The 288,358-nt window shown below is 42.1% G+C and overlaps 2 protein-coding genes across 3 annotated transcripts; one reads left to right on the forward strand and one right to left on the reverse strand.

Annotated features, from left to right (window-relative positions):
• Window positions 1-1,966: 1,966 nt before the first annotated feature.
• LOC126281480 (uncharacterized) lies at window positions 1,967-184,603 on the forward strand. Of its 2 annotated transcripts, XM_049980476.1 has the most exons (12): window positions 2,004-2,049; window positions 21,075-21,235; window positions 30,363-30,510; window positions 50,822-50,939; window positions 64,912-65,037; window positions 74,895-75,030; window positions 101,097-101,185; window positions 113,450-113,662; window positions 120,429-120,603; window positions 132,682-132,767; window positions 151,854-152,092; window positions 183,729-184,603. In XM_049980476.1, exons 3-11 carry the CDS (start codon window positions 30,385-30,387, stop codon window positions 152,081-152,083), a joined length of 1,299 nt encoding a protein of 432 aa, XP_049836433.1. In that variant the 5' UTR covers window positions 2,004-2,049; window positions 21,075-21,235; window positions 30,363-30,384; the 3' UTR covers window positions 152,084-152,092; window positions 183,729-184,603. The 2 variants fall into 2 exon arrangements, with proteins under 2 accessions (XP_049836434.1, XP_049836433.1); XM_049980477.1 differs by lacking the exon at window positions 21,075-21,235 and having other exon boundaries at window positions 1,967-2,049.
• Window positions 184,604-213,130: 28,527 nt separating this feature from the next.
• Window positions 213,131-278,130, reverse strand: LOC126281479 (uncharacterized). Its single transcript, XM_049980475.1, has 7 exons — window positions 277,593-278,130; window positions 277,322-277,485; window positions 266,669-266,876; window positions 261,971-262,327; window positions 254,989-255,524; window positions 221,957-222,195; window positions 213,131-214,194 (listed from the first exon to the last, which is right to left on the reverse strand). Exons 1-7 carry the CDS (start codon window positions 277,636-277,638, stop codon window positions 214,095-214,097), a joined length of 1,650 nt encoding a protein of 549 aa, XP_049836432.1. The 5' UTR covers window positions 277,639-278,130; the 3' UTR covers window positions 213,131-214,094.
• Between the last annotated feature and the right edge of the window lie 10,228 nt (window positions 278,131-288,358).

Below are 288,358 nucleotides of genomic sequence, written 5' to 3' on the forward strand. Positions count from 1 at the left end.
GATTTAATAATTCTACTTATTTCACAATAGGTTGTTAGGTGAATCTTAATCTGACTAAATTTGTTCAAAACAGACTCTTCCATGTACTGCCTGGCTTTTTCGCAAATGCATCCCAAGTGTGCGAACCAGCAACCATCTCACCATAATCCAAAACGAAGTCGCTTCAATCTGCCATTACGTTATCACGAGACAAAGTGTCTGTACTAAACAGATTAGCACGTTCTCACAGCAGCAAGCGGAAATAGTGTCTGGTCGAATACGTCCCTTTGCGTGCTGACCATGCCGGCTCGCTAAACTGATTCTGCAGCCAAGCTTTACCATTGGTTGACTCACGTCATAGCTCACAATCAGATGACTCGCTAAGATGTATCTCACAGTTTCCATCCAACAGTATACTGCTCCAGCAGACAAGACAACTACAGGCTCTTTGACAGATACAAGTGACTAATGACACATACATGAATACGGGGCATGACATGTAACTAACACCAAGGAACTTTCGATACTTCTGTGTATTTCAGGAATTTGTTTCTGTGCTTGTCTTCTGTTTGCCGATTCAGCATTCATTGCTGCAGAAGAAAATAGTCTAAGAACTCTTGCAGGGTTAGATTTCTGGTCTTCGCAGCGTAGTATGTGAAATGTCCGGATGACCAATACTCAGTATAGAGTTACGTGTTGGGAATGAACTTCCAGTCGAGAATCAAGATATTTGCAATTTAAACTATTTGAAGCACCATCCGGGTGGTCAAGACAAACCCCTTTCTGGTCCAATTCCAAATTAAAATGCATTCCTTGCATAAGAAGACATGAGTTGAACAGGATGATTCCATGATGATGTTAAAATCTTTGAGGGATGACGGTGAGGGGTAAATGTATCAGTTAAGATAAGGGACTCAGGTTTGGAAACGACGGAGTCCAAATTTATAAGCGAAAATCGTGCTAACACCTTTGACAGTGGAATACATATACTGGTACAATTGTTGCTAAGACTGCAGGACGGGCAACTTTCAAAGGTGGTAGAGCACCAAAACAAGAAAAAAACTCCAGTAAATATGGCCTCAAAAATGCATACCTTAAGAACAATGAGCACATGTTCATCTTCACTGTTGTGAAATACATCTCTTCTACTGTACAAGTGTTCATAGCTCATAAGGTATGCATTCTAGAGCCTATATTTATTGGACTTTTTTGCTGCTTTGATCCATACTACCCCCTCTAAAACTATAGTAACCAAAAAGCTTTCAGCAGAAGTGTTTCACAGTATCGAAGATGAACAAGTGCTCATAGCTCTTAGAGTATGGATTATAGAACCCATATTTACTCGGTATTTTTTGCTTGTTTTGGTCCATACTACCACCTATGAAAGTTGTTTATACTACAATGTTATCAACAACAGTACTGGTACATGCAGTCCACTGTGAGGCGCATCAGAACGCTTATCGTTTGTAACTTCCGACTTGATCGTTTCCGGACTGGGGTCCCTTACTTCAAATTGCTATACTTACCTTTCTCCATCATTCCTGAAAGCCTGTAACATAATCACGGAATCATCCTACGTAGCAGCCTCCAAACTGCAAACATTGCAATGTGGACTCAGAATCAGGTGAAGGCTGTGTTTTGTTTCTGGAGTCGGAAGCGTCTCTGTTCATACCAGATGGCTGTGACATTTGTGTGTAGAACCAGAGACTGAATTTTTCCAAACCTGAAGTCAGTCCCAGCGCGCTACATATAACGTAGGGTAAAATATAACCTTCGTGCGATGTTGCTGAAAATCTTATCGTTACTTTTGGGTATACAACGTTTCCCTCTGAGTAGCAGACGTCAGAGAGAGGCCAGATCACCTAGCTGTCAGTTTATAGATAAAAAACGGGCGGAGTCTTGGGGCTATGCGCGTTATCGCGTACGTCAAGCAGTGTCGATAGTCGCCAGTTATCGGCAGATAGCAGTGATACAATGCGCAAGCAGCGATTTCATCTCGGCAGTACACGATTTGACGCGGAATCGACCTTGGCTGCTGTGAAGCGTTGCTGGAACAATTGGATCTGCAAGGTACAGACTACATGACGTCGTCTCATTGTGCGTTGTTGCGCCGATAGAGTACTGTCATAACCGAATTGAATCATTTAATAGTGAAATAAGTTTCCTTTTTTACTCTACAAACATGTGCCGCACTCAGGAATCGGTATAGGTAAATTACGTCCATGATACACGTCGTTTGATTGGTTGCTATAATCGGAATGCAGGTCTGGCAAATTATCTGTGCGTTTCCCCCATTGCCGTCATGGGCAAGGAGAGCGTTTTACCATCAGCGTCATCATCACCATCATCGCCAAGGTTTTGGCCAGCAGGTCTGTTCGTTTTTCAAGGAAAATTGCCCTCCCACTTGATGAGATATCTTCCTATATTCCATCGTCCTTTTAACTGTACCAGAATCTTCGGAATTCTGTTTTTCCCAGTCCTTGGATTTTTTATCATTTTAGTTCGTTGTCCTACATTCTGTAATTTATTTTGAAACTTACCAGTTATTTCCGTATACTATTGCCGGCCAGTGTGGCCGAGCGGTTCTAGGCGCTTCAGTCTGGAATCGCGCGACCGCTTCTGTCACAGGTTCGGAACCTGCCTCGGGCATGGATGTGTGTGATGTCCTTAGAGCTCAGAGCCATTTGAACCATTTGAACCGTGTACCATTATCTCCCATGTCTTAAAAATCTCACCTCAACAGCTTCTCATTTCGTCTTATGTGTTAGTTTTATTATCTAGTTCTCAATGCCGTCTCTTAATACTGGAAACTGCTGCCACCTGACACAATTTAATTTTTCTTTGGTTGTGTGCCGTTAACAATCTGTAGATTCCACCACACGTTCTTCGGCACTTGCTCGTTTTATTAGTAACCCCTACTCTCTCACCTGTTAAATGAAACTGCTTACTTTATGTGACTGGTAATACATTTAGGAATATTTTAGTCCACGGAAGTGTCTCGTAACAAGTAATGATACAATGGCGGCAGACTAAAGGTAATGCAGTTGATAATCAAATATCAAGTACATGATCAGGGAAATTGAAAGGAAAGGGAGTAAGTTTCTCGTTATATAATTAATTCAAAAACAAGTGAACTAAAAAGCACGTAACCTCGCAACAACAAAAAGACACGTGGTACGTAATCCAGATACGCATAACATCATATAAATACAGTTGTACACTCGACATAAAATGTTTAATAATATAAACTGAATGCATGGATGACTGAGTTGACCGTGCTAGTCACAGGATTAGACTGTATCAAATCTCGTGGCTGATATACCACGTAAGACAAAGGATTTCCAACTGCTCGCGGCACGAAGTTCCCTTCCTGGCGTTCATAGCAACTTTTGTTACGTAAATCAGAAAATTTCACCACGGAATAAAAGTAACTCACGAATGCACAACAGAACAAAATTGTAGTCAGGCAACGTCTGCTGCTCCAGTAACGTGAGCTTTCCATCAACAAGCAAACACGCATTCGGCGCTGTGTAACAGAGCAAATCAAACCTACTCCCCAGCAGCATACGACACCCCACCGACTTATTTATTCAAAGCTTTGCCCATAGTTTCTCGATTGGCAGAGTGTGCTGTGATTGGCTCCCAGGGCCGGAAACAGAGTACATGGATTCCTGTAAACTTAAAAGACTGTATACGCCAACCAAACTGTTTGCAGTCAACTCTTGGCTCAGCATACCATCTTTGCATAGCTTTAGCGATGGCTGTTTCACGAAGCAACGTAATAATATAATTGAAAATTCAAAATGTCTACCTAACAGGCAACTTTCAAACTTATTCGTTGCTAATTGCAGGCCGTCTTACGAGTAGCTAAACATAATCGTGTTATTCGTAAATATTATATATTTAAAATCGCGTACCCCACTTTAATTTTTCAAAGGAATTGACACTTCTAAGTGGCGACGCTTAACATCCCCGTTTTACTCCCAAACTTCTTATCACTTTGTTCCTGTGGCTAGTTTCGAAAAGAAGAGGATGTCATCGGTTTTTGCAAAACGAAAAGCGACGGAGTTTGAACCTGTCCTCATGTCTCTGTCAAGATCGTGTCGTGAGTTTACTTTCAGTATAGTCGTGAATAGTCGATAATATTGATGTCAGTGGTGAACATCGGTCTGCACGGTGGGTGAAGATTGACTGAGCAACTAACAGTGGAACTGCTCGCTATCGCCGGCCGGGATGGCCCAGCGGTTCTAGGCGCTACAGTCTGGAACCGCGCGACCGCTACGGTCGCAGGTTCGAATCCTGCCTCGGGCATGGGTGTGTGTGATGTTCTTAGGTTAGTTAGGTTTAAGTAGTTCTAAGTTCTAGGGGACTGATGACCTCAGATGTTAAGTCCCATAGTGCTCAAAGCCATTTGAACCTATTGCTCGCTATCCGCATAAACCAGTGGGTAAACAGTCTCGTGTCTACTACCAATTGCTCATGAAACCCTTTCTGTCCAGGTCCCCCCTATTTGCCCTTGGGTGTGCTGTGTCATCTTCATGTCAACTTTTTAGTGCAGTGTTTTAAATGAGTGTTAAGTGTTGTGCGTCTTTTCTGAAGTGTTTCGAACAGAAATCACACTGTCGCTGGGTGTGATTTTTTTATACCTCTTGCGAACAGAAACCAGACTGTTGCCGTGTTTTTTTAATTGTCCGTCTACTATTTTACCTGTCGGCTTCCTGTGTATTTTATTAGCATCGTCAACCCTTTATTTTATATTTTAACTTCCACAATTTTCCGCCATTTTATAATTTAAGTTACCGTTTTTATCGTCTGTTTATTATTTTCTTCTTATGTTTTAACAGTTTGTAGGCTGAAGAGCAGCGTGCTAATTTGTGCCAGCTCACCCCTTTCGGGCGGAATCTAAACTCAATGAAGTAAAACAAAATTGTGCCAGCAGAGAAGCAATAACAACAGAATGGGTTTCTGTTGACCCATCCATGGACAGGGGACATCAGCTGATCAAGTAATTATCAATGAAATTGGCCAACAGCCGTGTAATTGTGATGTTATTTTGTTTTATTTTGGCTACCAGTTTCGGCAGGCCACTATGTCACCTTCAGGCCCCATATGCGTCTCTCAAAAATAAACGATATTGTCATACAGTGCCATATACTCCTGTATGTCGTGAATTCAAAACGTATCCCAAGTGCTTCGTTCGAAGACTTTGCAGTTGCAATCAAGTCTTCGAAAGAAACACTTGGGATACGATTTGAATTCACGACACCCAGGAATATACACTCCTGGAAATTGAAATAAGAACACCGTGAATTCATTGTACCAGGAAGGGGAAACTTTATTGACACATTCCTGGGGTCAGATACATCACATGATCACACTGACAGAACCACAGGCACATAGACACAGGCAACAGAGCATGCACAATGTCGGCACTAGTACAGTGTATATCCACCTTTCGCAGCAATGCAGGCTGCTATTCTCCCATGGAGACGATCGTAGAGATGCTGGATGTAGTCCTGTGGAACGGCTTGCCATGCCATTTCCACCTGGCGCCTCAGTTGGACCAGCGTTCGTGCTGGACGTGCAGACCGCGTGAGACGACGCTTCATCCAGTCCCAAACATGCTCAATGGGGGACAGATCCGGAGATCTTGCTGGCCAGGGTAGTTGACTTACACCTTCTAGAGCACGTTGGGTGGCACGGGATACATACAGACGTGCATTGTCCTGTTGGAACAGCAAGTTCCCTTGCCGGTCTAGGAATTCTAGAACGATGGGTTCGATGACGGTTTGGATGTACTGTGCACTATTCAGTGTCCCCTCGACGATCACCAGAGGTGTATGGGCAATGTAGGAGATCGCTCCCCACACCATGATGCCGGGTGGTGGCCTTGTGTGCCTCAGTCGTATGTAGTCCTGATTGTGGCGCTCACCTGCACGGCGCCAAACACGCATACGACCATCATTGGCACCAAGGCAGAAGCGACTCTCATCGCTGAAGACGACACGTCTCCATTCGTCCCTTTATTCACGCCTGTCGCGACACCACTGGAAGCGGGCTCCACGATGTTGGGGCGTGAGCGGAAGACGGCCTAACGGTGTGCGGGACCGTAGCCCAGCTTCATGGAGACGGTTGCGAATGGTCCTCGCCGATACCCCAGGAGCAACAGTGTCCCTAATTTGCTGGGAAATGGCGGTGCGGTCCCCTACGGCACTGCGTAGGATCCCACGGTCTTGGCGTGCATCCGGGCGTCGCTGCGGTCCGGTCCCAGGTCGACGGGCACGTGCACCTTCCGCCGACCACTGGCGACAACATCGATGTACTGTGGAGACCTCACGCCCCACGTGTTGAGCAATTCGGCGTTACGTCCACCCGGCCTCCCACATGCCCACTACACGCCCTCGCTCAAAGTCCGTCAACGGCACATACGGTTCACGTCCACGCTGTCGCGGCATGCATACAGTGTTAAAGACTGCGATGGAGCTCCGTATGCCACGGCAAACTGGCCGACACTGATGGCGGCGGTGCACAAATGCTGCGCAGCTAGCGCCATTCGACGGCCAACACCGCGGTTCCTGGTGTGTCCGCTGTGCCGTGCGTGTGATCATTGCTTGTACAGCCCTCTCGCAGTGTCCGGAGCAAGTATGGTGGGTCTGACACACCGGTGTCAATGTGTTCTTTTTTCCATTTCCAGGAGTGTATATCACTGTATGACAATATCGTTTATTTTTGAGAGACGTATTTGGAGCCTGAAAGTGGCATAGTGGAAAGCTGAAACTGGTAGTCAAAATAAAATGAAATAAAATCTCAGTTACTCGGTTGTTGACGAATTTATTCATAATTAAATGCAGGACGTGTCGGTCAGGAAAGCTCAGTGACTTCGAACGTAGACTAATCGTTGGATGTCACCCGAGAAACGAAAACGTCAGGGACGTTTCAACCATTCACATCTGTGCCTGTCATACGAGTATAAGTAATGGACTAGCTACAACATTCTGTGTGTTTCTGTACCACTGGTCGGAGACTAACAACAGCCGAACTATGGAATTACCGTCCCATGCTTACGTTGCCATGAACAGCACAAAACAAACGCCTCCGTTTGGAGTGGAACCATGAGTGGGAAACATGCACTGCTGATGAATGGCACTGCTCCGTGTTCAACGATGAATCACAGTTCTGTGGAACGCAAAAGTGTAAGTGTGTGGTGACGACCTACGGAGAGGTCCCATTCTTCTAGTGGTATGGAGACAGACAGCGCTTCTACTCCTGGTGTCAAGATGTGGGGAGCAATCGCATTTGTCTTCAGGTCACGGCTAGCAGTGATTGAGGGAATTCTGACGACACAACGGTACGTCACTGACATCGTCATCCCTCATGTGTTACCTCTCATGCGACAGTACCGTGGTCCCATTTTTCAAGCGACAACGCTCGACCAAACGTGTCACGTGTCTCTATGGACTGTCTGCTTGGTGTTGAGGTCCTCTGGCCTCCAGTACGGTCCGCAGACCTGTCCCAGATAGAACATGTGTGGGAGCATCTCGGACGTCTACTCGCGCCCAGATCAAGTATTCGGGCCGCGAAAAACCAGTTAAAATAGCTGTGGGCCGTTTTGCTCCGGGACAGGATATAGCTGATTCTTGACAACCTTCCCAGCGAAATCAGTACACGCATCAGGAAATAGCGGGCGCAACGTCATACTGATAAGAAGCCCCATACTGGCAAGTTCTTTGTAAATTTGACTCGATTTTGTACTGACTGAAATAACATCACATACACTTACAATCTATGAGGTTTCATTTCATTTTCTCCTCCTCCTGCGGTTGCTTCACTTATTTGCTAGGCTGTCCACATAGCCTACAGTGTACAAGCACAGCGCACTGTCAAAATGGAACCGCTCGTCGTTGATCTACATTTGCATCTTCATCTGCAACTATAATCTGCAAACCACTGTGATGTGGTACCAGTTATTAGGGTTTAGGGTTTCACCAGTTCTTGTCACCTATGGAGCGTGGGAAGAATGATTGTTTAAATGCCTCGGTGTGTACCGTAATTAATCTTTTTATGACCTCACGATCCCTACGGGAGCGACGCGTGAGGGATTGTAGTATAGTGTTAGACTCATGATTTAAAGCATATTCTTGAAACTTTCTAAATAGACTTTCTCGGGATACTTTACGACTATCTTCAAGACTCTGCCAGTTCAGTTTCTTCAGCATCTCTAACATTGGCCAAACAAATCTGTGACCATTCGCGCTGCCCTTCTCTGTACACGTTCAATATCCCCTGTTAGTCCTATTTGGCACGAGTCACACACACACTTGAGCAATATTCTAGGATTGGTTGCATAAGTGAATTGCAAGCAACCTTCTTTGTAGACGGATTGAGTTTCCCGTTATTCTGCCAAGAAACCAAAGTCTACCACCACCTGCTTTGCCCACGCCTGAGCGTACGTTATCATTCCATTTCATATCCCTACAAAGTGCTACATCCAGGTATTTGTATGAGTTAACCTATTCCATCTGCGACTTATTGATAATATAGTCACAGGATATTACCTTTTATCCGTTTTGTGAAGTACCCAGTTTTACATTTCTGAATATTTAAAGCAACTTGCCATCTTTGTATCACTTTGAAATCTTATCAAGATCTGACTGAATATTTATGCAACTTCTTTCAGACAGTACTTTATCATAGATAACTGAATCATTTGCGAAAAGTTTGAGCTTACTATTAATATTGTCTGCAAGGGTCCCAACGCAATTAATTGGGGCGCACCCGAAGTTACTTCAACATCTGTCGATGGGAGATTGTGAGATATACAAAATGACATGGACAAAATTTCTAGCGATTTTGCGGACGACACCTTACGAAAAATGTAGGAAAATGTAAGTTAACGAGGATAAACAGAAACAAGGGTCCTGTAACGTTAGCATACAGCATTAGTAGGGTGCAGGCTTGACACAGTCACTTCGATGAAATATCAACGCGTAACGTTGCAAAGTGAAATGAAATGGAATGATCGCGTCAGCAGGGAAGGCGAATGCTTTACTTTGTTTTATTAGGAGAATTTTGGGAAGGTGTAGCTCATCCATAGAGGAGACGGCACCCAGAATGATAGCGTGACCCATTCTTGAGTATTGTTCCAGTGTTTGGAATTACACCAGGCCGGATTAAAGGGAGACATCGAAGCAACTGAGAGGTAGGCTGGCTGCTAGATTTGGTGCCATAACCAGGCACCTACTACGGAGATTCTTTATGAACTCAGACGATAATCCATGGAGGTAAGTCGATGTTCTTTCCGTAAGGCACTAGTGCGGCGACGGCAGAACTATTCCACTGCCGCCAACATACATTTCGCGTATGGACAGTGAGGAAAGCATGCGAGAAATTAGGGAACGTACGGAGGCTTCTGTACAGTCGCTTTTCATTTGCTCTATTTGCAAGTGGAATAGGAGAGGGAATTACTAGTAGTGGTAAAGGTACCATCCGCCTTACGTTGAATGGTGGTTTGTGGAGAAATTAATGTATATGTAAATGGCTCTCCACACAAAGCAAGTTGCTGCGTCCTCCATACCAAGAAATCCTCAGTTCAGTTACAAATTTTTCCAATCGTGCTTTTGACAATAAGGCAGACGTGGTCAAATGGTTTTCAAAACTCGAGAAATACTGCATCCAACGGACTGGCTTGATCCTAGGCTTCCAGTGTGTCACGTGAGAAAAATGTGGGTTGGTTTTCATGAGATCGATGTTTTCGGAATCAATACTAGATGCTACGGAGGAGATCATTATGTTTGAGTTCAGAATAATTTCTAAGATTCTGCAACAAATCGATGTCAAGGATATTGGACGGTAATTTTGAGGACCACTTTTAGTACTCTTCTTGAAGAACTAGTGTGAGATGTGCATTCTCCCAAGAACTGGACATGTTTTTTGTTCGAGGGATCTACGACAGATAATAGTTAAAAGTGAGGCTAACTTAGCCGAAAATTCAGTATAGAATCTGATAGGGATTCCATCAAGACCTGGAGCTCTGTTCCGTTTTCATGATTTCGGCTGTTTCTCAGTGTCACTAACACTAATAGCTATCTCACTCATCTTTTCAGTGGTACAAGAATTAAACTGGGGCAATACTCCTGAGTTTTCCTTTGTAAAGGAACATTTCTGATTTTGCTTTGCTATCCTCAGTTTCAGTTCCTGTCTCATTCACAAGTGACTGGAAACAAATTTTGGTGCCACTAATATCCTATACGTACGACCAGAATTTCTTTGGGTATTGTGAAAGGTCATGACAATATTCTGCTGCGGTAGTCATTGAAGGTTTCACGCTCTGCGCTCTCGACATTAAACGCGTTTCATTCAGCAGTCTCCATCTATAGCTCTATGCTTTGTCTTACACCTATTATACAGTAGTCTCAATTTCATTAAACGTTTCTTCACAGTGACTGTCTACCATGGAGCGCTCCTCCCATCTTGAACTGTTCTTCTATGTCATGTCTGTCCAGTTCATGGTGAACTATTTTGTTAAATTTGAGCTATAGCTTCTCTACATGCTCCTCTCCGGTCCTAAATTTCTATTTTCTCGCAGAGGTATGATGCTACCGCTTATTCATCTAGTTTACTGAACGTATAAATCTTTGTACTTGCTTTAGTTGTTCTTCGTGCTTTTGTAATCGTTGTTGCCACAACCGTTCCATAGCCAGAGATAGCAGTTTTGATGTGGAAATCCTCAAAGCGTGTGTATTTATTGTCATTAGATCTAATATACGTTTCCATGATGAGTGAGGTTCCGAACTAACTGCTCTAAATAGTTTTAAGAGGAGGCATTTAGTATTATTTCACCGGATGTCTTATCAGTCAACCACTGACAAAACTTTAATTTTCTCAATTGATTAGATGATTAAAGTATCTACCGATGATTACAGAATAACTGGGGAACTTAAGCACTAGCGAACTGAGGTTTTCTCTCACGTTTTCGGTTTCATCAGGAAGTGAGTCTGATGGTCAACAGAAGGATCTAATTATATGCCAACCCCTGATACTAATTTTTTCCAAAACAGTCTCGCATGCAGCTTCAGTTTCTATCTCAGTGGATTTGAGTTTCTTGTCTACTACGAAAAATACGCCACTTCCATCTCCCATAAGCGTATTCTTCCGATACACCCTTACATTTTCTCCAAAAATCTCACTGTTATTTACTTCAGGTTTTAACCAGCTTTCTGTACCTGGTGTTATGTGAGCATCACTGCTTTTTAGGAGCGCTTCAAACTCTGTCACTTTGTTGAGAATGCTTCGGCAATTAACTACCAAGATTTTAAACTGTGGGTGGCATTCCTTTGGATCTTACACGAATACTTCCGGGTCTCCTAGAGCTGTCGTTATCTGGACTTGGTGGAGAATCGCCTAATATGAAAGAAACCTTGTGTGTAACTCACACACGGTCAGCTACCTAGGTGGCCTAATATAAAAGAAACTTTGTGTACAACCCACACACAGTCAGCTACCTGGGTAGCAAACTCTGATGTGTAGTTCACACATGACCCATTTAGGGGAACCCGACATTCGTCAACCCTATGGCTCAAGTCCAGGAAGTCGCAGCCTAGTTTGTCACAGAACTTTCAAAGCCTCAGGCTCAGTCCTTTCACTCGACTCAGAACCTAGAAGCCATCTTCATTTTTGCGGAAAATGCTGCAAGTTATGACCTCGGAGTCCATACGAGAGGCATCCTTCGTTCCAACGTGCGCCCTGTTTCCTCAATAGCTGCCGGAATAGCCTCTTCACCTTATTGAATGAGACCTTCAGGCATACACTGCCCTCCATAAGTTTGGAAACACCATGTTGCGTATTACAACGCAGCAGGATGGAAGTGATCTATGTGAGTTATTGGTTACAATACGGAACAGCAAACTCAAATAACCGTTAATAATGACACGTACAGTATTGTACACTTAATTATTGTAAATATACATGCATATTCGAACATATTAGTATTGCTCAGTTTTATATAAACCGACGTTACCTGTCCAAGCAGTTCTACTAAACACGCTAGGTGCCGCGAGTATACCACGTGGCTATGTGGCTCCCCACACCATGATGCCGGGTGTTGGCCCTGTGTGCCTCGGTCGTTTGCAGTCCTGATTGTGGTGCTCACCTGCACGGCGCAAAACACGCATACTACCATCATTGGCACCAAGGCAGAAGCGACTCTCATCGCTGAAGACGACACGTCTCCATTCGTCCCTCCATTCACGCCTGTCGCGACACCGCTGGAGGCGGGCTGCACGATGTTGGGGCGTGAGCGGAAGACGGCCTAACGGTGTGCGGGACCGTAGCCCAGCTTCGTGGAGACGGTTGCGAATGGTCTTCGCCGATACCCCAGGATCAACAGTGTCCCTAATTTGCTGGGAAGTGGCGGTGCGGTCACCTACGGCACTGCGTAGGATCCTACGGTCTTGGCGTGCATCCGTGCGTCGCTGCGGTCCGGTCCCAGGTCGACGGGCACGTGCACCTTCTGCCGTCCACTGGCGACAACATCGATGTACTGTGGAGACCTCATGCCCCTAGTGTTGAGCAATTCGGCGGTACGTCCACCCGGCCTCCCGCATGCCCACTATACGCCCTCGCTCAAAGTCCGTCAACTGCACATACGGTTCACGTCCACGCTGTCGCGGCATGCTACCAGTGTTAAAGACTGCGATGGAGCTCCGTATGCCACGGCAAACTGGCTGACACTGACGGCGGCGGTGCACAAATACTGCGCAGCTAGCGCCATTCGACGGCCAACACCGCGGTTCCTGGTGTGTCCGCTGTGCCGTGCGTGTGATCATTGCTTGTACAGCCCTCTCGCAGCGTCCGGAGCAAGTATGGTGGGTCTGACACACCGGTGCCAATGTGTTCTTTTTTCCATTTCCAGTAGTGTACATCCAAACACGATTGTCCCATCCCTATCCAAGAGTGATTCGTGTATCATCTGGAAAATATTCAGGGTGCTTTTTTTTTAGAAAAAAAGTTAGAAACGTAATGCGTTATGGAAGAACCTACGTATGTGTAATGCGAGAAATCCATCACCTGCACGACAGTACACACGAAATTTGAAATGAACTACAGTGCATTCCTACATTACCCCAAAAATGTTTTACACCGCAAACAGGACTAGCATAATTCGTAACTGTTTCATCAGAAACCTCTTCTGTTCGACTGGCAGCAAAGAACTATTAGGTAAAAGTAAGTTTACGTTCTCAGTACGGGAGAGTGCCGTATCTTCGAACGTTTTTCACAGTCTCACCTCTAGCTAGCTATGTAATAGAAATTTAATACATTTTCTTGTTCCATTTTGAAATGATAGTATTCACTTTAAATGTGCTGCAGCCTTCTCCTGATTAATCCAGAAAACTAAGGCTTTTCCAAATGTGAAAAACTGCTCCAAGGTACAACGTGACCATGTACCTAAAAACAAATATTCTTTTCAAATTTAAAAGCGTTCCAGCCAATACTATACATAATATTCAATGTGTTACGTTGTTACTGAACTATGTACAATTAATTAGTAAGTGAAGTCAAGAAGAATTATCAAAAACCACCTACAAGTCAAAAACATTTTGAAATAGAAGATATTGTAAGCTAACACAAGTTTCCATTTTTAAGACAGGAAAAAATTTTGAGAGATTACAGAAACTCATTTCATTTGGAAACATCAAGTGTTCCGTGGTGGAAGATGGTGTACGACCGATGAAGTAAGCCTTAGCCGCCCACGCACTGCGTAACTAGTTTTAAAAAGATACAGAATTTTAGTCAGCATAAATTTCTCCATGTGAAAATTAACAGAATCCCCCAGAAAGTTTTAATATACACTCAAAGACAAAAAAAAAAGCAACAACTGTAAAGTATACTACTGGCCATTAAAAATGCTACTCCAAGAAGAAGTACAGGTGGTAAACGGGTATTAATTGAAAAAATATATTATACTAGAACTGACATGAGATTACATTTTCACGCGGTTTGGGTGCATAGATCCTGAGAAATCAGTACCCAGAACAACCACCTATGGCCGTAATAACGGCCTTGATACCCCTCGGCATTGAGTCAAACAGAGCTTGGATGGCGTGTACAGGTACAGCTGCCCATGCAGCTTCAACATGATACCACAGTTCATCAAGAGTAATGACTGGCGAATTGTGAGGAGCCAGTTGCTCGGCCACCATTGACCACACGTTTTCAATTGGTGAGAGATCTGGAGAATGTGCTGGTCAGGGCAGCAATCGAACATTTTCTGTATTCAGAAAGGCCTGTGCAGCACCTGCAACATGCGGTCTTACATTATCCTGTTGAAGTGTATGATTTCGCAGAGATCGAATGAAGGGTAGAGCCGCGGATCATAACACATCTGAAATATAACGTCCACTGTTCAAAGTGCCGTCAGTGCGAACAAGAGGTGACCGAGACGTGTAACCAATGGCACCCCATACAACCACGCCGTGTGACACGCCAGTATGGCGATGACGAATACACGCTTCCAATGTGCGTTCACCGCGATGTCGCCAAACACGGATGCGACCATCATGATGCTGTAAACGGAAACTGGTTTCATCCGAAAAAATGACGTTTTGCCATTCGTGCACCCAGGTTCGTCGTTGAGTACATCATCGTAGGCGCTCCTGTCTGTGATGCAGCATCTACATCTACATCTACATCTACATCCATACTCCGCAAGCCACCTGACGGTGTGTGGCGGAGGGTACCCTGAGTACCTCTATCGGTTCTCCCTTCTATTCCAGTCTCGTATTGTACGTGGAAAGGGTAACCGCAGCCATAGTCTCCGAGCTGATAGTCCATGCTGCTGCAAACGTCGTGGAACTGTTCGTGCAGATGGTTGTTGTCTTGCAAACGTCCCCATCTCTTGACTCCGGGATCGAGACGTGGCTGCACGATCCGTTACTGCCATGCGGATAAGATGCCTGTAATCTTGTCTGATAGTGATGCGTGGCCGTTGGACTCCAGCACGGCGTTCCGTATTACCATCCTGAACCCACCTATTCCATATTCTGCTAACAGTCATTGGGTCTCGACCAACGCGAGCAGCAATGTCGCGATACGATAAACCGCAATCGCGATAGGCTACAATCCGACCTTTATCAAAGTCGGGAACTTGATGGTACGCATTTCTCCTCCTTACACGAAGCATCACAACGACGTTTCACCAGGCAACGCCGGTCAACTGTTGTTTCTGTATCAGAAATCGGTTGGAAAGTTTCCTCATGTCAGTACAATGTAGGTGTCGCCACCGGCGCCAACCTTGTGCGAATGCTCTGAAAAGCTAATCATTTGCATATCACATCATCTTCTTCCTGTCGGTTAAATTTCGCGTCTGTAGCACGTCATCTTCGTGGTGTAGCAATTTTAATGGCCAGTGGTGTAATTATCCGAATGTAACTAAAATGGTAGGTGTGATGTACACGTACAGACAAACAAATTATCACAATTTGATGACTAATTCAACAGAAGGAGCTTCACAAACTGAGTAAGTCAATAATGTGTTGGTCCGACCATTATGCAAGCAGTTGTTCGGCTTAGCGCCGATTGAGAGAGTTTTTGGATGTACTCCTGACGATTATCGTGCCAATATTTATCCAACTGACGAGTTAGACTCTCAAAAACTCGAGACGTTTAGAGGGCCCAGCCCAAACCTTCTCACTACAAACGTTCTCACTTGATGAGAGATACGGCGACCCTGCTGGTTAAGGTGGGGCTTGACAATCTCGAAGACAAGCAGTAGAAACCCTCTTTGTGTTAGGGTGGCGTTATCTTGCTGGATTGTAAGCCCAGGAGGTTTGGCATGAAGGACGACAAAACAGGACGTAGAGATTGTCGGAGAAAACCGCTGTGCTGTAATAACGTACACTCATTACAATTTTTTGTCAGCAGCTGACTGGTTGAATGATCTACTGGTGTGAACCACATCTTTTTGTGAAAGAGCAGTGCTGATTTTCTGTTGGGTCTCTGCCATTCCTTTTTATGCTTAATACATCAGTTTTCGTCACCAATAATGTAACTGGGTAAGAATATCTACGTCTGCATGATCATTGCGTAATCCACACTTTGAAAGAGAGTTCACGAAACCATTTCATGCTGTTTCGCGAAAATCGTATCTGGACATACTTGTCGGCAAGGAATTAGCCGAAATCTTCATTTGTAAAAAACACACTCATTTTCCATCTGTCGATCGCAATTTTTACTGTCCCAAGCTAACCGGTTCCCGGCAGTGTCACTCATCATCAGACTATTTCTCATAGCGACAGAGTAGCCAGTCTTAAGGGGACCTCAGTGCACATTACTCTTGATCTACAATGCGGAGGTAGTTGTGGCTTTTTACCAACAATGAATGGCAGTAACTCAAGCTGTAAAACGGAATTTATTGAAATATCTGCTATAGTTTAAGAATTACAGTATTTTGCCTAATAAATGTTTTTTATAATACACGTTCCCATTCTGGTACAATTTTGTGGTCCATTGTCAGTCTAATGGCGTTCAAACTGTGGCAGGTTGCTGTCAACATTCATAGGAACACATTATGCCTCTCGTTTTGTAGTTTGGAGTATATCTGAGGAAATAGAAAAACCCTTATTATACCACATTACTATTTTGTCTAAAAATACCGCTAAAATTATATACAGAATGACAAACATAGACCATTTCTGTGATGTATTACGCATAATACAAAGATACTATCCTATTCTTCACTTGAGAGAAATTTAGTGAACATGGATGAAACCATTGTAAAGTTATAAATATATGTACCTAATGTACTGAAAATGTAGTTTCGAGAAAATGAGAGAAAAATGTTCACAGTGTTTTGACTCACTCTATGCCTCTTTCAGAAAATTCCAACAGCTTAATCTTGCTGGCCGACTGCTTCTTTATCCTCTGTAGACTTCTTCAGGAGCCTTTCCCTTACTCTGGACTCTTTAGTGGTGGCTTTCAGCTTCAACTAGTCGCTGGCGATCTATGGCAGTCTGAGCAGCTACCATATTATTTCCTGGATGGATGCCTAATTTGTCCATTACTTTTGTCCTGCTGATTACACCATCATTGAAACAGATGACAGCATCCATCACACCCATTTTTAGTACTGTCCACCCAACAAACATTGTTTTTGGTACTCGTTGCACCACGCAGCTGTTGAAACTCTCGTTAGGGTTTTGTGTACGGCCATGTAGACATTTCCTAAGTAATTTTGTATCTACAAGATCCTTGTATTTTGGATTTATTGTTTCCATGACTGTGGCAGGCAACAAATGTCTATGGTGATATTCCTTGCCTGTCGCGTGACAGTGGCTGGTTTGCAGACATTTGTTCAAGGAGTGTTTAAGACCAAATCAACAACTGAAAAGTAGATAAAAATACATTTTTTGAAACAGGATAAAACTGTTTTTCAGATGATGACATAATGATTTCGAAAATATCAGTCATTTCACGTCCAGGTACACAACAGGTATATGACAGTGAGGCTCACAGTGTCCTGGCCAGATTGGTTGCTCTGTAGCTACGAGAAATGATCTGAATGTGGACAGTTTGAAATAATACAATCAGCGATCGACAAACAGAAAAAAAGCGTAATTTCTATTTTTCTCCACGTTCCATTGACGAATAGCTCTAATTTATAGCATTTTATTACGATAGCCATTCCTCCCTGTGTAAGTGGGACTCGTCAAAATATTTTGGCATTCGAAACAGACAGCTGAAAATATATCACCGAAACAGTAAAACGGTTTTGTTTTTATGATTGCCAACCAAAATGACATATCACGTTTATGAAACTCGCTCTCTCTCTCTCTCTCTCTCTCTCTCTCTCTCTCTCTCTCTCGCTCTCGCTCTCTCTCTGTCTGTCTCTCTCCACTAAAACTCGATAAATTCGTTGCATCTTCTTATCGTTCTTCCAATGAAACGAACTATTGGTTCTTGGTTCGCCTTCCCCACAACATTTTCCGTGTAATAGTTCCAATTTACGTTGCCTGTAATTGCACTCTGCAATCTCTAGGCGTTCTGTCAGTTTGTTAATGGAAGGAGAATGGAGGGGGAAGACAGTGGTAAAAATTTTAGAGTGAGGCCAAGGTTTGAGTACGCCAAGCAAGTTCAAATGGACGTAGGTTACGGTAGTTATGCAGAGATGAAGATGTATTTACAGGATAAACTTGTGTGGAGAGCTCCATCAACCTAATCTGAAGGTCACAGCAAGAAACAACGAAGCATTTCTGGTCCAGCTACATAGGACTCCTCGGAGAGGATTTCTTCGAATACTGGGTGGAGGGATTAAAATAATTAACAGTGTCATCGAATGTTGCTTTGAGAACTGCTACGGTATTTGTAACAATCAGTTCACTTCCTGTAAACCAATATCTTTTAAGGCACTGTCAAAAGATATTTAAGAGCTTGCGACTTCTTTCACTTAAAAAATAAATCGTAATTAGACTTACTGAACATGCGTCTCGCTCCAAATACCATAGACGTGACATGACTCACAACACTGATATTGATATCGATCATAAATCTCTGGCCACATATGGAAACATTCGAAGAATTTTATCCAGGAATCCGATTGAAGAAACAAGTGTGAAGTTTTGTAAAGCCATAGCTGCACAAGTTTGTTGTACGGTTCAGAGGCATGGGTGATCAAAACAAGCCATCTGAATAAAATAATGATTTTTGAGATCTGTGAAAGGCAGTACCGGACTGGATGCTTTTAGGAATGACGGTCTGATTTATAGCATTTTATTACGATAGCCATTCCTCCCTGTGTAAGTGGGACTCGTCAAAATATTTTGGCATTCGAAACAGACAGCTGAAAATATATCACCGAAACAGTAAAACGGTTTTGTTTTTATGATTGCCAACCAAATATTTTTAAAGTGGCAGATGGAATGAAAGAAAGAAAAGGATACCTGAACAGCATGCAAGAAGAAAGAAACCAAAAGAATTTTAAATCGTATAGACCTAATTGTAGAAGAGACATTAGGTCACCATGTAAATGTTGCTAACAGTTTCCTCTTTAACTTGAATAGTAATCATTAAAAGAAGTAGTTCGGTTATATAATTAGCATCTGCTAACTCAACAGCAAAACTATATCTCACACAAGAACAGTAGAATGGAAAGTGCTACTGAATTTCTACGTTAAACAGGTGACATCACTGCTATGGTATCTTGGTGCTGAAAGAAATCAAACAATTCAGCATCGTGATAGAAATATAGGTACTAATATTAAGAGCCTAATTATTTTCTTTCCTCCAAATGAGGGAAGTGAAGCGTAAGTAAGTTTTCACGTCAAAGGCGAGTGTCCAAGATACGCGGAGCTTTTCACTGTTTTCTATTCAGTGATTGACAGCTGTGATAAGAGGAAGAAGTTAACGGATTACCGATACGATGTAGCAATTCCCAGGAATGAGTAACTAGCTATCCATGAACACGATTTGCGAAATATGCTAACACTATACCACTCTGTCTACCAAGACCTCTTTCAAGCCGGCGAATTCCAACAAACAATTGTAGTAATCATAAAAATCCACAATATTGTGCGTTACAGTACTTACAAAACTGCGCCACTCCGTTATTGGCTACAGGAATCAAAGAACCTCGTTATTTGTCTTGGTGCCGCATTCAGTAAGAGACTGAGTGCTCCGCAGACTGTCTAAACGTGCTGTCCCCACCTGCTTCTGTATGATGGACGGCACTGAAGGCAAATCTATTCATTCGTAAAAGCTCATCTACGTCTATACAGGGTGGTCCATTGATAGTGACCGGGCCAAATATCTCACGAAATAAGCGACAAACGAAAAAACTACAAAGAACGAAACTTGTCTAACTTGAAGGGCGAAACCAGGTGGCGCTATGGTTGGCCCGCAAGATGGCGCTGCCATAGGTCAAACGGATATCAACTGCGTTCTTTTTAAATGGGAACCCCCATTTTTATGACATATTCGTGTAGTACGTAAAGAAATATGAATGTTTTAGTTGGACCACTTTTTTCGCTTTGTGATAGATGGCGCTGTAATAGTCACAAACATATGGCTCGCAATTTTAGACGAACAGTTGGTCACAGGTAGGTTTTTAAAATTAAAATACAGAACTTAGGTGCTTTTGAACATTTTATTTCGGTTGTTCCAATGTGATACATGTACCTTTGTGAACTTATCTTTTCTGAGAACGCATGCTGTTACAGCGTGATTACCTGTAAATACCACATTAATGCAATAAATGCTCAAAATGTTGTAAGTCAACCTCAATGCATTTGACAATATGTGTAACGACATTCCTCTCAACAGTGAGTAGTTCGCTTTCCGTAATTTTCGCACATGCATTGGCAATGCGCTGACGCATGTTGTCAGGCGTTGTCGATGGATCACGATAGCAAATATCCTTCAACTTTCCCCACAGAAAGAAATCCGGGGACGTCAGATCCGGAGAACGTGTGGGCCATGCTATGGTGCTTCGACGACCAATCCACCTGTCATGAAATATACTATTCAATACCGCTTCAACTGCACGCGAACTGTGTGCCGGACATCCATCATGTTGGAACTACATGGCCATTCTGTCATGCAGTGAAACATCTTGTAGTAACATCGGTAGAACATTACGTAGAAAATCAGCATACATTGCACCATTTAGATTGCCATCGATAAAATGGGGGCCAATCATCTTTCCTCCCATAATGCCGCACCATACATTAACCCGCCAACGTCGCTAATGTTCCACTTGTCGCAGCCATCGTGGATTTTTTGTTGCCCAATAGTGCATATTATGCCGGTTTACGTTACTGCTGTTGGTGAATGACGCTTCGTCGCTAAATAGAACGAGTGCAAAAAATCTGTCATCGTCCCGTAATTTCTCTTGTGCCCAGTGGCAGAACTGTACACGACGTTCAAAGTCGTCACCATGCAATTCATGGCGCATAGAAATATGGTACGGGTGAAATCGATGTGATGCAGCATTCTCAACACCGACCTTTTTGAGATTCCCGATTCTCGGGCAATTTTTCTGCTACTTATGTGCGGATTAGCCGCGACAGCAGCTAAAACACCTACTTGGGCATCGTCATTTGTTGCAGGTCGTGGTTGACGTTTCACATGTGGCTGAACACTTCCCGTTTCCTTCAATAACGTAACTATCCGGCGAATGGTCCGGACACTTCGACGATGTCGTTCAGGATACCGAGCAACATACGTAGCACACGCCCGTTGGACATTTTGATCAGATACGTGATACCAGGTACTTGTAAGTTTGTGACTATTACAGCGCCATCTATCAAAAAGCGAAAAAAGTGGTCCAACTAAAATATTCATATATCTTTACGTACTACACGAATATGTAATAAAAAATGGGGATTCCTATTTAGAAAAACGCAATTGATATCTGTTTGACCTATGACAGTGCCATCTCGCGTTCCAACCATAGCGGCATCTGGTTTCCCCCTTCAAGCTAGATGAGTTTCGTTCTTTTTAGTTTTTTTCGTTTGATGCTTATTTCGTGTGATATTTGGCGCGGTCACTATCAATGGACCAGCCTGTATAGTACAATCCTATGTAAATGTATGGCAGTGGGTATTTTCCATTGCGCCAGTTATTTGGCGCTTTTCCTGTTCTATCTATAATCTTGTGTTCGAAATCCCAACGGAAGAAGGGGGGGGGGGCTGTAGTATATTCGTAGATATCTCACTTGAAGCTGGTTCTTGCAACTTTGTAGGTAGGCTTTCTCGGGACAACTTGCGTCTGTCTTCAAGCTTCTGCCAGTTTAGTTTTTCGAGTTTCCCCAGCACGCTTTTTCATGGATCAAATAAACGTGTGACCATTCGTGCTCTCCTTCTTCGCGCACGTTCAGTGCCCGCTGCTAGTCCATTTTTGGAATGGTCCCAAACACTTCAGTAATGTTCTAGGATGGGTCTCATGTGGCATCTTGGCACCACTTTCCTCTTAGAACTGATCTTATTTTCCTAGTATTTTACCAGAAACCAGACACTGCCACCTGTTTTACTTGCGACTGGGCCTATGTGACCGTCCCATTTTAGATCCGTGCAAATTGCTCCGGCCAGGTATTTGTATGACACGACTGATTACAATCGTAGCTCATTGAGATCGTCGTCATAGAATGATGGTTTTTCGTTTTTTGATGTACGCCATTCTACATTTCTTAACAGTTAAAGCAAGTTGCAAATATTTGCAAAGCTTTGCAATCTTATCGGGACATGGCTCCATATTAATGCAGACTTGTTTAGACATTATTTCATTGTACGTAGATAATCCGCATCATACGATAGGTAACTGAATCTTCTGCGAAAAGTCTGAGCCTACAATTAATATTGTAAGCAACATCGTTAATATACAACATGAACAGCAAGAGTCCCAGTTCACTTCACTGGGGCATACCTAAAGTCCATCCAAGGCAACGGGCTGCGTCCTCCGAAACAAGAAACCATCACCAATTACAGATTTCTCTTAATACCCCGTGCGATCGTGCTTTCGATAATAAGTGTAGATGTGAACTGAGACAAATGCTTTTAGGAAGTTAAGAAATATTCCATCTACCTGATTACCTTAATTGACGGCTTTCTGGATGCTATGTGATGACCAATGATACATGAATGGTGCCTACAGCCTTCACTGACAATTGTGCTCTCAAACAGAATGGAGTGGGAAGACAGCCTGCAGATGTACGCTTCACAGCCTCAGTGCTGCATCGTGAAGATATTTTGATGAAAGAGAAGGCAGAATATCGCAACTTGGTACAAAGACGTGCGTGTTTTCATTGTGTATGAAGAGAATCCGTGTCTTTCACAACATAAGTAAAGGTTATCACAATGGGAGTAAACGCGAAGCAGCGCTAAACGAAGTGGGAGGTACTTTGAAAGAATGTAGGAGATAAACAACAGTGGAGGAAATAAACAAAAGGGAAGAGGATTAATGTGTAACGTTCCATCTACAAAGAGGTCATTAGAGATGGAGCACAAGCTCTGAATGTTTTGTTAAACATAGGGAAGGAATTCGGCCGTGCCCTTTCGAAGAAACCATGCCGGCCTTTTCCTAGAGCGATTTACGTAAATCACGGAAAACCTAAGTGGATCGTCGCACAGGGACTTGAGCCATCGTCCTCCAAAATGCGAGTCCAGTATGCTAAGAACTGCACCATTTCTACCGGTAAATTAAAAAGATAATAAAGGCTCTATGTACTCAATGCTTCCAAGAAATAAATTGAACTCTAAGATTGAAGTGCTGTTTACGTAACAAAAAAAAAACTATTTTGTGAGAGAAAGGACACTTGTTCGAGTGATAAGAGCAGCGTAGGAATCTATAATTAGCCTCTCACCTCCTCCAATAATTTCATCCTCTAAAAGGAATACTTTTCGAAGACATTTCAAGTTTCTCCCCCCTCCATCTACCTGATCATTCATCTTTTCACCCAAGTTGACTTTTTTTCCTTATCGTATTATTCATTGCCATGACATAAATTGCAACGACCACAAAGAAAGAAATAACTCTCAGTTTCCTTTTGGCAATCGACAGCGTTTTGATGATCTCTGTGTTCAATACTGATGACGCTTTGTGGAGTGTCTACATCTACTTGACTAATCTGCTGTTCTCACTTAAGTACCTGACCAAGTCTTCATAAAACCACTTTCATACTATTTCTCGACCGTTCCACTCTCGAATAAAACGAGGAAAAAGTGAAAACTTAAATCTTGGTTGGCTGGTTGGTCGATTTGGGGGAGGGGACCAAACAGCGAGGTCATCGGTCCCATCGGATTAGGGAAGGATGGGGAACAAAGTCGGCAGTGCCCTTTCTAATGGATCATACCGATATTTGCCTGAAGCGATTCAGGGAAATCACGGAAAACCTAAATCACATTAGACGGACACGGGTTTGAACCGTCGCCCTCCCGAATGCGAGTCCAGCGTGCTAACCACTGCGCTGCCTCGCTCGGTACTGTGAGGGCTCTGATTTCTCTTACTTTATTACTACGGTCGTTCCTCTCTATGTAGATGGGAGTCAACAAAATATTTTCGCATTCCGACGAGGAAGTTGGTGACTGAAATTTTGGAAAAGATATCGCCGCAATGAAAAAGTCGCTTAACATATTCTTGACTCTCTGTGCCCTACTCCGTAAAAACGCAAAACGAGCTGCTTATTTTTGAAATTTTCCAGCTTCATCGAACAATCGTATCTGATAAGGATCTCATACTTCGTGACATTACTCCAGAATAGGACGAACGAGAGTAAAGTAGGCAGTCACTTTAGTTGTTTTTTTTTTCATCATTTTTCATCATTTTTCATCATTTTGCAATTCGTATTGGCCTTGTGACAAGTTCGCTAGACGGTAAACGACAGAATTATCTACAAGCATTCTAAGAGGCATCATTATGTCGTCACGGATGAAGAACAGCAGAGGGTCTATAACGCTTTATTGGGGAACCTAAGATAATACCTCAGTTTCACTCGATGGCTTTCCGTCAGTTACTATCAACTATGGCCTTTCTGGTAGAAAATCACGAAACCAGTAGCACAACTGAGACGATAATCAATAGACGCGCAATTTGTTTAGAAGACGCTTGTGAGGAATTTACATTCGCTTTCGAGAGCTTTGTTGCTTTCTATATGGATCGTGTAAATAGACTTTTAGCACCCTCCAGTACATAGCTGAAATCGATCACAAACGTTCTACAAAGTGAATACTCTGCCTTGAGCAAAAGATTTTATTCATAACTGCAGTGATGCTATAAGGCCAATCTCATCACTGCACCGTCTACCGCAAGCGTACTGATACTGTAATGTTAGTGAGAGAGTCTGTAGCGTTCCTGGCTCTAGGGGCCATTGCTTTATTCCTACAAATTAAACTTGAGGTGTAACAGCAGATTATGACGTCACGAGGTAAGATGGCGCACCCACTAAAGATGCAGCACTCGAAGGGAATTGCAACAGAAACTACCTGCATTGTGATCGGCTGCTGTAGTGGCAGGTAAAGTGGACTGCCGACTCGTCTACGACGTAAACAACTTATTTTATTAATATTAACTACACTCCTGGAAATTGAAATAAGAACACGGTCAATTCATTGTCCCAGGAAGGGAAAACTTTATTGACACATTCCTGGGGTCAGATACATCACATGATTACACTGACAGAACCACAGGCACATAGACACAGGCAACAGAGCATGCACAGTGTCGGCACTAGTACAGTGTATATCCACCTTTCGCAGCAATGCAGGCTGCTATTCTCCCATGGAGACGATCGTAGAGATGCTGGATGTAGTCCTGTGGAACGACTTGCCATGCCATTTCCACCTGACGCCTCAGTTGGACCAGTGTTCGTGCTGGACGTGCAGACCGCGTGAGACGACGCTTCATCCAGTCCCAAACATGCTCAATGGGGACAGATCCGGAGATCTTGCTGGCCAGGGTAGTTGACTTACACCTTCTAGAGCACGTTGGGTGGCACGGGATACATGCGGACGTGCATTGTCCTGTTGGAACAGCAAGTTCCCTTGCCATTCTAGGAATGGTAGAACGATGGGTTCGATGACGGTTTGGATGTACCGTGCACTATTCAGTGTCCCCTCGACGATCACCAGAGATGTACGGCCAGTGTAGGAGATCGCTCCCCACACCATGATGCTGGGTGTTGGCCCTGTGTGCCTCGGTCGTATGCAGTCCTGATTGTGGCGCTCACCTGCACGGCGCCAAACACGCATACGACCGTCATTGGCACCAAGGCAGAAGCGACTCTCATCGCTGAAGACGACACGTCTCCATTCGTCCCTCCATTCACGCCTGTCGCGACACCACTGGAGGCGGGTTGCACGATGTTGGGGCGTGAGCGGAAGACGGCCTAACGGTGTGCGGGACCGTAGCCCAGCTTCATGGAGACGGTTGCGAATGGTTCTCGCCGATACCCCAGGAGCAAGAGTGTCCCTAGTTTGCTGGGAAGTGGCGGTGCGGTCCCCTACGGCACTGCGTAGGATCCTACGGTCTTGGCGTGCATCCGTGCGTCGCTGCGGTCCGGTCCCAGGTCGACGGGCACGTGCATCTTCCGCCGACCACTGGCGACAACATCGATGTACTGTGGAGACCTCATGCCCCACGTGTTGAGCAATTCGGCGGTACGTCCACCCGGCCTCCCGCATGCCCACTATACGCCCTCGCTCAAAGTCCGTCAACTGCACATACGGTTCACGTCCACGCTGTCGCGGCATGCTACCAGTGTTAAAGACTGCGATGGAGCTCCGTATGCCACGGCAAACTGGCTGACACTGACGGCGGCGGTGCACAAATGCTGCGCAGCTAGCGCCATTCGACGGCCAACACCGCGGTTCCTGGTGTGTCCGCTGTGCCATGCGTGTGATCATTGCTTGTACAGCCCTCTCGCAGTGTCCGGAGCAAGTATGGTGGGTCTGACACACCGGTGTCAATGTGTTCTTTTTTCCATTTCCAGGAGTGTATATTACGCTCCAAAATGTGCTCCAAAATAGCATAGGAGACCCCCTCAGCACTGTACAAATGATGTACACTCCTGGAAATTGAAATAAGAACACCGTGAATTCATTGTCCCAGGAAGAGGAAACTTTATTGACACATTCTTGGGGTCAGATACATCACATGATCACACTTACAGAACCACAGGCACATAGACACAGGCAACAGAGCATGCACAATGTCGGCACTAGTACAGTGTATATCCACCTTTCGCAGCAATGCAGGCTGCTATTCTCCCATGGAGACGATCGTAGAGATGCTGGATGTAGTCCTGTGGAACGGCTTGCCATGCCATTTCCACCTGGCGACTCAGTTGGACCAGCGTTCGTGCTGGACGTGCAGACCGCGTGAGACGACGCTTCATCCAGTCCCAAACATGCTCAATGGGGGACAGATCCGGAGATCTTGCTGGCCAGGGTAGTTGACTTACACCTTCTAGAGCACGTTGGGTGGCACGGGATACATGTGGACGTGCATTGTACTGTTGGAACAGCAAGTTCCCTTGCCGGTCTAGGAATGGTAGAACGATGGGTTCGATGACGGTTTGGATGTACCGTGCACTATTCAGTGTCCCCTCAACGATCACCAGAGGTGTACGGCCAGTGTAGGAGATCGCTCCCCACACCATGATGCCGGGTGTTGGCCCTGTGTGCCTCGGTCGTATGCAGTCCTGATTGTGGCGCTCACCTGCACGGCGCCAAACACGCATACGACCATCATTGGCACCAAGGCAGAAGCGACTCTCATCGCTGAAGACGACACGTCTCCATTCGTCCCTCCATTCACGCCTGTCGCGACACCACTGGAGGCGGGCTGCACGATGTTGGGGCGTGAGCGGAAGACGGCCCAACGGTGTGCGGGACCGTAGCCCAGCTTCATGGAGACGGTTGCGAATGGTCCTCGCCGATACCCCAGGAGCAACAGTGTCCCTAATTTGCTGGGAAGTGGCGGTGCGGTCCCCTACGGCACTGCGTAGGATCCTACGGTCTAGGCGTGCATCCGTGCGTCGCTGCGGTCCGGTCCCAGGTCGACGGGCACGTGCACCTTCCGCCGACCACTGGCGACAACATCGATGTACTGTGGAGACCTCACGCCCCACGTGTTGAGCAATTCGGCGGTACGTCCACCCGGCCTCCCGCATGCCCACTATACGCCCTCGCTCAAAGTCCGTCAACTGCACATACGGTTCACGTCCACGCTGTCGCGGCATGCTACCAGTGTTAAAGACTGCGATGGAGCTCCGTATGCCACGGCAAACTGGCTGACACTGACGGCGGCGGAGCACAAATGCTGCGCAGCTAGCGCCATTCGACGGCCAACACCGCGGTTCCTGGTGTGTCCGCTGTGCCGTGCGTGTGATCATTGCTTGTACAGCCCTCTCGCAGTGTCCGGAGCAAGTATGGTGGATCTGACACACCGGTGTCAATGTGTTCTTTTTTCCATTTCCAGGAGTGTATTTAGATCTTCGTTGTGCAGTTCATTTTAGATAAACAATCGATTTGCTAAAGAGACGTGAATCACTTGATGCGCTGTCGTCAATGTAACTAATGACCGCCCTGCGATGTTGCTGACATCAACCAGACGTTGCTAAGTATCGTGGCATAGTGCTGGGACTATTGCAATTAAGCTCGGCCATCTCCGAACAAAGCAAACTATATTACGAGTTTAGGAATTTCTAATTTGTGATGTGTTAATAGTATGTCCCGAGTGATTCAAAAAAAAAATAACAGTTTCAGTTGTTTATTACAGACAAACTGTAAAAGATAGGAACACTCTGAGCACGTCACTGGATAGAGGAAGGTTCAAAGTTTTGACAAAGCTGCGCTGTTGTTTGTTTATCTTAAAACACCATCCCACAACCTTGGATTGGAAGAAGTGTATAGCAAGATCTTACATTGCTTTTGGCCTTCCAGGTCACCAGATCTCACACCTCGAAATTTTCTCCTGTGGGTGTACCGATACATAAAAGACAGTCTTTGACCCATCTATGGCAGCTACTTTTCAAGAGATGAAAAATCGAATTGTTGAAGCTGTCGATTCAATAAACACTGGCCTGTTGATTCGTGTGTGGAATGATATGGGCTACCGAGGAACGCATGGTGCTCACGTATATTTCATGGTATAGTGTCTTTGAACCTTCCTCTATGCAGTGATATGAGCAATGTGTTTCCATCTTTCATAGGTTGTCTGTAATTAACACCTGAAATCTATTCTTTCTTTTTGAATCATCCTATACTGTTCAGTTCTAAAGTGGTAAAAGACTGAATATTGACTAATGAGAGTGAGTGATAATCTGTCGTGTGAGCCTGATAGGCGTAAACGTGACTATGCAACATTGTACAGGTCAGTTTTGTATTTCTTCTGATGGAAAATGTTTGTAAAAAAAATATCTGGTATACCTATAAACCACCGACTTCACTAGTTAGATGAGATAAAACTTCAACCAGTTTCACTGGAATTCCATAAACCCTCTCATTGAAAGCAACCGTCTCAATTCCTGTTGATGAAATCGCAGGAAGACGCCAGGCTGATGGGAATATCAGAACTACTTTAGTGTCTTGTTCTGATCTGGTAAGATACAACTAGACCGCTTACATGTCCTACTATTCCAGTATAAATGGAGGCAGCTACATGCTGTATTGTGGTACAGTAGAGAGGAAAATGACTCACTGCTTCTAATACCAAGTGTTCTTTGTTATCCGTACATTTAGTCTCATTTTTTGTATACATTATCAATTTTTTTATTGCAGGTAAATACTGGACTGGATGCACATACATAAAATACAAGATCGAAACGTTCATATTCTTCCTTGGTATATGACATTTTCAAGGATGTAAATTAAAATATATATCTATTGCTACAATGCTGTTTCAACATATAAAAATGACTATCAGAAATAACATTCCTTCTTGTTTCAAAATCTGAAAGCGTAATGGAAGATGTGAAGGAAATATGAGGGATGGTTAGTACACCTCCGTAATAAGAAAATCATACAGTACTCACTCGTTTCTAAGAAGGTACAGTCATTGATTAAGGTGACTACAGTAGAGAATTTTTGCCGGGGGAAAATGTTTAGCACTGTTAAATTTACATAACTTTAAATATAATACGTTAATACATAAATGGCCATGAATTCAGTGACTTCCTTTACACTGAAACTCCCCTATCTAATTGCACTCAAAAAATTCATAACATACAAAACGTACTTTTTCATGAAAAACACAGTTTTTCGATTGTGTGCTGACAAACAAGTACTTTGTTGCAGGTTTCTCTAATACAAGTGCTGATGATATGCCACAGTTTGTATCACTGAATCTGTTCTCTGGTAGAAAGCTTCTCATTACTGTCCATAGCAGAACAGAGTCTGAAACTGTAAATAAGAACTCCAAACACAGCTTTTGAATTTTGCAGTGCTGCTGTCATATGATGCCGGTCACATATACACAGCCCAATTCCAACTGAAGTGGACAGGACTAATATTTTTGTCACATCAAGTTTCGGGAAGAGCCTTACTCTGAAGCTGGGATTTAGAACACTAACAGGTCGCTGCTCCATAGAACGGAGCTAGTAAAACAGCACAGTATGGGTGTTAATAGAGTTTGGCTTAAGTAACAAACGTTGACAGCAATATCTTATTGTTATTCTTGTATCTTTTTAATGTCCGAAAAGAACATGTTACTGGTTTCGCCATAAGTCTCCGCAGAGTTTTGAAGGGAAAATACAAGTTACACATGTTTCACACAAACATGAAAACATTGAGCGTAATCTAACTTAACGTGTAGAAGAGCATGATGAACCAGATTAAGCCACACCTTTTCTCTGCGATTACGGCGAGAGCGTCTTGCTCATACAGGCTTTGCTTTATGTGCAGGCAGACGGCGACCAACGAGAAGATGAAGCCTCGGCGGGGTTGGTCGCAAACTGCCGCCATGCTGGTGACATTAATGGTATTAATGACGTTCAGTTGGGCAGAGGGCGCCATCTCCGTCGACGTAACCTGCACTCAACAGATCTGTGAGGTAAGCAAACTGTTATTCACTACTGGATAAAAGTCTCAACCAAGCTTTCTCACACGTTACAACTACCAGCTCTATGTATCCGTGTATCTCATGCGTGTTTTCTAGTGTCATCCTTTACCTTCCATTGTATCGCCGTTGACTCTAGTAAAGAGCTTCGTTGATCCACCTACCATCAGTTCGCCTAGTTGCATTTTCCACCCACCTCTAATTAGTTAACATACTGGACTCGCATTCGGGAGGACGACAGTTCAAACCCGCGTCCAGCCATCCTGATTTAGGTTTTCCGTGATTTTCCTAAATCGCTTCATGCAAATGCCGGGATGGTTCGTTTGATAGAGCGAAGCCAGTTTCCTTCCCCATCCTTCCCTAATCCGAGCTTGTGCTTCGTCTCTAATGATCTCGTTGTCGACAGGAAGTTAATCACTAATCTCCTCCTCCTCCTAATTTGTTTTCATTAAGTCATAATTAATTCATATTTTCTATGTAAGCAAAGGAGTACGACAAGGTTCCCTTTTGGGGTCGGCACTGTTTAACAGAAATTTATGTGATATACTAGATTCGCAGCCAGTTAATATAGCTGCGTCGCTGAGGATTCAGAGATATATTACATAAACCACAACGTAAAGAACACTCACAACATACTGCAACGGGCTCTACGACTGCTTGAAAAATTGTCTACAGTATTGCTAATCAAAATAAATGCGGGGAAAACTCAAGGAACCTTTTATACAAGAAAAATGCGGGATTTACAAACGGTGCTATTCAGGTAAACCCTTTCTTGGACTGAATCCGTCAAATATCTTGGAGTTCACTTGCACAAACTACATGTAACAGACGTAGTGAATGAAGCAAAACGTCTACTAGCTGCCTTATACCACTTAATGAACAGGTTTTAGTTTAGAGGGTCTCAGGAAACCACAGAAAGGGGGTCCGTCTGTAAGGGGTAGGCAAAACACAATAAAGTAGTTGTAGAAACGATGGGTATTGTAGTTGTAAATTGTCGTAGGGGTGTTGGGAAAGAACCGGAGCTCCAAGCCTTAACTGAAAGCACTGAAGCTCAAATAGTTAGAGGTACGGAAAGCTGGCTAAAGCCGGAAATAAGTTCAGCCAAAATTTCTTCAAACGACCTAACAGTGTTCAGAAAGGATAGATTATATACAGTTGGTGGTGGAGTATTTATTGCTGTCAGAAGTAGTTTACCCTGTAGTGAAATTGAAGCAGATAGTTTTCGTGCCTAGCCATGAGTGATCTTGTCGTTCTGGAAGGCACAATATATCAACACAAGTATGTATCTATTCTTGTGGACCATGTCCACCGCTACATGGTGTTTCTCTTTTGCTCGGTACAGTAGCATCTACCAACAGGACAATGCAATGTGTTACACAGCTTGTAGCGTACGTGCGTGGTTCGAAGAGCACCAGAATTGGTTTACCGTACTCCCCCTGGCTGCCGAACTACCCAGATTAAGCTCCAATCGAGCATCGTGCGACCACCTCGATTGGGTTGTTCCTGCCATGGACTCCCCACCGAGGAACTTGGCTGGCCACAGCACTGGAGTCGGCAGGGCTCCAGATTCAATCAGTACATTCCAGAACCTCACTGACTCTCTTCGTGGACGCCTCGCAGGGGTCTGCGCTGCAAAAGGTGGTTATTCAAGCTTTTTCCAGGTGGTATTAATGTGACTGGAGAGTGTATCTGATAGAATAAAAATGAAATGGGAATTAGATCTCATACATAAAACATGTCATCTCTCTTTGCTTTTCCGTTGGGAATGCCTCAAATGAAAGCACTATATCTTATTTTGAAAATCATGCAGCAGATTTCTGTACCGAACACAAAAGAGTCCACAGCTTGTGGTCGTGCGGTAGCGTTCTCGCTTCCCGCGCCCGGGTTCGATTCCCGGCGGGGTCAGGGATTTTCTCTGCCTCGTGATGACTGGGTGTTGTGTGATGTCCTTAGGTTAGTTAGGTTTAAGTAGTTCAAAGTTCTAGGGGACTGATGACCATAGATGTTCAGTCCCATAGTGCTCAGAGCCATTTGAACCATTTGAACATAAAAGAAATATTCATATAGCTGAGCTAATCTACGAAATTCGAGTCGGAAGAGCTGATGAGCATTGAAACAACTTCCCATTTTGAAAGAGGCTTTTATTCAAAATATAGCTACGTGGTTCTTAGTCAAGCATGAAAATAGCTTTTAGAATGTTTATGATGAGTCCAGTGACTGCAGTAACTCGTCAGTGCAGTTTCAAAAAATTGACACTCTGACTGACGTGTGTGGCAGCCCGAACCACACGCCTGACGCCGTGGAGTCTCCAGAGGCAACAGTAGAGCCTCGCGCCAAACGCTTGTGCCTATCCTGGCCTGGCCTGGCTATGAAACATCCATCACTAAAGCTGTCGTCACAGGGGACGAGTTAGTTAACGTTGACGCGGCCCTCTACGGCTTTGTGAAGTCACCTCTTGCTATTTCGCGTTAAGAAGCCATTTCGTCATGTGAAACACAAAACAAGTTCTAATATATTTCGGGCAAGTGTCACGTAAAATAAAACCAAGAACGCTCCCTACGTCACAAGCAGGAAGCTTGAGGCCCGCAGAACTCAAGATGCCATATTGTAGTTTTGTTCGGTAGGAGGCCATATTCGCTGGGTTTTATGTTGTACCCTGCAGCCATGATTGAGACCGCTATTCGGATAGCAACTTCCTATGGCCGCGAAATGTAAACCACAACGAAAATCAAAATTGTTTTACTTGCAACAGTTAGCAACAACTTCGAGCTGCTTACACTATGTGATCAGAAGTATCCGGACACCTGGCTGAAAATGACTTACAAGTTCCTGGCGCCCTCCATCGGTAATGCTGGAATTTAATATGGTGTTGGCACGCACTTAGACTTGGTGACATCTTCCACTCTCGCAGGCATACGTTCAGTCAGGTGCTGGAAGGTTTCTTGGGGAATGGCAGTCCATTCTTCACGGATTTCTGCACTGAGGAGAGGTATCGATGTCGGTCGGTGAGGCCTGGCACGAAGTCAGCGTTTCAAAACATTCCAGAGGTGTTCTATAGGATTCAGGTCAGGTCTTTGTGCAGACAAGTCCATTACAGGAATGGTACTGTCGTGTAACCACTCCGCAACAGGCCGTGCATTATGAACAGATGCTTGATCGTGTTGAAAGATGCAGTCGCCATCCCCGAATTGCTCTTCAACAGTGGGAAGCAAGAAGGTGCTTAAAACATCAGTATATGCCTGCGCTGTGATAGTGTCACGCGAAACAACAAGGAGTGCAAGCCCCCTCCATGAAAAACACGACCACATCATTAAACCACCGCCACCGAATTCTACTGTTAGCACTACACATGCTGGCCGATGACGTTCGCCGGACATTCGCCAAACATGTATCCTGCCATCGGATCGCCACATTGTGTACCGTGATTCTTCACTCCACACAACGTTCTTCCACTGATCAATCGTCCAATGTGTACACTCATTACATCAAGCGAGGCGTCGGTTAGCATTTAGACGTGTTGTTTGGCTTATGAGCAGCCGCTCGACCATGAAATCCAAGTTTTCTCACCTCCTGCCTAACTGCCATAGTACTTGCAGTGGATCATGGTGCAGTTTAGAATTCTTGTGCGATGGTCTGGATACATGTCTGCCTATTACACGTTACGACCCTCTTCAACTGTCGGCGGTGTCTCAGTCAACAGACGAGGTCAGCCTGTATGCTTCTGTGCTGTACGTGTCCTTTCACGTTTCCACTTGACTATCATATCGGAAACAGTGGACCTAGGGATATTTAGGAATGTGGAACTCTTGCGTAAAGACGTATGACTCAAGCGACACCCAATCACCTGACCACGTTCGAAGTCCATGAGTTTCGCTGAGCACCCGATTCTGCTCTCTCACCATGTCTAATGACTACTGAGGTCACTGATATGGAGTACCTTGCAGTAGGCGGCTGCACAATGCACCTAATATGAAAAACGTATGTTTTTGGGGGTGTCCTGATACTTTTTATCACATCGTGTATCTACATAGTCGCCACTCCGACTTAGACATTCTGGTAGCGTTGCGCCAGCTATCCAGTACCCACGTCATAGATGGCTGCCGCCAGTGCTTCGCGCTGATTCATTGCGCTGGTTTGCAGCTCGTTCTCCGTGCCAAAATGTTGTCTTCACAGCCAGCGGTTGATGTGAGCAGAGATGAAACTCAGAGAGAGCCAATTACGGGCTGATCAAACACTTTTCGTCGATAACGCTGCAGAAGCATCTTCATTCCCCTGTAGAATGCCACTGAGAATTGTCATGAAGAAGGAAAAGCATGACAGTTATGTCATGTGGGTTGCATAGGTCCAAGCGAAATTTCTCACCAGACTCTCGTCCTTGAAGGGAGAGACTGTTTTCTAGGCATTTTACGTGTTCACCGTGCACTCAGAACTGAAAAGAGCGATGTGACGCGATCGATGGACGTTCTAGAGACACTGCCCAACACAGCTGCGCAAAGGTTCATCGGACTTTCACAGTAGTTTCCATTTCGTGACTATCGGGACTTACTTTCCGAATAGCCCTTGTATATGCTGCTTCTAAGCACTAGCGCATTGAAAGTCTCTTAAACAAATCGCAATTGGTAGGATTTGTTGTAATAAAACTACGGAAAACTTGATATTGATGGTTAAAGAATTTTCGTATTTAGTTATTGTGGTGTTAAAACTCGTGTGCAACGGCACCTTGAAGATTCATAAAAACGTGTAGTTCCTGTTAAGATTTCTTATAATTAAATGTATGTTAATAATATTTCGGCAGTTAAAGACTATAGAAGACTATATTCGTACGATAGAATACAAAGTGAGATGATATGAAGCCACAGCGTAGTCTACTGAATAGAAACACCATGATATGGGACTGAAGTTAGGTATGTATATAGGGAACGAGTCCTGTTGTATCTATTTTTTCCTCGCTTCGCGTTTCCCATAAGGTTGTGGAACTTTCTTACGAAACTAATACAAATTATTACTATTATACTGATGTTATGTACAGATAAGAGCTTCTTCGATTCGATGACTTTTATAAGCAGATGTCCTCACCTGCCGGACATGTATCTTCCCTTTTTACTTATTACATTTTCACGGATTCTGAAGTTTTTATTAATGTATATCACAAACAGAAAAACATGACTAGCATATGGACAAAGAAGAAAACGTGCGTTTTATAGGAATTATAAGCGCTTCCATTTTCGTGAACAAGCTGTATTTTTATGCGAGCCAAATAAAACCGTCAACTGCCGCTGTAGAGCGCCAAAAGCGCAAAATCACGTTAACCAGATCTCCCATGTGCCAACGGCGCTCCCTCTCATGACGTTGGGTATTCCATCTGCATTCACTTCAACGATAGCTGTCTCGTCCCGTGTGCCAACGGCTTAAGCGTGCAGCAATCAGCTTGTTAAATATGTTAAAAAAAACTACTCAAGGTCGAGTATATTAATAACATTTCGGCAATTAAAGGTTATAGAAGACTGTACTCGTAAGATAAAATACAAAGTGTGCTCATATCAAGCTCTTCATTAATTATTAATAGCGCATTAATTAGCAACTGAAATCAAAATAAAAACAGCTGTAATGAAGCAGACTGTCAAATTCAGCTGAGTTATCGAGAGAGTACGACACAACTACTAAATCTGACTTCACTGACATAATCAGTGAGTTTGCTTCGCTGAAAGTTAGGAAAAATTATAATACCAAAAAAAGTCTTGGAAAGGAATGTGTTCACAACATTTCATTATAGTTATTTTTCTTTTGCTTCCAGTTTCAAATTAATGCGATATTAATAATTAATGAAGAGCCAAAAAATCTGTTCTTTTGTATATTAAGTCTACAGCTTGGCTTCTGCCGGTTTGCAGTAGATTGCAGTAGCGGGTAGCGGCAGTCCAAATGCTAGGTCCTAAGCGTCGTACAGTAAGTTTAGCCATTTGTAGACATAACGCCATCAAAATATTAGTAGATTTGTGATTACATTATAAAGTTATCCCCCACTGCATACGTCAACTTACGAGCCCAATCCTCGGCATTTGTAGGAAGTTTTAATTTTCTGCTTTAACATGAAGAAATCTGAGGCTCATAAAATACTGTGTAAACCTATGGTGAGGCACCTATTAGTGAAAGAACATGCAGAGAATTGTTTCAACACTTCAAGAACGGTCATTTTGACGTCATGGTGGTGGAAGAGAGAAGGTTTTAGAAGCTGCTGAAACAGTCGTTAAGAAGAAGATCGTTATGGAAACCAACTGATGCGTTTGAAGGGGTGCACTGAAAGACAAACGGCAACAGCACAGCGATAGACAGGAAAGCTGATTTTGCAGCATGACAGCTCTCGACCCCATGTCGCGAAACGTATCAAAACATACTTAGGAAAGTTGAAATGTGAACACCTATCCACGCTCCCTATTCTCCAGACATTGCTCCCTCTGAGTACCTCCTCTTTCGATCGATGGTACACGGTCTGACTGACTAGCACTTACAGTTATATAAAGAAGTACACAACTATATCGTTTCATGGATCTCTTCAACGACGCCCTGTTCTTTCACCGCGGGATTCGTATGCTGCCCGAAAGATGGAGGAAAGTAGTGGCCAGCGATGGCCAATAATTTGAATCGCAAATTTTTAAAAGTTTTTCACAATAGAGCCTCGAACTTCGAGAAAAAACGGCGGAAGCATAGTTGTAGACCTAATACATCATATTAAACGAAATGTTCAGTAACTGCCATAAACAATAAGACATAGATGATGAAAGAGAAACACCGACATATGCCGCCTGAAGGCTGTAGTAACAAAACATAGCTTTTACTTACAATTGTTTTAAAAAGTTACACAATTGGTTGTTTATTTACTACAATGATAAGTTTAATTTCTTGTATGCGTTATTTTTTATCCATATAGCTCATCTGTTGTTGTTGTTGTCTTCAGTCCTGAGACTTGTTTGATGCAGCTCTCCATGCTACTCTATCCTGTGCAAGCTGCTTCATCTCCCAGTACCTACTGCAACCTACATCCTTCTGAATCTGCTTAGTGTACTCATCTCTCGGTCTCCCTCTACGATTTTTACCCTCCACGCTGCCCTCCAATGCTAAATTTGTGATCCCTTGATGCCTCAAAACATGTCCTACCAACCGATCCCTTCTTCTAGTCAAGTTGTGCCACAAACTTCTCTTCTCCCCAATCCTATTCAATACCTCCTCATTAGTTACGTGATCTATCCACCTTATCTTCAGTATTCTTCTGTAGCACCACATTTCGAAAGCTTCTATTCTCTTCTTGTCCAAACTAGTTATCGTCCATGTTTCACTTCCATACATGGCTACACTCCAAACAAATACTTTCAGAAACGACTTCCTGATACATAAATCTATATTCGATGTTAACAAATTTCTCTTCTTCAGAAACGCTTTCCTTGCCATTGCCAGTCTACATTTTATATCCTCTCTACTTCGACCATCATCAGTTATTTTACTTCCTAAATAGCAAAACTCCTTTACTACTTTAAGTGTCTCATTTCCTAATCTAATTCCCTCAGCATCACCCGATTTAATTTGACTACATTCCATTATCCTCGTTTTGCTTTTGTTAATGTTCATCTTATATCCTCCTTTCAAGACACTGTCCATTCCGTTCAACTGCTCTTCCAAGTCCTTTGCCGTCTCTGACAGAATTACAATGTCATCGGCGAACCTCAAAGGTTTTACTTCGTCTCCATGAATTTTAATACCTACTCCAAATTTTTCTTTTGTTTCCTTTACTGCTTGCTCAATATACAGATTGAATAACATCGGGGAGAGGCTACAACCCTGTCTCACTCCTTTCCCAACCACTGCTTCCCTTTCATGCCCCTCGACTCTTATTACTGCCATCTGGTTTCTGTACAAATTATAAATAGCCTTTCGCTCCCTGTATTTTACCCCTGCCACCTTTAGAATTTGAAAAAGAGTATTCCAGTCAACATTGTCAAAAGCTTTCTCTAAGTCTACAAATGCTAGAAACGTAGGTTTGCCTTTTCTTAATCTTTCTTCTAAGATAAGTCGTAAGGTCAGTATTGCCTCACGTGTTCCAACATTTCGACGGAATCCAAACTGATCCTCCCCGAGGTCTGCATCTACCAGTTTTTCCATTCGTCTGTAAAGAATTCGCGTTAGTATTTTGCAGCCGTTGCTTATTAAACTGATAGTTCGGTAATTTTCACATCTGTCAGCACCTGCTTTCTTTGGGATTGGAATTATTATATTCTTCTTGAAGTCTGAGGGTATTTTGCCTGTCTCATACATCTTGCTCACCAGCTGGTAGAGTTTTGTCATGACTGGCTCTCCCAAGGCCGTCAGTAGTTCTAATGGAATGTTGTCTACTCCGGGGGCCTTGTTTCGACTCAGGTCTTTCAGTGCTCTGTCAAACTCTTCACGCAGTATCATATCTCCCATTTCGTCTTCATCTACATCCTCTTCCATTTCCATAATATTGTCCTCAAGTACATCACCCTTGTATAAACCTTCTATATACTCCTTCCACCTTTCTGCCTTCCCTTCTTTGCTTAGAACTGGGTTGCCATCTGAGCTCTTGATATTCATACACGTGGTTCTCTTCTCTCCAAAGGTCTCTTTAATTTTCCTGTAGGCAGTATCTATCTGACCCCTAGTGAGATAAACTTCTACATCCTTACATTTGTCCTCTAGCCATCCCTGTTTAGCCATTTTGCACTTCCTGTCGATCTCATTTTTGAGACGTTTGTATTCCTTTTTGCCTGCTTCATTTACTGCATTTTTATATTTTCTCCTTTCATCAATTAAATTCAATATTTCTTCTGTTACCCAAGGATTTCTAGCAGCCCTCGTCTTTGTACCTACTTTATCCTCTGCTGCCTTCACTACTACATCCCTCAGAGCTACCCATTCTTCTTCTACTGTATTTCTTTCCCCTATTCCTGTCAATTGTTCCCTTATGCTCTCTCTGAAACTCTGTACAACCTCTGGTTCTTTCAGTTTATCCAGGTCCCATCTCCTTAATTTCCCACATTTTTGCAGTTTCTTCAGTTTTAATCTACAGGTCATAACCAATAGATTGTGGTCAGAGTCCACATCTGCCCCTGGAAATGTCTTACAACTTAAAACCTGGTTCCTAAATCTCTGTCTTACCATTATATAATCTATCTGATACCTTTTAGTATCTCCAGGGTTCTTCCGCGTATACAACCTTCTTTCATGATTCTTAAACCAAGTGTTAGCTATGATTAAGCTGTGCTCTGTGCAAAATTCTACTAGGCGGCTTCCTCTTTCATTTCTTAGCCCCAATCCATATACACCTACTATGTTTCCTTCTCTCCCTTTTCCTACACTCGAATTCCAGTCACCCATTACTATTAAATTTTCGTCTCCCTTCACTATCTGAATAATTTCTTTTATTTCATCGTACATTTCTTCAATTTCTTCATCATCTGCAGAGCTAGTTGGCATATAAACTTGTACTACTGTAGTAGGTGTGGGCTTCGTATCTATCTTGGCCACAATAATGCGTTCACTATGCTGTTTGTAGTAGCTTACCCGCATTCCTATTTTCCTATTCATTATTAAACCTACTCCTGCATTACCCCTATTTGATTTTGTGTTTATAACCCTGTAGTCACCTGACCAGAAGTCTTGTTCCTCCTGCCACCGAACTTCACTAATTCCCACTATATCTAACTTTAACCTATCCATTTCCCTTTTTAAATTTTCTAACCTACCTGCCCGATTAAGGGATCTGACATTCCACGCTCCGATCCGTAGAACGCCAGTTTTCTTTCTCCTGATAACGACATCCTCCTGAGTAGTCCCCGCCCGGAGATCCGAATGGGGGACTATTTTACCTCCGGAATATTTTACCCAAGAGGATGCCATCATCATTTAATCATACAGTAAAGCTGCATGTCCTCGGGAAAAATTACGGCTGTAGTTTCCCCTTGCTTTCAGCCGTTCGCAGTACCAGCACAGCAAGGCCGTTTTGGTTAATGTTGCAAGGCCAGATCAGTCAATCATCCAGACTGTTGCCCCTGCAACTACTGAAAAGGCTGCTGCCCCTCTTCAGGAACCACACGTTTGTCTGGCCTCTCAACAGATACCCCTCCATTGTGGTTGCACCTACGGTACGGCCATCTGTATCGCTGAGGCACGCAAGCCTCCCCACCAACGGCAAGGTCCATGGTTCATGGGGGGGATAGCTCATCTAAGCAAAATTAAATTAACCTCTTACCATCTCAGTACGGCGCTGTACACGGGAGTTAGGCGTAATGAACAATACAAAGAAGTACCAAGTTTGCGAAAATTTCACACAGTTTCTGCTGAACGAGACTAACATTCAAGTCCAGCCAGGAAACATTGACAAAAATTGGGAAATGTGGCAGCGAGTCGTGTTCTTATGGTTGGCGTTGTTGAGTCTCGATCATGGGGCCTCAGGTTCGATTCTTGGTCGGGTCGAAGATTTTCCCCACTCTGGACTGTATGTGTGTGTGTGTGGGTTTTGTCGTCATCGTCGTTTCACCATAAACAACGCGTTGACCACCGATGTGGCGTCAAAAAGACTTGTACCGGGTCGCTTAACTCCCCAGATACCATACACACGATTTTTGTGTGAATTCTTCTAAAAGGTGCCACAATAAACGACTCAGCCGCGCGGGATAAGCCGAGCGATCTAAGGCGCTGCAGTCGTGGACTGTGCGGCTGGTCCCGGCAGAGGTTCGAGTCCTCCCTCGGGCATGGGTGTGTGTGTTTGCCCTTATGATGATTTAAGTTAAGTAGTGTGTAAGATTAGAGACTGATGACCTTAGCAGTTAAGTCCCATAAGACTTCACACACATTTGAAGATTTTTTGAATAAACGACTCACCATGAGCATGGGAGACGACATAGCTTCGCAAAATGTATACTGCGCAGACTTTTTACTAACAAGTGAAACATCAGTGTTGTGTTCACAAAATATACTTGGCATACAATATAAATGTGGCAAGAAAACAACAAAATGGTTCAAATGGCTCTGAGCACTATGGGACTTAACTTCTGAGGTCATCAGTCCCCTAGAACTTAGAACTACTTAAACCTAACTAACTTAAGGACATCAAACATATCCATGCCCGAGGCAGGATTCGAACCTGCGACAGTAGCGGTCGCGCGCTTCCAGACTGTAGCGCCTAGAACCGCTCGGCCACCCCGGCCGGCAAGAAACCAACAGATTACCAACAATTTGCAATAATTTATTAATAGGGAGATAATAGTAATTAATTTTAGTATGAATATAGTGTGCGGCACTATTTCAGTACTGACCTGCATTGCTTGTAGTATGTCCAGCAAGGCTCTTCATGTCGACGAGTGTAGGAATGGTCCTGATGCTGTCTTCAATGAAAGACCGAAGATATTTTGACTCAACACTCCCCTCTCTCTCCACCCCACTCCTGTTTTTGAGAAAATCGGCCATAAATTTTATGAAGCGCAGTCGACTCATGATTGATAAGGTCGATGGATAGTTGAAAATCGTGTAGGGGGTCCACAATCACATATTTTCATAGAAGTCTAGGGAATAAACATTTGTTACTCTTCAGTTTTTTTTCATTTGCATTTTTCCCGTCTTAAAACCGTAAGCTGCTAATCAGAAGGTTTGTCTGATACTGGATTCCTATGGTGCACTAACTACACTGTACAGCCACAGCGATGTGACCAGTGCCTACGTTCGACGTTAACGTGCAGGAACCCCTCACAGACTGCAGGTGGTAGCACTAGCAGTACGGGTGTATATAGCGTGTCACTGCCGTAATGCAGAAAAGCAGCGATTTACCTGAAGTCCAAGCCGGTATGACGATTGGTTTTCGGACCCAGTGTGGAAACATTTCCAAAAGAGCTAAGTTTGTAACCTGTGCACATGCCGCTGTGTTTAAAGTATGTCATATATGCCAAAATGGCGCTATCCAAAACTGCCACCAAGGAAAGTGTGGTGCACCACGCAAGATATCCACAGGTGAATAGACGTGCAACTGTTGAGCAACTGACCGCCCAGATGAATCAAGGTGCTACATCAGTGTCTTCTCAACGACTATTCAGCTTTGTATAGGCCTCTGCAGCAGGCGCCTGGTTCATGCAACCAGGCTAATTGCTGTTCATCGGACAAAGGCCGGAATTTGCCGCCAGTACCGCAACTGGACGACCACCGAGTGGCTACAGGTGACGTATTCAGCTGAATCAGGTTTTATGTTCCAAAAGACAGATGGCCATAGTCTTGTACCCTTGGGACGTCTGAAAGGAAACAAGGACGGAGTGTTACGGTCTAGGGAACGATTTTTGGCATTCCCGGGGTGATCTTGCTCTTCTGGAAGGTACAATGGATCAACGCAAGTATGCATCTATCCTTGGGGACTCTCGTACTCCGCGCCGCGGTATTTGAATCCGCGCCAGACGGCATGGAGGTCGAAGACCCCTATAGGTCTCTGCTCCATAGCACCATAAGCCGTGGCGCCGCGCGCCTCCTGGCCCACGGTTAGTATGAGGGCGCCACAGTGGAACACATGGTTCAGCGGCCAATAGTGGCGCTCCTGCTCCTCGCTCAGCCAGCCCCTTCCTACCAACTCTAAACCCATCTTCCTCCTGCCTCCTCCTCAGGGCTCCCTCTCCTCCCCCTCCCTTCTCCTGAGCGGTTTTCCCCTCCTACTCCCCCTCCCTCTCTTGTGTTCCCTTTCAGTGTCTCTGCACTCCCGCCTGCCTTGTCTTCCCTCTTCATCTCCTGCCCCACCAGTCTCCTGCATCTTAGTGTACCCACTGCCGCCTCCACTCTTTTCATCCCGCCAGTTCCCCTGCTGCCCCTTTCTCTCCCCTCCTTTTCCATCCTCTCCCGCCTCTCCCTTGGCAGGTCCCACCTGGCAGTTTTATTCTTCATCGTATATGCTCCAAGTGGGTTTTAAGTGTGTTGTTCTGGAGTGTTTTTTTAATACTGTGATCGACTTTTAACCTGTGCGCTTGCCTTCAATGTCTTCTTTGTGTTTTAACAATCACCAACTGCGTTTTTTAACTTTCTGTCAACTTTTTTAATTGTCCCCCATGAACGTCTCAATGTCAGAGTATTTTTACCTCCATTATCTCCCTCTTACTCTGTTTTATATCCCCATTTTTATCGCCTTATCCATTGTATTCCTGTCTTAGTTGTCATGTCACTCAGCTGAAGAGTGGCGGATTGTGCCGCTGACTGCCCTGCCCTGCCTATATGGGGCAGGAGTATGAAATAACAATAAAGAAGAAGGAAAAAAAAGCTCAGCCAGCCAGTCTAATGTTGCATGCGTCTCTGGACTTATCGTCTTGCCTTAAACAGCATCTTTACTTTCTTGTTTTGTGTATGAGTGGATGTGGTTTCCTTGTGGTTCTGTTGTTTCGATCTTATTGTTGTTCATTTGGTCCTTTGTCAGTTGTGTCCATCCTCTCCCGTTTGTATTGTCATTCACAGGTTGCTCTATGGGTCTCGCCGCTCTTTCCGTCACGTCAACCCCATAAACATTCTGGTGTCACAGTTACAACAGGGACAATATGCTCTCTTCCATCCGGTTTGTTTTTCCTCACTACAATTCCATTTACAAAGAAAATACGAATAATTTCACACAGGTTGCAGTGTATGTGGGTGGTTCAGAGAGCAACAGTATAAGCTTTCTCCTGACCACCAAATTCTCTGGATTTAAACCCAATCTAGAATATGTGGGACTGGGCTGTTCGTGCAGTGGATCCTCAGCCGAGAAACATAACACCGCTGGCTGCGGTACTGAAGTTCGCAGGTCTCCACATCCCTCTCGGAACCTCACTGGCTCTCTTCCTGGACTTCATGCAGTGGTGCGCCTTGCAAGAGGCGGTTATTAAGGCTTATAACAGGTGGTCACATCATTGTGTCTAGATAGCCTAACATCATGTGATCTCATGTTTATAGGCGATGAGAGTCAATCGACTTGCATGTTGAAAGTAATACAGCCAAGCTGCACACTTGTGTGCCAACTATGTCATGTTTGTTTTTATTGACAAGTCAAAAACTTTATTTCGAGGCTTCAGTATTGCAATTTGATTCTGGAAACCCAGCGGCAATTACACAACTGCACAGATTCAGTAACGACCCGCAACATAATTTATGATCAGTTTTCAGCACCGTGGTATGTGTCAAAATTAATTCCCAAAACAGAAATATTTTGGAATGTAAACCAAGCTTTGAATCCTACCTCAGGCATCGACGTGTGTGATGTCCTTAGGTTGGTTAGGTTTAAGTAGTTCTAAGTCTAGGGGACTGATGACCTCAGATGTTAAGTCCGATATTGCTTAGAGCCATTTGAACCATTCTGTAAACGAAGCTGTTTTCTGCCGAACCTTCGGAAAGAACCATGTAATTGCCCCAAGATTGCCTTCATTAGATGTACTTGGTGCCATGAGCATATTTGCTTTGAATGTTTACATGAGCAGTACCACACATCTATTTGTTCCAAATAAACTGAGGACAAGTAATAGAGAGAATGAAAGAACCATTGTAAAGAGACCAGAATTTAATTTATACTTCTTTACCATGATAATTCGTTTGAGAAATTTATGAAACTATCTCGTTATTATTCGTTATTGACTTGCTTACCTTATTAATCCTCCCATTCTTACTAATGTCGAAATGGCAAAAATACATTTGAAAAAAAACCTGCAGAAAGCATTTGAAATCTAACATCTTTCTGGTTTTCAGCCAGATGCCTTGGTCGCTATGCCAGCAGCGCTTTCGTTCAACAGTTTTTACCTTACAGTTACATAATCGGCAGTCGAATAACTTTCTTTCCTCGATTTCTGTGAAAATATGCGCTTGTGGACCCCACAAATGATGATGTAAAATTATCTATCATCCCACGATTTTTAGTCGATTGTGCGTTGCGAACTTTAGGGTCTCTCAAGGGGACACTGGATAAACAGTGATCAAGTTGTAACTAGTTTATTGACAACGAAATGCGTTTGCTTGGATGGTAAGAACAAAAAGCACTAAATGCAGCATCTCATTAGGTACTGGTACAAAGGGTTGATAGATCTGCTATCTAAAGTATTCTGACTGTTTCTAGTGTGTAGAAATACCACTAGGGTGCTTCGTGGGAAAATACACTTGCATGGAAATAATCCAAGACCCAAGAAGCCGTCCTGATTAGATACAACACAGGTACAGAAAAGTGTATCCTTAACACATTCGAAGTCTCCAGAGGAAGCAATCATAAAAGCTGAGAACAGCAGCGTCAGTCCCAATGATGGGCTTTGAGAGCGTCCTGAGACAATGATATGAAGATGGCATCTGTTCTCTCTAGAATGAAATTATAATTAAATCAATACCATTAGCTGCTGACGGGCGTTGATATACATCAACAGGGACAGATGAAAATGTGTGCCCTGACCGGGACTCGAACCCGGGATCACCTGCTTATATGGCTGACGCTCTATCCATCTGAGCCACCGCACGCACAGAGGATAGTGCGACTGCAGGGATTTATCGCCAGCACATTCCCAACGTATAGTCCACACACTACATTCGTGATGCCCCTGCCATTATCCCCATTACTCATGGCAGACAATTCACCGAGTCCCGTAAGAGTTCAGGCAAATCGTGTGCATCCACACTGAGGAAGTTAGCCTTAAATGATATGCAGATGAAATCGGTTCTTTCGGAAGGCTAACCGGCTGATGACCTTCTTCAGTGCAGATGCATACGATCTGCCGGAACTCGTACGGGACTCGTTGGATTGTCTGCCATGAGTAATGGGCATAATGGCAGGGGCACTCCGAATGTAGTGTGTGGACTATACGTTGGGAATGTGGGTTTCATGGGGAGCGTGCTGGCCATAAATCCCTGCAGCCGTTCTACGCTCTGTGCCTGCGCTGGCTCAGATGGATAGAGCGTCTGCCATGTAAGCAGGATATCCCAGGTTCGAGTCCCGATCGGGGCACACATTTTCATCTGTCCCTGTTGATGTATATCAACACCCATCAGCAGCTAATGGTATTGATTTAAGTGTAATGTCGTTGAGACAATGAGGTAAGTAGTACCCACCCAGAGGCCAGGAGAGACTCCCAAAGCCAGAAGAACTGGCTCGTCAAGTCCACGTACCACCCTTCATAGATGCCAGTGGTAGAATACTCATGATACTGTTTTCTCGTCGAGTGTTGTGTGGACGCTAGTAGGTGACTCGGAAGTGGCGGCCGCTGCCAGCGCTGGTACTGCCGCCTGGTGTCCGGTCGTGACTGCGCCGTGGAGAGCTCACAATGCTGAGATGTGCAGGGGCAATGCAGACAACACACTTGTCCAAGATGGTCGAGGGGTTGCCGCTTCCTTTTGCGTTGATATCCAATATAGCAGTGTTTTTCTCAAAAATGAAGCAGTGTTGATTCCATATATCACAGTTTCTCATTTTAGGTGGTACACAAGCGACTTGCCGAATATGGGCCTGAAGCGAGCAATTCGTGGTTCTTTGCTGCTTTCAAAACTGTCGTATTGCAGGCAGTCTTACTGCCACGCCCACACGTTAGGTACAAGCTGCAGGCACGGGTGACGGAAATTAAATACATGTGGTTGTGTACAATACATTTATTCACAGCAATATACATAGACAGCGTTTCTGAAGAAGAGAAGTTTGTTAACATCGAGTATAGATTTAAGTGTCAGGAAGTCTTTTCTGAAAGTATTTGTGTGGAGTGTAGCCAAGTATGGAAGTGAATCATGGACGATAAATAGTTTAGACAAGAAGAGAATAGAAACTTTCGAAATGTGGTGCTACAGAAGAATGCTGAAGATTAGATGGGTAGATCACATAACTAATGAGGAGGTATTGAATAGGATTGGGGAGAAGAGGAGTTTGTGGCACAACTTGACAAGAAGAAGGGACCAGTTAGTAGGACATGTTCTGGGGCATCAAGGGATCACAAATTTAGCATTGGAGGGCACCGTGGAGGGTAAAAATCGTAGAGGGGGACCAAGAGATGAATACACTAAGCAGATTCAGAAGGATGTAGGCCGCAGTAGGTACTGGGAGATGAAGAAGCTTTCACAAGATAGAGTAGCATGGAGAGCTGCATCAAACCAGTCTCTGGACTGAAGACTACAACAAAAGCAACATACATACGCCAAAAAGTTATAATGATTACACTGGAAATGTCCACGTGGGCGGTCACGTGACAGGGGTGAATGGCTCGCCCACTAATCCCGGAGGGTATACACTCCTCAGTGCTCGAGCACACAGTGCAGACTCGTGCCACGGAAGATAACGGACGATTGTGCGGCTGAGCGTACGAATGTTCTGTCGTCTCACGGATGCTGTGTAATTCGCAGGCGCGAGAAACGTAGTGAACGAGTGGCGGCAGCTCGCTTTGTGTACTCGACGGTGGCCACCGCGCATTGTGCTCGACGCACGTGGACCGCGGCTGGCGGGATCGCAGAACGATGCAGACGTCTGTCGTGTAACAGCGGCTAGCTCGCACTGGTGTGTCTTTGTGTCCTGCGAGCCCGTCGACACCGCATCGTTGCCGTGCTTTGGCCTAACGGTACTTTTGCGTGGGGTCGCGCGCGGAGTAATGTCGGCCCATTTACTGCGTCGTCTGCAGTAGCTGTGCTGCTGTCCGAGGCTGCCACAAGCCAAATTGGTTGTCCATATCTGAGGCCTTCATCTTTTAAGTGAGTGGAGCTATGTGTCTGCTTATATACGCGTTTGCCGGATTGATGACCATTTGGGAACTGTCTGAGTGGCATGTCGCATAGGCATAACATAGCCCGTGTTGTGTTGGCTCTCTATAGTGTCCAACAACAACTATATTGCGCCTCTATGGAGGCTGGCCTTTGTGCATGGTTGTGTCTCGTGCCTTTGGTAGACACAGCAGTCACAATTAAAGGGGTCAGTGTTTTTTTCAGAAAATATGTGGATTCATATACGTTACACTATGAATAAACGTTTTTAACACCATAGCTCTAATCCTGTACTGATTTATTTTGCATTTTGTTTTGTTTAGTGTTGTATCGTTGAGTTTCTGTAAATGTTGTTGGATTGAATCTATACCATGAGAGTGATTACTCTTTTCTGTGTAAGAAACTTTGATGTCATGGTTTGATTCTTTGCAATGTAGTGTACCTATCATTTGAATTCTTTGCCTCATTTGGAGGGAACAAAACTTAATGTATATAATTGTAATTTTGTTTAAAGAATTTTTTGTAGAAATGTCGATATATGCAAATTTTCTGTTTTATTTAAAATGTTTGTTTGCTGTTATGTAAATTGCTGACCTTCACATAGGGTTCTTAGTTATTTTGTATGTAAAAGGTGGTGTGGTTCCCCTCGGGAACGGAACTTAGTAGCGCGCGCAAATTGGGTTTGGAATAGGTAGAATGGGTGGATTAAGAGTCAGTCGGGGACGAGCTACCAAACTATCAACTGCTCATGTAAATGTTGTGTATTGTGTTGGTTTCGAGAGAGGCTTTTCCTGAGGACGCTTTCCAATGCCTCGGATGGATGGATAAAGAGCTGGAACTATTCAGGGATTGGTATCTATCATCGCCACCAAGAAATGACAGAGTCCAGCAATTCTACCTGCAAATCCACCTACCAACATGCAATCGCCATCACATACGCAATCACTGTAATGGAACACTATAGTAATGTACAGTGAAGGATCAGCTCATAGGATGTTATAGTGTACCCAAATATAAGGTAAAATTTGAGTTAACTCTTGTACCTACTGCGATTTATCCTTAGTCACATATCCACTCAGGGTCCCACCCACGCTAAAGTGTTTACCGAGTGTCCTTTATTTAAGGCATATTGAAATTAATATAGCATTAGAATGTGCTAAAATTAATATTGTTTGTTGAAAGGATCTTACAAATCTCTCAAATTTGTGTTTAAATGCAGGAAAACTTCAGAAATGTAGAGTTATATGTTCATGCTTGCTACGTACTTGTTTCTCTAGTGTATTGAAAGTGTGTTCAGTTGGCTCTGCTAAAGTGGTCAAAATTAAGGGCCCCCTCCACTGAAAGAAGTTCAAATGCACAAAGTTACTTAATTATAGCAAGTTCCAATTACTCTTGCTATTCAAGAGAAATTCTGTACAATTATTATTAAACCTATGTCCAATTTACGGTTCCACAGTGAATATTATAGTAACGTTATTGAGACCATTCTGTTTGACAAATTCCTCAAGGTAATAGTGTGTTTTGTTGTCTGTTATATTTATGCAAATAGTTTGTTCTGCTCTAGTCGTAAACTCCAAACTTTACGTTAACATATGCAGGAGTCAGAGTTCATTGCACTCGAGTGTGGCAAAATACAGGTTGTGTTAGTCCGTTAAAGTTACTCATACCTACTTTCTTAAAAAAGAATCTCAATCATTCTCATGCCTAATTAGGATGGCGACCGTTTTCTTTATTCTTTGAACAGTGTAGATAAGTAAATTATTGTTAGTTACTGTTTGAATATTTACGTAATTTTGACTTTCACTTCCGATAAGCCACCTCCGTTAGGTACAACACGGTCAACATAACAAAATTCCTCTCAGAGGGTAACACTGCTCTGCTGCTTTATACCATAATTGCTTGAATAAAAATAGTTTCATTATACGAACTGCATCCAGCTTAGAGGTTATGGTATAGTCGTAGCAGACGGAAGTTTTATACTTGGATTTTTCGTGACAGGACTACGTGCTCTGTTCGGCCATTGTACGTAATAAACCAAATTTGGTATTTGATTGCGCAAGCTACGTAAAACCGGTTGCAGTGTTACACATTGTTAAACAGAAGTGTTTGTTAGTGTTCAGCTGATGTGCTACGAAGTGCACTGGCCGATAGAATACACGTGTGTCGTGTTATGGCGTCCCAGTGCAAGAATACTAGAGTGCACTCTGTTACCACCTCCCCTCACCCAGTTTATAAGGAGTAAACACGACAGTGCTGGCACCTTACCTGAGTATTCAGTACGTTTTGTCGGATAACACGTAATGTGCACTAATTTGCTATTTGCTGTTAATGATGTTTTACGCTTGAAACTATCATGGCGTGAGTAATGACATAATTTCAGGTTTCGAAAAAATTTAAATGTCGTCCTTATTAACTTTGATTTAGTTTTACAGAAATTATGAGTAGATAATAGGTATACGAATTTATGATGCTACTGTTACAAAATAATTTGGAACAGTGTAACTTGGACAGCTATAAAGTAGTGATATCTTTACCATTTAAACATGAAGCGTGCCGTATTCGTGTTTGATAAGGTTTATTTTTACCATCTGAACAGGAACAGCTGAGTGAGACGGAATGTCCCAAAGTCGCCGACGAGTGCCGCAACGGTTCCGGCATCTTCATGCCCTATCCTGACGTCTGCAACTGCTGCGAATACTGTTTCACCTACCTGAGTAAGTACCTTATCTCTCGGTTACGGACCTTAGACTTCAGCCACTGTCCTAGTCTGCGAGGTGTTGCACAGTAGGTTGTTTCTTTAAATCAGTAGCGTTTTTCTAATAAGGCCGCTGCAATGCTGTTGTTGGTGACCTGCGCATGCGCTCTGTATTTCAGCTGCTATTGGCTACGCATTTGTTGTGCGTATACCCCTATGTAATGCGGAATTTACCATTAGATGTCGCGAGACGCCGACCCTTCAATATAAAAGGAGGCAGCGAGTATTGCCTTGTCATTATAGAGGCAGTAACAGCAGAATAGGTCCGTCAAGAGAGCTCAGTGACTTGGAACGTATACTACAGTGCCTGTCATTGGCTGTTACTTGAGTAACAAATCCATCAGGGACATCTCAGTCCTTCCAAGCCGTCTGTTTGCGATGTGTTTGTGAAGTGGAAACGCGAAGGAACAATGACAGCGAAACCAAGGCCAGGGAGACCGTTCGTTTAGGAAGCCAGTTAGTCAGGCCGCAGCTCTCAGCTGATATACATATACAGAGCGTCAAGTTAAGTCTTTATCTTCTACAGTGTTTTCCTCGTAGGATATTCATTAAATTGCGTGCTTGTTTGTCTATCTAAGAGGCTCACTGTTTTGCAAGCGTAAATTTATTCAGTCTATAGCGCAGTGGTTGCTCACTCAACAGCCAGCTACATAACTCATTAACGCATCAGCGCCCATTGGTGACACATTAGGAGGATAGCAAGATGCATATCTCGGATTGTGTTTGCTCTTGTAGTTTACTTCTTCAGTTAGTCTTCCTAGAATGGTTAGGATGTGCGCATGCTGTGTGTGGATGTAGGAGGAGCTGGCTGCAGTTCAATAATGGCTGTATGCGCTTTGGCTACCGTCAGTCACGCTCAGGATGAAGCAATCGTGGAGATTCTGGTGCATCACATGGGTCACCTCAGCTGTCGCTTGTTTTGCTCATGGGCTCTGCTTCTGAGGCACCTCCTTGTACACCTGATGCCGTGGATCTGCCCTCACAGCAGGGTGAGTGGGGGTGGTAAAGCGTTCGTGTCGCTCGAAACAGAGGGCTGATGTGGAGCCTGGCCTCGCTTATTCACTCCCTGAGAGTGGACAGGTGGCCGTTCCTTCAGCAGGGTCTGAGCATGCACACAGGAGAGAGGTTTACTAGTTATCGGGAGCTCCAACGTTAGTCGCGTTATGGAGCTCATTAGGCAGATAGCGTTCAGTGATGGAAAGAAAGCCAAAGTTCACTCGACATGTCTGCTAGGGGGGGGGGGGGGGGAGGCTCATCAGAGAGGCTATCGAGCATGCAGGGTGCATCCGTCTGCAAGTTATGGCTCACGTCGGCACCAACGACACCTATCGCATGTGTTCCAAGGCCACCCTCGGTTCATATACTTGGCTGGCGGAGGTGGTGAAGACTGTTGGCCTCACACAGGGTGCAAACAGAACTAGCAGTTCGCAGCATTGTTCCCAGAGTTGATCAAAGTCCTTTGGCTTGGAGCTGAGTGGAGGGTCTCAACCAAAGGCTTCGCCTACTCTGTGATGGACTTAGCTGCAGGCTTATGGACCTGTGTTATCGTGTTGGGAGTTGTAGAACTCGCCTTGATAGTTCATGGGTGCACCACGCAAAGGAAGCAGCTACTCAGGTAGCGGAGTACTTGTGGAGTGCATATGAGGGTATTTTAGGGTAGACGGTAGTTTGAGGTGCTCTAGTAAACACTCACCAGTTGATACCCAGTAAGGTGAATCATATGGCGTTCAGAGTAACGAGACTTCGACTGTAAAAATCTTATTAGTAAACCGTCGAGGTATTCGTAATAAAGTTCCCGAATTTACTGCCCTCCAGGAAAGTTCTCGTGCTCAAATTATTCTCGGGACTTATAGCTGAATGAAACCCAAAGTGGAAAGCTCTGAGATTAGTGAGTCATGGAAAGTATATCGGGAAGACATATTAGAGGCCATAGGAAGGGGAGTGCTCACTGCAGTTGACAAAAACACTGTCTTTGTTGAGGTCGAAGTCGAGCGCGACAGTGAAGTAATCTGGTCGCTTATAAGAGGTTCAGGTGAAACTAAGTTAATTGTTGGATGTTTTTACCGGCTTCCCGATTCAGATGATATAGTTCTAGAGTCAACCAAAGAGAGTCAGTAGCGCGGAATTACCCAGATAATGCAACACCAGTTGTAGGCGACTTCAACCTATCTAGTATAGACTGGGATGTCTATAGATTCATTGCAGGGTACAGACAGACAGTCGTACGAAATACTTTTGAATACGTTTTCTGAAAACTGTCTCGAGATGCTAGCTCAGCAGCCCACAAACAACGGAAATACACTGGAGCCAAAGTAACTGGTACACCTGCCTAATATCGTGTAAGGCCCCCGCGAACATGGAGAAGTGCCGAAACACGATGTGGCATTGACTCGACTAATGTCTGAAGTAGTGCTGGACGGAATTGACACCGTGAATCCTGCAGGGCTGTCCATAAATACGTAAGAGTAGGTAGGAGTGGACACCTCTCCTGAACAGCACGTTGCAAGGCATCCCAGATATGCTGAATAATGTTCGTGTTTGGTAGTTTGGTGCCCAGCGGAAGAGTTTCAACTCAGAAATGTGTCCTTGGAACCATTCTGTAGCAATTCTGGACGTGTGGGGTGTCGCACTTTCCTGCTAGAATTACCCAAGTCTGAAAGCACAATGGACATGAATGGATGCAGGTAATCAGACAGGATGCCTACATACACTTCAACTCTCAGAGTCGTATCTATACATGTCAGGGGCCTCATATCACTCCAACTGCACACGCCCCACACCATTCCAGACCCTCCATCAGCTTGAACAGTCCTGCTGACATGCAGGGTCTATGGATTCATGAGGTTCTCTCCATTCCCATACATGTCCATGCTCTAGATTCAATTTGAAACGAGGCTTGTCCGACCAGACAACATGTTTCCAATAATCAACAGTCCAATGCCGGTGTTGATGAGCCCAGGTGAGGCGTAAAGCTTTTGTGTTGCGCAGTCATCAAGGATACACGAGTAGACCTCCGACTCCAAAAGCCCATATCGGTGATGTTTCATTGAATGGTTCGTACGCTGACACTTGCTGATGGCCCAGCATTGAAATCCGCAGCAATTTGGGGAAGGGTTGCACTCCCATCACGTGGATGATTCTCTTCAGTCGTCGTTGGTCCCCTTCTTGCAGGATCTTTTTCTGGCCGCAGCGATGTCGAAGATTTGATGTTTTGCCAGACTCCTGATATTCACGGTACACTCGTGAAATGGTCGTACGGGAAAATCCCCACTTCTCCGCCACCTCGGAGATGCTGTGTCCCATCGCTCGTGCGCCGAATATAAGACTAGTTCATATTCACTTAAATCTTGATAACTTACCGCTGCAACAGCAGTAACTTATCTAACAACTGCGCCAGACACTTGTTGTCTTATATAGGCACTGCCGACCGCAGCGCCGTATTCTGCCTGCTTACATATCTCTGTACATGAATACGCTTGTCTATACCAGTTCCAGTTACTTTGGCGCTCCACTGTATATTAGAGCTTATAGCTACAAATAGGTCGTACCTTATTGACAATGTCAGCATAGAAACAGGGATTAGCATAGTAACTATACTTACAAAATTTAATAAATCAATCAAGAAGACTAGGAGAGTGTTTCTGCTAGAGAAGATAAGTAATTGTTGGTATCTCACTTACACAGTGAATTGACATCACTTAGTTCCAGTAAGATGTACGTAGAGTAATTGTGGACAAAGTTTAAGTACATTAAGAGTTGTGGTATGTATGGAGTGGAGAAAGAGTGGAGAAGAGTCACCATGGTTTAATAACGAAATTCGGAAGATCCTGTGGAACCAGATGCTGTTGCACCCTCGGTTCGAAAGTGAACGCTCAAGTGACGACAAGCAAGACTCGTGCGTCTGTGAAAAGATCTATGCTCGAAGCAAACGACTGTAGTAGGGTAGAGGGGTTACAGGTGCAATTTTGATATCATATTGATTCAAAATTCGAAATTTCCGCCAATAGAGTTTGTTGGGGGAAAGGGAGGGGTGAGGGAGGGGCAGGTGAGGGGCTGGAGCACACATGCAGGATAAGAAAAACACGTGATGTCACCTGGAGGTGGCGGTTGGCGTCATTAGGGGCGGGTGAGGGCGGTGGTGGGCGGTGGTGGGCGGGGGTGATTAGTTGATCAATTTAATTAATTTGCATATCAATTTGATGTCATAATTGCACCCGCAACCCCATTACCTTACTACTTACGACAACTACCCCCGTCACACTTTAACAAAAGATGTGGCAGAGAACCGAAGAAAATTCCAAGGGATTGAAGTGGGAGTACCTGGGAGGCCATGGTATTGGCAAACCATGACCGATACACCTTATTGTCGAAGATTCATGGTACGTATGAAATTGAAATTGTGCTGGTGCGCCATTACGCATGTATCACATCCGCAACCTTTCATCGTAAGCTGGAAATGAAGATTTAGACATCAACACTGAAATGACTGCACTTGTGCATACATTATATAGGGGAAACCATTGGTTTCCGGACTTATATTTATTAGGATAATTTGCATGTTTCATTGTCTTCTACTCTCCCGTTTTGTTTGTACCAGTAATAGCGTAGCACCCTGTATACTGTAAACAGCAGTGTCCCTATAACTCTCCCTAGGTGTACTCTAGAAATTATCTTTACATCTTTACGTTTGCTATACTCTACTGGGCAAAGCAGGTGTCACGAGCCTGCAAATACGATCAGGCAGTATCACAACAGCCTGATTGTGCTAACTGTGGGGCACGAATTCTGCATCAGGGTTCACTGCCTCACCCAGGTGAAGGCTTCCAAGAGCAATTGGGTTAGAACGCCTTGGAACATCTTATTAAGATATGTTGGCCGTTCGGAATATCTCCTTCATATGGACTTCTGGTTACAATTGTTTGTCTTGTGGGACTATAAGACAGCATTCAATTTATTCGCTGAAAGAGCTTTGCTTACGAGGAATGAGATACATAATAGATGTCCAGCTCCAGCCTGTTGGTGAGAAAATAAAGACAGCAGTCAATCTATGGCACAAGCAGTGTAATGTTTATACGACAGGTGAGAGAACATTTTCTTACTTTATGGACATACGACAATGATTGAAGATTAAAACTTTCGAACTGTCGTGTAGACTAATGTGGTTTCTTATTGGAGACAGTCCCTGTCTGGGTTATCTCTACCTGATCTGTAAGAAGCTTTCGACACAGTATGACTTGCTGTACCTCAATGTAGACACCAGACCATCTCGATTTTGAATGTGCCGAACAAGAGCAAATTACCCCTAGGTACACAGTACAGATGTCAAAGTTGACGCGTTGCCTGTTCCAAGCAGTCATTTAAATGAATGAGAGTGTGTCCGGACATGACCGTCTACCTGGTGTAACAATAAACGTGATCCATCTGTCCAGGCGACACGTTCCCTTCGATGCATGAACTAATTTCGAAGACCCCGCGCCCATTGCTATCTGAATTGTCGATTTCGCTGGGTTGGGGTTGTTTCTGGGAGAGGAGACCAGACAGCGAGGTCTTCGGTCTCATCGGATTAGGGAAGGAAGAGGACGGAAGTCGACCGTGCCCTTTCAAAGGAACCATCTCGGCATTTGCCTGGAGCGATTTAGGGAAATCACGGAAAACCTAAATCAGGATGGCCGGACGCGGGATTGAACCGTCGTCCTCCCGAATGCGAGTCCAGTCTGCTAGCCACTGCGCCGCCTCGCTCGGTATTTCGCTGGGTCAACATGAGAACAGGTAGGGGTCTTCTGTTTCGGAAGCCCATGCTCAACAATGGGCGATGAACAGTGTGATCCGAAACTCTTGTGCCTGTACCAACACTGTACTGTCGCGAGATCTGCCTCAGATGACCACCTCAGCATGCAAGCCTCCGACCTCCACGTTCCATGATGAAATGTGAACGTCGAACATCTTGTTATCTATTAGTGGATTCGCCTTCTTTCAACCACTTTCGATGAGTGTTCATGACAGTATCACGTAAACAGCCAACTATCTTCACCGTTTCCGAGACGTTCGTAACCAGGAGCTGGAACGTTCCAATGTGCCCTTTGTCAAAGTAGCTTATGTCAGTGAATATCCTCCCTTAATGCCCGTATGGATTCTAGAATGATTCCCTATCCATCTCTGCTCCGCTTGCATACTCGATTTTACTGCATCACGTTCCCGTAACGCCACCACGGGGCATTCAGTCTCGTCGTGGATACTCGTCAAAGGTATTGGCTCATCAGTATGGACTTCGCAACCCACTGTACAATGCAAACCGTAGGGAATATCGTATCAGTATTATTAACTTCCTTTGTTTATATCCCTCTGTATGCGCGCTAATCTTTCTTATCTTATTCTCATGATCCCTACGTCGGTGTTAGCATAATGATCGCACAGTCCTCGTCGACTGCCTCCTCTCAAGCTTTAGAAAATGAATTATGAGAGAATTATGACGTCTTTTTCAGCGATTTATATTTAAATTTCTCGAAAATATCTGTTACACTTTCGTGTGCTCCTTCTGCTCTACATCGTGACTCCTCGTCTTGTTCTACAAAAATCATTATTGCCTTTCTATATACTGCGTGGACGTCACCTCCCGGGGAGCAAAAAATTTCAATATTTTGAGCCTTAGTTTACAGATAACGACGTGGTTGAAGACACGTTTCCAAGTTCAACTAATTGCACACGCTCTGGTGTAGAAAGAATTAATGGTTTACATGATTTACTCATGTGCCAGTAAAGCATTTTAAGTTTTAATTACTTCTGTTGGTATGACTAAAAGTGACGAAAGAGGGGAGGGGAGATAGATAAGTATTGCTTTAAGTTTGTAGGAATGTAGCCAGGAGACAGACGATTAACAATCGAACGCCACGTGGCAACTTCCAAGGAAAAAAGGATTTCCTAAGCTGTTGTCCGAGAGCACGGACCCATGAGATTTTCTATCACTTGAAGAACTATACATGCAAGAATATTTTTAAATTCTTGGTGTGTTTGTCGAAAGGTTTAGACATCGAATACTTGACCAATATGGCATGAAGCAAATGTTTTGCTTGCGAAAAGTGTCTGTTTTGGTAGCTCCACACCCAGAAATAGATGTTCAGTCTTTGACAAGAGAATTTGAACTTCTAATGTCACTCTAACTGCAATTGGGGCTAAAATAGTTCTCATTACGAGAGATTCATGGCAGTATGAGAGTAATGTAGTTTTTGCAGTGGAATACTTAGCACTGAACCGTCTAATCTCCTCCACCAATAAAGTCCATTGGGGGACATATGTTGCAGATTTGCCTGGATTTCGGACGCGATGAAAACTTGGGTGTTAAAATAATATTTTCCACCACACTGATGATTCCTTTTAACAGCAGACATATTTCCGGTAAGCATTTACAAAGAAGTTCACACATAAAGTGTCTTCTAGCATCGTCACTGACAAAACAGCAACTGTTGCCGATTTTGCATCATTACACTGGCCAAACTGCGACGGACTACAAGTGGTTTGCACTTCTCAATATACACCCTATCTTAAAAAGTATGCGCATTGGCCTATTGTCTAAAACAATTACATTTACTGATTTATAATGAAAACTGTTTGTACAGTCTTAAAAACAATAAATGATGATTCATTCTGAATACATTTCTAAATATTGTCCTTTTGACTTTTGTATGGAAATTTGGTTATGAAGTTACAATAACAATACCTATCGTAAAATCATTAATTACACCTTGATTTCCCATTGGATTTTATCCTTGACATTAACTGAGTTGCAATACAAAACGCCAAAACGGTCTGTTTTTCGGTAATTTGAAATTCATGAATTTTGATAATCAATTAATGATTTAATTATAACATAGATATTTCTGCTACCAACTACATTGGAATGTAAAAATACAACACGAGAATGAAATTTTAAATTTTGCTGAAATTTATGACAGTATGTTAACTCACAACTTAGGGTTTCCTAATTATAACTTTCTGTTAATTACAGTTAAATGATCGGAAATAATTTTAATGATGTTGATTCACTACATAAGTGAATTATACAGTTTAATTTTGTGATGGAAATAAAGAAAAACCATACTTTTTTCTGTTTGTCCATTACATATTGTGGATCGGGTAATATACAATCTACAATATCTTTATTGGCCATTGAAGCATTCATTAACTACCCTAGAACTGGTCGTATTACAAAAACATCCATCTACAATACAATCTGAAAGATTGCACAATTGAAGAACTATGTGTGTTCAACAATGACATAGCACAGACTCTGTCATGTAGCAGTCTGCACTGTGCACAAATTGCTATTGGAACAAATTGATTTGAAAAATAATACATTTATATTCATTTTAGACTACAATGGAAATTTGTTTGGATCACTGTGGGATGAACTTTTTAAGATTATTTAGGTTATGCTCTTGGTATCCTATTTAATTATCGTTTCTGCCTTTTTAATTACATTTTTATTCTTACTTTTCATAGCTTTCTACTTGTGTTTTCAAATGTGCTTTTGATGTTTGAAAAAGAAGCTAAATGACGTCGTGTATTAATGCTCTATTTATTTACATTTCCAATAAAAATCAAGCACAATTCAGTTTGAAAAACCATTCAATACGAAATAGTTTCTACAGTAGTTTAGGACATGATAATCTTACACAGATTGTCTACAAATTTACATGGGAGAATTATATAACTCTTTTACACCCGGTAATCGCAAAATACGTTTCAGCTCAGGCATAATTTGGCACGCTTTACAAATTTTATGTGCCATTGGAAGATATGCTCTGAGGCAGCCAGAACTGTCGTAGCAGCCCCTAGCTGTTAGAGGGCCTGCACAGCAAACACGCAAGACGGGTTGCTGATCCCAATTCAGGAGCGCGCAGAGAAACATCGCCAGCAAACAGAAACAATAACAGACTTTCCACATAAGCACAGAATTACTTCGCCAGACAACATCTGACAGTGTTCTACCAATCGGAACTCTATGAATCGTGTAGCACTCTGCCGACTTGGTTTTATAAGCACGCCTAGACCGCCAAATCGGCAATGTTTACGAACCGCTAGGAACAGCTCCGGCCAGTACTTACATTGGCCCTAGCATTGTATTCACTCACCGTATCATTATAGCAGCACATTGTATTTTGAATTTTGTAGAGTAGATTTTTCTCAGTATTTTCTTCCATTGTCTTGTTTACTTATCTGGTTTGCCACCACAAGAGTCGTGGGTTTTCTTGTTGTTCTTGCGTTTAAAACTTAGTGTATGCCAAGAAGGCGTTTTATCTTTAATTATAATAAAGTGTGTTCAAATTGACTGTAACTTTTTCTTCCTGCCTTACGCAGGACACTACAGTTATTGGCAGCGAGGATAGAACTTTCATTTTCTACCGAAATGGCCTCCTCGGAGGAATTTCTTCAGCCCTTGGTGGAAACTCTACAGCAGATAAAGACAGCGCTCACAAGGTCAGAACAACGCTCTCACTCCCCAGCGTTTCAAGAGAGTAGGTTCCATCGCAGGTAAACTGAACACTTTGCACGTGGCTCCACTGACTATCGAACAAGAGTCAAATTATGTCGAACAATTGGAACAATATTTACTGGCACATGGGATCCACGATGAAAATCGAAGTCAGGCTTCTTTTTAGCAACAGTCAGTCCACAAGTGTATCGTTTAGTTCAACAATTGAACCTTGAGCAGTTCCCTCACGATCTCTCATTTACCCATATTAAGGGCTGCCTTTCTGAACACATTGGCGCACAAATACACATCACCTCGGCCCGTCAGACTTTTTTTTTCTTGTCGAAAGTCATCTGGTCAGATTTATTGGGAATGGGTTACGATGCTCCACGGTCTCTCCCGCGATCGTAAATTCCAGTGCGCCAACGTGGTCTGCAAGCAGGCTTTCTTCGTTTATTTGCGAACGCCTTCGGGATGAAATTTTGAAGTTACAGGACCCGTCCCTCGACATCTGTCTGCCGATCATTCGCGTGTTGAACAGTCTCACCGGCTACAATTACCCCGCCTTGATCCAGCTGTTTTTGCGGCTCGCCAGTTGCCTAACGCCGAGTTGGAGTTGCGTCGATCCGTTGGTCCATCCCGTGACTGGAAGTCTGTCACCTGGTTTCCATCCTGTCCAGACTGTTTCCAGTCTCACCAACGGTTGGAGCGTCCCCATCGGCGAGCAAGATACATGGCTTGCTGCCGAGCGGGCCATATCGCCGTGGTGTGTCAAAAACATTGCGTAAATGCCATGCTTCCTGCAGATGCACAGGCTTGTCACAAATCATCACCTCAGGACCTGGAAGCCTCGCATTCCATTGATGGCCTAGTATTCTCCCTCATTCCCCTGTCGGGTGACCGTTTTCTCCTTTCCTTGGGGGTCGCGCATATTCCGATGGTCTTCCAAATTGACACGCCGTCATCCATTTCCATTATGGATGGTACCCCATATCAACACTTCGACTCGCGGACTTTAACCCTATACACTCGCGCCTTGTGCAGTTTCAGTAACCACTCTATATTAGTCGACGGTGTTTTTTCCTCACAAATATCTTACAACGGTCGTTCCTTCACCACTCAGTTTTTAGTGGTCGGACCCCCTGGCGCTACAAACCTTCTGAGTGTGGACATTTTTGGTCGTCTAGGTTTATCAGTGCATGACGTGGTACAGGCGGTGTCGATCCCCTTATCGAATACCCTCCTTCCCCCGTTGCTCAGCAAATATGAAACGTTGTTCCCATCCTCCACGCCAGGGGTGAAGGGTTTCACTACGCATGTTCAGCTTCTTCCCTCTGCTGTTCCTCGTTTCTTTAAGGACCACCCGGCCGCCTATGTTCTCTGAGACCGGCTCCAGGTGGAACTTCGCCGCTTACAAGATGAAGGTATCCTTTCTCCCGTCGAGCACAGCCGCTGGGCGGTGACTATCGTGATAGTCGAGAAGCCAAACGGTGCTTTACGCACCTGTGGTGATTTTAAGGTTACGGTCAAATGGTTCTGAGCACTATGGGACTTAGCACCTGAGGTCGTCAGTCCCCTAGAACTTAGAACTACTTAAACCTAACTAACCTAAGGACATCACACACATCCATGACCGAGGCAGGATTCGAACCTGCGACCGTAGAAGCAGCGCAGTCCCGGACTGAAGCGCCTAGAACCGCTCGACCACAGCGGCCGGCAAGGTCATGGTTAATTCTCAGTCCGTCATCGATGCATATCCTGTCCCATTGGTGGATGACATACTCAAACGTCTTGCGGGCTCGGATGTTTTCGCCAAAATTGAATTGCTGCATGCTTATTTGCAACTGCCGTTGGACGAGGAATCGCAGCAGATCCTAGTCATCAATACCCCGTGTGGCCTTCTCCGATACAACCGCCTCCCGTTTGGAATTGCCAGCGCCCCCCACCATTTTCCAACGTTATTTGTAACACCTCACAAGCCAGGTGCCCAGTTCAGCCAATTATCTATACGATACCATTGTGGGCAGCTCCTTTGCGGTAGACCGTGCGGACAAGCTGGATCGGCTGTTTCAGGTTTTTTTTCTGAGGCTAACCTCTACTGCTGGAGAGAAAAGTGTGACATTTTTGCTCAAGAGGTCAATTATCTTAGGTTCACGATTGATGCCCGCGGCTTACACCTCTAAGGAGTATTTTGAGGTCATACAAAACCTCCCTCCTCCTACCAATGTGAAGCAGCTGCAATCGTTCCTCGGTCAAATCAACTATTATCGGCGTTTTATACCCTGCGCTGCCGAGATTTTGGCGCCCCTGACTCGGTTATTGTGCAAGGATGCATATTGGGTTTGGGATAGGGCTTGTGAGCAGGCCTCCACCCGTCCCAAGTCAGCTCTCTCCCGCCCTCCTTGTCCAGCTGCTTACGGTCTTTCCTTGCCCCTCATCGCCGCCACTGATGCCTCGGGCTATGGCGTGGGCGTGGTCCTCTTTCAAGTGGTCGACGGCATTGACTTTTTTGGTTTCCGCATCCAAAAGATTTCCTGACACTCAAACCAAATATAGTCAAATTGAAAAGGAAGCTTTTTACCGCCTGTTGTTATCTTTTCAGCTACCGACAATTCTAGTATTTAATTAATCGTAATCTTTTATTGCCATCCTGTTATGAAATTACTCTAATGTCTTAGGCTATAAGGCACCAGTGTTTGAAAACGACCAACTTTGATTGTAAATATTCTCATCTCAGTTGTCTAGATCCTATCGCTGACTTAAACGTGCTTACGCTACTTGCTATTTATTTTCACTATCCTTTTTTACAGTTACATACTGAAAGTTTTCCTCGGTTAATGGTAACTCAGGGACTGGAATTTATTTTTAAACAGTGAAGGTTTACTTTTCTTTATTTTTAAATGTAAATACCTCACAATGACCAAACGTCGATTGTGAATGAGTGACTGCAAAAAACTAAATCCCCACACTAAGCGAGATTAACAATACAAAAGAGCTCAAAATATATCGTAATTGCAACCGCCACTTTATATCTCAACTTAAAGTTCAGATTTTCAAAATATCAGCCTCTTAAGGTTTCGGCCTTTCGCGTATCCTAAATATAATTGTTATTCAACACTCTCACTACAGAAATAATGGTAGGTTGGAATTTTGTCTCTGAAGCGGTTCAGCAAGGGCAATGTTGTCTCAGTGGTTACGTTCACCTCCGATCCGTATGTTCCTGGGCTTGATTCGCCGATCAAGAAAAGCTTCTGGAGTAATGTTCGATAAGCAATTACTCCGCATACACAACACGTTACTACTTCGTAGCACAACTCAATACTCAAAAAATTACACTAACGTCTTACACTCATATACCTTAGCGTGTGTTTTCATAAATCTTCCTTAACCATTTGCAACACCCAAATCCACTGTCTGTGCACTAACTAACATCACGGGCATCGTAACACGGACCACTTCAGATAAAATTACTGAAGTAAGAACTTTTAGTTTCGTCGTATTTTAAAGACTCACGAATTCTGCTGTGAAATTCTGACACAGTATACAAGTAACTCTCGACTATGCCTGTACCAACTTAAAATCACTTAACTTTTCATCAAATGTAACACAAAATACGAGGAGACCGACTCTGACAAGATTCATAAAATGTTTATACTCGACACGTGCTAAATCAGTTGCTGTATTCTTCAAACCTTTCGTTTCAAGCGCAACTCCGTCCAAGTGCAACTTCCTATACTTTTTCAAAAAATCGCCGGAAATTTCACGCTGAAGACATAATCGATAGAATTTGCTTCAGGTAGGTATCGATCATGATACTTGTAAACATGTTCTAACTCACATGCAGTAACACATATGTCGTCTTACCGACTGAAGCTCACTATCTCTTCAGCTACTCAATAGTAACCGACTCAAAACTACTTCAGTACCATAGATGAATCATTAATTCAGACAAAATGTAGGGCTCTACCATTATTTCGTAACATTTAAAATATACAATCTCATGGTCATCGGTTACACATCGAGTGGATGATCTCGGAGGCGCCCAAGCTCTGCTGTCGGCCAGCGATGCGTGGATTATATGTGTCGTCTCTGTACGCATACTTGCATGGCTGGACAGTGTATACAGATTTTGTCTAGATTATCTTTGTCAACATAGGCTTTAGTTACAATGAAATGATAAATATCACATCCCGTTTTTTACTTCTGTTACAACAGATGACACGGTAAAATTAAATCGAAAACCGATACAATAATTTTGACCCGTCACAGTATATTGTGTTTTCTGGTCGAAATTAAGGGAATATACATTCACAGAAAACCACCTATTAATTGTATGAGAAATATTATCAACTATTTCTCCTGTTGCTGTCTCTCCTATAGTATTAATTATAGTACTTGTGGCATCTGCTCATGCTCATGCTGTATGTGACGTTTCTGACGCATCGCGTGTCGCCTTCTTCAGAGGAGGGCGAGATATGCACCGTGGGGATGCCTGGGAGACCGCTGCCCACAGCCATCTGCGGTCCAGGCCTCAGCTGCTACAGCGCTGACACCGCAGACGAAGACGCCGAGCCCGTCTGCAGAGCCAGTGAGTAACGCGCGCAAGTAGACATTTTACTCGCATTGTTCACGTTCAAAGACTGCACCGAAACTTGTAAAACAATGCACGCGAAAAATCGGGCAAGACGATGAACTTAAGCTTTTGTTATATTTCCTGACTTTAGTGCTCCCCAGAATCTTGGCAGAATCTTCTTACAAGTGTCTACTTCAAAGTATACTTAAAAACTCATTTCCCAAGCTCGGGACTCCTTACCCAAGCGTGCGTTGGAGTTGACGAACAGGGTCGCGTAGAATGACGAACCAAGACAGCAATTCACTTCAGCAACAAGTAATATTCATTTTTCATCTCAGCTGAATTTTGGTGACACAGAATACTAAATATAGTGAGTTGAGAGGAATAAAAACTTCGTAGTATATCGACAACTCTAGGGCAATAATATTTACTTTAATGTGATGAACGATGATGATGAAGTCCCATACTCGGTGACAGAGCGTAGAGGAACGATGCGGGAGACCCGCACCGCCATACTAGGCAACGTCCTAATGGAGGTGGTTTGCCATTCCCTTCCTCCGTACTTTAATGTAGGCTGGGCGTAATTACTGAAATCTTAAGTTACGTTGATAGAATGGGAACACTGATACTCAACCTCTTCATACCACCTTTCTTTACATACCTAGACATAGGGGATTTTGTGTTTTCTGTAGAATTTACACTCGTTTTAGTTTCCACAACTTCAGCAATCATATCAGTCACTGATTGCGTGACACAGCTCTGTCTCTTCATTGTTATTTTGTGTATTCTTCTCGTGCTACTGACACGTACAAAACTATCCATTAAGCAATAAAACTGTCAATTAATTAATTAAAAAAAGTGTGAGATGTTTAATAAACGATCGGTAAGTTGACGACCTCGTAAAAAACAAGTTGAGGAGGAAGTCGACGATCGTCATCTTGTGATCCTTCTAATTCATCACCTTAGTGTAGATATTTTTAATTCAAACTACATGCCAAGAAAAACTTATCGGAAAATAAAATTATGCATCAACTGAAATAATTCGAGTGCACTTCACAGATATCACATGAATAAATTAGAGATACTTTTTCCACACCCGCTATTGCTCGCGAGGTATCATCAAAAACTTAGGTGCAGTGGGCTCAAAAACACCGTTTCCATTACTGCAAACTATTGGCCTGCTGATTGAAGGGATAAAAATTTGACCTTGACAAATACATAGCTAATTACTAGGGTTCTCTGATGTAGGCACAAGACCTTCATGAAGCATAATTGTCGACAGTTATCAAATTAGGCATGGCGTCCTTTTTGTCATCTTACCCGAATTTCCTCCAGTTGTACTCCTGGTATAGCTTGTGAAAAGGCGAACACGTTGAAGAAAACGTGAGAGTAAAATGAACATTTTAACAGGGATTATGTAAATAAGAATTCAAGAAGGTGATTAGCTCCTTTTATTTTTTAACGGTCTTAACATCGGGGCACAGCTGTTTCTTTTCCGGTTTCCCAATAGCGCTACAATGTTCCAGTTGATTATGTTTTATATCATTTCAATTTTTCACATGTTAAAAAATCATACCAGCTCATAACAGCGTGTCTGAATTACAAATTACACATTTGAGTGATGAACACGCAATACCTCGATGAAAGTAATCAGCAAGGCAATCAGGACTTGTAGTCTTACCACTGTTTCGTTCCTTGGATATTCCAAAATGATTTCCACTTATTTCTTTCCCTCAGTACTTAACATCTTTTATATGCTCTTTCAGGAAAATTCATTTATTATGTTTTTATAGAGTAGTATATCAGTGATTTATTTGCTGTTTTGTTGTAGGCCAACCTTCCTTGACTATGTAGTCTATCTTCTAATTATCGTGAACTCTAATTAATGCATTGGATGATTACTTGAGCTCCTCGCTATACTACAGTACTAATCAATTGCACTGAACATAATTTTAACAATACCTAATGTGTTTAAATGTTTCTATGAAGATATAGCTTGAATAACTCAGTAGCATAACTTTCAGAGATTCGTTAGTAAGAACACAACATTTATGGTCTACAGTTCACTATCAGTATAATTGTATTACCCACCAAAGCTCTCATAGAGGAAAATGACTTCGTTATGCAATCGTAAACTGCAGAATTACCTCTTTCTACTTGATATTTGTCTGTATTTACATGGCACCAATTTTCTGAAGGGGTACAAGGTTTCAGTACACAAACAATTTTGACTACGGTACTGTTCGTGATGTGTGGCTTCTGAGAATTCACTATGGTTGAGGACCATAACAGTCAGAGTCTGTAAATGTCGGGGCAAGCAGTGAAAGAGGGTTTTGATACGTTTCTGTGCGACCTCCCTCCACGGAGGTTGTGTACGAGCCCACAAAATATCAACAAGCTTGCTGGAAGATTGTCGCGAACCAGTTGCTGTCGAGTGAGATGCCAGATGCGCAAAACGTGCAATATAGAATCGAACGTGCAGCAAGCAGGGAAAAGAAAAGTATCTGACGTTCTTCGAATAGGATTTCCTCCTCACACGTGGTTGGATGTTATCATACTGAAGTATGTCAAGCAAAATTTCCTGTAGGAGTGGCAAGACTACGAGTTCTATTACTTCTCAGATGTAACTGCTGTTCTGTGGAGATTGGCCTCAGCACATTCAAGTTGAGGTCGTACGTCTTACCCAATGGCACTCAACACCGTCACACCTGGATGCTGACAAACATCGGCAACTGCGGTAGCGCCTCACACATAAGCGATGTTGGGCAGGTTGAAGCGGGTTTCGCGATATATGGAGAGCAAAATATAGTTAAACAAGGTTATGTGCATAGCATCGTCTGTTGTAGGCTTACGGACACCTGGAATGGATGGTAAGTGAGGAAGGAAGAAATAAAACTCGGGGAAAATCTTTCTCACCTGGACTAAATCGGTTTTACCTTCCTTATATTTGGTTGGTAGCATTATAGTAACAAGACTGATATATAAGGTGGACTCGCTAAATACCAGTACATAAAATTCACCAACATAATGTGAAATACACACATCAAAAAAAGCTTTTCATCGCCCCATTTCATAGAGCTCCTGAAGATAGACGTTGACTGTGGATATTTTATCGCAGACACAGTCCCTTTGACTGTTCAGAGATGTCACTAAACTCGCCCAAAGATATAAATAACCATGAATAAGCAGCGCCTATTAGACGGAGGGGGTCCGACAGTCGATCAGTTCCAGTCATTACACCAGGAAGCAGGTACAGGGCTCGTGTTGTCTGTAGTTCAGCCATAACTAGACAGTCAATAACGATGTTGTTCGTACTTGGAAGACATACAGAAAGACAAGAACTGTCGATGACATGCCTCTCTCAGGCCGCCCATCGGCTACTACTGCAGTGGATGACCGCTACCTACGGATTGTGGCTCGGAGGATCGCTGACAGCAACGCCACCAAGTTGAATAATGCTACTCGTGCAGCCACAGGACGTCATGTTGCGATTCAAACTGTGCACAATAGGCTGCATGATGCGCTACTTCACTCCCGACGTCCATGGCGAGGTTCATCTTTGCACCACGACACCATGCAGCGCGGTACAGATAGGCCCAACAACATGCCGAATGGACCGCTCAGGACTGGTATCACGTTCTCTTTACCGATGAGTGTCGCATATGCCTTCAACTAGGCAGTCGTCGAAGACGTGTTTTGCGGCAACCCGGTCAGGCTGAACACCTTAGACACACTGTCCAGCGAGTGCAGCAAGGTGGAGGTTCGCTGCTGTTTTGGGGTGACGTTATGTGGTGCCGACGTACACTGGCAGTCATGGAAGACGCCGTAACGGCTGTACGATACATCAATGCCATCCTCCGACCGATAGTGCAACCATATCGGCAGCATACTGGAGAGGCATTCGTCTTCATGGACGACAATTCGCGCCCGCGTCGTGCATCCTTCAGGATAACGACATCGCTCGACTTGAGGGGCCAGCATGTTCTCCAGAGATGAACCGCATCCAACATGCCTGGGACAGATTGAAAAGGGCTGTTTATGGACGACGTCACCCACCAACCACACTGAGGGATCTACGCCGAAGCGCCGTTGAGGAGTGGAATAATCTGGACCAACAGTGCCTTGATGAACTTGTGGACAGTATGCCACGACGAATACAGCCGTGCATCAATGCAGGACGACGTGTTACTGGGTATGAGTGGTACCGGTGTGTACAGCAATCTGGACCACCACCTCTGAAGGTCTCGCCGCATGAAATGTGTGAGCAATAAATAAAGCGGAAATGATGTTTAGGTTGATCTCTATTCCAATTTTCTGTACAGGTTCCGGAACTCTCGGAACCGAACTGATGCAAACTTTCTTTTAATGTGTGTATATTAGCATTGGAGGTATTAAGAAGCAACATACGTTATTCATGAGACATTAGTGCAAGAAGTAAGGAAATAATTGACCCACTATTCGTATACCTGAGCTTCAATTCCACAAAGTCCGCTTAAAATCCCTTGATAGTTGGCACTGCGCGCTCTGGAGATGGTTTCCTCCAATCAGAGGGATCAGTGTCACGCATGAACCATTCACTGCTGCCAAATAACCACAACAGTTGGTCAGTTCACTTTCAATTCCTTGCCGGCATTCTACTTTGATGTGTTTGGATCCTGAATCTTGGTTCTGGCCCTTTCATTTTGTGTTTCATCACAGACAATAACCACACCAAAACACACAATACACATAACACATGCATACATTTCATACAAAGCTCTAACAAAGCACTACTGGATACCTCCGCACAAAACGTGATTCAGCGTCACATTCACAGAGATCTGCTTGCTTTAGATAAGTTTCGCACGACGAAGCTTCGCTACAGTTTGTCGTTGCGAATGTATCACCGCAGTCATGGATATAACCACAGTCCACTGAAAATTAATTGATAGTTGACACGTCACTTTCCTCTACATTGCCGCCACATCAGCTGTGTCCAGCGCTCGGTTATAGGTGACCCACAAACACGGCAGGTCACTTCACAAATACCGCTAACTTGTAACACGGAGTAATGTTGCAAGTGCCAGCAGAGGTATGACAGAAATGCGAGATCCTCTGTCGACAGCTGACTTTCAGTGACCAATGACTGAACGACACGTTTCGTATCTCTGAATTCAAACCCATGCCCTGAGCTAACCACAACCTCGTGATGTGCAATGTATCTGAGAAAACGGCGATCAGCTGTCTGTGGCAGAACTAAATTCACAGACGTTTCGTTCAAGGCGATTAAAGCTAACCTCCATGAGCAAACTCAAAACAGAGAAATCTCAATTCCAGGGCTAAAAGCGAACTGTAATTTCTCGATGACATTAGTTATCTGAAACTATCCTCACATTGGCTACAAGAGCCGCCACATTACCAACGGATAAGCAGTCCTGGTTGGCACTAGGATGCAGATTATAGGCGGCACAGCCAGATTCCAAACGAAAAAAAGAGAGGTAGAAAGAAAAACGATATCAAAAACAAAGGTCAGCACTATGCTGAAAAGGATGTAGCAAATTATTAGAAATAAAACAAATTGCATTTAAACCAATTACCTGAATAGAAATAATAATCCTACTCTTTTGTCTAGACTTATAAAATAAAAAATTCGTTGCATTTTGACGAGATTCGAACCTATGACCATTTACACGTCAGTTTTATATCGTAACTGTTGCGCGATGCCACAATATTGGATTAAATATAGTTCCATTAAAATTACTTGATAGTTGACAGCTCGTGTGTTACAGTTGCTTTGCTCCTATCAGAACCCTAAACGTCACGCCCGAACCGTTCGTCGATGCCAAACTGTCACAACAGTTGGTCAGTTCATTTTCAATTCCTTGCCTGGCATTCCGCATCCTAAATTGTGAGTCTGGTCCTTTTCTTTTGTATTTCGTCACAGACGATAACCACTCCAAAACACACAACAAGGCCAATGATGCTAATGAAATACACAAGTTTCGCACACAGCACTAACAAAACACTAGAGGATACTTCCGTACAAGAGGCGATTCAGTGTTAAATGTACAGTTATCAGAATCACAGAGATCTGCTTATTTTAGATAAGCTTCACAGGACGAAGCTTCGGCGTGAAGCGGTCTTTTTGTAACCTACAACTTGTCGTTGCCACTAGATCACCGCAGTTATACATACAACAACTTAATCCAATACTCTTGCTTGAAGCAATGGTTAGCGCATAAACCTAACATGTAGAAGGTTGCAAGTTCGAATCTCATCAAACTGCAACGAATTTTTTTGTTTCTAAATCTAATCAAAAGATTTAGATTACTGTTTTTATTCAAGTAATTGGTCTAATTGTAATACTTCATTTGTAATTTTCATCACACCTCTGACTTTATTTATTTTCTCATGTTTTTCTCTCTGCCTTTCCTTTTTCGTTTGGAATTGGCTGTGTCGCCTACAGTCTGCATCCAAGTGCCAACAACTACTACTCATCGGTTGGTAATGTGGCGGCACGTATAGACAGTGTGAGGATAGTTTCAGATCACCAACGACAGTGAGAAATTACAATTTCCTTTTAGCGCTGAAGCTCATACATCTCTGTCTAGAGTATGCTCTTAGAGGTTGGCCTTAATCGCCTTGAACAAAGAGATCGTGATTTTAGTTGTACCGCAGACTGCTGACCACCGTTTTCTTGGATACACTGCCCATCATGAGGCTGTGGTTGGCTTAGGACATGAGTTCAAATTCAAGGGTACAAAATGTGCCGTCTGCCGGAGTTCAGTCATTGATCACATAAAATCACCTGTCCTCAGCCGGCCGCTGGTGGCTGAGCGGTTCTAGGCGCTTCAGTCTGGAACGGCGCGACCGCTACGGTCGCAGGTTCGAATCCTGCCTCCGGCATGGATGCGTGTGATGTCCTTAGGTTAGTTAGGTTTAAGTAGTTCTAAGGTCTAGGGGACTGATGACCTCAGATGTTAAGTCCCATAGTGCTCAGAACCATTTGAACCATTTTTGAACCTGTCGTCAGAATATCTCGCATTTATGTCATACCTCCACTGGCACTTGCTACATTTCTCCGTGTTACACATTAACAGAGCCGGCCGCGGTGGTCTCGCGGTTCTAGGCGCGCAGTCCGGAACCGTGCGACCGCTACGTCGCAGGTTCAAATCCTACCTCGGGCATGGATGTGTGTGATGTGCTCAGGTTAGTTAGGTTTAAGTAGTTCTAAGTTGTAAGGGACTGATGACCACAGCAGTTGGTTCCCATTTTTGAACCTGTCGTCAGAGTATCTCGCATTTCTGTCATGCCACCACTGGCACTTGCTACATTTGTCCGTGTTACACATTAACAGAGCCGGCCGCGGTGGTCTCGCGGTTCTAGGCGCGCAGTCCGGAAACATGCGATTGCTACGTTCGCAGGTTCGAATCCTGCCTCGGGCATGGATGTGTGTGATGTCCTTAGTTTAGTTAGGTTTAAGTAGTTCTAAGTTCTATGGGACTGATGACCACAGCAGTTGAGTCCCATAGTGCTCAGAGCCATTTGAACCATTTTGAACATTAACAGAATTTGTGAAGTCGCCTGCCGTTTCATTTTTCTCCTTAATTGTCATTTCCATTCCCCATCAGGGGCGGGCTGGCAGCAGCATAAACGCTGCTCTTCAGCCAAGAGACATAAACAGACAGGACGACATTTAAAAACATTATAAAGTAGATAACAAGGCGGAATATAGAAACAAGAAAGGGGGAACAGAAGAAAAGAATGCATACAAAACAGTGACTGTAAATAGGAGATAAAAATCAGAAAAAGTATGTTACACAAAAAACACATACACTACATTAAAAGGCACCAGGCAAAGTACGGCCGGAGCACAGAAGTTCGTAGAACCAATAAATCAGCCATGTGATGGACAGCATAGCAAGGAACTGCTATGGACGAAAAACAGGTCGAGTGCACAATTAATCCCACATCACTAGATGAAACTGTATAACAGCACCGAAACACAACACTAATGCAGCACACTGATAACGAATAAAAACGTGGGAGGATCTGCAGGGGGGGTGGGGGGGGGGGGGTGGACAAGGGAAATGGGAAGAAGGGGAAAGGAGGTGGGAGGAGGGGAGAGAAAAGGGATGAGGTGGGGGGCGCGCCGAAGGAGGGCTGGGGAGGGAAGGGATGGGAGAGGAAAACAGCTGAGGAGGGGGTGCAGGGACTCAGGAAGGGAAGGAGGAAAATCCACTATGGGAGAAGGATGGGAGAGGAAAAAGGGGGGCCATGGGGAGGGTCACCCACCGTGTTTGTGTGTCACCTATAACTGAGTGGTATAAAGGAGCTGATGTGGCAACACTGTAGTGGTAAGTGACAAAAGCCATCAAGTAATTTTAATCGGACTATAGTACCATTCTTCACAACAGGTGCTCGACACAAAACTACCCGTGATGGCTGGGTGTTGTGTGATGTACTTAGGTTAGTTAGGTTTAAGTAGTTCTAAATTCTAGGGGACTGATGACCATAGATGTTAAGTCCCATAGTGCTCAGAGCCATTTGAATCATTTTTTTTAACAAAGCTACCAGCAAATTTAATTGATGTGCTTCCAGCTGAGAGAGGCTATGTAACCATTATACACAAAATCATGACGTAAGATGGAGTTGATGTTCTCTCTCACATAGACGGTATGTTCAGACCCATTCGCAATACACTGAGTTCTAGGTCACAGGAGTCATCAGTAAAATTAGTGTATTGAGGATGTGTCACAGAAAATCGAAAGTAGAATAAGGGTTAATGCAGAACATTATAATAGCAAGGCATTCCCTACGCCCAAGAACCACAGCACGTGACTCTGTCTAGACCTACATACTTCCAATTCAGAAATTCCGATGTGAGTGCTCTAAAGCAAGAAACCGATCCTTTCAAACTGTTGCCAGCCAAATGTGACTGATTGCCGCTGCAAAGAGCGCTGCAAGACATTGCTGACACTCTGACACATGTCAGTACAAGACATACCATCGATCAACTCACGTTTGCATGTTGGGAAATTTTACTGCATCTCACACTAAGTATGGAAAGGAGTGTAATAGCAGTCTCACTTAAATTATTTAAGAATTATTGTTATTTATTTTCAACTCTACCTTCAAACTGGTTCTACAGAGCTCCTGGATTTTATCTTCATTAGAGATAAACAGCGCTTTGCCATCACTAAAAAGAAGGTGCTTCATGTACGTTCTGTTAATACATATTCTGTCTTCTTTTTCTCAGTTCAAGAATCTGATGCCCTAAGAGAACTAAGAAAAGCTTTGGCAGTTTGGAATCTTAATGGCTTGCCACACTCCAGATTATATATCAGTCTTCTTGAATGATGTTCTGGATTAAACACCAAATACCTCCACAATGTAATAAGTAATGAGGGCAAGACATACCGATGATTGCTTCCATCAGTCTAACGAGAATTATATTCGAGAGGAATAGACTATATTCTGAAATCATTTTTCGCTCTCTACCTCCTGTTTCTCATTGTCCTCAAAAGCAGAAATAGTACTCAATGTATTTCCTGCTCTCATCACAGACCTCTGAGTGAAACACACGTCCTTACACAGCACAAAGTTCGCAAAGATAAGATAACCAATGGGAGCAAGTAAAACAAACTATTCTTATTTAGGCACACAGACCCGTAAAGGATTCGAACATCAATAGCAATGACAGTTGCAATCATAAACAGCACACTGTTACAAAGGCCCTGCAAAGCCACTTAGGGTACCGAAAACTATTAGGTGAATTAAGGCCAGAAGTTGTTTGCACGAAATAAATGCGTCCTGCACCTGGAGTGTAGAAAGTGAGTTTCGCCTGTGTAATTTTTGGTGTAGCCAGTGAGTCTGCCTGTCTTTCCCCACAGTGAACACGACCTGCACGCGCGAACAGAAGGCTTACGACAGTGACGAAGCGTCAGCATCGCTGGGAATCGCCGCTTGGAGGCCGCGTTGCGACGGCGATGGATTCTACGCGCCTGCACACTGTGTCCCCAATGGCGTGTAAGTATCAAAGTGTCATCCCCCTATACTGTAGCTTTAACGAGGAAGTAAATTAGTCACTCGCCAAATGGAGTATATTCGTAAATCAAAAATCCATGTTGATAAACTGTATACGTCGTCAATATCACAATGCTTCTGGTGTTCCTCAGGGTTCCATCTCGGAACCGCTAGTGTTCCCTGTAGGAGTTCAATTTTTTTTTAATACGTGACAAACAGAAGCACTTATACGAGGGTTGGAACTTTAATAGTGGCAACTATTTATTTACAGCTCGTACAAAATACACTCCTGGAAAGTGAAATAAGAACACCGTCAATTCATTGTCCCAGGAAGGGGAAACTTTATTGACACATTCCTGGGGTCAGATACGTCACATGATCACACTGACAGAACCACAGGCACATAGACACAGGCAACAGAGCATGCACAATGTCGGCACTAGTACAGTGTATATCCACCTTTCGCAGCAATGCAGGCTGCTATTCTCCCATGGAGACGATCGTAGAGATGCTGGATGTAGTCCTGTGGAACGGCTTGCCATGCCATTTCCACCTGGCGCCTCACTTGGACCAGCGTTCGTGCTGGACGTGCAGACCGCGTGATACGACGCTTCATCCAGTCCCAAACATGCTCAATGGGGGACAGATCCGGAGATCTTGCTGGCCAGGGTGGTTGACTTACACCTTCTAGAGCACGTTGGGTGGCACGGGATACATGCGGACGTGCATTGTCCTGTTGGAACAGCAAGTTCCCTTGTCGGTCTAGGAATGGTAGAACGATGGGTTCGATGACGGTTTGGATGTACCGTGCACTATTCTGTGTCCCCTCGATGATCACCAGAGGTGTACGGCCAGTGTAGGATATCGCTCCCCACACCATGATGCCGGGTGTTGACCTTGTGTGCCTCGGTCGTATGCAGTCCTGATTGTGGCGCTGACCTGCACGGCGCCAAACACGCATACGACCATCATTGGCACCAAGGCAGAAGTGACTCTCATCGCTGAAGACGACACGTCTCCATTCGTCCCTCCATTCACGCCTGTCGCGACACCACTGGAGGCAGGCTGCACGATATTGGGGCGTGAGCGGAAGACGGCCTAACGGGGTGCGGGACCGTAGCCCAGCTTCATGGAGACGGTTGCGAATGGTCCTCGCCGATACCCCAGGAGCAACAGTGTCCCTAATTTGCTGGGAAGTGGCGGTGCGGTCCCCTACGGCACTGCGTAGGATCCTACGTTCTTGGCGTGCATCCGTGCGTCGCTGCGGTCCGGTCCCAGGTCGACGGGCACGTGCACCTTCCGCCGACCACTGGCGACAACATCGATGTACTGTGGAGACCTCACGCCCCACGTGTTGAGCAATTCGGCGGTACGTCCACCCGGCCTCCCGCATGCCCACTATACGCCCTCGCTCAAAGTCCGTCAACTGCACATACGGTTCACGTCCACGCTGTCGCGGCATGCTACCAGTGTTAAAGACTGCGATGGAGCTCCGTATGCCACGGCAAACTGGCTGACACTGACGGCGGCGGTGCACAAATGCTGCGCAGCTAGCGCCATTCGACGGCCAACACCGCGGTTCCTGGTGTGTCCGCTGTACCGTGCGTGTGGTCATTGATTGTACAGCCCTCTCGCAGTGTCCGGAGTAAGTATGGTGTGTCTGACACACCGGTCAATGTGTTCTTTTTTCCATTTCCAGGAGTGTATATATGTGTTTCATCGTTTTACTGACCTTCAGAGTACTCACCATAATTGTGTATAACCCGTTGCCAGCGATGTGGAAGGCGTTGAATACTCTTAGCAGTGCCAGTTGTGGTGGCAGTTTGAGCAGCGCGGTCTATTGCCCGACGAATTTGTAGCAGTTCTGAAGCGAGTGCCGTGAAGTGTTTCCTTCAGTTTAGAAATCGAGTTGAACTCACGAGGACTTAAGACAGGAGAGTGCAGTGGGTGGTATAGCACTTGGGAGTCCCATCAGTCACACATATCAGTAACGGCTTGCACTGTACGTGCTTGAGCATTGTCCTGCAACATGATGGTCTGGTCCTGCATAAAGTTCCATCACTTCTGTCTCTAAACTGGTCGTAGGTTGTGGTTCCAAAAATGAACAGCATAGAGACAGAAGTGACTGGTGACTACTTTGAAGGTCAGTAAAACTTTGAGACACCTATCTATTTAGTACGAGCTGTAAATAAATAGTTACCACTATGAAAGTTCCACCCCTCACATTACTGTCAATCCCTGATTTATTTTCATTCACCCACTAACATTTAATTTCACACTCTACAAGAAAGCTCATAATTTTTGTAATGTATTATACTGGATAATTACGAGGGCTATTCGGAAAGTAAGGAACGATCGGTCGCGAAATGGAAACCATTACGAAAACCCGAGAAGGCTTTTCATAGACGTTTTGGGCAGTGTCTCTAGTATCCCCGTCTATCTCATCAAGACGCTACTTTCAGTTGTGAGCGCACTGTGAGCAAGTAAAGGTGCCTAGGACAACGCTGTCTCCCACCAAGTAGGAGAGCCCTCTGAGAGGCTTCGCCCACCTAACACAACTGCCACGCATTTCCTTCTTCACAGCAATTTTCAGGCGCACTCTGCAGGCGTAGTGAAGACGCTCCTGCGGCCTTTTCGATGGGAAGTGTTCGATGACCCACAACACAGCCCTAATTGGCTCGTCCTGAGTATCATCTCTGTTCACATGGAACACTGGATACGAAGACAACACTTGGGCGCAGGCTACGCGCTACAGACCAGAGTAGAGATTCATCGGAAAGCACAGGCGGCTGCCTTCTATGACAATGGTGTTGGAAATTTGGTATAACGCTCCGACAAATGTCGAAGTTGGAGCGGTGAATATGTAGAGAAGTACCTGGAAGGTGTAGCTAAAAGTGCAAAGAAAACAGTTTTGATTTTCTCTGTGGTTTCCATTTTGCGGCCAATCATTCCTTACTTTCCGAAAAACCCTGATATAAAGTCCATGAAAAGTTTTGAAAAACCGGTATAGGTAAATGGCTAAGTATATCGTAACAAATGAGAAAGACAAACTCTCGAAGCTTTTTTGAATCGCTGTGCCCCCAAGTTAATTTGGTAAATTGCTAACAGGGTCGCCACCAACAATACTTGCTCAAAATGGTGGCAAATCAGGCAGAGGAATTATTTTGCATGCTAGAATTTACCCATTTCAAATCGGTAGTGAGTATCAAAACTGTAATATACTGCCCACTCGTCTAATACAGGGTGCCTAGGAAGCTGGTTTCTCGGATCGCTAGACAACAATTCAAGCAAATCGTATTAATGGAGTATATTCCAGTAAATAAAACTGACAATACTTAACTTTGAGCATTCACAAAAGTGTGTCGCAAGCAAATGGCGACATGCAAATAATCAATGTCCTTCGGTATATACAATTTCAATGCAAGCAAAACAGTCACTGCTGTAGCGTTTGTATGACGGCTCGTCGTCCAGTCCGGCCGAGGCTAGGCGGTGCGTCGCTTATATTCTCTTCGTGTAGATGCCGCTCCAGTTGTGATGTCATCGTAGTCAGCGTACTATTGGCTGACACCGTCTCACAGCCCTCTCTGCTCTTCCATGTTTCTTCGTCGTGACGGCCCGCGTCGTTACGTCAAAACACAAAGAGCTTCCCATGGCAAGTTTTTCAAGACACCACATATTTACAACAGGAGAGTGAAGGAGCACCAAAAAATGCGAGAAGGATGGTTGCTTGGGCGATACAAAATGTCCGGGCTGATCAGGCGTGGCAGAACAGCCAATGGGCTGTGTGAGGAACGTAATGTAGCGAAGTTCCACGGAATCTGCCTGTTGAACTAGTGCACAATTACTTCGAGGATAGCGTTTATGTCCGATCTCTATTGAGATTATCGGACACTTGCGATACCACATCGTAGCAATAATTCTTGCCATCACTCCTGATCTTGTTAGGTTGGGTATGTGCAGAATTGGCCAACTGATTAAATGTGTAAGTGGCGTGAGGTTTAGACATATAGAACATTTAAAAACACTGCGAAAAATGTTTGAGTTGATCTTTCACATGCTGTATCATTCGCGGAGTTGTTATTGACCATATATCTGTACCGTTTTTTTGAAATGTTTCGTGGACTTCATATTATCCTTATATTTCAGTGCTAAAGGGAGCACGTTTGAGTGAATTTTGGCAGGAAAATTACTGCTTCTATGTAAAAAGTAAACGAAATAATGTCATGATGAAAGTCTTCAGCCCATCAGCCAGATGCATCGAAATAGTCCTTCTCATGCTCCAAGTAAATTGGTCAGTCTCATCCTTGTAGTTCCAAACACTTTTCAACCTGTGTGATCTGAGGTGTTCGTGGCGTACTGAAATCTTGAAAATTTCTCGGGTATTCAGCCGGGTAGCGTCGTCCAAAAGGCGAATACCCGAGAAATTTTTAACACTTTTCAACCTGCTCGGATGTGTTCGTATGTACTCTTCCCAACGCATCTAAAGCCATCACGTTACCAGCTATCTGTATCTTTGTTGTGTTATTACTCTGGGGTACTGGAAGGGGAGAAAATTTTAGCAACTGTGGAGAAATCACGAAACGAGTCGTATAGTAATCAATTAATGAGACTAGTCCTACTGTTTGGACATGTAATGACAGATTAGGTAAAGATGACTGCGTTAAGGACATTTTATTTTGCCAACCATTCCTGCTTCCATTTTAGTCTGTTACCTGGAAATTAGCAGAACAGTAATAGGGTAATGCAATGGGTCTCTGACCGTCCTGTAGACATCGAAGCAGCTAATGATATCAGTCCCGTTAATTACAAACCTTTCGAGAAGTTTTAAATTTTGGCTCTAATTTTAAATTTTTTGTGTAATTTCAAATTTTGTATTGTATGAGGTTATTTCGGAAAGTAAAGATACACCGTACGCCAGAGGAACAGAAGAGTTTTGGCGAGCAAGTTGGCAACACTGGTGTTAACCTTGAACCGTTAGCTTTCTCCTCGCGGTCGTTCAGCAGTTGAACGTTGCTTCTGGTTGGAGTAGGTCGTGTTTAAAATGGCTGCGCCGATTCAGAATCCCGCCAAATACGAAGTGCGCTCCGCCATACGTTTTCTTCATGCAAAAGGTCAGCGACCAGCGGATATTCACAAAGACATTGTTTCTGTTTATGGGAACATTATGAGCCGACAAAATGTAACGAAACGGTGTCGTCATTTCTCTGAAGGTAGGACTAATGTTCATGACGAACAAAGAACAGGTCGGCCATCTGTGATCTCTGATGCCCTTCTTCAGAGAACGGAGGAAGCAATTCGTGCGAATAGACGTCTTACATTGAAAGAATTGCTCCAGATCACACCGGACGTGCCAACGACAACTCTTTATGACGTTGTGACTGTCAAGTTGGGGCACAGGAAATTGTGTGCGGTCTGGGCTCCAAAACTGTTAACGGAAGAACACAAAAAGAAAAGGATGGGCTTTGTACTCGACTTCCTCACACGCCATGCTGAAGCAGGTGATGAGTTCCTTGATCACATTGTGACTGGTGACGAGACGTGGGTTTATCGCCATACACCTGAATCCAAGCAACAATCAATGCAATGGCGCCATTCGAATTTATCAAAAGCCAAGAAATGAAAAACGTTGATTTCTGCGAAGAAAATCATAGCTTCTGTTTTTTGGGACGAACAAGGCATTCTTTAGTTGGAATTTATGTCTCCTGGAACGACAACTAATGCTGCTGCATATTGCCAGACTTTGAAACGTCTTCGAAGTGCAATTCAAAACAAACGCACGGGAATGCTGACACAAGTGGAGTCCGCTTGCTTCATGACAACGCTCGGCCTCACACAGCGCTCGTAACCAAAGCACTACTCAAACAATTCAAATGGGACGTATTGGACCATCTGCCATACAGCGTGGACCTTGTACCCACCGACTTCCATGTCTTCCCTTACCTGAAGTCACATCTTGGTGGAAAATCATTCCACGACGATGAAGAGATCAAAGATGAAGTTGAAATGTCGTTCCGACAACAGGCAGCAGCCTTCTATGACTGTGGGATACAAAAGCTTCTGCACCGACTAACAAATGTTTGGATAACGGGGGTGATTATGTCGAAAAATAACAAATAATCCAGTTAATAAGATATAACTCACGTTTTCTAAATAAATTATCTATTTAAGGACTGCGAGCCATTGTATCTTTACTTTTCGAAATTCCCTCGTAATTTTTGAGAAAAAGCTGTCTTAACGGACGGACAGACAGACAGGCAGACAGACATCCGACAACAAAGATCCTACAACGGTTCCGTTTTTACTGACTGAGATACGGAACCTAAAAACGTGCTATACACACGATTTGTGTGCATGAAGAGAGAGTGGGGGAAGATTGCTCATAGGGATAATCTCATCGCTGGATTCGAGGAGGATCTCTGGTCACATAGCCAGCATGATCATATGACCTGACTGTTTCATCAAACAACAGACAGCGAGGATATATGAAAGAATGCAGCAAAATTTTATGCGTTGTTGTAATGCAAGCACTGACATCGGTGTTCGTCACTTTAGACAGATGTTATGAGTTGAAGTGCTAATATGACATGTAAGTGGTTTTCCTCAATAAAAAAAACGAAATAGTTATTTCCAAACATTAGTTCCTTATCATCAGGCACTAGCAACATTACTTCCTTATCTCTAACATATAAATTTATTGTATCCTACTATCTTGATAAATATAATGCCAAAGATCCTGTTTAGGTAAGACCTCGTACTTCCATGTTGTACCTAATTAACTACTCCTCCATGCCTCGTGGTGTGTCCTACTAGCCTAATCATTCTTTCAGTCAAGTTCTGTGAATTATGTTCTCTCTCTGATATCTGTATGAATGTAGGGTTCGTGTAAGTGAGCAACGCTATAAATTTAATTTGAAAAGCAACTGAAATATTTACATGTTTTAATAAAAACGCTGAACCAATTTCTGTTAAAATCGACAATGATAAACCTCTTACAAGCCGAAATTTGTAGTAAGTTCTAAGGGATCAAACTGATGACGACATCGGTCCCTAAGCTTACACACTACTTAATCTAACTTAAACTAACTTGCGCTAAGGACAACACACACACACACACACACACACACACACACACACACACACATACACACACACACACCCATGCCCGTGCAAGGACTCGAACTTCCGACGGGGGGAGACGCGCGAACCGTACTAGGCGCCACAGACCGCACGGCTACCCAGCGCGGCGATCTCTTACATAACACATTTAAATAGTCGCTGTTTTCTGATTCAAACTCCATAACTTACGAATTACTATTGCTATCAAAAATATCGATAGCTATTACACGCGACAGGTCGGTAGCAACGATATCACTCAACCGATTATCTAAATGTCAGTACATCGCTAGTTTAGAATACTTTGCCAGCTCTTGTCCTAACAAAATCCCTCCTCTGCTTTTGTTCGCCCAGCAGCTGCTCCCTTTCATGCAAGGAATTTGCTTTATTGGATCTCTTGTCATATAGAGAAAGTAACAAAAACAGTAAGTCTATGACACAAATAGTGTGCGATTTATCATGGAATGTCGTGCTGAACTCTAGCGTGGCGTTCGTCTGTTGTGGATTGATCTGTTTCCACCCTAACCGACATTAATGTGGTAACTCTACTGGTAGTTTGGGGAGGTATCAGATAAGGGTTGGGGTTAATCCTTACATTCCCGAGTACAGAAAATTTCACAGCAGCGCGGTTCCCACGCTCTGGTGAAGTAGACTTATTTATTGTTAAAAGCGGTTGAAGAATTTCTTTAATTGCTCCTTTTACGTATAACCTGCACCCTAGAAGACGGTGCAGCCCGTAGATTACGTAGATCTTATTTTTATTGTTTTAACATCCCCCATGGAGGTCAGTAAAGTGAAATCGAAGGAAGACAAGGATTTCCGGTCAGATAAGTATAGGGTAATATCAACAGCAGCACAAATGTGATAACTGGAGTAGGATTCGTTATAAATAGGAAGGTAGACCAGTGAGTTACTGTGAACAGTTCAGTGATAGGATTATTCTCATTGGAACTGACAGCAGACTAACACCGACAAAAATACTTCAATATAAATACCGACGTCCCAAGCTGAAGATGAAGAGATAAAGTGTAGGAAGATATTGAACGGGTAATGCAGTATGTAAAGGGAATTGAAAATCTAATAGTCATAGAAGAATAGAATGCGGTTGTGGGGGATGGAATAGAAGAAACGGTTACTAGGAACGGGAAAGGAGAAAGACTAATTCTCTTCTTAAATAATCTTTAGCTAGTAACAGCGAATATCACGTTCAAGAATCACAAGAGGAGAAGGTGTACTTGGTAAAGGCCGGGAGATTCGTAAGGATTTCAGTTAGATTACATCATGGTCAGGCACAGATTCCGAAATTAGATACTAGATGGTAAGAAGTGCCCAGGAGCAGATATAGGCGCAGAGCACAGTTTGATAGAGATGAAGAGTAGACTGGCCAGGAAGAATAAATACGCAAAGAAGTTGGATGCGGAATTTAATAAGTAATGAAGCGATACGCTTGATCTTCTCTAAGGCAATACTGCGATGATGAAAGCCCAGAAGGCAGTTCAGTTAAAAAGGAATGGACATACCTAAAAAGAGCAGTCACAGAAACTTGAGAGAAAGAAGGTAGGTACGAGTAAGGTAACTGCAAAGAAAACATGGCAAACAGAAGAAACACTTCACTTGACCGACGAAAGAAGGAAGTGCAAAAATGTTCAGGGAAATTCAGCTCTATAGGAATACAAATCACTTAGGAATGACACAATTAGGAAGTGCAGGGAAGCTAAGGTTAAATGCCTACATGAAAAAAGGCGAAGGAATCGGAAAAGAAGTGATTGTCAGAAGTACTGACTCAGCGTACAGAAAAATCAAAACAACTTTCGGTGAAATTAAAAGAAAAGATGGTAACATAAAGATTGCAGTGGGAATTCCACTGTTAAGTGCAGAGGAGAGAACGGATAGGTTGAAAGAGTACATCCAAGGCCTCTATGACGGGGAAGACTTGTCTGATGACGTGATAGAAGAAGAAACAGAAGCCGATGTAGAAGAGTTAGAGGAACCAGCATTAGAATCAGAATTTAAAAGAGCTTCGGAAGCATTACGTTCAAATAAGGCAGTAGGGATAGGTAACATTCCATCAAAATTTCTAAAATCGTTGGGAGAAGAGGCAACAAAACGGCTGTTCACGTTGGTTTGTCGAAAGTATGAATCTGGCGATATACCATCTGACTTTCAGGAATTTCCGAAAATGATAAGAGCAGAAAAGTGTGAGAATTACCGCACAATCGGCGTAACAGCTCATACATCCAAATTGCTGACAATAATAATAACTTACAGAAAAATGGAAAAGAAAATTAAGGGTGTGTTATATGACGATCAGTATGGCTTCAGGAAAGGTAAAGGCACCAGAGAAGCAATTGTGACGTTGCAGTTGATAATGGATGCAAAACTGTTAATAAGATTTGTCGACCTGGAGAAAGCGGTCGACAACGTCAAATGGTGCAACATAATCGAAGTTCTGAGAAAAATTAGAGTAAGCAATAGAGAAAGACGGGTAGTATAAAATATGTACAAGGGCCAAAAGGGGCCAATGAGAGTGGAAGAGCTAGAACGAAGTGCTCGGATTAAAAAGGGTGTAATTGATGGATGCACTCTTTCGTCCTTACTGTTCAATCTATATATCGAAGAAGCAATGACGGAAATAAAAGAAATGTGCAAGAGTGGAATTAAAATTCATGATGAAAGGATATGCCACGCGGGGTAGCCACGCGGTCTCAGGCGCCTTGTGACGGTTCGCGCGGCTCCCCCCGTCGGAGGTTCGAGTCCTCCCTCGGGCATGGGTGTGAGTGTTGTCCTTAGCGTAACTTAGTTTAAGTTAGATTAAATAGTGTATACGCCTAGGGACCGATTACCTCAGCAGTTTGGTCCCATAGGAATTTACCACCAATGAAATGAGATCGATGATAAGATTCGCTGATGACATTGCTGTCCTAAGTGAAAGTGAAGAATGGAGTGAAGAGTCTAATGAGTACAGGGGTATTCTTATTGACCAACTTCTTACAGACTTTTTTTGTCTTGTCATTGACAGCTCTACTTCCCACTTCTGTGCCGCCCATGGCAACTTTTCTGTTATCAATCTCAAGACCTCCTCCCCCGCTCTCGTGGTTTTCACTACGCTGGTCACCCCATGATGATCTTTATGACAGTTACCACTTACTGGTGATTCTATCGTTCCCCTGTCGCCCACTTTGGGCATCCTGCAGAGCCAATTTGTCTTTACATACGTGTGCCGTGCACTTCGATACCTCTCTCTCGGACTGCATTGATGTCGTCGTGCGAGACGTCTCTGACACAATTCTTCATGCCACTGGCACTGCCATCCTCCTATCCACAGATCCCCCTCTTCATCGATCAGTTAGCGTCTCCTTGCTATGGCTCGCTACCTTATTAAGCAGAGTAAAAAGGAATGCTGGGAGTACTGTGTTTCCCTTCCTGGGGAAGCAGGTTTGGTCCAAGCACCGTAGCCTTCTGGGCCACCAGCGACAATAACTGCCCACGGTCTTATCCTACAGGGTACTCTGTGTACTGATCCGTCGGTCCTTGCAGAACTCCTCGTGATACACTTTGCGACAGCATCGGCATCCTCTTCCTATCCTGCTACCCTTCTCTGGCAGGAACGATGAGTTGAAGAAACCCCCCTCTGCTTCAGCCTCCACCAAGATGAAGCCTATAATGAATCCTTCACTGAATAGGAATTCTTGCCATCTCTTATCTTTTAATATGATGCAGTCACATGCCCGGGCTCCATCCACAACCAGATGATCCAACACTTGGAGGCAATATCTACTCAGGTGCTTTAACCACATATGGTTCACGGGTGCCTTCCCCATCTCGCCTTCACAATGGCGAGGCAGCATAATTATCCCTGTCCTTAAGCCTGGGTAGAACCCAACGTCTCTCTACAGCAATAGATTGGTTAGCCTGACCAATGTCCTTTGTAAACTGCTCGAGAGGATGGTTAGCTCCCGATCATGTTGGATATTTGAATCTCAGGGCCTTTTGTCCACATACCAGTGTGGTTTCCAGGAAGGACGATCTAAAACTGACCATTTACTCACATTGGAAACAGCAATTCCGACAGGCTTTTATTAAACGCCGACACCTTGTCACAGTATTCTTTGACCTACATAAGGCATACGACATGGCTTGGCACCATCACATTTTAGTTACCCTCCATGACTGGGGCTTTCATAACCTCCTTCTGATTTTTAACCGCAGGTATTTTCCCCGCCGGCTCCTCCAGACTAGAATTGGCTCTTCACTCAGCACCCCTCGGATTCAGGAGAACGGTATTCCATACTCAGCGCTGTATGTCGACGATTTTTGCGTCTGGTGCAGCTCCCACTCGGAAAGCATCTGCTGAAAGCCAGCTCCAAGGCGCCATTAACCCACAGTACACCCCGATCCAGAAATTTATTTAAGCAACCAGCACCTAGATGTAACAGCACAGTCCCGTTTCATTGGCCTTCTTTTTGATAAAAAGCTAACGTAGCTGCCCCATATTCGCCAACTGAAGACACCTGCTTGCGGAAGCTTAATGCTCTCTGCCTCCTGGTCCACACATCTCGGGGTGCAGAATATGCTACTCTTCTCCATACTTACCGCGATCTGGTTTCGTCTAGACCAGATTATAGTTGTCATGTTTGTGGCTCAGCGGCTCTTTCCACTCTACTTGACCCAGTTCATAATTATGGGGTGCGTCTGGCTGTCAACGCCTTTCACACTTGTTCTGTCGACTGTCTCCATGCAGGAGTAGGGATTCTCCCTTTACGAATACGACGGAGCCATCTCCTGGTTTCCTACGTAATCGCCATTCGACGATTCCCTGACCATCCCATGTAACCCGTCCTCTTTCCAAACTACGTGGTCTCTCTCCTGATACCCGCCGCCAGGTGGGACTGCCCGCTAGAATGTGTCTCACTTCCTTCTGTCGTGATCTCCATCTTCACTCACTGGAAAGTGCCTGTGGGTTTCCCCCTTCACCCCCCCCCCCCACCCCCCCCCGTTGGATTGTCCCCCTAAGGTCTCTGTCGCTCCTGCGATATTCTGGCGTCATGTAAATTCCATCCTTGAAGAATTCCGAATGTGCTACCGTCTTCTACACTGATGGTTCTAAAACAGCAGATAAGGCGGGATATGAATAAAAAAATAGGAGTGCGGGTAAGCTTCTACAAACAGCATAACGAACACATTATTGTGGACAAGATAGACAGGAAGCCCATGCCTACCACAGTAGTACAAGTTTATATGCCAACTGGCTCTGCAGATGATGAAGAAATTGATGAAATGTATGATGAGATAAAAGAAATTGTTCAGGTAGTGAAGGGAGATGAAAATTTAATAGTCATGGATGACTGGAGTTCGAGAGAAGGAAAAGGGAGAGAAGGAAACATAGTAGGTGAATATGGATTGGGGGTAAGAAATGAAACAGGAAGCGTCTGGTAGAATTTTGCACAGAACATAACTTAATCATAGCTAACACTTGGTTCAAGAATCATGAAAGAAGGTTGTATACATGCAAGAATCCTGGAGATAACAGAATATATCACATAAGTTATATAATGGTAAGACAGAGATTTAGGCACCAGGTTTTAAATTGTAAGACATTTCCAGGGGCAGATGTGGACTCTGACCACAATCTATTGGTTATGAATTGTAGATTAATACTGAAGAAACTGCAAAAAGGTGAGAATGTAAGGAGATGGGACCTGGATAAACTGAGTAAACCAGAGGTGGTACAGAGTTTCGGGGAGAGCATAAGGGAACAATTGACAGGAATGGGGAAAAGAAATACAGTAGAAGAAGAATGGGTAACTCTGAGGGATGAAGTAGTGAAGGCAGCAGAGGACCAAGTAGGTGAAACTACGAGGATTTGTAGAAATCCTTGGGTAACAGAAGAACTATTGAATTTAATTTATGAAAGGAGAAAATATAAAAATGCAGTAAATGAAGCAGGCAAAAAGGAATACAAACGTCTCAAAAATGAGATGGACAAGAAGTCCAAAATAGCTAAGCAAGACAATTTTAAGGAATTAGAGGTTTATCTCACTAGGGGTAAGACAGACTGCCTACAGGAAAATTAAAGAGACCTTTGGAGAAAAGAGAGCCACTTGTATGAATATCAAGAGCTCATATGGAAACCCAGTTCTAAGCAAAGAAGGGAAAGCAGAGAGGTGGAAAAAGTATATAGAGGGTCTATACAAGGGCGGTGTAATCGAGGGCAATATTATGGAAACGGAAGAGGATGTAGATGAAGATGAAATGGGAGATATGATACTGCTTGAAGAGTTTGACAGAGCATTGTAAGACCCAAGCCAAAACAAGGCCCCGGGAGTAGACAACAATCCATTAGAACTACTGACCGCCTTGGGAGAGCCAAAGCACTCCACAAGTGGCCCATCGGGACCATCCAACCGCTGTATCAGGATGCAGATAGGAGGGGCGTGTGGTCAGCACACCGCTCTCCCGGTCGTTATGATGGTTTTTTTTGACCGGAGCCGCTACCATTTGGTCGAGTAGCTCCTCAATTGGCATCACGAGGCTGAGTGCACCCAGAAAAAATGGCAACAGCGCATGGCAGCCTGGACTGTCACACATCCAAGTGCCGACCACGCCCGACACAGCGCTTAACATCGGTGATCTCACGGGAACCGGTGTATCCACTGCAGCAAGGCCGTTTCCTCTTGGGAGAGCCAGTTCTGACAAAACTTTACCATCTGGTGAGCAAGATGTATGAGACAGGCGCAATACCCTCAGACTTCAAGAAGAATGTAATAATTCCAATCCCAAAGAAAGCAGGTGTTGACACATGTGAAAATTACCGAACTACCAGTTTAATAACTCACAGCTGCAAAATACTAACGCGAATTCTTTACAAACGAATGGAAAAAGTGGTAGAAGCCAACCTCGGGAAAGATCAGTTTGGATTCCGTAGAAATATTGGAACACGTGTGGCAATATTGACCTTACGACTTATCTTGAAGGAAGATTAAGGAAAGGCAAACCTACGTTTCTAGCATTTGTAGATTTGGAGAAATTTTTTGACAATGTTGACTGGAATACTCTCTTTCAAATTCTAAAGGTGGCTGGGGTAAAATACAGGGAGAGAAGGCTATTTACAATTTGTACAGAAACCACATGGCAGTTATAAGAGTAGAGGGGACGGAAAGGGAAGCAGTGGTTGGGAAGGGAGTGAGACAGGGTTGTAGCCTCTCCCCGATGTTATTCAATCTGTATATTGAGCAAACAATAAAGGAAACAAAAGAAAAATTTGGAGTAGGAATTAAAATCCATGGAGAAGAAATAAAAACTTTGAGGTTCGCCGATGACATTGTAATTCTGTCAGAGACAGCAAAGGACTTGGAAGAACAGCTGAATGGAAGGGACGGTGTCTTGAAAGGAGGATATAAGATGAACATCAACAAAAGCAAAACGAGGTTAATGGAATGTAGTCGAATTAAGTTGGGCGATGCTGAGGGAATTAGGTTGTCAAGTATCTGCCTCTCTAGCCAAACTGTCAACCAGTTCATTCCCTGGGATGCCCATATGACTTGGGGCCCAGAGAAAGACAACTCACTAGGCGGCACGGCCAAGGGAAGAGAAAATTTCATGGATAGCAGACCAAGCTTTGACGAGAGAAGCATCGGTCTACAGCCTGCAGGCTGCTCATTGAGTCGGCACATGTTAAAACACTGTTGAGGGAGGCCTGAGAAACAAATTGGAGGGCGCAGTTAATGGCGAGCAGCTCCGCTGTAAACGCAATACATGATCCCGGCAGTACGTGGTGTTCCATGCCAATAGTATTTAGCATGGATAGGGACTGCAACTGCTGTGTTCAGATGCAGGCTAAGTTGGCATCCCTTCGTGCCCAGCTTCAGGCAGTGTTGGCTTCGGTCACACAGCTTGAGGCTGTTGCCAATGGGCATCACTGTGGGGGTCCGGATGGGGGTTTGTCAGGGACAGCCAGCTCGTTCCATACATCCCCCGATTGGACTACGACTGTGGCTACCCGGGATACTGCCCACATTGAGGCTCATCCCTCACCTGTGGTAGAGTGGGAGGTCGTCTCGAAGTGTGGCAGGGGGCCAAACACATTCCGGAGGGCTGAACGGAAGGCCTCTCGAGTTTGTCTGACGAACCGGTTTCACGTTCTGTCTCTGGCTGATACTGATGTTCGGCCAGAGATGTCTGCTTGTCCTGTTCCAGAAGTTGCCCCTCAGTCTGCAAGATCTGGGCAGTCGCAGAGGGTGGGCTTACTGGTAGTTGGGAGCTCCAATGTCAGGCGCGTAATGGGGCCCCTTAGGGATATGGCAGCAAGAGAGGGGAAGAAAACCAATGTGCACTCCGTGTGCATACCGGGGGGAGTCATTCCATATGTGGAAAGGGTCCTTCCGGTTGCCATGAAGGGTACAGGGTGCACCCATCTGCAGGTGGTCGCTCATGTCGGCACCACTGATGTGTGTCGCTATGGATCGGAGGAAAGCCTCTCTGGCTTCCGGCGGCTATCTGATTTGGTGAAGATTGCCAGTCTCGCTAGCGGGATGAAAGCAGAGCTCACCATCTGCAGCATCGTCGACAGGACTGACTGCGGACCTTTGGTACACAGCCGAGTGGAGGGTCTGAATCAGAGTCTGAGACGGTTCTGCGACCGTGTGGGCTGCAGATTCCTCGACTTGCGCCATAGGGTGGTGGGGTTTCGGGTTCCGCTGGATAGGTCAGGAGTCCACTACACGCAGCAAGCGACTACACGGGTAGCAGGGGCTGTGTGGCGTGGACTGGGCGGTTTTTTAGGTTAGATGGCCTCGGGCAAGTACAGAAAGGGCAACAGCTTCAAAGGGTGCGGGGCAAAGTCAGGACATGCGGGGACCAAGCAGCAATCGGTATTGTAATTGTAAACTGTCGAAACTGCATTGGTAAAGTACCGGAACTTCAAGCGCTGATAGAAAGCACCGAAGCTGAAATCGTTATAGGTACAGAAAGCTGGCTGAAGCCAGAGATAAATTCAGCCGAAATTTTTACAAAGGCACAGACGGTGTTTAGAAAGGATAGATTGCATGCAACCGGTGGTGGCGTGTTTGTCGCTGTTAGTAGTAGATTATCCTGTAGTGAAGTAGAAGTGGATAGTTAATGCGAAATATTATGGGTGGAGGTTACACTCAACAATCGAGCTAGGTTAATAATTGGCTCCTTTTACCGTCCTCCCGACTCAGCAGCATTAGTGGCAGAACAACTGAGAGAAAATGTGGAATACATTTCACATAAATTTTCTCAGCATGTTACAGTCTTAGGTGGAGATTTCAATTTACCAGATATAGACTGGGACACTCAGATGTTTAGGACGGGTGGTAGGGACAGAGCATCGAGTGACATTATACTGAATATACTACCCGAAAATTACCTCGAGCAATTAAACAGAGAACCGACTCGTGGAGATAACATCTTGGACCTACTGATAACAAACAGACCCGAACTTTTCGACTCTGTATGTGCAGAACAGGGTATCAGTGATCATAAGGCCGTTGCAGCATCCCTGAATATGGAAGTTAATAGGAATATAAAAAAGGGAGGAAGGTTTATCTGTTTAGCAAGAGTAATAGAAGGCAGATTTCAGACTACCCAACAGATCAAAACGAAAATTTCTGTTCCGACACTGACAATGTTGAGTGTTTATGGAAAAAGTTTAAGGCAATTGTAAAATGCGTTTTAGACAAGTACGTGCTGAGTAAAACTGTGAGGGACGGGAAAAACCCACCGTGGTTCAACAACAAAGTTAGGAAACTACTGCGGAAGCAAAGAGAGCTTCACTCCAAGTTTAAACTCAGCCAAAACCTCTCAGACAAACAGAACCTAAACGATGTCAAAGTTAGCGTAAGGAGGGCTATGCGTGAAGCGTTCAGTGAATTCGAAAGTAAAATTCTATGTACCGACTTGACAGTAAATCCTAGGAAGTTCTGGTCTTACGTTAAATCAGTAAGTGGCTCGAAGCAGCATATCCAGACACGCGTAAAGCTGAAATACTAAACACCTTTTTCCAAAGCTGTTTCACAGAGGAAGACCGCACTGCAGTTCCTTCTCTAAATCCTCGCACAAATGAAAAAATGGCTGAGATTGGAATAAGTGTCCAAGGAATAAAAAAGCAACTGAAATCACTCAACAGAGGAAAGTCCACGGGACCTGACGGAATACCAATTCGATTCTACACAGAGTACGCGAAAGAACTTGCCCCCCTTCTAACAGCCGTGCACCGCAAGTTTCTAAAGGAACGGAAGGTTCCAAATGATTGGAAAAGAGCACAGGTAGTCCCAGTCTTCAAACAGGGTCGTCGAGCAGATGCGCAAAACTATAGACCTATATCTCTGACGTCGATCTGTTGTAGAATTTTAGAACATGTTTTTTGCTCGAGTATCATGTCGTTTTTGGAAACCCAGAATCTACTCTGTAGGAATCAACATGGATTCCGGAAACAGCGATCGTGTGAGACCCAACTCGCTTTATTTGCTCATGAGACCCAGAAATTATTAGATACAGGCTCCCAGGTAGATGCTATTTTCATAGACTTCCGGAAGGCGTTCGATACAGTTCCGCACTGTCACCTGATAAACAAAGTAAGAGCCTACGGAATATCAGACCAGCTGTGTGGCTGGATTGAAGAGTTTTTAGCAAACAGAACACATCATGTTGTTATCAATGGAGAGACGTCTACAGACGTTAAAGAAACCTCTGGCGTGCCACAGGGGAGTGTTATGGGACCATTGCTTTTCACAATATATATAAATGACCTAGTAGATAGTGTCGGAAGTTCCATGCGGCTTTTCGCGGATGATGCTGTAGTATACAGAGAAGTTGCAGCATTATAAAATTGTAGCGAAATGCAGGAAGAGATGCAGCGGATAGGCACTTGGTGTAGGGAGTGGCAACTGACCCTTAACATAGATAAATGTAATGTTTTGCGAATACATAGAAAGAAGGAACCTTTATTGTATGATTATATGATAGCGGAACAAACACTGCTAGCAGTTACTTCTGTAAAATATCTGGGAGTATGCGTGCGGAACGATTTGAAATGGAATGATCATATAAAATTAATTGTTGGTAAGGCGGGTACCAGGTTGAGATTCATTGGGAGAGTCCTTAGGAAATGTAGTCCATAAACAAAGGAGGTGGCTTACAAAACACTCGTTCGACCTACACTTGAGTATTGCTCATCAGTGTGGGATCCGTACCAGATAGGGTTGACGGAGGAGATAGAGAAGATCCAAAGAAGAGCGGCGCGTTTCGTCACAGGGTTATTTGGTAACCGTGATAGCGTTACGGAGATGTTTAGCAAACTCAAGTGGCAGACTCTGCAAGAGAGGCGCTCTGCATTGCGGTGTAGCTTGCTCGCCAGGTTTAGAGAGGGTGCGTTTCTGGATGAGGTATCGAATATACTGCTTCCCCCTACTTACACCTCCCGTGGAGATCACGAATGTAAAATTAGAGAGATTCGACCGCGCACAGAGGCTTTCAGACAGTCGTTCTTCCCGCGAACCATACGCGACTGGAACAGGAAAGGGAGGTAATAACAGTGGCACGTAAAGTGCCCTCCGCCACACACCGTTGAGTGGCTTGCGGAGTATGAATGTAGATGTAGATGTAGTTGTAGATAGGAGACGTAAAAACATGTTGTTGTGGTCTTCAGTCCTGAGACTGGTTTGATACAGCTCTCCATGCCTGTGCAAGTTTCTTCATCTCCCAGTACCTACTGCAGCCTACATCCTTCTGAATCTGCTTAGTGGATTCATCTCTAGGTCTCCCTCTACGATTTTTACCCCCCAAGCTGCCCTCCAATGCTAAATTTGTGATCCCTTGATGCCTCAGAACATGTCCTACCAACCGGTCCCTTCTCTTGTCAAGTTGTGCCACAAACTCCTCATCTCCCCAACCCTATTCAACACTTCCTCATTAGTTATGTGATCTACCCATATAATCTTCAGCATTCTTCTGTAGCAACACATTTCTAAAGCTTCTATTCTCTTCTTGTCCAAACTATTTATCGTCCATGTTTCACTTCCATACATAGCTACACTCCATACAAACACTTTCAGAAACGACTTCCTGACACTTAAATCTATACTGGATGTTAACAAATTTCTCTTCTTCAGAAACGCTTTCCTTGCCATTGCCAGTCTACATTTTATATCCTCTCTACTTCGACTTTCATCAGTTATTTTGCTCCTCAAATAGCAAAACTTCTTTACTACTTTAAGTGTCGCAACGCAGTTACACAGTGTTTGAGAACGTAGCTCTGGAATTAAACTGAAAATCATACAACTTCTTTATTTTTCTCCGAACTTATTTTCAAAACTTTTATCCTTTTTGGTTTCCGTAGCCACTTTTGAAAATAATGAAAAATCCTTGCCGAAATTCTATAGGGCTATTTTAATACAAATATAAAGTATATATATGCAACTATTGCCTTTTTTTCATTACATATTTCAATGCAACGTCCTTTTTTGTACTGGAAGTGGAAGCTGTTTTCCGGCTGCCTGTTGTTTAACGCTGCTGGCAAAGAAGGAAAACGAATTCATGTCCGAGAAACTAGGACCTTTTGTGAGGACAACCAACAACTGTTCTTTTCCTGCTCACGAGTGCAGCCGAGTTGCACCGATCCGCAACGTGAAACCGTTGGTGCTCTTCTCAGATGTAGTACTGAAATAGTCGATGACAGTTATGGAGAACACCGATATCGCTTTGGAATCGAGAATTTTTTTGGTTTTAAGTACTCGGATTGCTCAGCACTAAACTGAAATAGAAATACTGACCCAGATTTGGGGTGACCATGAATTTTGACAACGAACAGAGTGTTCTTCCCTCTCAGTTTGCTTCTGCGTTCGTACACAGCAAATCAGTACACGGCAGAGGGCATTTTGTAACAATATTACCCAATACTTCATACCCCATTTGCATACATGACGGAAACCGATAGGTTGAAAATTATAGGATAACAGAGGGTGCCAAACTGAGTACTTATAGATTAATGGTCAGAAGGAATATTTAGTTTTTTATTTACATTTGTATAACGCTTTATAGCAACGACTTACAGCAGCTGTTCAAAAATGGTGATCGCCAGTCTCAACGCTTGCATTATAGTGAAGTGTAATATTTTGCAGCACCCAAATATTCATGTTGTCTGTTGTACACTGAAATAGACAGCTAGAACTGTACCAACCAGCTGCACTCCAATATCTGCTGTGGTATGTATTGTTCGTCTGATGCAAGCTTTTCCTCTGTTCATTTGTTCAGCTTATTGGACACCGAATCCTGTTTCACCATACATTAAATGCATACCTGTAAGCTTCCCTAATGTGTACTGCCGTACATCTACATCTACATACATACTCCGCAATCCACCATACGGTGCTTGGCGGATGGTACCTCGTACCACAACTAGCATCTTCTCTCCCTGTTCCACTGCCAAACAGAACGAAGGAAAAATGACTTCCTATATGTCTCTGTACGAACCCTAATCTCTCTTATCTTATCTTTGTGGTCTTTACGTGAAATATAAGTTGGCGGCAGTAAAATTGTACTGCAGTCAGCCTCAAACGCTGGTTCTCTAAATTTCCTCAGTAGCGATTCACGAAAAGAACGCCTCCTTTCCTCCAGAGACTCCCACCCGAGTTCCTGAAGCATTTCCGTAGCACTCGCTTGATGATCAAACCCACCAGTAACAAATCTAGCAGCCCGCCTCTGAATTGCTTCTATGTCCTCCCTCAATCCGACCTGATAGGGATCCCAAACGCTCGACCAGAACTCATGAATAGGTCGTATTAGTGTTTTATAAGCGGTCTCCTTCACATCTACAGATGAACCACATCCTCCCAAAATTCTACCAATGAACCGAAGACGACTATCCGCTTTCTCCCACAACTGCCATTACATTCTTGTCCCACTTCATATCGCTCTGCAATGTTACGCCCAAATATTTAATCGACGTGAATGTGTCAAGCGCTACGCTACTAATGGAGTATTCAAACATTGCCGGATTCTTTTTCCTATTTATCTGCATTAATTTACATTTATCTATATTTAGAGTTAGCTGCCATTCTTTACACCAATCACAAATCCTGTCCAAGTCATCCTGTATCCTCCTACAGTCACTCAACGACGACACCTTCCCGTACACCACAGCATCATCAGCAAACAGCCGCACATTGCTATCCACCCTATCCAAAAGACCATTTATGTAGATAGAAAACAACAGCGGACCTACCACACTTCCCTTGGGCACTCCAGATGATACCCTCACCTCCGATGACACTCACCATTGAGGACATCGTACTGGGTTCTATAAGCAATTCTGAACGAACAAAAATTAGGAAATTACAATGGGGATACAAAAAGATGATTGTAGTGTAGCGACGCGGGCCTTTGTAAGTGCTTAGTGCGTAATCGTGCTTCTCGTCGTAATCATCCAGCACAGCATTTCGCCACCACACTCATCTCGGTACTGTGGCACGAACACATACTCAGTGATAAATAGTATTACCGAAATCTGATACTGTATGGCAGCAAGTGAAGTACTTGACACTTGGGGCGTCTGCTTACCGACAATCCCATCCTGGCGCGTATAAATACTGGCCTCCAGCCAGAAAATGGCATCACACCAGCGACTGCTCTACAGTAGTCATTGCCAGTGAGGTCATTATCACTCACTGACCATCCTCTGGAGTAGGTATCTCCATTCGCCATCCTATGGGCCCACCTACTTGGAGACCCAGCCACAGCTGAGGGTGGAACTGAGAGTCTCCCGGTCATTCATTGGTCCACTGGACATGTACAGACATCGGACGCTGCCAGCCACACGTCTAGGCCAGGGTTCGTACCAAGATTTCTATGCTTCCTTCACTCGTTAGGCACGCTTCCGCCTAGCCAATAGCGTAGCAGGGCCATATGAAAATTGTTCACCTCCTCTGTCTCAATGAAACTCGTATCAGGTACTGGCAAGTGCGAGTTACGTGCTGTTTCTCTCTGTGTATATGAATGAACTCGGAGGTCGGTAACTGAATTCTATATCAAGTAGACAATCGAGGTTCCATATATCATTGGCTTTTAGTACTTTCCCTGGCTCAATAATAGTACGGAACAAGCAGACTACATAATGGTATCTTGCCCATATCTACCATATGTGCAAAGCTTGTTGATCAGAACTATTCACGAAATATCACATTAACTGATGCATGGTGGAAAAGGCAGGAAACGTTCTGTTTTTCAAGGAAATCTCTATGGGGAAACCTATCGATTCTGATACTACACAATCCGGAACACAAAAGAATCTCTCTGCTTCCCTGACAGTAGTTTTAACCAAACACACTCTCAGATTCAGATTTTGCAGAGATTACCTCAGGAAATGGAGAGGATATGGAGAGACCGCTGGTTGACACACGAAATAAATGTATTCACACGTTGATTATTCTCTTAGCAAGCAAGCAGACACAGAATACAGTGCAATAAATACAGTGACAATTAAGCAATATCACACCTCAGAAATGAAAGTTGGCTTACACAGCCACCTGTCACAGACCGCCGCACCAGTATCTGACGCAGCCTGCAATGCCGTCGAGGACCGTTTGCCACAAAAGGTCGCTCCAGTCCTAGGCCTTGATGGGCGTAGCATATGCAGGCGTCTTCGCAACTACGCCCCGGGCACCAAGGACTATGTGTTTGACGCTCCCCCTCCTCCCTCCCTCTCCCGTCCCCTAAGCTGGCACAAGTCTACTGTAGTAAATTTGTTGTAAATATGTAAATGAAACAATTGTCTCCAAGCTGAACCTAAGTGTAACTACCCCGCCTACCCACTAGAGAAGCCGAGCCCATACAGTGTATTCATTCTCAGGGTAGAATCACGAACGTTGATATAGCAGGCAGAAGTTTGTTGTGAAACGTAATCCGTCCTCAAAGTTGTGTCTCATGCCTCACACGTATTGCTCATTCAGGTCCCAGTACTGCCTGAAACGTTCATTGCTGGTCGTTGGTTCAAATCAAATGGCTCTGAGCACTATGGGACTTAACTTCTGAGGTCATCAGTCCCCTAGAACTTAGAACTACGTAAACATAACTAACCTAAGGACTTCACACACATCCATGCCCGAGGCAGGATTCGAACCTGTGACCGTAGCAGTCGCGTGATTCCAAACTGTAGCGCCTAGAACCGCTCGGCCACTGCGGCCGGCGCTGGTCGTTAGTACTCCACCTCAAGATTCTTAGTCCAGTGTACCTTCCGTTTAACTGGAAGTTTTGGACATTCTGCAGAAGGGAGCGAAAAGTGTCTGCATTCGCGTCCCAGTCTCTCTTATTTTATATTCAAAATCGGTTTACAAAATGTAGACACTGGTGCAGCCTATCCCCTGTACCTGTTATCTAAGCATATCCAACAGGATTTCACGATTTCAACGTCAGGTCTATTACAGCTTATCCTGTTTAAACTGCACGAGCATCTCTGCTACATTTTCGTATGAGCTATATACATTCTAGTAGCGCATCTTTGATATCCTACTTCTTGTGTTGCCAGGCCTACTCAACAACGACCCCAAATAAGAGAGCAGTACATTATAATACGTTTCTCTAGAGCAGTGATTGACAAAGCTGTGTCTACTGACCCCCAAAGGTCGAATCCAAAGTACAAGGGGTCCTTGTCAGTGGCAAAAAGTTGCGGGTGCATTAGACGCAAACGAGAATCCATGAGAGTGGATCCGGTTTAGGCAGTCCGCAAGCAAAATTTCGAATTCTTCCCACAGGGCTGAAACTTGCTATTGACTACTTCACTGCTCTTCCCACAGCGTCCCTTGCTCGCAACATTCAGCGACACTACTAATTATTCTTCTAGCTCCACTCCGTAAAGTACTGTCGTCCCTCTCCAAGGAGCTCAAAAAGTATGAGGCGCTGCCCATGACTAGCCACGAACGACATTGACACTCATCAAGAGATGTATTAATTGACGACACAACACAATACGGCACAGCAATCACTTTGCAGTAGCTACATAGGCATGGTTTTCCTCTTTTTGAGACTGTCTGAGAGTTTTTGAGTACTGATGATGATTATGTTGAGGTCCCATACTCCGAGGAGCGTAGGGGACGATGCGGAAGAACCGCACCGCCGTACTAGGCAATGTCCTAGCGGAGATGTTTTGCCATTACCTTCCTCCGGCCGTAATGGGGACGAATGATGATGACGCAGACGATACAACACCCTGTCATCTCGAGGCAGGAAAAATCCCTGACCCCGCCTGGAATCGAACCCGGGACCCGTGCGCGGGAAGCGAGAACACTATCGCAAGAGCACGAGCTGCGGTTTTGGGTGCTAAATATCCAATTTTAAAAGAAAATTTAGGCAAGTGGAAACCAGATATCGCTTATTTAACACATTTCTTTACTAATTTAATAAGATTAACTTGCAGTTTTAAGGTGAAAGTCTAAATCGGATGAAAACTAAGTCCATCAGTTCAGGTTTCCTTGCAGGAAGAATTGGACGCCATGAAGTTTCCGAGTTCGTCATAAACCGCCAGGAAAACGGCGTCAAAACATACAATCAACCTTTAAATGGCCTTCACTCAGGCTCTTAAACTAGATTCCAGAATGTTTTAACTAAGGTAATATCACAGTTGATAGAAAATCCATACAGTGATGTCTAAGAAACTAGTGTCATATACGAGAAGAACTGATCGGAATAAGCACTAATGAAGAACTGAAGGTATAGTTTAGTGAGGGATTTCACCAATTCTGGCTTCAATGATTTTTTCCTTTCCTTTATTGTGAACTATTTGATAGTTTTTCCCTTCTTCATACCTCGTGGAAAGAGTTTTCAGTGTGGTTGCCAATCTTCTTACAGAAAAAAGGGAGGATGAAATTTAAGATTAAACATAACTAAATTGAAGACAAATACTGCGAATTTCCTTCTAATCCATCAAGCTTATCCATTCCATTAAAAGCGTTTATGTATTAATTTTACTACATTTTTAAAGTAAAGAGGCAACGGCCTTGCCGCAGTTTGTACACCGGTTCCCGTCAGATCACCGAAGTTAAACGCTGTCGGGCGTGGCCGACACTTGGATGGATGACCATCCAGGCCGCCATGTGCTGTTGCCATTTTTCGGGGTGCACTCATCCTCGTGATGCCAACTGAGGATGCCATCTGAGGATGACACGGCGGTCGGATGGTCCCGATGGGCCACTTGTGGCCTGAAGACGGAGTGTTTTTTTTTAAGTAAAAACGTACAAAACGCAACTTTTTTTTAATTTTTCTGTCTACACTTCCACAGTAAAATCTGTCAGTCTACTCGACAAAAATATTTGCAGACCTACGCTTCAGAGCTTTTATACGGTCCCATTCATCACTCGAGCTTATTCTTCGTATAGGTAATTTATTTTCTTAGAAAATAGAGAATATTAAATTTCATCAGCAAGAGACAATAGGCTGCAGCTGATGAAATGTGCTACCTAAACGTGGCATCAAACCACTTGGGCAGTCTGATATGGCAGTGAGCTTTCTTGGGCATTTCCATGTACAATTAAAACAAGATATTATACCTCTTCTGTTTCTTAACTTCTGTAATGAGTTTTCAGAAGGGTTGGATCAATCTTTACTTCGTTAATAGTTAATGACACTTCATTATAATTTTGGTGCTGTTAATAGAGACATATTTTAGCTCTATATTTTACTCTCAATTTCGTATTGTATTCCTCAGTTTGAAAATATCTGTGAATGTTAATGAGAATGGAAGAGAGTGAATTACATTTCGGGGACGAAAAATTCTCTTTTATGTGTTACGTTACACCTTCGACCACGTTGGCCTTAGAAAATCACGTCCTTATATACATACAATAATAATCATCAGCGCAAAATAAGTTCTCCTTTTGCTTACATGTACTTACTAGCAATTTCACCTTATGTACTGTCTGGCATGATAATCTGCTTGTTTCTTGCAGCTGTTACTGCGTCGACAAGTACTCCCGCAGGAGGATATTCGGCGAGAAGATCTTCACTTCAACTCTTCGAATGATGGCCATGTCCTGTGGTAAGCACCTTATAGTGTTCTAAATATTTTTGCTCCGTACTCCCTGTGGGAAAATCAGGCTTTCATTGCTGACGTAGATTTAACCATTTTTCACCAAAAGACGGAACGTAACCTGCAAATTCGCGCACGTACATTTCCAGCTGGGCCTATGTGCTAGTATTCTTGCAGACTCTTCAGTTATGGGAGATGTGAACTAGAAAGTGGCTCAGAGCTTATGCAGATTGCAGGCCCATCGTCCATTACGGAACTTTGCAGGCACGTTGTTTATACATTAAGTAGGTCTCTGTAGCAGTCGCCACCTCAGGAGATAGGAAAAGTAAGGAAGGCAGCTTCCGCTATCGCCTTGTTGACAGCGAAATTCTGATGTAACGGTCCTCTTACAGGGTGTTTCAAAAATGACCGGTATATTTGAAACGGCAATACAAACTAAACGAGCAGCGATAGAAATACACCGTTTGTTGCAATATGCTTGGGATAACAGTACATTTTCAGGCAGACAAACTTTCGAAATTACAGTAGTTACAATTGTCAACAACAGATGGCGCTGCGGTCTGGGAAACTCTATAGTACGATATTTTTCACATATCCACCATGTGTAGCAATAATATGGCGTAGTCTCTGAATGAAATTACCCGAAAACTTTGACAACGTATCTGGCGGAATGGCTTCACATTCAGATGAGATGTACTGCTTCAGCTGTTCAATTGTTTCTGGATTCTGGCGGTACACCTGGTCTTTCAAGTGTCCCCACAGAAAGAAGTCACAGGGGTTCATGTCTGGCGAATAGGGAGGCCAATCCACGCCGCCTCCTGTATGTTTCGGATAGCCCAAAGCAATCACACGATCATCGAAATATTCATTCAGGAAATTAAAGACGTCGGCCGTGCGATGTGGCCGGGCACCATCTTGCATATACCACGAGGTGTTCACAGTGTCGTCTAAGGCAGTTTGTACCGCCACAAATTCACGAAGAATGTCCAGTTAGCGTGATGCAGTAATCCTTTCGGATCTGAAAAATGGGCCAGTGATTCCTTTGGAAGAAATGGCGGCCCAGACCAGTACTTTTTGAGGATGCAGGGACGATGGGACTGCAACATGGGGCTTTTCGGTTCCCCATATGCGCCAGTTCTGTTTATTGACGAAGCCGTCCAGGTAAAAATAAGCTTCGTCAGTAAACCAAGTGCTGCCCACATGCATATCGCCGTCATCAATCCTGTGCACTATATCGTGCAGCAATGGTAGCCGGCGCTGAGGGGTTGCCGCGTTTGAATTTTGTATGGATAGAGGTGCAAACTCTGGCGCATGAGACGATACGTGGACGTTGGCGTCATTTGGACCGCAGCTGCAACACGGCGAACGGAAACGTGAGGCCGTTGTTGGATCACCTGCTGCACTAGCTGCGCGTTGCCCTCTGTGGTTGCCGTACGTGGTCGCCCTACCTTTCCAGCACATTCATCCGTCACGTTCCCAGTCCGTTGAAATTTTTCAAACAGATCCTTTATTGTATCGCTTTTCGGTCCTTTGGTTACATTAAACCTCCGTTGAAAACTTCGTCTTGTTGCAACAACACTGTGTTCTAGGCAGTGGAATTCCAACACCAGAAAAATCCTCTGTTGTAAGGAATAAACCATGTTGTCCACAGCACACTTGCACGTTGTGAACAGCACACGCTTACAGCAGAAAGACGACGTACAGAATGGCGCACCCACAGACTGCGTTGTCTTCTATATCTTTCACATCACTTGCAGCGCCATCTGTTGTTGAAAATTGTAACTACTGTAATTTCGAAAGTTTGTCCGCCTGAAAATGTACTGTTGTTCTAAGCATATTGCAACAAACGGTGTATTTCTATCGCTGCTCGTTTAGTTTTTATTGCCGTTTCAAATGTACCGGTCATTTTTGTAACACCCTGCACTTTCTATTCTTTTTTATTCCTTTTTTTTTACGTAGCGTAAGTTGGGCTTATTATCGGAAACTTGTATTCTGTTAGAACTGATTACTTACTTTCATTTAATTTAGTGGACTCATTTTATTTACACAGTCGCCTGATAAGATTTTTATACCGAGCTTACATTAGCTAAGAAAGATATCCTAGTTACCTATCCCTACTTCATCACAATATCTAATCTATATCCGGATCCCGCTCCAGCTACTGCCGGGTCTAGGTGCTGACGAGTCCTCTCCATTTGGCTCGGTTCTCCCACCACTTTCCTTCCTCCACTTGCTGCCAGGTCACACCTCTCCTTTCCACAGATATTCTCGCTCTCGTTTTCCACCGTTATCTTGGGCGCCCTCCAGGTCTTTTTCCATCCATCTTTAGTTCTTCCATAATTTTGGGGAGTCTCTGCCTACATATCCTCTTAACATTCCCGTACCATCTTAATCTCTTTTTCTCAATTTCTTCTCTCATACTTTCTTGTTTAAGATCCATTCTAATATCTACATTCCTTACTCTGTCCATTCTTGTTTTTCCCTCAGCTGCTTTGAGAAATTTCATTTCCCCTGCTTGCAGTTTGCTCCAGTCCCTTTCTGTCATTGTCGATGTTTCTTCCCCACAGGTGACAATAGGGAAGTAATAACTCTTATACATAAGGTGTTTTGCTATTTCTAAAACTTCCTTATTCCAAATCAGGTGTCTTACTGTTTGGTAGAAATTACCTCCCTTCTGTAACCTCCTATTAATTTCGTTGGTTATTCTTCCATCACTAGATATTTCACTCCCTAAATAAGTGAAACTTTCTGACACTTTGAGGGGTTCTCCGTTCAAGGTAATATTTCCATTGATCCCTTTCTCTCTTCCAAATATCATTAGTTTACTCTTATCTTTATTTAATTTTAATCCATACGTTTTCATTATTTTCTTAAACGCATCAAGTTGTAACTGTACATCTATCTCTTTATCTCCCCATATTACCATATCATCTGCAAAAATCATCTTTTTGTTTTTTCCTTTTACTACAACTTTAACTGCCCTATTCATTCCCTCCATCACAACACTAAAAAGTGCAGGAGATAGAATACTTCCTTGTTTAAGTCCTTGTTTTATTTCGAAGTATTCAGAGTTCCCCAATGGTGTTCTAATTCTACAATTGTGTCCCCTGTACATTGTCTTTATCACATTAATGTATTCATCTTCTATATCTATCTTCTTCATTCCTTCCCAGATTCTTTCCTTGTTAACTGAGTCCTATGCCTTTTCTATGCCTATAAAAACCATTATCACCCTTTTGTTAAACTCCCAACTTTTTCCCATCAGTTAGGTAGCATCACAGTATCTAATACGCTAACTAATTAAAAAGTTACTCTGCGTTTAAAACGCGACTTATTCACATCTCGTAAGTCAATAGTAAGCCAATCAAATTCTGAATCACATTGACAGACTGAACAGTGGCCGTCGAATTTTGATACCATGTCCTACCTGCTTAGCATCCCTTCAGAACATACGGTACAATTTTTGTGGCACTGAAGTACACACTGGCTAAGCTAGAAACAATTACTTACAATTGGAGAATCCATCTGAATGTTTTATGTTTTGCAAGATGTTATAGAAAATCTCTATTGAAAATTTAAAGGTATTTCGAATCTGAATGTTGTCTTTTTTTGTTAAACATTGAGAAATACTCCATTTACTACCAGTACAGAATTCAAAACCTTGTTCATATGTATTAGAAGTCACTTCTTATACTTCATTGAATTTAAATAAGATGTTACAACAACGCATCGAAGCAGGTCCTTAACGTCATGCTCAATCAATAAGAACAATAGAAGGAAAGCAATGCGCACTAAACTTCGTAGCTGTGAAGCAGCACTGCTAATTTTGCGCCTCTCAATGCTAATAAAACAAATGATAAATAAAATTTATTGGTTCAAAAAATGGCTCTGAGCACTATGCGACTTAACTTCTGAGATCATCAGTCGCCTAGAACATAGAACTAATGAAACCTAACTAACCTAAGAACATCACACACATCCATGCCCGAGGCAGGATTCGAACCTGCGACCGTAGCGGTCACGCGGTTCCAGACTGAAGCGCCTAAAATTTATTCATACGCAATAGGATACATATTATAAATTCGATAACAGAGGAGTTTGCAGTCAATTGAACAAGTGGATCTTTTTACGTGAAATATTATCAAATTCAGGGGAAAACACTAATCGCCATTCTGTTACAAAAATAAATTGAAACAAAAAACAGCTCTTGCCATTCGTGATCGGCGATGGTGAAATTTACTTTCAGTTTGTTGGTTCTCAGACACGTTCCCTCATATTGTAAAACCCTTGTAAGGAAAATTAGGGTAAAACTGGGTACCTTAACTTTTAATGCATATAGATTATTTTCAGTGATCAATTAGTTTGCAAATTAAGGTTATTCAGATTGCTTATACATTCAACAACATGATAACAGTCCAGCTTTAGCTTAAAATAAGTCAACGCAGCACAAAAATAATTAACCTAATTAAATGCAAAAAAGTGGCTTTGCCCTACCCATGGCGCAAAATGGAGTACCCATTTAAACGAGTGGAAGAAACTTGCATTCAAGAAAAAAAAGATTAATTCTACTGCAAAAAATATTTAAAAACGTATAGGAAATCCTTAAATGTACTACCAAGGAATACAATATATCTTTTTTCAGAACTAAAACTGGTTTTTAACAAAGAACTTCAAAAATTCAAAACTTTTCACTAATATAGGCCATGATTTCAGTAACTAGTCGCAAAAAAACTGAAAACACACCTTATTAAGAACAGAAATCACAAACGAAGTGGTTACTTGCTTCCACAGTACTGGAACATTGCCCATGAGCCCAGCCACGGAAAAACAGATACTGGACCCATCCTTCTAATGATAACAAGTCTGAATATAGCACTTTATAAATCATACGTGCTACGTCTGGCTCTTCTTCGCTTAACTAAGTCGATAAAACTTGCTTTTCAATGTTATTTTAGCTGGTTTGGTTTTTCGAAACGTCGTTTGCTGCATCTTCACCTCCGTTACAGGGTGACCCTTTTGTTTCTTCCCCATAAAAAAGTTTCGTTTTTGGGTTTTGCTTTTCATCTTTAGCATTCTTGCCCTTTTCTTCAAATTCCAAATCACCTTTTTATGAAAGATTCCAGTATTATTGCTTTCCCTTTTCTCCTATCCCTGATCTTCTTTGCACTTTCTTCCAAGTCAGTCTTTGGAGGTGGCATTAGAAGCTTTTTCCAACTCAATTTTTGCCCACCCGGTTTATCCGATTTAGCCCCCCTCTTCAAGGTTGAACAAAAAATGGCGTTGGAAAATTAGCATTTACATTATGCGCATTATACCATCATTAAGATTCACTGCCTCCCTTCTCCTCCCCAAGTCCTTCTGCGTTTCCTTCCTCTGCCCTTCCCCATTCCCTCTCGCGTCTGCCCTGCTCCCCCCTTATGAGTCCTCTCCCTTCGTTGGTTCGCCCCTGCCTTTCGTTTTTCCTCTCTTCCTCCTTCCTCCCCCCCCCCCTCATCTGTCTAGGTCACCCCCCCCCCCCAATCTGCCCTTGCCTGTGGTGCGTCATCTTCGTGCCGACTTTTTAGTGCAGTGTTTCCAGTGATTGTTAAATGTTGTGCGTCTTTGCCGCAGTGTTGCGAACGGACATCATACTGGCGCAAGGTGTCATTTTTATATCTCTTGCGAACAGAAACCAGAATGTCGTCGTGTTTTTTAATTGTCTGACTACTATTTTCCCTGTCTGCTTCCTGTGTATTTTATAATCATCGGCCACCATTTGTTTTATGTTTTAACTTTCCACAATTTTCCGTCGTTTTAAAATTTACATCACCGATTTATCAGCTGCTTCTATTGTTTCTTATCTTACGTTTTAAAAATTCTGTAGGCTGAGGAGCAGCGTACTAAGCTGCTGCCAACCCGCCCCCTTCGAGTGTAATCGAAATCCAATAAAGGGAAAAAAAAGACGCAGTTGTTAGATCGGTTATTGCTGCTACAATGGCAGGTTACCAAGATCTAAGTGAGTTTGAACGCGGTGTTATAGTCGGCACACGAGCGATGCGACACAGCATCTCCGAGGCACCAGTGAAATGGCAATTTTCCCGTACGACTTTTTCACGAGTTTATATGAATATCAGGAATCTGGTAAAACATCAAATACCCGACGTCCATGCGACAGGAAAAAGTTCCTGCAAGAATGGGACTAACGACGAGTGAAGAGAATCTTTCAAAATAACAGAAGAGCAATCCTTCCGTAAATTGCTGCAGAATTCAGTGCTGGGCCACCAAGTGTCAATGTGCGAACCATTCAACGAAACATCGTCGATATGGGCTCTCGAAGCCGAACACGCATTCGTGAACAGTTGATGACTGCACGACACAAAGCTTAATGCCTCGCCAGGGCCCATCAACACCGACGTTGGACTGGTGATAACTGAAAACATGTTGCTTGGTCGGACGAATCTCGTTTCAAATTGTGTCGAACAGATGGACGTGTACAGGTATGGAGACAACCTCACGAATCCATGGACCCTGCATGTCAGCAGGGGACTATTCAAGCGAGGGGAGGCTCTTTAATGGTGTGGGGCGTGTGTAGTTGGAACAGGGTGCGATTTGTGCTTTTACCAGTGGGGGGGATGTCTTAGTGGGTTAGCAGAATTATATATATAACTAGCTTGGACCTTGGCGTTACGCATGGTTAAACAGCTATTTATAAATAGATGTTAATGTCGAAACTCACTATTGACGCGTATGCACTATCAGAAAAGCCATCCCTTGTTATATGTTTAAAATTACATTATAGGTAAAGCTTATTTACAAAATCATCTACATATAGGTACAGATATACGAGGGGAATTCAAAAAGTAGAGGCACATTTGTGAAAAGTTGTACTTATTCTGATGATAGAAAACTGAAACATACTAATAGTATTAATAATAAGTCTTATTAAAATCTTTCAGTGTTCGGCTTCACAAATTTAAATTATATGTAAAGTTTTACTTCAGTGCGTGCGAAATAAACATCCGGGATTGGCATGCATAAACTAAAACCAGAGGAGGGGATAGTCTGATGCAGAGAGGGAAATCCATCCCATCCCCCCCCCCCCTTCAAATCGCACACTGAGTTGGAATGATATGGGACGATACGTCTCGATACGACTCTGACAGGCAACACGTACATAAGCATCCTGTCTGATCGCCTGCATCCATTCATATCCATTGTTTATTCCGACGGACATGGGCAATTCCAGCAGGAAAATGCGACACCCCACACGCCCAGAGTTGCTACAGAGTGGTCCAGGAACACTCTTCTGAGTTTAAACACTTCCGCTGCCCACCAAACTTCCCAAACATGAACACTATTGAGCATATTTTGGATGTCTCGCAACGTACTAACCTGTATTTAACCATTAGTCATTCCGTTTAGGCAAAACGGCCACAGAAGGACATTTGTACCAAACTGATCGCATTTTAATCATATTACTAATATTATGCATTACATTGATAATGTTCATAATTTTCTTGTAAATGTATAACAGAGTGACAATTTTATTCATATTACTTGTAGCTGAAATAGCACTGTCACACGCCTGAAAAGTTCATTCGGACAGTCGTTTACAAATAACACGACTTTTTATTATGACTCTAAAAAATAGCTCATAGGTAGCAAAAATTAGTCACTAGATGTTAATTGGACTTCTTTATTTTCATAACGCGTTACGGACGTGGCCCATCATCAGATGACCTCTTAAATTAATAACACATTTTTGCATTACAAATGTGAATACGTGCACAAACATATTTGTACAGCCACAATGATCTGAACCGAAATAAATAAAAATTCTACAAAAATGCGTATTACAATACGAATACAGTGCTATGACAGAGAAGTCTTTTAGCTTATAAGACATGAAGTTCGTACATTCACGTAATGACAGAAATTCTGACATGACATATGGACAACTAGCAGACGAATGAATGTAGCGGCTCTCAACACCGCGTACGTAACCTCGCTTATACTATACTGCGGGTGTGGTGGCGCTGCATCCCGCCAGAATTTTACTGTTTTATAAGATTTATTTTCCGTGGTAACAGATATTCATTCAAAGCTGAAGGTGACATGTATTCCATGCCAACATGTAGGCAAAGTAGAACATATTTAAGACAGATGGTAAAAAAATAAAAGTTAAAAGATTAAACCTATACATAAAATCTTAGTTAGATGGTAATTCGTTTTATTTGAGAATATGTGTACGTCACTAGTAAAACAGAAGAGAGCACATTTGTACTAGTGAAAATTGTAAAAGAGAAATGAAGGTGGCACGTCATCGAAATACTGAAAAACGGTTGTCTATTGTTTGTTACTTGTTCATTAATTACGTTCTCTGGATTAGTACAACAATAAGCATAAATTTCAAGGTGTTCTAAAATGTCCTAATCCCTGTCTTTGGGTTCCAAATATAAAATGTTTAAACTATTGCCAATATGACTTAATTGGTGGCACCTTTCCCTCAAATGGCAACACAGACCACTGCTATTACTTGCACTAATGTGCTCCCTGAATCTTGTTTTAAAATAATTCTCGGTTTAGCCTATGTATGCATGAAATATACACCACTTAGAAATTTGTATAAATATATGTTTCCATTATAAAGTCTTTACGAAAAAGTGAGTTTACTATCCTGTATTGTAGGGCTGCAGCGCCACCACCCACACGCCATCTGGTGTAAGCGAGTTTGCTTACGCGGTGTTCAGAGTCCCCTATATTCATCCGAACGCTAGCTGTATGTATGTCATATCAGTATTTCTGTCCTTGCGTGAATGTGGTAGCTTCATGTCTTACAAGTCGAAAGACTTCTATGTTACATCATTGTAGCCATATTGCATTGTGGTACGTATTACTTTCAAAGAAATTTTAAATTTTGGTACAAACCATTGTGCTTGCATAAATACGTTTCTGCATGTGTTCACATTTGTAACGTAAAAATGTTATTTATTTGACAGGTCATCTGATGATGCGTTACGCCTGAAACGCATTATGAAAATAAAGGAGTTCCATTAACATCTAGCGACCACTTTTTGCGATCTATCAACTTTTTTTAAAATCGTAATATAAATCATTAAAAATGGCCACAAGTATCGAGATGTACCTATTCCAGTCTAGAAGCTGGAGTTCTGGTCTATAACTCGATACTCTAAGGCAAAGAAACGACGCACCGGGAAGTAATTATCCGAATGGAACGGAAAGCGGCAAATGTGGTGTACATGTACAGACAAACAACTGATTACAATTTCAGGAAAATTAGATGATTCATTCAAGAGAAAGAGCTTCACAAACTAAGCGTCAATAACCCAGTGGTCCACCTCTGGCCCTTGTGCAAGCAGTTATTCGCCTTGGAACTGATTGATAGAGTTACTGGGAGTCCTCCTGATAGATATCGTGCCAAATTCTGTCCAATCGGCGAGTTCCACCGTCATAATCTCGAATTGGTTGTACAGCCCCGCCCATAATGTTCCAAACGTTGTCAATTGAGGAAAGATCTAGCGACCTTGCTAACTAAGACACAGTTTGACAAGCACAATGACAATCAGTAGAACGTCTCGCCCTGTATGGGCAGCCAATATCTTGCTGGAATGTAAGTCCATGAGGGGTAACTAAACGGGGTGTAGAATACTGTCAACGTTTCGTTGTGCCAGAAGGGTGCCGCAGATTACAACAAAAGTTGTCGTGCTATGAAATGAAGTGGCCCATCACTCCTGATTGTCGGGTCGTATGGCGGGCGACAGTTAGGCTGATATCACTCTGCTATCTGGGGAGTCTCCAGACGCAGGTCATTGGGGCTCATTTCGAAGCGGGACTCATCACTGAAGACACTCCAGCCAGTGAGACTGCAGGCAGAATGTACTTGATATCACAGGTAACGGACTTGTTGGTGTATAGAGGTCAATAGTGGTAGGTGCAAGGAGCACTATGAATTCAGCCCCCTTTCTGTGAGCTACCTATTAATGGCCCCTGTCACTGAAGCAGTCCGCAGTTCATGGTCTTGCGGGGGCGTTCTCGCTTCCCATGCACGGGGTCCCAGGTTTGATTCCCGCATCATCCCCTACGCTCGTCGGAGTATGGGACCTCATCATCATCACTGAAGCATCAGTTGCACCTCAGAATGATGATAAAGATGAAAACGGGGCTCTGAGTGCCTCTATGACGACTTCTCGTTCCTCTCGTTGTACGTCTCTCTAGGTCGATCGCTTCCTTCTTGACATTGTGTTCGGCCATCGTTCATCCATTCCTGCCAACATCGTCGAGTAGTGGCATCGTTCCCATTCAGATGTCGAGCGATTCGTCGATTACTCCAACTGGCTTCTTTCAGCCTTACTACAAGTCCTCGTTCAAATGTTCACATCTGCATACATTGTTCATGCGTCTGTTATTGTCCAGCAGAGTGCATAGAATGAAGTTCGCAGAGACTTTATGCCCTGGTATCGAAATGCGCGGCAAATTTCGCATTTTCCGTCGATGCCTGTATGAACATCAATCTGTGACCAGTTTGCATAGCTCCTTCGTAGTGCGTCGATCTTCTTTTTTCTCTTCTTTTTTTTTAGTTTAATATTTGACAGTCCTATCTGGAATACATATATACTACACTACTGACCATTAAAATTGCTACAACACGAAGATGACGTGCTACAGACGCGAAAGGCTGGCTTGTGTGGCCGTGCGGCTCTAGGCGCTTCAGTCTGGAACCGCGTGACCGCTACAGTCGCAGGTTCTAATCTTGTCTCGGGTATGGATGTGTGTAATGTCCTTAGGTTAGTTAGGATTAAGTAGTTCTAAGTTCTAGGGGACTGATGACCACAGATGTTAAGTCCCATAGTGCTCAGAGCCATTTGAACCATACAGACGTGAAATTTAGCCGATAGGAAGATGATGCTGTGATATGCAAATGATTAGCTTTTCAGAACATTCACACAAGGTTGGCGCCGGTGGCGACACCTACAACGTGATGACATGAGGAAAGTTTCCAACCGATTTCTCATACACTAAAGGCAGTTGACCGGCGTTGCCTGGTGAAACGTTGTTGTGATGCCTCGTGTAAGGAGGAGAAATGCGTACCATCACGTTCCCGACATTTGTAAAGGTCGGATTGTAGCCTATCGCGATTGCGGTTTATCGTATCGCGACATTGCTGCTCGCGTTGGTCGAGATCCAATGACTGTTAGCAGAATATGGAATCAGTAGGTTCAGGAGGGTAATACGGAACGCCGTGCTGGATCCCAAAGGTATCACTAGCAGCCGAGATGGCAGGCATCTTATCCACATGGCTGTAACGGATCGTGCAGCCACGTCTCGATCCCTGAATCAACAGATGGGGACGTTTGCAAGACAACAATCATCTGCAGGGACAGTTCGACGACGTTTGCAGCAGCATGGACTATCAGCTCGGAGACCACGGCTGCGGTTACCCTTGACGCTGCATCACAGACAGGAGGGCCTGCGATGGTGTACTCAACGACGAACCTGGGTGCACGAATGGCAAAACCTCATTTTTTTTATGAATCCAGGTTCTGTTTACAGCATCATGATGGTCGCATCCGTGTTTGGCGACATCGCGGTGAACGCACATTGGAAGCGTGTATTCGTCATCGCCATACTGGCCTATCACCCGGCGTGATGATATGAAGTGCGATTTTTACACGTCTCGGTCACCTCTTCTTCGCATTGACAGTACTTTGAACAGTGGACATTAAATTTCAGATGTGTTACGACCCGTGGCTCTACCCTTCATTCGATCCCTGCGAAAGCCTACATTTCAGCAGGATAATGCACAACCGAATGTTGCAGGTTCCGGACCGGCCATTCTGGATACAGAAAATGTTCGACTACTGCCTTGGCCAGCACATTCTCCAGATCTCTCACCAATTAAAAATGTCTGGTCAATGGTGGTCGAGCAACTGGCTCGTCACAATACGCCAGTCACTACTCTTGATGAACTGTGGTATCGTGTTGAAGCTGCATGGGCTCTGTTTGACTCAATGCCCAGGCGTATCAGGGCCGTTATTACGGCCAGAGGTGGTTGTTCTGGGCACCGATTTCTCAGGATCTATGCACCCAAAATGCGTGAAAATATAATCACATGTCAGTTCTTAATATATTTGTCCAATGTATACAGGTTTATCATCTGCATTTCTTCTTGGTGTAGCAATTTTAATGGCCAGTAGAGTATTTTTCCCAGACCTTGCGTTGCAAGCGAGTTGTCTTCGCTCTCTCGCTCCACGCTTCTGCATGCTGCTGTTTCAGGGTGTTCGCGGATGGCATGGACAGCGGAGCAGCTGCTAAGCAGCGAACAGCTGCAGCGCGCGGGTTCTGCTCGGTGCCGGGAAGACGGCTCATACGACCCGCTGCAGTGCGTAGCGGGCACCTGCTACTGTGTCAACACGACCACCGGTCAGCCCTTACCGGATAGCGCCACCGTCAACGTCAACAACCTCGTCGCCGATTCGCTGCCCTGCTGTGAGTGCTCCGACTTGTTTATACTGTACACACGTTCTGAGTCCGTACCATTTGATTTATATCGTTCCACCAGCCACCTCACTGAAAGTGCACATATGACGCGTGGACACCAAACAAGTCACATTTAAGAAAACCTTGTAGGATGTAGCAGCTACTCTACATTCCATAGCATGAATACGCGACTGCTACACAGCGTGATCCAGTTGCCCCCTACGACGGCGTTTCATGCAACCCGCAATGTTATATAGGGTGCAGCGCAAGACCTTCCTTATTAAAAAAAAAAAAATCATAAATCAAAAAGTATTACAGACATTAATTTAACTCTTTTTTCCATACAAAGAGTAACATCTAAAGTTTTGTTCCTTTGTTATTTTGAAAATGATATCTTGAAGATGGCCTCCGTTCTGCTCAATGCATTTGCTGAGTCTAAATCAGAAGTTTCGGTCTACTTTCTCCAACATGTCTCTGTCGATGTTTGCAATAGCAACGCCGATATTGTTCCGTTGCTCAGCCAGGATGTGCTGACGATTGGTGTACACAACGAATCTGAGAAAGCCCGTAAAAAAAAGACGCATGGTGCAAAATCTGGCGAGCGTGCTGGCCACTGGAGATCACCCCTTACAGAGACGACCGGGGAAGTATTCGCGCAGCATGGCCATCGATGTTCGTGCCGTGTGAGCTGTGGCGCCGTCTTGTTGGGACCAGACATCACCCACATCCATTTCTTCAAATTCTGGAAGAAAAAACTGTTTAATCGTCTGAACATACGCTCAGAAATTACCGTCACTTCCTTATAGTCTTCTTCGAAAAACTATGAGCCAATGATGCCAACTTTAGATACTGCGCACCCAACAGTCACATGTTCTGTATGCAGGGGCTGCTCATGAAGTTCTCGGGGGTTCGTGCCACTCCAATACCGCATATTTTGTTTATTCACACAGCCAGACAAATGAAAATGAGCCTCGTCACTGAAGAACACTAAGGCGTCATGAGGCAGCTCATCGAGCAAGGCTTCACACTCATTTTTTCGTGGGATAAAATCACATGGATGAAGTGTGTGCGCCACTGACAGTTTATACGGATGAAATTTCAACTCTTCATGAAGAATCCGTCTCACTGTGCGTTCAGAAATTGCAAGGCCAGCTGCATGTTTGCGTGCAAGTCGCTTGGGGGGAATTCAAAATCGACATCTTCACCCTCTCAATGTTTTCATGCGTTGTGGTGATTCCTGAAGGTCCTGATTTCTTTATCTGCACACTTCCAGTATCCATAAAGGCGTCGACCCACATAACAATTGATTTCCCATCAGGAACACGACCTACAGTCGCGATGTTGAACTGTTTCCTGAATACACGCTGAGACGAAAAGTAGGCCGAACGGCGAGCGCGCGCTCCTTCCTCTCTTGCCAACTGCATGACGCTACTAAACTAACCTTAAAAAAAAAAAAAAAAAAAAAAAAAAAAAAAAAAAAAAAAAAAAAAAAACTTTAAATCTTGCACTTTTGATTGCGCTGAAACCCACGCAACAATGAGTAACAGCCGCTGTGTGGCGTGCGTTTCAAATAAGGAAGTTCCCGCGCCACACCCTGTATCTCGCTTTCATAAACCACGCTCGAGATTTTCATACTCACTCGCTCGCAAAGTATTAGTGCTACAGAAAAAAATGAACGGGACATTTCTATACGAAATTTAATGTAATTAGCTTTTGTACTGAGATAGGTTTTCACTAGAGGCTGTGGTTTTTAAGTTTCTTTAAAAAAAAAAAGTGCCCTTCAAACGCAGCCTCCTCCTGCGTTCTAGTATAATGTTCATGGCACTCCTCCCTAACACTTTACTAATATTTGCGACTGCACGAATTATTTTTTTGACATTCGAACTTTTTTGGTCTTGAATGACTGGCCATATTACGCTACCGGCTTAATCGAGCGGTTAGAATTTGTGTAAATTTTACGAACAATTTTGTGAATTTTAACGGCATAAAATAAACAATTACATCGATGTATTCGTCAGTCCTTCTGACTACAAAGTACTCTATTGGATTCGAGACTTTCTTGCAGATAGAACCCAACACGTCGCTCTTAACCTAACTAAATGGACAGATCTAAAGATAATATCCGGAATACCACAGGGAAGTGTGACAGGACCGCTGCTGTTTACAATATCTATAAATGATCTAGTAGAAAAAGTCGAATGTTCTTTAAGGCTATTCGCAGATGATGCAGTTGTCTATACCAAAGTAGCAAAGCCAGAAGATAGTAAGAATTTGCAGAACGACCTGCATGGAACTGATGAATGGTGCAGACTCTGTCAGTTGACCCTGAACGTAAATAAATGTACCATATTGCTCATACATAGGAAACGAAATTCACTACTGTACAGCTACACTACTGATGACAAACAGCTGGAGACAGCGTCTGCCGTAAAAGATCTAGGCGTAACTATATAGGGCGACCTTAAGTGGAATGACCACATAAAATAGATAGTGGGAAAAGCAGACAGCACATTCATATGAAGAATCTTAAAGAAATGTAACTCATTCACGAAAGAAGTGGCTTATATGGCGCTTGTTCGCCCGATTCTTGTGTATTGTTCATCTATCTGGGATCCCTAACATGTAGGACTGACAGAGGAGATAGACAAGATCCAACGAAGAGCGGCGCGTTTCGTCACGGGATCGTTTAGCTGCCGAGAGAGCGTTACGGAGATGCTAAATAAACTCCGCTGGCAGACGTTGCAAGAGAGGCGTTGTGCATCACGGAGAGATTTACTACTTTCGGGACAGCATTTTTCAGGAGGAGTCAGACAATGTATTACTCCCCCCCCCCCCCCCCCCCCCATACATCTCGCGTATTAGCCACGAGGAGAAAATTCGAGAAATTAGAGCCAACACAGAGACTTACCGACAATCATTCTTCCAACGCACTACTCGCGAGTGGAACAGGGTTGGAGCGATCAGATAGTGGCACCGAAAGTATCCTCCGCCACGCACCATTAGGTGGCTTGCAGAGCATGATGTAAATATAGATGCACTGTGCTTGTACCAATTAAGTTTAGATCGATTTGTCTACGTAATTCGTTTTAGCGTAACGTTTGCAAAAGTCGTTTTCTTTTCATTATTCTCACGGGCACTTTTAAATTAATAATGTCAACGAAACAGCTGAGTATTATTATTATTATGTAGTATTCTGCCTAGTGGCAGGTCCATGTCTTCGTACGGAGAATTTCTGATTCCACTGTTCCCTGTCTTCAGCTTCTTCCTTCAGTTTGTTGTATCTCGTTCCATCTTCCATGTCGTCCAGATGTTGAATTCTTCTTCTTCCTCGTCCTGCGTTTCCTCTGAGTTTCCCTTCGATGACATCATGTATGACTCCCTTGTGTCTAAGTACATGTCCAATCCAGTTGGACTTTCTCTGAATAACTGTAAGCAGAATACTTCTCTTCTCTCCTACTCTTCGCAGTACATCGTCATTTTTTACGCGATCTGTCCACTTGATCTTTCCATTCTCCTCCAGCACCACATTTCAAAGCTCTCTTAGTATTTTTCTCCTTCTTTCTCATGGTCCATGTCTCTGCTCCGTATAGTGCAATGCTTCAAATGTAGCACTTTATCAGTTTTCTCCTCAATGCCAAACTATGACTATGCTGGTGGCGTAATAGCCCAATCAACTGAGACCCAAAAAGTTCATACATCGGAAATAGTTGGTGTAGTTGGAAATTTTTGTACTGTGGTAGGAAGGAGTACCACGAACAACATACCAGAAATCCTGACTGGTGAGGATGGGCGTCGGAGTGGGGTGTATTCGAAGGTCACTTTCGTACGTTTTTCTCGAATAAGTCGAAAACCGTGGCCTCCAACTAAAACGTATGCCAGTACAAAATTTAAGTTCGTTAAATTTCTTATAAAAAGCTCCTATTCGTATTTCTGTAGGACCAATATAGACATGCCAGCCCGGTTGGCCGTGCGGTCTAACGCCTGGTCCCCGGCACGAATCCGCCCGGCGGATTTGTGTCGAGGTCCGGTGACCGGCCAGTCTGTGGATGGTTTTTAGGCGGTTTTCCATCTGCCTCGGCGAATGCAGGCTGGTTCCCCTTATTCCGCCTCAGTTATACTATGTCGGCGATTGCTGCGCAAACAAGTTCTCCACGTACGCGTACACCACCATTACTCTACCACGTGAACATAAAGTTTACACTCGTCTGGTGTAAGACGTCCCCTGGGGGGTCCACCGGGGGCCAGACCGCACAATAACCCTGGGTTCGGTGTGGGGCGGCGGAGGGTTGAAGTGGACTGCGGTAGTCGTCGTGGGGTTGCGGACCAGTGCTGCTGCGGCGGGGACGGAGCCTCTCCGTCGTTTCTAGGCCTCCGGTTAACATACAATACATACGTTTTCCTTAAATAAGTCGAAAACCGTGGCCTCCAGCGAAAACGTATGCCAGTTGTAACACCTACAACGCCTCTCGGTGTAATAAACCAAAATAGCTCCCAAATTAGCTCCCATGCCCTCGAAATATAAATTCAGAAAACGTCCCAAGCCTCTCCACAAGTAGTAATTTACGAAATAGAAATAAGAGACAAATAGAGGGAAATCTATAGTAGAAAAATTATAGAAAAAGAAAAGAATTTTAATCACAAATTTTGGAAGCATGCGAGGGGGGAAAGACGATAGAAATGGTTAAATTATTAGTTATTCTTATATATGAGAAAATCAATATTATAGGTACAGAACGTCGGTCTTGAACACCAAAGATAGCGTTTACTAAAGTATAAATAACATACAATGCAATTATAATACTCCAGTCTCTATCCTCTAGTCTGTTCGAAGTCAATTAGGGCGTACAGCTTTAGGAAGCAACAATAGGAGCTTTATTAAGCCAGGGCGCAAGAATAAATCACGACGTGATTGTTTTTTGGGAAGTATTAATTTCAGATCAGAATTAGAACTTTTGTCATATTAGAGGAACGGGGAGGTGATCAATAATCTCTCTGATTTTAACGCCACTTCGTGTGAAGATTTAAATATTTTACGGAATTAACTATTTTTGGACAGATTCGGACTTTGCATTGTGATCGTGGAAAAGCTTTACTTCACGCGACTAGTAATCATAGTTTGTGGATATTGAACGGGAACAATCTTTTTATCGAAAGTGACAGAACATTGTTTAGTATCTCTGATATTGACGGGATTCCAGATTAGATGCTTATTCAAAGAACCCCTTTGAACGCGATCGTGTGAATGAACTGATTTTTTAATAATTATTGTTAAATAAAATAACGTGTTGATTAGAAACTGACTATTCGTCTTGAACTTCGATTTAGGTTCATAAATAATTAGGTTACGTGATTTTCACCAAGAATAAACAGCAGACTAGTAACCAGTGTACGATTTGTGCTTTTACCAGTGGGGGTTAGTTTAATTATATATGTTACTAGCTTGGACCGTGGCGCTACCCATGGTTAAACAGTTATTTATAAATAGATGTTAATGCCGAAACTCACTATTCACGCTTTTGCACTATCAGAAAAGCCATCCCTTGTTATATCTGTAAAAGTACATTATAGGTAAAGCTTATTTACAAAATCATGTACATACAGGTATACGAGGGGAATTCGAAAAGTAAAGGTACATTTGTGAAAAGTTGTACTTATTCTGATGAAAGAAAACTGAAACATGCGTTATTTTTCTACGTAACCTCCCTGGACTTCAATGCAGTTGTCCCGATGTTTTACGTGTTTTTTTTTTTTATTTATTTAGTTAGAAAATACGTTTATCGGTTGCATCTGTAACCTATTTTGCACCGCAGCAATGACGTCTTCATCACTTTCAACTCTTCTTCCCTGTAGTGCTTCCGTTAAGGGTCCAAACATGTGAAAATCGCTTGGAGCAAGGTCTGGACTGTATGGTGGATGTTCCAGCACCTCGAATCTCAACTCCTTTATTGCGTCGGCTGTCCGTTTAGCACAATGTTGGCGAGCGTTATATTGCTGCAGAATGACACCTCAGCACAGTTTTCCACGACGTTTGGATCTGATTGCAGGTTTTAGTTTCGTACGTAACACATCACATCCACCATACAATACAGACCTGGCTCTAAAGCCACGTTTACGCTGGGGCGACGTCTTGAAACATCGTGGCATGCTACGGAAATGTGGCGTGCGTCGGCTTGTCATTTAGTTCTAAATGTTTTGAAATACTTACCTACTACATAACACTTCTTCAAAATTAATAAGCAAACATATTAATAGTATTAACAGTAAGACTGTATTAAACACTTTCAGTGTTCGGCTCCCCAAATTTAAATTATATGTAAAGTTTTACTCCAGTGCGTGAGAAATAAACATCCCAGGTTGAAATGCATAAACTAAAACCTGAGGAGGGGATAGTCTGATGTAGAGGGGGGGGATCTCCCCCAACCCCCCTGCAAATCGCACACTGCTAGTAACTGAAACAAGTGAACGAGAATCCATTGAAAACACTAGTATTAATTTGCTTACGTTTTTTTCCTTCAGAACTGGGAAGACAATACGTGTAGTGACTCACTGGGGTTAATTTAAGAAACAAAACCCCTCAATACCAGTCAATGTATAGATAAATTAACATTCCTACTTTCATGCAAGATACGGAATTCGGGATAGAAAAAAGGGTCGCTACACAGTACAAAATTTAAGTTTGTTAAATTTCCTATAAAAAGTCCTGTTCGTTGTTTCTGTAGGACTAATACAGACATAATCGTGTACGGGCGCCTTGAAGTTTTGGGGTGTGTTGCAGTCGACAAAGATCGTCACAGGGAAGGCAGGTGGGAGACGGACTGCGAGCGCGAGCGCCGGCTGGCCTTCCTGGAGGAGTCGCAGCTGGCGGCGGAGGGCGTGGTCGCGGTGGGGGCGGAGCCGCCCCTCTGCGACCCCGACGGCACCTACAACCGAGTGCAGGCACGCGCTTCCCGGTGAGTCTGCCTCCGGGACGAGTGCTTCCCCACATCTAGTGCTGCGCTTGACAACAACTGGAACATCTCCAGTAGCTTACGTCAGAGCTCGTAAAATCTCATTCCTGCCTAGATACTTCAATTGACCACCTAAGATCTGTTAGGCTGGTGCATAAGCTCGAAGCGTTTTTATTTTGCATGTTGGTATTCCGGTAGCTACGAGTTTACAGAATGAGATTTTCACTCTGCAGCGGAGTGTGCGCTGATATGAAACTTCCTGGCAGATTAAAACTGTGCGCCAGATCGAGGCTCGAACACGGGACCTTTGCCTTTCGCGGGCCAGTACTGGCGGAAGTAAAGCTGTGAGGACGGGGCGTGAGTTGTGCATGGGTAGCTCAGTTGGTAGAGCACTTGCCCGCGAAAGGCAGAGGTCCCGAGTTCGAGTCTCGGTCCGGCACACAGTTTCAATCTGCCAGGAAGTTTCATATCAGCGCACACTCCGCTGCAGAGTGAAAATCTCATCCCCCAGGCTGTGGCTAAGCCATGTCTCCACAGTATCCTTTCTTTCAAGAGTGCTAGTCCTGCAAGGTTCGCAGGGGAGCTTCTGTAAAGTTTGGAAGGTAGGAGACGAGGTACTGGCGGAAGCAAAGCTGTGAGGACGGGGCGTGAGTCTTGCTTGGGTAGATCAGATGGCTACACTGGACTCGCATTCGGAAGGACGACGGATCAATCCCGCGTCTGGCCATCCTGATTTAGGTTTTCCGTAATTTCCCTAAATCGCTCCAGGCTGGTACCTTTGAAAGGGCACGGCTGAATTCCTTCCCCGTCCTTCCCTAATCCGATGAGACCGATGACCTCGCTGTTTGGTCTCTTCCCCCAAACAATCCAATCCAATCCATAATAATGTGACGGAGGATATTGTCACGACATTTGTACAATCACCTTTTCAGTTGAAGACTTTTCGCCGGCTCGGTAGCTCAGTGTGTTCGGTCAGAGGGTTAGCAGCCCTCTGTAATAAAAAAAACTGAGTTGGTGGATCAACAACGAACTGAAACCGGTGTCTTTCGACGTCCGCCCCGAGCAGATACAACGAACGAAAACGAACAAAATGAGATATGCTGGCCGGAGTGGCCGAGCAGTTCTAGGTACTTCAGTCTGGAACCGCGCGACCGCTGCGGTCGCAGGTTCCAGTCCTGCCTCGGGCATGGATGTGTGTGACGTCCTTAGGTTAGTTAGGTTTAAGAAGTTCTAGGGGACTGATGAAGTCAGATGTTAAGTCCAATAGTGCTCAGAGCCATTTGAACCATTTTTAAATTAGCCGGCACGGTAGCTCAGCGTGTTCGGTCATAGGGTTAGGTGCCCTCTGTAATAAAAAAACTGAGTTAATAGATCAACAACGAACTTAAAAGGGTGTCTTACGACCTCCGCCTCGATCAGATGCAAAAAAAAATGTTGGCAGAGCACTTTCCTGCAAAAGGCAAAAGTTTGTGTCTCGGTCCGGTACACAGTTTTAATGTGCCAGGAAGTTTCAGCTACGGGTTTATTTATCTATTGTCATTTTTTATTTATAGTTCATCGTTGCTGTCTGAGTTTACATTTCGTCATTAGGAGATAGTGAGTGGAGCTCTGCGGACGATAGGAAAGCAAAAACAAACTGGGCTGAACATACCATACAACTGCTATAACTTCGTTTCTACACATGTATTTACATTTAACTTTCACGTTACGGTGTAACCTCTGTGGTACAACTGCAAAGATCGATACACTTACTCGTGAAGTCGATTTAGGTTTATTTACGTCTCAATGGCGTAGCATTACGTCACTATGACATAGCGTTCTCCTCACCTAGCCTTCTGTATGAATCCAATACGGCGGTGACAGCAGCGAAGGCAGCCAGAAACATTTGGAAAATATTTGCAGCGTGTGTGGAACGAAAATGATCATATTGACATTAGCGACGCTCCACGTTCATAAAGACCTTCGAGGTTTAATGAAAATTGTTTAAACACATTAATCCACAATGATCCACGTCAGAGTACTCTAGAACTGGATAATGTGATCTAGATCTACATCTATATTGATACTCTGCAAATCATATTTAACTGCCTGGCAAAGGGTTCACCGAACCACCTCCACAATTCTCTATTATTCCAGTCCCGTATAGAGAGCGGAAAGAACGAACACCTATATCGTTTCGTACGAGCTCTGATTTCCCTTATGTTCCCATGGTGATCGTTTCTCCCTATGCAGGTCGGCATCAGCAAAATATTTTCGCATTCAGAGGAGAGAGTTAGTGATTGGGATTTTGTGAGAAGATTCCTCTCCAACGAAAAACGCCTTTGTTTTAATTATGTCCATCCCAAATCCTGTATCATTTCAATGACCCTCTCTCCTATACTTCGCGATAATACAAAACATGCTGCACTTCTTTGAACTTTTTCGATGTACTCCGTCAATCCTATCTGATAAGGATCCCACGTCGCGCAGCAGCATTCTGAAAGAGGACGGACAAGCGTAGTGTAAGCAGTCTCCTTAGTAGTCATCAGTGTTCTGCAGGTTTTCACATGGTAGTTCTCCAGGCCGTCCGTTCGCCTGCCATCCTCTTCAGGTCTGCATAATTTTCTCTTCCTTTTGTGTCGTCTATTATCTTGTATCTCCTTCTTTCTCTCAATCTTCTCCCACAAACCAGTCCTTCCAAAGCATCCGCTAACAAGCACTCCCTTCTCAACGGATGTCCCAACCAGTTATTTTTCCTTTCTCTTACAGCCTTCAGCAGACATTTTCTCTCACCAACTCCTTCCAATACTCTTTCATTACTCACTCTTTCCTTCCAGCTTATTCTCTCCATTCTCCTCCACATCCACATCTCAAATGCTTCTAACCTTTTTTCATCCTCTCGTTTCAGCGTCTATGTTTCTGCTCCATATAGTGCCACACTCCAGACAAAACATTTGCCAAGCCTTTTCCTTATACCTGTATCTAATTGTCACACAAGAGTCTCCTCTTTCTGTTGAATGCCTCCTTCACTATGGCAATTCGAATTTTCATCTCCGGGTGACATCTCAAGTCTTCAGTTATTGTGCTTCCAACATATTTAAATGCACTTACTTGGCTAACGGTGGATTGTCCTGTTTTAATATTGTACAGTCTGCGTCTTGTACTAATGACCATACTCTTTGTTTTTGCTGTGTTTATTTGCATCCCATATTCCACAGGAGCTTCATTTAGATCTTTCAGCATGTTATACACTGTCCGCTCACTTTCTGCCACTAATACCATGTCATCAGCAAATCTTATACATTCCATTCTTTTTCCACCAATACATATTCCTCTTTTCCCATATAAGCCTTTCGCAATAAGGATCTGTTACATTTTCTGAGTGTACTGCCAATAAAACGCAGTCTTTGGTTAGCCTTCCCCACATTTTCTATGTGTTCCTTCCAGTTTAAGTTGTTCGTAATTTAAATTCCTAGGTACTTAGTTGAATTGTGCGGCCTTTAGGTTTGACTGGTTTATCGTGTAACGGAAGTTTAACAGATTCCTTTTAGCAGTCATGTGGATGACCTCATACTTTTCGTTATTTAGGGCCAATTGCCAATTTTCGCAGCATACAGGCATCTTTTCTAAATCGTTGTGCAATTTGTTTCAATCTTCTGATGACTTTAATAGTCGATAAACGACAGAGTCATCTGCAAACGACCTAAGACGCCTGCTCAGATTATCTCCCAAATCGTTTTTATAGATGAGGAACAGCAAAGGGCCTGTAACACTACCTTGGGGAAAGCCAGAAATCATTTCTGTTTTACTCGATGACTTTCCGTCAGTTACTACCAACTGTGGCCTCTCTGACAGGAAATCTCGAATCCAGTCACATAACTGAGACGATATTCCATAAGCACGCAATTTCACTACAAGCCGCTTGTGTGGAAAAGTGTCGAAAGCCTTCCGGAAATCCAGAAATACGGAATCGATTTGAATTCTCTTGTCAATACCACTCAACACTTCGTGTGAGTAAAGACCTAGAAAGGTGTTTTCTAAATCTGTGTTGACTATGAGTTTTCTTCGAGATAATTAATAATGTTCGAACACAATATATGTTCCAAAATCCTGCTGCGTATCGACGTTAAGGATATGGGCCAGTAATTTAGTGGATTACTCCTACTACCTTTCTTGACATTGGTGTGACCTGTGAAACTGTGCAGACTTTGGGTACGAACGAACGGCTGTATATGATTGTTAAGTATGGGGCTATTGTGTCAGCATACTCTGGAACGAATGTATTTGGTATAGTCTGGACCAGAAGACTGGCGTTTATTAAGTGATTTAAGTTGCTTCACTACTCCGAGGATATCTACTTCCGCGTTACTCACGTTGGCAGCTGTGTAATTCCAGCATCGTGTGACATTTTCATGCAGTGGAGAAGGTTCAAAACTCGGATGTAAGGGTACCGCATGCTCTAAGCCATAATCTCAAATATCAGCTGGTGACCGGATCTGCATCTCTGCTTGTTCGTCGTCAATTGGCTCGTGAACAACACCGATAATTCCTATCCTGTATAGTTACTGGTGACGGGAAATTGTGTCTTTATCCTAACACAAGTAAAAGAAAGGAATGGTCGAGCCCAACCAAAGCAGCATCTACCCGTGCAAACACCTGCGCGCATCCACAAAAACAAAATAGTAGGCACCTCGTGCAATAGCGGTGGTGTGGAGTGCTACGAATTGCTTCTTCGATGTTTAAACATCACTGCTGACATTTATTGTCAACAACTGAAACGTCTTACTGACGGAAACCACTATAAACGACCGGGAACAAAATCGACAGATGTAGAGGTAATTTCCGGAATACCCAAAGGAAATGTGATAGGATCGTTACTGTTTACAGTATGTTATATACCACATGGTTATAATTAAACTATCCCTATTTAACATGTTATAGCACGGAAACTAATTCCCGTACGAGTACCAAACTTACAAGGGGAGGCCGCCAATTGTGAAATTCAGATTCGATTCACACTGCGCATAATAAAAGCTCATGGCCAGAGGTGTAATGTGGCAAAGCACCAAGATGCACTTCTCAGCCGTTGTCGAGAAAATCGACAGTTAAAATAAACCGTTGCGGTGAAATACTCTCCACGATTAATAACTTTCTACAGCGTCGTGGCGCGGCGGTAAGCGCTCGGGTTCGTAATCCAAAGATCTCTGGATCGAATCTCGCTCCATGCAACATTTTTTTTACTATTAGTTGTTTGTAATTAAAATGTGTGTATACACACACAATATATATAATTCCCGGCAATCAGTTGCAACAATTATGCATATAATAAGTTGTTGAAAGTCGTATGTCGTGGAAAAACTGGCGACTTCCAACATCATTATGTTTTCCGCAAAAAAAGTTGTATTTCACAAATGTTATTAATTGTCTTCATAATGTTAAGCACGTATAGTTAACGGAAGACGTAGAAACAATATTCCGAAACGAATACGTATAGCGTAAGTCAAACGTTCGAATTAGAATAGAAACCCCAAGAACACAAATTTGCTGTGGCAGGTATGAACGATAAACTCCGTTACTCGCTCGTTACACTTGAAGGACAGATTTTGAATGGGCCGAAACGAGCCGCCGCATAACAGCGTAGTTGCCTGCTAACTTCGAAAGAAGGTAGATGCGGTCCCTAGCGCAACTTACAACATCGTCGAAAATCAGTGCGGACGTGAGAGCTTAGGTAGACCCTGTTAAGTAAACGAAAAGGACCAAAGACGTACAGTGTGACTGGCCAGCGTTACTGGGATACCCTTTGCCAGCATGTCATATCTGACCTGCAGGAGAAGGAAGCATCGAACTCAACAGTTTTCATGCAAGATGTGGCCCCACCGCACATCTCTCGTGAAGTTCACCTGCTTCTCCAAAACATATTTGGAAACGGTGGAATTATCAGCCGATCGTTTGCAAATGCTTGGCCAGCACGTTCACTTGATCTGACACCTTGTGATTTCTAGTTCTGGGGCTCTCTGAAGGACAGGGTTTATCAGGGGAATGTTCATACATGCGCTGATCTGAAGCGCAGCAGATCAAGAGAGGTAGCCAGCTTCGTTCTGCTGTGTGCTGTGCAGAATGCAATCCTGCGCTTTCAGACACTTCTGGACTTTGATGGACGCCATATTGAGCCCCTTTTGTAGCAGTAATGGTGTGATGAAGAGTAGCAGCACATTAAAAGTGTTTCAATTGAACTCATTCTGCATTATTTCTCTCCCCGTGTCCTTGAGATTAATGCTACCAAGTTCGATCCTCGTGCGGTAATTAGTCTCCGTGTTATGACGTGTTAAATCTGAAAAGATTAGTGAAAACCACACAGTATAAATGATTTACTACAAAGCATCGGATGCTCTTTAAAGCTGTTCGCAGATGATGCTGCTGTCTATTACAAAGTAGCTACGCCAGGAAATAGTAACGATTTGTAGAATTACCTGCGGAGAATTGATGAATGGTGCAGTCTCTGGCAATTTACCCTGAACGTAAATAACTGTGACTTATGGCGCATACATAGGAAAAGAAATCCCTTACTGTACATCTATACTATAGATAACAAACCACTGGAAACAGTATCTACCGTAAAATATCTAAGAGTAACTGTCCAAAGCGACCTTAAATGCAATGACCACAAAAAACAAACAGTGGGAAAAGTAGATGACAGTCTCAGATTCATACGAAGAATCTGAAGGAAATATAAATCATCCACGAAGTAATTGGCTTATAAGACACTTGTTCGACATTTCTTCACAGGAGAGACGTTGTGCGTCACGGAAAGATTTGCTATCGAAATTTCGAGAGAGTACTTTCCGGAAAGAGTCCGACAACGTATCACTTCCCCCACATAAGTCTCGCTTAGTGACCACGAGGAGAAAACGAGAAATTAGAGCCAATACAGAGGCATACCGACAATCGTTCTTCCCAAGGGCTATGCGCGAGTGGAACAGGGTTGGAGGGCTCAGTTAGTGGATCAAAAGTACCCTCCGCTAAACACCATTAGGTGGTTTGCGGAGTATGATGTAGATGTAAATGAGAGACTGCGTGAAGTGATGCTACTCCACGATAACGCCTGCCCGCATTCTGCTAGACTCATAAAAAACGCTACAGGAAAGGTAAGTTGGAAGTCGTTCCGCACCCATCTTATTCTGATACTGCGCCTCAGATTTTCACGTTTGCCGCTCTCTGTCGAACAGCCTTCAAGAAAATTCCTTTCCGGATGAAAATGTGCGCCGAACATGGCTCGATCAGTTCTTCGCATCAAAACCACGTGATTTCTGCATTCGCGGAGTTAAAAAGTTACCTCAGCGTTGGCAGACTCATGTAAATAGTGAAGGAGAATATATTATTGATGGCTAAAGTCTCTGTTATATGTATCTATTATTTTTATTACACTTATGAGAAAACGCAACGAACTTATCCAACAACCCAATATACTACTAACGGGCTAAAAAAATCACCCATATCCAGTTGCAGGTTACCTATCTAACGGCTCCCAAGGGCAACATAAAGTTAGTTTTCAGTATTTCACACAGTTATTTTTATTACACTTATGAGAAAACGCAACGAACTTATCCAACAACCCAATATACTACTAACGGGCTAAAATAATCACGCAGATCCAGTTGCAGGTTACCTATCTAACGGCTCCCAAGGGCAACATAAAGTTAGTTTTCAGTATTTCACACAGTTATTGACCGAATTGAAAAATATAAAATGCTGTCATAATCACACATTAAGAGAAATAATCTTATGTTAAAGGCTTAACACAAAATGTCAAGTACACTACTGGCCATTAACATTGCTACACCAGGACGAAATGCAGATGATAAACGGGTATTCATTGGACAAATGTATCATACTAGAACTGACATGTGATTAAATTTTCACGTAATTTGAGTGCATAGATCCTGAGAAATCAGTACCCAGAACAACCACTTCTGGCCGTAATATCGGCCTTGATTAGCCTGGGCATTGAGTCAAACAGAGCTTGGATGGCGTGTACAGGTACAGCTGCCCATGCAGCTTCAACACGATATCACAGTTCGTCAAGAGTGGTGACTGGCGTCTTGTGACGACTCAGTTGCTCGACCACCATTCACCAGACTTTTTCAATTGGTGAGAAATCTGGAGACTCTGCTGGCCAGGGCAGCAGTCGAACATTTTCTGTATCCAGAAAGGCCGTACAGAACCTGCAACATTCGGCCGTGCATTATCCTGCTGAAATGTAGGCTTTCGCAGGGATCGAATGAAGGGTAGAGCCACGGGTCGTAACACATCTGAAATGTAACGTCCACTGTTCAAAGTGCCGTCAATGCGAACAATAGGTGACCGACACGAGTAACCAGTGGCACGCCATACCATAACGCCGGCTGATACGCCAGTATGGCAATGACGAATACACGCTTCCAATGTGCGTTCACCGCGATGCCGCGAAACACGGATGCGACCATCATGATGCTGTAAACAGAACTTAGATTCATCAGAAAAAAATGACGTTTTGCCATTCGTGCACCCAGGTTCGTCGTTGATTACACCATTGCAGGCGCTCCCGTCTGTGATGCAGCGTCAAGGGTAACCGCAGCCATGGTCTCCGAGCTGATAGTCCATGCTGCTGCAAACGTCGTCGAACTGTTCGTTCAGATGGTTGTTGTCTTGCAAACGTCCCCATCTCTTGACTCAGGGATCGAGACGTGGCTGCACGATCCGTTACAGCCATGCGGATAAGATGCCTGCCATCTCAAATGCTAGAGATACGAGGCCGTTGGGATCCAGCACGGCGTTCCGTATTACCATCCTGAACCCACCGATTCCATATTCTGCTAACAGTCATTGGATCTTGACCGACGCGAGCAGCAATGTCGCGATACGATAAACCGCAATCGCGATAGGTTACAATCCGACCTTTATCAAAGTCGGAAACGTGATCGTACGCATTTATCCTCCTTACACGAGGCATCACAACAACGTTTCACCAGGCAACGCCGGTTGTTCTTGTATGAGAAATCGGTTGGAAACTTTCCTCATGTCAGCACGTTGTAGGTGTCGCCACCGGCGCCAACCTTGTGTGAATGCTCTGAAAAGCTAATAATTTGCATATCGCAACATCTTCTTCGTGCCGGTTAAATTTTGTGTCTGTAGCACGTCATCTTCGTGGTGTAGCAATTTTAATGGCCAGTAGTGTACTTGTGAGAAGGACGGAGACAGGCTGGAAATTGGCCTGCCCAAGGCCCGCCCACCCTGCATGCGTGAAGTTCGGCAGTGGACAGCCATTTTGTAGGGTCAATTGATGGCATCCTCCCAATTCGCCATGTCGGGAACAGCGGCTGTGGCACGACGTCCCGAATATGGCTGACCGTGGAGTTCAGTTTCTGCACTTCCTGACACTTTAACTCTCTGTAACCATCACCCAACAGAACTGCTATCAACTGTATCATTACCACACAGTGCACACAAGCTTTTCTGAATGTTCATCTCGGTTTCTTTTTGCATCGCCAAGAGTAGTAGCTTATGTCTGCAGCTCATCCATTTGCGGCACGTGTCGTCGCTAGAATGACTCCCCATTCATCTCTGCTCTAATTTATAGCGTCTCTCAAACCTTTCGGGTCAAATTGAAACAGGTGATAGTGGGCCCACTCCGAACTATATTGAGACAGGGAACCAATGGTCGGAACTGCATATTTGTTGCACACTGAAGAGCCAAATAAACTGGTATACCTGCCTAATATTGTGTAGGGCCAACGCAAGCACGAAAAAGTGCCGCAACAAAACGTGGCATGGACTCAACTAATGTCTGAGACAATGGTGGAGGGAACGGACACCATGAATCCTGCAGAGCTGTCCATATATCCGCAAGAATACAAGGAGATGGAGATCTCTTCTGAACAACACCTTGCAAGGCGTCCCAGATATGCTCCATAATGTTCATGTCCGAGGAGTCTGGTAGCCAGCGAAAGTGTTTAAACTCAGAGTAGTGATCCTGGAGCCACTCAATAGCAGTACTGAACATATGGGGCGTCTCATTGTCCTGCTTGAATTGCCCAAGTCCGCCGGAACACACAACAGGCATGAATGGATGCAGGTGATCAGACAGATTGCTTATGTGTGTGTCACCTGTCAGAGCCGTATCTAGAAATATGAGGGGCCCCATATCACAACCACTGCACATGCCCCACACCATCCACCAGCGTGAACAGTCCCCTACTGACATGCAGGGTCCATGGATTCATGAGGTTGTCTCTATACCTGTACACGTCCATCCACTCGATACAATTTGAAACAATACTCGTCCGGCCAGGCAACATGTTTCCAGTCATCAACAGTCCAATTTTGGTGTTGATGGGCCCAGGTAGCTTGAACCCTAGCAAGCACGTCTTCGTCTGTTTTTATGGGGGTTTCATACACCAACATCTTAACATAACTACAGAGAAAAAAGCCCGGAGTTGTGAGATACTATGATCGTGCTGGCCATGGGACCGGACCTCCTTTTCCAATCCAACGATGAGGGTATATGTTGTTCAGGTGCTCGCAGATGTTAACATCAAATTGGACTGGTGCACAATTGTGTTGAAACCACATTCTTTTGCAGGCAACAAGATGTACAGTCTCCAAGAACTGGGGCAGCACATCTCACATGAACACCAGGTAATGTGAAGCAGTCTGGAAAGTAGCAAATAAGGTCCTATTAGGTGATCTTGGACAATGCCCTCCCACACATTGACAGAGATTTGGGTGGCGTGGAGTTTGTCCTCACTCCACAGTGCTTCCACACGTTCTTTATTCTATAGGTTATGATACCCATTCCACAAATACTCTCCACACTGTATTCTTTGAAATGTGAATTACATGAGCAAGTTGGCGAGTGTTCATTGTTGGGTAGTTGGTCATATGATGCAGTACCATTTCCTCAAAGCTTGGTGCTCAGACATTCCCTCTGAAATATTGGCGGTCGCTGTAAATATTACTTGGCTGAATTCCCATAAGTTGTTAGAACATCAAAAGCTGACTCATGCAATGGACAACTGACACCAGAGATAGCGGTGTGCATGCATCACACAGTAATATGCCAGTGTAATACACGCAGTCATCACATTGCACACATGTTATGAGCTATGTTATGTACCATATGTTTGTTTTGTGGTCAGGGCTATACACTGTTAATCATTCCTTACCTGTTCCAGTGTACAACAGACACCCGGGATCTTCATGAGAGTGTGACAGAACTGCAGGTGCCATTGCAATATATGCACTGAGACTGGCGATCTGTGCATGTCCATAACACAATAAATATACATTTCTGGCCATTGGTTCTCTATCTTGATATAGTGAGTTGTAAACCCACTATCACCTGTTTCAGTCTGACCCAAAAGGTTTGATGCACCCTGAATACTGTTCTTACTGTGTCAAGTGCCTGCAATGCAACCAGGTAGAATTCAGTCTCGTGATAAGTCAGGATGTGCAGGCTCACCAGTGTAGGTGTACCTTTTAGGTAATCTGTGTTAGCTGCCTAACCTTGTTTATGTCTCCGAGAAATCTGTGTGTGTAGAGGGTCAAGTGGGTAAGTGTCAGATTAAAAATCCATCGGTCCAGGACTCAGTCCACAATAGGTCAGATTATTTTTTCTAATACTTATTGCATATTTATTACTGGCAATGATAAATGACAGTTTGAACCACCAGTCCATCTGCAACTGGCAAAACAAACCAGTTCAAAAACTGGAGGAAGACAAGGCCATGCCATGCCATGCCATAGTCCATATGGTGTAAAAAGATCCCTACTAGTCATAGTGGACTTCTCACAGCTGCTCCGTGTGTCTACCATGGCCAATCATGCAACATGATTTTGCTTACATTTCTGTGACAATGCCTCAGCACTGCAGCTGGTCAGATCGATCATAGCATTCAAGTAGTACTGACAGCAGCTGGTTGCACTTTGCACTTGAAAGCTGGCAAGAGCGCTGCAAGCTGTCAGAGGTCTTATCTTGCCACACAGCATATAGCAAAATGCTGTGGTGATCAAATCAACCTTTTTGATGACAGTTTTACTTTACCAGGCAATTCTATTCTCTTACAGGAAGATCTGTGTCGACGCCCAAGGGAATCAAATAGGCAACTACAGCATCTCGATGTCCAGTAAACTTGCTGTCAACATGGACTGCAGTAAGTCATCACTTTACATGTGCAACATCATCAGAAAATATATGCTACATATAACTCTTAAATTTTTGAACTAGACCATCTATTTATTTGTGCTACATAAGGTTCTTGACACCCAATGAGATTCTAGTAACACTCACTAAATGAGAGTGTCAGACGTTGTTACCCCATGTGTGTATGAATATCCATGTGAAAGTAATCCATTACATCAGACCCATTTACTGAAGCATTGGCAACAACTACGGATTTAAATAATATTAATTGTAATGCAATTAATACAGTTATTATCAGTTTTAAATGATTTTTATAAAATATACATTTTCTGTTATGACATAATGTATGTAGTCCCTTATATATTATAAATGCAAACGTTTGTGTGTGTGTTTGTTACTCCTTCACTGGACAAATTTGGAAGAAATTTGGAATGGCAGTAGCTTATACCCTGAATTAATATAAAGGCTACTTTTAAAAGTGTGTAGTATACGATATTTATTGATTTGAAGAATATAATATGAACTGTAGAACAATAATTACTCTTAGAAAAAGCTACTTACTCTTTGATTTAAAGAATATAACATAAGATGTGGAACAGTAATTACTCTTAAAAATAGGTATTTACTCTTTGATTTTTGAACTTTATCATATTTGCAAAAATGCTTTTATTATTTAACATGTCCTACATAATATGATTCAGTGAAATGAATATTATGCATATGTAATCTTCAAAGTGTGTAATCCATACTTCCATACAAGCCCATTGCATTTTAGCCGCTGAGTGTCATATATATCTTATAGCTTCTGAGAATCTTGAAGACTCACAACGATGGTGTCACTTAAATGCTGTATGGCAGAGAGAGGATTTTATTATGATATACAAGCGTATCTGCTGGTAACAGGCATACACATGAGGGCAGATGATGATGTCACACGTACAAATATCACACAAGCTGTGGTGTATGAAACAAAGAATCACTAATTTTCTTCTTCATCGAGTTAGTGTGTTTGTTACTCCTTCACAATTAAGTGACTGGACAGATTTGGATGAATTCTGTGATAGAGATAGCCTGTTCCCTGAATTAACACATTAGGCTGCCTTTTATTCCAACAAAAATCACTGTTCGTGTGGGATTGTCAATGTGACTAGTGTTCACATGCAGTGGGAATGTGAATAAAAAGTCATCTATGAAAATTAACTACAACCCCAACAAACTTGCCCCTCCAGTTCAAATTCTTGCAGTTCTCTTTGAAAATGACCTTCTCTGTCACTATTTATGACTTGAGAACGAACATTAAAACAGGCAGGTATTCAATGGGCACACCATGTTTTGCACACAGACAACTCTACATTAGCTGCTCGCCTATACTGATAGCCAGAAATCCCTGCATATACGCAGAGAAGTCTTGGGACTTTGTTTACAGAGACATGTTATAATATATTTCTAGCCATTGATACACACCAACACATTTATGATCTTTTCCATGCTAGGCATGTCACAAACAGTCATGAAATTATTTACTAATTTTCTTGGCACATATTGTAATTTGCTACTCGGTTGTGTAAAATTTTTTTCCTTAAGTAAATGATTGAGTTGTGAGCAATGGCCATCCCATCACATCATGCCGACATCAAGCGTTCTCAGGAAGAAAGTTTTGGTGGCTAATGTCATCCATCCATTGTTCATCACATAATGCCCAAGATCATTTCCTGCCGATTTATGGCCATGCAGTGATCTTCATGAAAAAGTACTGTGGGTAGAATCAGACTGATTAGTAAGTGAAATCTATTTGTATGCTGTCAGGCATTTGTAATATTTCATAAAGAAATGGACTGGAATCTTCAGACACTGCACTTGTGGAAAAAAGTTATGTAGGCTTCGAGTAATGTCTTAGAATTGTTTTGTTTAAATATGTGTTTGCGACAGAATTATTTATTGTGAAATAACTCTCTGGATTGTGTGAAACAGTTTTGCAAGCATTAGCAGTCAATATTTATCTAGTTTCACTAGCTAATACCAGTACAAGTGGGGCACTTGATTAACTTGAACTATTAACAGCCAAATACAAGACACAAAGGAAACCTATAAATCTTGAAGTGAAAGGTATTGAGTCAGATATGGCTCTAGCAAAAAAATTGCACCTTAAATAAACCAGTTTACATGGAATGTGATGGCAGCTCATAACACTTGTTCCTTTTAGTAATTCTGGGGCAATCTGATGTAACAAATGAAAAAAACTACTGCTTCAACTTTCTAAAATACTTGTAAAATCACATACCTCTTCTTTGAGTTCCTTGTATAGTTGTCAAATTTCCCACTTGTACCATGTAATGACATTTTTTGGGCCTACACTCTTTTTTGTGTTATATTGCACTTGTTTCTTCCTTCTCTAATATACAAGCTATCCCTGCAAGCTACAAATATTTGAGTCCAATAATTGTCATTTTTGTACAAATGTGGACTCCAGCATCCACATATACAAGCTACCACATTGTTTTTATGCATTTCATGCATAAAAACAATTGAAAATCATCTTGTAAAAATTGCAATTGTTGCAAAGAAATATAGCTGAGGATGGCTCTGCAAGTTGAGATCACATGACTTGAATTTATTTGATGTGCCATGCTGTGACGGACAGTGTGTATACACCTTGATGTGACAGTGCCATGGTGTGATGGTGACATGATGGCCAGTATGAAATGGCCTGGATTCTATCAGCTCCTCTCATCATCTCAATTTTCTGGCCTTCAATTGGCTCATGCCTCAATATCTCCAAGAGATAACTATTGTGATGGCACATACATGTGTATAGTGAATTTTGGCACTAACATTTCTTTATAGAGAACTGTTGAACCATGGGTAGCACCTAGTTTTTGTAATAAAATAATATTGATGTCTCAAAGCATGCACCTCTGTGGTGTGACTACTCTGAAGTGATTGGTTTTGCTTTAATGTCAAAACAGTGAACTATGGTTAAATTTTATAGTATTTCTATGTAGCCCCAACCTGCCATTTGCAGGGCCAGATCTTTCATCCTTGTGCTGTCCAAATGGTTAATCACCTTCCCCCAACTCCAGAGGCCTGGGAAAAACTTCCACCTTCCTGTCACTGGGTGTTTGCTAGCTGGCAACCACGAGCTAACATGGGCAGCTCATCCAGCTACCCTAGACTCATTCCCTTGGCTGACCCAATACTTAAGCACCAAGCTTCCAGTAATTCTGCTTGGCTGATGTTTCTCCAACACATATGTTATGTTACAAGTGACATCCCATTCATTGTAAGTAGTATCTCTATTCTGGTGGCAAGTTGTTGTTCAAGAAGCACTAAGCACTGTAGTATTTGGTTGCCACTTAGTATTGCAGTGGGCAGGCAAAAATGATGTTGATGCCATTCTCCATGCCACAGTCACAAGGGGTGAGTCAGTCAGTTGTAGCTGATAGAGGTGCAGTCAGAAATGTCTGTGGTTAAAGTGGAGGTGGATTATTGTAACCATAAACTCTCTGTGGCACATGACAATGGTAGACCATGGTCATGCATCGATGCTTGGAGCTATAGCTCCACAAAATCTTCCCTATGTTGGTACTATTCTATGAGTTCTAATCTACTGCAGCCCATACTGGAGGTCTGTGCAAAGAACAAGTTCATTTGTCTTTCTCCTACGGTGGACAGCACTCTTATGACATTTCGCACCATTATTCTGTAAGTTGGCAGTACCATTACTAATGGTGTAAGGAATGCCATAGTGATGGCAGCATACTAAAGGCAAGTTAAATGTGCCCACAATACTAATTCAAAATGGCTGCCCCACTTTCCACATGCACCAAAGAAGAACAGTAGTCTGTCATGTTTTCGAGCAGTTAAGGTACGAAACCTACTGAAATTCATCAGTGGGTGATAGTCCAGTATGATGAAGCATGTCTGTCACTGCATAAGTGTATGAGTGGAAAAGGAAGTTCAGAACTGGTGTGACTTCTTTGAGAGACTCTCGGTGCCCAGGTCAAGCACACCACTTTGTGACACCAGAGTCTACTGTAGCAGTTGAATCCAATGTGGTGGGAAATTGCCATGTAATGGTCAATGAAATGGCCACAGATCTGAACATTAGTCATGGTTCAGCACACCACATCATTCCTGAAGTGCTTAAGTTCTGCAACGTGTTTGCAAGATGGGTGCCATAGCAGCGCACTCAGGAAGTGAAAGATCAATGGGTTGACATCTCTGAAGAACTTTTGTGATGCTTGGAAGCAGAAGGCGACAGCTTCTCAATAAGGATTGTTACATGAGACGAAACCTGGGTGCACTACCACCACCTGAAACAAAGAGAGCAAGCCAGGAATGGCACCATTCCTTAACACCAACCCCAAGCAGCTCTGGATGCAACCATCTGCTGGGAAGCTTTTGCTGACTCACTTTTGGGGTGAACAAGGCATTGTCTTGAAACACTGCATGAGCAGGGGAAACACCATCACAAACCCTGCAATAAGATCAACACTACCATTAACTTGCCCGTGCAATACCTACAACCATTGATTACCTGCACTTTAATACCCTGCCACATCCACCATACTCATCAGACCTTGCACCATGTGATTACCACATTTTTGGACCACTCAAAGAAGTGATATGAGGAAAGAAATTTCATTCCTGTGAAGAGTTGCAGCAAGCAGCTCAATAGTGGCTACAAACATGACGAAAAGATTTTTTTTTCAGAATAATCCATGCACTCCCTAAGCACTGGTGAAGTGTGTTGAATGACAAAGAGACTATGTCAAAAAATGTTAAATATGTGTTACACTTTTGTTCAATTCAAAAAAATGAAACCATTAAAGGTTATCATTTGACTAACCTATTCCACATGTCTTAGCTTGCATATGCATTTCCCACATGCCTTGCACACATCTCCTCCTCCCTCCTCTCTGTGCCCAACCCTCCCTCTATCTGTCTCTCTTGTCCACCTCATCCTGCCACCTCTATCTGTCCACCTCCCCCCACTTCACTCTCTCCACCTCTTCATCTCCTGCTCCTCCTCTATGTGTCCATCGCCTCCACCCCCTCACTCTGGCCATATCTTCCTACACCTCTCCTTGTCCACTTCCTCCCCCCTTCTGCATTTTCCACCTTCCCACTGCCCTTCAACACTTTCTACCTGCCTCCTGAATTTCTCCTTCTGCCCTCTCTCCCTGACCACCCCCTCCTCCCTCCCTGTCTGCCTATCTCCTCTCCATCTCCCTGTGAATCTCCTCCTCCCCCCCTCTCTCTCTGTCTGTTCTGACCCCCCTCTCTCTGTGCTGTCCATCTACTCTTCACCTGTCTCTGTACTTCTTCTCCAGTCCATCTCCATATCTCCCCTTTCTCTCTCTCCATCTCTACCTCCTCCCTCTCTCTCTGTCCATCTCCTGTTGCTTCCATCTTTCTTTCCATGTCCTCCTGCTCCCCTCATTTCACCCATCTCCACCTGTCCCCTGTCTCCTCCTCCTTCTCCTCACCTCTCCCTAATCATCTCTTCCTGTGCCCTCTCCCAATTCATCTCCTGCTGCTCACCTCTTCCTATGCAAGTCCTCCTCCCCTTTCTCCCCACCTATCTCTTGCTCCCCCTCTTTCTGCCCATCTCCTCCACTCTCTCTATCTTCCTATGTATCCCCTCAAGCCCTCTTCCCTGTCCACCCCCTCTTACATCCATACCAAACTATCACCAGCTGTAGCCCCTGAAAAACAGACCAATACAGCAGTTTGATACTACCATCACAACAAGTATTTCGTGCAGGGCAGCCTACATTTCAGGGGTTTAGAAACCTTCTCTTGCCCTAAACATGTAGGCTGTCCTGCAAAACAAGCTGATAAGGCAGACCAATGCTATTCCCACACAAAATGCCTCTCATGCAGGGCAGCCTTGATGTCTGAAGCTTAAAAACATATATCTCCATTCCTTTTGGGGCTATGCAGTTACAAACATCACTGTGCTGATACTTGTGATGTCTGCTGTCTGTGTGCCAAATTTGGTTGACATTGATCCACAGGCTTGAAAGGATATCCTGGACTTACATACATACCAGGGCTATCCAGAAAGTAACAGATGTTTTAATACATTAACAATATGGAGAACGCAAATTTTATTTTATACATTTTAAAGGTAAACTCTTAAGCTATTTTTTCTACACAGCCATTCAGACTGAGGCACTTATCATACCATGGCACAAGTTTTTCAATACCATCTCTGTAGAAATCTGCCACCTGCGATTTCAACTACTGGTTTATGCCGGCATGCAATCTGGTATCAGTATCAAAGCATTACATAGTGAGTCAAGTCTTCATTGCTGGTAAGAGGTTGTTGTTGCTTGGCACCAAACCCAGGCCAAATGGTGAATGACTGAACATCTCCCATCCAAAACCTCAAAGGGGCTCTCAGATACAACTCAACATGTGTGGACATGCATTGTCGTGAAAAAAACACAACTTTTGCACTAAGTTTTTCCCAGCACTTGTTTTGTATCACCTACCTTAACTTTTCCAGCATTTGACAATATCTCTCTGACTTAACTGTTGTGCCACTTACCAGGAAATAAATGAGAATCACTCTGTTAGATTCCCAAAACATAGCAGACATGATCTTTCTGGCATAAACTTCTTGCATAAACTTCCTTGGATTCTTGGGAGAATTTTTGTGTCCACATTCCATTGACTGCCTTTTTGTTTCAGAATTGACATGCTTCACCCAAGTTTCACCCCAGTTATGATACATCCAATAACATTGTTACAATTTTTCTCGAAATCTTCGAGGAAGGTCAGTGCTGCAGCCAGTCTCTGTTATTTATGGTCTTCCATTAGGATTATGGGAACCCATCAAGCACAAAATTTGTGGTAATCAAGCATCTCCACCACAATTTCATGCACCAGACTCTGTGAAATTTGGGGAAAATTTGGTGAAAGTTCTGTAATGGTGAAACAACGAATTTCGTCATTAATTTTCATCACCACTTCATCAGTCAATAGCCCAGACCTACTACTGCAGTCCTCATCGTGAACCCTGAAGTGGTCATTTTTTAAATCACTGCACGATTGTCTGACTCAACTTTCACTCATTATTGCTTTTCTGTACACATAACAAAGGTTGCAATAAATTTCAGGTGGTTTGCAGTTTCTTGTCAATAAAAGCCTGATCAACAGAACACACCTGCAATTTCCTATTGCGGAGCACATTTTAACCTGTCACAGAAAGTAAAGTAGCAGAGACATAGACTCCATGGTGCCATTGCTGGATGTGTACCGAGTGTAGCAAAGTTATGGCACCTACATGGCAGCTGCAACCCCACCCACTGCTGTTATAGACCCAAAAGGTCTGTTACTTTCTGGATAGTTCTTGTACATATATGCTGCTTTAGTGTATAATAGCCAATTTCCCAAAGCTTCGCTCACATACATGTTTGACACATATATTGCACGCATCTTACTGTCCACCTCCTCCTCCTACCCCTCTTCCTTGCCCCTGATTACTACCCCTCTTCCTTTTGCCCCTGACCACTACCCCCCTGCACCTTCCCCCAGACTCGTGTATTCCCTCTCCCTCATTTCTCTGTCCATCCCCTCCTCCACCTCTCCTTGTCCATATAGTTCTCCTCCACTCTCTCTGTCCTTCTCCTCCTCTCCTCTCCCTGTTCATCACCTCCTGCCACATCTCTCTTTCCATTGCTTCCTTCCCCCCTCTCCCTATCCATCCCTCCCCTCTTGATACTGCTTATAATATAATCCACTGCTAGTCTACAGGCTCAAGCAGAGAGAGAGAGAGAGAGAGAGAGAGAGAGAGAGAGAGAGAGAGAGAGAGCATGTAAAAGATGGTCCTAATGTTTTTTGGTATGCTAAATTCAGAAGTGCTAATGGCTTCCCTCTGTCACAAAAGGTTATCCACCCCCTACACTGCCTTTCTCCCTGTTCATCTCCTCCAGTCCCCTTTCCCTATTCATCTCCTCTTCCACCCTCCATCTCTCTCTCCCTTCCTTCCCCTCTCACTATCCCCTTCCAATCCTCTCTGATCATATCCTCCTCCCCCTCTCTCTGTCCATACTCTTCATCCATCTCTCTGTCCACCTCATCCTCCTCCCCCCTCTCTTTCTGTTCATTTCCTCCTCACCTCTCTTTCTGTCCTCCTCCCTCTCTCCCTGTCCACCTCTTGCTTCCTCCTCTGTGTCTTTGTTCATTTCCCCCTCCCCTTCCCCTACCCATCACTTCCCACCTCTCTCTCTGATCACCCATATTCATCTCAGTCTCACCCCGCCATGCCCATCCGTATGTGTACACTCTGCAAAACATGACAATAAAGCAAGCTGCCACTACTGCCAGGAACTTTAAAACCTTTTTTTCCCCATAATTTGCAGCAGTGCTGATGGAAAACGTGATAGAACATTGGTCTGTACATGGGGCTGGATTTTAGAATGTGCCTGAATAACAATACATACTGTGCAAATAAGATAACAAGATTTCAGAAGCAGGCATATTACACAAGATTTTTAAGCAGAAGTGCAGCATTAGAATTAAAGAGCCCAGTGGTTTATTCAGCTGCAATGTGAATTCATAAGGATTACACTATAAATAAATGACAGATTGATAGTTTGTGATGAGTATTACCTAACAAAGTGTTAATGTTTAGTATTTGTGCTATACATGGCATTGGCATATTGCTATTACTATATCCGCTTCTTGTTCTCAGGTTTAAACATGGTGGTGCTACAAACTTGGCCAGGTCTTCAGTTCACTGTAGAGAACAGACAAGGAAACAAATATATGAACCTCTTTTCACCTTTCGTGGGCAAGTGCTCTAGCGACTGAGCTACCAAACCACAACTCACCACTTGGCCTCACAGTTTTACTTTACCTGGTACCTCATCTCCTACTTCCCAACCCTCACTGAACCTCTTCTGTGAAACTTTCAAAATTACCAAAGATTAAAATTATCCCAAGTTCAAGGCTAGGTCCAACACATGGTTGTAATCTACCACGAAGTTTTATATTCATGCACACTCCACTGTAGAGCAAACATTTCGTTCTGCAAACAAACATATGTTTCAAAATGATCTCAAATGTTCTTCAGTAATCTCCAGTATTCTGGAACTGGAAATACTAGGTTCCAGAACTATCAGTCTCCCTGAGTATACAAGGCAAAACTCTGCTAGATTACATCAATAGTAAGTGAAAATGTGAAGCTAATATGTAAGGGATTATAAAAGTGATGAGCTATTGAGTTTCAGTGTTCAGTTCAGAAACACAAAAGAGCATCCATGTAATCACAACTGCAAGCACAGAATGACAAGGTTTTGTGAAGAACTTACTTACTTTACTTACTTTACTCTAGAAATCAGGTTCAATGGACTGCGCGCTGCTTTGAGAGATTGCATCCACTTCAGCCTGTCTTCAACTCCTTTCTTCCATACTTCCAGCACTCCCACTCTCTTAAGGTCTTTGGATATGCAGCCTAAATATCGTACAACTCAGTATTCTGATGCATCCTACATTTTTCACTCTCATTATCATAAACTGGTCCAAAAATCTTCCGAAGGACTTTCCTTTCAAATATCATCAGTCTGTTCAGATCTTGCTTGGTTGTACACCACATGGCATTTCCTTATAGTACTACTGGCTGTAGGAGTGTTTTGTAGGTGTTTATTTTTAAACATCTTGATAAACTTCTTGTTTTGAGGAGAGCATTAAGGCCATGGTAACTGTGATTACCTGCCTGTATTTCCATTTTACTGGATGGTTCATCTCTGAATACTGCACCCAGATATTTGAACTCCCTGACTTCACAATAAGAAACTTCAGTTGTCTGTAAGGGTGGAAATGGTTCTTGAGTTTCATTATGTCTACAGTGTAAAACCATGTTTTCCATCTTGTCACGATTGATTTGAAGTCCAATTTTACTCGCTGTTGTTTCCAGAATGTCAGCCATTTCCCCTAATTCTTCTTGGGACCCAGATAGTAACAATATATCATGAGCATATCTAAGGTACTTGATGTCCACATCCCCAGTCTGGATTCCTCTGAGTTCATTAGATGGCATCTCTCGCATTATCTTCTCTAATGTGAGACTGAAAAGAACAGGCGATAGTCCATCGCCCTGCCATAGCCCGGTTTTTATTTTGAATGCTTCAGTCACCTTATTTCCAATTTTTACCTTTGCTGTAGTACCCACCAGGCAGGCCTTCGTGAGGCTTACTAGCTTCTTGGCAAAACCAAACTCTTCCAGACACGTGAGCATACTTTTGCAATGAATGCAATTATATGCTTTTCTAACGTCAACAAACAGCATGTGTAGTTCTTGTTGTGAAGAAATAACATAGTAGAAGAATAACGAAGATAACTCTCTTCAGAATGCAAATATTATCAATGACTTACAAAAAATGAAGTGTCATGAAGTCCGATCACAGTTTTTCACTATTCCCACACTGTGCATCAATTTTTTTTTTTTTTTTTGAAAGTTGGTTTCTATAGCTAAAAAATAAAATTGTGTTATTTGGTGAATATGCTCACTTTTCAAGACAGAAAAAGTAAAGGGATAGTCAGAAAAACTGATCAGTTGTGGTGGAACAACATTAGTTAATCTTTCTATTGAGGAGCCATATTCGTCAGTGCAAATATTAATTACCTGATTCTTGTACAGAATGATAAAACTAAACATAACCTACAAATAATCTTGGTTGACAACAATTTTTTGTTAAAGGCAAAGGGTGTTTATAGTGTATTTTCAGGCGTGAGTTTCAAGTAAAGTACTTAAAATGCCCAATAAAATGAAGATTTCATACAAATTGAGAATTTCTGTGAAACATTCAAATTGTGTATTTAATCATTTTATAATAATGCCAGTACTGTTTTGTGGTGTTTTTCAATGCAATGTGATACAAAAAGTTGTTTCATTTTATAGTCTATAATAGTGTTACCAAAAACTATGACTAGTCCACCACTCAAAGGTATCTTGACCCAAAAAGGAAAACAATTTCAGTGTGTTGCCATAGGCAAAAATTCTTCATGTGTGCCGGCCGCAGTGGCCAAGCAGTTCTTGGCACTTCAGTCTGGAACCGTGCGACCGCTACGGTCGCAGGTTCGTATCCTGCCTCGGGCATGGATGTGTGTGATGTCCTTAGTTTTGTTAGGTTTAAGAAGTTCTAAATTCTAGGAGACTGATGACCTCAGATGTTAAGTCACATAGTGCTCAGAGCCATTTGAACCATTCTTCATGTGTGTGATTTTCCACTAGGTGGCAGCGGTGTCTTCAGTGCAGACAGGTTTGTTAGTTCATATACTGAGAGAATCATGCAAAAGATAGCACCGATCTCATAAAATCTGGCCAAGTAGAATGCTAAAAGTTGGACCAGGAAGGGGGAGGGGGGGAACTCCAAACTTCTTCCTGCGTCCACTTCATACAAACCTTGACATTGTGAAACTGTTTGTTAAAGCCCTATCAAAAGATGGTGAAACTTTCAAGTATGTGGCAAGTAAGTTTCTGTGGCTATCAAAAGCTAAGCTGAAACCAAGAGTCCTCATCAGCCCTGATATTTGGAAACTAATAACAGGCAAAACATTTGAAGAAAAAATGAAATTGAAAGATCAGCTTGGATATTTGTAAGGAGTTTCAGCAACTTTCTCTACAATTACAAAGACCCTGATTACAAGAACATAATATGAAACATGCTAGATAACTGGATGTTTCAATGAGTATGAGGCTGCACTTCCTTGACTCCCATGTCAGCTATTTTCAAGTAGGTCTAAGAACTATGAGTGAGGAAAAGGATAAAGGTCTGACCAAGATGTTTAAGCAAAGGAATCAAAGTACCAGGGTTGATGGGCTATGAGAGTGATAGTTGACTATCACTGGATGCTGCACAGGGAGTGTCTGCACATAGTGCACAAAAGAATAAGTTCAAAATGGAACTCTGATGGGAGAAAGAAGAAATATTCAGATTTATGCCATTGTATTAGTGCTGCAGGACATAATATTCATTATAATGTTAGGAATGCCTTGTTTTATCATATTTTTCTGAATAATGTTTGTTTGAATCTATGTGTTTTGCAAGAATTTTCTGGATCTTCATCATCATTTTGTGAAAAACCTTTTGTGACAGAGGGAAGCCATTAGCACTTCTGAACTTAGCATACAAAAAAACATTAGGACCATCTTCTACATGCTCTCTCTCTCTCTCTCTCTCTCTCTCTCTCTCTCTCTCTCTCTCTCTCTCTCTCTGCTTGAGCCTGTAGACTAGCAGTGGATTATATTATAAGCAGTATCAAGATATAGCCTTCCTGCAGGCTACACCAAAGTCAGACATGCAAGCAGTGTGCCAACAGAATGACTTGGCCCTTAGCTGTGCAGGCCGTAATACAGTGGAAGAGATGGCAATACTGGTGGGGACTCTGCTGTAAATGGCTACCGTGTGGTAGGGGAGGCACAGATTGTCAGCTGAAACCTATGTACAAATGTGTATGTGCTGTAACTTATAAGCTACAGCTAGTGAGTTGCAAACAATGCTATTAACAGGTTATATCAGTATGATCAATAATTCAACAATACAAACATTTATTAAATATCAATAGTGTCTTGCTATAATACCAAATAGAAATAGCTGCATAAACTAAGGATTCGTCAAAGCAAAATGAGTCCAACAATGTCCTGCCAGAAGGGTACCTTGAAAAATGAAAAGATGTAAGAAATGTGACATAGCAGACAATGTCAATTACCATTCCTCATTCAGCATAATGCTTTACGATGGACACATTTATGAGTGGAGAAACCAAGGAGAACAAACTTTGCTACATTACATTCACTATCATCAAAGAGCCAGTGCCTTATCATCAAAGTCACCAAGACGTTTCTTTCAACAACATAATGCTAGATGCATGTTATCTGTGCTGTCTTGATCTACCTCAGTACAGAGGTAGTACTGTTGCACTAGTCAGCATATCCCCCACATCTCCCAGCCTTGGGAAACATGCAGACGAGCACTGCTGAGACGTTGGCAAGGCATGAACTGGGCAAAGAGTTGAAACACCAGGGAACGATGTAGCCATATCTGTCATCAAAACCCAGTTCAACCCAATTTGCAGCCCCTGTTGGATCCAGTGTTGCTGCCACGGATGGCAGCTCTTCATACTAATTCTCACACTCTGTATATCCCTAAATGACATAGAATTTTATTATTCTTGCTACCTTACTGTACTGGCACAACAACTAAATTTTGTTATGTGCTGTCCTTCCTGGTGCTGCAGTTCTAACAGCCAGCAATTTCTATTCTTGATTAGACAAATGCTGATATTTTAAAATCTTTGAACAACACTTTTATGATTCCCTAAATTCTCAGCTGGGTAGAAAGATTACCATTTGACCTTTGTCAAGACATCTGTTATGAATTTTGGTTTGGCCATTAGTGACCTCTATGGTACAATCATTGATAGTTCCTTAATTCTGACACTATATTCTGAATTTTTATTGCGTGGATGGTATCTCATAACTTCACTTGCACAGTTCAGTACTGGGTCAAGCTAAGTGATATTATGTTGAAGTTCTGCGTAATGATGTTGACTTCTTATGCATTTCATTAATATCCAGTGTTAGTTGACTTTTACAGCTGTGGAATCCAGGCCAGTTATGGCCAGGGTTTTTAGGCTTCCGCTGGCTGTACTCATAATGTGAATACCAGAACTGTCCCCAGTAACACCCTCCAAATAAATTGTCAGTTGGGAGATATAAAACAATTGCCACCCTAACAATTACATATCACAGGCTAAAAAATGCAACACAATGGAATCTATTGTTTGTGCAAAACAAATTAGCACTGGGGCATAAATGAATTCAAATATTTTCATTTTTATATTTTTACTACAAAGCACATTCCGCAGTAGTTGTACACCATAGCTGCAGGAAAAATTCTTTATAGACTGGCAGATATGATTACATGAAATCTAATTAAATTTTTGTCAGTTGAAGCACACAAGCCAGCAAAAATCTCAGTAAAAACTGTACTCAAGTGAGTTGCAGAAACCACTAGCTATTCCAGTTGCACAATAAAGAAAAAATAAGGTGGTGGGTGACAGCTACAACAAGCACTTCCCAAACCTTCACTGCTTCAGAAAGATTCTGAAGAAGGAGAATAAAATTTTAATTTTTAGGCAGTATTTCTAAACAGTTTGTCAGAGGATGACACACAATTTCAATGTGTCACAGGTTCTTTATTTTACACCACCAGTCATGTGACACAGTACTAAGTGAAACAGTGCTAAATGCCTTCTCTGAAAACTACCTAGAACAGATGGTTCCAAACCCCCACTCATGATGGGTTACATGGTCTAGTCGCATTAATGTGATCCCACCTATGTCTGATGTCAATGTGCAATAACCACTCACAGATGGCAGCTGGCAAAACTAACAGTGGAGGGTGTATAAAGTGTGTCAAGGAATGCAGAAAACAGTGCAGTTGTTGTCATAATGCAGAAACAGCAGAATTTATCTGACATCCAAAATAGCATGATCATTGGCTTTTAGACCAAGGGTGGAAGTATTTCTAAAATGGCTAAGTGTGTAAACTGTTTATGTGCTGCCTTGCTTAAAGTATACTGCACATGGCAAAATTATGCTGTCCAAAACTGGCACCAAAGCAACTGCGGTGCGCCACATGCCTTAGATATCAGGGATGAAGCATGTTTTATACTACATCAGACAGATGACCATTGGCATGTATGGCCCTGCAACAATTTTCAGCACAGTCCAGACCGTAGGATAGAGTGTTAGGGATTGGGGAATATCTTTGTGGCATTCCTTGGGTGATCTTGTCATTCTGGAATGGGTCAATACAAGTAAGTATCTATCCTTGGGGCCATGTCTGCCATGACATGCAGTTTTTTCCCCTCTCTCAGCAAAATAGCATCTACTAGTAGGACAACGTAACATGTCACACAGCTCACACTATACATGCATGGTTCCAAGAGCAGCAGGATGAGTTTACTATACTCCTCTGGCCACCAAATGTCCTGGATTTAAACCCAATCAAGAATCCATGGAACCACCTCAATCAGGCTGTTTGCACCAAAGATCCTCAATCAAGAAACCTAGCATACCCAGCCTCAACACTGGAATTGGCATGGCTCCACATCCCCATTGGTACCTTCTAGAACCTCACTGATTCTCTTTCTACATGTCTGCACTGCAAAAGATGGTTATTCAGGCTCTTGACAGATAATCACATTAATGTGAATGGACCATGGAGATCTACTGGCAACAAATAGACCTGATTTCTTTGAGGGTGTCCACAATGAAACTGGTATCAGTGATCATGAGGCAATTGCAGCAACAATGATTACAAAAGTACAAATGCCAACTAAAACAAACAGAAAGTTTTATAATGTACTGTAAACTAGGAGCACAAGAGTTACATCATACTAAGGAACTCTTAACATTTACCTCAGGGCAAGAGGATACATAGAAACCATGTCTGGATGGATATGTACCTACCAGAACTGTTTGTGATGGGACAGACCCTCCATGGTATTCAGTCACTGTAATGAAACTTATACAGAAACAGACACTACTGCACAATACGCACAAAACAAAGTAGTGGGCTTTAGATAGATGCCAAATAAAATGCATTTTGCTGTCAGGAGAACAGTGCATTAAGCCCTCAATGAGTGCCAGTCAGAATATTGATAAAAGATCTTGCACAAAACCCAAAGAAATTCTAGTCATATGTAAGGGTTGTTAGTGTCACCAAAGTTAGTGTCCAGATATCCATGGACTAGACATGAACTGAAATTGAGTGTAGCAAAGCAAAAGCAGGAATGCTGACGTTTACAAACGTTTCTCTACAAAGGAAAACTTAGGAACAGTGCCACAACTTAATTGTCATACCACTGAAAATATGAGTTTTAGTGTCAGTGGCATTGAGAATCAATTGAAATACTTAAAACTGAACAAAGTTCCAGGGCCCAATGGGATTCCTAACAGATGTTATACTGAATTTGCAGCTGATTTAGCCCCTCTTTTCACTATAATCTATCATAGATCCCTCGAACAAAAGACCATCTTCAGTAGTTGGGAGAAAGATTTACAAGAAGAGTAATAGAAGTGATGCACAAAACTACTGTTTGATATCCTTGATGTCAATTTGTTCTAGAATCTTAGAACATATTCTGAGCTCAAATGGAAAGAGGTATCTCAAGCAGAATGACCTCCTTCATGACAACCAGCATGGATTCCGAAAACATAGATCATGTGAAATCCATACTTTTCTCACATGATGTCCTGAAAGCCATAGATCAAAGCAGTCAGGTGGACATACTATAGCTCAATTTCTAAAAAGTATTTACTTAGTACCACATCTACTCTTATTGTCAAAATTATAATAGTATGGGGTATCAAATGGAATGTGTGATTGATTTGACAATTTTTTGGTAGGGAGGACACAGCAAGTTATCTTCGATGGAGGGTCATGGACAGACAGAGAAATAACTTCGAATGAGACTTAGGGAAGTGTGTTGGGACTCTTGCTGTTCATGTTTATATTAATGACCTTGCGACAATATTAATGGTAACCTGAGAGTTTTTGAAGAGGATGCAGATAACTGTAAAGAAGTACTGTCTGAAAGAAGATGCACAATTATTCAGTCAGTGCTTGATAAGATTTAAAAGTGGTGAAAAACTGGCAACTTTGCTTTAAAAGTAAAATTGTGCTCTTCACAGAATGAAAAAAATTAGTATCCTATGTCTATAACATCAATGAATGACAGTTGTAATAGATCACCTCATACAAATACCTGAATGTAACAGTTTGTATGGATATGAAATGGAATGAGCAAATAGGCAAATCAGGTGACAGACAGCAGTTCAGTGGTAGTATACTTGGGAAGTGCAATGAGTCCACTAAGAAGACTGCATATAGAACACTCATGCAATACATCCTAGTGTGTGGGGCTCATACCAAATGGGATTAACAGGGGTATTGAGCAGATACAAAGAAGGGCAGTATGAATGGTCAGATGTTTATTCTATGCATGGGAGAGTGTTACAAAGATGCTAAAAAAAAAAACTGAGTTAGCAGATGTTTCAAGGCAGACACAAACTTTCTGGTGAAGATCTACTTCAAAAGTTTTTATAACAAACTTTAACTGATGAATCTATGAATATATTACAAATGCCAACATATTGCTCTCTTAGAGATCACAAAGACAAGATTAGACTAATTACACTACACACTGAAACAATTAAACCATCAACATTCTCTTGATCCATATGTGAATGAAATGGGAGAAAGTCCTAATAAATGGTGCAATGGGATGTACCCTCTGCAACAATGGTTTGCAGAGTACAGATATAGACATAGATATACACGATGTTTAAGAAAAGTAATGAGATTGAGAGTGAACTGGTAATGTTGTGTTGTTCTACTTGTGCAGATGGGTTTGTTCACCCTTTCCAGATGCTCAGTCCTAGTTTCACCTCTGTACAGCCATCACTGAAGTTGTGTTTTTGTTGTGTGTTACAAAAATGGAATAGCAGAATTTGGATCAACATTATGTCATCAAGTTTTGCATTCAACTTGGAGAATCCATGAGTGTGACCTTTAAAAGTTGAAACATGTCTGAGGGGACCTATCAAGAGCACAAGTGTTTTGCTGGCACAAATCATTTTTGAAAGATTGAGAACATGCTGAAAGTGAAATTTGCTAAGGGAGACCTTCAATTTCAAAACCTATCGAAAATGTCAAATGTATGCATTCTCTTGTGAGATCAGACTGACATTTAACAATAAGAAAGATGGGTGACATGTCCTGTCACCATACCTCAAATTTTGACTGAAGGTTTGCACACGCAAAAGGTTCATGCCAAATTGGTGCCTAAAAACCTCACAACTGAGCAGAAGGACAATTGAAGAAATGTGTATGTTTATCTTCTTGAGAGGATTTCCAAAGACCACAAATGGTTCAGTCATGTGATGACAAGTGATAAATTTGGATTTTTTAGCACAATCCTTGAACAAAGGAGCAAAGTGAGGAGTGGCACATTGAGACATCTCCTCAACCAAAACAAGCTCAAATGAGGAAAACAAGGATCAGAAAAATGTTGATTTGCTTTTTTGACAGTACGGATAGCATGCATAACTAATTTGTTCCTCCAGGGCAAACTGTCCACCAAGTGCATCACAAAGATGTCCTTGAAAGGTTCAGAAAAATGGTGAATCAAGTGGACTGGACTTTGCAGAGAAGTTGATGCTGTGTCATAACAATGCTACAAGTCACACAGCCACTTCCATCTCAAAATTTTGACCTCAAAAGGCGCTCTTGTTGTTCCACAGCCCCCTCCCCCTATTCACCTGATCTGAGTTCTTGTGACTTCTTCCTTTTCCAGAAATTGAAAAATGTCTTAAAAATACATTATTTTGGGATGCTGGGAAACATTCGCAATAAAGTGACTGTCATGTTAAAAGGCCCTACCAGTTGAGGACCTTCAGCACCACTATCAAGACTGAAAACAACAACTCTGACAGTGTATAGCTGCTGAAGGAAACTACTTGTTATTTGAAACAAATACAAACTTTTATAGACAAGAAATCAATCTCATTACTTTTCTCACATACATTGTAGACTGTTTGATATGCTTTGCTTCTTAGTTCTTACCTTTTCTTGTTTTATAAGATTTTCTTATGGCAGCACATGCTCAGTCTGGTTTTGCTTTGACTAATCCTTTGTTTGTCCAAATACTCCTTTTCTGGTATTCTTGTGAAAAATTATTGACTCTGAACATCTACACTTGTCTAATTATTGGCTATATTGACCTAACATGCTAAAATGATCATTTGGAGACTCACTAGCAACTACCCCATGGTGCAGTGGTCATTCACTATGGAGCCCCATCACTACAATTGTACCTTCCCCCACTGTGCTGACTGCACAGGTATGGGCCAAGTATTTTGCGCACATTCTACCCATAGCCTGCAGCTGAGGAAGAGCATTCTAAATAAGCTCAAAATCAGCCTGCCCTCCTTTGTAAGAGGAAGTAATGAAATATCCCAACACAAGAAAGAGCTGTAGTGTGAAAGCACAAGGTTTTGTGTGTCTGTGTGCAGATTGCGCACGCACGCGTCTGCTGCTGGAAGCGGAGGGGCGCCAGGATGGGCTGCCGAGGTGCTGCGCCTCTGGTGACTTTGTAGCATGGCAGTGCTGGCGTGGCCGCTGCTACTGTGTGGATGGGCATGGCGCACAGAGTTCATCAGATGTACCAGCCTCAGAGGTGACTTCACTACCCTGCTGGGCCGATGACGACAAGAATGTTTGTGCATCAGATGATGGTGTCTAGTCCCAGCAGGTCTGTACTCCACTCGCAAAAAGTTTTCACTGCTCTACAACAAGCACATACATCTTTTCTAACTTTGTATTTATGCTTTCAGTCTCATACACAAGCTTGTTTCACTCTAATGTATTTCTGGTCAAAACAGACTACTTATGGTGGATGTAGATTTATGTGTTTAGTGTGTGTGGTTGCCAGATCCAGTGATGTACACTATACACCATGTAAAATGTGTCATTTTATTGGTCCAAATCATATATGGTTGATTCCCGGTACACACATGTTTACAGCTTCACGCAAGACCACAGACTGCTCCCAAAGAGCTTGGAAAACAAAGATGTTGATATGTAACTTCTCAATAGTTGTCGAATTAGCCCCCTAATTTAAACCTCAAACTGCAGGACATTAACACTCCCTTACAGTGGAATTTCATTAAAGGCCGAAGCAGATGAACTGAGGCTCGGAGTGGGTTTTCTCTTAGTCCATGCTCTTTCACCTAACATACATTGAGGTACAGTAATCTTTAACTCAGTAGACTGCACCACCAGTTCTGGTATTTCTTTCCTCTCGTCCTATTGTGTGAGCTAGCTGAAGGTACCGTTGCAGTGCTCTCTATTAAATTAGCACAATGACGAGCTTCAGGACAACAACAAAGCCCTCCACTTACACATTGCCACCGTGCAAGCTGAGTACATGGACCCTCGTAAGCAGGTCATCAAGCTGTCACACATGGCCATGTCCCCAGCCCCTGCACCACATCCTCGCACCCACCGCCAACGCCGTGTGACTTTTCTACTGCTGGACAGACACTGTGTTCACGACACCTACAAGCATGCCACCGAGCTCCACAACAGGGACTACCAGTTGATCACTGTCACTGTTGCTGACCCACTGACCGGGGAAACACAAGCATGTGCATTAAAGGTTAATCATACTTCATTGGGTGTAGGTGCACCATCCCCATCGGTGTCTGCGATCGACAATGGTACTCTCCATTGAATCTGTGGTGTCACCGCTGGACACCACACTTGCTAGGTGGTAGCCTTTAAATCGGCCACAGTCCATTAGTATACGTCGGACCCGCGTGTCGCCACTATCAGTGATTGCAGACAAGCCGTCACACGGCAGGTCTAGAGAGACTCCCTAGCACTCGCCCCAGTTGTACAGCCGACTGCTAGTGACGGTTCACTGACTACATACGCTCTCATTTGTAGAGATGACCGTTTAGCATAGCCTTCAGCTATGTCATTTGCTACGACCTAGCAAGGCGCCATTTTCAGTTACTATAATCTGAACAGATAATATTGTGAATCATGTACCGTCAAGAGCGACATTCATCATAAATGAATTAAAGTTAAGTATCAACTAGCTACGTTCGCTTTCTGAATTCTAATTCCTTGTCATGTTCCAGACCTCACGTCAGTATAGTCCTTCCCTCCTCACGCCAGCCTGCGTGAGCTAAAACATGTGCATTTTAGCCTCCTCTAGTAACACAGTTTTAGAAAGTAAGACTTTTCACCTTTCTTCTAATAGTTGGTCATCACCCATTGATTTCATGCCAAGAAAGATGACACCTTCCATCTCTGAACAGACTATCAAGTGCTTAAAACCAGAACAACGTTAGATAATTATCCCATAATATTCAAGATTTTGCTTCCCAACTGCACGGGGCACAAATTTTCAGTGTAATTGACTGTCACAAGGTGTGCCACCAACTGCCAATGGCATCAGAGGATGTTGAAAAAACCACCATCTTCACCCAGTTCAGATTGTGTGAGTATCTGTTTATGCTTTTTGGTCTTAAAAACACTGCACAGATGTGGCAAAGGTTCATTGACTTGTTGGTTGGAAAACTGGACTTTGTGTATGTGTACCTGGATGATTTGTTAATTTTTTCTTCCTCACTCAAGGAACATGAACTCCACTTAAATACAGTGTTACAACTCTCACAAGCAAATGGTGTTACATGGAACAATGCTAAGTCACAATAGAACTGCACTAGTATCACTTTTCTGGGCCACGTGGTTTCTGCCAACTGCATCCACTCCCTACCTGAACAGGTCGAGGCTGTCAGTATTGTGCCTTTGCCCAAAGACTTTCAGGGCCTCCGTCACTTCCTGTGTATTACTGTAAATTACTACTGCAAACACATTCTCCAAGCCGCTGACATAGAAGCCCCATTGACAGACGCTCTCGCGGGCAAAAACACTTCAGGGTCTTGGGCAGTAACCTAGACTCCCAACATGTGACATGTATTTGATAACGTCAAGTCAGCCTTACACAAGGCCTTTAAGCTCATTCACCCCATCCCTGACACTCCAATTTCGCTTACTACAAATGTGAGTGAGGCAGCAGTGGGGGTGGTGCTTCAGCAATCTGTGAGTTCTGTTGTACAGCCGCACAGATTTTTCTCCCACAAACTGTCTGATTCTCAACACAAATGGTCGACCTTCGACAAGAAACTGATTGCTATTGACACCACTATCAAACATTCACAAGATGATATTGAAGGTCATCATCTTGTGGTATTTACCAATCACAAACCACTCATATACGCTTTCCACAACCCAGGTGAGGATTCATCCCGAGATGTTTCCATCATATGGACCTCATATGCCAGTTTACAAATGACATACATTATGTCAGAGGGGCAGACAATGTTGTGGCCAATTTTTTATCTTGTGTGTCAGTATTATCTTCACAACTGGACCTCAGTGGGCTCCCTAGATTGCAAACAGATGATTCTAAACTTGTTACATTGCACTCTGATACTAAAACAGGACTCAAACTCGATTTATGGACACTTCTCAGGTTCCCATCACCCATCTGGTGTGACATTTCAACAGGACACATACATCCAATGATTCCTGCACCTCTCTGCTGGGGCATTTTTAATAGTATTCATGACATGGCACACCCTGGCGTACTTGGCACTGCATGTCTGGTATCTGAATGTTTCATTTAGCCTGGCTTGATAAAACAGTGTTGCAGTTGGGCATGAGCATGTGTGGCTTGTCAGTGTGCAAAAGTAGAATGTCATGCACAACCCTCCATCGGTACGTTTGACTTAGCAAAACGATAATTTCAACACATACACATCAGTGTCATTGGGCTCTTACCTCCTCTGGCCCCTCTCGTTACATACTGTCTGACATCAATAGGTTTACCCGCTGAGTAGAGGTAATTCCCCTCACTACTATCACAGCTGACACAGTGGCCTGAGCCCTTTTATTAATGTGTATCTCACACTTTGGCTGCCCAGCTTCTATCACCATTGAGCAGGGCTGCCAGTTTGAATTCGCCCTCTTCCAGCAACGTTGTGAACTGTGCAGGGTGAAATGATTTAGTACAACAGCGTACTACCCCTAGAACAATAAGCTTGTCAAACACTGGCAATGAACACTTAAAGCTTCACGGATGTGCCACGAAGGTGAGTGAGCCGACACCCTATCATGGGTAATGTTAAGCATTCAGGCCGCATATAAAGAGGACATTGTCACGTCTCTGGCAGAATCCTATATACAGAGAACCCCCAACACTCCCAAGCAGATCAGTGTACAGCATCATCCGTCGAGCTGCATGAGGCTAAAATGGCAGTGGAGGGGGTCATGTCCATAGATTTCTCCAATAGTAGCACCACAGTAGAGCTGGTAAGCGAGGAGTTACGGAGGCATCTGCCAGGTGGCATTGGGTCCGCATGTGAGCACAGGCAACTCATGCGCACTCTGTACAAAATGATGGAAACTACGGCACAAGTGTGCCAAACCCTGAGGTCTAAGGACCCCCGGGGAGGGTGGGTGGTTGGGTGGGGTGGGGGGTTATGCAGAGGTGACAGGATGTTGTAAACCTGGTCTGTGATCTTCAGATTAGCATCCAGTTGGGCGGAAGTTAGATGGAGAAGGTGAATTTGAACTTTTGGAGGTAGTTTGAGCAATCAGATGCTCTGGCATATGATGTGTGTCAGTCGTAGTGCGGAGATGACACCAGAGCTGCGACGGGTATCTGGAACCCAGTGACTCATGACTGACGATGAGGCAGATAGCTTCCTCTGTAGATCTGGATAGGCACTCAAGGATGGTGCATCGGGTGAACACATAGTTGTCGACAGCGGGAGGCGAAGCCACAATATCACAGATCAGGTCTGGTTCATCAAGGAGGTGACACAGTAAGCAAAGGAATTTGGAGTTGTCTTCAGCGATGCTGTGCTGCAGGACGTAGCTGACCAAGGCAAACCATGTGCGTGGGTGGTTCTTGCGAAGGGGCAGTAGTTTAGGCCAATGGATCGGGGAGTCTTGGTGTCATGGTTTGTCAGAAGCTGCCACTCCCTGTCCATAGGTCTGCAGCAGAAGTGGCTTCAGTGCAGTAGCAGTGTACCAGTTCATGACACTGTCAATCGCATGTGACACGGTAGGCACGGCTGGCTTAACCATGGTCAAGAAATCAATGAGTTGGGCGTTTGGTGGAGTAACACCAACAGGCATAGAATGGACCAGTGTGGAAGGGTCAACCGTAGTCGACCAATGTGAAGAAAATGATAGAGTACAGTTTCCGGGCCCCTCTCTACAAGTGCATTAAAGTTGTTGAAATCACCTAATGTTTGAGGAACATACACAGCAGACATGGCAGGAATGGTCTGTGCCATCGGAAACACTCATAAAGCAGACGCTGCTAGTGTGGAGAGGAGGTTTGGGATAGGGGGGCTGGTTCAAAATCCGGAGTTCTGTTATAAACATGAAATTTTGCTGTCCTGAGCATCCAGCTCGATTTGTAACGCCACTGGCCCAGGTGGAAAGTTCACACTGGCACTTGGGAAATTTATAAACATAGTAATTGGTGTTTGAGCCCATTGTGTCAGCCCTTGTTGAACACTCAGTACATGTGGTAAGTTCACATTCAATGTAAAATATTCTCATGCAAAGTTTTGTTCACGAAACACGTTCTGTTGGTATGGAACACTGCCACACAGCAGCAGATTCATGCAGCATAACAAAAAGTTTTTGTTTGTACCTGATGCCGGTACACGGGGCTGTGGAAATGTAGAAATGCTGTCCTGTTGGGTACAGCTACTGGTGTGTTGAGAAACTGCATCAAACAATTAGGAACACAAGGTGTAAAATTGGAAAACGAAGCTGGGGCATCCGTTGGGAAACCTAGTTAGCTCATGTGCAATCTAACAGGCAGCAAGTAGTCCATTGTGTACTGCATGATGGAATGAGAGTTCTTGTAGCACTCATGAATAAATTCGGGGTCACCAGTATGGGCAAAAATGTTAACCAATTCCTGCTACATTCACTCACACTATACTAATGGATTATATGTGTTATTAATCTTTATTTTATCCTTTATTTTGTTTTCATGACACATTGTGAAGGATCTGATATTTTTCCTACAAGTGTTTGCCCACAAGAGGGACTAAATATCTAACAGAAAAAAAATCTGAGTTTTACAACACTTGCACAAAGAAAAAAGCCTATACTGTGCAGAGATAAAAAATATATGTGGATAATAGTCTTTAATGAAAATGCTTGCACTATGGAAAAGTCAGCTCTGTTGAACAAGAAAAATAGCTGCAAACAATATTTGTCATTTTGAAAGGAAACTAGACACAAAAGCATAAACCTGCATTTCCTCTGGAAACTAAAACTAGCATATGCACCCCCCCCCCCCCCCAACCCCACATTAACTGTCCTATGAAAATACCTACAGCTCATTGTCAGAAAGGTTAAGACATTTAACTTTCTGGCATCATGCATCTTCCTCAACACAGCCCAAGAGTTTCTGCAATTGCCGCTGGTGGATTTCCTGTCATTCTCTTTGTGTTAGTTTGACATATCATGGATCATTTACGTGTGTACACAAATACTTATCATACAATATAACTCAGCCCTTCTCTGCCAATGAATAAATTGGTTGAAGGAGTGTTGCAGATTACTAGACAATTTTTATTGCTTCCTTAAAAACCATAGCCTCTGTTTACGAAACTCTCACTACTGCATTGCAAGGTGACTGAACAAAGGGTAAAAAATCTATTACCACCTTAGCTGCTAAACAGTACAACACATGGTAGCATTGTAGAAGGCATCGTGTATGCAAGGTGTGTAAGGTTGGAAAGAACATAGCACTAAACTGAGCCATGTACTCCTGCTGGCAGAATTGTCATGGCAAAATTTGGATGTCATCTGCCTGTCAAAATCCTGTCGTAAGAGATAAGATAATGAACATGCATCACTCAGTGGAAGGGTGGAAGGCTTCATTGTCTCATAGATGGTGAGCAATTCCCAATCAAATGTGGCCCATTTGCTCTGGGGTCAGATAGCTTAGTGGAAAATAAGGCAAGTGGCTGCCAAGAGTCTCCAACATGCTGTTGAAGTACTGCACTGATCATGGACTGACTCACATCAGTGATGACAGTGAGGGTGAAAGGAGGGGAGTGTTCCAGGAGGGCCGCATTGACAGGATTGCACTTAGTGCTCTCAAAACTGACTGTCACAGGCAGTGTCAACAGAATGGGATTTTTATCCTTTGTTTGGTTGCCTTGCAGTGGCAGTGGTGAGAGTCTCCTGAACAGAGGCCACCTTTTTAAGAAAGAAAAAAAATTGCCTAGTAATCTGCAGCATTCCTTATATGTCACAGGACATGGAAATTCCTACTTTCTCTGGCTGGGGACTTGGGCCAGAAGTGGAAATGGTGTGCCCTAATAATTTAATCTCATCTATCCTGAAACACATTTTCTATGTTGAGAACAGCCCCTTCTCTTTCCACAAGGACAAAAATCTCCCTGATGTGCTGATGGTGTTAAGCCAGCCATATCATAGGAGTAGGTACATTGATGATGAATTCTATGTACCGACTCGGCAGAAAATCCTAAGAAATTTAGGTCTTATGTCAAAGAGGTAGGTGGATCAAAACAAAATGTCCAGACACTCTGTGACCAAAATGGTACTGAAACAGAGGATGACAGACTAAAGACCGAAATACTAAATGTCTTTTTCCAAAGCTGTTTCACAGAGGAAGACTGCACTGTAGTTCCTTCTCTAGATTGTCGCACAGATGACAAAATGGTAGATATCGAAATAGATGACAGAGGGATAGAAAAACAAATAAAATCGCTCAAAAGAGGAAAGGCCGCTGGGCCTGATAGGATACCAATTCGATGTTACACAGAGTATGCGAAGGAACTTGGTCCCCCCTTCTTGCAGCGGTGTACCATAGGTCTCTAGAAGAGCGAAGCATTCCAAATGATTGGCAAAGGGCACAGGTCATCCCTGTTTTCAAGAAGGGACGTTGAATAGATGTGCAGAACTATAGACCTATATCTCTAGCATTGACCAGTTGTAGCATTTTGGGACACATATTACGTTTGAGTATAATGACTTTTCTGGAGACTAGAAATCTACTCTGTAGGAATCAGCAAGGCTTTCGAAAAAGACAATCATGTGAAACCCAGCTCGCACTATTCGTCCACAAGACTCAGAGGGTCATAGACATGGGTTCCCAGGTGGATGCCGTGTTTCTTGGCTTCTGCAAGGCGTTCGATACAGTCCCCCACAGTTGTTTAATGAACAAAGTAAGAGCATATGGACTATCAGACCAATTGTGTGATTGGATTGAAGAGTTCCTCGATAACAGAACGCAGCATGTCATTCTCAATGGAGAGAAGTCTTCAAAAGTATGAGTGATTTCAGGTGTGCTGCAGGAGAGTTTTGTAGGACCACTGCTATTCACGATATACATAAAGGACCTTGTGGATGACATCAGAAGTTCACTGAGGCTTTTTGCAGATGATGCTGTGGTATATCGAGAGGTTGTAACAATGCAAAATTGTACTGAAATGGAGGAGGATCTGCAGCGAATAGACGCATGGTGCAGGGAATGGCAATTGAATCTCAATGTAGACAAGTGTAATGTGCTGTGAAAACATAGAAAGAAAGATCCCACATCATTTAGCAACAATTTTGGATGACATCGGAAGTTCACTGAGGCTTTTTGCGGATGATGCTGTGGTGTATCGAGAGGTTGTAACAATGGAAAATGGTACTGTAATGCAGGAGGATCTGCAACAAATTGATGCATGGTGCAGGGAATGGCAATTGAATCTTAATGTAGACAAGTGTAATGTGCTGTGAATAAATAGAAAAAAAGATCCTTTATCATTTAGCTACAATATAGCGGGTCAGCAATTGGAAGCAGTTAATAACATAAATTATCTGGGAGTAGGCATTAGGAGTGATTTAAAATGGAATGATCATATAAAGTTGATCGTCGGTAAAGCAGATACCAGACTGAGATTCATTGGAAGGATCCTAAGGAAATGCAATCTGAAAACAAAGGAAGTAGGTTACAGTACACTTGTTTGCCCACTGCTTGAATATAATCACCAGTGTGGGATCTGTACCAGATAGGGTTGATAGAAGAGATAGAGAAGATCCAACGGAGAGCAGCACATTTCATTACAGGATCATTTAGTAATTGTGAAAGTGTTATGGAGATGATAGGTAAACTCCAGTGGAAGACTCTGCAGGAGAGACGCTCAGTAGCTCGGTATGGGCTTTTGTTGAAGTTTTGAGAACATACCATCACCGAGGAGGGGAGAAGACTGTAATGGGAGATAAATCTACACTAAGGATCAGGCAGGTGATATCAGCCACAGTGAAAGCCAAAAGGCACTCTTCCAAGGCCAAGATAAACAAGATGGGTGTGGGGACTGCATGAGTGGATGATGGAGCCATTTGCAGCAATGAGAAGGAAAGGGTTGAGGGGGAGGGGGGGGGGGAGGGAGGGAGTGGGATGGTATGTTGGACAAGAGAAGGAGTTTTCACAGCAACATTAACAAGTCAGAGACAGTCTCAATAAGGTAAAGTGAATGGTAGGGTAGGATTATGGCAATTAGCCAAAAACAGCAGGTGCTGGTAAATTTCTGAGCACCCAGGCACACCTACTGTCAGTTGCTAACTGTGTTTGGGTTGAGCAGGGTGGCCTGCAGTTGCCAGGATCACTGCTGAAGCACTCATGAGACCAGCACATGGGCCTAGCATCATGTGGTTCCTCCAGCTCGCCAGATGGGTGAGGTGTAATGTGCATGAGCAGGAGAGGGGAAGAGGTTGCTACAGTCGTGTGGTCCATGAGGGTAAAGACCTTAGCTGCAAGGGAGGGGAACAAAACCAATGTGCACTCCATGTGCATACCGAGGGGAGTCATTCCAGATGTGGAAAGGGTCCTTCCGGATGCCATGAAGGGTACAGGGTGCACCCATCTGCAGGTGGTCGCTCATGTCGGCACCAATGATGTGTGTCGCTATGGATCGGAGGAAATCCTCTCTGGCTTCCGGCGTCTATCTGATTTAGTGAAGACTGCCAGTCTCGCTAGCGGGATGAAAGCAGAGCTCACCATCTGCAGCATTGTTGACAGAACTGACTGTGGACCTTTGGTACAGAGCCGAGTGGAGGGTCTGAATCAGAGGCTGAGACGGTTCTGCGACCATGTGGGCTGCAGATTCCTTGACTTGCGCCATAGGGTTGTGGGGTTTCGGGTTCTGCTGGATAGGCCAGCCATCCACTACACACAGCAGGTGGCTACACGGGTAGCATGGGTTGTGTGGCGTGGACTGGGCAGTTTTTTAGGTTAGATGGCCTCGGGCAAGTACAGAAAGGGCAACAGATTCAAAGGGTGCGGGACAAAGTCAGGTCATGCAGGGACCAAGCAGAAATCAGTATTGTAATTGTAAACTGTCAAAGCTGCATTGGTAAAGTAGTGGAACTTCAAATGCTGATAGAAAGCACCAAAGCTGAAATTGTTATAGGTACAGAAAGCTGGCTGAAGCCAGAGATAAATTCTGCCAAAATTTTTACAAAGGCTCAGACGGTGTTCAGAAAGGATAGATTGCATGCAACCGGTGGTGGCGTGTTTGTCGCTGTTAGTAGTAGTTCGTCCTGTAGTGAAATAGAAGTGGATAATTCCTGAGAATTATTATAGCTGGAGGTTATACTCAACAACCGAGCTAGGTTAATAATTGGTTCCTTTTACCGACCTCCCGACTCAGCAGCATTAGTGGCAGAACAACTGAGAAAAAATCTGGAATACATTTCACTTAAATTTCCTCAGCATGTTATAGTGTTAAGTAGAGATTTCAATTTACCAGATATAGACTGGGACACTCAGATGTTTAGGACAGGTGGTAGGGAGAGAGCATCGAGTGACATTATACTGAGTGCACTATCTGAAAATTACCGCAAGCAATTAAACAGAGAACTGACCTGTGGAGATAACATCTTGGACCTACTGATAACAAACAGACCCAAACTTTTCGACTCTGTAAGTGCAGAACAGGGCAGCATCCCTGAATATGGAAGTAAATAGGAATATAAAAAAAGGGAGGGAGGTTTATCTGTTTAGCGAGAGTAATAGGAGGCAGATTTCAGACTACCTAACAGATCAAAACAAAAATTTCTCTTCCGACACTTACAATGTTGAGTGTTTATGGAATAAGTTCAAGGCAATCGTAAAATTCGTTTTAGACAGGTACGTGCCCGAGTAAAACTCTGAGGGGCGGGAAAACCCACCGTGGTTCAACAACAAACTTAGGAAACTACTATGAAAGCAAAGAGGGCTTTACTGCAAGTTTAAACACAGCCAAAACCTCTCAGAAAAACAGAAGCTAAACGATGTCAAAGTTAGCGTAAGGAGGGCTATGTGTGATGTGTTCAGTGAATTCTAAAGTAAAATGCTATGTACCAACTTGACAGAAAATCCTAGGAAGTTCTGGTATTACGTTAAATCAGTAAGTGGATCGAAACAGCATATCCAGACACTCTGGGATGATTATGGCATTGAAACAGAGGATGACACACGTAAAGCTGAAATACTAAACACCTTTCTCCAAAGCTGTTTCACAGAGGAAGACCGCACTGCAGTTCCTTCTCTAAATCCTTGCATGAACGAAAAAATGGTTGACATCGAAGTAAGTGTCCAAGGAATAGAAAAGCAACTGAAATCACAGAGGAAAGCACAGGTAGTCTCAGTTTTCAAGAAGGGTCATCGAGCAGATGTGCAAAACTATAGGCCTATATCTGACATCAATCTGTTGTAGAATTTTGAACATGTTTTTTGCTCATGTATCATGTCATTTCTGGAAACCCAGAATCTACTCTGTAGGAATCAACATGGATTCCAGAAACAGCGATCATGTGAGACCCAACTCGCTTTATTTGTTCATGAGACCCAGAAAATATTAGATACAGGCTCCCAGGTAGATGCTATTTTCCTTGACTTCCAGAAGGTGTTCGATACAGTTCTGCACTGTCGCCTGATAAACAAAGTAAGAGCCTACGGAATATCAGACCAGCTGTGTGGCTGGATTGAAGAGTTTTTAGCAAACAGATCACAGCATGTTGTTCTCAATGGAAAAGCATCTACAGACGTTAAAGTAACCTCTGGTGTGCCACAGGGGAGTGTTATGGGACCACTGCTTTTCACAATTTATATAAATGACCTAGTAGATAGTGTCAGAAGTTCCATGTGGCTTTTCGTGGATGATGCTGTAGTATACAGAGAAGTTTCAGCATTAGAAAATTGCAGCGAAATGCAGCAAGATATGCAGCGGATAGGCACTTGGTGCAGGGAGTGGCAACTGACCCTTAACATAGACAAATGTAATGTATTGTGAATACATAGAAAGAAGGATCCTTTATTGTATTATTATATGATAGTAGAACAAACACTGGTAACAGTTACTTCTGTAAAATATCTGGGAGTATGCGTACAGAACTATTTGAAGTGGAATGATCATATAAAATTAATTGTTGGTAAGGCAGGTGCCAGGTTGACATTCATTGGGTGAGTCCTTAGAAAATGTAGTCCATCAACAAAGGAGGTGGCTTACAAAACACTCGTTCGATCTATACTTGAGTATTGCTCATAAGTGTGGGATCCATACCAGGTTGGGTTGACAGAGGAGATAGAGATGATCCAAAGAAGAGTGGTGTGTTTTGTCACAGGGCTTTTTGGTAAGCGTGACAGCGTTACGGAGATGTTTAGCAAACTCAAGTGGCAGACTCTGCAAGAGAAGCGCTCTGCATCGTGGTGTAGCTTGCTGTCCAGGTTTCGAGAGGGTACGTTTCTGTATGAGGTATCGAATATATTGCTTCCCCCTACTTATACCTCCCAAGGAGATCACAAATGTAAAATTAGAGAGATTTGAACGTGCACAGAGGCTTTCTGGCAGTCGTTCTTCCCACAAACCATACGAGACTGGAACAGGAAAGGGAGGTAACGACAGTGGCATGTAGGGTGCCCTCTGTCACACACCACTATTGAGTGGCTTGCGGAGTATAAATGTATATGTAGATGTAGATGTAGATGTGGACTGTGCAGGGCTTTGGTTGGGGAGGGGGCACAGACGCAGGAAGGTGTAAACAAGTGATGACAGTGATTAAACCAGCCATCTCACTGCTCAAATCCCCAATGAGCTCTGTTGGGTCTGACTGTGCACCCTGAGGTGCTACTGCTGCTTGTATTTCAGGGCAGCTGAAGGACTTCTTACTGTAGTGGCACAAGGGCTCCAGAGTGGCGGGAGGGTGTAAGGGGACCGGATGACAGATGTGGTCGAGAGCTTGCTGAGGTCAGTGGGCAGGTCAAGGGACTAGAACATCCAGTCTGCTATTAATGGTGGTGACATTGATATCTGTATGGTTCTGTGTGGAGAGTGCCGTAAGATCACAGAAGGCAACAGAAAATTCCTTTTGTGGAATAAAAGCTTATCCAGCATGACATAGGGTTTGATTAAGGCATGGACATGTGGGAGCTGAGTGGGCCTCATATTGGAACATTCCTCAAAAGAAAATAGTGCTTGGGAGCAATGCACTTTGGGCGATGTTAATCATGTGATTAGGTATTCTTTTAATTTATAGTGGCTGTCAGACTGCAGAGACTTGGTTATGATGTCATGAATCTTCACTGTGACAGCCAGCTCAGGTCACTCAACTACATCTACATCTACATCCATACTCCACAAGCCACCGGACGGTGTGTGGCGGAAGGTACTTTGAGTGCCTCTATCGGTTCTCCCTTCTATTCCAGTCTCGTATTGTTCGTGGAAAGAAAGATTGTCAATATGCCTCTGTGTGGGCTCTAATCTCTCTGATTTTATCCTCATGGTCTCTTCACGAGATATACGTAGGAGGGAGCAATATACTGCTTGACTCCTAAGTGAAAGTATGTTCTCGAAACTTCAACAAAAGCCCGTACTGAGCTACTGAGCATCCCTCCTGCAGAGTCTTCCACTGGAGTTTACCTATCATCTCCATAACACTTTCACAATTACTAAATGATCCTGTAATGAAATGTGCTGCTCTCCGTTGGATCTTCTCTATCTCTTCTATCAACCCTGTCTGGTACGGATCCCACGCTGGTGATTATATTCAAGCAGTGGGCAAACAAGTGTATTGTAACATACTTCCTTTGTTTTTGGATTACATTTCCTTAGATCCTTCCAATGAATCCCAGTCTGGCATCTGCTTTACCGACGATCAACTTTGTATGATCATTCCACTTTAAATCACTCCTAATGCCTACTCCCAGATAAATTATGGAATTAACTGCTTCCAGTTGCTGACCTGCTATATTGTAGCTAAATGATAAAGGATCTTTCTTTCCATGTATTCGTAGCACATTACACTTGTCTACATTGAGATTCAATTGCCATTCCCTGCACCATGCATCAATTCGTTGCAGATCCTCCTGCATTTCAGTACAATTTTCCATAGTACAACCTCTTGATATACTACAGCATCAACCGCAAAATGCCTCAGTGAACTTCCAATGTTATCCACAAGGTCATTTATGTATATTGTGAATAGCAATGGTCCTACGACACTCCCCTGCGGCACGCCTGAAATCACTCTTACTTCGGAAGACTTCTCTCCATTGAGAATGACATGCTGCGTTCTGTTATCTAGGAACACTTCAATCCAATCACATAATTGGTCTGGTAGTCCATATTCTCTTACTTTGTTCATTAAACAACTTTCGGAAGTGAAGAAACACGGCATCTACCTGGGAACCCACGTATATGGCCCTCTGAGTCTCTTGGACAAATAGCGCGATCTGAGTTTCACACGTCTTTATCGAAACCCATACTGATTCCTACAGAGTAGATTCCCATCAGGTCCAGCAGCCTTTCCTCTTTTCAGCAATTTTAATTGTTTCTCTATCCCTCTGTCATCTATTTCGATATGTACCATTTTGTCATCTGTGCAACAATCTAGAGAAGGAACTACAGTGCAGTCTTCCTCTGTGAAACAGCTTTGGAAAAAGACATTTAGTATTTCGGTCTTTAGTCTGTCATCCTCTGTTTCAGTACCATTTTGGTCACAGAGTATCTGGACATTTTGTTTTGATCCACCTACCGCTTTGACATAAGACCAAAATTTCTTAGGGTTTTCTGACAAGTCAGTGTATAGAACTTTAGTTTCGAATTCATTGAACACCTCTCGCATAGCCCTCCTCACACTACATTTCGCTTAGCGTAATTTTTTTTGTCTGCAAGGCTTTGGCTATGTTTATGTTTGCTGTGAAGTTCCCTTTGCTTCCGCAGCAATTTTCAAACTCGGTTGTTATACCACGGTGGCTCTTTTCCATCTCTTACAATCTTGCTTGGCACATACTCAGCTAATGCATATTGTACAATGGTTTTAAACTTTGTTCACTGATCCTCAACACTATCTGTACCAGAGTCAAAACTTGTGTTGAGCCATCAAGTACTCTGAAATCTGCTTTTTGTCACTTTTGCTAAACAGAAAAATCTTCCTACCTTTCTTAATATTTCTATTTACAGCTGAAATCATCGATGCAATAACTGCTTTATGATTGCCGATTCTCTGTTCTGCATTAACTGTTTCAAATGGTTTGGGTCTGTTTGTCACCAGAAGGTATAATATGTTATCGCCACGAGTTGGTTCTCTGTTTAACTGCTCAAGGTAGTTTTCAGATAAAGTACTTAAAAAATTTTCACTGGATTGTTTGTCCCTGCCACCCGTTATGAATGTTTGAGTCTCCCAGTCTATATCTGGCAAATTAAAATCTCCACCCAGAACTATAACATGGAGGGGAAATCTACTCAAAATATTTTCCAAATTTTCCTTCAGGTTCTCTGCCAGAACAGCTGCTGAGCCTGGGGGCCTATAGAGACATCCAATTACCCTGTTTGAGCCTGGTTTAACCGTGACTTTCACCCAAATTATTTCACATTTCGGATCTCCGTCCATTTCCTTCAATACTATTGCACTTTTTATCGCTATAAACATGCCTCCCCCTTCACTGTCCAGCCTGTCTTTGCGGTATACATTCCAATCTCAGTTTAGAATTTCATTACTGTTTACCTATGGTTTCAGCCAACTTTCTGTCCCTAGTACTATGTGGGCATTGTGATCGTTTATTAATGAGAGCAGTTCTGGGACCTTTCTATAGATGCTCCTGCAGTTTACTATTACCACATTAATATTGTTATTCCCTGTTGCGCTTTGCCTACTGCTACCTTGTTGCATCTCAGGAGGGGTCTTGTCAGGCCTAGGGAGGGAATTCTCTAACCTAAAAAACCCACATGTGCACTCTACACATACTCTGCTACCCTTGTAGCTGCTTCCTGTGTGTAGTGCATGCCTTACCTATTCAGGGGGACCCTACATTTCTCCACCCAATAGCGGAGGTTGAGAAATTTGCACCTCAGATCTCCGCAGTATCATCTGAATCTCTGGTTTAAGCCTTCCACTCGGCTCCAAACCAGAGGACCGCAATCGGTTCTGGGAATGATACTACAAATAGTTAGCTCAGATTCCACCATGCGAACGAGATTTTCCGCCTTCACCAACTCTGCCAACCACTTGTATGAACTGAGGATGAACTCTGACCCCAGATGGCAGAAGTCATTGGTGCCGACATGAGCAACAATTTGCGGTCGGGTGCACCCAGTGCTCTCTATCATCAGCGGCAGGGCCTCCTCCACATCTCAGATGAGACCCCTCCGGCAAGCAGACACAGTGAACACTGGCCTTCTTCCCTGACCTTTCTGCTATTTCCGTAAGGCACTCCATCACCTGCCTAACATTGGAGCTCTCAATCACTACAATCACTAATAACCCCCCCTCCTGTGTTCCTGCTCACACCTTGCTGAAAGAGTGGCCACATGTCCACTCACAGGCAGAGCAGGGGATGTCACACAGCCAGCCTCCACATTGGCCCTCCGCCTCGTTCAATGCAAACGCCATTGAACCCGCCACTCCCCTTGAGGTTAGGGTGGCCCAGCCGCACCCAGTATCCACGAAGATGTCTTGACAGCAGGGACCGTGGGTGAAGCATGTAACACCTGGTTTATACCATGTGACGCACCAGACTCCCCACTGCTGCCACACTCCGAGGCAGCAGCCTGAAGACGGCTGACTGCAGCCATCAACATGATCAGCTGTTCGCGAACAGTGACCAGCTCCTCCTGAATCCACACACAGCAGTCACACATCCTATCCATCCTAAGAAATCAATTTACTGAAGAGAGTTAATCAACTTTTAACTAGACTGCTCCTTCACTAAAGGCGGCTGACAGCTGACCAAACTGTGGTTACTAGACACTTCTTGTTGAAAACAATGAAAATAAGCACTACCTGTCTCTGGACTGTATTCAAAACAAACACTAGCACTACTGGCACCACAGCTGACTAAAGGGACTCTCTCTGACTGTATTCAAAACAAACATGAAATCTATGGAACACTATTACTAGTACTTGAAAAGTAAAGCTTCCTAAAAGCAAAAACACATGGAAGAAGAAGTGACAAGTAAGAAAAATATAGTTAATACTTAAATTAAAATAGCTCGCTGGACAGCAGATGTGAAGCAGTTGGCAGTTACGATGACACTGATACTAGTGGCACTATGGCTGTCTGAAGGGACTCTCTCTGACTGTATTCAAAACAAACTCGAAATCTATGGAACACTATTACTAGTACGTGAAAAGTAAAGCTTCCTAAAAGCAAAAACACATGGAAGAAGAGGTGGTGTGTGTGTGTGTGTGTGTGTGTGTGTGTGTGTGTGTGTGTGTGTGTGTGTGTGTGTATGTGTGTGTGTGTGTGGGGGGGGGGGGGGGGGGGGGGTGTTTGAGGTTTACAGGCGCTAAACAGTGTGGCCATCAGTGCCCAAACACATAAAAACAGGAACACATGCACTGATGGGACTAAGATGAACAGCGAACAAGGAGAACAGCTAAGAGCTGACACAGTTACAAATCCCCACATACAGAGGCAAAACAAGAGGAGAAGGAACACACTAAAAAAGGAAAGGAAACACAAGGAAAAGAGAACAGAAACAGAAGGGAAACAAGGAGGTAATCGTGACTGGCGGACCTCTTACCTAAAACCTGGGTGAGCCAGTCACCCAGCAGCACATTAAAACCCTCTCCCTAAAATCTGAGGCAACAAATTGGACAGGACACAAAACCATAAGACCTTAACCACAGTCATTGCGTCGTCTTGCAAAATAGAGGGCAAATCTGGTGGCAAAGAAACCACCGCCCTCTGGTCAGAGAATAAAAGACAGTCAAGTAAAATGTGGCAGACAGTAATCTGGATGCCACAAGCACTGCAGATTGGGGGATCCTCTCGCCGGAGTAAAAAACCATGCGTTTAGGGACTGTGCCCGATGCGGAGGCAAGTGAGGAGACTCTCATCCCACCTGCATGACTGGTAGGACGTACGCCATGGTCGCGTAGTGGCCTTTACCAGACGCAGCTTATTGTCACCAGTCACTCCTCTTCCCATTGACGCAAAACACGAAAACGCAAAAGGGAGGTAACAGCATAGAGGGGGATGGCACATTCAACAACGTGAGGGAGGGAACAAGCATCTTTGGCAGCCACATCCGCCAGTTCGTTTCCCCTAATACCCACGTGCCCCGCCACCCAGCAGAAAGAAACCTCCTTCCCCTGCCGTTGCAGGTGGAGTAGGGCATCATGGATGTTCTGGATGACCGTATCCGCTGGGTACAAGTGTTGCATGGTCTGAAGGGCACTCAGGAAGTCAGAACAGATGAGGAACTTAAGACTGGGAACACATCTCATCTGCTCCAATGCCTACAAGATTGCAAACAATTCGGCATCAAAGATGGTAAACGCCGCAGGAAGCCATAACTTGATGACTCGATCAGCGAAAGCAACAGCACAACCAACAGAGTCCCTCTGTTGAGAGCCATCCGTAAATAAAGGTACATGGTCCGGATACTGGTTTAAAATATTGTAAAATAAGGAGATAAAAACAAACGCTGGAGTGCAGCTCCTCTGGTTCTCCAACAAGTCTAGAAGGATGCTGGGCCTCTGGAGCAACCAGGGAGACAGGCAAGTAAAACCTTGTCATTGGGGGGCCACACGCTCCACACCAAGGGACTCAAGCAAATGCTTGGCATGAATCCCAAATGGTCTCGTTGTCCTGGGACGACTGGAAAAGAGACATTCCATAGGCGGTCAGGCAACGGTAGGGTACGCAGGGGAGGTAGGACAGGCAAGGAAATGACACACCCGTCGCACCATGAGGAGTTTCCGCCGGATGGCGAGCGGCAGTTCCCCTGCCTCAGCACACAGGCTGGGGATGGGACTGGTACGGAAGGCACCAGTGGCCAGCCTGATACGCTCATGGTGTACTGCGTCAAGGATCTTCAGATACAAAGGCCTTGCTGACCCATACACGGTGCAAGCATAGACAAGACGCAATCGGACAAAAGCCCTATAAAACTGCAGCAGACGCGCCCGATCTGCTCCCCAGGACCGATGGCTCAGACACTTAAAAATATTCAGTGCCTTCAGGGCCCACACCTTGAGGTCTTTAAGGTGAGGCAACCATGACAACTTGGAATCAAAAGTGAGGCCCAGGAACCTCACAGTGTCTCTAAAAGGACAGGGGGGGGGGGGGGGGGTAAAAGGACGGCGAGAATGATTAAAATGAACACACACAGATTTGTCTGCAGAAAAGGTAAAACCCGTCTTTGTAGTCCATGCCTCTAAGCGCTTTATTGTAAGCTGCAACTGTCGACTAGCAGTGACAAGACTGGAGGAAGAACAGAAAACAGCAAAATCATCCACAAACAGGGGGAACTGGGCAGGACTCTGGATAGTGGACGTGATATTGTTAATAGCGATGGGAAAGAGGGTGACACTTAAAACACTGCCCTGAGGAACACCATTCTCCTGCACGTACAAATCAGATAGCCCGTTACCAACCCGATACCGAAAGAGGCGGTGAGAAAGAAAGGACCGAATGAAGATGGGGAGACACCTAGACAATGCTGGTTACGTAGGAAGGCCTGCTGGATGGCGGCCTCAAGCAGGGTCGAGTTGTCTATAGTGGAACGACATCTCTGAAAGCCACACTGAGAAGGGCTAAGGAGCTGCCTGGTCTTGAGCAGCCAAACCAGGCGTCGGTTGACCATGCGTTCCAACATCTTTCCAACACAGCTCATCAAAGCAATACTGCGATAACTACTGGGATGCGTTCGGTCCTTCCCTGGTTTGAGGAGGGGAATCAAAATCGCCTCCCTCCATGAGTCAGGGTACATGCCGGTAACCATATCATATTAAAACAGTTCAGGAAAACTTCCTTGGATGGCAGCAACAAGTGCCGCAGCATACTGCACCAGATTTGATCATGGCCAGGTGCAGTATCATGAGCCACAGACAGTGCCGAATCCAGTTCCCACATTGTGAAGGGGCAGTTATAGAGTTCAGAATTTAGAGACCGGAAGTCAAAGTGACCCCTCTTGATGGCAGTGTGATAGCAGCAGAAATCTGGATCACAGTTAATAGTGGCGGTAGAATCCGCAAAATGCATGGCCAGTGTCTGGGCAATGTCTCTCGGCACAGTGAAGAGACATCCCTGATGCAGCAATGCCGTGACAGGTAGTTGGCTGAGTTTCCTGGAAATCCTCCTGATGGCTTCCCATACTTTCATAGAACTAGTGGAGCGAGAGATGGAGTTCAAGAACGATTGCCATAGCCGTCGTTTGCTCTCTTTAATCACTCGCCGCGCTTTGGCCCCTGCCACAAGATTGTCAGTTGAGACGGCACTTGAAGCGATGCACAGCTGCACTGCGGGCTCGGATGGCTGAGAGGCACTCAGTGGTCCACCAAAGGACAGGACGCCTCTTGGGATGACTGGATGACCGTGGGATTGACAATTCAGCAGCATGGGAGATCATGGCTGTAACAAGGTCTACCCATTTATGGATGCTGGCACGGTGTTCCAAAACAGCAAGTTGGCTGAAAAGTGTCCAGTCAGCTCTGCAGAGGTGGCACCGGGGCGGCACTGGTAATGCCACAGCCTCATCCAGGAGGCAAATCCAAAGGAGGAAGTGGTCACTAGAATGGAGGTGAGCAGCAGCCTCCCACAGAGCAGAATCCACGAGTGCTGGAGAGCAAAAGGAAAGGTCAATAGCCGATGACGACCCAGAAGCAGTATAGAAATGAGTGGGAGCACCAGAGTTGAGGATGCACAGTTCTTCAGACATCATGAGGCTTTCCAGAATGCGACCCCTGGGGCAAGTAGTCGGAGAGCCCCATAAGACATTATGAGCATCGAAGTCCCCCAGAAGAAGAAATGGGGAGGGGAGTTGGCGAATAAGGTCCGTGAGAGCCTCAGAGTCTATTGCATCCGGAGGTGGTAAATAAACTGAACAGACTGTGAGCCTCCAACCCACAAGAATGTCAACTGCAACTGCTTGCAAGTCGGTGACGAGAGGGAGCTCAGATGAGGGGTGCATGTCACAGACAAAAACCGCACCACCACCCTTTACCCTTTCCCCCGTCAGATCATCTTTTTGATATACGGCATAGCCCCGTAAAGAAGGAGCATCAGTGGCCCGAAAATGTGTCTCTTGGAGACATAAGCACAAGGGGCACTCTCGTATAAGGAGTTGTAATTCGGCCACATGTGTCCTGAACCCATTCAGGTTCCACTGTAATATGGGAGCCAGTGATCAGGGTGGCTGAACTTTCACCCTGCCTCTGTGCTTTGGAGGAGAGCCCGTACTGGCCGGAGATTTATTCCTGGGGCGAGAAGATCACCCCCGGTCGACATCAATGTCCATAAGCTCCAATGACGACCCACGGGAGATGTCAGACAGTACGATGGCCTCGTCATCGGACTGACCCTGACTAGTCTCCTCATGTGGCAAAACCTTCACTTTCTGTGTCTTTGTCTTGGGGGGTTTAGAATGCAGAACCTTGTCAACAGTTGGAGCTTTACTCGCCTGGGCAGAAGGCGCCATATGGGGAGAGGCAGGAAGGACCCCAATGTCAGCAACCACGGCCTTGTCCGACGTAGTGTGGAGAGCTGCAGGGTGCAAAACAACTGCAGCACCACAAGTGCACTGGCAAACGCAGGTATTAGTGCTAACACTAGCAACCTCCGTTTGCGTAGCAACAGTGGCCATTTGTACCGGTTTTTTCAGAGCGGAAGTGAAAGATGTTGAAAACACAGGAGGTTGCATGGCTTTAAAGAGCTTCTTGGCCTCACCATAGGGGATGCGCTTAGATGTTTTAATCTCCTGTACCTTCCGTTCGTCGAGATAGATGGGGCAGATCCGGCTCCAGACAGGGTGACTCCCAGAGCAATTCACGCACTTCACAGGCGATGAACAATCGGCTCCGTCATGGGCAGGCTGACCACATTTACCACAAGTGGCTATCCCATTGCACCCCAATGTAGTATGCCCAAAGCACTGACATTTAAAACAGCACATTGGGTTGGGGAAATATGGCCGTACTGGCAAACATAAGAACCCCGCTTTAATTTGCTCTGGGAGTCTCAGGCAACTGAACGTGAGAATAAACGAGTCAGATTTGACGAGGTCCCCATCGACTCGTTTCATAATATGCTGCACGTCAACAATACCATCGTCAGCCCACTCAGATTTTAACTTGTCTATGGGGATATCCACCAAGACCCTACACGTCACAACACCCTTACTATAATTCAAAGTGGAGTGGAGCTCGGTCTCGATAGCGTACTCTCCTAGACAGGTTGCTTTCCGAAGGGAAGCGACTTGACGAGAACTAGAAGTCTCAACTAACAGAGTCCCATTGCGCAGTTGCTTCACAGATTTCAGTGTTCCTGCAATTCCCTCAAGACCCTTGTGGATGTAAAAGGAAGAAACCCTCTCAAAGCTACCCTCCTTCCGTTTAATAATCAAAAACACATTCTGATTATCAGCATGTGCTCCGTTACAACAGTCTGTTAAATCTCTAGTAACACCAGGAGCTGGAGGACTCGCAGCGCGTAGCCGCTTTTTCGATGGGGTGTGTTTTCCTACCAGTGACCCACCCAAGCCACTGGTAGGGGGAAATGTAGAGGTCGAAGGGTCCATTGCGGTCCCACGAGCAGCTAGGGAACTAAAGGTCCACTCAGACAGAGCCCCGCGTGCCTGATTAAGCCTTATACAACTGGGGTGCGGCAGGTGCCCCAGAGGTTGCCCGCTTGCGACTGTTCCACCCCAACAGCCATGCATCTTCTAGATGCAGAGCACACCAAAAGATTGAGGGGTTTTTATAGAGGTTGGCCTTCCTCGCAATCCAGGCGGTCAAGCCAAGATTACCATTCCCCGCAGCACACAACATTTCACCGCCGTGCCGTACGGTGGTCGCTGAAGCATGTCCGGGGGTTACGGTGACAGGAGACTGGCGGCGCTGACCAGTCCCCAGCTCAGGACCCCAGGGTCGCCAAGCTCGTACTCAGCAAGTGAATGCTGAGCCCCTGGGGAGGAAGAAGAGATGACAAGTAAGAAAAATACAGTTAATACTTAAATTAACGTAGCTCACTGCACAGCAGATGTGAAGCAGATGGCAGTTACGATTCTGGATCCAGCAAGGCAGCAAGGATTGCATCAGTGGAGGAAAACCATAGGCGTAAATCACAGAAGTCGAATGCAGGGAGATGGACAGAAGCTCTGTTTGACTGATGAGCTGGCTATGGGAACAGGACCTGAGGTGTAGCAGAACTCATGGGGCGTGCAAACTGTGCAAGGAACTGGTTTAAATCGGCTGCCTGTGCCAGCAGGTAAGATGGACTCCATCTGACCAGATAGGATCATTTCCGTATGTGGGCTGCAGTTTGGACATAAGTGTAGGATAAAAAAAAAAAGTATACTTGGCAGTCATAAAAGTGCAGGCATGAAGGGAAACAGGGATTAAACACCACGTGGAGCTTATGATACAACACAGAGGTGCTTGAAGTTAGCCTAACAGGGAAAGTGCACAGCATGGAACACATGAGGAATGGGTTCAGTAGAACGGGTCTGCTAGAATTCTGGGTCATCAGTGTGGTAACACTGGTAGAATCATAAGCGTTTCACTATACAATGCACATCACAGCTACTGAATGATGGAAATTAAGGAGAACAGAAATAGAAGTCTGAAAGTGAAACAATAAAAGGTGAGGGGATGAATTTTCAGCAAGACAAGCTATTTATTAGGATACAGCACATTATTTAACAAAAATGTAAGGGGGGAAATATGATGTGTACACACAATTTAGGCATTATTTGCACAATAAAAAAGTATGGGCAAAGAAACAAACAAATGGTATGTTTGTAGGTGGGAGCCTTCATTATGGTTAATGCAAGTTCAAGAAAGGTCAACATAAACATTAAAAATTTCTCCCTCAGAGAGGCCATGGGAAACTATGAACAAAAGTTTAAAAAAAGATACAGTGTGAGCAGGTGCCATTGCATGTGAATGAAGTTCCATAACTGTTTTAGAATTCAACAAGATCATCCATGTGGACACTTGGCATTGGCAAAAAGTAATGGAGGAGACTAGTGTTTAACGTCCCGTCGACAACGAGGTCATTAGAGACGGAGCGCAACCTCAGGTGAGGGAAGGATGGGGAAGGAAATCGGCCATGCCCTTTCAAAGGAACCATCCCGGCATTTGCCTGAAGCGATTTAGGGAAATCATGGAAAACCTAAATCAGGATGGCCGGAGACGGGATTGAACCGTTGTCCTCCCAAATGCGAGTCCAGTGTGCTAACCACTGCACCACCTCGCTCGGTCGGCAAAAAGTAATGCTAAGTACATGGGTAGAGGGTGTTTAGTGCATATGAAACTAAAGGCCTCCAGAAATCGAAAGGCGGCTGTCCTAAGAAATGCACAAGGCCAACTCACCAGAATTTTCCTCAAATAGTCATCATGCAGTGCTCAGGTCCTCAGTGAAAGCACTGGTTCACAAACGAAAGTACTTGTCCACAAGTGAAAGCACTGGTTCAAAAGTGAAAGCATTGTTACACAAATAAAAGGTCTGGTTCACAAACAAAAGGAGGAGTACCTGCATGCATGCTGCATCAACCATTCACCATTAGCGCACACCAAACAATGCTTCCCTCATGTGCAGCTAGGAATTCTAAGCAGAAGCCCCAATAGGCAGATTGCGATAGTTGGGGAAAGACATTCCTGTCAGTATATATCCACTATGACACGGTTGCTTTAGAGAGTGTCTAGGTGTGACTGCAAGGGGAGAGTCATCTGCTAGGACAGACTATGGGACCTGTGAAATTTTAGAATTTAGGGGGGCACCATGCAAGTTTGATTCCAGTGTGCCACCTGCCCTGTGAGCTTGTTTCCTTTACATCTCTCCTCATCAGCCCATAAGATGTGACCATTTGCTTACACTCATAGCATCCCTTTTAAAAGAGAAAAGTTATATCATGCATGTAGTAGTTAGTGTCATTGTCATATACTGAACTTTGTCTTTAGCAATTTTAATACACTCCTGGAAATGGAAAAAAGAACACATTGACACCGGTGTGTCAGACCCACCATACTTGCTCCGGACACTGCGAGAGGGCTGTACAAGCAATGATCACACGCACGGCACAGCAGACACACCAGGAACCGCGGTGTTGGCCGTCGAATGGCGCTAGCTGCGCAGCATTTGTGCACCGTCGCCGTCAGTGTCAGCCAGTTTGCCGTGGCATATGGAGCTCCATCGCAGTCTTTAACACTGGTAGCATGCCGCGACAGCGTGGACGTGAACCATATGTGCAGTTGACGGTCTTTGAGAGAGGGCGTATAGTGGGCATGCGGGAGGCCAGGTGGACGTACTGCCGAATTGCTCAACACATGGGGCGTGAGGTCTCCACAGTACATCGATGTTGTCGCCAGTGGTCGGCGGAAGGTGCACGTGCCCGTCGACCTGGGACTGGACCGCAGCGACGCACGGATGCACGCCAAGACCGTAGGATCCTACGCAGTGCCGTAGGGGACCGCACCGCTGCTTCCCAGCAAATTAGGGACACTGTTGCTCCTGGGGTATCGGCGAGGACCATTCGCAACCGTCTCCATGAAGCTGGGCTACGGTCCCGCACATTGTTAGGCCGTCTTCCGCTCACGCCCCAACATCGTGCAGCCCGCCTCCAGTGGTGTCGCGACACACGTGAATGGAGGGACGAATGGAGATGTGTCGTCTTCAGCGATGAGAGTCGCTTCTGCCTTGGTGCCAATGATGGTCGTATGCGTGTTTGGCGCCGTGCAGGTGAGCGCCACAATCAGGACTGCATACGACCGAGGCACACAGGGCCAACACCCGGCATCATGGTGTGGGGAGCGATATCCTACACTAGCCGTACACGTCTGGTGATCGTCGAGGGGACACTGAATAGTGCACCATATATCCAAACCGTCATCGAACCCATCGTTCTACCATTCCTAGACCGGCAAGGGAACTTGCTGTTCCAACAGGACAATGCACATCCGCATGAATCCCGTGCCACCCAACGTGCTCTAGAAGGTGTAAGTCAACTACCCTGGCCAGCAAGATCTCCGGATCTGTCCCCCATTGAGCATGTTTGGGACTGGATGAAGCGTCGTCTCACGCGGTCTGCACGTCCAGCACGAACGCTGGTCCAACTGAGGCGCCAGGTGGAAATGGCATGGCAAGCCGTTCCACAGGACTACATCCAGCATCTCTGCAATCGTCTCCATGGGAGAATAGCAGCCTGCATTGCTGCGAAAGGTAGATATTTACTGTACTAGTGCCGACATTGTGCATGCTCTGTTGCCTGTGTCTATGTGCCTGTGGTTCTGTCAGTGTGATCATGTGATGTATCTGACCCCAGGAATGTGTCAATAAAGTTTCCCCTTCCTGGGACAATGAATTCACGGTGTTCTTATTTCAATTTCCAGGAGTGTATTTTGGAAAGTACTAATATGTTATTACATTTTGTGATAGGAATGTCAGGCTAGATTTCAGAAACTCCCTTTAACCACTGTACAATATTAAAGTGATACAATTTCGTTTGTATTAATACAATATCTTCAAACTCTATTGTATTTTAGAATATGGACTTTCTGATGCTCTTGTTACTGCAGAAATATCAATATTTTATAGGTACTGTGATTTCAGTACAATAATGATAAATTATTGCTTTAGCCACTGAATGTTAAAATTAGCGGAAATAGAAAATGCATTTGTGCCCTCAGAGATATGAAGCTACTCTTAAGTGGAGACTGCTGCAAACACTGAATGATGACTTGTTCAACGCAATGGTACCAAGACTGGTTACAAATATAAGTACTGGAATACTTATATTTACTGCACTAGTGTCCTCTCAGAACACTGATAAGAATTAAAAACAAAGTGAACTGTTGTGATTCATATGCAGCTTCAGAGTATAGAAAATAGCAGTCAGCATTCTACACAAAAACTTAGTAATTGTGCTTTATGTAACGCAACAAGTATGTTGTTGTTGTTGTTGTTGTTGTTGTGGTCTTCAGTCCTGAGACTGGTTTGATGCAGCTCTCCGCGCTACTCTATCCTGTGCAAGCCTCTTCATCTTCCAGTACCTACAGCAGCCTACATCCTTCTGAATCTGCTTAGTATATTCATCTCTTGGTCTCCCTCTACGATTTTTACCCTCCACGCTGCCCTCCAGTACTAAATTGGTGATCCCTTGATGCCTCAGGACATGTCCTACCAACCGATCCCTTCTTCTTGTGAAGTTGTGCCACAAACCCCTCTTCTCCCCAATCCTATACAATACCTCCTCATTAGTTATGTGATCTACCCATCTAATCTTCAGCATTCTTCTGTAGCACCACATTTTGAAAGCTTCTATTCTCTTCTTGTCCAAACTATTTATCGTCCATGTTTCACTTCCATACATGGCTACACTCCATATAAATACTTTCAGTAATGACTTCCTGACACTTAAGTCAATACTCAATGTTAACAAGTTTCTCTTCTTCAGAAACGCTTTCCTTACTATTGCCAGTCTACATTTTATATCCTCTCTACTATGACCATCATCGGTTAGTTTGCTCCCCAAATAGTAAAGCTCCTTTACTACTTTAAGTGTCTCATTTCCTAATCTAATTCCTTCAGCATCACCCGACTTAATTCGTCTACATTCCATTATCCTCATTTTGCTTTTGTTGATGTTCATCTTATACCCTCCTTTCGAGACACTGTCCATTCCATTCAACTGCTCTTCCAAGTCGTTTGCTGTCTCTGACAGAACTGCTATGTCATCGGTGAACCTCAAAGTTTTTATTTCTTCTCCATGGATTTTAATACCTACTCCAAACTTTTCTTTTGTTGCCTTTACTGCTTGCTCAATATACAGATTGAATAGCAACGGGGAGAGGCTACAACACTGTCTCACTCCCTTCCCAACCACTGCTTTCCTTTCATGTCCCTTGACTCTTATAACTGCCATCTGCTTTCTGCACAAATTGTAAATACCCTTTCACTCCCTGTATTTTACCCCTGCCACCTTCAGAATTTGAAAGAGAGTATTCCAGTCAACATTGTCAAAAGCTTTTTCTAAGTCTACAAATGCTAGAAATGTAGGTTTGCCTTTCCTTAATCTTTCTTCTAAGATAATGTCTTCCAACATTTCTACGGAATTCAAACTGATCTTCCCCGAGGTCAGCTTCTGCCAGTTTTTCCATTCGTCTGTTAAGGACTCGCGTTAGTATTTTGCAGCTGTGACTTATAAAACTGATTGTTCGGTAATTTTCACATCTGTCAGTACCTGATTTCTTTGGGATTGAAATTACTATATTCTTCTTGAAGTCTCAGGATATATTGCCTGTCTCATACATCTTGCTCACCAGATGGTAGAGTTTTGTCAGGACTGGCTCTCCCAAAACTGTCAGTAGTTCTAATGGAATGTTGTCTACTGCCGGGGCCTTGTCACGACTTAGGACTTTCAGTGCTCTGTCAAACTCTTCACGGAATATCATATCTCCCATTTCATCTTCATCTACATCCTCTTCCATTTCCATAATATTATCCTCAAGTACATCACCCTTGTACAGACCCTCTATATACTCCTTCCACCTTTCTGCTTTCCCTTCATTGCTTAGAACTGGGTTTCCATCTGAGCTCTTGTTATTCATACAAGTGGTTCCCTTTTCTCCAAAGGTCTCTTTAATTTTCCTGTAGGCAGTATCTATCTTACCCCTCATGAGATGAGCCTCTACACCCTTACATTTGTCCTCTAGCCATCCCTGCTTAGCCATTTTGCACTTCCTGTCCATCTCATTTTTGAGATGTTTGTATTCCTTTTTGCCTGCTTCACTTGTTGCATTTTTGTATTTTCTCCTTTCATCAATTAAATTCAGTATCTCTTCCATTACCCAAGGATTTTTACTAGCCCGCGTCTTTTTACCTACTTGATCCTCTGCTGCCTTCACTGCTTCATCCCTCAAAGCTACCCATTCTTCTTCTACTGTATTTCTTTCCCTCATTCCTGTCAATTGTTCCCTTATGCTCTCCCTGAAATTCTGTACAACAACTGATTCTATCAGTTTATCCAGGTCACATCTCCTTAAATTCCCACCTTTTTGTAGTTTCTTCAGTTTTAATCTACAGTTCATAACTAATAGATTGTAGTCAGAGTCTACATCTGTCCCTGGAAATGTCTCACAATTTAAAACCTGGTTCCTAAATCTCGGTCTTACCATTATATAATCTATCTCAAACCTTCCTGTATCTCCAGGCTTCTTCCATGTATACAACCTTCTTTCATGATTCTTGAATAAAGTGTTAGCTATGATTAAGTTATGTTCTGTGCAAAATTCTTCCAGGCAGCTTCCTCTTTCATTTCTTACCCCCAATCCATATTCACCTACTACATTTCCTTCTCTTCCTTTTCCTACTGTTGAATTCCAGCCACCCATGACTATTAAATTTTCATCTCCCTTCACTACCTGAATAATTTCTTTTATTTCATCATTCATTTCATCAACTACTTCATCATCTGAAGAGCTAGTTGGCATATAAACTTGCACTACTGTAGTAGGCATGGGCTTCGTGTCTATCTTGGCTACAATACGCGTTCACTATGCTCTTTGTATTAGCTTACCTGCACTCCTATTTTTTTATTCATTATTAAACCTACTCTTGCATTACCCCTATTTGATTTTGTATTTATAACCCTGTATTCACCTGACCAAAAGTCTTGTTCCTCCTGCCACCAAACTTCACTAATTCCCACTATATCTAACTTTAACCTATCCATTTCCCTTTTTAAATTTTCTAACCTACTTGCCCAATTAAGGAATCTGACATTCCACACTCCGATCCGTAGAATGCCAGTTTTCTTTCTCCTGATAATGACATCCCCTTGAGTAGTCCCTGCCCGGAGATTCGAATGGGGGACTATTTTACCTCTGGAATATTTTACCCAAGAGGACGCCATCATCATTTAACCATACAGTAAAGCTGCATGCCCTCAGGAAAAATTACGGCTGTAGTTTCCCCTTGCTTTCAGCAGTTTGCAGTACCAAAACAGGAAGGCCGTTTTGGTTAGTGTTACAGGGCCAGATCAGTCAATCATCCAGACTGTTGCCCCTGCAACTACTGAAAGGGCTGCTGCCCCTCTTCAGGAACCACACATTTGTCTGGCCTCTCAACAGATACCCCGCCGTTGCGGTTGCACCTACTGTATGGCTATCTGTATCGTTGAGGCATGCAAGCCTCTCCACCAATGGCAAGGCCCATGGTTCATGGGGAGTGGGGGTGGGGGTGGGGGTGGGGAGGGGGGGGAGGCAGCAAGTTTACTACAGTAATAGTAAGAGTGTCTCAACAGGTACCTCAATGTTGCTTGTAACTTAAAAGACGCTGGCAGGGTGTCTTGCATACCTGTATCTGAGTATCAAATGGGAACAAATGCAGATCAAGCTGAATTCTAAATTATTTTTGCTCTTTCAAAAGTGATTTTCAAACATCAGTTTGTTTCCCACTGATAATTATGTCATTACCATGTTTAATGCCCAAAAATGATTTCTATGAAGAGGAAAATATCTTTTCTTCATTACATGTCTGTAAATTCTAGAACAAACCTCTGCAGAACTTTATTTAGTGCCCATATGGAAATACTTGCCGGCCTCTGCAGGTGAACTGATGTTTGAAAATCACTTTTGAAAGAGCAAAAATAATTTAGAATTCAGCTTGATCTGTATTTGTTGGGGAAGTGGGTGCATGTGCAAATTTTCATGGGAATGTGGCTTAAAATAAAAAGGCAAGGCTCTCTAACAGTATGATGTGTTCACATGTGTTTATTTTCTTGAGTAAATTAACGACTATGAAATGTAATATTTAGAGGACACTTTTCCTATTTCTTCAGTTTTCAGTTAGGTGCGCAATTTACCATATTCCTTTGTCAAGATATTCATTACGAATTTGGATTTTGTTATAAATAAACACTGCTATCATTGCTAATTCCTCAATGATTTTACTGTATTCCAACTTTTTATAAGGAGAACACACTCTCATAACTTTACTTGCATGGTAGACAACAATCGGGACACCAACAATTTTGGTGCAAACATCTCAGCAAAAACAATCAAGTGAATCTCCATAAAGACATAATATACCAGAGCACAGCAGCACTCCATGACATGAGCAGTTTACTGAGACAATAAAGACTTGCAATAGGTTTAAGGCCAGACAGTGCACAATGGGATACAGAGAGCACAAGATAGGGCAGTCCAGTGCAGCGCAGCTCAGGAAAAGCTACACGAAACAGTGTGAGTATGCACTGGGAGCCAGTTTCTTAGCCAGTATCATGCAGAATTTGCTTGTGAAGCAATGGCTGAACTCATGTACCTTTGTTCAGAGTTGTATTCTGTTTATGACATGGACCTGCTAATGTTATTTTTTAACTCTTCAAAACAACAGGAATCAGAATGGGAAGTGCATACATAAAGTAGAGGTAAAACTCTTGGTGAACTCGCTTTGGGGCCTGAGTTTTCTGATACATGATTCACTAACTACTTTGTTTAACATATACTGGTGATGATAATGGCAGAAACATATTAAGTGTATCAAGGGATTCAATAATCCTGGGTGAACTCTGATTATAAAGAGATGCAAATGCAGGCAGAACTCAATCAGCATCTTGATTGATGCTGTTTTTGCCATCATATTGTGGCACAAAATATATTGATGCTTTCCAGTAGGAATTAATAATAATTTTGAGTCACCATCAGAAAGAATTTACTCTATTGAGAGAGATCTGTAAGTTTGTGCATGGTTAAAATGTTGGATTAGTATGTTTTGCAGCAGTAAATGACATTAAATGAAGTCTTAAAAAGTTATTTGTATGTTTTTTTTTCCTTTTTTTACACAGGATGAAGGAACTACAGAAACCCCTACAGAACAGTCTGCAACAGGATCCACAGCAGCTACATAAGCAATGACCCAACAAAAAGCATAAGTAATCTTTGAGTCAAAGTGAATAACATTGCTCAAGCAACCAGATAAGGAGATAACCAACTGACTTTAATAAATCATCTGTGATTAGTAGTTTCATTCAGTTTAATGAATTAATTTGTAGTGCTTAACTGGTTTCAGCCCCTTATTGTTTGAACTCATCTCATTAACAGATATAAAATAATTTCATGAGAAGGACTAGTGGGCATACCTAAGAAATGAAACCTCAGTGCATTATGTTGGCCAGAAAACTGTTCTTAAAATATTTCCCTATTTAGATTTGTTTCATACTTTATTAATGGTGTTTTGAAAGGTAATTGGCAGCCAAAGAGCTAATAGAAAGTTCTTGAAACAAATTCTTGTATCTAATTTTATAAAGAAAGCAAGAGTATCAGTACAATGGAAAGCTCATTGAAGTGATTGGTTGTACTTAGTTTAAAGGCACTATTCCAAGGCTATTCCACCACTGTTTCATATATTAGCATTCCTACAGAGCTTGTTGAAAAAATGTAAATATGTATCCAAAATTGTACCTGTATTTTCTATAAAGCAGTGCAACTAATACATTAATTTATCACTATTAGTTTTATATTTGTGTAAGTATGTTTACATATACAGATGGGAAACAATAAATACGCAATGGCTGACAAACATAAATCTACACAGAGTTTGTGGAAGAGAGGTCAATGTCAATGTCCAATTCAACTATTTACACCATCGACTGTTATTGGTAACCATCCTGATGGACTGTTTAATGGGAAACAAATATATCAGAACTGTTCACCACTGTCACATGCTGTGAAATTATATGCCCTTGTGTTGGGAAGTATCTTGTGTAGTTGTGGAAATTGCTGTACCTTCACTTTGAAGTTAAAAAAATTCTGAGTTGTTTAGCCTGACTTTTTCCCCCTTCTTTGATACATTGTACAAAAATCTATTTGATCAAATGATAGTAATCGATTTTTAATAAGGTACAGTTCTGTCATTGTCCTTGACAAAGCTGACAGTATCTGAGAAGCTGAGTGCTACAGCACATGATTTGTAATACCAGTATGAGATGACACAGAAAATTTTCACTTGTGATTGTGTCTAGAAATGATGTTGTTGTTGTTGTGGTCTTCAGTCCTGAGACTGGTTTGATGCAACTCTCCATGCTACTCTATCCTGTGCAAGCCTCTTCATCTTCCAGTACCTACGGCAGCCTACATCCTTCTGAATCTGCTTAGTATATTCATCTCTTGGTCTCTCTCTACAATTTTTACCCTCCACGCTGCCCTCCAGTACTAAATTGGTGATCCCTTGATGCCTCAGGACATGTCCTATCAACCAATCCCTTCTTCTTGTGAAGTTGTGCCACAAACCCCTCTTCTCCCCAATCCTATTCAATACCTCCTCATTAGTTATGTGATCTACCCATCTAATCTTCAGCATTCTTCTGTAGCACCACATTTTGAAAGCTTCTATTCTCTTCTTGTCCAAACTATTTATCGTCCATCTTTCATTTCCATACATGGCTACACTCCATACAAATACTTTCAGAAACGACTTCCCGACACTTACGTCAATACTCAATGTTAACAAGTTTCTCTTCTTCAGAAACGCTTTCCTTACTATTGCCAGTCTACATTTTATATCCTCTCTACTTCGACCATCGTCGGTTAGTTTGCTCCCCAAATAGTAAAGCTCCTTTACTACTTTAAGTGTCTCATTTCCTAATCTAATTCCTTCAGCATCACCCGACTTAATTCGTCTACATTCCATTATCCTCATTTTGCTTTCATTGATGTTCATCTTATACCCTCCTTTCGAGACACTGTCCATTCCGTTCAACTGCTCTTCCAAGTCGTTTGCTGTCTCTGACAGAACTACAATGTCATCGGTGAACCTCAAAGTTTTTATTTCTTCTCCATGGATTTTAATACCTACTCCAAACTTTTCTTTTGTTGCCTTTACTGCTTACTCAATATACAGATTGAATAGCAACGGGGAGAGGCTACAACACTGTCTCACTCCCTTCCCAACCACTGCTTTCCTTTCATGTCCCTCGACTCTTATAACTGCCATCTGCTTTCTGCACAAATTGTAAATACCCTTTCACTCCCTGTATTTTACCCCTGCCACCTTCAGAATTTGAAAGAGAGTATTCCAGTCAACATTGTCAAAAGCTTTTTCTAAGTCTACAAATGCTAGAAATGTAGGTTTGCCTTTCCTTAATCTTTCTTCTAAGATAATGTCTTCCAACATTTCTACGGAATTCAAACTGATCTTCCCCGAGGTCAGCTTCTGCCAGTTTTTCCATTCGTCTGTTAAGGACTCGCGTTAGTATTTTGCAGCTGTGACTTATAAAACTGACTGTTCGGTAATTTTCACATCTGTCAGTACCTGATTTCTTTGGGATTGAAATTACTATATTCTTCTTGAAGTCTCAGGATATATTGCCTGTCTCATACATCTTGCTCACCAGATGGTAGAGTTTTGTCAGGACTGGCTCTCCCAAAACTGTCAGTAGTTCTAATGGAATGTTGTCTACTGCCGGGGCCTTGTCACGACTTAGGACTTTCAGTGCTCTGTCAAACTCTTCACGGAATATCATATCTCCCATTTCATCTTCATCTACATCCTCTTCCATTTCCATAATATTATCCTCAAGTACATCACCCTTGTACAGACCCTCTATATACTCCTTCCACCTTTCTGCTTTCCCTTCATTGCTTAGAACTGGGTTTCCATCTGAGCTCTTGTTATTCATACAAGTGGTTCCCTTTTCTCCAAAGGTCTCTTTAATTTTCCTGTAGGCAGTATCTATCTTACCCCTCATGAGATGAGCCTCTACACCCTTACATTTGTCCTCTAGCCATCCCTGTTTAGCCATTTTGCACTTCCTGTCCATCTCATTTTTGAGATGTTTGTATCCCTTTTTGCCTGCTTCACTTGTTGCATTTTTGTATTTTCTCCTTTCATCAATTAAATTCAGTATCTCTTCTGTTACCCAATGATTTTTATTAGCCCTCGTCTTTTTACCTACTTGATCCTCTGCTGCCTTCACTGCTTCATCCCTCAAAGCTACCCATTCTTCTTCTACTGTATTTCTTTCCCTCATTCCTGTCAATTGTTCCCTTATGCTCTCCCTGAAATTCTGTACAACGTCTGATTCTATCAGTTTATCCAGGTCACATCTCCTTAAATTCCCACCTTTTTGTAGTTTCTTCAGTTTTAATCTACAGTTCATAACTAATAGATTGTAGTCAGAGTCCACATCTGTCCCTGGAAATGTCTCACAATTTAAAACCTGGTTCCTAAATCTCGGTCTTACCATTATATAATCTATCTCAAACCTTCCTGTATCTCCAGGCTTCTTCCATGTATACAACCTTCTTTCATGATTCTTGAATAAAGTGTTAGCTATGATTAAGTTATGCTCTGTGCAAAATTCTTCCAGGCAGCTTCCTCTTTCATTTCTTACCCCCAATCCATATTCACCTACTACATTTCCTTCTCTTCCTTTTCCTACTGTTGAATTCCAGCCACCCATGACTATTAAATTTTCATCTCCCTTCACTACCTGAATAATTTCTTTTATTTCATCATTCATTTCATCAACTACTTCATCATCTGCAGAGCTAGTCGGCATATAAACTTGCACTACTGTAGTAGGCATGGGCTTCGTGTCTATCTTGGCTACAATACGCGTTCACTATGCTGTCGTCACCTGACCAGAAGTCTTGTTCCTCCTGCCACCGAACTTCACTAATTCCCACTATATCTAACTTTAACCAATCCATTTCATTTTTTAAATTTTCTAACCTACCTGCCCGATTAAGGGATCTGACATTCCACGCTCCAATCCGTAGAACACCAGTTTTCTTTCTCCTGATAATGACATCCCCTTGAGTAGTCCCCGCCCGGAGATCCGAATGGAGGACTATTTTACCTCCGGAATATTTTACCCAAGAGGACGCCATCATCATTTAACCATACAGTAAAGCTGCATGCCCTCGGGAAAAATTACGGCTGTAGTTTCCCCTTGCTTTCAGCCATTCGCAGTACCAGCACAGCAATGCCGTTTTGGTTAGTGTTACAAGGCCAGATCAGTCAATCATCCAGACTGTTGCCCCTGGAACTACTGAAAAGGCTGCTGCCCCTCTTCAGGAACCACACATTTGTCTGGCCTCTCAACAGATACACCTCCGTTGTGGTTGCACCTACGGTACGGCTATCTGTATTGCTGAGACACGCAAGCCTTCCCACCAATGGCAAGGTTCATGGTTCATGGGGGGATAGTGTTGTTACTCAACTGTGCTTAGTTCCCAGAAACTATAGAAAGTAGTTATGGTAACAGTTTTGAGGAATGGTTCGAGGTGTATTTTATGGACACTTGACTGTCTGTTGAATTTTTGTATTTAGTACCTTTTAACTCAATTTATGTTGGTCACTAAAGCAGAGACAGGCTGCGGCTGTCAAAGGTATTAAAATTTACTAATAGAATTCCCAGTCTGAGTGGCTCACAAAGTAATAAAAGAAATATAATACTATTGGATAATAATAACTAGAGCATGGTTTTAATCACCCTACAAAACTGTGAAACATGCAAGCACATATGACCTAAAACGTCTATAAATATGACACTAAAAAATAAAATATGACTTGACGTAAGTTTATTAAAGACGTCCTTGTTACTTTTTTTTTGTACCATGTAATACAAAAGGCAACGGCCTTGCTGCAGTGGATACACTGGTTCCCATCAGATCACCAAAGTTAAGTGCTGTTGGGTGTGGCCGGCACTTGGATTGGTGACCATCCGGGCCACCATGCACTGCTGCCACTTTTCAGGGTGCACTCAGCCTCATAATGCCAACTGAGGAGCTACTTGACCGAACAGTAGTGGCTCTGGTCACAGAAAACCATCATAACGACCGGGAGAGCAGTGTGCTGACCACATGCCCCTCCTATCTGCATTCTCAGCTGTAGATGACACGGTGGTCGGATGGTCCCAATGGGCCACTTATGGCCTGAAGACGGAGTGCTTTATGTAATACAAAGATCACTTCTGAACAAATTGTAAGTATAGTACTTACTATAGTAATTATAACTATAGTGATTCCAAACCTACGACATCCTGAAACTTCCTGGCACATTAAAACTGTGTGCCGGACTGAGACTCGAACTCGGGACCTTTGCCTTTCGCGGACAACTGCTCTACCAACTGAGCTACCCAAGCACGACTCACGCCCCATCCTCACAGCTTTACTTCTGCCAAAACCTCGTCTCCTACATTCCAAATTTTACAGCAGCTCTCTTGTGAACCTTGCAAAACTAGCACTGCTGAACCAGATTAAAACAGTGTACCAGACCGAGACTTGAACTCGGGACCTTTGCCTTTCGCGGCATTGTCATTAAAATCCAGGCCCAAGTAATAACAGTCTCATATTCGGAAATTTTATTATGGTACAGTGTAAATTAAACAAATAAGTTAATGATGCAAGCAGAATGAATCAAATAGAAATACACTCCTGGAAATTGAAATAAGAACACCATGAATTCATTGTCCCAGGAAGGGGAAACTTTATTGACACATTCCTGGGGTCAGATACATCACATGATCACACTGACAGAACCACAGGCACATAGACACAGGCAACAGAGCATGCACAATGTCGGCACTAGTACGTGTATATCCACCTTTCGCAGCAATGCAGGCTGCTATTCTCCCATAGAGACGATTGTAGAGATGCTGGATGTAGTCCTGTGGAACGGCTTGCCATGCCATTTCCACCTGGCGCCTCAGTTGGACCAGCGTTCGTGCTGGACGTGCAGACCGCGTGAGACGATGCTTCATCCAGTCCCAAACATGCTCAATGGGGGACAGATTCGGAGATCTTGCTGGCCAAGGTAGTTGACTTACACCTTCTAGAGCACGTTGGGTGGCACGGGATACATGCGGACGTGCATTGTCCTGTTGGAACAGCAAGTTCCCTTGCCGGTCTAGGAATGGTAGAACGATGGGTTCGATGACGGTTTGGATGTACGGTGCACTATTCAGTGTCCCCTCGACGATCACCAGAGGGGTACGGCCAGTGTAGGAGATCGCTCCCCACACCATGATGCCGGGTGTTGGCCCTGTGTGCCTTGGTCGTATGCAGTCCTGATTGTGGCGCTCACCTGCACGGCGCCAAACACGCATACCACCATCATTGGCACCAAGGCAGAAGCGACTCTCATCGCTGAAGACGACACGTCTCCATTCGTCCCTCCATTCACGTGTGTCACAACACCACTGGAGGTGGGCTGCACGATGTTGGGGCGTGAGCGGAAGACGGCCTAACGGTGTGCGGGACCATAGCCCAGCTTCATGGAGACGGTTGCGAATGGTCCTCGCCGATACCCCAGGAGCAACAGTGTCCCTAATTTGCTGGGAAGTGGCGGTGAGGTCCCCTACGGCACTGCGTAGGATCCTACGGTCTTGGCGTGCATCCGTGCGTCGCTGCGGTCCAGTCCCAGGTCGACGGGCACGTGCACCTTCCGCCGACCACTGGCGACAACATCGATGTACTGTGGAGACCTCACACCCCACGTGTTGAGCAATTCGGCGGTACGTCCACCCGGCCTCCCGCATGCCCACTATACGCCCTCGCTCAAAGTCCGTCAACTGCACATACGGTTCACGTCCACGCTGTTACGGCATGCTACCAGTGTTAAAGACTGCAATGGAGCTCCGTATGCCACGGCAAACTGGCTGACACTGACGGCGGTGGTGCACAAATGCTGCGCAGCTAGCGCCATTCAATGGCCAACACCGCGGTTCCTGGTGTGTCCGCTGTGCCGTGCATGTGATCATTGCTTGTACAGCCCTCTCGCAGTGTCCGGAGCAAGTATGGTGGGTCTGACAGACCGGTGTCAATGTATTCTTTTTTCCATTTCCAGGAGTTTATATAACAGTCTGTCTATACTAAACGGTTAAAATACCCAGTCCAAGTTTCAGGTTGCTTATCTAACAGCTTCAGGGGCAACAAAGTTTTTGATTTTCAGGATTTCACATAATTATAAAAAAAAATCCCGTATTTCTCCCGGTTAAAAATACACTTTCTCCTGGGTGACAGTATATTTTCCCTTATCAATCCTTGGTTTTATACACGAGCGTACAATTTCCCGGCACTTTAGAAAATGAAACTCAGGGAAAAAGACACGTTTTGGAAATATCTTTGATGTGCAGCAACATGTACGCTGTGTATTTTCATATTACGAAAGTATACATTGGAATTCCACCAAACACATGTTACTTTCCGAATCATTGAAATCGAGATTTCGATGGGCTTTTTTGTATGTAGTGCGTAGCTCATGTCGCGTGATGTCGCCAGCCGATGACGCGTATATTCAGAGCATGGGACACGTGATGTCAGCCAACAGCAACATCACTGTTAAGTAGCACGAACACACAAACAGGGAAAGTTAATAGTTTAAATTAATATACATAGTGTTGCTACAAGAAAAGAAAAGCTTTCATATATAATATTGGTCTCAAGCTGCAAGAGAAGCTAAGCTTTCGCATATACTGTTGATCATTTTTGCGTGTTACACTTTAAGATATAACACACAAATTTACCAGTAAAATTTTTAATACTGACATACATATCTGATCTTCAGGGTTCGAAATTCTTCTAAATGGCTCGGCATCAAAGAGTTGATTTTTAAATGAGAGTTAAACGCTCTGTGATTTAATAAATTCATGGCATATTATTGCACATAGTTCAACTTACGTAAACAGGTATTTACTTTGAAAGTAACGCTTTTCAAACCAATATTCGCAATATTTTCCCGCGATCTGTTAGAAATGGGTTCGTTTCAGCGGTTGCCAGTGAGCGCAGATAACAGGTGACACCGCGCTTGTGTAGCTACCATGACGTAGGAAGCCCGTATGTACGTACGTGTAAAACATTGAAAGACCATACATTATGTCATAAAAGAAACAAGACATCAGAGCGTACTGTAAGAGCATCGGAATTTCGTGAACCATACTAAAATGTGCACAGTTATAAAGTGCATGCTTAAAGGGCACATTCGTATGTCCAGATTCCCAATGAAGTAGACCTCGACCTGATATTAAGCTTTTCAGTGTGGTTTTCGGGATGCAATTTTTCTTGAAGCACCAGTACTGTATTATATCATGTTTCGTTCTTTATTATAACATTATGCCATACGTGCTAGAAAATGAAAACGTGCACTTGAAATGCAGCGAACAGTTGAAACTAGCAAGTACTGTGGAACTAAACATTTCGTTTCAAATACATTGACTGCCTCTGTGGAAAAGGGTAACAAAAGTCAAATTTCTTTAGTAAACAGACAAAAATAACTTCATTGCTTCGCAAGGCGATTAATGATTGACTGTCAGAAAGGTGGAAACTAAATAAAATCTGAAACTAATGGCATATTGCAGCCTTCCGTAATTGTGTGAATGTGTTTTAATTCACTTGATAGCTCCCGGCTAAAGATATCCGTTTTGTTTTCATTTGACGTGAGAGTAAACGAAGGGGAAACAGCAAAATCACTAAATGACTGCCCTGCGCATCACCCCTGATCTACGACATTTGCGAACCGGGTCAATATTTTAAAAAATCGAATTTTCAAAATATGTTCGTCTAGTAGCGCACATCTTTCTGAAAAGTCTGAAACATAAAAAAATATGTATTTGAGGAAATGTAAGACATGTTATTTGTTCTTAAGTATGCCAAAGTGCAGGCCACGCCTCTTCATAAAGCATATTTCTACCGCACGTCCAAACTATATTCAGGAGGTGGAATATGTCCTGTGGTGCCTCTCCTGCTCCCAGTAGGCCGGTTTGACAGCCTGCCCCTCTTTTAAAAAAAATCTCGCAATTAATTGCGAATGGGATTATTTGTAATCGAGAGAACAAGAACTCTGCAGAAAATCTGAACTCTTTATTGCCTACTAGTTAATAACTTGATATTTGTGTGACATAAAATTAAATATAGGATATATAAAACCAATACTGACAAGAGATGAGCAAGAAATTACACATTTTTTTCTCTCTACTCTTGCTACAGCTTTACATGGCGTGCTTTCCTTCTGCGAAAGGATCTATTACCTCATCAAAGTTCGTCAAACGTTTTGCTATTTGAAAAATCGAAATGTCGTTATCTAATACTGAAAAGGCTGTTAATGCAAATAATACCAAAGACTGGTGTGGTTTGTCGATCTGATTACGTCTATTTTGCCACTGTGCTAGATTAGATTAATACTTGTTCCATAGATCATTAATACGACACTCCGTGTCAGGCTAGATAAAACAAAATAAGCCTTTCTAATATGGCCGCAATTATGTAACACACCAAATAAACGAAACAGTTTTGGCACAAATTGCCATTTTTATAACATGACAGAATATAATCAAAGAACCAATATCAAATGACTATTAGGCCTACTACAAGCAAAAAGCGTTGATAGGAAATAGTCTCACATTTCATTCATACGCACCAGCTTCTCCAGCATGAGATCGGAAAGTAGTATTACGAAATTTTTTATAAATTTGGAATCGTCTTATTCTTCCATAATCTGTGTGATGTCTCCGTTTCTTCTCCTTCCTCGTTTTAGCAAACAATCTTGTCATCACCAATTCTGTAGCAATTGCTGCCACTGTCAAAATTTGTTCGCCGATTAAATTCACTAACCCTGCCAGAATCACAGGTTTAGTTATCCCGCGATTATTTTCCGGTTAGGCATTATTACGCATTCGAACAACACGTTTTCCGCGTTACTTCCAGAATAGAACTTACGCGGGGACTGTACTATTGGTGCTTACTAGTGTAGCATTCTGGCCAAAAAAAATTCTGTCCAAATTTCATTTCCTTGGATACACCGAGAAGATAATACGTAATCTTTCTCACCTGTTATTCCTGTCAGTCGTTTATTTCCATACTGGTAGTCCGAATCTATGGATTTCGCTAGTAATTATAACAATGCTGATCATTCGCAAACCCAATCAACCACATAATCAGACAGCGATTGGCATTCATCCATTCGGCTTTACTCCCTCAGCTCGTATAGCCCCGTCCCCTTTTGTCTGCAGAAAGTTCATTTCTAGATGCAACGAGGATTCTCCTGACAGACACATCACGTACACTATGCATGCATTCAAAAGTCAACTTATGATTCATTCAGAAATCAACTTAAAATGTGTTCAAAAGTGTTCAAAAACCAAAGGTAAACGTTTCAAAATCACATGAATAATCGATTGACAAACGTGCACTGGAAGCTAGGTGCTTCGTGGAGCAAGTTTTTTTCCTCGAGAATATGAATTTGACGCCCCCTTTTTCCAGTAGCATCTAACTACTTACTGCGACTGCTTGCACAGCCAACAGCCACATTCCTGTAGCCAGAAGCGGGAGAATCTACTACTCAAATGTGACTCAACTGCTAATGCACATGAGCCCTCGAGTAACAGCTAAAACAAATCGAATGTAAACAGTTCCGACTTCACGCTTATCGGAGACAATTTGTTGTTATGAAGCACTGCATAGTCTTCCTGAGACCTTTGACACATTTTCAATTGGCAGACGCTTGCATGAGCACTGTGTGTCGTCGTTGTATATGGCGCATTTCCGTTGCAATTTAAGTCAATTTCATTTTTTTTCTCTCGTTTATGTTTTATTGTTGAAGTATTATTCTGCAGTAACGGGACACAGTAATATCCTTTGTTAGAGTATCGATTCTTACCACTCAAAATTACAAAAAATTAACTGAAAACTAAAACAATGAAAAATTCTCGGAATTCTAAAAATTCCCGGGTTTTTCCCGGATGAAAAAATTCCTGGGTTTTTCCCAGATCTCCTGGGTCGTATACACCCTGTTTTTTTTATATCCATAAGAAGAAACAGCTATTTAATAATTACAGGAAGGCTGTGGACCCATCCTGCATCAAACTACTGAATCAATTATTTGTACTTGATTCTGGATGTGTGTGGATAGTCATGATGAACATCTAAGTGTTGCAAACATTTATTTCTCTTTTCTTCAAAACTGAATTCTCATGAATTGGAAGTAAAATTAGAAAACACAAATAAATTGATTAATTGCCAGAAGGGTAAAACACAAATTGGTGAACTTCAAAATTGGATTAAAATATACATAGTACCACTGCCACCTTGGTCTTGTTTAAAGAGGAAAGATGAAAATTTCTATTCCAGTATCCATTGTTGTTGGCTGTCACAAAATGAACATACGCAAAGTGAACCCTTGATTTCCTACTCAGTGTATTCGACATCTGCACATATACTGGATCATGGATCCAAGACTAGTCATCCAGTACAACTGAACCAATTGTTGTTATGCACAGGAGTGATGTCTTACAACTCATTCTGTGCTACAAGTGTGTATCTCAAAAACTGAAAGAAATACAAGGCCATAATTCTGAAAAACGTGTGGTTCCTGGAGAGGGGCAGCAAGCTTTTCAGTAGTTGCAGGGGCAACAGACTGGATGATTGACTGATCTGGCCTTGTAACACTAACCAAAACAGCCTTGCTGTGCTGGTACTGCGAATGGTTGAAAGCAAGGGGAAACTACAGCCGTAATTTTTCCCGAGGGCATGCAGCTTTACTGTATGATTAAATGATGATGGCGTCCTCTTGGGTAAAATATTCCGGAAGTAAAATAGTCCCCCATTCAGATATCCGGGCGGGGACTACTCAAGCGGACGTTGTTATCAGGAGAAAGAAAAGTGGCGTTCTACGGATCGGAGCGTGGAATGTCAGATCCCTTAATCGGGCAGGTAGATTAGAAAATTTGAAGAGGGAAATGGACAGGTTAAAGTTAGATATAGTGGGAATTAGTGAAGTTCGGTGGCAGGAGGAACAAGACTTTTGGTCAGGTGAATACAGGGTAATAAATACAAAATCAAATAGGGGTAATTCAGGAGTAGGTTTAATAATGAATAAAAAAATAGGAGTGCAGGTAAGCTACTATAAACAACATAGTGAACGCCTTATTGTGGCCAAAATAGACAGGAAGCCCATGATTACTACACTAGTACAAGTTTATATGCCAACTAGCTCTGCAGATGACGAAGAAATTGAATAAATGTATGATGAAATAAAAGAAATTATTCAGGTAGTGAAGGGACACGAAACTTTAATACTCATGGGTGACTGGAATTTAAAAGTAGGAAAAGGGAGAGAAGGAAATGTAGTAGGTGAATACGGATTGGGGGTAAGAAATGAAAGAGGAAGCTGCCTGGTAGAATTTTGCACAGAGCATAAATTAATGATAGCTAACACTTGGTTCAAGAATCATGAAAGAAGGTTGTATACATGGAAGAACCCTGGAGATACTAGAAGGTCTCAGATAGATTACATAATGGTAAGACAGAGATTTAGGAACCAGGTTTTAAATTGTAAGACATTTCCAGGGGCAGATGTGGACTCTGACTACAATCTATTGGTTACAAACTAGATTAAAACTGAAGAAACTACAAAAAGGTAGGAATTTAAGGAGATGGGACCTGGATAAACTGACAGAACCAGAAGTTGTTGACAGTTTCAGGAAGAGCATAAGGGAACAATTGACAGCAATGGGGGAAAGAAATACAGTAGAATAAGAATGGGTAGCTTTGAGGGATGAAGCAGTGAAGGCAGCAGAGGATCAAGTAGGTACAAATATGGGGTCTAGTGGAAATCCTTGGGTAACAGAAGAAATATTGAATTTAATTGATGAAAGGAGAAAATATAAAAATACAGTAAATGAAGCAGGCAAAAAGGAATACAGACGTCTCAAAAATGAGATCGACAGGAAGTGCAAAATGGCTAAGCAGGGATGCCTAGAGAGCAAATGTAAGGATGTAGAGGCTTATCTCACTAGGGGGTAAGATAGATACTGCCTACAGGATAATTAGAGAAAGCTTTGGAGAAAAGAGAACCACTTGTATGAATATCAAAGGCTCAGATGGAAACCCAGTTCTAAGCAAGGAAAGTGCTTCTGAAGAAGAGAAATTAGTTAACATTGAGTATAAATTTAAGTGTCAGGAAGTCGTTTCTGAAAGTATTTGTATGGAGCGTAGCCATATATGGAAGTGAAACATGGAAGATAAATAGTTTGGACAAGAAGAGAATAGAAGCTTTTGAAATGGGGTGCTACAGAAGAATGCTGAAGATTAGGTGGGCATATCATATAACTGATGAAGAGGTATTGAATAGGATTGGGGAGAAGAGAAGTTTGTGGCACAACTTGACTAGAAGAAGGGATCGGTTGGTAGGACATGCTTTGACACATCAAGGGGTCACCAATTTAGTATTGGAGGGCAGTGTGGAGGGTAAAAATTGTAGAGGGAAGCCAAGAGATGAATACACTAAACAGATTCAGAAGAATGTAGGTTGCAGTAGGTACTGGGAAATGAAGAAGCTTGCACAGGATAGAGTAGCATGGAGAGCTGCATCAAACCAGTCTCAGGACTGAAGACCACAACAACAACAACAACCAAAAATGTACAAGCACGTGTATCGAATTTGCAAAATAATCACGGAAGATGTGGACTCTGACCACAATCTATTGGTTATGACCTGTAGGTTAAAACTGAAGAAACTGCAAAAAGGTGGGAATTTAAGGACATGGGATCTGGATAAGCTGAAAGAACCAGAGGTTGTACAGAGTTTCAAGGAGAGTATAAGGGAACAATTGACAGGAATGGGGGAAAGAAACACAGTAGAAGAAGAATGGGTAGCTCTGAGGGATGAAGTAGTGAAGGCAGCAGAGGATAAAGTAGGTAAAAAGACTAGGGCTGCTAGAAATCTTTGGGTAACAGAAGAAATATTGAATTTAATTGATGAACGGAGAAAATATAAAATTGCAGTAAATGAAGCAGGCAAAAAGAAATACAAACGTCTCAAAAATGAGATCGACAGGAAGTGCAAAATGGCTAAGCAGGGATGGCTAGAGGACAAATGTAAGGATGTAGAAGCTTATCTCACTAGGGGTAAGATAGATACTGCCTACAGGAAAATTAAAGAGACCTTTGGAGAGAAGAGAACCATGTGTATGAATATCAAGAGCTCAGATGGCAACCCAGTTCTAAGCAAAGAAAGGAAGGCAGAAATGTGGAAGGAGTATGTAGAAGGTTTATACAAGGGCGATGTACATGAGGACAATACTATGGAAATGGAAGAGGATGTAGATGAAGACGAAATGGGAGATACGATACTGCGTGAAGAGTTTGACAGAGTACTGAAAGACCTGAGTCGAAACAAGGCCCCCGGAGTAGACAACATTCCATTAGAACTACTGACGGCCTTGGGAGAGCCAGTCATGACAAAACTCTACACCAGCTGGTGAGCAAGATGTATGAGACAGGCAAAATACCCTCAGACTTCAAGAAGAATATAATAATTCCAATCCCAAAGAAAGCAGGTGTTGACAGATGTGAAAATTACCGAACTATCAGTTTAATAAGTCACAGCTGCAAAATACTAACGCGAATTCTTTACAGACGAATGGAAAAACTGGTAGATGCGGACCTAGGGGAGGATCAGTTTGGATTCCGTAGAAATGTTGGAACACGTGAGGCAATACTGCCCTTACGACTTATCTTAGAAGAAAGATTAAGAAAAGACAAACCTACGTTTCTAGCATTTCTAGACTTAGAGAAAGCTTTTGACAATGTTGACTGGAATACTCTCTTTCAAATTCTAAAGGTGGCAGGGGTAAAATACAGGGAGTGAAAGGGTATTTACAATTTGTACAGAAACCAGATGGCAGTCATAAGAGTCGAGGGGCATGAAAGGGAAGCAGTGGTTGGGAAAGGAGTGAGACAGGGTTATAGCCTCTCCCTGATGTTATTCAATCTGTATATTGAGCAAGCAGTAAAGGAAACAAAAGAAAAATTTGGAGTAGGTATTAAAATTCATGGAGAAGAAGTAAAAACTTTGAGGTTCGCCGATGACATTGTAATTCTGTCAGAGACGGCAAAGGACTTGGAAGAGCAGTTGAACGGAATGGACAGTGTCTTGAAAAGAGGATATAAGATGAACATCAACAAAAGCAAAACGAGGATAATGGAATGTAGTCAAATTAAATCGGGTGATACTGAGGGAATTAGATTAGGAAATGAGACACTTAAAGTAGTAAAAGAGTTTTGCTATATAGGAAGTAAAATAACTGATGATGGTCGAAGTAGAGAGGATATAAAATGCAGACTGGCAATGGCAAGGAAAGCGTTTCTTAAGAAGAGAAATTTGTTAATATCGAATATAGATTTATGTATCAGGAAGTCGTTTCTGAAAGTATTTGTATGGAGTGTAGCCATGTATGGAAGTGAAACATGGACAACAACTAGTTTGGACAAGAAGAGAATAGAAGCTTTCGAAATGTGGTGCTACAGAAGAATGCTGAAGATAAGGTGGATAGATCACGTAACTAATGAGGAGGTATTGAATAGGATTGGGGAGAAGCGAAGTTTGTGGCACAACTTGACTAGAAGAAGGGATCGGTTGGTAGGACACGTTTTGTGGCATGAAGGGATCACAAATTTAGCATTGGAGGGCAGCGTGGAGGGTAAAAATCGTAGAGGGAGACCAAGAGATGAATACAGTAAGCAGATTCAGAAGGATGTAGGTTGCAGTAGGTACTGGGAGATGAAGAAGTTTGCACAGGATAGGGTAGCATGGAGAGCTGCATCAAACCAGTCTCAGGACTGAAGACAACAACAACAACAACAACAACCAAAAATGTACAAGCATGTGTATCGAATTTGCAAAATAATCACGGAAAATGCTAAATAAATGAAAGCAAAACCCATCTGATGTAATTCTCTTTAATTAAACTGCACTAAGCTCAAGATGGATAATCAATAGTACCTGATATTTTATTTCAGTTTATTATATGACTGACATTTTTCACAAAAGTAACTTGCTTTTGTACACTGAAGTCTGCACAAAAATACACTACTCTGCAAAACTTAACTAAATTTATTTATTTAGCATATGGCAGTGTGCATCATTAGGACGAGCTAGGTAAAGTAACATGACATATTAGAAACTTGACAGAAATGCATGAAAGTGTGGGAGCATCTTGGCAGAGGTCTCCCAGTCGGGTACAGAAAGCCAGACTTCGCATGGCAAGAAGTCAGTGTAACTACAGTACCGAATGGGGTTGGCCCCGCAGCACAAGGTAGTTGAAGTAACAGGAAAAGACCGTGTGTGCATCACTCGGCAAGCAGTAGTGATGCACTGTAGTGATATCCATTACAACATGGCCCGGACATAACATTTGCATCCAAGGAAGAGTCACTGAGAAACTGGAAAGAGGATGGAGTGTGAAGAATGTAGACTAAAAGTTTGGTAGCACTTGTAATGTTGTCTTACATGCATAGAGAGCATTCCAAACCACAGGCACTGCTGTCCAAATGACAGGAGGTGGTCAGCTGTGGTCAACTACAGCAATAGATGGCCAGAACATTGTGCAACTGGCACGAAGGGACTCACCCATGTGTGTCTTTTTAGGTGTGGATGACAATTCTCGACTGCATCAAACAGCGCAGGAGCTCTTGAAATGAGACAATATTCGGTGAATGGACTGTCCTTCCTGCATTGCTGAAGTAAATTAGGATGTGTGGGATGTGCTTGGGAGATATACTAAAGCTCATCTATACGCACTAACAACCATCCAGCAGTTGTCAAGTGTGCTGGAACCCCATACCACAAAAACTCCTTACCATGGAGCCTGGAAGTGTGTTGCAGAGCACACTTTGTTCTTCATGGTGATCATACAGTCTATTAAAAAGCGTTTCCCATCTTTTGTAATGTCCCAGGCACTATCGTAAATTGCAGTGATGTGAGCACACTTCTTGTTGTAGAATAAGAGCATCATTTCTGTTCATCTTAATGTGTATTTCTTTTAATTACCTTCAGTGGCATACTGTAGAAGCTTTTTTATGTAAGCTATGTTACTTGGCAATGACACATCATCCCAAAGTTACTTCATTCTAACATTTAGCAAGCCAGTTTACACTGAGCAAGTCAGTAACTAATGCCTTTCTTTCTCGAATTCCTGTTGGGGAGCTCATATTTATTAGTAATGGTGGTAAAGCACATGCAGCAAATGTCAGGTGTTATATCATTGCTTAGCTTTGTTAAAGTAACAAATTCTTATATCAAGTACAGTGGCATCTGGTCCATTGTTGCTGACAGAGAAGTGAAAATCAATTATTAAATAATTCCAATTCAGCTATGCAAATTACATGTGACCTTAATGAGAAAAAGGTTTGCACAAAACAGCAAAATACCAGCCTCCAAATTTTCCTCTAGATTAAAACTGTGCACTTTACTGAGGCTCCATGGCAGACCCTTCCACACTGTGCTCTTACTGACTGAACTATCTGGCACACTTTATACTTCTGATAACCTAGTAACAGTGTTGCCCATAAAGGGCGCGAGTCTAGGTATGAGTCACCATCTAACATACAGCTTTAATGCCAGGAAGTTTCAATACAGCATCAAAGCTGGTAACAACTAAAGCAGCAAATGGTCTGAAAAGTCTGACAATGTGGGGTGCTCCGTTCTCATTCAGTGTTCTGAAATTGTGATCATCATCTCCCCCTACTCCTTGGTATTGCAACTCTCCCAAAAAATCTGAATTTTCCACAAGTCTTCTTGCTACTACATGTGTCATATGCAGTACAATACATGGAACAAGGAGCAATTTGATTACTCACCTTTTACACAATTGAAATATAAATATTATTAGTTTGTTTGTGTTACACACACACAAAATTTATTGAGCACTGCCACTAGCTCAAAGACTATTTCCCACTCATCTCTTTAAAAGTTTCTCTATGCACCAAAAAATTGCAAGATAATTTTGTTTTTGACAGACAGTACTCGAATATTTATACTAGTGTCTTTATTGTCCACACCACAGATCTTCAGTCATTATTTAACTACAGTTGTACAAGAAGAGAAAAGTTGGTGAAGGGGCATATTCACATATGAAGCTATCAGTGGAATAGTGGCCTAACCCACATTTTTGGAAAAAATGAGATATTCACACAGAACATCACTTTACACCCTACCATTATGTCCTACAGTCGCCAGACATGTATTCAGACACCATGGACAATGTGGCAGCGTCAGCTGTTGTTTATACACTGTGCAGTGCCACACAGAATGAAGTGCAATAGTGACCTATGCCACATAGGTCACTATTGCGCCATGTATGCATAGCGAGTGGGCCAATGGGACAGCCTACCATACGCCATACAGTACTTGAAGGCCGGTGGAGGACACAGCTGCAGTATAGACTCACAGTATTGTGGTCGACACATTGCTGAACGATCATTAGAGAGAGAGAGAGAGAGAGAGAGAGAGAGAGAGAGAGAGAGAGAGAGAGAGAGAGAGAGAGTGTGTTCGCAAGTGCTACATAATGACAATGTTGAAGCCGCATTGCAAGGTAAGGATGGTGTCACTTTCCCTTGTTGGACTCATATGACTTGATATGGACACCGGTGCAGATATGGGACATTTCCATTTGAGACCTATTTGGATTGGACACTACTACCGATGCCTCAGATGTGGAATGTGCACCTGGCCCATTCAGCCAGCGTGCAAGTGGTACAGCAGATGAGTTATATCTCGTGTTAGCAGGGCCCAATCTACCTGGTACATCGAAAGATACCATTCCCACTATGTTAACCATAGACATACCGGAAGGGAACCATAGTACGGGTACCATAATTGCACTGCAACGAAGAAGAAAATGGGTCTGGAATGCACACCTGTCGGCATGGAATATTTGAAAAGAAAAGGGCTCTAAAGGGAAAGAATACATTAATGTGAAGGGAAATGTAGTGCTAAAGAATTGTCCCACCCTCGGTGCATGCACGTGTCGGAAGGAATGTGGTCAATATTTTTCACCTGAACACCAGCAACATCTATTTGACTTGTTCTACGCATTACGTAGTTTCGACTTGCAGTTGGCATACATTTTTGCTATGGTGAAGATAGTCCCTATGGCACGCGCATATTCCTCTGGTACAACAGAGTTGCGACGAGTAACAACACGCCTATACCATTTCCAAAATGAAAAGGGAGTGGACATGAAGGTGTGTAAAATGTTCTTTAAGAACATTTTGCAGATTTTCACACAAAGTGCAGCACCCATCAATAAGCGAGGCACACTACTAACAAAGACGGTTGTGATAGAGAACTTCATTAAATGGTTTCTAGCATATAGGAGCCATTATGCACGAATGAATGAAACAGTGGATCAGAAGTATTTGTCACCAGACCTGAGCATGGGGATGTTATACCATTTGTATAAAGCTGAGCACGATGATCTAGTCTCGTACTACAAGTTTGGTCAAATATTCAATAAAAGATTTAACCTGTCCTTTCACCCCCCTCTGATTGATTCCTGCCATAAATATGACCTCTATAACATCAAACATGCTGCAATTGACACCACAGAAGAGAAGGGTAAATGGGAACGTGAAAGAGTTCATCAATGAAAAGCCGATAGCGTGCAGATGGGAATGCATCGTGATGCAGCAGAAGAGAGGCATCAGGATGATACGTCCATGATTGCCTTTGATTTGATGAGGACTTTACCGACACTGGTACTTACGACAGGTATCTGTTGCTACAAGCAGCAATTGTGGACATACTGCATTGGAATACATGACCTATGTACCAAGAAAGCTACCATGTATGTAAGGAGTGAGAGCGAAGCATCCTGAGGACTGCAAGAAATAGGATCATGTCTCATGCATTACAGTAAGCATAATGTTCAAACAAAGCAACTGATTATGTACTTGGATCAATGTGGCAGGCACTTATTGTGTCAATTCATGGTTCTGCATGCAGACTTCACACCGGAAGTAATCCACCATAAATTCCTAAACAGTGAGAATTCATACCTACCATGTGTCCAGGACTTTAGTATAATCGTGAAGAATAGAAAATTTCACCTGAACATATACACATCCTCTGACTGGATGAATGTCATAATCACTGCACAAAAAAACAACCCTTCACTTCTGTGCAGATGACAAGGATTGATTTCACGTCCACAGTATGTTTAGAGAGAAACATACGGAACCATAAAGTGTCGACACAAAATACCAGGGTGCAATGGTTCCATATTCAGTGGCTTCAGTATAAAGCATCCTCTCCTCATATCATGTTTTATAAGAACTCCAATGAGCAAGATGTCCCGTTTACTGATGTCAGTTTTGCTAAACGTGGGTCGAAAGTAACTGAGACTCTGGACATACTATATCCCAATGAACACACTATTAGTGCATTGAAGAAGAATGATTTTAAGACCTTGCTGCAATTTGTATCCCCGGTGTGCCATATTTATTACTGTAGCTTGATAACATCTGCCCAGCCGTGTGGCGACACCATCCCTGTAATGATGATACGGATGATGAACATTAACGCCTCGTGTGTATCTTGTCCAATCTTTGACTACAGTGTTTAAAGCAAAAACAGGCTACCCCACATTTCGTGAATTACGGCCAAGTGCATCGAAACAATAATGGCCTAACCCATACAAAAAAAATCGTCTAAAAACACTATAATGGTTAGCTCCATATATAGCTAATTACCGGACACCATACTACATTATGTATACCACAATCATTGCTATATGCTGCAATCACTACCTTACACATCAATTCTGCAAACGTCAAGATCTTCCAGTGCCCATTCCCACAAACCAGTGTGCTGTGGGTTAGGCCACAATTGCGGCGAAAGCCTCATAATAAAGCATGTCACTTCTAAGAAAACTGCTGCACTGTGGTCTGTGCCACCAGTTGAGTGTGTGTATAAAATAAATGTAAGTGACCATTGAACACAGCTTTTGTACTTTTAGTATCTTATTATGGACCTGCAGGATGGCTACTGAGATGTCTGCCTTACGTATGCAACAGCTCAAGAGAAAAAACTGCATTGTAAATTAAGTAGAATTTACTGTAAGTATTATTCTCAGGAAACAGTTGACAAATTGCCATGAAAGATGGAAGTAATGTTTGTGTCTTGATAGGCAAAATTTTACTCTTTCAGGATAGTCCTCGATGGTCATCATGCTTTTCCAAATTGAATTACTTTTACCTTCACTATTGCTCTAAATGAATGTGTAGCACTACAACAGTTAAGTTTTACAAAGAGTTTTACATGTGCCATCTGCTGCAATTCCTATTCTGTTGCAAAATGTTCCACAATCCTACATTTCTTGTTGCATATTTGTTATCTTTGGCTTTCCTATCTTTGTGTACAAACATGCTTAAGGATGGCTTTACAAAGGAAATACTGGAATAAGGATGAAGATTAGGGTTCAGTTCCACTTCCATGCTGGTGTCACTATAGACAAAGCACAATATCACATTGGGAGAGGACGGAAAGCGGCTCTTTCCCTCTTCAAAGAAACCATCCTGGCATTCACAACTTTCTGGCAGATTAAAACTGTTTGTTGGATGCAGCTTTAAGCTAACAAAGTTTCAAATCAGCACACACTCCACTGTAGAGTCTGAATTCATTCTGGAATCATCCCAGCATTTGTCTTCATAACTTAACAAAAGTATGGAAATCTAAATCATGACTGTCAAATGGGGATTTTCACTATCAACATACTGAATGCAAGACCTGTGCCTTTTAACCCCAGCACCACCGCACTTAGTACAATGTGTAGCCTAACAGCTACTGTTACCGACACTCAGGGGAAGGGGAAAATGCAGAAACAGATACACAACCTGTTGAAAGGCTTGCACTAGGCTGTGAGCCACATGCCTTTTTATTTTTTTAAAAAAGAATTGTGGTAGTACACAGATGTTTGATATATCAATAATGTTGTAGTTATAAAACAAAGACAAGAAATGGGCTCATGAAACCTTATTCATTCAAACTGTCAACTGAAATGGCAGAATGTTTCTTGTATTTAGAGATTGTTAAAGCTCAGCATATGACCTGGTCAAAATTAAAGAATGATCTGTGAAGGAACTCTGCATTCCATGTACATAAGCCTATGTTGTAAACAGTAGTAACACCAAACTTCTACACAGAACAGAATACAAAGAAAAACAGAAAAATTGCATTAATCAAATTCATACTGACATAAATATGGAAGTGTAGGTGTTACTACAATAAATAAAATAACATTTTACAAATTGTGATAGCTGTAAAACAGAAAAAAATTAAAATATGTCAAACACAAATAGATTCTGTTCCACCTTAAATGTCTCTTCAAAATTTCTGTTTTTCACATATTTAATATCATGACACAGAAATCCATTATAAACACGACCGAAAAAAAATCAATAATTATACATAATGTGGCACTAAAAACTAAGAAATTACAATGAATGGTAACATTCTTTACTTTTGACAAAAAAGAAAGAAAAACTAAAAAGAGCCAATACAATTTTTGAAACATAATGCATTTTGTACATATTTGTGAAAAGATTAACATCATGGTACAGTTAATTGTCTCATGGATACTGTACACTAGTACTTTGAAGCATAATGAATGCTTGATAGCTAAGCCACAATAAAAAGCATTCTTTAAGGAAAAGTCATTTACTTTAAACATTAAAATGATGGGTGGGATGTGGAAATGATTGCTTGAATCCCCTTCTTGTTTCAAATTTTGTTTTCTGCAAAAATATGCTTGCATACTCTTTTCTATGACAGTGACAAAATAAATTACTCATTGTAAATACTGGAATCAAAGAAACACATAAAAAATGCTGTTGTTAGAAGACTGGCAAATATAACACCTGTAAAAACAACAGAGAGATCAATCTGAGATGAGCAAAATTAACACTGCGCACTTAGAAATCAATAAGAGAAAAAAAAAGAATGACATAATAAAATAATGAGCAATTATCAAACTGTCAAATTGTCGCACAACAAAGTACTACTGTACATCTACTTTCACGACTTATCCAGACATTAATCGTTACAATTCACAAGAATTGTTCAAAAAAAGAATATCAAAACTGAAGAGATTGATAGTTTTATAACTTTTTCATTTTTTTACAGTTGTCAATTATTTTTAATTGTACAGAGTATATCATCAGGCTCACCTTCCATAAGAAAAGAAAACTATAAAAAGAGTAATATTAAGATGGTGAAGAAAAACACACAGCCTTTTTTAAAATCCATTACTGGATATTCAAAACATTTAATTATTAAAGCAACATCACATTCATGGCAGTGATGGAATATTTGGCACAATTCATATACTGAAATTACAAAATAAATAAATGCATTTTATCAAACTTATGTTTGCATATTACATAGGTAATATTTTCTCTTAAGAGATAAGAGAACTTCACACATAACACGTACTAAGTTATTTTCATGTTTTTAAAGAACTCTGTGACTGACAGTTCGGAGTCACTGTGATTGGTGAGGCTACTGTCATTCTAAAAAGAAACACGTAAGATCTGAAATAATGCAGTAAGAAATTGCATGTGATTAAGTTAACAACAGTTTGTGTGTACCAGTCTTACCATGTACACTGAACAATGCTGTCATCTGACTATATACCTGTATGTATTTGTATTTGTATTTGTCGAAATTTGTCGGATCTACTGACACAGTGTCAGCAGACACATCTGTCAATCACACTGACTCCAACGCCACTGTGTAAATACATAATCAGCAATGCAATGTAAGCAATGCAAAAAATTTTAGATAGGTAACATTAAAAACTCAGAAGATTTCACTAATTGTTAACTAATTACAAGCAAAACAGTTACACTGGTGGTGTGGAATGTCTCATCCGAAATTGTCTGACCAACTAATACTCTCAATATTTAGTACATCCTTTAGGATGAAAAAACAGTTGAAAACTCAATATTCTGTTTACAAGCACAGTCATCGCACATACTTTTAGAACTTAAAAAGTAATGCTGAAATCTGGCATGTGCGCGCGCACACGCACACACACACACACACACACACACACACACACACACACACACACACACACACACACACCAAAATATGCAAAAACAAAGAAAACCTGAGTAACGTACAAATGTTCAACAAACAACAGCTGGAAGGGAGAGGATACCACACAGATAGAGAACATGTCTCCTGAAAATAGAGGAAACTCAACAGATACAGAAAAACTTAATGTACAGGATAAGAACATCATCAACCCAGAACAATGATCTATGAACAGTAGAGCTACACACATTGCAGCACAGATGGTGAGACAGGACAAATACAAAAAAACTCAGGGATAAATGTGGATTTGACAGTAAAGTGGGTTACTTTGTTAATGACAAAACTACAAGCAAACATGCATGTAACTAATAAAAATTCATTACACGAATTTTGAACAGGATGTCTACATAGGAACAAGTTGGGACACTAAATAATTGCTTTACATAAATATTCAACATGAAAAAAGAAATGAAGATCTAACAAAGCAAGACTGACATAATACCATAACAAGTTTCTGAAAGAGACAAAAAAAAGGGGAGGGGGGGGAGCAGTGCACAAGTTTAGAAAGCAGTGAGATGAAGCAAAAAACTTCTGCTGAGATGAGGAAATAATGAAAGAAATGGGATAGCAATAGTAAAGAAGAAGAATTTTTAATCTAAATAAAAAGTAAGTTATATGCAATGGAACAAAACATGTTGAGGCAAGCTGCAACTTTTTTTTTTTTTTTTGCACCCCTTTGAAACCTATAAAACCAATACATTCTAGGGTTGAGAAGAAGGTACAAACTGCCAATAATGATTTCACAGAACACAGATGTGTCATGGATGCTATTTTTTGAAACAAGGAGACTGGACAGAAAATTCATGAAGAAACAAAAACAATCAGGCGTGGAAGGAAAAAAGTATTCAAAAAGTACACAATATTTATAAAAGAGATGTACCAGGAAAACAAGAAACTCTACATAAATGTCCTACTCAAAGCTGGCAATGTTTAGTGCTACAACCATATTTGTTTCACATATTACTGTTGAGGCACCTGAATAGGTCAGACTAACTGAATGGCTGCACGAGAACAGTGTTTACATGATGATGTCTACCTGCATATCTACTGAGATATTACCATGTAAGTTAACCATTTCAAATATACCTGGTTTTTAAGAAAGATGCACAGGAGAAGCAGCTGAATAACCTACATTTAACACTGAAATAGAAATTGCAGAAATGACATGAGTGAAAAGTGAATATTTGTACAGAGCAAGAAAGGAACAACCAAAGTAATAATGAAGGAAGTTCATACTGTCACAGTAATACTCATGCCTGGCAAACAACTGGATTTGGAAGGCTTAAGGTCTGGTACGACTAATTAAACACAAATGTTGTGAAAAGAAAGTGGATGCATAGGTGGAAAAAATAACTGTACAGTGAATTCATGACAGCAGGAAACAGATCCCCTTCTCTTTTTTAATGTTCTATACATGTGTAATGATATCTTATCAATTTTGTCATTCTTCATTGTCACCCCAAATGACAAACTTGGGTTGAAAATTTTTTACTGGTACATACATATTTTTAGTCTATTTGTTTCGGCAATCTTCTCTCGCTTGTGAAACATCAAAACTATTCAAGAAGCTCAAATACTAAAATCAGACACACAGCAAACAGTCAAATCAAAATGTAATAACGAAAGTTCAGCAAGCCGAATGCTCATATTAGACAAAAATTATGAAATTCAATGAAGCATTCGAAAAGATGGAAGACTGATTATAATAATGTACATCAAGACACAGAAGACAAATAGTACTAGAAGGAACTTTTTTGGCACAGGTTCCATATAAATTTTATGAATATATATGAAACAGTTATGATGTAACACGATAGGGTACAACAACATGAAATATTTCTAATATGAAACACAGGATCATGTACAAATTTTATGATTATATGAATACAGATGATAAAAAGTATTACGTAACATGAATAGGGCACAACGATATGGAATATTTCTAATGTGAAACCTAAGTCACAAGGCCTTGAGAGGGGCACGGAGAGGGGAGTGGGAGGGGAGGGGAGGGGATGGGAGGGGTAGGGAAAGGGAAAGAGAATTAAAGTAAAAAATTATTATTCATATTGAGGTTGAGGCTCTTCTACTTGTGTTTGCTTACAAGTAAATTTGTTTTTTGATGGGATCTGCCTTGAGCAAACACATTTTGTCTTCTTTTATAAAATTGTGTTGCTCAAGATGGATCCCATCCAAAAACAAATTCAAACATTCTTATTTTCAGTCTGGCAGAAAATAAGGGAAAAAAATCACAACTTTCTTGTAACATTCACAACATTCTCAGCAAAATGTTCCTTCTTAAGATATGTGTCAGTCATCATACTAAAATACTGATTACTAGTAAGCATAAACCAATGCACTGTGGCAATTTCAAGAGCTTGCCCATGATAATACATACAATCCTCTCTGGATTAACTCCTACGGACCAAGATGACAGTCATTTTCATATACTAAGTCAATTCTGGAACAGCCTACCAGTTACTCATGATAACAAAAAAAAAACAGCTCAACAACACTTGCATGTATTTTCTCTAAAATCGGTAGCACACATACTCTGTTTAATCTTAGTTCTTCCTTTTATTACTGAGCCCTGATTCTGTCTTCATGAACAAGGAGAGAGATAACCACATTAATAACCACATTAATAACCACATTAGCTTAAAGTAATTTAAATAATGTGAGGATGCCACTCTAGATCATACTACAGGGGAAGTGTAGGCATGCAGTGAGCAACAGAGGGTCAGAGACAGGAAGTGCGGGATGAAGGGAATGTTAGGAAAAGAACATGCCAAATAGAGATTAACTGTAAGACTCTTAAGGAAATATAATTCGACCGCAAAACGAAGTGACTTACAAAACAACTGCTGGACCCATTCTTGAATACTGCTTGTCAGTTTGGGATCACTACAAGGTTGGATTAATGGAAGAGATACAGAAAATCCAACAAAGTTTGACTAGTTTTGTTACAAGTTCATTTACAAAGTTTAAGTGTGTTAAGGAGATCTAAATAAACTCCATCACTGGATGTTAGAAGAGAGACATTGTAAATCACAGACAAGTTTATTCTTAAAATTCCAAGAGCAGCCAAGAAGAGTTGAACAATATACTACCTCCTCTCACATACAGTTCACAAAATGACCATGACGAGAAATATGGGAAATCAGAAATCACACAGAGAATTGCCAAAAGTCATTCTTCTCTCACAATATTTGAGAATGGGAAAAGGAAGGAAGACTAGTGCTTAATGTCTTGTCAACAACTGGGTCATTAGAGATGGAGCACAAACTCAGATTAGGTAAGAATGGGAAAGGAAATCAGCAGTGACCTTTCAAAGGAAGTACTTAGAAAAATAGTCGGAAACCTAAGTCTGGATGGCCAAACAGAGATTTGAACTGTCATCCTCCCGAAAGCAAGTCCAGCATGGTAGCCACTGTGTTCCCTTCCTCAACGTGAATGGAAAAGATAAAGGTGGAAATGGGATTGTCATCAGAAGTACCTTTCCCTGAAGACCATTAGTAGGCTTGTAGACTACAGATGTAGATTGATGGATGCAGAAAGAAATGGAGGGAGGGCGGGAGGAGGCACAAGAGAGAAGAATTTAGAAATTGATAGTAGGTAGCTCTTCAAAGAATAGAGGGACGGACAAAAGCAGTATTGCAGGAAATAAAGTTTGGCTCTAACATGCTATACAAGTTTCTCTAAGTGTCTTCATATCTGTTTGCTCATCAACTGGAGATAACTGCCCATGTTACTTTGTTTTTACATTCCAGAATTTTACAAAACATGTGTCAAGAATTACTTGTCCTATTAAGTGGGCAGGCAGTGCTTGCAGTGGTGAAACAGACTGGCAAATTAAACACCCATCTACCAGAATAAATTTCATATTGTTGAGATTTAACAGTAACTGGGGCTGTAAGTTTTAACCCAGGAATGGATCCTTTCTTTCTTCAAAATCTGTGAATTTATAAAGTAAGGATCATAGACTATTTCAGTTTGCCACAATGTGAGTGATAAGATTAGCTCTTGAAGACTGACACTCACTCCCACATTTGAAATATCAGAAATCAGTCACACAAGATAACTGATAGCAAATCACAGAAACTGAGAATGCTGTGATGTACGAAAATGACACCTCCAGACAGAGGCTTTCCAGCAACTATGTGTAAATCACTATAACTTACACATTAACGACAAGCTTTCACAAAAAGTAATTCACAAATATATCAATATAAAATTGAACATTGAGGTCTTCACATCTTTCTTCTGTTCTAAGGGGAATGAAACATTAGCTCAACATTGTACCAGAGCAATAGAAGTAATACTGAAGAGTTAATAACAGAAATTATCTTTCTTCTGAATTTTCAACAACATGCAGTTATAAATTAAAAATATAACGTTCATATAAAAGCAGCTGTTCTATATTTAAAATACCAGTGTGATGGGCAAAAAATTCCTGGAATGTGAAAGGAATCAAGATACAATGAACTGAGAGGGTACAGCAAATGACACAAATGTGTCACACATTTATCATACATGATATTAAATTATTTCACATACAATCATTACTGTCTGCAAGAGATAAAACACCAAATACTGTGTAACAGTGTAGCACAAATGTGCTCTCCCTATACAGAGATATATTAGTTAAACTCTTCAAATGTTTGTACAGAATACATATCACACACATTCATTCATTAAATGCACTGTAAAATCTTCACAGTTAAGTTTTCACATAGTAACAAAGAAAAGATAGCACCACAAATAATGCTGTGCTGACACAACCATATGTTTGAGTCATACAAGTAAAGATTCTCAAAACAATTTTGAAATGTAAAAAAAGGGTATGGACGTATAACAAGAAAATGCAGCAATAAGTCTATTCCAATACATACACATAAAGACTCTCAATAAAGAAATAATAGTAACTAATTTTTACTTTGAAAAATAAAAGTATCAAAAAGCAATAAAATAAGGTTGGTATATGTGAGGGCACAAAGAATAATGTGTAAATTTAAAGGGTCTCCAAAGTGACAGAACAATTTTATAGCTTTTGTACATAGGTTAATGGACAAATAGACTGTTTTGATGAGCAATAAGGTAGAAACCATCAGCCCTTATTATATGCAGTAACACTGTCACAGGTGCTGTCAGAGTACAAAGTTCCAAATGAATGCAGACCAGCATTCTTATTCAGTAGATAATACTTGGGGGGGGGGGGGGGGGGGGGATTTATCATTTTCATATAAATAAATTCATTCACTCCATGATTACTATTGGAACTTCTGCATTTATTTTTTAAAAATGCATGAAAAATAAATTCATTCACTCCATGATTACTATTGGAACTTCTGCATTTATTTTTTAAAAATGCATGAAAACTGGTGACCTGCTTTACATATTAACAAAAACATCTATTCTGACACCACTAGACAAACTGTCACTTTTTAAACTATCCTGGATGTAGACATTTTCCTATGTTTTTTTATGAAATGTTAAAAATGCATTAGAAGTTGCAGACAGCTTTGCATCATACAGAAATGAGAGCAACTGTTACCAAAATGTCCATGCTACAAAGACGTACATTAATTTTCTGGATGATTAACAGCAATGATTGCTACTGCCATCACTGCAATGTAACAAACAACCAATGATACCAGTATCCTGGCACCAATGTTGAGTGACAAGCTGTTGAAGAACCATCAATGCTTTATTTTAGAAACCTCGTCATCAGGTTCCAATTACAAAGTAGTTCCTGAAATCAAGGATTTTATTTGCAGGTCAGATAATGCAACAATTTAGTCTGTCTTACATCAACAACTGGCATTTGACTGCAAATTACTAATGGACCACAGTAAAACACTGAGCAAGGTGAGCCTCAAATTTGAAGAAAATTCTGTTGATGAACTGTGCCCATACCTTAAAAACATTTCATTTCTTCTTTAGAGGGCCATATTCAAATCTAAAACTCTGAGTTAAGTGAAGTTTCTGCCAAATTCGTCATTATTGGGTATTGAGCATGTCTAGCACTATTATCCGTTTCCAATTAACAGTTCATTTAACTGTCTTTAAATACACTTCACAATGTTTACAATTGTTTCTGTCAGTCTGGATGACCCAAATCATTCAAGTAGATAAAAGAATAGTAAAAAACTCTTCTTTTGAGCAATGTTCAGTATCAGAAAATACCTGTCTAAAATGCATTAAAACAGCTGTCTGCTCTGAGCAATAACTAAATTTCTTTAAAGAAAGGAAAAAAATCACTTATAGACAGAGGAAAACTTCATTCTTCCTCTGATGAAGTAGATGATGTAGATGAAGCTGGCATGCTGCTGAACCAATTCTCCCTTGTGCCATGGAGAGGTGCACCACTGGATCCAGTTCTGTGAAAGAAGTTCAATATTACTAGCACACACAATTATCTCATGGTCATTACCTCTGAATTATGAATACAACATTCTCTCTTGTTTCAAACATTTTTCTGACCACTGTTATAACTAAGAGTCAATACACTAACAAAACAAAACAAAAGTTTTTCATCACCCAGTTCCCAGAACTCCTGAAGATAGACATTTACTGTGGATTAATTATCACAGACACAGTCGCTTTGACTGTCCAGGGATGTCACTAAACCCACCCAAAGATGTAAGCAACCATGCATGAGCAGCACCTATTAGACAAAGGGGGTCTGACAGCTGATCCATTCCAGTCATTCCTCCATGGAGGAGGTACACGGCTCATGTTGTCTGAAGTTCAACCATGCCTAGACACTCAATACCACAGTTTGATCATGTCCACATTGTTACTTTGTGCCAGGAAGGGCTCTCAACAAGGGACATCTCTGAGTGAACAAAATCGATTTTGTTCGGACACAGAGGAGATACAGAGAGGCAGGAACTGTCGATGACATGTCTTGCTCAGGCTGGCCAAGGGCTACTACTGCAGTGGATGACCACTGCCTACGAATTATGGCTTGGAGAAACCCTGACAGCAATGCCACCACGTCGAATAATGCTTTTCGTGCAGCCACAGCACACTGTGCTATGGCTCAAACTGTGTGCCATAAATAGGCTGCATGATGCGCAACCTCACTCCCGACATCCAGGGTGAGGTCCGTCTTTGGACCATGACAACATGCAGCACGGTACAGATGGGCCCAACAACATGCCGAATAGACCACTCAGAATTGGCATCACGTTCTCTTCACAGTCGAGTATTGCATAAGCCTTCAACCAGACAATCATCAGAGACGTGTTTGGAGGCAACCGGTCAGGCTGAATGTCTTAGACACACTGTCCAGCGAGTGCAGCAAGGTGGAGGTTCCCTGGTCTTTTGGGGTGGCATTATGTGAAACCGACGTACGCCGACGTGGTCATAGAAGGCGCCATAATGGCTGTACAATACGTAAATGCCATATCGGCAGCATATTGCTGAGGCATTTGTCTTCATGGATGACAATTCATGCCTCCATCGTGCCCATCTTGTAAATGACTTCCTCCAGGATAATGACATCACTTGACTAGAGTGGCCAGCATGTTCTCCAGACATGAACCCTATAGAACATGCCTGGCATAGATGGAAAAGGGCTGTTTATGGATGATGTGACCCACCAACCACTCTGAGGGGTCTACACCAAATCATCGTGGATAGTATGCCACGACAAATACAGGAATGCATCAATGCAAGAGGACATGCTACTGGGTATTAGAGGTACCAGTGTGTACAGCAATATGGACCACTACCTCTGAAGGTATGGTGGTACAACACGCAATGTGTGGTTTTCACGAGCAATTAAAAGGGCGGAAATGATGTTTATGTTGATCTCTATTCCAATTTTCTGTGCAGGTTCCAGAACTCTCAGAAGCGAGGCAATGAAAAACTTTTTTTGACGTGTGTAATTTGCTTGTTTTTCTTGAGCACAAGTTACAGATGGGTACTACCTTTTCTACAGAGGACTACTTTTTTGTATCTTTTATTTCAAACTGGAGCTGGGAGTTAGTTCTTTTCGCTGAAGTATATAAATAATGTAGTCAATGGGACAAGTATGAATGGCTATGATGCTATTTTTCCGCAAATCAGCTAATTGCAAACTTACTACTTTTTAAGTTTGATATGTATTTTAATTTAAAAACATATAAAATAGAATGGAAAATCTAGGATGAAACAGCAAGGACACATTACTACTCACCACACAGAGGTGAGATAAAATGTTACTCAAACACACACACACACACACACACACACACACACACACACACACACACACACACACACACAACTACTATATCTGGCTGTTGGGACACAACTGCAGATCACGCTGGCATCTGATGTGCATCAATCTGGGATGATTACATCTTACAAACAAGACAAAAACAAAACAAATTATTGTGGGTCAAGCCTGTAAACGGTAATGAGATTTTACATGAAGTGACTTACCTATACACAAGAAGTCATGAATAAAATGGAAAATGCAGTGGACTTTTCCAATTAATTATGCCAACAATATGCTACAGGATCTTTCCTGAATCTTGTGGTGAAGACCCTGTTCTCACCAGAGCAGTGGGCACCACAAAAGGAGACTGTAAATGCTGTTGCAGTATTATGCGGGTCATTCATTGTGACAGTAAGAGTAAAAGATGCACACTGTTTGATAAAGTAAACAGTTGTATGCAGCTGCCAGTAGACAATCTGCTACAGAATACATTACCTTGAAGCTCCTGCTGACATATATGTCAGTTACTTGGCACTTCTCCATAGATTATATCATATATTTATGACAGATAATGGGTCATCGACCATTGGTCAACCTATCTTATTGGCAAAAGTCTGATGTCTCCTCAAATTCTATGCCTCTGCCACAGCCAATAGTGGTCACTTTGTGGGAGGTGCTGCAATTAGGTAACTTCTGTGTACTACAAACTTTAAGTTCTCCAGTTACCCACACACTGTTTTGGAGTCCAAACTACATTCTCTTGACATTCCCAGTAACAGCACTCCTCCACATCAAGTATAAAACCTTATATCTAATGCATACAATATGACAAATTATACACAGTATGCTGCTTCAGGTTGCAGGCAAAATGGAAAATGATATGCAGTGTGCTTCTTCAGGTTCCTGTACATCATTTGAAGATATAAAGTTTGTTAAAAACATATGGCTGTGTCAAAGCTGTTATATATCACATGGTTACAATGACAGCAGTTGCCACAATTTTCATGCCACATAATAATGTCTTGTTTTCCTCATTATGTTGCATTTTTGGACACTAATGTAGTACACAAATAGCAATATTAAACTGGACTGGACAGGGCAGAATGTTCCAATCTTCAAAATGCATATTAATCAACATAAAGAGAAAACTCATTGTGGGTATCCTTATTAAGAAAAAAACTGTAGTGTATTTACACTCACTGATGTTATAAAGAGTACTAAGTGTGCAGCTGTTGTTTCATATAGTATATACATGAGAAACATATTGTGAACTGTTTCCTAGGAATACACAAATAATTAATTTCTTTTACAGACAAAAGCTCTGAACAAGAATTTTATAAAAATTCTAGAAACATGTAGCTTGTTGCTCCTATTTAATAGTTGTACATCATAGACACATCCCCATTCATGGTTTCACTTTTTGCCAATTCAAGTACTTCACAAAACTGACCAATATTTGGTATCCATGAGTGTCTCACCTATTCACAAATGAGAGAAAATAGCTGTCGTAAAAGGGTGTGGTGACCAATAGAAGTGTGGCACATGTGGAGGACAGCAACAGCTCTCTTTCTTCAAGAGAGACATAATGTTCAGTTCACATGAAGGAGAAAGACACAGCATTAAACACTGAAATATTGTTACCTGTGCCTGACATGAAGTAGATTCTTAATCAATTAAGAGAAACATAGGCAATGATGATGGTGACACTGTTTGTTGCTTTTGGGAAACATAAAGAAAGCTATACAGCAGGAGGGGGTGAAGTGGGGTGGGGGGTGGGAGTAGGAGGGGACCTCTACTAGGAAAGAAGTGAGAGAACCCTGATTGTTACACGGAATGCTATTGCACTACTTCACTGTGAATATCCCTCTCTACATTTAATATGTAATCTGTAGCACTAGATACCGCAATTGCAACAATCCTTGGAAGGAGGTTTTGCTTACATGTATTTGCAAGATGATGAACGAAATACGAAAACATTACACTCAAACATCTAGAAACATCTGTGACATAAAAGAGGAGACAACAAACACCAGCAAGGGGAGACAGACAATAAAAATATTTTCCAAGACTTTCACAATGATAGGTAAATAACTACTCAGACACAGGTACATCATTTCAAGACTAAGAATGAACTAACATCCACGAAGTCTTACAATATTTACTTCAAGAAAAATGAAAAGAAGTCACATAGTCTAAAACTTCCTATTTCTTCAGTAAAACAAATTTTAATTAGACACTTCTTACCTTAATAACAACATTGTACACCTGATGTTTAGATATGAATTTGAGTTTTAAATGATATATTTCCTCTTAGTCTGGAACTGAACCTTCCTTGATTTCTATGCTACTAGATGCCCACTTTTCAAAAATTCCATGCTCCCAATAGATAGCTGAATCATACTTCATGAATATCAGTATACTTGTATCTCTCTCATTCTCATATTCAACATCAAAAAGATGTACTGAAAACTAAGTTTTTAGGTTTTGTATTTGAAAGTGTCTCATAGTGTGATGACTACCAGAAATAAACATTAACTTGTTCTACGCAAAGACGGGAAAGCAGAAAGGTGGAAGGGGTATATAGAGTGTCTATACAAGGGTGTTGTACTTGAGGACAATATTATGGAAATGGAAGAGGATGTATATGAAGATGAAATGGGAGATATGATACTCTGTGAAGAGTTTGACAGAGCACTGAATGACCTAAGTCCAAACAAGGCCCTGGGAGTAGACAACATTCCATTAGGACTACTGGCAGCCTTGGGAGAGCTAGTCTTGACAAAACTCTACCATGTGGTGAGCAAGATGTATGAGACAGGCAAAATACCCTCAGACTTCAAGAAGAATATACTAATTCCAATCTCACAGAAAGCAGGTGTTGACAGATGTGAAAATTACCGAACTATCAGCTTAATAAGTCACGGCTGCAAAATACTAATGCAAATTCTTTACAGGCGAATGGAAAAACTCGTAGAAACCAGCCTCAGGGAAGATCAGTTTGATTCCGTAGAAATATTGGAACATGTAAGGCAATACTGACCCTACGACTTATCTTAGAAAATAGATTAAGGAAAGGCAAACCTACATTTCTAGCATTTGTAAACTTAGAGAAAGCTTTTAACAATGTTGACTGGAATACTCTGTTTCAAATTCTGAAGGTGGCAGGGGTAAAATACAGGGAGCAAAAGGCTATTTACAATTTGTACAGAAACCAGATGGCAGTTATAAGAGTCAAGGGGCATGAAAGGGAAGCAGTGGTTGGGAAGGGAGTGACACAGGGTTGTAGCCTCTCCCCGATGTTATCCAATCTCTATATTGAGCAAGCAGTAAAGGAAACAAAAGAAAAATTCAGAGTAGGTATTAAAATCCATGGAGAAGAAATAAAATCTTTGAGATTCACCGATGACAGAGACAGCAAAGGTCCTGGAAGAGCAGCTGAACGTAATAGACAATGTCTTGAAAGGAAGATATAAGATGAACATCAACAAAAGCAAAATGAGGATAATGGAAAGTAGAAGAATTAAATTGGGTGAAGCTGAGGGAATTAGATTAGGATATGAGAAGTAAAGGAGTTTTGCTATTTGGGGAGCAGAATAACTAATGATGGTCGAAGTAGAGAGGATATAAAATGTAGACTCGCAATGGCAAGGAAAGTGCTTCTGAAGAAGAGAAATTTGTTAATATCGAATATAGATTTATGTATCAGGAAGTCGTTTCTGAAAGTATTTGTATGGAGTGTAGCCATGTATGGAAGTGAAACATGGATGATAAATATTTTGGACTAGAGGAGAATAGAACCTTTCAAAATGTGGTGCTACAGTAGAATACTGAAGACTAGGTGGGTAGATGACATAACATGAGTAGGTATTGAACAGAATTGGGGAGAAGAGGAGTTTGTGGCACAACTTGACTAGAAGAAGGAATCGGTTGGTAGGACATGTTCTGAGGCATCAAGGGATTACCAATTTAGTATTGGAGGGCAGTGTGGAGGGTATAAATCATAGAGGGAGACCAAGAGATGAATACACTAAGCAGATTCAGAAGGATGTAGGTTGCAGTAGGTACTGGGAGACGAACAAGCTTGCACAGGATAGAGTAGCATGGAGAGCCGCATCAAACCAGTCTCAGGACTGAAAACCACAACAACAACAGGAAATACAGCAGTTCCATTTCCTTTCCTCTCAACAAAGAACACAAAATTCAATAAACTAAATTCTAACATCCTACAATATTTGGGCTCTTTACAGAATAAGCTTAAGCATTTACAAAAATGACTGTTCTAATAGAAAGTCTCCTATTTCTATTTTTACAAAAAGCAGAATATTATGCTCATTACAACTTTTATTTAATCAAAGTACAATACATTTTTGAGAATTTGTTCCATCTTGCTTGTTTTCAAATGTGTGTATCTATGTGGCTTGTTTTCATAAGTGAAAGTTATAACCATCCAAATCTATCATTAGTGACATCTCTTGGGTCACATTATAGTCCATCCAGAAGTAGCACGTACCTGACATTAGTATGCTAAAAGCAAATGCTTCTGTTAAACTTTCTCTCTCACTCCCCGCACCCCTCTGCCCCCACCCCCAGTGGTAGAACACTAGTAAACTCTTTGGATTCAGTATTGCATCAGCAACAGTGCTAATATGATCTTTAAATTTGCATTTGTTGAACATACTGGTATCTACCAGTCCTCTATTAACTACGAGGGGCATTCAGTAAGTAATGATATACTTTTTTTTCCTCAGACAATTATGGTTGAAAAAAATGATAACTTTACTGTGGGACATTATGGATTATCCTGCTTCAGTCCTTATAGCTTCATGACATTCCAATAGGAGGTGGCACTATAAATACTATTCAAAATGGCATCTGTAACAGAGGCGCATTCCAAGCAAAGAGCTGTCATGGAGTTTCTTTTGGCGGAAAAGCAGAGCACTGCAGACATTTGTAAGTGCTTGCAGAATATCTATGGAGACATGGCAGTGAACAAAAGCATGGTGAGTCATTGAGTGAGGTTGCACAAGGTCTGATCTCCTGTGTGCCGGCCAGCTGCACACAGCTGTCTCTCTTGCAATGTTGTAATGAGCAGACACTTGTTCGAGGTGATCAACAAATCACAATCAAGCACGTAACTGCACATCTGGATATCCATCCACCAGTTGGGGTACTCAAAGGTGTGTGACACCAGATGGGTTCCTCACTGCCTAACAGAAGACCATAAGAGCAACAAAAAACCATCAGTGTGAAATTGCTTGTGTGTTATGAGGCCTATCATGAAAATTTTTTGTCAAACATCATCACAGGTGATGAAACATGGGTTCATCGCTTCAAACCAGAAACTAAAACTGAATCTATCTCTCCTCTTAAGAAAAAGTTCAGAGCCACACCTTCAGGCAGTAAAGTCATGGCTGTCAATCTTCTGAAAGGGTTATTCTGTTTGATGTCCTCCCTCAGCATTCAATTCTCAACTCTGAAGTATATTGTGCTACTCTCAATAAATTGAAAAAACAACTTCAGCATGTGCATTGCCACAAAAATGCAAACAAACTCCTTCTCCACAACAATGCAAGCCCTCACACAAGTCTGTTCATAAAACTTAACTGGATTATTCTTACTCATCCACCATAAAGACCGGATTTTGCACCTTTCAAATTCCACCTGATTGGTCTTTTGATGAATGCACTATGTGGGAAGAAGTACATGGATGATGGGGAGGTTATCGATGTGGCAAAATGTTGGCTTTGACAACACCCAGTAGAGAGGTACCACACAGGCATAGACAAAAGAGTGGGGAATAACATGGCGCTCTGAAATCCTGAATAAAAAAAAGTGTTGCATTACTTAATGAATGCCACTCATACATTGACATAATTCAACACCCTAATTGTAGCAAATTTCCTGTTTACTTATTAATACATACACATTCTTACCTTGTCCTGCGGGTATTTGTAGGGAGTGTGAGTGATGTACGGTAATAACCTCTTTGCTCAGCTGTTTCATCATGTTCTGGCCGCCGATGAAGCGTCATAGTCTCTTGCTGTGGAGCATCACCTTCCCCTTCCTCATCCAGGTAATAACTGGACCCGTGGGGAGTACTCTTACAGTTCTCACACTCACTGCGATAATCGTCATTATCGTCTGTTGGTAGTACTGGAGGGGGTGGCAGGCACTGTAATGTCAATTAATGTCCAATTAACGTCCAGTTATACCTGATCTATTATATTGCCACTGTATAACTAAAGTTAACCACTGTATATTTGGTAATGCTTCATAATGTTTACATCCCACATCACAAGAGTAAAGTCCACAAATCCACATGAAAATGACATACACAATTCAACAAAAAATAAAAATAAAAAAATGTACTGCACATTCTGACAAAGTCCAACAGCAGCACATCAAATTGCCCACAAATTACTAAAAAGGGTGTTTAAGTTAAGAGATCTATTGTTGAGTAAATTGAATAAAATGTGGGAATATTTGTCCTATGCTATGCTACACTTACAAAACTGACCCTGGAAAGATATTGGTATAATGGAAACCCTGGTTTATTACTATAGCTTTTAAACTGAACTAAACATTCAGTTCAAAGAATACGAAAAACGTGTATGAAGGTGGGTGGGCAGTAAGGCTGGAGGATTCGAGAAAGACAGAGGGAAGGAGATAGCCATCACAGAAGAACATAGGTAGCAACAAAGGTGGTATGTAGTGAATACATATCACACAGGAAGGCATTTAGAGGGCGTAAGAATGAGGCATGGAACAGGAAAATGACAAGTGGACACTGGGTGGCAGAGACTTAGAAAACACTTGGCAGAGCAGCAAGTTGTGAGAGGATGTCAAGTAGTTTCTTCTAACTTTTGATGAAGGTTAAGACATTGATGTGCCTGTTGCCACCAATAGCACATGAAGTCATTAAAGAATGACTTGGTTTCAAACCTTTACCCTGCAACATATTTCTTTCGATGAGATGTTACGTATTACCAACACAGACATCTCTCTGTAGACACCCACCTTCTTCTAATGGTTGTATGACCACCACACTGGAACTTGGTTACAGTCTTTGCCAACTTTAAGAAACACTAAGACTCTCTGGGCAAACAAAGAATATCAAACATTTTGTAGGAACATTTTATCATAGTAAGGGATGAGAACAAACAAAAACAAGGAAAGGCAATCATTCACTGATTTCTTTTTTCTTTCTCTTCCCTAGCATTTATCCTGTAAAGTATGGGGGTCTGCTTTGATACGCACTAGACAGGGAGATGGACAAGAAAGTGATCCTATAAGGGTTCTGTTTTTACCAACTGAGGTTCAGAACCTTAAAAACTACCACAAATCAAATTCCAGACACCATCACAATACCTATGGATGACAAGTACAGAAACCTACAAAGATAGAGTTACCTAATGCTGAAAAGTAGTAACAAGGAAAATATTTTATGGAACTATGAGGAACCCAGGCAACTTTTAAAAATTAACACAAACAATCCGAACATTACCAACAATGAATACACAAATAACCCAGCAGCTCAAGAGATGGCAGCAGCACTCAAAGAGTTCATAAACTTCAATACATTTTGCAGAAAGTTGCAAATATGCTAATGACTGTCTGCACAAGGCATTATCAAATATTTGCATAACAGAAAAATTCGATGGATATAATACACCCACTCCACAAAATGGAGATAAGATCAATCCCGATAGTCTCTCTGACTTTTCTCCAGTGTTTTATATGGTAGGATTAAACAACAAATAGAGCATGAAGTAGGTGAATACCAGTTATTCTGTGCTAAGCAGCAAAAGGATTGTGATCTTATGGTCTAAGATTTGGGTAGAGACAGTAACAATTTAAAGAGGCTACCTACAACCTACCTCACTACTCTGTGTCAGTCCTCACGATTAAACCTTTCTGGTTGACAGCACAACTGATAGTAAAGAGAAATAGTTTCAATAAACTCAACTATGCCTGCTAGTTTATCACAATCATAACATATAGAAGCTACGTGGCGAGATTTTGGACAACTGCTGTGAATATCAAAATGTCTCCAAGACAGAAGTGCTGATTATTAATAGATACATGAAATGTGACGGCACAACAAAACTAATTGTCTAGAGACCATTTTGTTGTTTCTAAAGCTCTCTGTTGTCTTATACATTTTGGTAAATACTTGTAAAGGAGAATATTTCAGTATTACATGTTCACTTTATAGTCCCCCACATTGAGAAGGGGTTCTCTGCGTAGTGTCATATATAAGAAAGTTATCCAACTCAAAAAACTGAAAATGAATACAAAAGTTTTCATGTTTCACTGCATTTGTTCGATCAGTGAATCTGTGATAGTCCATTCAAGTTTTCAAACTGGTTCACTTGTGGATGTATGGTCAGAAACAGTCTGAAACAATGTGGGACTTCTGCACTGCTTGAATGCTGTGTTTACTTCTTGTATTGGGAAAAGTGTCGTGAAATGTCTGAGCTCTTCATACACAGCAGCTGTCACAGAAAATATCATTCAGAGTTCCAAGCAGTTTTTCATTAGAATTGATCAAAGGAATAATGATTGGTGGCTTTTGGGGGAGGATACCAAACAGCGAAGTCATTGTTCCCATCAGATTAGGGAAAGATGGGGAAGAAAGTCAGCTGTGCCCTTTCAAAGGAACCATCTTGGCATTTGCCTGAAGCGATTTAGGGAAATCATGGAAAACCTAAATCAGGATGGCTGGACACGGGTTTTGAACCGTCATCCTCCCGAATGGGAGTCCAGTGTGCTAACCGTTGCGATGAATAACGAAAGATAGATCCAATTTATTATATCCTTAGTTAGACCATGTAACAAAACAAATTCACATCAATAATTAGTCATAAATGATTTTAATAGTACTGAACAATGTGATTCAAAGTTTGTATAGATTTACATTTGACCTACTGCATTTTGCAAGTCTGTAATCTTTGATAAGTTAACTCTCAAGTTAACTTCATGAAATTAAGAAAGCTTCAAATTTTTCTTCTTGCTGGCTAACAAATATTAACTGTGGCACACTGTTATACCTGAGTGTGATTTTCAGTTTACTTTTTGAGATATTGTGCTTTCACAAATATAAAATTTACACATGAAATACAGAGGTTATAGAAACTCGGAAAAACCTATCCTGTGCAATAATTTCAACTATTATTTGTATGGAGGTAGAAAATAAAATACAATAAATGTTATTTTTGTTTTGGAGTGAGTTTAATTATATCATTTGTGGCATCTAAGCAGAGTCTGAGTCACCAGAATTGATGTCTCATATTTCTTGGAGTTTTGTTCCTGTCAAATCAGTTGGGCATGCAGGATAATGTACTCAGTATTTATATTTTACTTAATTGTCAAGACATTTTGCTTTTAATTATCAGCAATAATATTCATTTTTACACCCCAGTACAGAAATGTAATATATATTTGAATCAAATACACACAAATGAAGAAAGGGCATTCATAAGCATATGTTTACTGTTTTAATGCTTTTGTTTTTCATTTATTATTATTACTACTGCCCAGATGCCACTTGGTGCCATTTACACAATGTATCTGTTGTCGTTGAGACTGATTTGAATAAAATCTGCAAACATTTTGCACACAAACTAAAAGATGTCAGTACTTTAATATGTGAGATAATAACAAGTACATTTGCACAGAGTAGTATGTGTGATGCACTACACCCACAGTGAAGCTCATTACACGACATTCATATAAAGTGCTCAAGTAAATATTACCTCAGTCTCTTATAACTACGACAAAGCCATAGAAAGCAGCAAACAATTACTCTAAGAGGAAAAAAAAGAAATGATGCAGCATAGAGGAATTGTCCAAATGGGACAGAAATCAATAGATGTGATGTACATCTACAGAGAAACAAATTATTACAATTTCAGAGAAAACTGGATGATTTATTCAATAGAAAGAGCTTCACAAATTGAGCAAGTCAATAACACGTTGCTCTACCTCTGACCCTGATGCAAGCAGTTATTCAGTTTGGAAATGACTGACGGACTTGTTGGATGCCCTCCTGAGGAACATTGTCCGAAATTCTATCCAACTTGCACATTAGATCCTCAAAATCCCGAGCTGGTTGGAGGGTCCTCCCCATACCACTCCTAATGTTCTCAAATGGGGAGAGATCCAGCAAGATAGAGTTTGGTAAGCACGAACATAAGCATTAGAAACTCTCACTATGTGCAGACAAGCATTATCTTGCTGAAATGTAAGCCCAGGATGGCTTGTCATGAAGGGCAACTAAGTGGGGCATGGAATATCATCAACTTACTGCTAAGCTGTAAGAGTGCCATGAATGCCAACCAAAGAAGGATTGTTATGAAAAGAAATGCCACCTCAGACCACCACTCCTGGTTGTTGGGCAGTATGGTGGCCAACAGTCAAGTTGGTTGTCCACAGCATCTTTGGACACATCATCAACCTAGAATCTCATTGACTGGTGTAGTTTTCTCTCCAATGATGAATAACCTTCAAATGAGCTCTGTTGACCAGCAATCACATGTCTGGAGACATCCCAGACATTGATGGAATACTAACCTGGCTGTCACAGGTCATACGGCCAGACAAACAGGAGTGGTGGTCTGGGGTGCCGTTTCTTTTCATAGCAAGACCCCTCTGGTTGTCAAACAATGCACCATTACAGCACAGCAGTACAGAAATGATATTCTATGCCCCATTTTGTTACTCTTCATCAAAAGCCATACTAGGCATACACTTGCTCACACATGACAAATTACTACTGCCTATCTTCATGCTTTCCAGACCCAACCTTGGCCAGCAAAATCATCAGATCTCTCCCAAACTAAGCTTTTCTGAAGCATTATGGGCAGCATCCTGCAACCAGCTTGAGATTTTGGCAATGTAACATGCCACTTAGACAGAATTTGGCATAATATGTATTAAATGGTTTCCCCAAAAATCATTTTGAGCAGTTACTTCAGGAGCCGACTTGATATGTAAAAGATTGTGAAAACATGCTTGATGTCTTGTTGTTGTTACTGTTGCTGTTGTCGTGGTCTTCAGTCATGAGACTGGTTCGATGCAGCTCTCCATGCTACTCCATCCTGTGCAAGCTTCTTCATCTACCAATCAATCCCAAGCCAAATAACACTTGTGTAGAGGCCAGAGATGGATCAACTTATTATTGACTTGCTCAATTTGTGAAGCCCCTTCTCTTCAATAAATAATGAAAAATATTTATACGAAGTTGTACTCATTTGTTTCCCTGTAAATGTATATCACATCTACTGATTTCCATCCTATTCAGATCATTCCTTTGTGATGCATCATTTTATGTGTCAGAGATTCAATGACTACTATATCAGAAATAAAAAATTGAATAAACTGTTTATTAGGACTTCTTAAAATCAAAAGCAACTAAAAATCAAACACATGGGTTTATGACAGTATACTTGGATGAACAGTGTGCATACCGGAAGGAGTCATACCATATGTGGAACGAGTGCTTCCAGGTGCCATGAAGAGCACAGGGCATCTAGGCATCTGGTTTCTGTACAAATTGTAAATAGCCTTTTGCTCCCTGTATTTTACCCCTGCCACCTTCAGAATTTGAAAGCGAGTATTCCAATCAACATTGTCAAAAGCTTTCTCTAAGTCTACAAATGATAGAAACGTAGGTTTGCCTTTCCTTAAACTTTCTTCTAAGATAAGTCGTAGGGTCAATTTGCCTCACGTGTTCCAACATTTCTACGGAATCCAAACTGATCTTCCCCGAGGTCGGCTTCTATCAGTTTTTCCATTCGTCTGTAAGGAATTCACGTTAGTATTTTGCAGCTGTGACTTATTAAGCTGATAGTTCGGTAATTTTCACATCTGTCAACACCTGCTTTCTTTGGGATTGGAATTATTATATTCTTCTTGAAGTCTGAGGGTCTCATAAACCTTGCTCACCAGATGGTAGATTTTTGTCAGGACTGGCTCTCCCAAGGCTGTCAGTAGTTCTAACGGAATGTTGTCTACTCCGGGGGCCTTGTTTCGACTCACGTCCTTCAGTGCTCTGTCAAACTCTTCACGCAGAATCGTATCTCCCATTTCATCTTCATCTATATCCTCTTCCATTTCCATAATATTGTCCTCAAGTACATCGCCCTTGTATAGACCCTCTATATACTCCTTCCACCTTTCTGCTTTCCCTTCTTTGCTTAAAACTGGGTTTCCATCAAAGCTCTTGATATTCATGTAAGTGGTTCTCCTTTCTCCAAAGGTCTCTCTAATTTTCCTGTAGGCTTACCCCTAGTGAAATAAGCCTCTACATCCTTACGTTTGTCCTCTAGCCATCCCGATTTAGCCATTTCGCACTTCCCGTTGATCTCATTTTTGAGACGTTTGTATTCCTTTTTGCCTGCTTCGCTTGCTGCATTTTTGTATTTTCTCCTTTCAAGAATTAAATTCAATATTTCTTCTGTTAACCAAGGGTTTCTACTAGCCCTCGTCTTTTTACCTATTTGATCCTCTGCTGCCTTCACTATTTCATCCCTCAAAGCTACCCTTTCTTCTTCTACTGTATTTCTTTCCCCCATTCCTGTCAATTCTTCCCTTATGCTCTCCCTGAAACACTGTACAACCTCTGGTTCTATCAGTTTATCCAGGTCCAATCTCCTTAAATTCCCACCTTTTTGTAGTTTCTTCAGTTTTAATCTACAGTTCATAACCAATAGATTGTAGTCAGAGTCCACATCTGTCCCTGAAAATGTCTCACAATTTAAAACCTGGTTCCTAAACCTCTGTCTTACCATTATATAATCTATCTCAAACCTTCTAGTATCTCCAGGCTTCTTCCATGTATACAACCTTCTTTCATGATTCTTGAATCAAGTGTTAGCTATGATTAAGTTATGCTCTGTGCAAAATTCTACCAGGCAGCTTCCTCTTTCATTTCTTACCCCCAATCCATATTCACCTACTACATTTCCTTCTCTTCCTTTTCCTACTGTTGAATTCCAGCCACCCATGACTATTAAATTTTCATCTCCCTTCACTACCTGGATAATTTCTTTTATCTCATCATTCATTTCATCAACTCCTTCATCATCTGCAGAGCTAGTTGGCATATAAACTTGCACTACTGTAGTAGGCATGGGCTTCGTGTCTATCTTGGCTACAATATGCGTTCACTATGCTGTTTGTATTAGCTTACCTGCATTCCTATTTTTTTATTCATTATTAAACCTACTCCTGCATTACCCCTATCTGATTTTGTATTTATAAACCTGTATTCACCTGACCAAAAGTTTTGTTCCTCCTGCCACCAAACTTCACTAATTCCCACTATATCTAACTTTAACCTATCCATTTCCCTTTTTAAATTTTCTAACCTACTTGCCCAATTAAGGAATCTGACATTCCACGCTCCGATCCGTTAGAACGCCACTTTTCTTTCTCCTGATAACGACGTCGTCTTGAGTAGTCTCCACCCACAGATCCGAATGGGGGGCTATTTTACTTCCGGAATATTTCACCCAAGAGGACGCCATCATCATTTAATCATACAGTAAAGCTGCATGCCCTCGGGAAAAATTATGTCTGTAGTTTCCCCTTGCTTTAAGCCGTTCGCAGTACCAGAACAGCAAGGCCATTTTGGTTAGTGTTACAAGGCCAGATCAGTCAATCATCCAGACTGTTGCCCCTGCAACTACTGAAAAGGCTGCTGCCCCTCTTCAGGAACCACACATTTGTCTGGCCTCTCAACAGATACCCCGCCGTTGCGGCTGCACCTACAGTACGGCTATCTGTATCGTTGAGGCACGCAAGCCTCCCCACCAACGGCAAGGTCCATAGTTCATTTACATTGTAGAATGACTAAAGTTTATGATGAAGGTTGTATGACTCGTGTAAATTTTCCAAGTGGGTAGAGCAGTTCAAAAATGGTCGCAATTCAGTGACTGACAAACACCATTCTGCCCGATCAGTTGCAGTTTCAACTACCTCACTTGGAAGTCGAACTGATGATATTATTCGTGCTGATCACCGTGTGACTGTGGAAATGATGGTTGATAAGGTTCAAGTTAGTACTGGTACAGTTCATAACATTATCTGTAACAAGCTGAAGTACCACAATACATGTGCAAGATGGGTCCCAAAGGAGTTGATGCAGCTACACAAGGAAACACGTTTGAGAGTGTGCACAGAGCTAAAAGAACATTATGAAAGAGAAGAAAATTTTAGTTTGTAAGGAAACTTGGATTCACTATTATGAAACAGAATCAAAATAACAAAGCATGGAGCGGAAGCACACCAACTCACCGGCCAAGAAAATATTCAAAACCCAAGCATCGGCAGGAAAAGTCATGTTGGCAGTGTTTTGAGATCCTGAAGGTATAGTTTTTTTGTGATTATCTCAAAGAGCAGCGTACAATGAACATCCAATACTACTCGGATTTGCTTTTAAACATGATGAAGCCAGCCATGAGGGAGAGACAACATGGATCTCAGAGGAGAGGTGTGATTCTCCAGCAAGACAATGCACGTCCTCATACTGCTCAACTGGTGAAACCATCGACAAAATGAACTGTGAAGTACTGTCTCATCCCCTTACAGTCCTGATTTAGTACCTAGTGATTTCCATTTGTTTGGTGCACTGAAAAAGGCATTCATGCGAAGTGGTTCCAGGATGAGGACGTGAAAAAGTTTGTGGGAAATTTGTTCAAACGTCAAGATAGAGAGTTCTTTGCAGCCGGAATAAAAAAGCTTGTAGCCTGTTGGAACAAGTGCATAAATGTTCAAGGGAATTATGTTGAAATGTAGAAAAAGTATTGTGTTTTTAAAATAAACACTTTTTCCTCTGGACCAATTTGTCTCTTTAATTGATGAATGACCCTCGTAGAAGTAGATATCCTCGGTTTAGCAAATCAGCTTGAAGTACATAATAAAGGCAAGTCTTACAGCCCAGATAGCATACCAATAAGGTTCCTGTTAGAGTATGCCGATACAATAGCTCCATAATTAGCAATCACCCCATGTTTAGCAATCCTATACAACCGCTCGCTTGACGAAATATACATACCAAAAGACTGGAAAATTCCACAGGTCACACCAATACTCAAGAAAGGAAATAGGAGTAATCTGCTGAATTGGAGACCAACATCTCAAACATCTGTCTGCAACAGAATTTTGAAACATGTACTGTGTTTGGACATTATGAATTACCTCGAAGGTAATGGCCTACTGACACATTTAGCATGGATTCAGAAATTATTGTTTTTGTGAAACATAACTAGCTCTTTATTCACATGAAGTAATAAATGCTATCAAGAGGAGATGTATAATTGATTACATATTTCTAGATTTCCAAAAGGCTTTTCACGCCATTTCTCACATGAAACTTCTGATCAAATCATGTGCCTACGAAATATCGCTTCAGTTGTGTGACTGGATCCAAAATTTCCTCTCAGAAAAATCACAGTACACAGTAATCAAAGGAAAAATAACTGAGTAAAATGGAAGTGATAACCAGCATTCCCCAACGAAGTGTTATAGGCCCTCTACTGTTCCTAATCTACATAAACAATTTAGGAGACAATCTGAGCAGCACTCTTACATTATTTGCAGATGAATCTGTCATTTACCATCTATTAAAGTCATCTGAAGATCAAAACCAATTGCAAAATGACTTAGATATGATATCTGAATGCGGCGAGAAATGGAAATTGTCTCTCAATTAAAAAAAGTGTAATTTAATCCATTTTAGCACAAAAAGAAATCTGCTAAATTTCAATTACACGATAAATCACACAAATTTAAAGGCTATCAGTTTGACTAAATGTCTAGGAAATACAATTACAAATAAGTTAAGTCGGAAAAACCATACAGATAATGTTGTGGGGAAGCCAAACGAAGACTACGTTTTATTGGAACAACACTTAGAAGACGCCACAGATATATTAAAGAGACACTACGGTATGCTTGTCCATCCTCTGCTACAGTAGATGCTGCGCTGTATAGGATCCTCACCAGATAGGATTGACGGTGGAGATCGAAGAAGTTCAAAGAAGGGCAGCTCATTTTGTCTTATCGTAAAACAGGGGAGAAAGTCACAGATATGATGAATGAGTTGGGATGGGGAGCTGGGATGGCAATCATTAAAACAAAGGCATTTTTCGTTGGGGCGAGATCCTTTCACGAAATTTCAATCACCAACTTTCTCCTCTGAGTGTGAAAATATTTTATTTTCACCAACCTCTACATAATCTTTTATCATAATGAAATAAGAGAAATCAGAATTCATACAGAAAGATTTAAGTGCTCATTTTTCCCCACACACTGTTATGAAGGTAACTCGAAGAAAACCCTGACAGCCAGACATTTAAGTGTGTACTGCAGACTGCAGATACGAGGGTCAGTCAAAAAGTAATGCCTCCTATTTTTTTTTCTACGTTTAATTGTCAGGAAATTTAAATGCAATTACATAGGTTGAAAACCACAACATTGAGGATCATTTTGTCATTTTTCAATGTAATCTCCGCCCATCTCTACAGTTTTGGTCCATCTTTGAACAAGGGCATGTATCCCAGCACGGTAAAAATCACAGCTCTGCTTCCTAAGCCATTGACGCACGGATGTTTTGACGGCCTCCTCATCTTCAAAATGAATCCCACGATGAGCTTCTTTTAGTGGCCCGAACAGATGGAAGTCTGATGGTGCCAGGTCAGGGCTGTATGGGAGATGAGGCAAAACTTCCCATCCAATTTTGACAATCTCGTCAGAGGTGTGACGACTGGTGTGTGGTCTTGCATTGTCATGCAAAAGAAGAACATCTGCCATTGATTTTGTTGGGCGAACTCGCTGAAGACGTGCTTTAAGTTTTTTGAGGGTTGTGACGTATTGAACAGAATTTATTGTGCATCCCTGCTCCAAAAAGTCAACCAGAATCACACCCTCTGTATCCCAGAAAACTGTTGCCATAACTTTCCCTGCCGATCGCACAGTTTTGAATTTTTTCTTCCTCGGCGAGCTTGTGTGACGCCACTCCACTGACTGCCTCTTTGATTCGGGTTCAAAAAAATGCACCCATGTTTCGTTCCCGGTCACAATTTTTTTCAGAAACTCATCTCCCTCCAAACGGAAGCGCTGCAAGTGTTGGGAGGCTATTGTTTTCCTTGCCTCTTTATTCTGATCGGTTAACATTCTTGGAACCCACCGTGCACAAACTTTTGAGTACCCCAATTGTTTAATACTCGTGATCACACTGCCTTTACTAAGAGAAATAATGCGACACACTTCATCTGCAGTCACCCGACGGTCACCATGAATGATGTCATCAACTTGCTGAATGTTGTGTGGAGTCACTGCACTCACCGGCCTGCCGCTCCGCTTTTCCTCAGTCAACGGTGTTTGCCCTTCAGCTTCCTTACAACGACGAACCCATCGTCTAACAGTGCTGACATCCACTGTCACAACACCATACACCTTCTTCAGTCTTTCATGAATGCGTATGGGCGTTTCACCTTCTGCATTCAAGAATTCAATCACACAACGCTGTCTCAAACGAACATCGATGTTGGCCATCTTACAAACTTCTGTTGTGCTGCCACCTATTGACACAGAAAGTTACTACTGCAGTGGATTGCAGAAGAAGGTTTGAGGAATGGCGCCAAATTCAAATTTTTGACTTAACTTAATTTTTTTAAGTAGAAAAAAAATGGGAGGCATTACTTTTTGACCGACCCTCGTATATTGATTATATGAGGGTCTGTCAAATGAAAACTAAATACGCACCACAACTGGACCATGATGGTTCCATTCAAAAGTTATCACCACATACATTAAGACATTTTTCCCACTGGGAGACAAGGCAATCATTTCCTGTTACGTGAACAGTCAGCCACTGACAGATCCACAACTGTGCCCTCTCTTGCACTTACTTATCTGACTGAAAGCAGAGTACTAAATATGTGAAAACACATGGTGGAAGATCCAGGCTATGTGGAAGACGTTGCAATTTCCCAATCAAACCACTAAAGAGTAGACTTTGTCTGATTGGCAGTGAGGGGGCAGGCATTAGCGTGCAACAGGATGATTCGATCTGACAGCATTCCGACAACCGATGGCAAACAACCCACATCTCCCTGCCAAATAAATCCAAAGCTGTTCACATAAGTTCCAGTAAGTTCATGTTGACCTCCTCCTTCAACTACAAGGGGCCTCTGCTCATAAAATTCCCTGAGTGTGGAAACACAATCAATGCGCAGCATTATGAAGACACTTTGCAGAAACTTTGATGCACCAGAAAGTTGAAACACCCCGGAATGCTGTCGGGCAGATCATCCTATTGAAAACAAATGTCTGCCCCCTACACTGCCAATCGGACAAAGGCTATGCTTCAGTGATTTGGTTGGGAAACACTGCAACACCCTCCATACAGCCCAAATCTGTCACCATGTGTTTTCACGTCTGTCAGAAGTCGACTGCTTTCTACAAAACAGGACCTGATCATCTCTTCTCCCAGTGGGACAAATGTCTTAAAGCATTTTTAATGGAACCACTCCATTCCTGCTGTGACAGGTGTTCGGTTTTCATTTGACTACACCTTGCGAGTTCAGCAGAAAGGGAGCTGACATTCCACGCTCAGATCTGTACAACGCCAGTTTTAATTCAAACTCATAGCCCCAGGGCTATGAGTTTTAATTCAAACTCATAGCCCCAGGGCTATGGAACAGCGGTTGTGTTTTGCCAACACTATTGTCCACAGAACTGACAAACATTACTTTGACATGAATACAGTTGGGTTTCACAACAAGGCCCACTTTCATTTGGATGGGTTCAACAATAAGCAAAATTGACACATTTGGGTGACTGAGAATCCACATTTCACGATCGAGAAGTCTCTTCACCCTCAATGGGTGACTGGGTGGTGTGCAATGTCCAGTCACAGAATAATCAGCGCAATATTCCTTGATGGCATGGTGACTACTGAATGGTATGTGAAGGTTATGGAAGATGACTTTATCCACATTATCCAAAGTGACCCTGATTTCGACGTGATTCATGTAAGATGTGGCTCAACCCCATTGAAGCAAGAGAGTGTTTGATGTCCTAAACGATGACTTTGAGGGACCACATTCTGGTTCTGACATACACAGGGACCACTACCATGGACCTCGATTGGCTGCCTTATTCTCCGCATCTGAACACACACAACTTCTTTTTGTGGGGCTATATTAAAGACATGGTGTACAGCAATAGCCCCAAAATCATTGCTGACCTGAAAGCAGCCATTCAGGAGGTCATTGATAGCATTGATTTTCCGACACTTCAGCATGTCACGTAGAAATTCGGTATTTGTCTGTGCCACATCACCACCAATGATGGTAGGCATATCGAACATGTCATAATCTAAATCCAAATATATGTAGTGATGTCTAAATGTTGAATAAATAAGTAGTTTGTAACTAATTTATGTTTTTTATATAGTACAATAATTGTCACCCTGTATGAGGTGTGATAAAAAATAATGGGAATTTTTGTTTCCTTCAGAGAATCTTTATTAATTTATTAATATCAACTTCAAAGTAATCCCCCTCTGATATAATATACTTGGACCAGCACTTTTTCCAAACTTGAAAGCCCTTCTCGAACTCGTTTTTCATTATGGTTTTCAGCTCCTTCAGTGATTCTGTTTTGTTAATCTCATCAACAGTGACAAAACAATGTGCTTTTGTGGTTCTCTTCAGCCTAAGGAATAAAAACAAGTCACAAGGGGACCATGTCTGTCTGTCAAATATGATGGCTGAGCAGCATAATGCTTTTTCCAACAAAAAAAAAAAAAAACACGAACAAGCATTGAGGTGTGTACAAGTGCACTATCATGATGCAATCCCCACAACTGGTTTCACCAGAATTTGGTCATTTTCTTTGTACTGCTTCATGGAAATGTTGCATAACTTCCAAGTAGTGTTGCTTATTGACCATATGATCACAAGGCAGGCACTCACAATGCACTACCCCAGTGTAATCGAAGAAAACAGTGAGAAGAGCCTTCACAGGTGATCAAACATGTCAAATTTTTTTCGGTCTTGGCGCTTCAGGCAGTTTCTATTGGGAAGAATGGGCCTGGGTTTCTACATCATACCTGTATGCCCATGTTTCGTCACCTGTTATAAACTTCTTTACTCCTGGATTGTTGCTGACTTCATTCAGCAATTCCTGTGTGATATCTATGTGATGTCAGTTATGGTTGAAATTAAACAATTACAGAAAGAACTTAGTTGCTACACATTTCATGCCCAAAACACCCAAAAAATTTCGTTGCCGTGAGCCAAAGGATATGATGACATCTTTGACAACTTCCCTGATGGTGATTTGGCAATTTTCCAAAACCATTTTCTACACTTCTTTCACACTTTGTCAGTCATTGACGTGCTACGACATCCAGGGCAGTTGTCTCCAACATCACTTTGGCCTTCTTTTAAACATTCATACCACTCATAAAATCTCGTCTTGCTCCTAGCAGATTAGCCAAAAGCCAGTCAAAATTTTGAATGTGCTGCTGCACTTTATTCCACTTCTCAAGCAAAATTGAATGTAAAATCTTTGATCCATCTTTTCCAAAAGTATAAATCCCCCGAGCATTCAAACACACTTATCACCTTTTTGACAGTCAACAACAACAAAAATTCAAAAGCAGCTGAAATGCAAAGATACATCAGGAACATGTGCACCAATAAGATAAAAAACTTTGAAAATTGAATGAATAAAGCCTGTGAAATTAAAAATTTCCAATTACTTCTTGATCACACCTCCTATCATCAGTTTAAAAGAACAATTTTTCTTTTTAGCTTTCTGATGAGGATCTTTACCTTGCAACAAAAGTAAATTATCCCACCAACTGTTCTTCACTTTACTACTGTGCTCCTTTGCAAGCTACTTCCCTGTCGGAGTGTCGCTTCCTCACTGTGCAAGCCATTATCTGTTTCAGACTGCTGCTCGAATGGACCAATTGTCTTTTCAGTTTCAGCTATATCACTACCCAGACAAGAAACTAAAGTCAATTAGGTGCATCATGTTAGCCTAGTTACTCTCAGAATTTGGTAGGATCATCAGCTTTGGCTCAATACCCCATTGTGGATCTAGTTAACTGTGTAATAAAATGGTCTTCTCCCAAACATGTGAATATTCTTACGCAACTTTCTGCTATATTCTGCCACTTTATCACCACAAATAAGAGGCATTCATGAGAGAGTGCTGAAACAGCAGTTCAAGACCCCCATCCAAACATTAAGTGTGGCATAGAACAATGAGCAACAAAAACTATGACAATTGCTAAACAATGCATGGACTGAAAGTTTAAATGCAATTCAGAAGACAACATGCTCATCCAGTAAAATTAATCAGCTACAAAATAACAGAGATATGCAAAATAACAAATACCCTGAGAAGAGTGTGTGTGTGTGTGTGTGTGTGTGTGTGTGTGTGTGTGTGTGTGTGTGTGTGTGTGTTTTTTGGGGAGGGGATGTGGGGGGACACGAGCACACTTGCATTAGTTCCTACCTGGGCAGCCATTAGCTTGAAACACGACACACACATGCTCATGCGCACATACGCACACACGCACACACACACAAATAATGGCAAGATTGTTGCTGCCTGATGCACGAGCCATGGTGTCCAGAATGTAACAGAAATACCTTGATTTGGAAAACACTCCCAATAGTGCCTTGCCATCAAATGTTGATTCTAACAGTGGATATAACATCTGAAGTGCAGCAGTAAATCACTCGCCAAGTCATACCACATCCATCCATCATCACCCTGCCCCCCCCCCCCCCACCTCCGCCTCCCACCCTCCCTGGAGCAGGATGGAGGAGCGGAGGTGAGTGGGGGGAGGGGGGAAGGGGTGTCACAGCATCCTGAGACACGTATTTCTGCATGTATTTCTGTTCCATGCATTTAACGGGCAGGTGTGCACAGTGGATGCTCATGCTATGGAATAAAAGGTCATTTGTGTAGATGAGTCAAGAGTAAATGCCAATAGTACGTTACGACTATGTAAAAAACCACATATGACAAGGTAACACACTTTCTCAACAGGTCATATTTGAATGCCTTCAAGCAAGACGTAAGTGCGTCATACTCAGCTTTGCATTATATCCTTGGGCTACCTTCCATTGTTGAATCAATATGTCTACTGAAGTGTGTAATATGTGGCATACAGTCTACAACCCCTTCTTGACAGGTATTTAACCAGTTGGGCATATTGACGCAAAGCCTCACTATACATTTACTTTCTCGTGACGTGTGATGCCAACAAACAACACCAATTCAAAAGTAGTAGCACTATTCATAAATATAATACTACAAGAATAAATTACTTTTACTATCCACATTCATTGTTAGTCTTCCACAAAAGAAGAGTGAGTAATGTAGGCACGAAAAATCTTTGACTACTTAAACAGTTAAGTGACAAACCTAATAAATATTAAAAATAATTTGAAACACAAACTGAAATCATATGGAAATTAACGTTTGCTTTCTAATTACTTCACTGCGTATTGTGTGTTTACTACTCCAACCAAATCAGGTTTGATCGTATTCTCCTCTAATCGAGTATTAAAGGTAAGTTTTTGCTCCCCTTTTTTAGGGTTCAGTACTTCAATTGGTAAAAACAGAAGCCTTATAGGATCACTTTGTTGTCGCTCTGTCTCCTTGCCTGCCTGCCTGACTGACTGACTGTTAAGACCCCTTTTTCTCTGAAATAGGTTGATGTAGCAAAGCAGGTGGTTTCTTTCACTCTGTTTGCTTATCTTGACCACTTCTTTTCGCAAAGATCTTCATTAGTGTTATTTTTATGACATATGAATAGTACCAAAAATCTTGAATATTAACTCAGGGCTTAGCCACCTCAACTCTATTACCAATTACAGTTTTTGCTTCGTCAGAACTCATATGTGTAATTAGTTTGCCTAAAAACCACGCTAGTTACAAATATCAGCGCTACAGAACTTCATTATCATTGTTCATATTTAAAAATATATCTGACAGCTAACTTCCTGATAAAGTAAATCAGAAATATATTTAAATAACTGAAGTATCTATACTGCTAATGATAAAAATATATTAGTGAATCTTGCACTCTAGTTTCAGACTAAACAGCATTCTTTGTTAAAGTATTGTTACTGAAGTAATGCCCCATATTTTGTCAAACTAAACAGCATAATTCGATAGCAGTTACAGTCATATCTAAAAATTCACATTCACAAGAATCTCTCTCCACTATTCAGATAATCAGGAATGTACATTTGTAACTTTAACTTGTAAAACTCAAGCAAACAACAGTAGTTAAATGTTGTTTTAATTGTTGTAATCTTACAAAAGAGAGGCTGTTGGAAGCCATTTTAGTCAGTCTGTGGAAGGTTATGAAACGAGTAAGATCTTTGTACAAAAATATAGTGCAGACAAGTTAGCACAATTACAACTCCTACAATGTGCACATGGTTTTTGTTTTGATATAACTGTTATACTACAAAGACAGTGATTTAAGAACTTTATTCAGTGACTGTGTTAATTATACATGTTTTACACATGAGGACTGCTGTGAACAATCACATCACTGTTAGGCACTTTAACAATTGCCTTCAGATATAAACTGAATGTAGTATGTGGTTAAGTAATTGCACCTGCATAAACTGTAATATGAGACGTGATCTCATCACCGACTGTATTTGTTTAGCCCCAAGTTGCAATTAAAGTATTTTGACTGTATGTTCAGTGTGCACTACTTCACTGACAATAGATTACTTTTAGCCACCATTTTACAGCCAGACTCGAAGGAGGTGCAGCTACAGGAGGCATCTTAGCACAGGTAAATATGGTTATATAACAGTATCAAGTTCTAATTCATGTCAGGTACTAAGCACCATGATTCCATGGCAATGAGAAGAATTTATACTTCTCAGTCAATGCACTCAAAAGATGACCACTTGCCTCATACATTTTGATATGTCTACATCTATACTCTGCAAACCACATGAAGTGCATAGCAGAGGGTATGTCCCATTGTAGCTGTTATTAGGGTTTCTTACCTTTCCATTTACATATGGAGCATGGGAAGAATGATTGCTTGAATGCCTCTGTGGTTGCAGTAATTATTCTAATCTTAAATGTCACAATTCCTACGTGGGTGATACACAGGGTGCTGTAGTTAGTACATTCCTAGAGCCATCATTTAAAGTCAGTTCCTGAAGTTTTGTTAACAGACTTTCTTGCCATAGTTTACACCTATCTTCAAGAGTTCAGTACCTTCAGTACCTCTGTGACACTCCCCCATGAATTAAACAAACCTGACAATCCGTGCTGCCCTTCTCAGTCTATGTTCAATATGTCCTGGTACTCCCATTTGGTACAGGTCCCACACACATGAACAATATTCTAGATCTGGTCACATGAGTGATTTGTGAGCAGTCTCCTTTGTAGACTGATTGCACTTCTCCAGTATTCCGCCAATAAACTGAAGTCTACCATTGGCTTTACCCATGACAGCCTATGTGATCATTCCATTCCATATCCCTAACAAAGTGTTACACCTAGGTATTTTTACGAGCTGGCTGACTGAATTTTAAAAAGACTGAATTTTAAAAAGAAAAATTAAAAAAATTTTTGATCACTGTCCCAAAAATGTACACCTACAATTACTTCTACATCTGATGATGACTTTCCATCCAAGATGCTGCACTCTCCCTACTTCCTCCCTACCAAAAAGTCTTCAATCCAGTCACAAATTTCACTCTTGGCCCATACAATCGTACTTTTGACAATAAGAGTAGCTGTGCGACTGAATCCAATGCTATTCGGAAATCAAGAAATATTGCATCTGACTGACTGTCTTGGTCCAAAGCTTTCATTATGTCATATGAGAAAAGTGTAAGTTGGATTTCACATGATCGATGTTTTTGGAATCCATGCTGGTTGTCATTGAGGAGGTCATTCTGTTCAAAATAACTCATTATGCTTGAGCTCAGAAAAAGTTCTAAGATTCTACAACAAATTGATTTCAAGGATACTGGACAGTAGTTTTGTGGATCACTCCTACTACTCTTCTTGTAGACGACTGTGACCTGTGCTCATTTTAAGGACTGGGCATGGGCATTTGTTCAACAGATCTACAACAGGTTGTAGTTAGAAGAGGGACTAACTCAGCAGCAAATTCAGTAAAGAATCTGACAGGGATTCCATTGGGCACTCGAGCCTTGTTCTACTTTAACAATTTCAGCTGTTTTCCATCAGCCATGACACTAGTACTTATTTCATTCATCTTTTCAGTTGTACATAGATTAAACTGGGGAAATTCGCCTGGTGTTCCCTTTGCAAACGAAGATTTGAAAACGGATTTCAGCATTTCAGGTTTTGCTTTGCTACCCACAATTTCAGTTATATCTCATTCACTAGGAATTGGATGCATAACTTTAGTGCCACTAACAGTCTTTGCATACAACCACAATTTCTTTGGATTTCTGACAATATTTTGCTATGGTAGCATCTCTCTATCTATAGCCTATGCTTTGTTTCACACCTATTCTGCTGTAGTGTCTCTCTCTCTCTCTCTCTCTCTCTCTCTCTCTCTCTCTCTCTCTCCCCCCCGCCCCCCCTTTTGTGACTGTATACAATGAGGTTCCCTCCCATTAGGATCTGCTCTACTGGGTACATATCCAGTGCATGGTCAACTATTCTTTTAAACTTGATCCAAAGTTATTCTACATGCTCCAGACTTGTGCCAAAAGTTTCAAGTTCCTCACTAAGATACAACACTACTGATCTTTCTGTTTGTTTTACTTGTCCTATGTTTCCATCATGAGTTAGGTTCCTAACCCTCTGTTCTAGGTAGTTTTCAGAGAAGACATTTAGTAATGTTTCACAGGATGTCTTATCACACCCACCATTAAAAAAACTGTAATTTTCCCAATAAACTGTTGGATGATTAGAGTCTCCACCGATGATTACAGTATCTTGGGGAAATCGTATACAAGCAAACTGAGGTTTTCTCTTAAGTCTTCGGTTGCATTGGTTGAGTCTGGTGGGTGATAGCAGGATCCAATTATTATTTTATGCCCACCCCTGATGCTGAGTCTTGCTCAAACAATCTCACATGCAGCTTCAATTTCTACCTCAATGGATTCGAGTTTCTTGTCTATTATAACAAATGCACTACCTCCATTTCCTCATTTGCCTTTCCTTTCAATATACACTTAAATTTTCCTCAAAAATGTCGTTGCCATCAGTTTCAGATTACAACCAGCTTCCTGTACTTAGTATTATGTGAGCTTCACTCGCAAACACACTCATCAAAACCTGTAAGATATTTCCTGCACACCCAGAATCATTAAATTTAGCAAGAAGCAAGGTTTCACAGTTCAAGCAAAGGAAAATAATTGGTAAATTGTTAATTTGTAATTATATCACATGACAAAAATAATTTCGTTTTTCATTTGTTATCAGGCTGACTGACTGACTGTCCATTTTTTAAGACCCCTTTTTCTTAGGAGCAAGGAGATGTACACCCTGCCAGTATTGAAACAAGTAAGATACAAAAATCGAGAGGATGAGCTATTTACATACATAATTAAGTTCATACAGAACCCTCGGTGTGCGAGTCTTACTTGGATTTATCCAGATTTTTCTATCTATTTTCAATTTCCGTGACCTCTGAAACTGTATTTATTATGTCCTTTCTTTTTTCTATCCTGTGGACACCCCCCCCCCTCCCCTTTTCAGCTACATATCTGACTTCTTGATTAGTTGCAGCTAAATGGCAGCTTGTCAAAATTTTTAATCTTACCAGTTACAGTGGATTATTACCTCACATACTTTACTTGCTTTTATATAACAATAGCAATATTACGCTAGACTGCTGCTCATCACGTGGGGGAAGTGTTTAAAATGGTTCCTGTCGCCTCCGGGCACTGTGACCCCACTGGGGCGAGTAGCGCTCCTGTTTGGTTGGTTGGTTGGTCGGTCGGGGAAAACAGACTAACAGCAAGTTAACCATCCCTTGGTCAAGGTGGTGTTCATCCGCAAGTACAGACATCCACCAGGAATCCGCTTGGATGGGGAAAGTACACAAGAGTGGTAAAAGTGAGGCACCAATATCAAGACTTGTGCCAGAGCAGCAAAACAATTGATGGAGAAGTAAAAATATATGGATTGGATTGGTACGAGTGTTAGAGGAGACAAATAGTCTTTCAGATCTCCCTGCACTGCGAGAAACCCCACTCGCATCCAACCTCCGCCAACGCAATGAAGGGCATAGATAGCTACAGAGGAAAGAATGCCTTCTAGGCAAGAGATGCAGAACAGTAGATGGTAACAGGCTAAAAATGTAATGGACCTCAGTTGGACAGTAAATACACTCCTGGAAATGGAAAAAAGAACACATTGACACCGATGTGTCAGACCCACCATACTTGCTCCGGACACTGCCAGAGGGCTGTACAAGCAATGATCACACGCACGGCACAGCAGACACACCAGGAACCACGGTGTTGGCCGTCAAATGGCGCTAGCTGCGCAGCATTTGTGCACCGCTGCCGTCAGTGTCAGCCAGTTTGCCGTGGCATATGGAGCTCCATTGCAGTCTTTAACACTGGTAGCATGCCGCGACAGCGTGGACGTGAACTGTATGTGCAGTTGATGGACTTTGAGCGAGGTCGTATAGTGGGCATGCGGGAGGCCGGGTGGACGTACCGCCGAATTGCTCAACACGTGGGGCGTGAGGTCTCCACAGTACATCGATGTTGTCGCCAGTGGTCGGCGGAAGGTGTAGTGCCCGTCGACCTGAGACCGGACCGCAGCGACGCACAGATGCACGCCAAGACCGTAGGATCCTACGCAGTGCCGTAGGAGACCGCACCGCCACTTCCCAGCAAATTAGGGACACTGTTGCTCCTGGGGTATCGGCGAGGACCATTCGCAACCGTCTCCATGAAGCTGGGCTACGGTCCCGCACACCGTTAGGCCGTCTTCCGCTCACGCCCCAACATCGTGCAGCCCGCCTCCAGTGGTGTCGCGACACACGTGAATGGAGGGACGAATGGAGACGTGTCGTCTTCAGCGATGAGAGTCGCTTCTGCCTTGGTGCCAATGATGGTGGTATGCGTGTCTGGCGCCGTGCAGGTGAGCGCCACAATCAGGACTGCATACGACCAAGGCACACAGGTCCAACACCTGGCATCATGGTGTGGGGAGCGATCTCCTACACTGGCCGTACATCTCTGGTGATCGTCGAGGGGACACTGAATAGTGCACGGTACATCCAAACCGTCATCGAACCCATCGTTCTACCATTCCTAGACCGGCAAGGGAACTTGCTGTTCCAACAGGACAATGCACATCCGCATGAATCCCGTGCCACCCAACGTGCTCTAGAAGGTGTAAGTCAACTACCCTGGCCAGCAAGATCTCCGGATCTGTCCCCCATTGAGCATGTTTGGGACTGGATGAAGCGTCGTCTCACGCGGTCTGCACGTCCAGCACGAACGCTGGTCCAACTGAGGCGCCAGGTGGATATGGCATGGCAAGCCGTTCCACAGGACTACATCCAGCATCTCTACGATCGTCTCCATGGGAGAATAGCAGCCTGCATTGCTGCGAAAGGTGGATATACACTGTACTAGTGCCGACATTATGCATGCTCTGTTGCCTGTGTCTATGTGCCTGTGGTTCTGTCAGTGTGATCATGTGATGTATCTGACCCCAGGAATGTGTCAATAAAGTTTCCCCTTCCTGGGACAATGAATTCACGGTGTTCTTATTTCAATTTCCAGGAGTGTAATACAACAAGATTATAGATATATTTAATACCGCACATGAGATGTCCCGGGGTTCTGCATGCGAAGGGGAAAGCCCTCCCACAGCAGCTCCACCCCACATTTATCATAGGCAAAGCATTACGAAAGAGGACAGCACCCACTCATTGGCAAAGTGATGCTCCTAAAATTAGAAATAGAATGTGGAAATAAAAAAGAGACAAACAGCCTAAAAGCAATAAAAACAGAGGAAAGGAGGGATGGCAGAGGTAGCAGGCAAAAGAGGGTCCTCATAACCCAGTTTGGGGCATAAGATATTTCCAAGTCAAGATGCCCCATCCCAAAGATAGTTTAAATCATTATATCTCAGAATAAAAACCAGTGTCATCGAGAAAACAGAGAACCAGTTCAGTAGTCCATAAGCTGTCCACAAACATGAGAGGCAAAGAATTCAAAATACCACACTCAGCATGAAGAACCAGGAGGAGGAGGAATTCCACCAGGATACGAGCAACTGTCAGTCAGGCTCTACAACCAGAATGTGGGGGGCTGGCTCGTTACGTAAAATAAAATTGTAAGTCAGTCTGATATTACAAGGTGTATATATGAACAAGAAAAAAAATTGCTGAATTTTTCCCAAAATTCCCAATTTTTAAAAAAAATTATTTTCCCTTAGGGCTGTAAAACTTTTCAATCCTTTGAATGGTACAGATTTTATACACTTGCAATGCACTTCACAGTTTATGTCACATGACATCACCAGCCATGACAGCAGATATTCTGAGCATAGGACACAAGATGTAGTCAGCCAATAGCAACATCGCTGTTAAGTAGCTTGAACACACAAATAGGAAAAGTTCATTGTTTATATTAATAAACATATAGTATAGATACAAGAAAAGCTAAGCTTTCATGTATAATATTGGTCTTCTTTTGCACATGTTACCCTTTAACATGTATCAAACACAAATGTGTCATTAAAGCTTCAAATAATGACATAAACGGCTGGCAGGGCCCCAAAATGTTTTTACTAGGTTTTGAATGATATTCAAATGCTTTGCATTTAAGCAATTCATCACACATTCTCACATTTATCATAATTTATCATGCGTAAAAGGAAATTTACTTTGAAAGTAACACTTCTCAAACCACCATTCGCAATACTTTCCCGTGACCTGATAGATATAGGTTCAGTTGAGTAGCTGCCTGAGAGCAGCATAAAACAGGCATTACTGCAATGACATAATCTGCTCTTAACGCTTTTCGTTCTGTTGCTGTTTGGAATTTCAGGCATATAGGAGCATCATGTAACCATGTGCAGCACTGTGGCATGTTGTTCAGAGTGGACATCTGTAGTTATCGTATTTAGGGCAATTGTATTACCACACCTTATCCAGATAAAAAAAAAAGTAAAATAAGAAAGCAGTCCTTGGTATAATAAACATCTCAAAACTAGGCTAATGTTTTGCTATGTAGTGGACTTTTATATGAAATTTTTCTTTCAATCTGTTTACAAATTTAACAAGTTGTCAGTGAAGCCGAGAATCTGTATAACTGGCAGTTTTTATTCAACTCCAGGAGTAAATATAAAGCCTCGTGGAAAGTTACAATGATAAAATATGGTGTGCTGCCAGCCTACATTTACCAAAGAAAGGTGTTCTGTAAATTTAACCCCCTGCCCTCAAGGTGAACTGGAAGAACTTTAACAAGAAGGTTGGATGGAATCCCACCCAAGTAGTACATACGGCTGGTTTTCCACCCCACCTTGTGGTCAGAGGCTTAAGGAGTAAACAACAGAAATTAAGAAATAACATCAAACCTACAGAGTAGTGTTGAAACATGTCTTGTGGTTAAAAAACATTGTATTTCACAGAAGGCAGATTTGTAAAACTCAAAACATTTTATTCAATTTGTCTATATAGCATTAAGAGATCTTACATTATGACATAAAAGAAATGGGACATTCCAAGAGCATCAGAATTTCATTAACCATACTGAAATGAACAATTCAACTTCAAGCACATATCCACGTCTGGATTCACACTGAAGTACAACCTACTTGGTATTAAGCTTTTCAGCATAGTTTTCAGGATGCCAATTTTCTTGGAGTATCAGTACTGCATTATCTCACACCTGGTTCTTTATTATGGCATAATACCATATGTGCCAGAAGGTGAAAACATGCACTGGAAATTCAGCGAACAGCTGAACCTACACAGTAGTGTGGAATAAAACAGTTTGTTTCAAATAAACTGACTGCCACAGCAGAAAAGATTAATAAAAGCCAAATTTCTTCAGTGAACTGACAAAAATAACTTCATTGTCCTGCAAGATGATTAACATTTGATCGCCAATAATGTGGAAATAAAATAAAAACAGGAAACTGAAATTAGTAACATGTTTTAGCCTTCTGCAATTATGTGAATATATTTTAATCCACTTGATAGCTCCCAGCCCCAGAAATCAGTTTTGTTTTCATTTGACGAGACAGCTGTAAACAAAGAGTAAACAGCAAAATCATGAAACGTTAACACGGGTCACTTGGAGACTCCCACCCACTACAATTCAGACTGCTCTGCTCATTTGTGAACATAGCAGCTTCGGTATGTTAGAAAACAAATTTCAGGTAGCATTTGCCTGCTCGCTGCTACAACTTGTACAGCTAACAGCCACACATCAAGTAGCTAAAAGCAAGAGAAGACACCGCTCATAGGTAACTTCAGCTCTCTGCACATGCGTGAGCCCACTGGCAACCACTCCAATGAACCTAATGTAAACAGTTGCAACGTCAAGCTCATTGAAAGTAGTTCATAGTTATGAAGTATTACATAGTCTTTGCCTTAAAGCCTTTGACACACTTTGCTGTCAGCAGACACATCCATGCGCACTGTGTTTGGAGTTGTAAATGGCGCATTTTCTTGTCACTTACATTTTTATTTTATTGTTATTCTCTCGTTTATGTTTTATTGCTGCAGTAGTGGATTAGTAAAATTATTTGTTGGTGTATCAGTCCTTACCAGACAAAATTACAAAAATTTAATCGAAAACTTAAAAAATTAAAACTTTCGGGAATTCTAAAAAATTCCAGGGTTTTTTCTGATGTTCTCCCATATGAAAATAATGTTGGGTTTTTCCCAGATTTCTCAGTCGTTCCGGAATGTACACTCTCTGTATGATCAATGACGAGGTGACATACTAATGGTTTCTTTCCGGGAGGAATGGATGAAGGAGTGTCATATAGCAGTAGTCTCCTTGATAGTTTAGAGTGAGCAGGTATCTTATTTGCACCCATAAATATGTATCTGGGATCAGGAATGGAAATGGGGGGTGAATAATCGTTCCTCTAACCAAACGGTCAGCCAGTTCATTCTCTTATATACAACATGACTTGAGATCCAAAAGCAACCAAGGAGGCAGTACTATTTAATGACAGAGAGGTCATGAATAGCAGTTGTATCAAAGACTGACAAAAGAAACATCAGTCAGTGGTCTGGAGACTGCTCATTGAGACGCTACACATCGAAATGTGCTCAAGAGAGACTCATTTAATAAAATGGATAGTACTGTTAATGGCCACCAGCTCCACCATAAGAAAGCAGCATGCTGAAACTCCTGAAGGCCTGAATGTAACCGATGCTGAAAGTTTGTGGGGACGCAAGACTTTAGGCCCTGGGAACTGATTTGTCTTAATTTGTGAGCTGTGTAACACATGGAGCACATTCTAAGGAAGATGGGTGAGGTCTTGGCAGAGGGCTGCGAGATGAATCCCAGCTGGTAATCCAACCCAAGGGCAAGTGTCAGGGGTCGATGTCCCTCGTATGCAAAAAGAACAGTGTATGTTGGATGATCAGGAAATTGTTGAATGGTGATTGCATAGGTGAGCCAGATTTGGTACCATCAGGACTATTGAGCGACGGTTTCCACTTTGGCAAGGAGACAGTCTACAGTCATGTGTGCAAGACACCAGTGGCCAGTCCAAGGTGAACAGCTGGGTCAAACAGTTTCAATGCCAAAGACACCACCAAGCCACAAACCTGGTAACCATAGTCCAAGCAGGACTGGACCATTGCCAGATAGATACAACAGAGAGCAGCACAGTCCACACCCTAAGAGGCATGGGCATGGAAGCAGAGTGTGTTAAGGTTTTGCATGCAGCTGGTCTTTAGTTGACAAATACAGGGCAGCCAAGTCAGTTTCTCATCAAGGAAGAGTCCCAAAAATTGGGGCTGTGTCCCAACGTTCTAGTACTGGATATCCAAGTAAAGTTCTGGGTCAGTATGGACTGTGGAAGGATGACAAAAATGCATGACCCACATGATTACAGGAGAGAAATGGAAACCAGGGGAAAGGGTCCAAGCAAGGCCCACCAGACAACTCCTTGGAGGTGGTGATCAGCCAAAGCTACAGAGTGGGAGCTGTACCAAATGCAAAGTCATTGACACATAGCATAGGTGTGACCAGTGGCCCAACAGAGGTCCTTTCCCATTAGTGATGACAAAACAAGAGCACAACATTCCACAAACAATCCGGCAAAATGCCATTCTCTTGGACTCATGTGGAGCTGAGTTAAGCAACAACTTTAACCCAGAACAACCAACACAAAAAAAACTGAAACATTGTTATGGAGCTCCACAACACCCAGTAATAGACATAAGTAGAAATGAACTGAGCCAGGCAGTGTCATATGCTTTATGGACGTCAAAAATGACTGCAATGGTGTTTTGCTGTTTTAGACAAGGCCTGCTGCATTGGTGTTTCCAACATAACCACATGGTTGGTTGTATATCGTCTCTCCTGGAAACCACACAGATAGGGGGTAAAGGCCCCGAGATTGAAGAATCCAGCAAAATCGGCAGGTAACCATCCTCCTATATCTACATATGCACTCTGCAAACCAGAATGTAGCGTCTAGAACCGCAGAGGGAACATCCCAATGTACCAGTTATTAGGGTTTCTTTCCGTTCCATTCGCGCAAGGAGTGCGGGAAGAATGTTTATGTGCATGCTGTAATTATTCTCACCTTGTCCTCACAATCACTATGTGAGTAATATGAAGGGGATTGTAATATATTCATAGAATCATCACTTAAAGCTGGTTCTTTTTTCTTAGGATAGTTTACATCTATTTCAAGAGTCTGTCAGTTGAATTTCTTCAGCACCTCAGTAATGCTTTCCCATGGTTCAAACAAACCTGTGACCATTTGTGCTGCCCTTCTCTGTCTGTGCAGTCAAAGCTGCTGCCCTTCTCTGAACATATGCAGTATCCCCCATTAGTCTGATTTGATATGGGTCCCACACACTTTATTCTAGAAATGGTCACCTGAGTGATTTGTTAGCAGTCTCCTTTGTAGTCTGATTGCACTTTCCTAATATTTAAACTTTTTTTTTTATTATTATTTCGTGAAGTGCACAATTTTAGGTTTCTGAGAATTTAATGCAAGTTGGCAATCTTTGCATCACTTTGAAATCTTATCAAAATCTGACTGAATATTTATGCAGCTTCTTTCAGAGAGTGCTTCACAACAGATATCTGTATCCTCTGCAAAAAGTCTAACGTTACTGTTAGTACTGTCCACAAGGTTATTAATATACAACATGAACAGCAGGGGTCCCAACACACTTCCCTGGGGCACAGCCTTAGTTATTTCTCTATCTGACAATGACTTTCCATCCAAGATAAGATGTTGCACCCTTCCTATCAAGAAATTCTCAATCCAGTCACATATCTCAACTGATACCCCCATATGATTGTACTTTTGATAATAAGCATAGTTGTGTACTGAGTCAAATGCTGACTGCCTTGATCCAAAGCTTTCAGTATGTCATGTGAGAAAAGTTCAAGTTGAGTTTCATATGATCAATGTTTTCTGAATCTAAGCTGGTCCACATGGAGAACATCATTGTGTTCAAGATACTTCAATTATAATTGAACTCATAATATGTTCTAAAATTCTACAAAAAAAACTTTGTCAGGGATACTGGATGGTATTTTTGTGGATCACTTCACTCTGCTTTTGAGCTAATCAGATGCTTCCTGTCAATGGATACTGGCATTGGGCCTGCCTTAAGGACTGGAATTATGATACTATCTGACTATTGTGAAGGGAAGACACTGTCAAGCCAAATATAGCTGAAGACACTGAGGAGATTGAGCCACTGAGTAATGCTCAGATATTGTATCATCTGATTGTGAACGTAATCAGGGCCCGGGGCCATTTCATACAAGACAAGAGTCTGAAGCACTTCCCAGTCAGTGGAAATTTCATACATAATTCAGCAGGCCGAGGAACGAAGGAGAGGTAGTCATCTTCAATCTGTTTCTTATGCATTCAGAAGGTGGCTATGAAAGAAGAGAACGTCAATGCCATTGCAAAGTTTCATAAAAGCCTTCATACTAAATTTAACATGGCTATTACATTTGTATCGCAAAGCGAAGACAAATGAAGAGCAGGCAACCCAGGGACCCTCAGACAGTGGTTCCTTCAGCCACTGTCTGGTGCCGAACATCTGATCTGTGGATTTCCAGAGAGAGTGGTCCCAAACGGCAGACCTGTCATTGGCAGTCATATGAGCTGGAAGTTGCCCCTCTGGCTGGGTGCAGGAATGGTTACTGATGATGATGAAACTGAAACCACAAGAGAGTAGCACAGTGTGAGAACTAGTAAGGAAAAGCTGTGGTAGTGGGACTGGTAGTTATAACTTCTGCATGACTTATCATATCAACGGGACACAAGTACATTCCACGCTTTCGTCTGGTAAGTTACAGCATCTTTGTTTTTATATACACATGCAGTCAATAGATTTATATACCTATACTTTCTTTTCTTTTTTTGAAGACCTGAAAAATTGGTGAATGTGGGGGATGGTGTTCCATGCAACTGCTGACACGCCAAGGTGGTTTTCACAAGGACTACCTTCGTGGAGTGATTGTCTGCAGTTGCTGCATTTTCAGTAAGCCGTGCAGCGGGATGACACGCCTTTCACGCCACACCTGCACATACCATGACTTAACTTTTTCCAGGAGGACAACCCCTTCAAAGGCTATGATAAAAGCTCCTACATATCATCAGTTCTGCGTGGAAGGTGATTTCTTGGACCATATTTAAAGTGTTATGTGAGTAATGGTCACTGGTATGTAACTTCAGACATTCACATGCCGGAAGGGCTGTAGGTTGTGCATTGGACGAGGCTGTAATCAACAGTGATTGACTGCACATTTTTCCCAACGACTCAACTTCTCCAAATTCATCTTCAATATGTTCTGCAAAAAGGAATGGTTTTATCACACTAATAGCATCCCCATCAGTTCAGTTCAAGTACACGCTAAGAATTGAATAAATTGTTTTGCTTCTGGAAATCTGGCTTGTCCCTCTTCCCATAGTGCATCCACTGTAGGGAAAGCAGTAGTGTTCTAACTGTCTGCAATGAAGTTTCTATACCTGTCTGATGAGACAGTCGGATCAGACCAACCATTGTCTTGATGTAATATGATGTGTTTCATGTGTGAAACGTCTGCCCTGATACCACCTACTCCTATCAGGGAGTCACCCCATTGGTCCCACCCAGCCACAGCAAAGGCTATCTTTCTAGCAGCTCAGGAATCAGCAGCGGGATCCCTGTGTTGTCAAAGGTCTCAACCAAAAGGTTTCATAATGCCATATGATAGATTGACCATAAGAGCCTACGCAATTATCATGCACAGATGAACTGTAACACTGCATGTAGTAGAAGCTATTTAATATGTTCTTTCCCAGCTGGTCCACACTACCACAAAATATGGAAAACTAAGGTCAAGCCCAGAAAGGGACCAAAAATTACTTTGGCCAAAAGATGACGTGAATGAATGAATATCCCAGGAAAGGACAGTGAAACATATGTAATAGCTGGGTCATCATCCAAGACTGCCATCATGAGAAAGAAGGTAAAAGAAATAAGTGTATTCAGAAATGAGAAATTACAGCACAGGAAATGAAGTACGTGCTGCAATACCTTGGGGCCCTGTGCTCAAGTTGTACATACTCGCAAAAGAGTCACAAACCCTCTTGCGGGGTAGCAATCTTGCTTGAAGTAAGGAGAGCTATCCTGTGACGAAAGGAGAGTGGAGGAGAGGTGAGGGAGAGAAGTTGAGAGTAGAGAAAGGGAAAGGACTAAGGAAGACTATGCAGGTGACCTGGGGATGAATAGAAAGCACGTGCGAGCTGGAAAAGCAGCAGCAAAGGAGACACAGGCAGGTGGAGGTTAGAGTTAAAGTCGGGGAGGGGGGAGGAGGGGGAGGGGTGAGGTGACAAGAATGAAGGATATACCGTAGTTACTCGAATCTAAGCCGCACTTTTTTTTCCGGTTTTTGTAATCTAAAAAACCGCCAGTGGCTTAGAATCGAGTGCAGAGCAAGCGAAAGCTCTGAAAAATGTAGGTAGGTGCCGCCACAACTAACTTCTTCCGTCGAATATATGTAGCACTACACAGGCATGCTGTGTAGGCACAAAGATAAATACTGGTGCCAAAACCTCAGCGTCAGTAAATAAGTAAAAGATGGAAGACGAGCTTTTTTTTTTTCTACGCCCTGAGCTGCGACCACTGCATTTTCATAAATTATCCAACAAAGTAAACACAAATTCCGTATTGTTCATCTTCGAATGTAACAGAATTTCAATGTACTACGAAAATCCAACTCGCAAGACTGTTAGGGATGTTTGTCAATATGTCCAACTCTACCTTCTGAATTTTTTCCTACCTGTGAAAAGAGATGGTTGCTAATAGAAACCTGATGAAATGTGAATCACATGCAGTATTCTCTTCACCATAAGAATATAAACATTTTGCCATGTATTCTTTCATGTTTGCTACTATCTCATTTAAATCCTGTCTGCCTGATAAACTACGAAACTAGAGTGAGACAACAGCAAACGCGGAAGAATATATGTATTGTGTCATGTTTATATTCGTATTATTCTTATGCCTAATAATGACACAGTGAGAAATGAAGCACGGCAACTGATTGGATTTTTAAATCTAAGATGACTATTTTCTGTGCAGAATTTGATGTACTAAAGAAGCGGCCACAAAGATTTTCAAACAAAGAAAAATTTTCGCCTAACTCTCATTCAGAACATGTTCTATCATACACAGTCTATTATTTGGTTTTTGTTGATCACTATCAAAGAAAGCAGCAGCGTAAGTAACAACAAATAGCAGTCTCTTGCCATTGTTTCGCTAATGAGACGATTCCTCTCTCTTTTTTTTTAATTGTAAGTGGCGGTAGCACGCACGAAAGCAAGCCATGTCGCGAGCGGCGACAGGCCGTAAATATGCACTATCAGAATGTGACAAACAATGCATGACACAGTACAGTAATGCATTTTCAGCTTAGAGTGACGTAAACACCTATAACAAAGAAAATGGCACTTATCAGATCAAAGCAAAATAAGCAATCAATTCAAACCAGACGAAGCACGTGAAAAAGGAAGAGTACCCGTATAAATACAGACAGAGCACCTGACGCATAGCATTGGCTACCTGGTAAAGCTTAACTACTACGCTTACGACTCGAACTAAACCACTGTAGCTGTATCGTCTTTCATTCGACCTAAATTGTGTGTCATATTACAATGGACCAACTTTGTTTCGATTTGGAGGGGCGGCCTAAAATTTTACCTCCCCTTGAATTTCAAGTCTCATTTTTTAGGTATGGCTTAGATTCGAGTGCGGCTTAGATTTGAGTAAATACGGTAACCTAGGGAAACTTTCCACAAATGCAGTTCAGAAAGGTTGGTTTTGATGGGATGGATCCAGATGCCTGACATCTCTCCTATTAAATGCAAGGTCTCCTGTTCTTCACCTTCTCTGTAATGAGTAGCTATCTGTCCTAATATTCATATTATTGTTTCACCCTGGACTTTCCATTACATGCATTTATTGTGTTTCCTGAAAATTTATAACATCCATTGTCATTCATTACCACCTTTATTCGTTTCTTGTAATTTCATCTGAAATGAAGCAAATCAGTAATCTTGGAACATTTAGACAGAAAAAAAGAGCAGCCAAGGATCTAACCAACTTCCAATTACATGCCTGTTATATTACTGCAACACAGATTTAGGTGTACCTTTTGAATGCTACTCTTCTGTACTGCTACAGAGGTGTGCTGAGGTGAGAACTACCACATTATAATTAACTTACCTGGAAAGAGCAGCTACAAGCTGTGTTAGTGCTGTCTAGTGACGGACCCTTGCCAACATCATCAAGTCGTGGACGTGTTTCAGGAGAAGTGGGTCTCTCCTCAGGAGGTGGAGGGAGGACTTGTAATGATGAGACCGGAACTGCTGCAGCAACACTGTTCCTTGGATTGAAACTCTCAACTGACGCAAGAGCTGATGGTGGTCCCACTAACACATCCTCATAGAAGACATCCGAGCGTATGACGTCTTCTGAGCGGCTGGATGGCATCGGCTGGCTAGAACCTTGTTCGACCAAACGTGCATGAACAGATTGGGCACCAGTCATTTCTGTATTTCCCGCTACAGAGGATGAAGGACGCTGACGCCGTGGTGCTGCTGTTGGAGCAGCAGGTGGTGCCTCAGCTGCAGGTCTGGATACACCAGCCTCAGTCACAGGAACTGCCGGCACAGGTGCTGTTTCGATGCGGAAGCTGCCACTGGTGGCCAAGTTGATAGGTATTGTTCGATGGCCTGTACCAAGTCCACTCGTAACAGCTCCTGAATTTGCAAAGAATATTTTGTAAGAAAGTTTTACAATTATGGCTCAAAAAGGAAATAAACAGTTAATACGAACACAATTAAAGCAAGAGCAAATGATCCACTTTGCTGTATATAAAATTCCTGCAGAGAAACTGCTGGGAAAAAAAGAATGCAATAGCTGAGCTAAAGTTAGTATGAATGCTTTTATCATCACATCAAAATTTCTACACATTCTCCCGATTAAATGGCAATGCCAACAATATTTAATCAAGTGTTTGGTGATCACACAATTTGATACTCCCAATACGATCTTTGATTAATTTGTTACATTCACCATTTCAAACTGCAGTAATTACTATTCTTGTAAATGTCTAAAAAAGTGGTGAACTTTGTCTTTCAAAAACTCTGTTCAGTTATTGTTTCTACTAATATCTCTTTTCAAAGCAGAGACTTTCCAACTATTTTACCCATGTCTATTCCAGCCCATCTCATCAAAACTAAATACATTTATTGCACAACACTAATCCCCAAAGAAAGATGCTTCTGTGCTTGGAAAAAATGCAGCTGAATCAACCCCTCAGGTTCTCTTAGTTACAATATCACGCAATTTTGTTTTTTAGTATGAAAGAAAACAAAATCTGTTTCTGACAGCAAATTCTCTATGTTAACGAATAACTTCATTCATTCCACATCACAGATTATGTCCTTCAAGCTGTAATCTAAATTAAAACTCTCTTCAACACAAAGGTTGCTTTGAACACTACATTGTGCTGTAAAACATTCTCGGTTTTCTTGCCATGTTAATTTGGGATAAAATCTCCAGCTTTCGATGACAGCCTCCATTGTCATCGTCAGGAGCAACTGACTGTCCTCACTGTTGCTGTGGTAGCATTTTATAGCCCGTGGATGGCTTCTGATTGGTCAGCTTGTGACTGGTCAGCGATTACGTTCTGCTGTCGCAGACAGCGTCAATGTATGCGCTGGTGGTGCCACTGCTTCTGCTGAAATCTAAACCTTGGAAGGAATGTCTCTATCGCTTCCCTGCATTGAGCACTTGTTTCCATGCACTACTCAGATAGTATCCGCTATCACAGTCTGCCCTGACAGCTGACTGGTCAGTGTGACGGACTGCCATCCTAAGGGGCCCAGGTTCGATTCCCGGCTGGGTCGGGGATTTTCTCTGCTCAAGGACTGGGTGTTGTGTTGTCTTCATCATCAATTCATTCCCATCCGGTGCACAGGTCACACAATGTGGCATCAAATGTAATAAGACCAGCACCAAGGCGGCCGGACCTGCCCTGTAAGGGGCCTCCCGGCCAATGACGCCAAACGTTCATTTCATTTCCATCCGCTACCACGGTTGAAGTTGTTCTCGCTCATTCTTATTGCCACAGCCTCCTTCAGAACAGTATCCCAGTATGTGGAGGCACAGAACAGAATTTTTGTTTCATCGAACAGTATTTTATTTCTGTTCGTGAGGCTGTGCTCTACAATTGCCAATTTCTCCAGTTCTCTATTTTTAGTATGGCATTGGTGTTGCATACAGCAGTCAGAAATGGTACAAATGGTCTGACCTATATAATTGCTTCCACATTTGCAGGGGATATTATAAATTCCAGGGACCCTAAGGCCGAGACTGTTCTTAACAGAGCTCATCATCTCCTTAATTTTCTTAGAAGGACAAAAAATCGGCCTTTACCCCATCTACCCAGGACTCTTCCTATTTTGATGGATATAGTGCCACAAAATGGAAGAACTACAATGGTGTGAGAGTGCAGAATTTTCACTTTTCCTTTTTGAGAACGCTGCCCTTATATCGTGTGAACTGTAGCCATTCTTTTGTCTCACAAACAAACACAAACACACACACAAAATTCAAGCTTTCGCAACCAACGGTTGCTTCGTCAGGAAAGAGGGAAGGAGAGGGAAAGGCGAAAGGATGTGGGTTTTAAGGGAGAGGGTAAGGAGTCATTCCAATCCCGGGATTGGAATGACTCCTTACCCTCTCCCTTAAAACCCACATCCTTTCGCCTTTCCCTCTCCTTCCCTCTTTCCTGACGAAGCAACCATTGTTGCAAAAGCTTGAATTTTGTGTTTGTTTGTGTGTCTATCGACATGCCAGCCCTTTCGTTTGGTAAGTCACATCATCTTTGATTTTAGATATATTTTTCCCACGTGGAATGATTCCCTCTGTTATATTCATAGCCATTCTTTTGGAAGACATTATTCAGATGGTTAATTTTGGACTTCAAGCAGTTCTCATCAGAAACAGTTTTTGCTCTATATACCAACATGTTCAAAATGGATCTCTTCTGAGCAGGATGATGGAAACTCTGTGTATTAAGGTATAAATCAGTATGCGTCAGTTTACAATACACAAAATGGCCGAGACGCCCGTCTGCCTGTCGTTGTACTAAAATGTCTAAGAATGACAGCCTTTTCTTCCTTCTCCATGTAGACAGTGAACCAGATGTTTGAATGTATGCTGTTCCATGAATTGTTTGAGAGCTTCTGCGCCATGTGGCGAGACCATATAAATATTGTCAAAAAAAAAACAAAAAACGATAAAATAAGGATGGACGGAGGGGAGCCAAATTAAATGCAAGTTCCTCAAAATTCTCCATAAAGAAGTTAGCCATTGATGGGGACAACGGAGAGAACAGGCAGACTGTAGGAGTCATCAACTTTGTTAGGTATCTGGCCAGCTTGTAGGTAGAAGAATCAACTGCACTGACAATAGGTCTCAAGGGAACATTATCCTTGTTGATCTTTGGTAGTCCGTACAACCTGGGAGGTCTAGGAGCTCGGACTCAGAGATTTTTCGTAACATCATCTGGAAAACCGGAATTCTTCAGTAGCTCCATGGTTTTTCTGCTGTATGTCGAAGTTTGGTCCCTTTTAAGACATTTGTACATATTGTCCTCCAACAGTAATGTCATTTTTCTATGATATTAGGTAGTATTAAGAACATCAAGGTGGAAATTCTTTTGTCAGCTGGTAATACGACAAGAGCTTCATCTTTCCAAAGTAAGCAGAGCTGCTACCTCTCCTCTCTGCTGATATTAGATCTGGGAGGCTTAGCAGAGGCCAAAGAGTGACTGGTAATAAGACTCACTTCATCGGAATCGTCCTAGGCAAGGTGCCGCATCACCTGTTCTACTCCACTGATAAGATCCAAGATATGCGTTGTATGAACAAAATTCAAACCTTTGAGAAGGGCTGAGATGGCTCCTTTGTCCAGGTTCTTGTCCTATAGGTTGACGACAGTACATGCTAATTCATATGACGACTCCAATCTTTGCAGAGCTTCAAGACACTCAAATTTCTTTGCTTGTTTACCCGATGGTGATGTGATAATGATTAAGGAGATGACGCACTCTGTTAAGGACAGTCTCGGCCTCAGGGTCCCTGGAATTTATATCATCCCCTGTGAGTGCACAAGCAGTTATATAGGTCAGACCATTTGTACCATTTCCGACCGCTGTGCAGAACACTAACGTCGTATTAAAAATTGGTACGAAAACCGAGAAAGTTTTACATATAAATGCTGTTGTGAAAGACTTCCTTTTCACAACAATGTTCTACTAGGTATGGCACTGTTAGAGGTGGTATGCCCTTCCCTTCCTCTGACCTTTAAACTGACTTATTCATCCACTTATAATGGAACTAACAGTCTAATTTGAACTCAGTATTTTTTGCTTATACAAAATATTGGTAAGTATTGCAGAAGCGGTAAGTGATGGGAAAAACCCTCTGAACAACTGAGAATTTATCGCCAAAGCCTTTGGGTTCACAGTGTGATACTCACCCACTCTGTCAAGCCACAGTGACAGAATTTATGAAAGGTAAAGAATGAGTGGCTTTTAGAAACATGGTTACAGCAACTGACTAAAGACAGAAAAATAGTGGATGTATAAAATGAGGTTTTTTGAGATTAGAGTACACTGTTCTATTAGGCTCCAAGTCAATAGGGAGGAAGGCACAAAGTTCAGTGAAAATAATAACAAGAACTGGTGAAACTCTATCCAAGGGAACAGCCATCAGATTTCTTTTAAAATGGGTTTGGGAAACCAGGAACCAGGTTAGTCTAAATCAAAAGTTCTGGACAAGAGTTTGAATCCAATTCCTTTGAATGAACATATTTATATATTTTAAATGTTTTAACAGGTCATCTGACAACCAAGCACACAAGTTATCCAGAACTTTTGTCTGTTTTCATTCTTGTCCATCCCTATTTCATGTACAACTCTTAACTAAACACAAAATTTCACACATGAAATAAAAACAGTTCTGTCTAAAATAAAAGGGGACACGGGTGGAGGAGGGGTTACTGAAGAACTTTCAACCAAACCATAATAACTGTTAGCTGCATTACACTAGAATATTTCCAACATTCCTTAACACTGCATACTACACAGAGTTGTTATAATTAAAGTGCAGCTATTCACAGAAGTCCAGTGTGGGCTGTAATTATCGTATGGCAGCAAAACTTAGTAGACATGCTGGTGTGTTAATGAGGAACCAATTTACAGTGGAACAAATTAGCTCCAGTTTTGGTCACCAGATGCCACGCTGATGTCTCCAGTGCTCATACTGAACAAATTGTGTAAGCATCTGTTAATAATAAAATCAACTTTATGCCATTCTCACTTGTTTGACCTCTTCTGCCCAAATCACACTCCTAATCCATTACATATAAAAACATTTCTGTACATCTTTCTTACATTCACACTACCAGATATGCACCTAGAGCCCACAATTTGAACTCATTTTTTCCCAGCGCTAATTGGTTCCACATTAATGCTTTAGAATATCTATCAAGTTTCGCTGCCATATGATAATTACAGCCCAAACTACACCTCTGTGAGTAGTGTACTTTAATTATAATCACCCAGTACTTGCTATCTGAGTACTGACATTTGCGAATAACAATCAGGTAGTATACCAGTCTCTGAAATACTATAACAGGAATACTGTGATTGAAATGAGAAATCAAAGCAATGGCAGCTCTTCCTCTTTTCATAAATACATGCTTTGCTCTGAGTATACAGTAAGTACGAAATACTTCAGAAATTGCTGGAAAAGTTTGTGGTCAATAAAAAAGACAGTAATTCATAATTAAAAGAGACTAATTACAGAAAGTTCTATATACATAAAAAACTTAATGTCACAAGAATTAAAGTACATAATGGGACAACAGAAAGTATGTAAGGCACAAAATTTTGAGGTATTATGCGGATTAGCAATTAAAGTCTCCCCCGCATGTGCATACACGTGACTTGCGCGCAATTCGCATCTACGCCCCCCTCTCCCTACACACACACACACACACACACACACACACCTTCTGGGGTGAAAATGCGCAGAATATGAAAAACATATTCAAATTTCGGAAAAAAAGTCATCAGAATAATGACCAAAAGTCGCAAACAAGCCAAATGCATTGAACTTTTTAAGAAGTGAGGTATTTTGACAGTTCTAAGTGAATACATGTTCCAAGCTATGATTTTTATAAAGAAAACCATATACAATGGTTAATTATACCTGGCTGGAAAGAATAAAATTAAACCACTAACTGTTGTATTTTACTAAAGAATCAATCTCTATGATAAACTGCGAAGAAAATAAAAGATATAAAGAACAGTGCAGATGTAAAAGAAGTCTTAAAATACATTTTAACAATGCAGCCAAAGAGGATGGTGAAAATATGTAAGCAAACAAATATGCTTTGTTTGCTAATACCACCTTGTAACACAAAACCCAAGGTGCATTACTAAAGCAATTTTGTATTTCATTTGTGTTGTGTTAATCAGGTTAATTCTGTTTCTTTTACCTTAGATTTGTAATTCAAAATTTATAAAAAGTATTCCACCTGGTGTACAAGATATACGAGACAGGCAAAATGTCCCCAGACTTCATAGTGACCCTGCAATTTATCTTAGATGAGTGGTTAAAGAAAGGCAAATCTATGTTTATAGCATTTGTAAGTTTACAGAAAGATTTGGACAATGTTGACAAGAACACATTGGAATTCTGAGGGTAGGAGGGATACAATACATGGAGCAAAATTATATTTACAGTTTGAACAGAAAGCAGACTGTAAAGGGAGACCAAGAAATGAATACTGTGAGCAGGTTCAAATGGATGTGAGCTGCAGCAGTTATTCGGAGCTGAAGAGGCTTGCACAGGATGGAGTAGCATGAAGAGGTGCATCAAACTAATCTTCGCACTGAAGACTACAGCATGAACAGTGTATATGTCTTTATAATGAAGGTCTTATGTTTAGCCTGTTTCTCTTTTTCTCCCCAATGCTGTAATGTACCTCAACTACAAATAGTGAAGTTCTGTATGTATAATGATAACAGTCATACAAGGAAATTTGTCTAGGAATGAATGAATGAGATAAGTCTTAGAAAGAACATGGGCAGGTCAAAATCGGCCACACAAGAGTGAATGTTCAGTACCGGCTCCGACAGTAGTGGTCCCCAAGCTTCCAGCTGCAACAGCAACCGCAAGGGCAGCCTCTGCCCTAGCTGCAGCCACTGCCTCTTCATAAGGTGGCGGTGCTTCACCACGGGGAAAATAACCAGCACCATTACTTGAGGAAGACCCAGGTGGTTTCCACAGTGGATAATGAGCACCATTTTCTTCATTTCCATATCGGAATTCCAAATGGTGGTGGTGGTGATGATGGGGATCTGCTGCTGCCGCTGATCCAAGGTAACTGCCTACACTGCCTGGCAAATAAGCAAGGCTTCCTGCAATATATCCAATACTGCCTAAGCTGCGTTCATCTTCACTCAGCTGTCTATTCTGTCGCCCTGAAACAGCAAAAATCCCTGAATCAAATCACTGCAAATACAAAAAATAAATGCCGTAATTAAGTAAACTGCAAAGTGGTAACAAGGGCAAATGTTTCATATATTTTAACAATTAACATTTCACTTCATGGAAAGTTATTCATTTCTGGAAAGTGTACTGTTAAATCCTGAATCAGAGAGAAGCATGTAGCTTTCCTTTTCCACTGTGCAGACCACATGCACTTCTTATTAAATTGACAGTTAACTGCCACATATAACTCTAAGATTAATGTATAAAGTAAACAATCAAATAGTCAACTATCACAAAATTATGTAAATGTGAGGAAATAATTCTGCAGGGCAAGACTGGAATGAAAGTAAAGGAACTAGAGCAACATTTACTGTGATACACATCTACAAAAGACAAGGAGTGTTTATGCATGCATTCAAATAAATGAAAAACACACACACACACACACACACACACACACACACGTCGATGAAAGTGAAAGCAGAATCCAAAGCTGATTTCCTGTGACATAAATGGAGGACAGTTGAGAAACTCATAGCCGGCTTATCTTGTAGGTCCACCCATTAATATATGAATGAAAGAATGAAGAAAGGTTAGTGTTTAACGTCCTGTTGACAACAAGGTCATTAGAGATGGAGCAAAAGCTCGGAATGCTTTTTTAAGAATGGAGAGGGATACCATCTATGCCCTATCAAAGAAGCCATCCCAGGATTTGCATGGAGTGATTTAGAGAAATTAAGAAAAACCTAAATCTGGATGGCTGGAGACAAATTTGAACTGTCGTCCTCCAAAACACGAGTCCAATATGCTAATCAGTGTGACATCTCACTCAGTAAGATACAAGTGGTCATATACAAGAGGTTATTAAATTTTTGGTGGATAACATGACCTCTTATAAAAGCATTAGTATCCCACAAATATTGAAGACTGTTAGCGGGAAACTGAACTGCAGGCTCTCAAAGCCAAATTGTACAATTTTCTCATTTCAGTCTACTACTCCCTGCAAGAGTGCTTCATAACCTTCTAATTAGTTCTGGAAATGCTAGTCTCTGAAACAAATGGATAAGCAGACACTACTGCTTTGCATGAAATGAATCTCTGTGTGTGTTATGGTAATTATGCCACTAAAATAACCGAAAATTATTCATGTGAAGAGAAGACAAGGTTTTTTACCTAATCCAACTACCCTCATATTGGATCCTCCATGGTTTTCCCACATTATTCCAGGTGAAAGCTTGGAAGGTTCCTACTTATAGGCCATGGCAATATCTGCCATTTTCCTTAGCCTTTATTAATCTATCTATCTTCTTCAACACATATATAAATTAAAGTCCCATCCCCCATGACAATTTTTGTATGTTCGGGCCAATCTCAGACACTACAGTAGTGATTTTGATTTGATTTTCATATATAGATAGACTGATTCACACAAAAAAGTACACAGCCTGACAGCACTGCCAGGTCGGCCAAGCCACTGCTTCTGGGAGCTCAGTGTGAGCTACCACATTGACCCCCTAAATGACCTGCAATGCAGGATGTATCAGAGATTAAGCTGCTACGAGCATAACTTTTGGTGTAGAGTTAACATTTGATGGGTGTGAAGGGAAATGCAGAAATAGTATGAAGTATACAGGTAACACAGTGTGTGCCAGCCGTCGTCTGAGTCAGGCAGTGAGCAAGTGATCAAAGCTTGCGCCTTACTGGCGTGTAGTCAGGCAGCCAGCAAGCAGCCATAGCTTGTGCCAAAATGGTGTTGTAGTCAGGCAGACTGAGTGGCATGGTAGTTTGCAGCTCCTGTCATTGTCATAAGATGTGTCTTCAAACACCAATTAAATAAGGAACAGATAACATCTGTACCTACTGAGCACTTTGCTAGGCTACAGTGCATAAATTGTTTAAGTTGAAAGAGTTACCTAACATCATTCTCTGAACTTTAATCATAACACTATGCAGGGACCCGTAAACAAAATTACCACTATGCCAGACAAGTAGTCTGGCTGTACTTGGTGCTAACCACGCAAAGCGGGAACAGGTCACTAATATTTTCTAAATTGACTACATTCTTACACTACATGTTTATTATGTCGTTATCATCATCATCATCATCATCATCAATTTCTCTGTTAATACATTCTGGACATATTAATAAGTATTCTACAAATTTTATTATTAAGATTATACAGATGGTAGACAATCCTAAATTCATTATTTTGAGATATGGAATGAACAGCCAGATACTAAATTTCAAGTGGTATGAGATCTTTAACGAGCAATGCAACACTGATTATGTTCCATAATGAACAACTTCTTCCAGACATCAATGTCTACTACCTTGAAAGGTACTACCTTGAAAAATGATACAAAACTGTCTTGTCACTTGTCTTCAGAAATTACCACTGTTTACAGTTCATGCTGGTTGTCAAAGATGGAGTACTTAGCCACATTATATGAATTTAAAAACATGTTTCCCTTCACAACATTGTTTCCACCCACATCTGCAACATTTTTTCCAGTCAATCACGTAACATTGCTTCTGACCAAAGTTGCAACACATTTACAACTATGTTCATTGTTTGCATCCCTGGCCACACTAGCAACACACATCTCTGCATGTTATCCCATCCTTCGCAACAATGACATAGGCAGCAAAATTTTATGTTGGGTTATTTTTTTTGGGGGGGGGGGGGGGGGGCTGGGGGGGCAGGGGGGGGGGAGACTAAACAGCAAGGTCATCAGTCTCATCAGATTAAGGAAGGACGGGGAAGGAAGTTGGCCATGCCCTTTCAAAGGAACCATCCCGGCATTGCCTGGAGCGATTTAGGGAAATCACGGAAAACCTAACTCAGGATGGCCGGATGCGGGATTGAACCGTCGACCTGCCGAATGCAAGTCCAGTGTGCTAACCCCTGCGCCACCTCACTCGGTAAAATTTTATGTTGTCCATTCACATTAAGTACTACATTGTGTCCAGTGAAGAGTATGAATTAATGATATGTTTTGCTGCATTACTAGTACTTGACAACACAAGCAGATGATTACAACCGCACAGTCGTCATGCTCAGCATAAACATACTGTAGCAAACTTGGTGTGAATGGTGTGCTGCACACGTTGAATGTGGAAGAAGTGATGCTTTTTGTAGCTGCACTTGGGTGTCACCATCCAATTTTAAAATTGTAATGAATTGATTAGAGAAATTTATTTCAAAGAAAGATAAGTTTCAGAAAATAATATTCTGTGAAGCATGGATTTGCTGTTGGTCTTCAGTTTTCACAATAAGATATTTATTTCAGAGCTTACATATTTATTCTACATTTCAAAGCCGGCTATATATCAAAGAGTTCCAGCAATTTGTAAAGCTCTGGTTTAAGATTTACACATCAGCAATTCAACTGTGTGAACAACATGGAATTATATGTGTCACTATATAAGTATATGTATTATAATACATCAATAAATTCAATCAAATCCTCTTAATTATCAATGCCTACCACCTCTTTTACAGTAATGCCACAACTGGTGTTAAGATACGACAGGAGAACCTGTAGTAGTTGTTGATTCCCGTACCATGTCCACACTCATTGATGATTATTTCATTCTCTTATATTAATTCAAAAAGTATCTGATACAGTTAATCTGTATTGTGTTGGCAGAAGCACAAATTTATTTCCTACATCTGAACTTATCACTCTCTAAGAGGCAACACAATACCACATTGTGCTACAAGAATTCATAAAGTCTTAATATAAACAAACATTTGGGTCATACAGTGGCATTTAGTAGTAGTAGGCTAGAAACAATGTTTCCTTCTATCTGTCTGGACATGGCCAAAGGTGGCTATTTTCATGTTCGCAACATGCTGCAAACACTGAGAGGCCCGCAGTAGCTGCAAACACCGTTGTAAAACATTTTTCAAACTCAGTGCAAACATCGCTTTACTCATTACAGGAACTTTCAGGGTGTAGTACCCATAAGATTTAATTGCCAGCATCTCACAATTTGACCATGAATTATACACTTCAGTTGCTTCACAGCAGTTTATCCACACATACACATACACACACACACACACACACACAACCTATTACAAAAATTATGCACACAGTTAAGGACACACAATTCTGAATGCAGAGTTCATTCTGTCAAGTAGCCGACACTGCCATCACTTTCCACAATTGCGCTCTCTCTCTCTCTCTCTCTCTCTCTCTCTCTCTCTCTCTCTCTCTCTCTGTGTGTGTGTGTGTGTGTGTGTGTGTGTGTGTGTGTGTGTGTGTGTGTGTGTGTGTGTGTGTGTGTGTGTGTGTGTGTGTGTGTGTCCGTCCGACACACTTACCTCTGAGTTTGCGCTGCCTAAATCGGTGCACAAGGAAGAAAAAGAGGGACAAGAACAGCACCACTGTGATGGCATATGCTATCAGCCGGAGGCCCAAGTCAGTCGTGCTCTCATGGTTTGAATCTCCTGAAGGCTTCTGGAGTGTTTCAAGTGTATCAAGGCAGATAAACTCGCAGCACGAATTGCCCAGCCGAAAGGATTTGCAATCCTGAAATGAAATATTGCATGACAAATTTTAAAACTTGATTATGGCAGCAAGCTTTTTTTTTTTTTTCCCCCGTTGATGTTGACCTGAGTCTTCAGTGAATAGTTAATTTGTACTGTTCAGATCAACAGATTCTGCATCCTGGTCTTTGCCCAAGTTATGGGGAAAGATCCAATTACCCAGGTCGCTTTTACAAACACTTAAGTTAGGAAGTGTAAACAGACTTGTCAACAAAACATAATTTTCAGTCTTTATTGCTCATAAATCTACCATATTTTCTTCTCACATACTTTTCATTACAATCTCTACCTCTGCAAGTGACTACAATTTCTGACACGTGCTATTTTGAATGGTAGGACAGAAATTATTGGAACAATGTTGAGAACTTATTTCTGCATATGAGGCTTTCAATGTTTTTGCGGGTTATAGCAAATAAGCAATCATTACAATTGAAGGGCAGGGGAGGGGGAAGGGAATGAAAATTTAACACTGTAACTTGCAAATAGTATTTTACAACCAGAAACTGATTCTTAAATGTATTATTTATTATTTTAACTGACAACAAATGGTCTTGTACTGAAATCAGTATGGCTATTCTTTAACAATCACATAAATTATAAGGTATAGCACAAAAACCAGGGAGATAAATTTCACTGTTCAAAAAACTTTTTTTCCATTTCTGAAAAAATAGACTGAATTCAAAACTGTTTTCAGTTTTTTTGTCAGGGATCGTTCATGAGTAATCATAATTTTATTTCTCTTTTCTGTATCTGATATAGTGCAGCAAACATGAAGTGAAATTCGATAAGCAAATTCACATTTCTATGATGTCATAAGTTCATCACATTAATGGAGGGTGAGATCTAACATACATAACACAGTAATCTTTGTGTACACACTTTGTAGCATTTATTTGACACGAGAAATTACAGAAAATTGACAATAAAATGAGCCCCTGTATTGTAATGTACATTACTTTTTTTCCTTGTATTGTGAATCTTTCTTCTCCCAAATGATATTCCAGCAATAATCTGCTAACATAGGAAGTACCCACTTCCCTTCATAACACCTTTCTATGGCAGAAATGTCTTTATGGAATCTTTTGCCATGTTCATCCAATATGTCACTATAAGTCTCTATGAAGTAGTCTACATGAGAGTCCATCATATTTACCTTCTGAGACATATTGTACCCCAGATCTTGATATGCTTTGATCATGTCATTCATTATTGCTTTGTAGTTAGCAACTCTTCTTCTTCCGAGGAAGTTTTCTGACACCATCTTGAAACAGTCCCACGCTGTCTTTTCTTTGTCAGTTAAACGTGCTTCAAAATTTGCATCTTTCTTCAGCTCCTTGATTTGTGGGCCCATAAATACACCTTATCTACTTTTTCGGCTGAAAGACTGGGGAATCTGGTAGCCAGATATGCAAACCCACTGCCTGTTGGATTCATCGCCTTTACGAATTGTTTCATTAGGCCAAGTTAGATGTGAAGCAGCAGAAGTAGTATATCTTCAGGAGCTACCAGACTTTCGAATTGTATATTCTTTTTGCCCACTTTCCATCTCCGCCTAAGCCATTTCTTTCTCAAGTAGTGAGAATTTCTGTCTCTACTATCCCACCGCAAAGAAAACAGGCACACTTCGTGTAGCTTTGTTGCATTCCCAGTACCAGAGCAATTACTTTGAAATCTGCACATATTTTCAATTTGTATTCATTGTATTGTAATAAATTTAGAATCTTTCGTACGAATTCTTAATTCTCTTTGGTCAAGCTGGCATAAGCTAAAGGAACAGAGGGTATTTTATTTCCGTTGTGGAGCAAAACACCCTTGAGACTTGTTTTCAATGCAGCTATGAAGTCTCCCCACTCCTTTGAAATATTGGTGAAGTTTAGCACCTCCATTAGGCCAGCAACATAATTGCAAAATGTCAGAGCTCCATCAATTGCAAAATAGGAAATAAAGGCATGATTTATGTGCCTGAACACAGTGAATTTAGTACTTGGGTGGAGTAGATTATACTCTTGTAATATTGAACCAAGCAGCTAGGCCTTTTGTTTACTTAGTCCTAGATCACATACTAAATCATTTAAATCTGCTTGTGTTAACAAATGTGGCAATGACTCACTTGTGCAGTGATATAAAGGATCATTATCTGTGACTTCTTCAGTACTACTTACTTCACTGTCACTTCGCATTTGACCTGGAGCTCTTGAAGGTACTGGAAGGCTGTCAGAATGCTGCGCTGGTATTCTCCCTGAAGGGAGAGCTGGCTAAACAATCTGCCTCTTCGATTTTTTGTTTGTAAAACACTGAATTTTTGTTAGACAGAAATAGAAATCAGTAACGTGGTCCTTGTAGTCTCTCCACACCATGGGCATGGTGATCAACGCCACATTCTCTTTAAACACCACTGAATTAGTTTGCACTAACATGTAGCACAACAGAAATGTGGTGCCCATTCTTTATCTTTGTTCCCTACCTATACTCCAAAGTAAAGTTTATATGCTTTCTTTATTACTGTTGAAATTTTCTTCCTATTTCTGACACCGGTGAACTTCCCACAGATATAGCAGAGGTTGTTTGACTTATATTGACATACACAATGATGTGGCATTTCAGAAATTTAAAAATTCCTCTCCAGTAATACACCTGTACTACATTAATACTAGACAGATGCAGATATGTAAAAACAAGCAGTCAGTTTACCTTCAGCACCAGGCTACATCCATTTAAACACATGAACGTACAAGTTCAACTGTGCTCGGAAATATGACAGATGGTTACTTGTCAGCCAAAACACCCACTCGTTAAGACTGACACAATTTAAGGTTAACACCACTGTTGTAAACTCAATGCACCTGCCTATGGGAAGAGTGAAGTTTTACTGCCGAGGCAACGACCAGCTCAGACCGTTCGAGTTAATGAACTATTGCAGGTGGTCTTAATGACATAGGTGTGTTGGGGGATAACCCAATACCAATGTCCCTGTGTTTGCCATGAATTGTGGATATACATGTATGTATGTATGTATGTATACATATTACATAGAAAGTATTCCTGACAATGATATTTTGTTTACATATTTGAATTTCCCATGGTAAACTGGTTTAGAAGCACACACTTTAATATCATAAATAGAACCCTTGTCGAACAGTGCTTTTTATGTCGGAAAGATAAACTATCATGCAGAATCTCTCGGCATAACAACTGGTGGTGGACAATAGAAAAAGACCTCACATTGGCCATTTGCTCCTTAGACTTAGTACATTATGGAGCATTTGGGAACTATGCAGCTGCAAGTTTTGTGCCACGTTTCAAATGAGATGAGTTATCAACTAGCGATATCCAATAAAATTTTGTGTTATGCTAAAAAAAAAATATGCAGCCAATAGGCCTACACTTCCTAACATATAGTACTTTACTGAATGTTGAATGATTAAGACAACACAATGTAATCAAAGAAGCAAGAACAGTCATCGTGGAAGGAGGACACGAGTTATTCTCTATCTTTAGTTCAGAAGTCACCAAACTGGTACAAGAAATATACAATGATCACACAATGGGTGACTATATATCAAAACTTATTTGTGAAACTAGCAACTCGTACTCTTAAAAATTATAGTTTTTAGCTTTCTCTGTAGAGTTTTTGTTGAAACAAACCAATATTTTGGTTTGAATAAAAACTTTTTTGGTCTGCCTATGAACTTAAAAATAAAAGTTTATATTTTATTCATGACAGCAATTGACTTTCAACCTTCTGTTCTACTGACCAAATAATGCGAATTTTCTGAAGGTAAGCAATGATCTTTCATGATAATATTATGGAACCATTTAGAAAGATACATTTGTTATGATTGAATAAAAATAGTGTCACAGCTCTACACCGAATCATGTCTCCTATTTTCACATCTGTGTGGCGACAAAATAAGAATTGTTCGCTAGCAGCATTCTTCAATGAGCCTAACTCAGAAGAAAGAATTAAGCATTTCACGCCAAGTTTGGCATTTTCCATTTTGACGCAATCATGACCAAGAAGCAACTGGACCGATAAATTTGAGCCACTGACTTTATCCAAACCAAAACTTCTTTGGAGTTTTTCAACAACTCTTACTTTTGAATTTGTTGAAGGTTTCCCACATAGCTATCCTTTATGTTTGTACTGACAGCATTCCGATTTTGTTTGTCCAATGAAGCTCTCCATACTTTCAAAGTATCTTTCTATTGGCATTACTCAACCACATTAAATGCTCTTATGATAAAACTTATTTCGCTTGTTGCCCACAAAATATTTGTATCGATGCCATAAAGCCACCATTTTCTCCTCCCAGAAGCTGAATGTTTGATGTCTGCTGAAGTAACCGGAATCAGTTTTCCCAATGCACTAGTTGGGTGGCAAGCACCAACCAGGAGTAAGCAAAACTAGAGTAGTAAGTTACTACGGGAGAAGGAAATCGGCTACTTCCAGTCAATAGTACTGAACTAAAGGAGTAAATTACTCCAGAAGTAAATTTTTCATTTACTTGTGCACTAAATTTATTTACTCCATTACCGGTGGAGAGCACTACTGAAGAGTACGCTACTACATTTGTAACTTATGGAGGAAATAAAGGCCAAAACTTATGCCTAGGCAGTAGTAGGAGTAAAGTAAGAGAGTACAATGTGATCTTTGAGTTTTATGTTTTAAGTGTCGAATTATATGGATTACCTGGACTATGAAGAATATATGGAGATGGAGGAAGAGGTGAACATCCTAAGAATTAGGGGTGTAATGGAGAGAAGAGACACATTTGTGATGTACAGCGACAATGATTTCAAAGAGCGGTTTGGGTTTCGTAACGAATCTTTTGAGTTGCTGCTTGGTATGCTAGAGCACTACAGCATAATTCTGAGACGAACTGTGCTTTGTCTCCTAAACTGCAACTTCTTTGTGAACTGCAAATCTTTCGCGCAGGTACTTATCAAATCGTAGCAGGGGATCTCATTAATATTCATTGTATTACTGCTGGAAGAGTTTTTAACAGTGTGACAAACAATTTAACTGCCTTAAAACCTCTGTTTGTGCCCATGCCACAGAGCCAAGAAAATACATCAAAAAACAAAAGGGAATTCTAGCGAACCGGTGGATTCCCTAATGTCATGGGGGACCATAGACTGTGTACATATTCCCATGCTTTGTCCTTCTGGAGCACAAGCAGAACTATACAGAAATCGCAAAAATTTCTTTTCCATCAATACACAAATCATCTGTAATGTCAATATGAAGATTTTGAATGTGGTAAGCCGTTGGCCGGGTTCCATGCATGGTGCACGCACTTGGGACAATAATAGAGTTGCTGCAGAATTTGAAAATGGACAATGTGATGGGTTGCTTGTTGGAAATAGTGGATATGCTCTCTACGAACATCCTATGACGCCTGTGTTCCAAGCCTACATGGAAGCCGAACAATGCTACAACAGAGCCCATATTGCTACCAGAAGTGTAGTAGAGTGAGATTTCAGTGTTTGGAGGAAACATTTCCAAATTCTCACTAAAACAATGTGATTTAAACCAAACAAGTGTGAGAATGTTATTGTGGCTGCTGCAGTTCTACACAACTTTGGAATAGAAGTTAGTGATGTATTTCACCCTGATGTTGTGGAGGTGAATGTCGTCGAACAATATGCATTTCAGACAAAAGCAGATGCTGCAGACCAAACTGTCAGAAGATCCGTTATACTTAATTACTTAAATTACAATTACACAACCGCATGTTCTCTCCCTCTTTTGCTGGGAGCATCTTCTGATTAGCTCCCACCAGAGAATGCATGCCAAGGTTCATGACTATGGGATAAAGTTTCACCTTCACTGATTTCATTGCTACATTCAGAGCAGTTGTCATCAAATTTACTTCAAAGTATCACATAATCTTCAGCTATATCCCCTTGAAAATCTGTGGGATCATATGAATAACCATTTGGCTTATACCATCAATCTTCTTCTCACCTACTCCATCGCCACTTTGAAATTATACTCTATTTACATTTAGCTTTCACTTTCTTGTCCTTCCAAATCACTTTAAGCTGCTATTGTTATCTTTGTGTTAGAACTCCTATGTTATATTCAACGAGTGTTTTTTCCCAAGCATCCTTTTTCTTTTTTAGTATGTTGACATCATGCATGTTAGATTCAATAGTAGTTATGTACTTTTTCATTATTGAAGCAAACTGCTCTATTTCCATTTTCTGGTATGTTTTTGTTGGTTACCTCCATGTTGCTGCTAGGTTGTATTTCAAACTGGAGCTTAAATTAATATGTATCACCAACCAACAATGGACACTGGTAGCTGTAGATGGCAGAGTTAACAATTGATTCATCCACTAATAGCATATTTCTTTTTCATAATACACATATCTTATCATTAATTAGGACATACTGTCTAGCTTCTAAAATTATAGCAATGAACATATATTACGCAAAAGGTGTTGCAATAATGTCTTCCGACAATCAACATTTTCCGTGAGGGAACATAATGCACGTGCCAGCAGTGTGCAGAAATGGCTTACTTATTTAGCAATAACGCATTACTACTATAGTTACAACTACTGAAGTAAATAGAAATTGAGCTCTCCAGTAGTTACTAAATGAGTATATTACAACAGAAGTAATTTACTGAAGTAGTCCAGACGACAGACGTAAGAGTTACTATAAGAGTAATTTATACTAGTTTGGTGCTCGCCACCCGTTATGTAGAAATACCTTCATTTTTTTCTTAAGATCATGCAGGCTTCGGAACAGCTGCAGCAGCTGATTCCTGTATCTAACAGTACAACTCTCTCTCTCTCTCTCTCTCTCTCTCTCTCTCTCTCTCTCTCTCTCACTCACACACACACACACACACACACACACACACACACACACACACACACACACATACGAGTAAATTGTGCCAGTTGAATTCAAGGCTGCAGTTCTGCAGCTTGGTTGGGACGAGAGGATGTGTCAGGTGGGATGGGATGGTGATGGGAGAGAGAAGGAGGGGAGTGGGGGAGAGGGGTGGGAAAGGGCAGTTGATGGCAGGGAGGGAGGCAACTGTTGCATAGGATACAAATATCGTAGAGAGGGGCATCAAATTTAAAAACTCCTTAACTTGAAGTGGCTCAAGTTAGCAAATCAATTATCATATTAATGGTCGGTCTCTCTCTTTTGTTTTTAGGCAGCATCCCATACAAAGACACATATCCGATATGTAATTTCGTGGCTTAAGGAGCTGAAAAATAAGTCTCAGAAATTAACACAAAATCTGGAACTTTTGAAAACGATAGCGCACCCAACTGTGTGTTGCAGTAAGGAAGCACATTTTCTGTGATGCAGGTACTGCTGCTACACTCTCACTACATACTGCACCAGGGCTGAAGAATTTTCAGCTCGAGCATTTCACAGGAAATAAATTTTACTGCAGAAACAATACAAACGGTTTGTCACTTCCAAATGATATGCTGAAATAGCAATTTTGAATAATTAGTATCTTTGACTTCCTCATATATTTCACATATGAGATTCCTTCATAGCTACACAAAGTAAAAAACATGACTATTTTAGTTTCCTCCTCCTTTTTTAAATTTTTTAGGCAATAAGAAACTATTCCTATGAATTAATAGCTACATCATATAACAGAAAAACACTGTTCCACAAATCTCTGCCCCAACATTCAATCTGTATCTTTAAGACGAATATTTGCAGTATAATTTAAGCAGTGCTACCAGATGGTCATCTAATGTGTGCTTCTACATCACAAAGAACAATAAACTATATATTGAGCACGTATTTTCAAAATTATGCCAACCAAATCTTGTCCATTGGGAGACTTGTTTCTAAGATGTACTAAAAAATGTTTGGCAACAACAGATTAGATCATGTGACAAATACAGTGGGTTTCTCTGTTAAATAGATGCAGCAGATGGATGACATACATTAACTTTCTATTAAGCACCATCAAATCATAGGCAGACCAATTTTCCTGAACAGTCTTATGAAAGACATTCTCTTTACATCTTCATGTATGATCCAGAAGCTACACAGTTACCATTTCATAGTAGTGAAAACACAGAACTGTCCAACCCAAGAGGTTGAAGAGCAATGTACTATCACACCAAGCTCCTGAATGGCAAGCCTCAACAGCACACCAAAGTGACTTATTATGTTGTGACATATTGGCAGTTTTTGGTCCCCGTACTGACTAGTGTGATTAAGTAAATCTGGCTATTACCGTGAGAGTCATCCTTCTCCTCTCATCCACATCTGACCATTGCAGTTGAAGGAAACCCAACAGATATATTTCAGACACACATCAAAAACTCTGGAAAAGTTCCGGGTAAAAATCATCCATTCTTCCCCCACTCCCCTCTTCACTATTCCTTTTTACAAATTTATCAGTCTTTCCACTACTAAACTTTCCATTCAGCTTAATTGACTACATCAACAGATAAATGCCAAATACAAGTTGCTCATTATGTAATCCATGTCATATACATATTACACCTTTGAAGTTTGCAGAATGGAATTTGCCTTTAAACACTCTCTCTCTCTCTCTCACACACACACACACACACACACACACACACACACACACACACACACACACACACCATTAAAACCATGTTTATGTTTGCAATGATACCAGATAAAACTCCTAATGCCTTGTGACTTTAACCAAAATTTAACACTTTCATAACTGAAACTGTTTTTCTTTGATGAAGTAGACCTGAGGTATGTGAACAGCTGTTGAAGTGTGTAATATATTAAGAGGGGACCTAGAGCTTCAGAAATGTCTGAGAAATGTGATGTACTCTTGATAACACATTGATTTCTTACTAGTCAATGTTCAATGACTGTCTGAGAAACCCAAGTGACAACTCCAAGTATGGGCACCTCCCCCTCACACCAAACGCTCAAAGAAACAAAAAATCTAGTTTAGTCAGGTGTTGTTCTTCCGAGAAAATTATTTTAAAGTCAGTATTACATAGGTTTTTAATGAGGACAGAACTGGAACTTTTTTTTTATGGCTACTTACAAGTCACTATTCATCTTCCAAAATATTAAACGTACTCCACACCCCAGGTCTAGCCCCCCCCCCCTTACAAACTGTTGTATTAGTGCCCTTGTACTGCTCTACTAGATAGCTACACAAGTGTGAAAAACTATATTCGCAATTTTAATAGCACAACATTACAGAACACAACAAACCTCCTAACTGTCCATGAATTTGGTTTGATGGTCAACTGAACCCACTGATACCGTATGTATGCTTCATCCTATAACATGACAATATGGCATATGAGTTAATATGTGCACAAACAGAACCAATTAGAACAGTGACAATCTTTTGTGTGTATATTTGGTACTGGAAAGTAAGCTGGTAACAGAGTGATCTGTAGCCTGCCATGAGGTCTATGTTTTGTAGTGAGGTGACAGCCTGGGGAAGCTGTATCTCACTTTACTTCATTCACTTTTGTTGCACAGACCAATACTGAGGATTGAAGAATGTCATTCACAGAATCTTCATAATACCGAAAAACTGGCCAAAACTGATACAAATTAAACCTAATAATAAAATCCCCCCCCCCTTCCACTGTGTGAGCGTTTGTGGAGGGGGGGGGGGGGGGGGCACGGACAGAGGCTAACACAATACAACTTGTGGATAGGATCAATCGCTCACCTTGGGATTGTGAGGATAAGATTATTCTAATCACTGCAAGCACAGATGCATTCAAACAATCATTCTTCCCATGCTCCATATGTGAATGGAACAGGAAGAAACCCTGATAACTTTTACATTAGGGCATATCCTCACCATGGTTTGCAAACTATACTAGCAGTCTCCATCATTGGTATGGGAAAGTGTCACACTGAAATTGATGGAACACAAACAAACATTACAACTACGTAAACATCATGTACACTATATAGAAAACAAGAGAAAACAATGGTTATCACTGGGATGGGCTAATCTCCATTGCTTCCTATTGTTCCACCGTTCTCATTTAAAACCTTTATTGTACCTGAGATATTCTTGCTCATGTATTACTCAATCTGTTCAAACAGCCCTTTCATGAGTCGTAACCCCCTTTATAACAATTTTACAACATTTTCCATTGCATCTACAATACTTGCATCAGTATTGCTATGACTGTAAACATGACGTGCAATCAAATTAATATTGGAAAGTGAACAATCGACCAAGTTTCATGAAAAGTGTTTATGTTAAGCATTTGTGTTTGTTCATGCTTAATTTGTAATTCGTACCATCAACTGTAATGTGTGTGGGAAAAAAACCTTAACTGGCATGGAATTAAGGCAGACTCATTTGTGTGTCTTACTGTATTAGGAGGTAATTAGGAATGCACACACCTAATTTCATGCTAAGGTTAATAAGCCGCTTGCTCAGGTAGTCCAAATACACGAACCTGTGGCGGCGAACAAAGAACTGCCTTACACCACTTTGGGCTTCCACTGTCGCAAATGCATAATGTGCATGAATCTGGACCGGGAACGTAATGAAGGCCCGGAGCAATAATTCTTCCGTGTAAGTCAGTGCATTCACCAGTTGAGGCACCAGAAACTAAACAGCCTGAAATGGGTCACATTGAGGTTTGATAAGCACAATATAACAGCTACGTACTTTCGATTTCAAATTAGCGGTAAAACATGATAGGTCTCAATAGATTAACAACTTACCCCTTAAGGAATATACGAATCCAAACAAAAAAGCTTTATTATGCATATTTACATTTTGTATCGAGTCATTGTTTCACAAGCACACGAGAAGCAACAGTGCACTATATTATTGGTAAACAAAAATTCGCAGAGGAAGTGCAGCATTAGTTTCACATCACTGTCAACACGACTTTGAATGAATATCAGTGAATGCGCCTCCTCCCTTCGGCTCACATGCAAATTTTCACCTCCAGGATAAGGTACGGTTTGCAAATCTGTCTGGCGTTAGAACGGTATTACAACTTGGGTTTCACTTTAAGGAAAGCATAGTGATTATACAATAACGTTTCCATCGGGTTTAAATTCCCAGCACGCTTGTTGGACTTGACTAGTCGCTTCACATTATCGTTGTTTTAAAAACTAGTGATATACAACAATATACTCGGTTAACGGTGCTACGGAAAGTAGTCCATATACCTAACAGTAAATGTCAAAATAAGCTACAAACACCACATTTACTTCCGCTGACCACAGAGGTTGCTACTGTTGTCACAGCTAAGTGATCACTGGCCATAGTTTTTATTATTGTTAACTCTGATAGTTATTCACTGGGCGCAGACTAGGCATCAAGAATAAAGACCGATCACACTAAACGACAAGACGTCAACGAAACGGCTGTCGATGTCACCTACGGATTATACCAGAAGAAACGCTAACAAAGCGTCTCTTCGTTTAGTCCACTAGCGTACGGTGACTGTGAGGTTGTAAGATATTACCCGTGAATCAATCAGTCGGAACATAGTATTGGAATTAAGGAACTAGCAACAAAGAAGTTTATTAATGACTAAACCAAACTTCATAACGGAATCTCCTGATAAAGTTCGATGGCAAACTACTGAGAAGTGAAATAACTGGAAAAGTATGATAAAACAATTTAAACCATCCCCATTTATTTGATTCGAAAATATATACATCTACGGGTAAATCAGATAACTAATGAGGAGGTATTGAATAGAATTAGAGAGAAGAGAAATTTGTGGCACAACTTGACTAGAAGAAGGGATCGATTGGTAGGGAATTTTCTGAGGCACCAAGGGATCACCAGTTTAGTATTGGAATTTCCTAATCATACTGTACTCAGTGCAGAAGACGTTAATCCTCCAACAATCAGTTGGGTTAATTATAGTTTTGTGAGTGGTGGTATATCAAGATATCATGTGAATCATTAGAAAATGCCTTCTCAGGAAACTATCTAGAGCGGTTCGTTCAGAATCCCATTTATCATGGTAATGTTTTAGACCTAATGGTAACGAATACAACTGACTTCTTTGAGGATGCTCACATCGGAGCTAGTATCAGTGGATATGAGGCAGTTGTAATACAATGAATACCGAAGTACAAAAGGACAACTAATACAATTACAATGATTTATAAGATGATCATTTTTAAAGTAAGAACCGATTTGTAATGGAGTGGAAGAAACTTTATTTATGAACATAAATTGTACCACAAAATACAATATGCATATTTTTTCAGTTTTCAATATAGTCACCATGAACATTTAAGCATTTGTCAAGTCGTGGGATCAGCATCAAAGAACTCTGCTGCCTGACATTAAACCAGTTAGCAACAATTTATTGCAAAATGTCATCATTTTCCAAGCGCTTTCTACAAAGAAATTCCTTTAGCTCTGGAAACAGATGAACATGAGGCCGAGAATTGTCTTGAAGCAGAACGACGTCGCCAGAGAGCAGTCCCCCCTGGCAATTTTGAATCACGAGCATAAACTTCAATAATGTTTCACAGTACCTTTCATCATTTATTGTCATTCCTCTTGGCAAAAAGTCTAACAGATCAATGCCTTCCCGGTCTCAAGAAACTGTGGGCATGATTTTCTGTCTTGAAGGTTCTTACTTAATTTTCGTGGTTTCGTCAGGAAGTTTGAATGACGGCACTCACTGGATTGACGTTTATTCTCTATGGTGTAGCGCGCAGTTCACGTTTGATCACCAGCCACAATGTAACTCAAGAAGTCGTCACCATCCTTGTCATACTGCTCCAAAATGGACAAAAGAGTGACATTCGCTTTGTCTTGTGTTTTTCTGTTAACTTTTCTGGAACCCATCTCGCACACATTTTTGTAGTGAAGCTTGCCAGTAACAATGTTAAAAATCCACTAATATTGAAACTTGTGGAAATTTCTGATGCAATTTGTCAATACCAAAGCGCCTGTTTCGGCGAATTGCCTCATCAAGAGTTTGTGTTAAGCCTTCATTCATGACAGTAGGCCATCCAGACCGTTTTTCATCGTGAATGACACATGCTAAGGGAAATTTTTAAAAAAATTAGTTTGTTAACTGATCTTTGTATACTTTTATGAGCTGAATCTAAATCTAGCCTTAGTTTTTTTCTATCAGCCATAGTTTTCGAACAATATCCTTTTCATTATATAGTATAATCCTATACTACATGCTAAATGGGAAAATTAATGGAATGCTTTGTTACAATGTAAGCATAGTTTGTATTTACAGTAAGCTACTTAAAACAATGATATGTGTTAATAGAGGTTTCACTTGTCAGCTGGAATTGGTTTGTATTTTCATTCTCGTTTCTCATTGAAGCTTCTTGTGTAGCTTTTTCTATGATGAATCGCTTGTTGAACTTCTCGGCGAACTGACAACAATAGTCCCCCATCATGTTGGTGTTCCAGCGGCCTTGGTAGCGTGAAAACACTCTCCTTGCTTCTCACTAACATCTCCCATATTGTCCGGGAAGTAATCAAGGTGACTGTTCAAAAAGTGAACTTTCAGGCTCATTAAACATCCTAAAGATTTAAGCTTCTTTAACATTGTAGCTATAATGGAAACATATTCTGGGTCTTTTTCATGTCCTAAGAACGTTGTAACGACTTGCTTGAATGATACCCATGTTTCTTTCTCATTTAAGGTCATTGTAGATTTAAAGTTAACATCAGACATCAATTTTCTAATGTCATGTCCGACAAAGACGCCTTCTTTTAGTTGAGTAATGCTTCTTTGGTGTTTTTTAATTTAAATTCACCACAAATATAACAAAAATTATCAGCAGAGTTCTTACAATCACGATTAGATATTGTACTGAGCACATGAACAGGAAATAGGAAAGGTTGACAGTTAACAAAACACCATCTGTTAACACAAAAATAGAATAGATCTTTTTTGTCAGCAAATATTTTTCAGCAGTGCTACCAACGTCATCTACATTCATTACACCTCCTTTTCAAATCATTTTAACTATATAAAAGCTATTAAATTCTTTAATAAATCCCTTAATTTAATAAATTTAACTGTAAAACGTGAAGAAAAGGTGGGTGATACAGTTTTTAAGTATCGTATTTGGATTTCCCACCCTGAAACTGGAATAACTGGATCGATGGGTCATACCCTCTTCTATGCACTTCACAGTGGTTCGCAAAGTACAGATTTAAATGTAGATCTATGATCCAACAGATGCACCCTACATCCAGCTGCTTGCAGACCAGCCATCATGGCAGGTGGCTGAACCTGCAGAGGACGACTAGATAGCCCACACCACTGCAGATGAGGTGACTTGACAACTCAGCTACCTTCATGTCATAACGATTGGAGGGGCAGACCAATTAATAAATTTGATTCTAGAACAGCTGCCATCTGTCACCTTCAAGCTGCTGCAGACGTCTTCAACATCCAGTATATTATGCAGTTCCCAGCTGCCTGAAATCTTGGAGAGGTTGTGTCTGTCACAAAAAGTGAAAAGGATTCACACTTCCTAGTCACCTATTGCACCATCAGCTCTCGAAGTTGTCAAAGAGAACCTATCAAGGTTGTCTAAAGTGGCACATGGGGATCGAATGAAGTCTGGCTTCTGCAGAGGTCACACCACAACTTTCTAGTTCCTACACCTCATCAAGAAAGCAATTGGTGCTATCGAATGCCAGCAGTTCTTTTCTGTTATGACCTCCTGTATCAACTTCTTATATATGGGATGCTACACTTCTACATGGAAGTACAAGGTAGCATATCCTCAGGGCCAGATACTGGCCAGCATTCCACAGCGTAGAGCAATAAGCGCTCTGCTGTATATGCTGTATACAGCCTATCCTTGGAACACAGCTGAAGTACTAACATCCCCTGCACAGACGAGACTGCTCTAAACGAGTAGTGTGAACTCTGTACATGTACAATGTCACCTCCATGTGGCGAAGTACTATGTGAGTGGGCAACTAGGTGGTGCTTATCGTTCAATGGGACAAACAAGCAAGCCATTGCCATATCCAGATGGCCTTACTACCTGACTTTACACCAGTTACTATCCAAGGCATAGCTGTACCATGGGAGAAGACAGTTCTCTACCTCAGAGTCACTCCCAAGAGAAGATCGATCTGGTGTACTCATAACAAAGCCACCACACTAATGGCAATAGGTAACCTTACAGTTCTTTATTTCCCATTGAACCCCCATCCACACTCCCACAACACCTAGGGTGCCATTTTAACTGAAATAGCCTGACGGGTCCTCGAATATCCTAAAGCAGTGTGGGAGTTCTCACATAGGATGTCCCAATAGGTACAGAAAAGGGAGTTGAAGGTTGGCCTGCACCTGCCATGGGAGCTTCACAAGCTGGCAGGAGACCAGCCACTCTGGGAACACTTTTGTCATATGCCTAGGACTTTTTACGAGGAGGCCACACATTTAACAAACTCCTGCATTCAATCCCCAGGCCTAGTGTCCACAGAGACCCAACCACCAGATGGCTGGACCTACTAAGATTAATAGCCACTTCGTGCAGTGTATAGCCCTTACATTTACCAGTAATACTATGTTTACATTTTCATTCTCTAAGTGTCACCTTGTATTTTTTGCACCCTTATCCCATCCACCAAGGCAGTGAACATGATGGTTGGTAGTCAGATATTTGTAAAATACAAGGACACTCATACTTATTAGTGTACATTTAAGTCACTCATATTTATCTGTAGTATATTTATTATTTTTAGTTGTAAAGTAATCAAAATTTTAGGTTTTTAATATTTAGAAGATGAGTTGCACATCACCATATCACCCAGAAAGGAAGCGAGAACGTTTATAGACAATGCAGAATGTTGTAAAATCAAAACTACAGTCATATCTATCAATATCTAAAATTAGTTAAAATGTATAAGGTAAAGGTGAAGGTCTACGTTCTGGTACTAGATGGGCCACATGGGCTCGACCAACCACTGTGGCATACTCTGCCAACGCCATCATTGGATGTGGTATGGAAGGCCATGTGGTCAGCACACCACTCTCCAGGTCATCAGGTTTCTTGACTCTGGAACATCTGTTAATTTGTTGAGTAACTCTTAAGTTTGCCTCCTGAGGCTAGGTGCACCCCTTACCAGTCCTCCCACCAAGGAAAAAAACCCTGGCAGTACCAGGAATAGCGCCCGAGTTCCCTGCATGGTATTCACTCATGCTGATCACTAGGGACAGTACTTCATTAAATGTCTTCATTGCACCACACTGCCGGCCGGGGTGACCGAGCGGTTCTAGGTGCTACAGTCTGCTACGGTCACAGGTTTGAATCCTGCCTCGGGCATGGATGTGTGTGATGTCCTTAGGTTAGTTAGGTTTAAGTAGTTCTAAGTTCTAGGGGACTGATGACCTCAGCAGTCGTGTCCCATAGTGCTCAGAGCCATTTGCACCACACTGTATATCTCCGTCAATCAATAAGGTACCAGTAAAAATCAGTGCTGCTGAAGATTGTACACAGTCACCATTCATCATGTTCATAAGCATAAACCCATAAAACATTCAGTTCAATTAGTGTTTTTATATTGTATTCCTGTATGTACCTTTGGAAAGAAAAATCTGACTCTCTTGTATGGGACAAAGGTCCCCATATTTATGCATGCACACAGGTGTACCACCTTTTGATGAGACTCAGCAACAGCAACGTCTCATCTGAAGATGACAGCCCGCTAAACCATCGAAATATTGTTTCAACTTGACGATGGGATTATTATCATATAGCTAGGAAAATTAAATTTTTAAGGGATTTGAAAATACACAGAGTATCAAATGCAACAGCCGGAGCTGCCTGCTCTGGTACCAATAATTGCTTTAATCCAGTCAAACGTCAAGTTGAACCGAGCATGGAGGACAGATCTGGAAACATCACTCCAGTCTTCTTCAACCTTTTGTCAGTTCATAAATAGGAGTTACTTTTTGATTGGTGGTATATCAGTCTCTTGGCATCAATGACCAGATGCTTTTCAGTGGTTGAGAGGCCTGGAGAATGGAACGCACTATGTATCAAGGTAGGAGAGAACAGCACAGGCAATATGCGGCTCTGTGTTATCATACTGAAACAGAGCCACGTCGGAAATCTAACTTTTACTACAGCACTACATCTGCATGAAGACTGAAGTGAGCAGCATTTGTTCCCCATTACTTGCTTTGCACGTTACATAGCCAGCAGTTTCCTCACTCGCCATGAAGTTGATGAAGTGTTGAGTGCATTGCAACAGACAAGTAGCCCTTTTGCTCGTGGACTATATACAGCTTCATCACAAGGTAACGGCAGTAACAATTGCGGGAAGCGTTGGAATGCATTTAGAATTAGAAAATCTTTTTAGATATTTATTGCCTATGTTTTCTATGGAGAAATTGTATGCTTTTTATCTGAGATACAACAAAAGTTACCACAGCGACTGAGGATGACTATGTATAACGAAAATTAAAGCTATAATCGAACTTGAGTGTTATTGAAAGTCACCGAATTTGCAGTGGAACTGTTAAGTTATGTGAATGAATAGATGATGAAGTAAGGCTTTCATTCAGTTTGCAGCTAAAATTCTATTACACTGAGGCACATTTTGGACAGAACAGATGAAAAAGATTTACGTTGGAGAGTGTGACAACTGATTATAATTGTCACTTTTTATATCATGACCATCATCATCATCATTTAAGACTGATTATGCCTTTCAGCATTCAATCTGGAGCATAGTCCCCCTTATAAAATTCCTCAATTATCCCCTATTTTGATCCCCTATTCAGTGCTAACATTGGTACCTCTTCTGATGTTAAACCTATTACATCAAAATCATTATTAACTGAATCCAGGTACCTTCTCCTTGGTCTGCCACGACTCCTCTTACTCTCTACTGCTGAACCCATGAGTCTCTTGGGTAACCTTGATTCTCCCATGCGTGTAACATGACCCCACCATATAAGCCTGTTCGTCCTGACTGCTACATCTATAGAGTTCATTCCCAGTTTTTCTTTGATTTCCTCATTGTGGACACGCTCCTGCCATTGTTCCCGTCTACTAGTACTTGCAATCATCCTAGCTACTTTCATATCCGTAACCTCAAACTTATTGATAAGGTAACCTGAATCGACCCAGCTTTTGCTCCCATACAACAAAGTTGGTCGAAAGATTGAACAGTGCACAGATAACTTTATCTTGGTACTGATTTCCTTCTTGCAGAAGAGAGTAGATCGTAGCTGAGCACTCACTGCATTAGCTTTGCTACACCTCGCTTCCAGTTCTTTCACTATGTTGCCATCCTGTGAGAATATGCATCCTAAGTACTTGAAACCGTCCACCTGTTCTAACTTTGTTCCTCCTATTTGGCACTCAATTCGTTTATATCTCTTTCCCACTGACATTACTTTCGTTTTGGAGATGCTAATCTTCATACCATAGTCCTTACATTTCTGATCTAGCTCTGAAATATTACTTTGCAAACTTTCAATCGAATCTGCCATCACAACTAAGTTATCCGCATTTGCAAGACTGCTTATTTTGTGTTCACATATCTTAATCCCACCAAGCCAGTATATTGTTTTCAACATATGATCCATAAATAACATGAACAACAGTGGAGACAGGTTGCAGCCTTGTCTTACCCCTGGAACTACTCTGAACCATGAACTCAATTTACCGTCAACTCTAACTGCTGCCTGACTATCCATGTAAAGACCTTTAATTGCTTGCAAAAGTTTGCCTCCTATTCCATAATCTCGTAGAATAGACAATAACTTCCTCCTAGGAACCTGGTCATATGCCTTTTCTAGATCTATAAAGCATAGATACAATTCTCTGTTCCACTCATAACACTTCTCCATTCTTTGCTGTAAGCTAAAGATCTGGTCCTGACAACCTCTAAGAGGCCTCAACCCACACTGATTTTCATCCAATTGGTCCTCAACTAATACTCGCACTTTCTTGTCAACAATACCTAAGAAGATTTAACCCACAACACTGATTAAAGAGATACCTCTGTAGTTGTTACAGTCTTTTCTGTTTCCATGTTTAAAGATTGGTGTGATTACTGCTTTTGTCCAGTCTGATGGAACCTGTCCCAACTCCCAGGCCATTTCAATTATCCTGTGTAGCCACTTAAGACCGGAAATTCCACTGTATTTGATGTGTTCCGACTTCATTTCATCCACCCCAGCTGCTTTATTGCACTGCAGTCTATTGACCATTTTCTCCACTTCCTCAAATGTGATGCTATTTCCATCATCATTCCTATCCCATTCTACCTCGAAATCTGAAACATTACTGATCGTATTTTCACCTATACTGAGGAACTCTTCAAAATATTCCCTCCATCTGCCCAAGGAAACCACAGGATTTACAAGCCGTTTTCCTGACCTGTCCAAAATACTTGACATTTCCTTCTTACCTCCCTTTCGAAGGCTGCTAATTACACTCCATAATGGTTTTCCAGCAGCTTGACCCAAAGTCTCCAACCTGTTTCCAAAATCTTCCCAAGATTTCTTCTTGGATGCTGCAGTTATCTGTTTGGCTTTGTTTCTTTCTTCAACATAACTTTCTTTGTCTACCTGAGTTCTAGTGTGTAGCTATTTTTGATACGCCTTCTTTTTCCTTTTACAGGCTGCCTTGACTGTGTCATTCCAACAAGTTGTTTGCTTCATCCTACCTTTACACACTACTGTTCCAAGACATTATTTAGCTAATTCTAGTACTGTGTCCCTGTACCTAGTCCATTCCTTTTCCAATGACTGTAATTGACTACATTCAACTAACTGGTCCCTTTCTGAGATCACTGTTATGTACTTGTGCCTGATTTTCTTATCCTGAAGTTTCTCCGCTATTATCCTCCAACATATGGTCCTGATCTCCTGCACTTTCGGCCTCACAATACCAATTTCACTGCAGATAAAATAATGATCAGTGTCATCAAAGAATCCCCTGAATACACGTTTGTCCATCACAGCCTTCCTGAATTCCTGATCTGTTATTATGTAGTCAGTGACAGATCTGGTTCCCCTGCCTTCCCAAGTATACCGGTGAATGCTCTTATGTTTAAAAAAGGAGTTCGTGATAACTAAGCCCATACTGGCACAGAAATCCAAGAGTTGTTTCCCGTTCCTGTTAGCCTCCATATCCTCTCCAAATTTACCCATAACCTTTTCATACCCATCTGTTCGATTTCCAATCCTGGCATTAAAATCACCCATGCGCAGAACACTGTCCTTGTCCTTTACTGTAACAACTACATCACTGAGTGCATTATAAAAACTATCCATCTTATCTTGATCTGTCCCTTCACAATGCGAATATACTGACACAATCCTAATTTTCTTGCTAGACACTGTCAAATCTATCCACATCAGGCGTTCATTTACATACCTTATTGCAACTACGCTGGGTTCCATTTCTTTCCTTATGTAAAACCCTACACCCCATTGGGCTATTCCTGCTTTGACTCCTGACAGGTATACCTTGTATTCTCCCACTTCCTCTTCTTTCTCACCCCTTAACCGAATGTCACTAACAGCTAAAACATCCAGCCCCATCTTACTTGCAGCCTCTGCCAGCTCTACCTTCTTCCCAGAGTAACCCCCATTGATATTAATAGCTCCCCATCTCATTACCATTTGTTTGCCAAGTCGTATCTTAGGAGTCCCTGGTTTGTCAGTTAGAGGCGGGACTCCGTCACCTCCAAAGGTCCGCGTCATTTTGCTCTGATTGTAGCCAGCATCATATTTAAAGTACCAGGGAAGCAGGTTGCTAGCCTTGCTTGCCCCGAGTCCCATTGAGTTTTACCCCTAACGGTTGAGGGACTAACCGGTGGATTTGATAGTCTTTGCCATATGAGCACAAAGGTGACCACGACTCAGAATCTGTCCGAGATGCCCAGCTTTATTCCAAAGTAACTGGTATCCCGACTGTTGGGACCACTTACTTGGCCATTCATACGTTGCCCGTGGTTCATGAACTAGGACATGTCAACAGGAACCCACACCACGAACCACTTTTTATAATTAACAAAAAACTTCAGTCTAGCTACACTGTAGGCTCTCATGAGAAAACTGAGAAAATGAAGTAATAAGACTCATTACAGCTGTCAATGTTAAGTGCAGTGACTGGAAAGAGGGAGGAAGCATAGGGATGTAGTGGTAAACAGAGATGAGCATTATTCAAATAAATTTCTGTTTAGATAATTATTCGAGAAAGTAGATCATTCGAGAAAATTTATTCATGAATTCATAACTTAAATAGCGAATATCATAGAACGCCATTATATTTCCGTTGTTTACTTTTTGTACAAATTCAGTAATTTTTGTTCCCGTGCTGCAGTGCAGTTTTATGTTTCACAAAGTTATTAATGGCTTGTAAAATCTGTGCTTCAGTGGACAAGTGGATTAAGTTACTGGTTATAAAGCTGAAAGTTTGTGGTTCGATCCCCCACTGGTCTTACTATTTTCTTTTTTGTGTTACATAACATGTAACAATGGGAAAACTACCAA

Source organism: Schistocerca gregaria, chromosome 7 (assembly GCF_023897955.1).
Source record: "Schistocerca gregaria isolate iqSchGreg1 chromosome 7, iqSchGreg1.2, whole genome shotgun sequence".
NCBI lineage: Eukaryota > Metazoa > Arthropoda > Insecta > Orthoptera > Acrididae > Schistocerca > Schistocerca gregaria.

Coding starts and splice junctions, on each gene's coding strand:
- LOC126281480 (XM_049980477.1), top strand. CDS start 30,385: ATGAAGCCTCGGCGGGGTTGGTCGCAAACTGCCGCCATGCTGGTGACA. Junction 30,511..50,821: donor GCACTCAACAGATCTGTGAG/GTAAGCAAACTG, acceptor CCATCTGAACAG/GAACAGCTGAGTGAGACGGA. Junction 50,940..64,911: donor ATACTGTTTCACCTACCTGA/GTAAGTACCTTA, acceptor CGCCTTCTTCAG/AGGAGGGCGAGATATGCACC.
- LOC126281479 (XM_049980475.1), bottom strand. CDS start 277,638: ATGCATAATAAAGCTTTTTTGTTTGGATTCGTATATTCCTTAAGGG. Junction 277,486..277,592: donor ATTCGTATATTCCTTAAGGG/GTAAGTTGTTAA, acceptor GACCCATTTCAG/GCTGTTTAGTTTCTGGTGCC. Junction 266,877..277,321: donor TTCTTTGTTCGCCGCCACAG/GTTCGTGTATTT, acceptor ATTTCATTTCAG/GATTGCAAATCCTTTCGGCT.